General features: G+C 40.7%; 27 protein-coding genes across 44 annotated transcripts in view; 12 read left to right on the top strand and 15 right to left on the bottom strand.

Annotated features, from left to right (window-relative positions):
* Positions 1-2638, top strand: part of grwd1 (glutamate-rich WD repeat containing 1) — a 4880-nt gene extending 2242 nt beyond the window's left edge. Inside the window, exons 5-7 of the mRNA XM_068324790.1 lie at positions 578-723; positions 1248-1439; positions 2002-2638. Of these exons, the coding sequence (XP_068180891.1) occupies positions 578-723; positions 1248-1439; positions 2002-2310 (647 nt within the window). The 3' untranslated portion in view covers positions 2311-2638. The remainder of the gene's footprint in view (positions 1-577; positions 724-1247; positions 1440-2001) is intronic.
* A 118-nt stretch (positions 2639-2756) lies between these two features.
* Positions 2757-5503, bottom strand: cdc42ep5 (CDC42 effector protein (Rho GTPase binding) 5). Its single transcript, XM_068324798.1, has 2 exons — positions 5351-5503; positions 2757-4555 (listed from the first exon to the last, which is right to left on the bottom strand). Exon 2 carries the CDS (start codon positions 4551-4553, stop codon positions 3627-3629), a length of 927 nt encoding a protein of 308 aa, XP_068180899.1. The 5' UTR covers positions 4554-4555; positions 5351-5503; the 3' UTR covers positions 2757-3626.
* A 3499-nt stretch (positions 5504-9002) lies between these two features.
* Positions 9003-20295, top strand: leng8 (leukocyte receptor cluster (LRC) member 8). Its single transcript, XM_068324767.1, has 15 exons — positions 9003-9311; positions 9828-9957; positions 10695-10826; positions 10992-11069; positions 11319-11739; positions 13129-13288; positions 13385-13555; positions 13745-13990; positions 14076-14234; positions 14383-14674; positions 14909-15010; positions 15851-15919; positions 16006-16135; positions 16247-16454; positions 16634-20295. Exons 1-15 carry the CDS (start codon positions 9271-9273, stop codon positions 16794-16796), a joined length of 2502 nt encoding a protein of 833 aa, XP_068180868.1. The 5' UTR covers positions 9003-9270; the 3' UTR covers positions 16797-20295.
* Positions 20296-21700: 1405 nt separating this feature from the next.
* Positions 21701-32454, bottom strand: rbfox1l (RNA binding fox-1 homolog 1, like). Its single transcript, XM_068324792.1, has 12 exons — positions 32079-32454; positions 27041-27277; positions 23967-24146; positions 23803-23856; positions 23626-23718; positions 23448-23517; positions 23302-23361; positions 23095-23230; positions 22978-23017; positions 22840-22907; positions 22635-22716; positions 21701-22537 (listed from the first exon to the last, which is right to left on the bottom strand). The coding sequence occupies exons 1-12, from the start codon at positions 32163-32165 to the stop codon at positions 22493-22495; spliced, it is 1152 nt and encodes a 383-aa protein (XP_068180893.1). The 5' UTR covers positions 32166-32454; the 3' UTR covers positions 21701-22492.
* A 484-nt stretch (positions 32455-32938) lies between these two features.
* On the top strand, positions 32939-35001 carry rps9 (ribosomal protein S9). The gene is made up of 5 exons (XM_068324806.1): positions 32939-32981; positions 33562-33674; positions 33783-33905; positions 34090-34276; positions 34751-35001. The coding sequence occupies exons 2-5, from the start codon at positions 33578-33580 to the stop codon at positions 34926-34928; spliced, it is 585 nt and encodes a 194-aa protein (XP_068180907.1). The 5' UTR covers positions 32939-32981; positions 33562-33577; the 3' UTR covers positions 34929-35001.
* Positions 35002-35194: 193 nt separating this feature from the next.
* On the top strand, positions 35195-42635 carry mboat7 (membrane bound O-acyltransferase domain containing 7). 2 transcript variants are annotated; one of them, XM_068324787.1, is made up of 9 exons: positions 35195-35288; positions 36928-37007; positions 37987-38116; positions 38675-38801; positions 38899-39055; positions 39414-39609; positions 39926-40078; positions 40216-40392; positions 40655-42635. In XM_068324787.1, the coding sequence occupies exons 2-9, from the start codon at positions 36932-36934 to the stop codon at positions 41058-41060; spliced, it is 1422 nt and encodes a 473-aa protein (XP_068180888.1). In that variant the 5' UTR covers positions 35195-35288; positions 36928-36931; the 3' UTR covers positions 41061-42635. The 2 variants fall into 2 exon arrangements, with proteins under 2 accessions (XP_068180888.1, XP_068180889.1); XM_068324788.1 differs by having other exon boundaries at positions 35232-35288; positions 36925-37007.
* Positions 42636-43996: 1361 nt separating this feature from the next.
* Positions 43997-51552, top strand: tmc4 (transmembrane channel-like 4). Of its 2 annotated transcripts, XM_068324769.1 has the most exons (16): positions 43997-44131; positions 44261-44447; positions 45883-46031; positions 46134-46283; positions 46911-46996; positions 47108-47253; positions 47329-47476; positions 47568-47726; positions 47816-47973; positions 49258-49384; positions 49768-49865; positions 49961-50144; positions 50235-50365; positions 50611-50766; positions 50920-50998; positions 51124-51552. In XM_068324769.1, the coding sequence occupies exons 1-16, from the start codon at positions 44077-44079 to the stop codon at positions 51214-51216; spliced, it is 2106 nt and encodes a 701-aa protein (XP_068180870.1). In that variant the 5' UTR covers positions 43997-44076; the 3' UTR covers positions 51217-51552. The 2 variants fall into 2 exon arrangements, with proteins under 2 accessions (XP_068180870.1, XP_068180869.1); XM_068324768.1 differs by having other exon boundaries at positions 49961-50365.
* A 674-nt stretch (positions 51553-52226) lies between these two features.
* Positions 52227-55311, top strand: leng1 (leukocyte receptor cluster (LRC) member 1). 2 transcript variants are annotated; one of them, XM_068324799.1, is made up of 5 exons: positions 52227-52284; positions 52603-52798; positions 53214-53399; positions 53868-54175; positions 54459-55311. In XM_068324799.1, exons 2-5 carry the CDS (start codon positions 52667-52669, stop codon positions 54679-54681), a joined length of 849 nt encoding a protein of 282 aa, XP_068180900.1. In that variant the 5' UTR covers positions 52227-52284; positions 52603-52666; the 3' UTR covers positions 54682-55311. The 2 variants fall into 2 exon arrangements, with proteins under 2 accessions (XP_068180900.1, XP_068180901.1); XM_068324800.1 differs by having other exon boundaries at positions 52232-52284; positions 52578-52798.
* A 2045-nt stretch (positions 55312-57356) lies between these two features.
* lmtk3 (lemur tyrosine kinase 3) lies at positions 57357-77098 on the top strand. Its single transcript, XM_068323663.1, has 16 exons — positions 57357-57510; positions 59909-60042; positions 60425-60572; positions 60855-60928; positions 61115-61233; positions 62613-62700; positions 63539-63687; positions 63808-63892; positions 64052-64173; positions 65284-65433; positions 65551-71701; positions 71800-71963; positions 72514-72647; positions 73058-73392; positions 73489-73573; positions 75671-77098. Exons 1-16 carry the CDS (start codon positions 57420-57422, stop codon positions 75799-75801), a joined length of 8160 nt encoding a protein of 2719 aa, XP_068179764.1. The 5' UTR covers positions 57357-57419; the 3' UTR covers positions 75802-77098.
* A 3680-nt stretch (positions 77099-80778) lies between these two features.
* On the top strand, positions 80779-85325 carry prpf31 (PRP31 pre-mRNA processing factor 31 homolog (yeast)). Its single transcript, XM_068324786.1, has 14 exons — positions 80779-80924; positions 81621-81836; positions 81917-81977; positions 82100-82183; positions 82284-82381; positions 82751-82857; positions 82984-83153; positions 83264-83421; positions 83516-83605; positions 83821-83948; positions 84186-84258; positions 84680-84808; positions 84899-84997; positions 85082-85325. The coding sequence occupies exons 2-14, from the start codon at positions 81621-81623 to the stop codon at positions 85193-85195; spliced, it is 1527 nt and encodes a 508-aa protein (XP_068180887.1). The 5' UTR covers positions 80779-80924; the 3' UTR covers positions 85196-85325.
* A 300-nt stretch (positions 85326-85625) lies between these two features.
* cnot3a (CCR4-NOT transcription complex, subunit 3a) lies at positions 85626-95070 on the bottom strand. 3 transcript variants are annotated; one of them, XM_068324762.1, is made up of 18 exons: positions 94939-95070; positions 94251-94321; positions 94071-94138; positions 93913-93987; positions 93721-93810; positions 93483-93611; positions 93108-93203; positions 92774-92993; positions 92559-92692; positions 92302-92358; positions 90548-91457; positions 90345-90450; positions 90112-90253; positions 89383-89482; positions 88504-88702; positions 87602-87734; positions 87390-87515; positions 85626-87297 (listed from the first exon to the last, which is right to left on the bottom strand). In XM_068324762.1, exons 2-18 carry the CDS (start codon positions 94273-94275, stop codon positions 87199-87201), a joined length of 2709 nt encoding a protein of 902 aa, XP_068180863.1. In that variant the 5' UTR covers positions 94276-94321; positions 94939-95070; the 3' UTR covers positions 85626-87198. The 3 variants fall into 3 exon arrangements, with proteins under 3 accessions (XP_068180863.1, XP_068180861.1, XP_068180862.1); XM_068324760.1 differs by having other exon boundaries at positions 89374-89482; positions 94939-95069; XM_068324761.1 differs by lacking the exon at positions 92302-92358 and having other exon boundaries at positions 89374-89482.
* Positions 95071-95414: 344 nt separating this feature from the next.
* Positions 95415-99502, bottom strand: tfpt (TCF3 (E2A) fusion partner). The gene is made up of 7 exons (XM_068324805.1): positions 99426-99502; positions 98824-98925; positions 98529-98651; positions 98079-98149; positions 97928-97997; positions 96171-96329; positions 95415-95965 (listed from the first exon to the last, which is right to left on the bottom strand). Exons 2-7 carry the CDS (start codon positions 98923-98925, stop codon positions 95891-95893), a joined length of 600 nt encoding a protein of 199 aa, XP_068180906.1. The 5' UTR covers positions 99426-99502; the 3' UTR covers positions 95415-95890.
* A 61-nt stretch (positions 99503-99563) lies between these two features.
* On the top strand, positions 99564-100772 carry ndufa3 (NADH:ubiquinone oxidoreductase subunit A3). The gene is made up of 4 exons (XM_068324810.1): positions 99564-99602; positions 99860-99934; positions 100366-100443; positions 100580-100772. The coding sequence occupies exons 1-4, from the start codon at positions 99596-99598 to the stop codon at positions 100669-100671; spliced, it is 252 nt and encodes an 83-aa protein (XP_068180911.1). The 5' UTR covers positions 99564-99595; the 3' UTR covers positions 100672-100772.
* Positions 100773-101293: 521 nt separating this feature from the next.
* Positions 101294-112210, bottom strand: zgc:158689 (uncharacterized protein LOC791177 homolog). The gene is made up of 15 exons (XM_068324771.1): positions 112062-112210; positions 109581-109723; positions 109354-109429; positions 109166-109252; positions 108533-108594; positions 108080-108151; positions 107656-107793; positions 106756-106908; positions 106218-106394; positions 105311-105944; positions 104986-105187; positions 104609-104671; positions 103949-104117; positions 103772-103812; positions 101294-103644 (listed from the first exon to the last, which is right to left on the bottom strand). Exons 2-15 carry the CDS (start codon positions 109626-109628, stop codon positions 103572-103574), a joined length of 1995 nt encoding a protein of 664 aa, XP_068180872.1. The 5' UTR covers positions 109629-109723; positions 112062-112210; the 3' UTR covers positions 101294-103571.
* A 2811-nt stretch (positions 112211-115021) lies between these two features.
* si:dkey-283b15.2 (neuronal pentraxin-1) lies at positions 115022-121964 on the top strand. The gene is made up of 6 exons (XM_068324774.1): positions 115022-115151; positions 117614-118523; positions 119181-119643; positions 119926-120179; positions 120331-120510; positions 121436-121964. The coding sequence occupies exons 2-6, from the start codon at positions 117828-117830 to the stop codon at positions 121643-121645; spliced, it is 1803 nt and encodes a 600-aa protein (XP_068180875.1). The 5' UTR covers positions 115022-115151; positions 117614-117827; the 3' UTR covers positions 121646-121964.
* A 1527-nt stretch (positions 121965-123491) lies between these two features.
* LOC137601470 (protein BTG3-like) lies at positions 123492-124396 on the bottom strand. Its single transcript, XM_068323662.1, has 4 exons — positions 124221-124396; positions 123963-124100; positions 123690-123870; positions 123492-123533 (listed from the first exon to the last, which is right to left on the bottom strand). Exons 1-4 carry the CDS (start codon positions 124394-124396, stop codon positions 123492-123494), a joined length of 537 nt encoding a protein of 178 aa, XP_068179763.1.
* Positions 124397-126847: 2451 nt separating this feature from the next.
* cyth2 (cytohesin 2) lies at positions 126848-137466 on the bottom strand. The gene is made up of 12 exons (XM_068324791.1): positions 137283-137466; positions 134944-135094; positions 134554-134620; positions 134354-134472; positions 134192-134272; positions 133923-134035; positions 133449-133597; positions 133241-133352; positions 132489-132565; positions 130977-131048; positions 130559-130713; positions 126848-130363 (listed from the first exon to the last, which is right to left on the bottom strand). Exons 1-12 carry the CDS (start codon positions 137347-137349, stop codon positions 130276-130278), a joined length of 1251 nt encoding a protein of 416 aa, XP_068180892.1. The 5' UTR covers positions 137350-137466; the 3' UTR covers positions 126848-130275.
* Positions 137467-138764: 1298 nt separating this feature from the next.
* Positions 138765-150978, bottom strand: sphk2 (sphingosine kinase 2). 3 transcript variants are annotated; one of them, XM_068324766.1, is made up of 8 exons: positions 147694-147820; positions 146035-146189; positions 144325-144474; positions 144143-144237; positions 143900-144015; positions 143611-143811; positions 141922-143521; positions 138765-141397 (listed from the first exon to the last, which is right to left on the bottom strand). In XM_068324766.1, the coding sequence occupies exons 2-8, from the start codon at positions 146141-146143 to the stop codon at positions 141335-141337; spliced, it is 2334 nt and encodes a 777-aa protein (XP_068180867.1). In that variant the 5' UTR covers positions 146144-146189; positions 147694-147820; the 3' UTR covers positions 138765-141334. The 3 variants fall into 3 exon arrangements, with proteins under 3 accessions (XP_068180867.1, XP_068180864.1, XP_068180865.1); XM_068324763.1 differs by lacking the exon at positions 146035-146189 and adding an exon at positions 150899-150978 and having other exon boundaries at positions 138766-141397; positions 147694-149167; XM_068324764.1 differs by lacking the exon at positions 146035-146189 and adding an exon at positions 150894-150927 and having other exon boundaries at positions 138766-141397; positions 147694-149167.
* Positions 150979-151328: 350 nt separating this feature from the next.
* On the bottom strand, positions 151329-156541 carry rpl18 (ribosomal protein L18). The gene is made up of 7 exons (XM_068324807.1): positions 156484-156541; positions 155759-155845; positions 155139-155246; positions 153477-153575; positions 153204-153327; positions 152435-152504; positions 151329-151456 (listed from the first exon to the last, which is right to left on the bottom strand). Exons 1-7 carry the CDS (start codon positions 156484-156486, stop codon positions 151381-151383), a joined length of 567 nt encoding a protein of 188 aa, XP_068180908.1. The 5' UTR covers positions 156487-156541; the 3' UTR covers positions 151329-151380.
* Positions 156542-157928: 1387 nt separating this feature from the next.
* si:ch211-120k19.1 (uncharacterized protein LOC563199 homolog) lies at positions 157929-159560 on the bottom strand. The gene is made up of 5 exons (XM_068324808.1): positions 159476-159560; positions 158852-159195; positions 158320-158390; positions 158186-158215; positions 157929-158058 (listed from the first exon to the last, which is right to left on the bottom strand). Exons 2-5 carry the CDS (start codon positions 159183-159185, stop codon positions 157939-157941), a joined length of 555 nt encoding a protein of 184 aa, XP_068180909.1. The 5' UTR covers positions 159186-159195; positions 159476-159560; the 3' UTR covers positions 157929-157938.
* A 5948-nt stretch (positions 159561-165508) lies between these two features.
* myh14 (myosin, heavy chain 14, non-muscle) lies at positions 165509-192819 on the bottom strand. Of its 4 annotated transcripts, XM_068324750.1 has the most exons (45): positions 192687-192819; positions 188894-189071; positions 187262-187468; positions 186044-186200; positions 184938-184965; positions 183035-183149; positions 182559-182606; positions 181217-181309; positions 181043-181106; positions 180467-180565; positions 180186-180329; positions 179871-180085; positions 179639-179791; positions 179208-179381; positions 178781-178954; positions 178574-178688; positions 178260-178328; positions 177217-177413; positions 176979-177100; positions 176791-176860; positions 176550-176710; positions 176308-176416; positions 175669-175800; positions 175368-175574; positions 175099-175236; positions 174815-174938; positions 174539-174710; positions 174240-174452; positions 173962-174106; positions 173669-173875; positions 173437-173541; positions 173171-173323; positions 172816-173064; positions 172610-172723; positions 172435-172533; positions 172133-172345; positions 171880-172041; positions 171666-171794; positions 171493-171581; positions 171294-171417; positions 171000-171208; positions 170171-170279; positions 169586-169758; positions 169380-169403; positions 165509-168621 (listed from the first exon to the last, which is right to left on the bottom strand). In XM_068324750.1, the coding sequence occupies exons 2-45, from the start codon at positions 189056-189058 to the stop codon at positions 168423-168425; spliced, it is 6168 nt and encodes a 2055-aa protein (XP_068180851.1). In that variant the 5' UTR covers positions 189059-189071; positions 192687-192819; the 3' UTR covers positions 165509-168422. The 4 variants fall into 4 exon arrangements, with proteins under 4 accessions (XP_068180851.1, XP_068180854.1, XP_068180853.1 ...); XM_068324753.1 differs by lacking the exon at positions 178260-178328; XM_068324752.1 differs by lacking the exon at positions 182559-182606.
* Positions 192820-193510: 691 nt separating this feature from the next.
* kcnj14 (potassium inwardly rectifying channel subfamily J member 14) lies at positions 193511-200125 on the bottom strand. Its single transcript, XM_068324785.1, has 3 exons — positions 197947-200125; positions 196534-196851; positions 193511-196441 (listed from the first exon to the last, which is right to left on the bottom strand). The coding sequence occupies exons 1-3, from the start codon at positions 199000-199002 to the stop codon at positions 196211-196213; spliced, it is 1605 nt and encodes a 534-aa protein (XP_068180886.1). The 5' UTR covers positions 199003-200125; the 3' UTR covers positions 193511-196210.
* Positions 200126-213107: 12982 nt separating this feature from the next.
* uts2r3 (urotensin-2 receptor 3) lies at positions 213108-216746 on the top strand. Of its 2 annotated transcripts, XM_068324794.1 has the most exons (3): positions 213108-213293; positions 214861-215186; positions 215277-216746. In XM_068324794.1, the coding sequence occupies exons 2-3, from the start codon at positions 214950-214952 to the stop codon at positions 216072-216074; spliced, it is 1035 nt and encodes a 344-aa protein (XP_068180895.1). In that variant the 5' UTR covers positions 213108-213293; positions 214861-214949; the 3' UTR covers positions 216075-216746. The 2 variants fall into 2 exon arrangements, with proteins under 2 accessions (XP_068180895.1, XP_068180894.1); XM_068324793.1 differs by having other exon boundaries at positions 214861-216746.
* Positions 216747-222767: 6021 nt separating this feature from the next.
* khdc4 (KH domain containing 4, pre-mRNA splicing factor) lies at positions 222768-229985 on the top strand. 4 transcript variants are annotated; one of them, XR_011037135.1, is made up of 14 exons: positions 222768-222916; positions 223329-223503; positions 223955-224083; positions 224176-224255; positions 224351-224403; positions 224492-224670; positions 225173-225384; positions 225513-225573; positions 227080-227140; positions 227267-227553; positions 227644-227787; positions 228184-228265; positions 228362-228444; positions 229236-229298. XR_011037135.1 is itself a non-coding variant. In XM_068324773.1 (14 exons), the coding sequence occupies exons 1-14, from the start codon at positions 222888-222890 to the stop codon at positions 229460-229462; spliced, it is 1830 nt and encodes a 609-aa protein (XP_068180874.1). In that variant the 5' UTR covers positions 222768-222887; the 3' UTR covers positions 229463-229985. The 4 variants fall into 4 exon arrangements, 2 of the variants coding, with proteins under 2 accessions (XP_068180874.1, XP_068180873.1); XR_011037134.1 differs by having other exon boundaries at positions 228359-228444; XM_068324773.1 differs by having other exon boundaries at positions 228156-228265; positions 229236-229985.
* Positions 229986-231755: 1770 nt separating this feature from the next.
* On the bottom strand, positions 231756-250093 carry zbtb7b (zinc finger and BTB domain containing 7B). Of its 2 annotated transcripts, XM_068324780.1 has the most exons (4): positions 249794-250093; positions 247860-247968; positions 234763-235841; positions 231756-234633 (listed from the first exon to the last, which is right to left on the bottom strand). In XM_068324780.1, exons 3-4 carry the CDS (start codon positions 235833-235835, stop codon positions 234024-234026), a joined length of 1683 nt encoding a protein of 560 aa, XP_068180881.1. In that variant the 5' UTR covers positions 235836-235841; positions 247860-247968; positions 249794-250093; the 3' UTR covers positions 231756-234023. The 2 variants fall into 2 exon arrangements, with proteins under 2 accessions (XP_068180881.1, XP_068180882.1); XM_068324781.1 differs by lacking the exons at positions 247860-247968; positions 249794-250093 and adding an exon at positions 246785-247164.
* An 8858-nt stretch (positions 250094-258951) lies between these two features.
* On the bottom strand, positions 258952-271667 carry LOC137601619 (potassium/sodium hyperpolarization-activated cyclic nucleotide-gated channel 2). The gene is made up of 11 exons (XM_068323896.1): positions 271539-271667; positions 270653-271404; positions 265580-265786; positions 265121-265334; positions 264756-264917; positions 263646-263864; positions 262605-262751; positions 262263-262503; positions 261937-262101; positions 259588-261751; positions 258952-259446 (listed from the first exon to the last, which is right to left on the bottom strand). The coding sequence occupies exons 2-11, from the start codon at positions 271315-271317 to the stop codon at positions 259281-259283; spliced, it is 4350 nt and encodes a 1449-aa protein (XP_068179997.1). The 5' UTR covers positions 271318-271404; positions 271539-271667; the 3' UTR covers positions 258952-259280.
* A 1716-nt stretch (positions 271668-273383) lies between these two features.
* pklr (pyruvate kinase L/R) overlaps positions 273384-280997 on the bottom strand; it is a 14981-nt gene continuing 7367 nt past the window's right edge. For all 3 annotated transcript variants that reach the window (XM_068323358.1, XM_068323359.1, XM_068323357.1), the window contains 8 exons: positions 280973-280997; positions 280080-280353; positions 279215-279365; positions 277660-277812; positions 277378-277544; positions 276232-276298; positions 274970-275084; positions 273384-274887 (listed from right to left, as the gene is read on the bottom strand). The exon at positions 280973-280997 is cut by the window's right edge and continues 162 nt beyond it. In XM_068323358.1, coding sequence (XP_068179459.1) covers positions 274781-274887; positions 274970-275084; positions 276232-276298; positions 277378-277544; positions 277660-277812; positions 279215-279365; positions 280080-280353; positions 280973-280997 — 1059 coding nt within the window. In that variant the 3' untranslated portion in view covers positions 273384-274780. The remainder of the gene's footprint in view (positions 274888-274969; positions 275085-276231; positions 276299-277377; positions 277545-277659; positions 277813-279214; positions 279366-280079; positions 280354-280972) is intronic.

Raw genomic sequence — 280997 nt, 5'->3', positions numbered from 1 at the left:
ACGCCGAAGTGAAGCATGATCTTCTTCCCCACTTCACAACCACCTCTGATTCTGATTTGTGCAAATTCTCAAGCTGCAGGCTTTTGACACAAGCGATAAAAAACTCACATTGTCCTCCATGCTTGTTTTACCTCATGGGGGAACTTTTGTTCAAAGAATCTACAAATGCTCCGCTTGGTTCACCTGTCTCCCCAATTTAAATAAAATCTGTCTTATTCTGCTGAAAATTAAACCGCTAAAAAAAATAGAAAAGACATCTGATCTAAATGAATGAGGAAAAGAAGGGAAATAAAATCCAAATTATTAAAAGGAGCAATTACCCATTGTGGTTTGTGTAGATGGTGGAGCTTGTATGTGTGGTCCCCAGGATATGCTTTGGACAGAAGTTTCACAGTTATTAGGGTTAGCATATAAATTGTTAATCCAGGAACTGCCACAGGTCACATTATCAGTACACAAGTTATGGTTAAAATAATGATCAAACCTTTTTACATTAGCAAACAAATACAACAGTCTTATTTTGTTCAGTATTTTATTGTGTGTCAGTTAAAGCATCTTGTTTCCTCTTCATTAACAGGCCGTCTTGTCAGTGGAGACTGCAAAAAGAACATTCATGTGTGGGAGCCACAAGAGGGCGGGACTTCATGGCAAATTGACCAACGACCTTTCAGCTCCCACAGCAAGTCTGTTGAGGATCTGCAGTGGTCACCCACTGAAGCCACGGTGGGTTTATAGAAAGAGAGACATGTCATGGGGATTGGATTTATATGCTTGTGTGGGTTTCCCCCCCCATGCATGTAAAGTATTAAACACATTAGGGTTTGACATGTCAGATAAATATCTCCCTGACCAGAAATCGCCTGTCTGGTCCTAAATGTTTTAGTGATTCAAATGCAGAGGAAGAATTTCTCCAGTGGAGTTGATAAGTTCAGAGTTCAACAGCTGACTGATGAAGCACAGGCATTGGAATGGAAGAAAATGAAGTGTTGAGGGAATGAATGGAATGTTGACTTTAAAAATCAGCAGTTAAGGAGACTATCCCCCATGATAATGACAGGTTAACGTCTGTAAGTAGTCCTGCAGCTCACAAGTCAAGAGATTAGTTAAAGGAATGCGAATGTGGATTCACGTTTTTGCAAAAAAAAAAAACGGAACAAAACCATCATGTAGGAGTCCCATGGTTCTTGTTCTGCCTCTGCTGCATTACATGATAAAAACTCACTTTTATTTTCTCTGGTCTGCCCCAGGTTTTTGCATCGTGTTCAGTGGACCAGTCTATTCGTATTTGGGATATCCGTTCCCCACCCAATTCAATGCTTGCAGCCAATGAAGCTCACTCATCTGATGTCAATGTGATCAGCTGGAACAGGAGCGAACCATTCCTTATCTCTGGCGGGGATGATGGCGTTCTGAAAGTGTGGGACCTGCGACAGTTTAAGGTAAAATAAGGAAAAGAGAAGACTGATGTCTTTATCTAATATTATTAACTTTTATAAATAAATATTAAAGTTGACTTAAATACAGTTATGAGTTGAGGCTTTTTAATGTATGAGAGGGAGTGAAGATCCTATTGTTTGACAGTGTGTCATCACACATGGATAAAGACAAATGATGTACGCACTTGTTGTTTACACCATCAGATAAGTTTGCTATCTCCACAAAATAAATAAATGAAATGTGTACCATCTTGTGTTTGTTGAACTGCACTGTGAGTTTCCCACTTAATTCGGCAATTTATTATTATTGATTCACCAGTAAAACACACCTTGAACTCGTGTTCACATTGCAACTTGTGTGAAAAAAAAACAAAATCAGGAAGGCCAGTTCAGGTCCATTAGATAAATAGATATATACTTTATTAATCCCGGAGAAAATTGCACATATCCACTGCTCAGGCATTACATAATGAATAAATACTGGATAAACACCAGGAGAAAAGAAACACTGACATCACAGGACATACCACTGTGTCAGAACTGAGTTCTCTTGCTCCACCTGCAGACTGGACAGCCTGTGGCCAACTTCAAGCAGCACAGCGCTCCCATCACGTCTGTGGAGTGGTGCCCCACCGACTCCAGTGTGTTCGCCGCCTCGGGAGCAGACGATGTGGTCAGCCAGTGGGATCTGTCCGTGGAGTCGAGTGACGTGGGTGCCAGGGTGGAAGGCGTGAAGGACCTGCCCTCTCAGCTGCTGTTCCTACATCAGGGGCAGTCAGAGATCAAGGAGGTCCACTGGCACCCACAGATTCCCGGGGTGATGATCTCCACCGCTCTTTCAGGATTCAATATCTTCCGGACGATATCTGTGTAGTGTGTGTGTTTGAGGAACACATGAGTTATGCATCTATCTCAGTAGAACACATCTGATGTTCAGTGAGCGATTCGCCCCATTATGTTAATTTATGTACATAACCCAGCTGTTTAGGTAAAAAACTCTTGTTTATTGGTCAACATTGGTGCCACATAGAAATCATATTTTTACAGTTGATCATTTTGTGTGTATGGTTTACAGATGTGTAAAGTATTTTAAGCATTGTCTTGTGCATGCTTAAAATAAAATGTTTTAAATAGTGAGTGTCTGCTGTTTTACCGTATTTCTGAAGAAGTATGGGATTTATTTGATCCATCCATTTTGTACTTGACGCAAATATAAAAGTTCAGATCTAAGGATATTCATAGTCACACTTGAGTACTTTTTCTTTGAGCTTTTGACCTGAAGTTATTTTCTTCGGAAAATAAATCATAACCGAAACGGGATATTTTTAAATCCCAATAATTGTTTTATTGTTTCCACAGTAAACCTCATCAAACCACAAGATAAAACCAGCACTCTCAACAGATGAGGCATCTCTCCTGTTTACAGCATTGTGAAATAAAATTTCTGAAAGGAGCATTATACAGGCAAAAAAAACAAACTGACAAAAATATCACTGGACTTGATTTGCAATTGACTTTTAAATCCCATGATTGTCTAAGCAGTCCAGCCTCGCAGCCCGTAACATTAAAAATGACCTGATTCTGGTTCCAACCAGATAAATTTACACTTAATAACAATTTAGAATGTGAAATTCACAGTAGTTGCTTGTACACAGGATTACTTTTGTCTTTTAAATGTCTCTGGAATGCATCAAGAGTCATGGAGATGGAAATAAACATGCAATATAAGAAATAAGACGTTTGGTACAGGGTACAAAAAATAAGCATACAGCTCTTATGGCACTAGAACATAAAGCTAAACAACACGTGATTCATTTTACACGGTAAAATATGACAGAGCAATGCAGGATGATTAATATAATAGGAATCAAACTTTCCGCTGAGTTTCCGTTTCATGGCAAAAGCCTCCAGGTGAACAAAGTGCTACAAAACATTTTACCATAATGACACAGATTTTTTCTGATCCAAATAATTCTATCTGCAAATCTGTTACCCTGATAGATAAAACATGCATTTTCCAGTTGGGCAACATCGTTGAACTGTACGTCTTTCACTGAGTCTCGGAAAATCCAGTTTCTGTATAGTTAAAGCTCCCATTAAGATGGTGAAATGATGAGTTCAGTAAATTACAGTATACTGACTTTACTTGACAGCGAAGAGCATTTATTTTTCAAGGGGAAACTTTATTCCCTATAGACCGATTTCATCATCAAACTCATCCTCAAATGTGTAGCCCCGTCCTACTTCCTCCTCTTCTTCAGAATCAGTCTCTGATTGGTAGCTGTCGACCCTCCTCCTGTCCAATGACACAACTCCATCATAATCTGAGCTGTGTGAAGACGCCGGACTGGGTGGGAGCTCTACTTTGTGATTGGTGAACTCATTATTATCTCCGGCTACGACTCTCTCACCCCTCTCGCTTTCACCCTTCATCGGATTGGAACTCGCCAGCTGCTCTTCACCCTGGAAGTCAAACTCCCGACCCTCTTCTTCCTCAGATGCCTGGCGAATGATCTCCTCTCGTTTGTCACTGAATCTCACTTTTGGTCGCAGCCCTTTTGACTTGATCCCGTTCCCATCCTGTATCCTGTCATCTCCCACTGGGTTCTCATCCAACCCAACCAAGTTCTTCTCATTCAGCTCATTATGCATGCTTACAGACTTCGATGGTGAAGACGCTCCCTTTCCCTGCTTTTTACCGACCGATGAAGCTCCACTTTTTGGTGTGAACACATCCTCTTCCTCATCATCAAGCCCTAGACTGTCCATCACCCCAAGTACATCCCCCAGCATAGATGGGCCTAGATCCAGGTCCAGATCCAAGGTGAATGAAGACACCGACTCAGAATGCTGAAGCTCGTCATCCGGTAGACCTCCTGAACCATCTGTGTAAAGATTGCTGTGGTGAACTGCTGGCTGAAGGTCAGGGTCTGGGATGGTACCTGAACCCTCTATGTCAGGCTGGGATGGGCTCGGTCCAAGCGTGGACAGGAAGGAAGTGTCCCCAAAAGCATCACCTCCCCTCCCAATGTGCATGGTGTGGCGAAAGTCACCCAGTGGGGCCGAGATCATGGTCGGGTCCAGCCGAGGGGCCCTTGAGGATTTGTGAAGTGGCATGACTGTAGATAGATTGAAGGGAAGGGAGGAAGAATATAAAGTTAATTTACATGAGACTGCATCGAGTGAATGAAAAACACGATGAAAAGACAAATGGTGCAGACACAGCAAGTGGAGCCCAGAGTCCAGGCTGCTGATAAGACGGGTCAGCGTCAACACAACACCTTGTTGTGCAACGGCATCAGGAAACCAATGAGCGCTCATGCTGAGACTTGTGCGTAAATCTCACTCGTGCAAAGCAAGCACATACTTTTCACTACCCTCAGGCGTGTGAGCATGTGGACGAAAACAGAAACAGTAACGTTCCCAAATGAGAGATATGAATCTGTGACACCATCTGGTTCACGGCAGCAGAAACACCAGACTCACAGTGAGGTTAGTAGTTAGTAGTTACTAGTTAGTTGTGTCCATGTTTCATTTGTTAAATTATATCATACACACTCACTGATATCTCTGTTTGTGTGTGTGTGTGTGTGTGTGTGTGTGTGTGTGTGTGTGTGTGTGTGTGAGAGAGAGAGAGAGAGAGAGAGAGAGAGAGAGAGAGAGAGAGAGAGAGAGAGAGAGAAAGGGGGGAGACTGGGATGGGAGGGGGCTTATAGGCCTACCCATGCCTTCTATATTTTCCAGTCATAGTTAAATAAACTGAACACTGTACCATTTAAATAGATAAGTGTCAAAACGCACGCTGGGTCTCTTCTAAATGAGACATAACTGAGAGTAGCGCTGGAATGAACGCAGAAGTGCCGCCCGGTGTGACTGAGCGTCACGGAAACATTCAACAAGTCCCACAAACTTACTTTAAACACCGGATTGTGCTGTTAGATGGGCTCCCTCCTCCGAATCCAACTCTTACATCTGGAGCTTTTGCGCTCGCTTCCCTCTCCGTTTTTCCCTCGCACTTTTTCTCTCCGTCGTTTGTCTGTGTGAATTTTCTTCTCTCCAAAGGGATGGGCATGGGACGAGGAAGTGACGCGACAGGGATTGGGAAAGCTGGATCAGACTTACACTCCACCAATTGCTCAACATATACTGTATATATGTATGCAATATATACAATATATATATTGCATGCACAGACACACACATATAATATATATATAATATTTATTATATATTATATATATATAATGTTATATATTATTATATATTAAATAAACTGAACACTATATTATATATATATATATATATATATATATATATATATATATATATATATATATATATATATATATATATATATATATATATAATATATATATGTGGTTTGTATGTCCACATTAAAGACATTTATTCAGGCCTAAATCATTTCAAATGTGACACTGGTTTAGAAAAAAAAATTTTTTTTACCACATTAATGATGTCTGTCAGTGAAGCAGTCTCTCATATGTTATGCAAATTAGCTGACAAAATAAAATTGTTGTAGGGTGCCAGGCTGTTGCAAAACAAACTCATATAGTTGATTTATAGTTGATCTCACATTTGTTCATGCAAGCAATCGATGAAAGCTTTAATTTTGATGAACAGGAGTCCATATGATCCAACTTCCTTCCATGTGTCAAAAAAAAACAACAACACAAAATCCAAGATACTCAAACAATTGTTCTGGCTGGTTAGTTATTGTTTGTGAGATCTTGTCACAGATGCTCAACATATTTGTCGGATGATGTAGTCTGCAAGACAACAATGGAACCACGTTACTCATTTAGCAGGAACATGAGATCATCCCCTGTGACAAATGGACAGGAAATTACACTAAACACTGGAACTTTTTTTCTTTGAAACCTGTGTATCACTGATCGTGGTGTTGGTGTGAACCCACCTATTTCCATGTTATTTACTAATTTGCACTGCGTCTTCTTAAACAAACCATGAACATGGCTGAAAAGTAAGACTTTGTTCATGTAATATGCATATTTAAAAGTAGGGACATATTATGTCTATAAAAGTATGTCTCTGTTAGGAGAAAAAACCTCTCATTTCATGTTATGAATAAGAAATTTTTAATTTATGCCTGTTGTATGTCATGTAAATGTTTCTGTAAGAGAGCAACTTGAGTCGTTCTGTTCTTTGTTAGGGAGTAAAAAATAAATAATAATTTATTAACCTTACAACAGTTTAAAAAAAAAAATAACCTAAACAGAAAGTCTGAATAACGAAAGGGATTAAGAGTGGGAGAGACTGACAGGAAACAATTCTCTTTTTCTCAATACACACAGACACACACACAGACACACACAGACACACAGACACACAGACACACACACACACACACACACACACACACACACACACACACACACACACACACACACACACACACACACACACACACACATATTTACACGTCACTCAGTGGCATATCCTGCAGCTGTGTGCGCTTCACAGGAAGTTAAGACCACACAACGAGTGAGTTCGCCCTAAACCCTTTAAATAACAAAACAAAAATAATAAATACAGTATACACACACACACACGCACACACACACACACACACACACACAATAGATGCACATAACCTTCAATTGTAAACTTGGGAAATCCATAATCAAAATTTCCCACCTATGAAAAGCATGCAGAAACATGATAAAAAGGTGGGAAATAAAGGGTCTCCAAGATTTGCTACATCAATACCAAATCATACTTTGGTATTTATTCATGTTTTCAAGTAATTAACCAGATCTTGGCCACAGGGGCAGCAGTTTGAGCAGTGAAGCCCAAACACTCCTCTCTCCAGCCACTTCCACCAACTTCTGGCACTCCTAAGCCAACCAAGAAATATAATCGCCCATGAGTTCTGGGTCTGATTCTGGTCTTCTCTCAGCTGGACATGCTTGGAACACCTCCCTATAGGAATCATCCAGGGGTCATCCTGATTAGATGCCCGAAGCCCTTCAGCTGCCTCCGCTCCATACAGAGGAGCAGCAGCTCTATTTTTCAGATGTCTGAGCTCCTAACCCTACCTCTAAACCATCTCGAAAGAGAACTGTTCCAGTGTTCCACAACCAGGGCAAAAACCATATAGTTTCTCCAGGATCTGAGGTTGAACTATCAGCGGGACTCTCCTCTTCAGTACCCTGGAGTGGACTTTACAAATCATACACATGTCATTAAATAAGAGAGTAATTATCAATTATCCAAAGGAGTTGAAAACAAACCCCTTGATTTCTTCAGAGAGGCGTGAAAGAATCCACCATTGACAAAGTAGAGAAACCATCTCTGAAGGGAGGGTGGACATCTCTATCACCTCTGTCCGCGTAGGTTCTCAATGATCAGGTCAAGGATATTATCCATTGCCTATTTACAATCAGGTCCTTTTAAAACTCCCCAAAAGAACTATACAGCAGATTGACTCATGTGAAGAGGCTCCTGATAATGACTCCATTAGCATACAAGGGCTTACTGATGACTTTGAAATTTAAAATGTGTTATTTTTAGAACATGGACACTCTCTGGCAATCCCAGTGACCATTGTTGGTAGAGCTAGATGGGTTGTAGGAAAATTTTGTTGGAATATGAACACCACTGACCACACCACACAGACTGGTAGAAGCTGAGGCAACACCAGCCACCACCAGCACTGAAGAAGCCTCTTGGATAAGAGGTGAAGGTCTTCAAGGAATACTGTACAAGTCCAGTGGATTGATTTAAAATCTTTGGTTAACCAGGAATGATATGAATGAGAACCTTCACAAATTATCAATTGCTACTTTTCCAAAAGGTAAAATGCCTGTAGCTTCACAGGTATATTTTATTTCCGGTGATATGTGAGCTGATTAAATGACTGAACATTATTTGCAATATTACTGTCAGAAGCCACTCAGAGAGGATGTCACCCGTGATTTCTGAATGTCAAAATGAAAGTTTGAATATGAATTCAAACAAAATATTGTTTGAATTCATGTAAATCCCTCACTTTCCTCTGTACCTAAGCCCTCCACAGCTTGAACCATGAAATAATTGCCAGAAAAAAAAATTTTTTTTAAGTCTAAAGTAACTTTCTGACATATTTATGAATTTTTTTTTTACAAAAATGTTTATATATATTATATATATTAGCTAAAATTTGTATAATTATCGCTGGATCCTGAAGGAAGAAATTCCGAATGGAGAATGTACATGCATGTGTCTGATTGTATGCATCAAGTTTTGGGGGAAAATGTGCCAAATTTATGATGTACAATTACCAAAATCCTCAAAGGCCAAGTCAATCAAATTTGATAACGTTTGACTTTAAAATGGTTACTGTAGAAACGGGAAATTAAATGTAAAACCTGTGCTTTGAACTTAAAAGCAAGGGTGGTAGCTTTAAAAGGCGATACCGGGGACTCAGGTTGAACTAGACGTCTGAGAAATCTAGCCGTATGAAACCCCCCTTCCTCCCCCCCAAACCGGAAGCACTGTAATATCACGTGACTTGACTTGAATTCAACATCCATTTTGTGTCTTCTGAACTCGATCAGTTGAAGCTGGTCGTCAACAGAGTAAAGGCGTTGAGTTGTTAGAGTTTTCTTGTTTGTTAATGTGCCCGTAAACGCAATGTACACTTAAGTTGTTCTTTTTTTTTTACAATAGTTTAACGTCGTTCGTTAACATATCTGTTACTTTTGGTTGCTGAAGGAGAACCGGAACCAAGGCCGTTGTCGAGATTACTGCTCGTCCGCTAGTTTAGCTAGCGTACCTTTAGCCTAGCATTAGCTGTCGAGTTTCGACTGGCAAAATGGCGGCCAATACGACACAAGCAGCACCAGCGACTAACTGGTAAATCTTTTTTCTAGCATCAGTAAATGGTGAATGGAGTGAATGTAACGCGGTGTTATGATATTAGATGTTACATTAGTATGTGATATTACATTGGAAACCGAGTTGTATTCCCAAAGCAGCGAAGTGGATCATTGCAGCTACTAGCCCGGCTAGCTATTTGTACACCAGAACCTTCGTTTGCGTAAAGTTGTTGATTTATTTTGTGAAGTTAGGTTGTCAGTACTGACGACAGAATTTGATGAAGGTTATATTAAAATGACAATACACAATGCATTGTACTATATTTGTACTAAATCATCACATATTTCAGACCTATGTGCTATCGTGAACACGACAAAGGTTTGTGTTTAGCAAAGACGATAAGCAGTTACACGTAAACGTTTTGGCTGCGAAGCAGGCAGAGCATGAGTCGGAATTTCAGTAGATTTTTGATGGCTTCTGTAGCGGAATGACTTGAAAGTTTGGAAATAATTGTACACATACTCTTAACTAATGTTGATATGTTCATGAAAGGTCTTATGGTGCTCCTGGAGATAGCCAGGCTCATGAAAATCCAGAATGGGAGAAGGCAAGACAAGCTCTAGCCTCCATTAACAAGAGTCAAAGCTCTGCAAAGACGACGCAGGCCAACAGGATGGCTGAGGTGTGTGTTGATGTGTTTTATTAAATCCACAATACAACTATTGGTATCTAAACAAGAACCAATGCAGTCAGACTGCAACATCCTGTGACACCCCTGAATTTTAATTTTTTTTTACCCTGACATACTGGCATAAGTCAAAGATCAAAGCTAGTGGTCTGACCTACTGTCATTGATCAAAGCTCTACCTTTGATCTATGGCCTTCTCTCTCGACTTTCTATCATTGTGGACATACGAACGGATGGACAAAGACACAAACACTGACAATTACAATACATCACCGCTTTGAAGTGGGATGTAACTAGAGACTGCAACATCTTGCGACACCCATGATTTCAAAATTTTACCCTGACCTTTATAGGTCATGGTCATTTAATAAAAGACCCATGATCCAACATGTAACTGGTGCATTCTATAGTTAGCATGCACATATGTAACAAAGACCATAGGTCAAAGCACTAGCTGAATCATATAACAAAGAAGGGTGGACGGACGGACAAACACACTGACAATTACAATACATCACTGCTTCGCGGGATGTAATTATATGAATTGTGAATCAAAATGAGGTCTCATTTAAAATGAGGCTTGAGTTTAAATGTAAACACTTGGATAAAATGGTGAGAAGGACAATAGTAACATTTGGAAGCTTGATAGTTTTGAATTTTTGCCCAATTTTCATCAGTAGTCAAAGCCTAATGAGGAACTCACTGATTCAAACATATGCGTCTCATTTCAGTTTCAGTCAGCAGGAACCGACTCTGCTGCCGTTCATCAGCAGCAGCAGCAATATTATTCGTGGTACCAGCAAACTCAGCAGCATTACCCTGGATACACATACCCTTATAACTTCTACTATCACATGAGTCCAGTAAGTACTTTAAATAATTTTAACTGACATGAACAGTTACAAAATGTCTACTCTGTACAACATCGTCAGCAACCAGATTTATACATTCCTGCCTATCAGATTAATCTGACTCCCAAGAAAGGGAGAGAATATTGTAAATGATAACATATTTATTTGTATATCCAGTATGGAGCTGCATATTCCCAAAATCAGTACAGTGTACCCCAAGGACCTTACCAGGGAACCCCAGCCTCCGGTGGACAGGTATCTAAAAATAACTTCTGCTGTGCAGTTACATTTTATTTGTTGAACATGACCGGAGACTCTTTCCAGCATGTTTAAATTAATTTGTTTTATAGTCGTCTCTTGCAGTAGTTTTTGAAATTGGTTGAACATTGTATTACAGACATTTCTGTAGGTTCTGGTCGTTTTCCTCTTTTTTAACGTTTGTTTTTGTTATTCTGCTTACAAAGATATATATACACACATATATTTTCCCCCTTCTTAATATAGCCTCCCCCAGTGCCTGGAATGGAAGACCAGTCCCCCAACTATCCCTCCCAAACACAACCTCCTCCCCCTGCTACCCCCCAACCACCTCAGAGTCCAACCAGCTCTGAGAACCCCCCTCCTCCCCCACCACCATCCATACCTCCCCCACCCAATACCCAATACCCCCCTCCACCATCACAAAGCGCTTACAGTTCCAATAACGCTATGCCATATCCACCTGGTGATCCCAACCAAATGCAAGTCTACAATCATTCCCAAGGAAGGTCCAACTATGGTCAAGGCTTCCAGGCCCAGAACGCCTATCAGCCCCCTCAGAACTCCTCCCAGCAGCCAGGCCAGTATGCACCAGGGCTGGGAAGAGGCGAGGCCAACAAAAATAAAAACCAAAAACAAGGACAGCAACTGTGGCACCGTATGAAACGTAAGATTTTCCCAAAAGCTACTACAAAGAGATCGATGTACAGTATTTTCCGCACTATAAGGCACACTGGACTATAAGGCGCACCCTCACTAATTTGTTTATTTTATAATTTATTTCATATATAAGGCGCAAACAAAATTTATTTGCTAAACTGCAGCGGCTGTAGTTGCGCAATCCGTCCACTAGATAGAGCCGCGCTGCTCAGGCACTCATGATTGCATTCATGACTTCCTGACTATCTTTGAATGGCCCGTATTGTTATGTCAATAAGCCATTCTGAGCCTCATCAAGGAAACCTGATCACTTGATCACTTTGCTGTCTTAGAAAGAAGTCAACACGCATATTAAAAAACCTGACATTAAAAACTGGTTAAATTCATTACGAGTGCAGTCAGTGCGAACAGAGCGGATTATTTACTGATCTGAAGTTCGAAGCAGATATTTAAGCGCCGACGTTAATCTTCATTTATTAAATATTGTTTCGATCAATCGGTAGTCCAGTCGGAGGCGAGGTGCAGCTATGGCAAATATGACGCTGTTTTACTCCTAGAACTGACTTTTAACGTCGGTGTCTCGACGCTGTGAATCTCACCGCACGTCGCTGCAGACAGAATACACAAACCTGAATGCGCCCCTCAGCAGCCCGCCCAGACCTATCAACTACATTTGTATATCAATTGCAGCACACCCGTTGGCACCTCTGTCTAGCAGTGACTGCTCTTGAAATTTCAGAAAAGGCTGGAAGTTCAGCTTTGAGGGTCTTTCATTCACCTTTATGCCAGTTTCTCCGTGTGTTTCCACAAACTAATAGAATGGACCGTCACTAGATTCCAGATTCCAGCACAATGGCATTTCTAAGACCAATTAAGTTTAAAGTGGGTTATTTCCGACGCCAAATAGTTAGGAAATACTGAGATCAATCAGTCAAACTTTATTAATAGAATTGTTGTAAATTCCTTATGTTTTGCTACGTAATCACCGGTGCTCCTACAGTCTGCTCTACCGACTGAGAGCAGCTCAGTCAGAGCCGGGACTTTGTTGACGCCCCTTGACTACCATTGTTAGGGGGCGTGGGCCCGAGTGCCTTGTGAGGGAGCTGCTCTGGTGGCGGAGTGCGGCATGACTGGCGCCAAGACTGCCGGGTTTTTTTTAGGGATCGTGTTTTTAACCAATATTAATATGAATATTAATCCATATGTAAGACACACCGGATTATAAGACGCACTACGGGTTTATGAGAAAATTTTAGGCTTTTAGGTGCGCCTTATAGTGCGGAAAATACGGTATTGATTCAGCTTACGCACAAACACAATATTGTTCACATCCCAGTTTTAGTTGTACAAAACATTCATATCGAGTTTTGAGATTTAATTTTTTTATTCCCCACAGAGGCTCCTGGGACGGCTGCTGTGAAGTTCAATATTCCCAAGAGGCCCTATCAGGTTCAGTGTTCTCCAATATCAAATCAGACTTTCCCCCTTGAGGAGCAGCCATCAGGACTGAGTCCAACACCTTCCTCCCCAGCTGCTGCCAGTGGTGCACAGACCCGGTAAAGATTTGTGTGTGTGATACCCTGCGTTTTTGTCAATTTGCATACGATGTGTTAAGTAAAAATGTTTTGTTTGGGGGTTTTTTTTACTTTCAGGCCCCAAGACTGGCCTCAAGCCATGAAAGAATATGTGCAACGCTGTTTTACCGCTTGTGAGACAGAGGAGGACAAAGATCGTACAGAGAAGGTGCTGAAGGAAGTTCTGCAGGACCGGTTAAAGGATGGTTCTGCTTATACCATAGATTGGACTCATGAGCCATTGCCTGAGTGAGTTCAGTAGTGCATTCATTTATGCTTTTTGAGTTGCCGTCTGATCTTTGAATACTTTGAAATGCTACACCTTACCTTATCCTATACGTTTTCTGATTCAAACTTTATTGCAGCATTTTTGCTCAGAGCAGTTGATGGTGTTTCCTGCTGGTTAAACACACATTAAGATTTTGGTCTGTCTTGTAGCCTGAAAGTCAAACAATCTCGTTGGGAAGCCATTTCGTCCCAGCGAGCCTCAGATGGTCCAGCTGGCCGTGGTGGAAGTGCAGCGGCCGCATCTTCACGAGGCAGGGGTGGACACCGATTGGGTCATTACAGGAATATATTTTCTCAAAGGAGCCCATCTTCTAGTTCCTCCCATTCCTCCTCCCGCTCTCCTTCCCCACATCATGGCCGACACAGAGACCGCAGCAACCAAAGACATCGATGCAGGTAAGATGCTATTTCTCAACACTTCAATTAATGTAGATGTTGAATGTGTTTCCTTTTTTAAATGTTTGTGTCCCTATGCTTTCAGTGATTCCGGCTCACAGTCAGACAGCAGTATTTCAAGTGACCTCCGTCCTCAACTGTCACGAAGAAATCAGAGAGGAGCTCGTGGTCGGGGTAATGACAGGGAAAGAGGGCGAGGAGGTGGAGAGCGAGGGCGTGGAAGAGGAAAAGCCAGAGGAAGACGGTAAATTAATGTCAAACTATATTAAACCATCAGCTCATGTCCCAACTTTAGTTGTTGATCACTGTTTTGGGGGAAATAACACTTAAGGAATTTTTTACATTTATTTTTTGCCAGCGTATTAATAACCTCTAACCATTTTTCTCTGTAGGGTGGAAGATTCCAATGCTGCTTTTGGAAAAAAGAGGAAAGGTGGCAACGCTGGGTTGGATTTTCATGACCCGAATAAAGAAGCCAAGAAGCAGAACAGAGCAGCACGTTTTCAAAAGCAGCTTCGCTCAGAGCCTCTAGTTCTCTCCATCAATGCCCTGGACTTACCTGATGGAACACAGGAGAGTCTCAGCTGGGAGGATTGCCCCATTGTGGGAACCTGCCAGGATATTACCAAGCCCTACCTGAGGCTCACCTGTGCTCCAGATCCCTCTACTGTGCGCCCTGTGAACGTATGTTGTACTTATGTCAACCTTTTGATTGATTTCTTAGTATAGTTTGGAGTTAGTGTTTGTTTTTGGATATCTTCAATAAGTTATCAAAGAATTTTTGAATATTTCAGCATATTTTAAAGAATTTAAAGTTGATAAAGGGACGATGGTAAAGATCAAATCCTCTTACTAAGTTAGTGTTTTCTCCGTCTCAGAATATTCTGATTTAAATCTACTTTTGAATTTGTTACACAGGTATTGCAAAAGTCTCTACAGGCTGTGAAAACCCACTGGAAAACCCACCAGGACTACGTCTACGCCTGTGAGCAAATGAAGTCCATACGACAGGACCTCACGGTAGGTCATAAACTGTTTTACCACCGCGAGTGAATTTTATCATTTTTACATTCAAAGCGGGGATGTATGGTAATTGTCAGCGTTTGTGTGTTCGTTCGTCCGTTAGTATATCCACGAAATATCTTCGCAACCGTTACATGATTCGACTAACTAGTGTGCCACTAATTTCCCTTCGGGGATTAAAATCAGTATATAAATTTTTTTTTAAAGTGTCTTAACATCTAGTAGATGGTTGTGAAGTTAATGAGACACCTTGTTAGAAGTACAATGATTTAACATCAGAATCCACAGACACCCCTTATAATTCATAAAGAAGGTACCTGTTGGTTTAACAGAGTATTTGTGGTGCCATGTTGAAGATGTTTGTGATGCTTCTGTTTTAAAGTTGCTTCTTTATAGCTATGTCTATATATTTGTAAACTTTTAGTCCACCTCAATCCCCATGGATTTGCTGGTGTTGAGTTCCAGGTGAACTGGCTCTATTTTCAATTACCTCATGTTGTAAGAGCCTTTGCAGATGTAGGAGCAAATTTGCAACTTCACATAAAAGAGCCATACAGCTACAGGGCTGTAATTTCAGTTTTTTTCCATCATTGAAAGTTGAGCTGAAACAAATAAGCGACCAGATAATACCTTTTAGATCAGTTTGGTTTTACTTTGGTCTAGATATGGCTGTAAGATGCACAGAATAAGAGTAAGGAGAGTGCAGCAATGTTATGTCATAGGGGAAAGGACAGTTGGTATTGGCAGTGTTCTATGCTCTCTGAGACTACTTGTAATCGTTTCGGTAGTTGAATGCAATATTTATTTTTCTGGGGTTTTAAAATTTTTGTTATCCAGGTTCAAGGAGTTCGTACTGAATTCACTGTGGAAGTATACGAGTGTCATGCACGCATTGCCCTGGAAAAGGTCAGTTCCTTTTTTTCTTTTTCTGTATTAGGTTTTGTGTTAGCCAACACATGTCTTTAATGATAGCTGCATGTTTATTGCCTCAGGGAGACCATGAAGAATTCAACCAGTGCCAGACGCAGCTGAAGGCCTTGTATAAGGACAATCCCTCAGACAACATTGGAGAATTTACAGCATACAGATTGATTTATTACATCTTCACTAGAAACTCTGGAGGTATGTGCATGTTGCTTTCTTTTGAGTCATTGTCACTCATCACACATACATTCTCCCTTTTTTCACATTTCCTGCCACATTCTAATCCTGGCTGTTGATCCTCCCACCCAGATCTGACCACTGAGTTGGTTCGTTTGACGCCTGCACTGCGGGCAGATGTGTGTGTTTCTCACGCGCTTGCACTCCGTGCTGCCTGGGCGTTAGGGAACTATCACCGTTTCTTTAAGCTGTACCTGGAAGCCCCACGCATGGCTTCATACCTCATTGACAAGTTTGTAGAGAGGGAAAGAAAGATTGCACTTCAGGCCATGGTCAAAACGTAAGTCGAGTTCCAAAAAGGCTTGTTTCCAAATGTAAACATCCTTTTGGCTGGTCCCGTCAGGGGTCGCTGCAGCGTGTAATTTTGTTTCAATTTTTAGATGAACACTCTTGTTTTCAAATGTAATGACCTCTTTAACAGTTTGTCTGATCAGTGTCTCTCTGTTGGTCTCTCCCCAGGTTCAGGCCTGACTTGCCGGTGCAGTATGTGCAGTCCACCCTGGGCTTCTCTTGTTTAGACTCCTGTATGACCTTTCTTACTGGGCTAGGTGTCACATTTTATCCCTCAGACCCCGAAAAGATAGACTGTAAAACCAGCACAGCCTCTTTGGCTGCGTCCTGAGGGGATGGGGATGGTAGCACAATGAAAGGAGATAACTAAGGGACCATTAGAATGCACTGCACCTCAGACACCTCCACAAGATCAGATAAAGAAGTTTGCAGAGCTGTAGAATTTTCTATAGAAGAACAATACATGCAAATTAAACACAGCTGATAGTTAAACAACTGGGAGTCTGCCCACACTTTCACTCAAATGCCATAGGTTAGCCTAGCGCCTATAATGCATTACTACATTTAATGTCAGTAATCTCAGAACATTTTATATTTGAGATTATTATATAATCTCAGCATGTAGAGATGAAGGGAAGCAGATCAGGAAGTTACCCTCATGGCTCCTGTTCCTTTACCACCATCAGATTTCAAAGCTAACAGTATTCTGTCATGTTTTTTCCTTCCTAAAGTCAACAGCTCCAAGACCTGAAGCTTCAAGCCTCATCTACAAAAGGGAAGTAAAACGGCCGTTACACAAGTCGTCCTGCTGTATCCTGTTTGAATTCAAGGTTACAGTCTGGAAACGTCATGTTTTTCTCTGAGAGACTGAAACAACGAAGAAAGAAGAGGCCAGCAGTTAGTCCGACAGAAGAGGTGGTGGTTTGTATGTCCTGTCCTGAGCTTGGATGTCTCAGGGTGTCGTTCCTGTTCCTGTCCCTCCACATATGACCGGTGACGACAGTGGACTGAAGTCATCGTAGTTGTAATTAATTCATATTTATTCACTGGTCACAGTCATGAAATGGTTGATCAGCATTGAGAAATCCAGTGAGCAGTGACTTTTCTATGATAAAGAGTACAAGTCTTCAAGGTGATCTCCACCCTCAAGAAGATGAGCTCCATCACAGGGATCAAAGTAGCCAGATGCAGAGGGAACCAGCTTCCATCAGAACCACCAGCAGCTGGAAGCAAGCGCATCTTTTTCAAGAAGATCTTTTTTGAGGCCAGCCGTGAAATCGATGGTTGTGTGTCGTCTTAATCTTATCAGCTGAGCTGCCGTCTTCAGACACCAAAAAGTGAATTCCTCAGGTTTTCGTTCCGGTGGGGAAATTTGCTCCATCTTCAAGAAGGAAGAAGTGGTTTGTATGCTGTGTCTGCCTCTGGTATTGGAATGGCTGGTAAGCGAAAAGGACTTGTCTAAAGCAAGGTGGATGATGTCACATCTGTCTCCTCACATTTCCTGTCCTAATTTTTAGTGTCTTTTGTATTGTTGATGGCAGATCTGGCCTTTATCTGAACAACAGAGTAATTTATTCAGCCACAAGTAAGATTTTTAGGAAAAATAAAGGTTGATAATTTATCATGAGTTAAGTATTGGGACAAATTTGACAGCCCATCAGATCGCCAAAATTTTATTCATGTGTCCATGACAAAGTAATTTTTTCCTGACATTAACTTAGAGTGGGAGATTGAGGGTGAAGACTAATGTGAAGGACAGAATTCTCCATAAACACCAGTGGATTTTAGTGGAGTTCCCTGAAGTGATTTTTGGTCCATGTGTTTCCAGGAGGTGTGTATTTTCCAGCTCAGAACAACGTTGGCCTTCTGCACTATTTTTTTAAGTGTTAAACAAAAATATGTAGAGTAGTGCTTGCCATCTCCAAACGTGACAACATTTAAAATACTTTGCGCCATATTATGATTTTCTTCTATTTAATGGTTGTGTTTATATTGAAAACATTGATCTGAATAAATTTTTTAAAAGGTATTTACAGCCGTAGAAATTTTGAACCAGATCTGTCAAAGGTCTGTAAGTGAATTAAACACAAGTGGGTGCTAGCTTACTGTACAATCAGTTTGTCTGTACAGAAAATATTGTATAATACTGATGTGATTTATTTTTAGTGTATATTATAGGGATTTTATTTTCCACACGGGTAAGTGTGAGGATTTTTCTTTTCTTTGTCCCCATTATCCAGGCTTCATACAATTTTGAGAATATGTATAATTGAATGCCGAAAGAAAAAAGGATTTGGTCTTTAAAATTGTGACTTTGGAGTAGAAAGGTGTTGGTTTTGTGTCAGCTGCTTAATGTCAGCTGTGTGTTGGCAGTTTGTTTCGTACTAGGCTAAGCTAATCGATGAACAGAACTGTCATCAGATGTACCCCAACAGCTTCATCGTAGCTCAAAGCTCCACCAGTGTGACTAAATGTTCCTGTAAACCCTATTTTGTTTTTGTTTTTTAATTCAGATTATTCAGCAAAATTCTTGTAATGACAGTGATCTGAACATGTCTTCTTTCTTTCCCACTCATTTACCTGACCCCCTGTCCTCTTTGCTTTTCCCTCCCCACACTCCTGAACCTTTCCTTCACACACACCCAGACCTCTCATCCTTCTTGTAGCTCGTAGTACTGCTGCATTGCAGGGGCACACGGAGAGACAAATGGGTGAACCACCTCCAGACGCCAGCCGGAGAGGGCCAATAGTGAGCAATCCAACTCTCTTGGTTTGATCCAATGGAGTTGAGCCATGCAAGCTGATAAAGTACATGGGAGCCTCACAATCAGATGTGGAAAATGTTAACCTACTGCTAATGAAAGTTTCTGCTCACCAAAGTAATTAGTCTCTGCTACATAATACAGGTTTAGTTTTTGTGTTTTATGAATGATGGTTATGTATATTTGCTTTGTTCCTCAAGATTTTTTTTTTTAAACTTTCACTATACAGTTATCAATCTTTTTGGTTTTTGTTTTCTAGACATTTTCCTGTTCCAGCTAGTTTCATGTGAACATAGTCCTCAATGTATCAGGATCATGCTCCCGTCCTTGAAACTCATCAACTATTTCTTGCTTCTTAGTTTTAGGCAACTTTTCTCTTTAAGTACTGGTGTGTGCGCTCCCATGCTAAGAACTTCACTTTTTGGATTCTTCCCATGTTATGAGCTTGACTGATGATTGGTTGTTGCCTTTGGTTTCAGAAGATTTCTGTTTATACCTGATTGTAGTGTATACATCTGATGTCTCAGATTTCACCTCTGAAAGATTCACCCCAAACCATTTATGATGCATTTTAATTTTGGAAGTTTTATTTCTCTATGGTGCCTAGCTCCTGTTGTCGGTCTTTACTCCTCCCATTGTTTTCATACACCTCTATCAGTTCTGCAAGTCCCTCCTTGATATTTGACAGCTCCCACGTACCTCCTCTCTGTCGAGTTCCCCTCCCGTCTTCTCATTATTTTGGACGTCTGTTCATCTTTCCTTGTCCCCGCATGCTTCCCTCTCCTCCTGTCTGCACCCCCTCTCCACCCTACTCATCTCCCTAACCTCTCAGTATTTCCTCTTTCATATCTTTTTCCATTTTGTTACGCCACCGTTTTGTGTGCATCTAGTCACTAGTAAGTATTGATTTGCTCCTGCGATGCTTTAGTAGTTCACGTTACAGCTCACTAACAGCTGAAGGTTTATCTGCTCCCCCTTTTCTCCTTCCCGCCTCATCTATGATAAACTGCCATTTTGTAAATTTGCATATTTTGAAAACAAAAATCTAATAAAATTGGAAGTATAGAAGACCCAGTGTTATTTGTCATGAAGTAAATATTGGCAAGATTGATTTGTAGGTACAAATAATTACTAAATTATGCAAATATAAAAAATTCAGGTTCTTATGGACTTTTATTGTAAAACGTCACTGAGAGGCACCTGTGACAGCATTCGACTTATAGGTTTGCCAGGATACACAAAAATTTCAGTTTAAAGGTACATTTTGACATTTTTATATCATTATTTTTGAGGTATTGGATGTTGTGAAATTCACTTAAACAGTTGGAACAAAAGTGTTCTTGGGCAACAGGCAGAAAAGAGTAAAGCCTTCAATAAAAGCCTGGAAAACAAGTGACCGTGTTGAAGAAACATGCAATCAGTTGAAAGTTGAAGCCATCGAGGTTGGATTTGAAAGAAAGGCGTGAATCGAAATAAAGCATTTAATTTACAGGACGCATCTTGAAGGCCATGGTCACAGTTCTGATTGTCATCTAAATGAATAATTGTACAAAGGACTAACAGCTTTATACCTTGTCACTGTGAAGTTTACAGCTATGTAATTGGATAAGTAAACAATTTGACAAAGATTTGTTATCAAAGTTGACCTGTTAGACAAAAAGGAACCATAAAGAACTCGCTACTGAAGAACAGAGAAAGCAGCAGAAATGTTTCTATGTTTACTAAAAGCTAATAAAAGAAAAGTTAATGATAAGAAATTGAATATAGACCTAGTACCTATACTGTGTGTGGCAGAGAAGAAATTAGCAAAAAATAGGTAAAAGTTAGAAGCACTCAGAGAAATACATAGAGAATAATATTAAAGTCTAATCTTATGCTGGTGAAGGTAAACTACCTACTACGAAAGAAGAAACAGGAAATCAGTAAATGTATGAGAAACAGCAAAAAAGACTGAAGAGAGGATACAATCAAGTGAATTAAACAGAAAATATGGATAGAAAGAAAGGAAACACAAATAGAGGGACAGAGGCTGTGTCTAGTTTGACATCAAATTTCATGACAGATGAGTCACAACCAGTGGACAGAAACAGAAAAAAAGCCCAGAGACACTGAAGAGGAAGACATGAAAAAAGGCAATGTTGGAAAAAAATAAAAATTTAAATCTATGAAGAACTGAAGAGAAGAAGAAAGAGAAAACAAGTTTTATTCAGAGGTAAATATCAAACACAACAGAAAAGGGTGCTGAAGAAACAAGGTTAGGCCAAAAAGCAATAATCAACGCGGGTCAATAAGACATCCAACAGTTGTGGGTGAGGAAGGAGAGAGACAGACAGGAAAAGACATCAGGAAAAAAAGAGTGAAAAAGGCAATCGCGCAGGGTTCTACTGGAACAGAAGAGAAGGGAGAGAGTGAGAGAAGGAAGCCTTTTGAGCAAGGCTTTTAATACTCTGTGTGTAGTAACAGATTCTCACTGCACCTCCAGCTGTGAATGTGTCATAATAAGTAACTCAGAAAAGTAAAACTGCCCTGGAGAAGTAACATGAAGCAGAAACAGATACTGTGCTACTTATGAAAAGTAAAGATCAGATACTGGAAGCTGCAGGGGATCAATTACCACAGTTGTACTGAAAGCTAAAAATGTATGAGAGGTAGATTGTTAGGGCAAAGAAAACAAAAGAAAACAAAAAATATAATTTCAATCAAATCCAGACAAACACCAGTTCTGTACTTGTAATGATGATACAAGTGTCACAGCTGTCTCTCATTTGACTGGGAAATTAACCCAATGACCTCACTCATACACACACACAGACACACACACACACACACACACACACACACACTAGAGATTGACTAGAGATTTAGTCAATAGTTACCATCAAAAATAAGTAATTTAACATCAAAAGTTCAAAATTTTTGTACAGTTTTTCGAGATACAGTATTCCCTCACATACGCCATTCTCACAGTATTTTAACTACCACTTCTGGAGTGTGAGCCGCCTATCAACATCCGGAGTCTTTAAAATCAGAGGATACTTAAGCAACTCTCTACAAATCACACAACATCCTTTTCCAGGAGTTTCCATCAGTCAAACAGGCAGAAAACGGGTCCTACAGTATGTTCAGGTTCAGTCTGTTTAGTCTCTCGAGGAGAGGTGGTGATGTAGACAGGAGGTAAGTTTAAGGATGTCGCTGTCCATCCTGCAGCATCCGTGGGTCAGTCACAAGGGGGACGACGTCATCAGCGCCCCGTCCAGCAGCTGGCTCAGTACGGGGTGAAGCGGTTGTATCCTCCTCTGTACAAACTGGCCTGTCGACAGAAGCAGTACGCCAGGTGTGACCAGCTGTCCTCAACCACACATGTAACAGGATAGCTTTCAGCAGAGGCTGTGAGCGCTCAGACTCACCACTGTACCAACCCCATATGTCGTTGTTGGTCCAACAGAGTGATGATAGGGGTCTGCAGCTGTAGCGTAAACCCGTCCGTATCTGGGCAGAAACAACACGATCAGTCAAGGGTTTTAGACAAGTTTAATCTTCTAGTATGTCACCACAGAAGTAAAATATTATTTGTCTGAAACACATTGGGACTGAGCGTTGGTCTTTGCTCACCCATCACTGTAGGTTGCTGTAGCGGCTGATGCTGACTGTGCGACTCTATAAGCTGCAGGATAGCCACCCTGCACAGATGCAAATCATATGAATAAACCTGCGGGACATTAAAATAACTTTAATTGTCCAACAACTTACATAGACTTCTGCTCCATACAGTCCATCCTGATAAACCACCCTGATGAAAATGACCAAATAAACAGTATTAAAAGATTTGCCAGGGATTGTGAAACAGGCTCTGACGGAGAGTCTTACCCAGGATAGGCGGGGACAGCGGCAGGTGTAGCTGCTGCAGAGCGAATTGTATTGTAGACAGCTCGACCTCGACCTCGCAGCGCAGATCCCCGATAGGCCAAGGTTGGGGTTGCTACAGGGTATGGGAAACTGGCAACTGAAAGGACATGGAATAGTAAAGGGAACCGTAAAATGTTGGTGATGTCAGCTCTGCAATGAAGAACTCACCGGTGTAGAGTTCAGGTGCATACATGGCCCCCATGACAGGGTTGATCTTCCATCCTGAAGCTACACAGAAAAACATTAAACTTCAAAAAAAGCTGTAATTTCATCAGATATTAACAGGCCTTCCAGAATCCTGTGAAATATCTTACTTGAAATTTCGCCGTTCACAAGAGGTGTCTGAGGCTTCTTGGTCACGACTCTGGCAGTGGCATTGTTCACCTGGAGAGATGATAAAGGGAATAATCACCCACAATATTAAGGTAGGGATCAATCAATCAACCTTTATTCATATAGCGCATCAACAATTAGTATAAAATTCTCGCTCACCTCAATCTTTCTCCCCTCCACAATTGTGCCGTTTAGCTTCTCTCTTGCTCGATCGGCTTCGGTTGCGCTCTCAAAGGTGACAAACCCAAAACCCTGCCAAGATGTGGAGTCGCATCTATTTATGCTCTGTTTTTGTTCGCTATAAAAATTGATTGATCGATTGTCTACGATGCTCACCTTTGACCCCCTCTCATTGAAGATAATTTCTACATCAAGTATTTTGCCAAATTGCTGAAAATGTCAGGATAAAAACTTTAGATGTTAATAATATTTACACGCAGCAGATGATTTCACATAATAGTTGTGTTGATGCACGGGGATAATATGTGATTCATTCATACCCCAAACATCTGGCGGAGGTCTGGGTCTCTGAAACGGAAGGGGATGTTGGAGACGTGGAGGCGTTTTGGTTGGGCTTTACTTGACCCCTCCTCATCACTTCCACTTCCTGCTCCGCCCCCTGATGATACGGAGACGCTCAGAGCCTGGGAATCAGAGGTCACAGGGGCCAAAGCGTCCTCCTGACAGAGGAAAGGTATGGAGAGAGGAGAGGATGCACGCAGAAAAATGGACGAGAAGGAAGAGGACGTGAAAGAACAAACAAAAACAGAAAGAAGGAAAACAAAAATGGAAAGAAAGTATGAATGAGATGAGAATAGGTATGAAGAGAAAACAGGGAGAGGACATCAGTATAAAAGCAAAGAGGGAAAGAAGAAAAAAATAATGATGTCAGTTCAGAAACCACAACTCAGCAGCGGCTGTCAGAGATTTCTGTTTGTGTGAAAACTCAGTTGCAAAAGCATCATATGGCATTAGGCAAAGATCATTTTCATGAAGTCAAGTGATTCAAACCAAAGTCCAAAGAGCATTCAGCAACCAGTGATCCCTCTCAGGCAAATGTGAGGAGGAATGAAAAGGGGTGTCTTTCAATCTCTGTCGGTGAGTATGAAGTCTAATTCACTCAATTTCAATTGAACACCGACGATATTTATGTTCACTCAAGCTGCAGCAAAGAGAGTTAGATCAAATGTAAGATCCTTTGATAGACAACATGGTGCCAAATTGCCTTATAAAGATTATCATATTGTCTAAAGAGGTGCAATAATCGGAAAAATACATGAAAACTCTACTCATATTTAACGTAATGAAATCGCCCCATGCAGAAAAATTCAAGGCCTAGTGTGCCAAAACCAGAACATTCATGACATCACAATGCACCACGATGCTGGCTAGTGTGTGCACGTGTGTGCACAAGTATGTGTTGGTCAACCAGCGCAAAAGAGAAATGTTAAATATGTGTTCAAAAGAGAAATTAAGAAGTTGAGAAAATCAAGAGAAATGAGAGTGAAAAGATCTGAAAAAAAAAAATCAGATGAGCTTCAGCAGTGAAAGAAAGAGCAGAACTAGAACTAGAACTAGACAAAACCAGACAGGAAAAAAGCAAAGTATAGATGGTAGGAACATTATTGAAATGTGGAAAAAAATTACAACCCTTTATGCAGAAAAGAAGGGGTATTAGCATACTAGTACCAAGAGGCAGGAAGTGGAAAAGGCCTCAGTGCAGCCGTGAAGAAGAAAATTAAACCAAAGTACAACAAGGCAGAGACGGTGTGCAGAAAGCTTGAGAAGGAGACAGTGGTGGGGAGAGCAAAGGGGGCAGAGATCAAAACCTAACGTTCCATAAGAGTCAGTGTGGGGTCACGGTGCTGCTTTTCTGCCAAGGGTTAAAGGTCGTTTTAAAAGGGGCGTAATTAATAGGGTGTAAAGACACATTCATCCAGAGAAGCGTTTCACAAACATGAACATACACAGGCCACGGGATTATGCTTCACTGGTTTGCCATGGCGAGCTACTGTAGACAGCATCAAATACCATACACACACACACACACACACACACACACACACACACACACACACACACACACACACACACACACACACACACACACACACACACACACACACACACACACACACACACACACACACAGTCCACAGACAAGCTAGAGTGGAGGGGTTTGGGAAAGTTGGGTGGTGGAATCATGTCACGATGCAGAAATGTGATTCTGGACCTGAGCGATATTTCAAAGGGGGGAAAGGGGGTCGTCTGGTCAGTCTCCCCCTTTTGACCCCCTCCTTCCATGGCGACGACTCAATTGCCTCCAAAAATCAGCGTGGACCCAAGTATGTCGGGGCTCTAGTAATAAAATATATAGATGGGGCCACAAAACACCAAAAATGAGAGGAGGAAAAGAGATGTGCTGCAGCAGGGACAGAGCTAAACACCTCTGTCCTGATCTTAGTGGATGATTTCATGTCTGAAAGAGGCTTCGCTAGTTTCACATCGTCATCACCATCATTATAAACACATGAAGGTCACAACCTGAACTTAGATTCCAAGCTGTTTCCTGATTAAATCATATTTTAAAATAATTCTCCAGTGTGTCCGTATCTTAATACAGGAGCTGTTTGTTTGGTAAGTAAGCTAAATGTTACTTAAGAAGCTAACAGGCTCATAGTGACAACGCGAGGATGAAAACTGATTAGAATATCGTGGTGTTAGTTTGACTTGATGAAGGCTCTACAGGAAAAATCAGTTATTCATCCTGTAGACATATAGACTGGACCAAATGTTACGGCAGCCCAGACAAAAGTTCTGAACATATGTCACTCCAAACTGATACTGCAGATAAATGAAGACACGTGCTGTCACTTTATTCACTTTTTGAGACTTCAGATTAGACTCGAGCCAGGTTGAGGAGGTTGTGTTTACCCTGACTTCCGTCTGTTGAAGTAAGAACTTAAGGACACAACCATAGATGAACGTCCCTATGAAAACGATGTTTATGTTTTCATTTTCAAAAAAAGTTAAATATAACAAATGAATCTTAAATACAGTATTTTCCGCACTATAAGGCGCACTGGATTATAAGGCGCACCTTCAGTCAATCTATGTTTTATATTTTAAAGAGCCACCATCAGAAATTAATTTGAATTCTTGTTTGAGATAAAAACATGAGACGTCAGCCTCACGCTCCTCACTGACTGCTGTCAGTTCAACACAGACTTCATTATAATATACTATAGGAAGCTGATCTGGTTTATTGGCTTCAAGATAAGACGCAGTGGAGACAAGTATGAGGACTTCCTTTCAAAAACAAATCTCAGCTTGGCTGCCTCCTCCCTCACTTTGCTGCGCTGAGTGTGTGCAGCATTCCCATACATGGACACAAGCGTGTAAGTGGGTCCCTAAATATAGAGGGGAACTCTATCCGGCCGTGTTCCTCTGATACGACCTGTGGAGGTGTTACCTGGAGCCCCGGGGTGTCTTCTCGTGTTAACTCACTGGGGCTCATGTTTTATTGAGCCACTAACTACTTGTGGTGTGAATTCCTTTTGCAAACTGCTCTTACCGTGTTACTTGATGTCAGAGCTTCTGCCCCGTCCAGCTGGGGGCCCTGATAGACTCTGAGTTGGGGGTGTTCAGGGTACTCTGAACTGGCATGTGCAGAGCTAAAGTCAAGAGGTGGCAATCTGCCCGCAGATGTTGGCGGACCTTGTCCTGTGGGGGGGTAGGAGGGAGGAGGGGCGTAGACCTGAGGCAGGGTGGGGTCGCCGCTGCCAGGCCCCGCCTCCTGCGTGGGGCCTCCCTGAGGGAGAGAGGAAGGGAGGAGTTATTTGGAGCAGAGAAGATGTTCAATGACAGTAAACAAACGGACCAGCAGGTTCTCCTGTTCTCACAATAAAGAGCTGAGAGGTTCTGGAGCGTAAAAAAAATCACAGGATAAACCAAAAGATGTCTACATCAGGAATGATGGAGAAAACAGACGTTTTAAAAGGAGCATCAGATCTATGGTCACAAAATGTTTGTGAAAATGATCTATGACGGCCAGAGGTGGAGTGAAACTGAGTACATTTACTCCAGTATTGTACTTTTATAGTTTCTTATAGTTACTGTAGTCCGTTCAGAGGGACATGCTGTACTTGTCATTTCAGTGAAGATTCAGAATATTAATGAAAATATAATCACTGAATCTATAACTGCAGATTTTGAAATAAAATAAAAAATAAAACTGTTCACAAGGTATATTTATGACGTACTTAAAAAGAACGAAACACAGCAAACACAAGGATTCATCAGCGATTATAATCTACTTAATCAATACACATTTTCCACCCACAGTGAAAAATGAGAAGTTTCATCTTCGGTAATTTATATGCGTTTTGTTCTCCTCATACTTGCCACAGAGAATTTCTGCATGCTGCTATTGTGTAAGTATTGTATAAGTTTGATTTTTTTAATTTACCGGTAAATAATATGATTTGAAGCCGATTAACAAAATAATTGATGAAAATCATAGCAAAGGCCCTTCAGACAGCTTTAAAACGACACATGACAAAATGCAGTCCTTGTTTCATTTACATCACAATAAAAATACAATCAAATTTCAATAATTCAAATAAGAAACCGAGATAACTAAACTAATTATACCTCTTAGTCTAAAAAATCACAGATGTAAAACTTCATACGACTGATTCTCCAGTTTAAGCTACAGCATTGTCTTACCCCTTCAGAGCATTCCTTGATCTCTGACACATTGACTAACAACTGCAGCATGTTTTAATGCCAGATGACCACCCGCCTACTGCACCATAAGTCCTACTCATCCACCAATCATATCACATGATCGCCAGAACAGAAGGGACTGAGGGGCCACACCAACTGTGGTCATCTGTAACTGTCAATCACACCCTGACCCACCCACATTGCCTTCACGCCATTCACGCCTCCATCGAGACGTCCCTCCAGATGCAGCATTAATGAATGTGAAAATTCCTCATTAGTAACACAGCATGTCAGGGGGTGGAGGGGCTCGGTTGTTTGTCTGCCAGATGTCTGCAAATGTTGTCGCTGTATTTTGATGAGATTTATTGTCGGAGTACAATTGGTTACAGATCATTCCTTCACTTTTTTTTTTAAATCCCATTTTTGCAATTATCATGAAAAATAGCTTGCAGCTGGATCCACATCCAGATTGGATTTCAGGTCTAGATCTGTGAACTGTGATCCGGTTCAGAGTACAGGTACAGAGATGAGAAAAGGAATTCTTCTTTCAGAGGCCTAAATGCTGAACCTATTTTCCAGTTGTTCAAGTTCTGCTCTGTGATTTCTGTTGAAATAACCTGTGATATAAAAACAAGTCATGTCCACCAGAAAAAAATTCTCTTCTTTACAGTAGGGAAAAAAACTACTTCAAATAATGCGTACTTTGTTTTATTTTTCATGCACAATGAAACAACCTTATAAAATACAGATGAGGCCAATGTGTGGGTAAATATCTTGCATTGTGAGAATAATTTCCCCCCCAAGATGACTAAAGACAAAGACACAGAAGACGTAAAAAACATTTCAATGACAGGCGCACAATTCATGAAAATACAATCCTGAAAAATCCCCAAATGTTTACAAGCAGCTGCTTTAAAGTCTCCCTCAAAAACTGTCAGAATTAGATCCAGGTGGACATTTATAAGATGGTGCGTATGCTCTGAATGGAAAATTCCTCCTGAGATATAACTTTGCGTTCGATTGTGCTTTAGAGGTGCTGGTGTGTGGTTTAGATTTAGGTATTTAAGCTTTAAGTATTTAAGGTATTTAAGATAAGTTTATTAGCTTAAAGACAGAAAGAAATAGAATTTACCTTCACATCTCATCATACTAAATATTTCTCCTTTCCGCTATTTCAGTATTAGTGATTTAATTTGATCACACTGCTTGAGGAGCTCTTCCCTATCTGCATCCGAACAGACCGATAAACACACGAGTCTCCTTACATGCAAAGTACCACAAGTTTGTCAGCCAGCTTTAGGATTTAGAAGGATCCATTATAATTAAAAACTCTCCACTATCACTATTTCATAAGCGCTCATGTATCTCTGCATCAGCATTTGGACTCCAGAGATACAAATAATTTGATTTACGTAGAAGCAGATGGTACAACAAGGAACGAACTGAGGAAGCCTTTTAGGGGACATTCGTTGCAAGATCAAACTTTTGAGCCAAATTCTAACTTCTAGCTGGCAGCACGAAAATAAACCAGACACTGAATGTCAGCTTTGATGTCTAACAGGACGGCTGGAGCACCACAGGTTAGACTGACGTATTGGACCATACTAGTGTGTTTTTAGCTTTTCTTGTGGATGTAAAACTCAGGACATGACACAGCAGCCATGTGTGTAATATTTATTGTAGGACAGGTTTTAACTGAATCCATTTGTTGCTGTTGTGTATTTTTTGTCATTTTTTGTACAACCTGTAAAAAAAAAGAGAGACCATGAGTCTCCATCTATGCCAAGGGCCGTCTGAGGCTGTAATTACTAAAGCACAGCTGTTCTTTTGGCTAAACGCAAACCTCAGCATGCTTGTTTACCACTTTTAGCCATCCTAGTTCAGCTTGTTTGCACGGTGCAAACTACACTGGAAAGTTTAATTGAAGTGGAAACATTTACTCTAACATTTTCCTGCAGTTATCACATTTGTTGTTGTCTCTCTCTAATTCTGGGAAGTACATAATAAAAAGGGATTTTTGCCCTGCTACGATTCTCCGTCACATCGTAGTTCAGTCAACATGTCTTTTAAAATCAGCTTGTTTGTGTATTGTTTCCGTTTATCTCAAGAAACCACCAGTGTGTGACTGATAGATGAGTAAAGATAGTGCAATCTGTTGGGTTTCACTGCCAGCCATTGTGTTTTATTTTGTATTCCCGCAGACTGGAACTTCTAGCCAGCGTGCCTGATCCAGTATCACAGCATCAGCAAGAGTTCAGACTTCATGTCCCCCTTTCCTCCTTGCAGGCTTTTTTTGTTTGCCATTTGTTCCTTCTTTTTCTCGTGTCGCTCCTCAGCTGTCAGTTTGTGGTCAGAGGTCGACGGCTCCGAGCCAAGAGCCTGCTGGGACAGCTGCTATAGGATTTACACACAGCAGACACTAAATACAGATGTGGCCTTTTAGTACCGGATACGTTGCAACTGTTGGTGAACATGTATGTTTTTAGATGATAATAAATATTGCTTTTTCTACTTATGCTTGTTCTGTCCATATCCTTCAGTTTACAGTTTGGGTAAATAACATGTTTTTTATCAGGCAGATGTCAATGAGGAGACTGAGAAGAAACAGAAGGCGAAGAATGATGAAAGTCCAGCACCAGGTTTATGTCCAAACCCCCAAACAATAGCCAACAGATGTTCCACTTCAATCATACAAACATTTCTGTGCCAATATATTTCTAAAAAAATATTTTATGCTTGATTTTTAAAAATTGTATTTTGCGTCTGTCACCTCCAAGAAAAGCTTCTTTGTTTTCTCAAAGTACCTTTCTAAATATTCTTGGATAAAAAATAGCCATGAATATGATCATGCTAAAAGACTCAATACTTAAATGCACAATTGGCAGGTTTCACACCCATTTAAAATGCTGTTTATTGTAAAGAGCAGTGTAGCTGGCAGAATGGTCTCCGGTGATTATCTGCTCAAGAGAGAGGAGAGCTAAAAATACAGCTGGTGTGAAGCTCAGGGACAAGGTAGAGAAAGACCAGATGCACTGTGGTATTAATGGTATGTCAGGGACACTTAGACACACACACACACACACACACACACACACACACACACACACACACACACACACACACACACACACACACACACACACACACACACACACACACACACACACACACACACACACACACACACACACACACATTTGAACAATCTGACCACATGACTAAAGATAACCTCTGAAGTGCTCTTGCTATCTAATAAATAAGACCTTTCACAATCAGTGTTCTTCACCCAGCAACAATCAGGCCTGTGTGTTTGCTTCTGTACGTGAGATAGTTAAGGAATATATGTTTAAACTAATTTAAATGTAAGATGTGACTTAGCCTAGGAACATAAAAACTCCTTTTCAATTTATTTTTAGTGATTTAAGTGTTTTCTTCCTGTTGCTACGGTGTCTTAACAGTTTGTTGGCCTTACTGTCAATTTTTTTTAAATATATATTTTTTTTTTTAGAACTGAAAAGATTAGGTTTTAAAGAGCATGACAGATAATTGTTTTGAAGATGTTGATATTCAATTGCTTGTTGCAGCCATTTTTAACTAAAATATACTCCATATGAAGCCACATTGCTGAAATGGAAAGGACCTAAAAATAATCATTTTGATGCACACTTTATTAGTTATTTTAGCCTGTAGTTTAATATTTTATCCACAAATTAACACATTTAGTCTGATTTCACATCCGCAACTGATGATGATGGTTATTCACCTCAGACAATGACTCAAAAGCTCTCTAACAAACTATACATTTCATGATGGAGGCTTGTGGACACAAACCTGTGCCATAGGATGATAATGGTATTTTGGAGTTGACAGAAAAAGGAGTTTACCTGAACTATGCTAGGATAGCATGTGGTTGTCTGTGGGTAGACAGGGAGTCCATAAGGTTGGAGAATCACTGTGGGTGAGGAGAGCATATCCCAAAAACCATGCACAAGGAAGCACGGAACGGTGGAAGATGGAAGGAGAAGGAAACGGAGAGCCGGGGAATAGGAAGGCTTAATTGGTACACAAGAAACCAGGCAATCAAAGTGGGATAAAAGAAAGAAAAAAAATAGAAGGTCCAAAAGGGTGACAGAAAAGATTAAGACTCAATTTAACCTTAGAAGTTGTAAAGGATGAAAAGACAAAGAAGGTCCATGAAACAACAGAGATCCTGTCCAGAAAAGACAGGGTATAGTACAGTGAAAAAGAAAGCAAGTGAGCGTCTGTGTGTCCATCAGTTGATCATGCAGCCTGACAGACAGAAACACATGCTCAGGGTCTCATTTCAGAGTTATAAAAATAGTCACTCATGTCCTTCTCTCTGAGCTTGCCACCTTCACTCTTACACACTTTGTAAAGCATGACTCGTGCACCACTTGTACAATAACAACATGTTCAACAGGGGTTTGTTTAAAGAGGAAATCCAGGATCCAGAACAGCCAATTAAATCCCTACAAGCTCCTCCATTAAGGCTAATATTTTAATTTAAGTTATCTTTCAGTGTTAAACATGACATAAATATGTCAGCAGACAAGTAAATGAACACATACGAGCAATCCTTCTGGAAGACGTCCGTATTTTTCGCTGCAGTACTCGGTCCGACCAACAGAGAGCAACAGCATCAAAACTCCGACGTTCGTTCGGGAAACGAGAGGCATGACGGGATATGTAGTGTTTTTTGAAGTCGTATAAGAAAAAAGCAGACTTCCGTTAACGTTCTCTTTTCTGCGCGAGCCTGAGCGAGACAGGTACGGTGTTAGCTACTTGCTACTCTACGACTCAAAATTCATTGTTGGGAACATTCTCTAAAATGAACGAATGCAGCAGAAGAGATTATAGTTTCATAGCAAAGATTTGTTCAAGTAATTGGCGCCGTATCTTCTATTGGATTGATATTGCAAGCTACTTTGGTTCGCTAAAGCTAATGCTAGGTTACCACGTTGAACAACGTGGTGAGGAGACGTTGCGGCCTGGTTGTAGCAATGACCAATTACCGGTTTATAAAGTACATGTTTTTTTGTTTTTTTTTGGAGTAATAAACGCATATATTGGATATTTTCTATCATGAAATGCAAATTGATAGTTTTTCATAGAGGTTTCATGTTTGATGGAAAAAAAAAATTTTTTTTCTAGTTTCAGGAAAGGTTCATTATCAACCGCTGAGAAAATTATTAATGAAGGCTCGTAATAGTTGCCTAACAATGTCGTTTTGCATTTGCGTAGTTGGTGAAATGTAAAGGCAAGCACATTTGAATGCTGCTGTGTTAGTTCTGCATTATAATTAGGTGTTCTGTTCATTTCCATTGACTGACCCATGTCTTGTTACAGGCACTACTAAGCCGCCATGCCCGTTGCTAGAAGTTGGGTTTGTCGCAAGACTTATGTCACTCCCCGTCGTCCTTTCGAGAAATCCCGTCTCGACCAGGAGTTGAAACTCATTGGTGTGCTGTGTTTTTGATTATTTCTGATTAAAAGTTTGTGTATGACTTGTATGCTTTAGCCAAACCTGGATGGAATGTGGATTGTAACCTGATTTGTGTTAATTCAAGGCGAGTATGGACTGAGGAACAAGCGTGAGGTGTGGAGGGTCAAGTTCACATTGGCCAAGATTCGCAAAGCTGCCAGAGAGCTGCTGACTCTTGATGAAAAAGATCCCAAACGTCTGTTTGAAGGTATGGAAGAACAAGTCCAAATACAGATTTGATCAGTGTATTGGCCCATGATTTAACTATGAACTGTCAGACTTAAAAGTGGTGTCAAGAATTCCTCGTCAATGAGGCCGATGTATTCAGATGGTCATATGGACTATTTGTGCCTCCTTTCGTAATTGATAAATGGCTTCTTTTGTTTATCCAGGCAATGCTTTGCTCAGACGTCTGGTGAGGATTGGCGTGCTGGATGAGGGTAAGATGAAGCTTGATTACATCCTGGGTCTGAAGGTTGAGGATTTCTTGGAGAGGAGGCTGCAGACACAGGTCTTCAAGCTGGGTCTTGCAAAGAGTATCCATCATGCCCGTGTCCTTATTCGCCAGAGGCACATTCGGTAAGTTCCAAGTCTCTTAAACAAAACAAATTGGACAATTTTTTTTAAGGGACTCATGAAACTGTTGATGCTTCGTCTTCCATCAGAGGATGATCAACACGTAATGCTGTCCATTGACAACAATTAATTTCATCAAGGTCAATTCGGTATCAAAACCGTATACCTTGTCAGTAAACATTGCCCAGAGCCAATCCTGCCACTGAGGGCTTCTGCTTGACCACAGAAGTGTTGTGGTTGTTTGGTAAGTTTATGGAGGATTGCACCTCGGGCAATTGTAGTATTTACTACACATAATACTCAGGCTGATGATTTAACTATGAACTGTCAGACCTAAAAGTGGTGTCAAGAATTCCTCGTCAATGAAGCCTGCAAAAAAATGCTTGCATATGTGTGCATAAAATGACTTACAGAAAAAAAAGAACTTGAATCTGAATCAAGGAATCTAAAAATCCCCTCCATTTTCTGTGTTGGTAGTGTGCGTAAGCAGGTGGTGAACATCCCCTCCTTTGTGGTTCGCTTGGACAGCCAGAAGCACATTGACTTTTCCCTGAGGTCTCCATATGGCGGTGGACGCCCAGGCCGTGTCAAGAGAAAGAACGCTAAGAAGGGGCAGGCTGGAGCTGGAGGAGCTGACGATGAAGAGGAGGATTAAGAAGGATGTCATCCTGGAAGTATTGAGATAACTTCTGTGAAAATTTACAATAAAAAGTTTGTTTCAAACAGAATACTTGTTTCCTTGTTGATTGTGTGTATTGCATTTTTATACAGGTCGTTACACTTTAGCAAAATCCATAAATTAATTTCCAGTATCTACACTGGAGGTGATGTTTTCCTACACTTTCAGTAGGAAATGGTACAGTCCATAGCCTGGTAGCGGCTTCCGTACACCCCTCTAAGTGACGTCATTTCAAACCAGGAAGTAAATCGCATTCCGATAGGATGATGTGGAGAACGCAGCACTGCCGGATATAGCAGTACATAAAAGTGGATTTACCAGTCCTAAATCCGTTACGTGAGTGATCGAAAGCTTTTCAACATAAAGGACTATTTGTTCGAAACTAAATTAAAATGATTAGTTTGTGCTCCATGCTAACGTTAGCGTAGCTTGCCAGTATTGTTGCGCAAGAATTAAGAGTTGTTAAAACATGCTGTTTTTGGCCTTGTTTTCATATCAAAAGGAGATGAAGTAGTCAATGGTCATGTTATTCTGTTAGACTTTGTTAAGTTTATCTGTGGCTGAGAAAAGGCAATGTGTCTGAGGGCTGATCGTCCTTCGCCTGAGAAAACAATTGAAGTTCCAACTTAAGGATTTACACCTAAGGCAGTAAATGAAACCAGTGTTTCATCCTTTGGAATTCAGACGAATTTCTTTTGGCAAAACGTTCAAAATGTTCCATGTTACAGTGTGCCGCTTAACCGACTCAGTACAGAAGACCCGCATGGAGATGACTGGCTGGCCAAAAGATTGTTGCTACCTAAAATCAGCCACACACTCTCATATTTTGTTGGACCACATTCAGCTTTGATGACTTCATGCATTCCCTGTGACATTGTTCTGATGAGCTACTGCAACATCACAAGAGTTATTTCCATCCATTGATGCATTGTTTTTTTCATCAAGATCTTTCATTGATGATGGAATCTGACCGCTAGGCAAAGTCATCTCCAGCCCAAGATTCTCAATGGGCTTAAGGTCTGGAGTCTGTGGTGGTCAATCCATGTGTAAAAATGATGTCTCATGCTCCCCGAACCACTCCTTCACAGTTTCAGCCCAATGAATAATGGCAATATCTTCTTGGAATTTGCCGGTCAGGTTAGGTCCAGGTTCAGCAACAATATGTGTCCAAAGAATGAGGTCAGCTGACTACGTGAGTATGCAGAATGACCAGGTTATTCCATCAATGCATTTTATTTCTTCCCTGATGGCACAGGCATATTCCAAGATGACAATGCCATGATTCATTGGGCAGAAATTGTTAAGGAGTGGTTTGGGGAGCACGAGACATCATTTTCACACATGGATTGGCCGCCACAGAGTCCAGATTTAATCCCGTTGAGAATCTGCAGGATGTGCTGGTGATGGCTTTGCCCAGAGGTCAGCTCCCACTACCATCAATGCAAGACCTTGATGACAAAATATTGCATTGTTGAATTGAAATAACTCTTGTTTTGGGAGTTTGGCGTGTCTCATCAATCAGTTTAGACCAAGTGGATGGGCGAACTTTTTTGTTTGAAGTACTCTTCTTGTTTTTTCTGTGTTTTTTTCTGCACACAAAGGGAATGCATGCTATAATCAAAGCTAAAGGCGGTGCAACAAAATATGAGTATGCGACTTTTTTTTGGTGGCAACATTTTTTTTTGGCCAAGCAGTGTATGAAGACGTCTTAAAGAGCTGGCAATAGTTACTGCAGCTAAAGTCCAATAAGCTTCATCACAAACCTGGCAAACGTCACAGTTAAAGAGTAAAGTTACAAGAGTAAAATCAAACAAGTCTATTATCTCTTAAATGTAGGCATATCTGCTTTAATTTCTTTACTACAATATTTTCGAATACAATACAAAGAATGAATGAAGAAGGATGAAGTTCTCAGTGTTTCTTGAGCAGGTGTGTAGGCCTGTGTGTGACCACGTCTCTACTTCTGTGCCAGCAGAACAATGTCCTCTGATGAGCAGGTCTACTTGGGGATTCTTGCTGCCTCCATTCCTGTTGGATTTGTCTTTCGTTACCTCAGTGAGTATTTTTATTCGTTTATACTGTTTACTGAAGTGGTGATATATGATCTGAATTTCTACTGGCCAATGCTGTTCTTTGAAGATAACATTTAACAGTTATTGCATTACCTTTTTTTATTGCTGAACAAGAAATTATCAAAAATTGTGAATTATACATTCTCACAAGGTGGGTGACATCTAAAACTATCATTGTAACTACATAATTTCCTTCGGGTTAAATAAAGCATATATCTATCTAACTTCATGTTTTTAATGAGGAGGATGTTGCCCTTCATCTACAGTAGGAGTGTCAAACTCATTTTCACCGAGGGCCATATCAGCATAAAGGCTGTCCTCAAAGGGCCAGATGTAATTAATAAATGTAACTAAATGTAATTCAGTATAATGTAAAGTAAATGTAACTACTCCTAAATGTTAAATAACTCTGAATGTATTACTCATTCAAGTTACAGACATTACAGTCGCACAGAATGTTCATGCAACTGTATGTTTGTTTGTTTCTCTGTTATAGCATAAATCCTTTTAATTTGTCACATTATGAAACCCACAGAACTCCATCAATCAAGGATCAAACTATCCAAGAGAATAAAAGCAAATAACATCAAAAACATGTTAGGACATTAACGTAGTTCAAAATGTATTCGTCAAAGTTAAACTGGGCTTTTTGGGAAATTTCGTTTTTGGTTAAAGCACACTTTTGGCCAATTTATTTTTAGACACTCTATTTATTTACAGACTTCTTTTTGATCATTTTGTTATCAAGGGCCACTTAAAATAATGTGGCGCGCCACATTTGGCCCCCGGGCCTTGAGTTTGACACATGTGATCTATAGCCTCAATCCTCAAAATACTCATGATCATACACATTCTGATGTGTGTCCATGTGTTAAGTTTGTCCGCATGCTTAATGTCCTTCATCTCATGTCTTGAGTTTGTATGATGTTGGGCTTCTTGGTTGATCGTTACTTGTATTTCAGGTCCGGCAGTGAAGCAGGTGGCGGCTCTTCTTCTGGGCCTTTCTGTGACCATCGCCACATGTCAGATCCACACACTCCACTCTTTGGTGACAGTGATTGGAACGTGGATCATTATAAAGAGCAGCTGGCGGTGAGACATAAATATTACCATTTCAGGTTATTTCCCTATATGACACACACTATTAGAGCAAAGGTGAAGACAGTAGGCCTATAATATTATAGTATAACATAATAATATTATAATAATAACATAATATAATATAATATAGGCCTATATTATTATCTTTTTCGTTGATTAATTTCTAAATGACTTCCTTGTGTATGGTTATTTTAAAAGGAATTAAGTGTTGAAAATTTGAGAAAAATTACCTTTACGATTTCCCAAGATGAAAAATTAATTATACATCAGCAAAAAACAGGCAAATTCTATATGCTTTCATTTAGAAGCGACTGAAATAATAAATCAGTTAATTTACTTTCAATTCAGGCTTTGAGCAGAGGTGCTTGTACATGGATGGCATCTCCCGCACATTCTTGTTCTTCAGATTTATGTACTGTATATCCCAGTATGCATAGGTAAAAGTGTTCGTTTTCCCATAAATGTTTGTCATGTCTTCCTAATTGCAATTTTATTTGCAAACACGAAAATAAGTAAGAAAGTCTCATGTCTCCTCTCTGTGTCTGCCAGGCTTGCCCCGGCGTTGAGTCTCAGTTGGACGTTTCTCTACCTCCTCTTCTTCCGACTGGTCACTTGGTTCGGTCTGCCGCAGCCGACACCTTTTGCCAACGCTGTCCAGCTTCTTCTCACTCTAAAGGTACAAAAGCCTCAGCAGTGGATACATCAACTGTTGAGCAACATGTCTTTACATTTATGTCTGTTTGTTGACTGCTGATGAATCTTTCTGATTTTAGATGGTGAGTCTCGCCAATGAGGTGCAAACTTTCCATCTGGAGAAGAAAAAGGAAATTAGCTCTTTTGCCAAGTCTCCTGTGATTGGAGGCCTGTCACAGGAGCCTTCTCTGTACGACACTCTGTGCTATAGCTACTGTTATATTGGTATAATGACCGGTAAGTCTCTGGAGATTTCGCTCATCTTGTGTTTGTGTGTGAGCTATTTGTATTCATTCGTGTTGTTGGAGTTGATTTGCTCTTGCACAAATTCTAACTCTTGTGTGTCTCTTTGTCTCACTCTCCGCCTCTTGTCCAATATTGTGTGAGTCCACATCATTTTCAATATTGTTTGAAATTTCATCTGGTTTCCACGTACCTGTACCTTGGCTCTTTTTGTTTTTTCACTCCTATCCATCAACACCTTCTCTTTCCTCACCTCTTGGCCCTTTTTTCTTTTCTTTCCTATTTTTTTTACATGTTTCTTAATGTCTGTTTTCTCAACACTCCTTTAAGTTGTCTTCCCTTCTCCTCCCAGGACCATTCTTTCGCTTTCAAACGTACGCTGACTGGCTGAAGCAGCCGAACCCTCAAGCCCTTCCTGGTTGGGTGCCGTGTCTTCAGCGTTTGAAGCTTGTTCCCGTCTACGGCGCCACATTCATCGCCGTCAACTCTGTCTTTCCACTGAGCTACGTCCTCACTGACGACTTCCTGGATAGAAACTTCTTTTATAGGTATTGTTATATTGTCAAGTATATTTGCGCTATTGAACCACAACAAACAGATTGTAAACTGTAGTTGTACTATTACAGAGGAAGGTAAATGAAACAAACAAGGATCGCATAAATGCAGAAATGCTGCCATTTAGGAAACTAAGAAAAAATGACCATCAAGTCAAAGATTACAGACTCGGGAAGATTTATTAGATACTTAGGTTTAATTGTGTTGTTTGCTATTCCTCTATTTGTTTATTAAGATAGAGGTAAGTAAGTATGTACATATCAGAATCTAAAGGATTGTTCCTCCATTGTTCTCTTTCTCTGTCACCAGGTTGTTCTACATGATAGCAGTATTCTTCGTGTTTAGGATGCGTTTCTTTGCAGCGTGGTGTGGAGCCGAGGCTGGCTGCATCATTGCAGGTCTGGGCTGCTATCCAGAAAAGGCATTGTCTAAACCTGGAGGAGGCCCCAGTGTCAACTATAGGTACGTTAGCATGGAACTGAAAAGTACATTAAATCATATGTTGGGAAGTCTTTGCGTGTATGATTGCTCATTCATAAATCATTATTTCATTTTTCTTATTTTTAAAACTCTTTTTCAAAATGTTCCCTCATGTTCAGTCCTGATCCCGCAGAGGAAGAGAAATATGACTTCAAGACCATCCAAAACATCGACTGTTACAACACCGACTTCTGTGTGAAGGTCCGGCACGGCATGCGTTACTGGAACATGACAGTGCAATGGTGGCTGCATCACTACATCTACCCTAATGCCCCCTTCAAATCCTACACTCTCAGGTACGACTTAATGTGTGCAGCAATTGTAAGATATCAGTAAGCATCTCCAGAGGCTGACTGGTAATTCAAATTGTTTCCTGAAATATAGAGCACATATATGCATTTGTTTTTTATTATTTTATTTTTATATATTAACTCATATCCTGGTCATAGCTTAGTGTCTTAATTTTCTACCTGAAATTAATTAAAAGTGAAAAACATGAACTCCCACAGTCATGATTTTGTTCAACTTCAACTTCTCTTGTTTGTCTGTGACTCTCAGGGCCGGCTGGACCATGTTCATCAGCGCCTACTGGCATGGACTACATGCAGGCTACTACCTCTCCTTCCTCACCATCCCCCTGTGCATTGCAGCCGAGTCTGCCATGGAGGCCTCTGTCCGAGTTAAACTGGGGCCTCGTGGACAGAGCATCTTCGACTGGGTTCACTGGTTCCTGAAGATGAGGGCCTACGACTACATGTGCATGGGCTTCGTGTTGCTGAAGGCCACTGACACCATCAACTACTGGATGTCCATCTACTTCATCATTCACGTCATTGCTGTTTGCTGCATCATAGTCGGCAGGGCGCTGAAGGGAGGGAAAAAGGAAGGGAGGAAAGTGGACAAGGAGGAGAAAGGAGAGAAAATAGAAAATGTCAAAGATAAAACTGGAGAAAAAACTGACTGAATAGAATTCTAAAAAAAAAAAAAGAACTGGTCTGATAGAATTTTAATTCATGTCTAGAGTGAATTTCTAAGGTTGACTGCAACAACGCTCATCTATGAATCTAACAAAGTACAGGTCAAATTGGATTTCTTGTGGGGAAATGTAAGGACACAGTTCGTTTTCATTTCAAATGCAGTAAATCAGATAAAAACACAACACTTCAAAGATAGTTGTAAATATTACAAAGTACTGGGAACATTGGGAGAAGAATGTTTTGAGTTTACGGAATGTTGCTTGAATAATGTGAGAGGCAACTGGTTTGTAAATAGTTCATTTGGGCCGTCATCTGTGCGTCTGCCTGTACAGGTACGGGTTACATTTCAGCCATGTTTACACGTTTGAGTGGACTGTTTTACTGGTCAACAGTGTTGAAATTTGAAAGGAGGCAATCTGATACATCAAACCTTTACATAACGTTCGTGGAGTCGTGGTGTAATGAATTTAAACAAGAAGCCAACTGAATGTGATTAAATCGAGGCATTCCAGGATTTCAGAAGTAACAAAGCAACAGAAGCAATATTATGTTTCAGCACATTTAACCTACAGTACAAAGTTACAAACAGTATCTCATCCGGTTCCTGTGCCTCTGTGACGATACCCAGAAAAATTCTCGTGTATTCACTGTGACAACCAAATAATTCTACTGCCATTTTGCATCTTGTTGAGTTTTTGCATGGAGAAATTAAACTGGTTTAGGTTAGTAGCAAAACAACATGTGGGTGATGTCTGCATCGCTGCCTATTTACATTTTTCAGATATGATAGACTTAGTTTTTTCAAACAAGTTATTCAGCATTTTATCATTCCTGTTTGTATTTGCTGAACAGTTCTGTGTTTACGCCGTTGAGACTGTGTATCCAAAATGCTTTCAGTATTTCCCTCACCAATCCTAACATTATCCGTATCATTTCAGGATCATTATAAGTTTTTATCACTGTTGATTCTACTTATGAATGTGCTCGATAAAAGATTTCACTGCCACCTGTTTGTACTGCCATCATGAATCTTTCAGAGTTTGGACCAAACATTTAATACAAAAGTCACATGTTTCACATCACAAACTGCCAATGTGAAAATGTGGGGAACAGCAGAGGAGAATGATAATTATGATCATTATTATTTATTTATACATATCTTCATGATTAAAATGTCATGTAATAAAATTTCCTGATTCACCTCTGCCAAAAGCTGGGAAATGACTGAGCTATCAGCCAGCCCTGACCTCACGTTGTTCATTAGTTTAGGAAACATGGAGAATTCACTCCTGATTTGTCTTTGTTTTATATAAGTGTGACTGACAGCAGAATTGTAAGGTCTTAATCACCAAATGTGTTTTGTGAATTATTGATTTTGGTTTTTGCCTCACCCTCTGTTTGCCAAAACTCATCCCTTTGGTTCCCCTTTTCATTATTTGATGATGTTTCTAGTTCGTTGTTGATCGCTGGTCCTTTGTGTTTTGCTTCATAAAAAACACCCAACTGTAAGACTTCCTCCTTTCTGACAACTGTGAAATACATAACAGCATTTCCTGTTATCATCAATGTTTTATGTTTTTTTTTCTTCCTGCTCAGATTAGGTGGGAATTATTTGTTCATTATAAAAGTCACAATTAGACTTTCCTTCTTTTGTCAGAGGGGGATATTTTTAAAGATCCAGAATTGGTGAATTCAAGCATTCCTGAAAAGTTGTCTCACTTCACTTTATTGGATCCTATGAGTTAACGCCTGTTATGTAGTTGATGACATCACATTAAGGAGACTAGATGGACCATCACTGGAAGTTCTCCATCTGCTGAAGTCCAACAGCACCTCTGGATTAAATAAAAAACGTAATCCATGTTCAAACAAGACGTGCACCATCTAAGAAGCTGCCCTGACAGTTTTTAGAGTATTTGAGATGAGATGAATCATGACAATTGACCGCTTCCCCTGGAATAGCTACCGATTTATGCATACAGCTTCAACCCCCTGACTGTCTGACAGAAGTAGAACTATTTCATCGTCCAGTTAGCGTGAGAGAAAAGAAAGCCCACAGATGTTCCAAGCAGACACCTGAAGTTGGACAATAACATACAGTATTTGAGGGAAACCCTCTCACTTCTTAGGCTAAAGGAAGGGTCACAGGATTCAGTGGTTCAGTCTTTGTTCAGTGTTACACTAAGGTTCATCAAAATCTGTGTGGTAGCTTATGTTCAATTGACAAAAATTAAAAATCATGATCCTGAATTCCTCACACACGTGCCCGCACACACACACACACACACACACACACACACACACACACACACACACACACACACACACACACACACACTTCCTGAGTGTGTGTGTGTGTATTTGTGTTTGAATCCATTTCGTCATTCAGATTTACTATTTTCCACCTTTGTTGGGTTGTTTTTCGTGCCTTCATAAGCATTCAAAGTGTCATTACACTTGAGTAACTTAGAAACCTATATCCGGTATTGTGAAGAAAATTTTTTTCCTGGATCCACATTTCATCAGCATCTTTTATGTTTTCTTTCTTATTCCATGCTCAACTATACCACAAAAAATCTGTTCAGTATTTCTGTGTAATCCTGTTTGAACGATCTTTTTGGCAGCAGCAACACATTTCTTCTCTGGCGATTTTATGATAATGTATTAGTATTTGCACATGTATATTTAATTTGTGTTTGTGTCACTTCTGTTAAACGAAATTCAGTTTCCAGCACCGTGCAGATAACTCTGTTAACCTCCTTGTTTGATTAAATTCAAGTTTTTACTCCACGCAGAGTGTGAGCGACTGAACTGAACTGTCCCTTTAGAAATAATGGGTTAAATCATACAAGGAAGTACCTGTGTGGTCATTAACAAAGGGAGTAAAGTCCATGAGAGAAGACAACAAGGAAGGGTTGCCTAGATAGAAAGCAGGGCACATTGTTCTATTTTGTCTGTAAAGTAGCAACAGAAGAAAGTTTTGTGTTGAGCTGCTGCCTAGAAATGGCCGTTGAACCCCAGAGACAAGCCTCAATCGGGGAGTATGACGGTACTGAAGGTGTGTCTGTTAGCTAATATTTGCTCTCTTCAAATAAGTAGAGAGTAGAATCAGTTGAATGTGTGAATAAGCGAATGCTGACATGTACTGTTTCATCATTTCTGCCTTTAACTTGACCTCTTCCTGCAGGGTATGGACACCCAGGGGACCAGCAGTCACTGAGGTCACGGTGGGCTTCGTCTCGGGTGTCCGATGAGAATCACCATCAGTTCAGCCGAAGCTCGACCCCTACAGACGACGATGAAGAAGTCGACAGTGGGGGACCCCGGGACCTCAGGAGCAGTCCTCTGCCCATAGCGCTGAAAAGAGCTGTGAGGTACAAAAACTTCTGACAGTTTGGTGGCAATTTCTGACTTAAAGATACGCTCCAGCCTTATTCTAATACATAAAAATAGGGATTTAGAAACTTTGTATATAGTCTTTAATAGACAATACTCATAGAATGCTAGATTCTGTCAGGGCAGCCCAGTTTCCCACGTCTGGTTGGCTTTTCTCAGCATCGCAGAAATTACAGCATGTTATAAATTTTTAGGACAGCTGCTTTTCTCGCCTCGGTTCACTCACACAACCATGATTGTCAACTCGGTACAGGTGGCTGTTTCTGCAAATAAAACCCAATAGACCTTCCTCTCACAATACCAGCTGAGTGCCATACATCAAACAGACAGGGAGTGAGGGAGTAGCTGGTGAGCACAGAGGAACATATAGCGTCTATAGGGACAAATAAGTCCTTTAGGAGCTGGTGGAGAGGAAAGCTCACATTTTAAATGAGCTTTAAAAATTCCCTCCTAGAACAGCTGAATACAACAACAGGCCTCTGGTGTCAAACTCTGATCATTCTGTGCAGTGAAGCAACACCAAGCAATACACAGTGTTTTCGTGGAAGAGGAAATTCATATTTCAAATGTTATTTAAATACATGTAAAGCATACTAATGTGGCACATCCCCAAATCAATTCTGTAGCTGCTCTAAAGTCTCACACACATATGCATCATGACTGGCACTCTGTTATCAGGATCACAGCAGCGTTAGCATTCATGTAGGAAAATTAAACAGAATTAAGATAAAATAAATTGTGTTTTTGAAGGACTGTACAATCACAAAAACAAACTAGAAAAAAACATAAAAATATAAAATACAGTAGTTGGGTTTGCAGTTGGGTAATGCAGCATATTTAATTACTGGTAACGGAATGGGATGGAAGCATTCTTTATGTTTGAGTATAATAGTGGGAGAGAGTGGGAGGCATAATGGAGGAAAATACATTGGATTGTGAACATAATTATTTTTTTAATTATTGGAATTCCTGATCGCCACACAACACATACATAAATATAAAAAATCCAGCTAACGTTTAATTCATCATTGTCTTAAAATGTCCAAAAAATTTAAAATGTTCTGAAGAACATTGTTATAATGACATGTTATAAATACAGAAGACACAATATTTTTGAAGACAAACATTAAATGTAGGTTAATGCTATTTCATCATTTGGTATTACAAACTTTATTCTCAATATAAGTTTTCCCTTTTATTTTCTTCTCAAAATGTGAACAATCACCTGCTGTTTGATGTTTGACTTGCTCTTCAGCTTTATGCACACACTAAATCCTGCCAGTTTGAGCAGATCACTCCTGTCTTTAGAGAAAATATATTAGTAATGAGATATCCATATGATGAGGTATACCAAATTATTGCATCACACAGTAGTTACTCTAGAGCAACAAAAGTGTAATTTGTCCATTACAGGCAGGTGCAGCAAATGCAGGTGCCAGTGGTTTCCAGGAAGGAGTCTTGGAAAAGGAAGAAGGTCAAATCTTTGCGTATACTCAGAGACAACACCAGAGAAGTTCTCTGTTTTTTCATACTGTGGAGGAAATCTTTGCAAAAGATTGGAGGTAGAGCTTCAAGTCTGGATTGTTGTGTGTTTGTTAGAGTAAATGGAGATAATACACCGTATCCCTAGCTTTAGACTTAAATTTTTGTCTTTTCACACACAGGGAATTTTGGAGGTGGCGTCCAGTCCTTCTTCATCTTCCTGCGGTTCTTGGTCCTGCTGAATTTTGTTTCCTTTCTTCTGATCGCTGGATTTGTTTTCATTCCCAGTGTTGTCTTCAGATCTGTTGGGACTGGTCTTGTTAACAGCACTGGTAATAGGAACGCCACAGTCTATGGGTTTTCTTTTAACTCAAATCCTCTCTAATTTAAACATGAGGACCTCTCAGAGTGTAATGCATCAGTTTCCAGGCAACAGCTTGCCCAAGTCTACTACTACTGCAATGACAACAACACTAGCTGCAGGATTCCCTTCAGAAATAATCGAGATAAATATTCACTGGTACATGAACAAGATTTTTTCCAAAACAGTATACAAATAAAAACAGATTCATCTCTATGTGTGAAATATAAATAGCATAATGTTCTGATGTTATCACACCTTACCAGGAACTGTCCTACATACGCTACAACCCTAAAATGGATTTTTTTTCATATTCACATGAGAACACATCAGTATTTTCACAAGGTGCATTTTTCATTTTATCAAACATAACAGGATTCTGGTTTCATCTACAGTACGGGACTTTATAGAGAAAAGCATCCCCTATCCCTGCTATGAAGTCAGCCGCATGGATTAATTTCATAATCACTGCAGTTATTATTCCTAAAAACATTGAGAGGACTTTATCTTTAGAAAGATGCAGGAACGTTTATTTAATTCTTTAGCTCTAACAATGCATGTAGATGTCGTAAAGCTTTCCCACTGTGGTCTTTCCTAGGTCCAGCAGAGTGTATGGATTACAACCCCAACTCTCAAGGCTTGGTCTTGTTCTATAATTACATCCTTGACTTACTTTCAGGAACGGTGAGAAACTGCAGCAGCGTACTGGCCTGTGTAGATTTAAGGCTTGTGTAATGTATGGTATGTAATGTATCAGAACAGCATGATGTTAAACATAAAACTTGTTTTTTCCAGGGTTTTCTGGAGTATACATACATGTTTTATGGCTACTACAACAACACAGTGGTGGAGGACGGGAACTTCTCGTACAACATCCCTCTTGCATACCTCCTCACTGCTGTCTTCTATTTTGCCTTTTGTTTCATTTGTATAACAGCACGGTAGGTGTCATTTTGTATTGATGTGCTGTCTTAGTGATGGCTCAGACAGTTAATAACCTGGCTGTCGTCACACAGCCTGGGTACTGCAGCTCGAGTCGCCGTGGCAAAGGGAGGTCACACTGTGGGCAACTACAGCATGATAGTGTTCACAGGCTGGGACTACGGCTGCCTTGGAGACCGGGCCACCAAACTGAAGCAGAAAAATATTCACTACCAGCTCCAGGTGGGAGGAATGTGGTGAACAGTATTTGTTTAATCATTCCCTGTATGTGACATACTTTGAGATAACAATGATTTCTTCTGTTCTCTGTCAGGTGGATCTGGAGGAGGAGAGCCTGAAGAAAAGGGCCGCCACTCTGACTTTGGTCCAAAAAGTTATTTTATACTCTCTTCGTGTTTTGCTGTTCTTTCTCGCACTTGGGCTCATTATAGCAGCGTTCTATGGCATTTTCATAGCTACTAACTTCAGTCAGGTAAATAATATCAAAGGCAGGTGATGATGATGATGATGATGATGTCCTTAACATTTGGTTGACCTTTCGGCCCCTCTTAACTTAAACAGGAAAGGACTGACCAGGATGGCATCCTGGGTTTGATTTTTGAGTATCTACCTTCCATTGTCATCACCGCTGGAAACTTTGTGGTGCCGCTGCTGTGTGAGCAGATCGCCTTAGTGGAGCGGTACACCCCCAGCACTACTGTCATAGTAGCACTAATAAGGTTTGTACTGGTGTCTCTGTAACAGTGTTTGCTTTGCTATTAGTTCATTTGTGTTTGTAATTGATGTTGTTGAGAACATTGGTGGAAAAAAAAAAAACATCAAACAAATTTTAATGAATCTTCTTACAAATGGAAAAAATAGCATCATTCAAACATCAAACTCTTACCAAGTTCCAACATAACAATCAAGTGGAAATTTGTGTCCAAGGAGGAAAGCAGTGTTGCAGTGGGTAGCTGTTCCAGGTTCTAGTCCTTTCTGTGCAGAGTTTGTTTGCTGTCCCTTGTCTATGTGGCCCCACAATGAGCTGGCGTCCTATCCAGGGTGTACCCCACTTCTCGCCCATAGATGGCTGGGATCTTCTCCAGCAAACTTAGATAAGCGACTATAGACAAGGAAATTATGATCATCTCATCTTCAAGAAGACAGAAGAATAGATGGGTCCAAGATTCTCTCCCTCCTGAAAATAACATTTTGAGTTGGCGCAGCTAGACAATGACCTCTATAATATATACATGGCTTCAGTTTAAGTATAAAAGGTAAACCAAACGAAAAAGTCAATTAAGAGTTACATACCGTTATGGGCTCTCAAAAAAGCATGTGCAATCGATCATACACCCTCAAATATTTGCTGTTTTTAAATATTGCTGCTTAAAAATAATAGATCCTTGAGTGTTAGTTGACAGCAACCATGAGCTAAGACTTCTTCCCACAAGTAACTTTCCCATTTATAGGCAGCAGCTGTAATTATATTCTTTCACCATCATGAAAGCATTCACTCACAACTTGGATCCATTGGCTCTGAACAAACAAATGGAAAGAATCACTTACCTCCTCATGAGGAGATATTGAAACCATCTGGGACATTTGGTGGTGGAATCACTGATTCACAGAGGTTTTAAATGTGTTAAAAGTGAACTCACATTTCGCATTGCATAATCATTTGTGTTCTTTGCATATTATCTAAAAGTTCCATTGGGTAGCTCATGAAAAGGTTCAAAACTTAACCTAGAAATGTCATGTGGTGGTATAAAGTAATAAATTGTAAACATGAGTGTAGGTCACTATTATATGAACTTCTTAAGGAACAGCTGATATCTGGTCTGTCACATCATCCTCAGAGGCCTTCCTGACCTGGTCAAATTGATCTAAGTAGAAACATGTTAAAGTTTTTAACCAGATACCTGTCAACACTGCTTCAGTATCTTCAACTGCTTAATAAATAAACTCTGATTGTGTTGAATCATCTAAAGGAGCTTGTTTGATAAGATATTTCCCCTCCCCAGGGCCGTGTTCCTTCGTCTGGTCAGTCTGGCCGTCCTTCTGTACACCCTGTGGCGGCAGATCACCTGCGAGGGCGACACAAACAGTGGTGATTGTAATCTGTGCCAATACAACTATAAAGTCTACCCGGTAATTATTTTTTTTAAACACATATAAAACCTTTAGATCAGGCAAGGGGAAACTACAGCCATTAGACTTCGTAATCTGGCTCGACAAACTCATTCAAACTATATCATTCATTCATCTTCAATACCCACGTCTTTCACTGTCGTGGGTCGTGAGCAAAGAAATCTGTTTGCGCTTTATTATATCTACACATTAGAGACATGAAGTAAGCCACATCAACTCGTGATCTGTTGATAGTATGTAGTTTCATTTAAAACATGTAAGTACCAAACATAAAATTACAGAAGAATAACTTTTAGCTGTATGAAATTTGCCAGCAATGAGGGCATAAATGTAAAAATTGAGGAAATCTGGTTCCATCTTTCCATACTGGCATCTTCATGCAGTGCTGGGAAACACGTGTAGGGCAGGAGATGTACAAGCTGACCCTGTTTGACTTCCTCATCAACATCGCTCTGCTCGTCCTGGTGGAAATCCCTCGAAGGTGAAAACACTGCAAACAACATCTGTGTAATAGTGAGACATTGCATAGTGAGGCATACAGCCATGGGACTGTGGTGTGTTTTTAATGTGTGTCAGGATGGTGGTGGATAACTGGTCCAGTAAGCTGGCTCAGTGGTTGGGTCGGCAGGAGTTTGTAGTTTCTGCCAATGTCCTCGGGCTGGTTTACGGCCAGACTGTGGCTTGGACTGGAGCCCTTTTTTGCCCCCTACTGCCTTTCATCAACACTATCAAGTTTGTTATCCTCTTCTACATCAAGAAGGTAAATACGTCATTCTGTGAAACTTTCACAGAATGGAGTAAATTACAATTGCAGTACTTTGGTTTTCTCTTTAACTCTTTTTCTCCTCAGGTCACCCTCTTCTATAACTGTCGGCCAGCCCTGAAGACATTTCGATCCACCACCTCCACCTTTTTTTTTCTGGTGGTACTCCTTTTCGGCTGGGGTATGGCCATGGCTGCCATGGTGTACAGTGTTGCTGCGTGAGTATTTCTCTTCTGTAATGATCTTTAGGGAATTGTACTTTATTTTAGAACTAAGAGTGACAAATATTTGCTGTGACAAAGGAATTACAGTAAATTTAGAATTTAGCTGTGCACACCAACAGACGAAGCTTTTTAAGGGGACTGGCAGGATTGGTTTTAAGTCTTGGCACGACAGAATCACTGAAAATATTTTTAATGGTCTAATACATCATTGAAGATAAGTGTTTTTTCTTTTCACCCAGGATTCATCCATCTAGGGGCTGTGGTCCTTTCCGTTTCTTGCCCAGCATGTGGATGATTGTTCCAAACTCTTTCGATAACCTCGCTGAAATCACACAAACGTTTCTCTTCTTTATCGGTTCGCAAGCCTTCTCCATTCCTCTTTTTGTGTTATTCTGGTGAGTGGTCTTGTTCTCTCTGTAGGATCCTTACTCTGGAACATACAGTACTGTACTTAATTATAAATATAGAATACAGCCCACACTCTACATTATATAATCCTTCACGGTCTGTTTTATGGTGTATAATCATGCCTTCTTTCTCCCTAACAGTGTGATGTTGTGTTATTTTGTTGCCTTATCATCTGTCTATGGGAAAAGTGTTGCTCTGCTAAGAGCTCAGCTTAAACTGGTAAGTTGAATTTTGTCTGTATCCTGTATTGTTAAGCAAATATTTATTCGCACTTTGAATCTTGAGTTCCTAGTACACAGAAGTATTCAGTTTCATTAACGCACTTGTGGGTCTTTAACTTGCAGGCGAGTCGTGACAAGCAGTTCTTGGTCAAGCAAATTGAGGTGCTGAGTCAACAACTTCAAATACCAAAACATGCTGCAGCAGCACAAGACTGAACATAGCATAATCAACTGTTAAGGTTTTACAACCTACATTATTTCTTTTAACATGAAACGCGGCGAGGGATCTGAAAACACTGTACTCAATGTACAGTATATGTGAAGTCAGCTTCCATATAATGCTGACTTGGAAAGAAGCAGCAACAAAGCTAATCAGCTGAACATGTTGTTACAATGTTCAACCTGATTATTATTAATCTGCTGGTTGCATAAAAGCACACATAAAAACCATGCAGTCTTTCTTTGTTTGTAATGAGATATTTTACTTGTTCTGTCCTAAAATGCAAATTGCATTGCATGTATTTTTATATATAGAGTATGTAATAAAAACTAAAAGGCACTCAGAGAGCTCATACTTCTGTCAACACCACAGGTACAAAAACAAAATAATGTCTAAAACAAATTCAAATTACATTGAACATCATTATCACGTTTTCTATGTCTGGAAGTTGTTATTGAATTTGAATGACCTATTTTTTTATTATTATTATTACAATATATTATTTGTCATAATTCTAAGAAAATGTTTTCTTTCAAAAAAGACCCTCACTATGTTGAAGAAAACCAGAACACTAAAAATCTTTTGGCAGTATTTCGAGATATCTTGTGAACAAACAAACAAAAGTGTTTTTGACTCTCAGAAAGTTGTGAAGAATTAGTTTAAATCAATCCACTGGACTTTAAGAAAGTTCTTGAAGATGTTTCGTCTCTCATCCAAGAGAGTTCCTCACTGCATCAGACTGAATACAGTACATTCAGTCTGATGCAGTGAGGAACGCTCAGATCTTTGCACACGGGAAACTAAACAGCTGCTCTACAAGCACACGGATCAGCACAGAAAAGCCAACTCTTCAGGACAGAATTTTACAGTCTTCTACAAATCCAGGGGTCCGGATAATCGTAACTTGGATGAATGAGAACCTTCAAAGACAAGGGTTATAAAGAGCGCGGCGGCCTCTGCTGGTCAAATCGCGGTATTACAAACTAAAACAATTACTTCCTGTTTACGTCAGGTAATCGTTCCTGTAGCCGCTAGCGAGAGCAGCTGCACTCCTGCAAAGTCAGGTACAGTACCTCCGCCCTGTGGTATTGGGGAAATTGTTATGATGATTAGATTATCAGGAAGGAAGATTTTACGTCTTTGCTTTGATCTTTTTTTTTTTTTAATTTTATGGTGTGAAAATGGAAAGTAGTGAAACTCGGCTAATGTTAGCCTAACAGCTCAAAGACATATTTAAAACCATCAGCAGGCCAAGTCACGTCATGTTTTTTTTCTTCTGTATTTGCATTTCACTGATTTTCATCACTACTAATTAAATCAAATCACATTTTAGTAAACTTGTCGGTTTTATTAATAGACGGGTGTCCTGGTTTCATCTTCAGTCAACACCAGCCTGCTAAGCTAGCTGACTGCTAACGACCAGTATCGATACTCGTCCAGGAAGCCATGAATATTCTTCCGAAGAAAAGCTGGCACGTGCGCAACAAGGACAACGTCGCGCGCGTGCGAAGGGACGAAGCTCAGGCAGCAGAGGAGGAGCGCGAGGCCAAGCGCCGAGTGGAGCGCGCCGAGCAGGAGGTGACCCGATGATGATGATGATGATGATGTTGATATGGTTGAGACTTAGAATTAGCGTTCATAGGGTCTCATAATGTGTGTACGTACATGGATAATGTTTTTATTTTATTTTTTATGTTGGGGTTTGTTTGTTTTTAAAGTTCGCTTGTTTATAGTCAAAGTCACCAAAATGCTGCACATTGTCTTTTTACCTGTATACATATCAGCCTAGTAATGAACGGTTGACTAGTTTATCTCCCTGTGACCCTGCAGAGGAGTATACTGCAGATATTGATGCATAGGTAGAGGTTTGAATAGCACCACTGAGTTGCATAAAGAAATAAACTGGGTGAAGGAATAGCAAACACTAGTTATGATTGTAGACTCAGACATCTGTACCTGACTTCACTTCGTGTCTGTCATCTCCTCTCCACAGGCACGTACAGCTTATCTGAGAAGGAAAGCACAGGCTGCTCTTCAGCCAGGAGGAACGCAGGATGGTGATGATAATGACGGTAGAGGAGGAAGTGGTGCTCTTGAGCATCTTAATCTTTTCCCCCTGGAAGAGTCTTCTGAGAAGAAAGGGAATGAAGAGTATCTCAAAGAGAAGAAAGAGGAAAAGGTAATGGTGCTAACTGTTCTTTTACGTATGTGGCTTTCATTTGCTAAATGTTGTTACTCGATTTCAAAAGCTAGGAGTAGGTCTCCAAGGTCGAGGAATTAGGTGGTTTTATTGTACTTGATTTGGCATGAGGTGGATCTGAGTCATGTGACATCATTGTAGTGATACACCTCTGATAAATGGCCTAGTCTCCAGGCTATTTTGATGTAGCCTGGAGACTAGAGTATTTTTTTAAATGATTTGTCTGACGTTTTAGTGATGGTTACATTGGCATAAGTATTACTGCTTTCTAGTTATGTGATGTTATTCTCTTGGTTTATCAAAGAAATGGGCATCATGTTTCTGTGTAGTTGTGATCACAATTCCTCTATTTTTCCCTTTTTTGGCATTAGGTTCACACAGTATTTTTTTTTCTCCCCACACTCCACACCTTTAACTGCATGTGCTTTTCCTTGTTGATTTTTGCAGGAGAAGCAGGAACGAGCCATTGGCCTGCTAGTGTCTCTAGGTCCCCAACCTGGGTCTGAGGTCACCCCATGGTATATGAAAACAGGCAATGAAAAAGAAGAGAGGAAAGAAAGAAAAGACGGGAAAGAAAAAGAAAAGTGGAAGGGAATAAGTGAAGAGGAGCGAGAGAAGAAAGATCGCAGACTGAAAGATAGTTTAGATCCCCTGAAAGACGTGAAGAAAGCGCTTGCTGTGAAGGAAAGGAAGGAACACAAGAGCAAAAAATCAGAAAAAAGAGACAAGAGAGAAAAGAAAAGCAGCGGACAGAAGTGAGGAAGTTTCCCATTACTTATAGTATAATAATAATATTTTTAGCCTGTTAATTTTTTAATTGGTTTTAATTGTTTTTTATTGCTCTGTGGAAAAAGATAATCTAACTCTTATAGCTACAGCTTCATATTTTCATAAAACAATTTGAGCTAACACTTAATGAAAATTAAGCGTAATATAATCAAATGGGTTTTGGAGTTGTGACTATAGTAATTTTATTGTCATATGATGATGCTGTTAGTGTTATGTTATGGAGAGATATATGCTTCCTGTTTTGTACAGCTCCATAGAGATGTTACGTGCTGAGCGCTTGCTGAGGGAGGCTGAAGAAAGGAGGAGGACCCAGGCTATGCTTGACCAGAGGAAGAGAGGAAAGGATGGAGAGCTGGGGAGGGAGGTGACTGACAGGGAGAGACCATACAATAGTGCATACTTTCCAGAACTAGCTCGAAAGCGTCAAAGGCGAGATCGAGAGAGCTGGAGAGATGAAATATTAAATTCATGAACTGTCTTCACATTTCATTTGACATGTTTGACATGCGTTGGGTGATTAGTGGATACATATTGTGACCAGTGTGTTTCCAAAAAGGAGCGAATGTAAAAAGCCAAGAGGATATCATGGAATGTTCCAATGTTGTATAAAGAGGGAGAAAGGTTTCTGAAATGGCACCTCCTCAGGCCCATTTTGACATGAATTTATTCACATCCAGAAATGTAGTCTTGTGTTTAGGTCAGAGGTCATGTTCAGCTGCAGGAACGTCTTCCCCTGCAGCATTTTGTTCATGATCAAGGTCAGCGGGGCTGCTGGTTTCCTCGGAGGATACTTGAAGATGAGGCTTGCAGTAAACGGTCACTGAGCAACTGTTCAAATCCTTTACAGTACTGCAAAAAACCTAGAAGATTTTAAGTTAATAGAAAATGAGCACATGCTATATGAATACATCTGCTACAAAAGCTACAAACTTCATGTTGCCTTCAAAAGTTGGTTTTATGCTCCTTCTTAATATCTCTGAAGGTGACAGATTCTAGTCTTATAGGACTCATTCCTGAACATTTCTGCATTTTATTTTTTCAAAGAAAAAGATTCAAAATGTAAAAAGGGAAAGTTCTACTCAATAAAAACAGGTCTAAATGAGTGAAGTATTGTCCCCTTTGTTAATTTTGCATCCTCAGTTACTGCAATGACTCCCATGTTATATTTGTTGACTATTGCTAACAAGTTGTTCATTTGAATGTACACAATGGGACAAAAAGCCATATGAACTCTGTTTAAACTGCTGTCATTTCAGCAAGAATCAGATAATTGTCTGATTTAAGACCAGATATGAAGATGGCCCAAATCAAAGAATAGGTCGGATCCCGTTTAATTTTATTAGATTCGTTCATTCATCTTCTACCACTTAATCCGGAGCAGGGTCGCAGAGGCAACAGTGTCAGCAGGGATGCCCATACTTCCCTTTCCCCAGATCCTGAGGCATTCCCAGGCCAGCTGAGAGAAATAGTCCCTCCAGTGTGTCCTAAATCCTAAGTCTTCCTGAGGTCGTGCTGGGAACACCTCTGCAGGGAGGCATCCAGGAGACATCCAAAACAGATGCCTGAGCAACCTTAGGTGGCACCAGATATGGATATGGAGGAGCAGCGGCTGTACTCTAAGCTCATTCCTGGTAACTGTGCTCCTCATCATAGTTCTATAGGTGCCTACGCCATTCTACAGAGGAAACTCATTTCAACCCCTTGTATCCAGGATCTTGTCCTTTCGGTCATGACCGAAAGCTCATGACCATATAGATAGAGTTTAGACAGTAGGAATTTACAGTAGATTGACCGGTAAATTGTCAGGTTCCTCTTTCGATTCAACTCGTGAACAAGACCCCATAGTACTTGGAAGTCCTCCACTTGGGGGCAAAAACTCTCCACCTACCTGAAGAGGACCGCCTTTATCGGTTGAGAACCATGGTCTCTGGGTAGGAGGTACTGATCCTCATCCCACTTGAGTCACACTCAGCTGCAAACCACACCAGTATATGCTGACAGTCCAGCATGTACTGGTAAAGAGGCCAACAGGACAAGATCATCAGCAAAAAGCAGAGATAAAATCCAATTGTCCCCAAACCAGACTCCCTCCCACTTGAATTGCCAACTAATTGTGGTGTGGCAGTTTCAGTGACCAAAGCTAGGAGTTATGTTATTGGGGGCTTTCTACTCATGGTAGGTTATCCATGGCAAACAGGTCCTAAGTGACGGGACACGCTAAGAGAAGTTCAAAACTCCATTGAAATAGAAATAAAACAAGGACCATGATGTCACCTGGAATGACGCAACCGGGACCCCTCAGTGGTGTCAGGCCTGGGGTTGGGGCCTGTATACAAGCGCCTGGTGGCAGGGTCTCTGCCCATGTGGCCCGGCCAGGCTCAGCCTCGATGGACGACATGGGCCAAACCTCCGGTGGCAATGTGGATTGGGTGGCAGTCAACAGCGTGAGGCTCCATGACCCAATCCCCAGACAGAGACTGGCTCCATATTAGACTCAATACCCTTAAAAACACCTGAGTCACATGAATTTAAAAAAAACCCATCAGATATGATCATTTTATCCGGTAATGTGAACACAGTTTGTGTTTGCTTGTTTAGCATTTTAATTTTAATTCAAAAGGTTAACATTTTAGTGATACTTAAAGATCAATAAAGCCAGCTCTAGCATCACATGCACAGCATCATCTCCCAGTGGGAACATTACCACAGTTTTTTGTTTTTTTCTATACTGGTGGAACATTGTGATGATCAAGCTGGACCATGACAATGCGCGCCGTGTGTGTGACGTAGACAGGCAGAGGAGAAAAACACAGATAACCCTCCATCGCAGAGATAGGAGGGTGAACGAAATACATTTCTTTATATAACGGTGGAAATATCGGGTGGATGTTTTCGGCGGTGATCCACGCAGACGGAGGCAGAGCAGTCATATATGGACGCGGGACGCACAATGGAGCATCATACACACCGCGTTTAATTGCGGATTAGAGCGCAAACCGTGGGGGGGGGGAGGAGGAGGAGATCCGAGGGGAGCACAACAAGGAAGGCAAGGAGACGCTCTTTATTATTGGGAGGAAAAGCGGAGGGGGGGAGACGGAGACAGCGTGAGCCAGGAGACAGCGCGCACCGTGGCGGGGGGACGGGAGAGAGGAGGACACCGACAGTCGGCTGCGTCGCTCGGATGGTGTTGTTCTCCTGGACGCGGAGACGATGCGGCCACACTGCTGGACGATGGTAGTGCTGGCGGCGGTCATGTCGTACTTCAGCCCGGAGAGAGCCCTGGGAGTCCCGCAGAGAGAAGGTGAGAGGAGTCGGAGGTGGTGGAAGAGGAGGAGAGGTGTTTGATAACCTGACAGTGATGCTGGAGAAAGGAGGAGGAGGATGGGGGGGGGGTAGGTAGGGATGAAAAGGCCTATACATTGAAAGGAGGAAGGGGGGGGGGGCGCTGAAATATCGGCCTGTGTGTCTCAGACATAATGCGAATTATTAGTGCAGTATGTGGCAGACGTAACCAAAACAAGAGGCAGACGCGGGGATGGGTAGGGTACCAGATTTGCATGCAGTGATGAAAATATTATTATGGTGGGTGTTCCATCTCAGGCCTCAGATCGATGACATTTAAAAGCAGCATACATTGCATGAATAGCAGGGAAAATCATCGACCAGTGCGATGTTTTTAAGTCTATAAATAGCCCCTGCTAAGCACTGGAGGTTATTTAGTCTATTAACCAGCGCTGGCATCTTTATTTTCTCAATCTGAATATGCCTTCTTCCAGGATCTGGCAGAGTGTTGATATTTGTGTAATGTGTACAGTCATTGTATTGTGTTTTGATAAGAGCTGTTGGCACCAGGCTGGTGGAAAAGGCCCTGTGTTAGGTTCCTATTTATATGCAGTGTCTGTCTGGACATCTGTCTAGGGAAAGATGAAAGAATAGCCCTGCACAAGATTGTGTGCAACAGGACTGGAACCATCAGTTTAGTTTTCACTTTGTGTTGCATGTTTGGTTACCTCCACATCCAAAGGTTTATACAGTTTTAATTCAGTGGTTTAATTAATATTCAGCTAAGGATTTTGCAGGTTTGGTGATTAACAAGAATGTCCAACAATTATTCGTATCTCCCCGTGTTAATAAGGATAAAATTCACGCAGGATGGATTGCGTGTAATCTATTGGAGTCTGGTTTAACAATCTTTATTAACAACAGATTAAGTCTACACCCTGACATGAAGATGGTCACATATGCTGAACAGATGCTTATTTGTTTGGGGTGTGTGTGTGTGAAACCATGTTATTCTGTGTTTGAACATTTTGAAAAATTTGTAAGCAAAATTAAAAAAAAGCACTAAAGCAGTGAAAAGAAAAGAAAAATTATTAAAAGATATTAAATGAAATGATGCTTGCAGATCTCAAATATTACAAAAATCAGTTTTAGTGGAAAGCCATACTGGATTTTATAATAATTGTTAAGCTGTTAAATTATTGAATATACTTTCACATGTATGTGTGCAGGGTTTACAATATAATGACTTTATGATGTATTTGGTTACCTTTATATGTATTTAAATATGTATGACTGGATTTCTGTGACAGGCACAGACTACAATTGGAATGCTGGAGTATATACACTCAATGATTCAAATTTACAATGCAATCTCAGGATCACAAATTTTATGAATTGTTGATTTAAAATAATTTATTCCCCTGCAGAATTTTTTTGAGGATGAAGTATTTTTAAATATTAATAAAAATTCAAAATGTTTATTGAATTGAAAATATAGTGTTGAAGTTTTGGAGAGATTCTTTGCACAGTAAATTGCTTTAAATATCTAACTTGCAAATGTTATTCTCACATCCTAAAAGGCGGTTTTGTTTACATAGAGGTAAAAAGGATAAATAACTAAATATCATATATTGTCAATATTAATGCATATATTTAGTAAGTAAGTGCATGAGGTGGACACCGGACTTTTTCAAGGTGTTATTGTTTCTCCCTTTTGTCAAATGATGTAATGTTTAATGTAAACTGGCTAGAGTATTAACCTATCGAGAGAACCTGAAGGGTATTTAACCACCCTGCCCTGCCCCTTTTTTTTTCTACAGATGGTTCACTTCCCACAATCAACAACGTTGAGGTACAAATATCAAATGTCCCGATCCCTCCCTCTCTCACCCGAGTAGTAAACCTTCTTGATTTGAGCAGTTCTTTTCCAGTTTCCATCCCTTCCCGAGTAGCGTCCTTTTTTACCTAAATGATAACTCCAAGCTCCCCTCCCCTGCTTCTTAACTGTTTCCTGAGTGGAATGCCATTTCTGATATCTCCCCTCTCCCCATGCTTTTGCCCCCTCCCCCACTGGAATGGTAAACTATCCCACTTTCAAACTTCCAGTCTCTTTTTTTCTGTTACTGATTCAGGCAACCGTTTTTTTGTCTTCAACTTACTTCTTTTCCTGCTCTGTCACCCCCAAATCCCTGATGCAATCTGTCCATTGGGGTCCTCCACTGTGTCCCAAACCCGCCACTAAAGAAATGCCCCTATGGTGCCCCTCTGGACACCTGTGTAACAAGACTCTACACTTTCCTGATTCAGTGAAGTCCCTGTTTTCCGTTGCACTGGGTCAAACCTGACAATGTGTACCCTATTAGTGCAAATGTTCTGCATTAATGTATTCACATCTTTCCTCCCTATCACCCTCTCAGTTTCCCAATCCAGGGCTGCATCACTCTCTCCTCCACCCTACGTCGTCATCCTCATCTCTTGCTCAGGACTCGTCTCTTTTGTTCTGCTGCTCTTGACCTGCCTGTGCTGTAAGAGAGGAGGAGTGGGATTCAATGTAAGTGTGCAACATGTAAGAGATTTATCCACCTCTCCCTGGTTTCTTTGATTTTTCACACCTTTTGTTAGTCGATGTACATTTTTTTATTCGAATTTGACTTGATAAACTACATGGAAATGCAAACAGGCATTGAATTCCTATTTAATGAAGAGGAAATAGTCAATAATTATCTCTCCGTCTAATCTTAACAAAGTCTTCATTAACTGACTTGACAAGGTGTTTGTTTAGATGAGAGAAAAGGTGTTTAGTAGTTCATAATGGCTGCTCTCTCAGTCCATGATATACAGTATACTTTAAATTATTATTATGAAACCATCTCAATTTTAGACTGTTATTTATACCATTGTTGTGATTTTTCTGTGCCGTTTGGCTCAACCAGGAGTTTGACAATGCAGATGGGGAGGAGTGCTCTGGAGGCACCAGTCCCATTCAGGAGGACAGCCTGTCATCGTGTCCCTCCCTCCCTGAGGTCTACACCTTGCCAGTCAGAGACAGGCCCAACTGCCCCTCCCTGCAGAATGGAGCAGGTAATAAACTAGAATTAGTCTCCTGTTCTCTGGCTCTCATTGGGGCTTTAAAATCCCAATAGGTTGAAGTGATGTCCGTCACTGAAGTCCCAGTCTGTTGAGTCACTGATGTGGTTCCACTAAAGGTCTCAAGTGTTCAACCAGCCTCTTCTCTTTAGGGGAGTGGAAACTAGAATGTCAGAAAATGATTCATGAGTCCTCCGTTCAAGCAGGATACATGAACATCAGCTTTGTTGTTTTGTTGTGAGATATATTTTAATAGTAACATCTTCTTTTTTACAGACCCCAAGTCTCAATGCTTCAAAAGGCACACATTAAACTACCTTCAGGAGATCGGAAATGGCTGGTTTGGGAAGGTAACACAATCTCCCCCCTTCGTCAGATATCCTTATATTTCAATGTAAAAGACAATACACATCATGTTCCTGCCTGCTCAGCTCTGTTATATTTAATACTGTTCAGTCCTGACTTAAAATAGTCCTTTTACTGCTTCTCCTTCTCCTGGGCACTCGTCCATATCATTATCCATCGATCTCCTCCAGGTGATCCTCGCTGAAGTGCTGTGTGACTGCAGCTCCTCTCAGGCCGTGGTGAAGGAGCTGCGTGTCAGCGCCAGCCCTCTGGAGCAGAGGAAGTTCTTGGCTGAGTCTGAGCCATACAGGTGGGGAAACTGCTTCCACCCAGCTGTTCATTAGGGGGACTTAATGCTAGACCTGGTCAACATTATATAAAACCAACCACTGTGTTCATAAGTGAAGTCTAGTTAGCTCTCCTCCAAATCACAAAATAGTTTTTGGGTTCTATTAATATAATATCCTGTATCTATCGTCACATTGTGACAAAGTGTGTCAACATAACATCATTTGTGTTATAATGGCCTCCAGGGCATAGCTCAGACTCTGGTGATGTCAACATGATGATGTCATTTTAGTCAGATCAGCTTGAGACCAAATGAACTAACACCATCTGGAATCTCTACCCTGACAATCTGCTTCTATCATAAGAAAATTATCTGTTTTTATTATTGGAAGTTGATCGACAAAAATGTGATTTCCATGAGTGTTGGATGCATCATTTTACCCTTCACATGATACCTGAATGGTATGATACACAAATTTCCTCTACATGCTGTGTCTACTTTTCTGTTGCCACATTGTAACCCATATGTCCATATTTCTCCTACCCAAATTATATATGTATAGTGTATTATGAAGCATTATCCATTATTGTTGCACAATGTTGGAACACCGTATTTTCTCCATACTTGAGTATTTTGATTTTCCAAATATTATTTTTTAGTTATTATTTCTTAGTCTAATGATAAATTGCCTTGAAGAAAGGCCCTACCAGACAGTGTTGAAGTCAGTAAAACTGTGATTTATATACATCATTCATACCTTGATCCATCTCACTATTCATTTAAGTCGTCCCCGGCCTCAGGACCGCCCTGTCCGGAGACAGCCATTGGCTCAATTCCTGACCGTGGCCCTTTGCTTCTTGTCGTCCCTTTCCTCGTCTTGTTAATAAATCTTCAGTGTCAGGAGAGGAACATCAACCACTTAGGAGACAGGAAGCGTGTCACAATTTTATACCATGTGCGGATCTTTGTAATGGAAAATCTTTGATTGAAGTAATTGACACTACCAAATATGGTAATTTCATATTAGGAAGTGAGATTCATATTTGCATTAGCCACCAAATTCCAACGTAAAATTAAACCAAGCAAGCCTGCATCACCAAAGACTGAACATATTTAACTGGGGGAGGGTTACTTTTATTAATTTTTGATTTGTATTTGTTAAGAAAAACAATCTCAATTTTTAAAAAAAACCCACAAAAGCTCAGTGGTATGTCTTTCTTCAATCATTCCTGTTCAGGATCTGTCATACAGTAGTTATCTGTTTTGTCGTGTAATTGCATTAATAAGTTTTCCTCAGGTAAATGGTACTAAAACCTGTCCTTGATGATGAGATGATAATAATGAGTCTGTTTGCCTGTCCGTTTGCCTGTCTGTCTGTCCGTCCATCTGTCTCTCTTCAGGAGCCTTAAGCATCCCAACATCCTTCAGTGTTTGGGGCAGTGCAGTGAGAGCATTCCCTTCCTCCTGGTTATGGAATTTTGTCAACTAGTAAGTAAAAAACAACTTCCTCTTCCTTTTGAATATGGGAGATGGATGACGGCACAAACTCTTCTAAGATAGACCTCTTACTCCAAAGTCACCACGTCATTATCATCAATGACTCCGACCTGTGAAGAGATTATTCTGCATCTTTTTAGCTGTTTGTTTTTCACATTATTCTGAGAAGTCTGTTTGCTTTTAATCAGAATGACGTCCACTATGGTACATTTCTTTTTTGTAGTGGTTGTTCAATTAAATTTTTCAAACTCTATTTTATTTTAATGTGGTTTAGCTTAATTCACTAGTTGATTTAAATTCACTTTATGCGAGTAGCCATACATAGGATTTGTTTTACAAATGATGAATTAATAAATCTACTAAAATTTCAATGACACTGAAATCTGTTTAACACCTCTACTTAATCAGTGGCTGATTAAGAGACCATGTGAGTTAACTCCTAGTCCACACACGGACACAGCAACAGAGCAAGAGAAACCAAACTAAGCTGCAGACTTTATTATCCACTTTGATAAAGTCACCTATTGTCCTTTCCTCATGGATCATTTTATCTTTTCCTTTAGTCCTCATTTTATTAAATTGACCTATTTGAAGTACAAATGACTAATACAAAACTGAAAGCTCATTACCAATCCCCCTGCCACTTTTGAGGCTCTGTGAAGGAAAACCCCAAAATGGGATATAGTCACAGTGGGACACACAATTATAATCTATGCATATGTGGCATTGCCTACCAGTTTTAATCTCTTTTTAGGAGAAGGATACTTGGCACACTTGCTTGTTGCCAGACTGTAAAAATTGCTTGCGTTATCTTTGTAATGTAAAATAGGGAGACCTGAAGCGGTATCTGAGAGCACAGCGGAAGTCAGATGGGATGACCCCTGACCTGCCAACTCGGGACCTGTTAACACTTCAGAGAATGGCTTTTGAGATCACCTCCGGTCTGCTGCATCTTCATGAAAACAACTACATCCACAGGTCAGTCATGACGCTGTCTTCATAGGATCTGAATCATCATAGGAATGTCGTAGTTCCCAGATAGAGTGTCTTTCTTTAAAGTTTGACTGATTTGATGTGATTGTGTTTTACTCTCTGCAGTGATCTGGCTTTAAGAAACTGCCTATTGACCTCAGACCTCACTGTCAGGATAGGCGACTATGGCCTTTCACACAACCATTACAAGGTACATGGGTCTGTGCTTATGATTCAACATGACAATGTGATTTGTTTGTTCCTTTGGACTAATTTTTATTTCATATTTTTAACATTAACAACCATAAAGCCACTGTTTTGTCACTATTTATAATTATTTAAATTAGTTTTTTTTGTGCTCTTTGTGAAGGAGGACTATTACCTAACTCCAGACAAGCTATGGATCCCACTTCGATGGATTGCCCCTGAGCTCCTGGAAGAGTACAGAGGATCTCTCATTGTCACTGACCAAACCAAAACTAGCAATGTGTGGTATGTTGTATGTTTTAATGTGTTCAGAGTTGTTTACACACATTCTTGTTGAAATGGCAGAATATCAGCATTTAAACAGCCATTTCGTCTGGTTAATGCTATGATAATGTTCATTTATAGGAAATGGTCTCCCTTTATTATGTATCTTTTTGCAATCAAAAGCTTTGTAGCATAGCATTGTCCATTAAAAATATAGTGTTTAACTTAGATTATCAGTGTGTTATGATTTTACTGTGATCAGACCCAAATGCAGATGTAGACTATCTAGGGGTACATAGGGTACCTCAGATGATGCAAAAGTTGCAGTCGAAAAGAAAAAAATCTTACTCCAGAAGATTTCCTCGTCTCCTTTAATGTACAATAGATTGGACCACCCGTTGTGAAAGGAAATGTCATGATGCGGTGCCACGTCCATTGGTCACAACAGTAACATTCAGTGCATCATTTAGTGCATCACTAAACAGTCGATTGACTTGTTGCACTTTTTGTTCATATTCTTCACGAGTCATAACAATTCCAACATTTAAAAGCCCTCTAAATAATCTGGTGTTTTCAAAAGATATAGTATGCATAGACTTATAATCTGATCATCATCAGAAAGAAAAAGTGGTTTTAGTTATTTTAATCCTAGTAATGATTTTAATATAAAATTATATCTTTATATATCTTTATATACATATATACAGTATATATATATGTGTGTGTGTGTGTGTGTGTGTGTGTATATACACACACACACACACACACACACACACACACACACACAGTGTATATATATATATAAATATATATACACTGTGTGTATATATATATATGTATATATAATTCTGAAATCTAACAGAGATACAGTAATTGATACATATAATTGTATTTTGCATAAATGTATAAATAATTTCCACAAAACCACCTGATTTAGAAAATGTATCATTCCTACAACTGAACATACTTTGTGCAATGACACAGAAGTTATGTCTGAAAAATGTCAGAAGATGAATACGGAGCAACAGGGTCTGTACCCTACCTAGAAATGTGAAACCTTATCATTTTATCCTAATTTAGACATACCTGCGATCATAAGTCTCTCACCGACGATGTGTCTTCTTTTTACAGGTCCTTAGGGGTGGTTATATGGGAGTTGTTTGAGTTCGGCTCTCAGCCCCACAGACACCTGAGTGATGAGGAGGTACTCACCTTTGTCATTAGGGAGAGACAGATTACACTGGCCCAGCCAAGACTCAAACTTTCCCATGCAGACTACTGGTCAGTACTCATCCACTAAGTGCCATGTGCAGCAATTATGTTTATGTTAATGGAAGTAAGAATGGCTCAATTGCATCTCTCCAAACTTACCTCCTCTGTTTTTGTCTGGGGCCACAGGTATGAGATCATGCAGTCTTGCTGGCTACCTCCATCAAAACGCCCTTCTGTAGCAGAAGTATTCCTCCTTCTCTCCTCCCTCCTGGCTGCTGAGCGAGGAATGGTGAGGGGAAGTGTTGGGGAAGAAGATGAAGAAGATGAGGAATACCAAGAGGGGAGAGGAAGGAGAGGTGAAATTGAGGAGTCATTTGAAAGACGCTGGGATTTACTTCGTCCCCCCGCCTTCCAGACTGCAGGAAATGAGCGGCAAAGGGAGAGAGACTACAGCACAGAAGACAGAGACAACTCCTACCCCCTACTGGACCCTGTGGGGAACTGTATCACCCCATCCTCATCTGAACTGGATGACATTCTGACTGTCACTGAAACCAGCAAAGGTTTGAATTTTGAGTATTTCTGGGAAAAGGCTCATGCCAGACGAGGCTACAAACCTCTTCCTCCTCCTCAGCCAATCCCAACTGTAAATAATAACCACAGACAGTCTTTGGACACTCCCACAGTGGTCCCAGTGATAAGCGCCCGGAGCCCTTCCCTCGCCAGTGAGTATTACATCAGATTAGAGGAACATACTCCCCAAGATAAGTCGCCAACTCTAAAAGGGAAGACCCATTCCTCTTGCTGTCCGGAGTTGATTTGTCCTGGAGACATGGAGTTAGTGGAAATTCGCAGCGGAATGCTGGGAAAAGAACGAGTCCCATTTTGTTCTTCTGACAAGTGTGGAAAAGGTGTCCAGACTGTCAAATCAAGTGAAGTTCAACTTCAGGTGTCAAACATAGGTGTGGCTGAGTTCAGAGACACTTCGAGCAGAGTGACGGACTTCTCAGTAGTGGATTTAGGGGATGATGATGATGAAGAGGAGAAGAAAACGAGCAGTGAAGGAGATAAACAGTTGTCCACATCTTCACAAGTTCCGACACTTCCCCCTAAGCCGCGCTCTATGTCCTTGTCATCAGCTAACTACTCTCACTTGCGCCCGCTCCCTGCCCCCCCACTCGGATATAGGGGATTGCCTCACTACAGTATTGCTGGAAAAATTGAAACAGATCCCCATCATATGAGTAGTTGCCCACCTTCCACCTTTGAACACCTGGGGCTCCATCGAGCCCGACAAACTCTACCACCATCCCCGTCCCTTTCTCCCTCACTTCCACCATCAAGCCATCCAATTTACCCCCAACCTCCTCAAATGTGTCCTCCACCTCTCCCTCCTCACTCTAAATCAAATAGAAGCTGTCCTGCCTACAATACAACAGATAGTTTGAGATACAGTAAGATGCAGAGATCAAACAGAGACCCACTATCCTGTGACTTGTCTGACACAGAGAATGGTATCAGACACTCAGAATCATTGCACAACTCCAAGGAGACTTTTCATTCTCGTGCAAAGGACTTTGACTCCCCTGTTCGTCGAGAAAACCCATTGCGCCCTATTTATCGCAATTTGCCTCGCCCTCAGCCCACAACCCTCCACATTGACAGACAGTCCTCATCAAGTCCCACTTACTCAGATGAAGATGATTCTCCCTTCATGTCACCTGAGAGAACCACTGGTTTGAGTACCATTGCTCATTCCAGCCTGTCTGAAGATGCAGACCCTGGCTGTGCAGAGCTCTTCTCCAGGGGAATGAAAAGGACTCAGTCCCGCCTTGACACCATCCTTCCCACTATTTGGAGGGAAGATGCTGAACTTCAAGCAGAATGTGTGGCTGCTGCAAAGAAATCCCCCATGCATCTATTCCTAACTGAGATAGCTAGTGCGGCAGAATCTAGTGATTCCAAGGCAGAGGCCTCATGGGATGTAGAGAGGGATAAGAAAAGAGATGAAGAGACTTGGGGGAACTTTGTGCTGCCCAACAGAGGTATGCGGCGTTCCCAGTCTCTGATCACAGAGCTGGGGTCAGCTCACTCATGGGGACCAGAGAAAGGCAGCAAGACAGGACCTGAAGAGAATAATTCAGTCACTAAAGAGTCATTCCAGAAGGATCTTTTCCTAACAGAAATCAACACCGGAAGGATGGACACAGATATAGAAATAGGATCAGAAAATGATCCAGTAAAATATCTCTATCCTGCAGGACCGAGATTACGGCCCTATGTCTGTGCTACAGGCCTTCCCTCGTACACTGAGGCTGAGGAAGCCTACTCCAAAGGTATACGGAGATCCCGCTCTCTTCTCTGTGAACTCAACACTGAGAAGCAAGGTTCTGATCTGCAGCAAATTGACAAAGAGCCTCGGAGAACAGAAATGACCCGAGAGGAGTTCCTGAAGGAGATTCAATCAGCAGAGACCTTTCTCACCGAAATCATATCAAGACAAAGCACTGCTGCAAACAGAAAGGAAGCGGATTCATCTTACTCTCCTACCCTGTTGTCTCCCGAATATGAGTCCATATGCATTGATCCAAACTCTGCCCAGACCATCAGCTTTCAGTCAGATAACTCCATGCGAGCAAAAGGAAAAGATGAAACACAAACTGAGGCTATATATGCCCAAGTGACAAAGCGTGCTAAAAAGAGTGAGATAAAGATTTCTCTTCGACCTGAAATTCCAATTCTTCATATAGGGGCAAATAAACATTTTTTAAAAGTTGATGGCCATGGAAGTAATGCTGACCAGTACAAATCTGATGACTTTGTATTTTCAGAAATAATGCCTAAAAATGGTCTTCTGCACAACCAGAAAGAAGCTGAGGAGTGTTCAGATGGTCCTGCCTTACCTGCCAGAGGGGATTTATTAGAGTATCCTCCTCCTGAGCACACAGAAACTTTTACAGAATCCAAAAATGTGCTACTGTGTGACAGCAAATCGCAATTTGCAAATGACGTGGATAATCAAAAGAATGATTTTATAGGAAATGGTGAGTTAATGGAATTTGATTTACAGGCCAATAACTTAGAGAGAGGAGATCAAGCATGTGGAAAAACTGCCACAATGTCTTATGTTCCTGGAAAACCAAAGCACCACAGCGAGGAAGTTTCTACAGTTGATGCAGAACACGTCACAAGAGATAATGATTTGGACAATTTGGACTTTGCTGAGAAGAGAGAAGAGAATTTATTCCAACACAATAAAACTGGTGAAGAAAATTGCTGCCTCAGTAGCCAAAAGGTACCCACTCCTGGCGACACACCAGCCACTCCAGACTGGGATCCATCCTCTAATGTATCAACAACCACCCCAACCGACTCTGTCCTATCACCAATGACTTCCAACTCAGCTGACAGCATCACACCAAGTGACTCATGGATAGGTAGTGGAGGAGTGGGAAGTGGGGGATGGCGAGCCCTGGGAAATGAAACACCACATCGAGACTCTGCCTATTTCTCAGACAGTGACTGGGAGGGGGATGGAAACAACAGGAGGAACGGTGAGGGACTTATCGCCTCCAGGCCAAGCAGTGGTCGTGGAGGGGATCGAGGATTACTGACCGGGATAGAGGAAAAGACTGAGGAGGAGGGAGACATAGTAGAAAAGAGCCCCTTGAGAAATAGTATACAGATGTCATATAACGCTGTTGAAAGTGGAGGAAAAATGGATAAAGATTTGTCTGAGGAAAGTACTCTACATCAGAATTTTCCAGAAAATGACAGCTCTCATTTAGGCAAAGATTTCGTAAGTACAGGACTGGGGTCAGCACAAAGAGGCGATTCTGGCATTTTCCCAAACGAGAGCAATAATTCAACACCACTATGTGATGATCCTCAGGCCAAGGACTGTATTGACGTAATTGATAAGTTGGTCTTAGAGTTAAATCAAGAGCCGCTGAAAGGGCACCCACAGAGCAGAGACAACTGCTTAACAGATGGCATCATATCTCAAATAACAGATTGTAGAAACACTGCAGCTAATGCATGTGGCAACCAGTCAAAGGATAGCATGCTGTGGTTAAGCACAAATGATGGCACTAGTGCTACAGAGATCGATATTGATATATCTTCACTGAACTTCCACATGTCACAGACACAGGTTGACAACAGAGAGTCAAGTCTATCAAAACTGTACAGCATTCAAACCACTGATGCCAAACTGAGCAATGAAACCCTGCCTGTAGTCAAGCGAATCACTGATGCTGTGTCTACCTCTAATACAGTAAGTGATCTGATGTGTCATTCTTTGACTGAAACAGACAGTGAAGAGAGATCAGATCTTGACCACAATGAGCTTGGCCTGAGAAACCTACGCTGCTCAGATGACAGTGAGTCTATGGTCAGTGCACAGACAGAGAAACAGCTGGCTGCCGCAGAACTGAGTCATGCTAGGAAAGAAAAGTCACCTTTGAGAGGAAAAGCAACATGGATGGAGTCAATGAACAGGATGGATAAAGAATCTTCTGAGGACCTGGATGTGAAAACAAAAGAGTTATGTACTGCCCTGGAGGAGGATGTAGAATGTGCAGGTTCAGGTGAGGTTCATGGAGAACTGGACTTCCACTATGTTTCAAAGTCAAAAGACTTATGCTTGTGGCCTGATGAGAATGACCAGTGGGCCTCTCCAGAAAAGAAGTACCAGAACACCGAACTAAGGTCTGAATTCTTCTCTGGGTTTGGTAACAAGACCTGGGAAATTGGGGAAAGGCTTATTGTTGGTCAGACGTTTTGGAAGAGTGAAGAAAATGATGAACTTGCTGGAAGTGAACCTCACCCTGCTGTCTTGGAGGTCTGTGAAGAACCCTGGAGCAATAAATTGCAAGGAGTGTCTGGCAATCTTGATATTAAGGAAATATGGGACTCTCAAGACTTTGAGAAGAATATCCAAGTGGTGATTGTACAACAGGAGGAGAATATTGAAAACTTAAGAGAAATTGTCACCTGTGAAAAAGACATGAAAAGAGAAAACTCACACAATGAAATAGAAAATATAGAAATTCCAGGGAAAGAACCTTTGGTGCAAGATGAGGTTTCTTCATGTTCACAGACACTCAGAAAAGCAGTAAATCCTGTAGACTCTACAAAGACTGAAGAAAATCTAAATTTTAATAGATGGTCTCAGAATCACCTCTACAAGATTCAAAAAGAGGAATGGACATCACTTGAGCATGTTGTCAAAGATAATATAGAGAATGACTTCAGTCACACTTCAGAACATACAGGATCAAATTTGTCTATTTGTATTACAGAAGCTCCTAATGTGAATTTTTCAGACCACCAAAATGTTGAATCTGGTGTAGATTCCGAAGCAGAAATGAGACCGTGGCCTTCTACACAACACATGGAGGAGAGAGTAAGCAGTTTGAACTCAATGGGGGATTATATGAATATTCCCTTTCCACCCAATCCCAGTATTTGTCCCAGTGACTTTCATATTCAAGAGGAGAGAGATGTGTCATGTCCACAGGTAGACAGTTTCAGCTCAATAGATTTCCCAAGTCCCCCACCAAGCATAGACCTTGATGTACAAGATGATAAACTGGAGAGTTTAGATGACTCTTTTCCAAGTCCACCACCATCTGTTATAGAAGCAGAGGAATTTAATCGTCACATTAATCTCGAAGAATTTATTGCTGGCACTGAGACAGAGTTGAATATTTCCCCAACTCACAACATAGACATCTCAGAACCAACTCCAACTCAGAGTATAGGTATCTCTGCCAATCTGGATTTACCCTCTGTGTGTATAACACTGGCTGATGAGGACAACCCTGAAGAGCAGGAAGAAGGTAATGATCAATGTCAGGATACATCCTCCACTCCATCGTCTGTCCATGCCCCCCTAAACAATCTCCCAGAATTATTGATTTCTGAGTGGAAAGATTTGGATGAGGAACCCTTGGAGGATTTTGAAAAACTGGAACAGCTGTGCTGCATTTCTGGGGATGAGGAGGATAGTCTGGGTGACCTTTTTTTGGGGAACCTTGACCTTTTGGAGTCTTTGAAGAAAACTACAAACCAAAAAGATGGCAATGTACCTGATTGTGATATAAGTGAAGAAACTCATGACTCTTCCAGTTCTGAGGGAATCAAAATGGATTTGAAGGAGGATAGAGAGTCTGATCATTCTGATAAGATGACAGAGATTGTACCATATGTGATTGCGGATCCGTCATCTCAAGAGGAGAGAGACGATGAGCTGAGATCTACAGACCAGTCATCTGAAGTGAAGGACCAGGGATCTCTCCTGAAGATGACAACAAAGAATGGTCTGAAGATGCAGGTGGGATTCATTGTGGTCTTTTATAAAGGTGTAAATCCTTCCCCTTGTATTACCTCTGTGTGCTTATTCACTCCTATTTGTTTGTGTTGTTGCTTCAGGTTTGTGAGGAGAGGCTGCAGTTCTCCCTCAGTGAAAATGTGCAAACAAATGTGCTTTGGGGATCGACTGTTAAAGACACGGTGATGCTTCGGCCCTGGGGGGAACAAATTGCAGAGAACAGCACTGAGCTGATCACTGTGAAACAACAAAAAGTGGAGGAAAGGTATTAAAACGTCAGATGTCAGACTTAAGTTAAAGGCTCATTTCACTCAAATTGCAAAAACAAAAAATATAATATGGTCTGTTTTATGAAGATATTGACCATATTTTCCCCAATTGTGGGAAGAATAAAGTTTTTCTTGTTCTTACTCTGGATAATATACAGAACACACCACATAGTTTCAGATAGTCTCTCTTTTCTTCTGCAGAAAGTCTTCTCCTTAAAACTCTCCAATTCATACAGTATGTGGATTATCTCCAGTAACTTCATATTTTCTCTAGAAAGACATGTTGGATGTTGATTTTCTGTAATTTTTGAAAACTGTCATATATGTCCTTCATATGTCCTATCATACTGGGCAATCCAGCAGGAATTTCAGCAATGGGTATCAGATTTTCGAGAAATCAAGTTACCTACGTGAGTAATTCTCACAAGGAATAAGTTAAAAAAGAATTTGATGATCTGAAGCTTTAACTAGGAAATATGCAGTCACAAACTACAACATCCCGCGATATGGCTTTAATGAATTGCTTTATTTTGTATTTTCAAACAGCCAAGAGGAGCAAGAAAGTTGCCCCAACATTCAACCCCATATAGAACCAGATGAAACTAAAGCTGAGCCACTCACTGTGATTGAGCAACCTGAGGTTACAACCCATCAACCTGCTGCAAACCAGGAAATGAAAGGTACCTCCATCTTATTTCTATTGCTAAATCATTATAATTAAATGCAAATTCATGTTTGGATTTTTCTTTGACTATAGCTAAGAAGCCATTTTCCTATGACTGAAGTTAAGAGCTGTCCTTTCAGAGAGTTCTCTCTGGTTCTTTATAGGGATGTTGAACAGGACAGGAATGTGTGATGGACAATAAATAAATAAGAATTTGGTTTAATGTTGATTTTGCTGTGAATCAAGGAATCATTTGGTTTAATTTACACCAGCAAGTCATAGTTGTAGCTATAGTATGTTTCATTTTAAAAGTGATTGTAATTTAAAAATATTTTCTAGTCCATGTTTATTGGAATATCCCAGCTCTATAACGTGAGGCCTGGCATACTTTTTAGTATAACTTAATATCTACCTTCTTTTCCGCAGCAAAGCTAGCTCGTCTGTCTCTCGCCCTCCCTCCTCTTGCTCTGAACCTTCCACTCACCCCCACGGGTAAAGGAGGATTCGGGAATGGCGCAATTGGAAATCGGATTGGTAGACGGAGAGGGCTGTCCTTGGGAAGTGATCCTGATGATGATGAAGACGATGAGCAGGAGGATGAAAGCTCTAGGAGGGTGATTGTTGTGACAGAAACAGACGTGGACAAGCGTATTGGGCTGAGGAGTCTACTGAAATCACCCAAGGAACCAATGGACAGAGAGAGGGACAGAGGACGAAATGTGTCCTTTTTTGATGATGTTACAATCTATCTCTTTGATCAGGTGTCTCCTTCACGTTCAATAATTTGTTGGTAAATTTATCAAGACTGTGTTGGATATTAAAAACTGAGGCTTGATTCTTCTGTTTCGTTACAACAGGAAACTCCAACCAATGAACTGAGTAATTCAGCACCCACTAGTCCAGCGCCAGTATCTGTCAAAAGCAGCAAGTTGGATTTGCGTGGTAAGATGATGACCACTTCACACTCATGATGACATTCTAAATTCTAAAAAAACTGGGAATATACAAATTCCAACAATAAGTCATACTTTAAATTTCTCCTTGAAGACTTCTTAGCTGTATCTTTTGCTCCATATGAACTCATGTTAGCATGCCAACATGCTAAATAAGATACCTCTCTTGAAGGTTTTAGACTAGGAATGTAAACGTTTTTTAGTGTTAGTGTTTTATCATACCCACTGTAGCAGTTGGCACACAGCATTGCTTTGCCCAAGTGCAGCATGACAGACTTGCTAGCAAGCTGTTGACTCAGACACTATACATGTACATTGCACTCTGGGTACTCCGGATTGTAATGTTCACAATCTGACAAGATTGCACACATCCTGACAAACTGAAATGAAAAACCATCAGTTCACTCATCTTTTCTCCACATATGCAGCCAGAGTTAATCTCCTATGATTGTCTGCCTCAATACTGATTTGTGGAACTGAGTGGGGGACATGAATGCTATTCTCAAGGAAGTGAGCCTAAGCTGTGTTTCCCAACACATTTTCACTTACTGACTGGATTTCCTCTCACCATCTTGTTCACTTCATTTCACTTTAACTTCACTTCACTTTTTTCACATTTCACTTTGATTTCCTTTAGGCTTTGCATGTATGCAGAAATACAGAAACTCCAAAATTAGATTCTTCCTTGATTGTTCATAGCCTTAGAGTTGAAACTTCAATGCATTGAAAAAAACCCCACTGTATTGCCTTTGAGTTATTTATATCCAAGAACTGTCTTGTATTGCTCTAGTCTGATTATATTCATTTACAGAGTAGGATTTGTCAAAAAACCAAAGGATGGGATGTTTTGGCGTTTTTCGGGCCTGTACACAGATATATGCTTGTGGTGATAACTAACAAACTAACTACTGGAGTGGGGGGGGGAAATCCCTTCCAGGGGATCAATAACGTTAATTCTTATTCTTTTGTTAATTTCTTATTATAAATGATACAGAATTCATTGTACCTCAAGAAAGTAGTACATCCTTGGGATGCACTTCGAGAAAAATTTGTTCATCCCATCATGACGTTTATGCTTCCCAAAAGTAATAACAGAATATATGGTAGAAGCGTACACAAGAATAGAGTTTTTCCAATTGTACAATACAAAAAGTAAAGATTAATTTGAATATTTTTATTCATAACATCATAACTGTTTAAGTAAAAAGAAAAGAGTAAAATTATATAATAGCTTTATCAAAATGTTCAAGCCTGGTAATCATTTCAAAAACAGTTGTAGAAATAAGGAAAGATGTAATGCATTTTTTTTCTCTTTTGCTTTTCACTCAATAATTTTCTTTGCCTTTATTTCATATACTGAATTCTACTGTGGACGCTGAAACAAGCTGACAGAGCCTTCTCCACACACATTTCAGTAATATCTGTCAGTAATATTTGTCTCTTTTTCTTCATTAACTTTTGATTGTTTTTAATGCAAGAAAGCACGCATTGTCCATAGCCTTAGTAAAATCGAGCAAATGTTGTGTTGTCAATTTTAATAAGGCAGAATCACGCAGGTGAGTCTCGTGACGAGAAACTCGCACAAGTTCCTTGCGTGAGATCGAAACATAATGGCGATTTCCCACTGGAAAATTTAAGTGGAGAAATGGAAAAATTGTGAATATTTTTGTTGAAAGTGCATGTAGAGCTTGCTTCCCAGGAATGCATGCTGTTTGACAATCATACATACATGTCAAAAAATGTGTGTCAAAGACGCAAGGATGCACGCAAATGAGAACACTGTATACAGTATGTCAGTTGTACTGTTTAAGACAATGAACTGATTATAGGACATATTGAAGCCTCTACTGTTCCTCCATAGGAGCAATATGTCCTATAATATAATCTCTGCTGGTGAAAGGTAAATTCTCTTATTAGAATAACATATGCGAAGTTGTGGTTAATATTTTTTATTCATCATGAGTTGCTTCTGTTCTACTATGAACTCCAGTTGATGATAAAATGGAGATAAAATCAAACAACTCAGGCTAAGTGATGCAACACTGGGTCTTCACATAGTGTTTGTTTGTTGTTTGTTTTTTAATAGGGCAAATTATCAAGAGCAAGGACTCGAAAAGGAAAGAAGATTTATCAATCAAACCAAGGTCTGTGGGAGCCAATCTAGTGACGTCATCACGTTTCACTGTCAGCCCTGCCAACGACCCCCACTTGGTGTGATGCTACATGTCATCGTGGGAACCTTTAAAGCTGAGCAGCCAGTGAATTAATCCCAACAAGCAGCCATTAACCCAGAGGCTATTTTTCTATTGAATAGGCACCTGAAAGAAAAAAAACTCCCGTTCTGAAAGCTGGACACATTCCAGGTTTTACCAGCAACAGGATTTTGTATTGACAGTGATCATTGTGCTCTCCGCCACTATTTGCAGAGTTTATTCATAGCCTTTGGCTAAAAAAGTCTTTAGGACAAGCATCATATGCGAGGAGAAGAGGAGCCTGGAGCTTTGTAAAATCTGAAACAGATTTGACAGCTATGCAGTAGGAGTCTTGCTGTGAACCAGCTTACCTTCTCTTTTTCTGCTTCATTTTGTTGTATTATTCCCCAGATGTGCTGGGAATGCACTTTCTTTCATTAATAATCTGTCTACATAAAGGCTAGGATTCCAGTCCCTCTTTATTCAAGAAGTTTTTGATTGCAGTCAGTCAGTTGTTCTTGTAGCCAGCAGTTTGATTCAGAAACCATTTGACACATGTATTTTAGAAAAACTCATCAGCATTTGTACAAATACCATAAAACCGGTGTATACAGTATCATTTTAGGGATGTTTACTTTTAGATGTATTCTTAGACTGCACGAAAAATGAAACAGGCTATGCTTCTTTACATTTTGAGTTCAAAAAGATATTTTTCCTACATTATTAGTTAATTGATATATTTATTGTTCTTTAATTTATCAATGTAATGTCAGATTTCATGCAGTATTTTATTTATTTATTTATTTCTTATTTATAAATCAATTTGTTTCCTCGCACTCTTTCAGTTAACAAAATATAATCATTTGGATTTGATTTTCTTGGTCAGAATGCATTTAGAAAAAACTCTCTTTAAGATCTTCATAACAAATGAATGAAAATATTTTCCCACATGTCTTAATTGCTTAACAAAAGTATTTTGCATAATTTTACTTATATATGCCAATCTGTATGGAATTCTGTCCTGTAATGTGTCATTTTTTCGTATTGTCTTTGAATTTATAGCTGTCTCATTCTTTTACCTTGTTTAATGACAGTTAATGTAGCTTAGCATGAAATATAAAAGCCTTTCATCAGTAAATAAAGCCATTTGTTTGTGTATCCATTAAGTTAGCCCATTTTCTACTAATAACATTCCATCATGCAGTTGAGATCCAACTAGTTCATTGGTTTAGTCTATTTAAATGTTGGTTTTAAACCTGTATTGTTTAAAGAATGGTTTTCAAGAGATAATGTATAAACAAGGGGAAATAAAAACTTCAAAATGTGAACATCTTACTAAACAGTTTCATGACAATAAATGGTCTTGTTTTATTTTATAATGCAGTGTATTTCTGAAGACAATACACTCAGGAGAAACAGCCCCAATATCAATTGGAAAATTAACATATTCCTCCAAAAAGGCATGACAATTGGCCAGAAAACTGAAAACCTGTGGAATTGGAAGTCCATGAGGAAAAATATTACTGAAATGAACTGTAATCACAAATACAACAAGGCAGTCAGAGACTGCAACATCCCTCGACTTACCCTAACCTACTTTCAGGGTAGATCAGGGTATCCTGAAAGTAGTACCTGACTAGTGCATATAGAGAAGGGCAGTGTGAGTAAGACCATAGATCAAAGCTAGTGCATAGGTAGATCAATGCACTAGCTTTGATCTATGGTCTTTTCCTTTGTCTTTCTATCCTATCCGGTTCCTGAGTGTAAAGAAGAACCTGCCCTTAGTGCACTCACTGCGCTGAGCAGAGGGAGGAAGTGCATAATTTTACATTATAATTTTATATTATTGGTAATATATTGATTAAAGCAACAACAAAAATCCGAAGAACCGTTTGGGAGCCGAAAGAGCGGGTTCTCTAAAAAGAGCCGGAACAAGGTGTTGCAGCTGCAGAAGCTCCTTCCACCCAAGAGCCCTCACCAGCACTGTAACCCCTCTCTCTACCCTCCCACCCCCCACCCCCCCACCACAGAAGCTCCTCTCACTATTAGGAGCTTCGGGACTGTGGGCCTTTGATTTTTTGCCACATATATTCGACTTGAACTTTTTACGCTTCTGTTGTATATTATAAAATATTAATAAAGTTCTGTTAGTCGATACTTTGTGGCTCAGTAGTTTGTTTTTTTCATATTCATCCCATTTCAGGTTCTTCTTCCCAAAAACTCAATCCTACCTTTGTTGCTGCTATTACCTACAAACCTGAAGAAGTTGTGACCCCCGGGTGTTTGGCGCCTGGCGGCAGCCCACTGTGTCTCCAGGCTTTACTTCACCATGTCCATGATAGCAGTTACATATCAGCCGCTTCTGATTTGAGGCTTCATAACCCCATCATTCTATATTCCCCAGAGACCAGGAGGGGACACAGCCCTGCCACGCCACGACAGCTGTAGTCTAATAATAAATCATCCGCAGTGATTTTATGTGAAATGCAGACATCAACAGACAATAAACAACCTTTTTTTTCTTAAATTGATAATCCACATATCTGTAAATGAGACAACTGTAAGAAATAATTATATTTAAAAAATCGATTAAAGTAAATAAATCAGATATAACTTTTTCTTTCGGTGCAGCCCGGTAACAAATGACCCACGGACAGGTACCGGTCCGCAGCCCGGGGACCTCTGAACTAACCAACCACGGTACCGATCCATTCACAGGCAGAACTTTTCTTCGCGCGTATTTGTCTTTGTCATTCAGGAACCAGCCTGAAAAAGGAGGAGTGGGATTTGAACCTATAATGTCTGTATACCTGCTCAGCACCTCAACAGGCTGGGCTAACGGACTATGCACATATAAAGTGTGTTTGAGTATTTCACATTTTCATGTCACCAAAGAACTGGAATTTGTTCCTACGTCCTTGGACGTCCTTGCCGCCTCCTGTTCGCTTTTATTTTGAGCGACCACTGGACATGAACACATATTGGTGACACTGCCCTCCTGTGGTCAATAGTTGTATTACACACTTTAGTTTTACTCAGTCTTCGTGTCCGAACCCAGGCAAACAATAATTTACTTTACCTTTAGGAAACTCTAACGAGAAGGGAAAAGGGGGTTACTGCTAGTTAGCATTTTAAGTAGTTTTACGATTGTATACATTTCAAATAGTAATATATGTTAAATTCCATTGCTGATAAAATATTCAGGCTTCCTCTTCTTCTCCTTTCGGCTTTTCCCTTCAGGGGTCGCCACAGCGAATCAGTTGCCTCCATCTAACCCTGTCTTCTGCATCCTCTTCTCTCACACCAACTACCTTCATGTCCTCTTTCACTACATCCATAAACCTCCTCTTAGGTCTTCCTCTAGGCCTCCTGCCTGGCAGTTCAAAACTCAGCATCTTTCTACCAGAAGGCTCTAGGCGGTAAATACGTTTGATTCCCTCTTGTGGCCAAAGTGAGGAACTACAAAAGCTTCATTTCATTTGATGCAGATGCAACACGATGCCAGTGCGTCTGGATGAAATATTCGCAATAAAACTTCAGAATATCATTTTAATGTTATTTTACATATCCTAACAATTCAAATATCACTTGTATTTTTTTTACTTTATAGACGGCAAACTTTTGTTAAGATGAACGAAATGCATTAAAACATTTCCTTTAAAGTTGGAGCGCATGGGACGCTTTTGGTTTGATGAAAATGGAGAACTATAATTTCAACGTGCAACATTCTTGATTGTTAGATAGGTTAAGCTAACAACTAAAGGAGGTGACTCCTGAGATGAACTCAAAAATCAAAAGCAACACAAAAAAACTCTAAAAGAAAGAAAATACAAACAAAATATGATATGCATGCTTCATATCTGTTATGCACACTTTTTGTTCCAAAGGGGTATTTTATGGAGACTAGTGATTATCCCAAACAAATCTATGACTTGACAAGAATTCTGTTTGCTTTACCCCAGAAAAATTGTACTGTACTGCGATTTCTAGTCTTTAACGCGAAGTTAACTATTTACAGCATGAGCGCAAAACTGGTATTGATCCTGTTATCCAAGAATGTATGTCAAGAGATGGACTTAAAAGGACGTCATCTTTGTGTTTGCAGCAACAGTGGATGGATGAGCTCGTTCCTGCAGACGGGAGGCCGAGGCAGAAGGCTCTGCGAATCAAAACGCTGACCATTCAAACACTGAGCAGAAGCCAACCTGAAGGACTGGTGTCGGAGGTGGAGGCCCTGAGCTGCAGGGTGACACCGCTAGAACTGAGTTGCTGTTCACCTCAGCAGATACACAATCAGTTAGGAGACATGATGAGGAGCGTGGTCGTCGAGCTGCAGACCGGCCTCCGCCAGAAAGACAACAAACCCTGAGGAGACTTCTGCTAGATCAGATGAGGACACCGATTTAGTTGAGTGGAAACAGAAGACTTTTAAGGTCACATGGAATTTGTGGGGCCAAATAAACGTATTTTACAAAGGAGGGTTTTATGGTTTTAATTTAGAAATACTTGGTAGTGTGTCATCGGATGTTTTTGACCTGATTCTATTAGATGCTAGAGGGACTGTTTCTTCTTCTCTAGCTTCAGTGGGCTGAATATGTGATTCCATGAAATATTCAAAGGGAAGCTCTGTCACACGAGTTGTGCCAAATGCAGAAATCGATTTTATTAGTTGTAATCCTGACCTTTTATTCTCTACTGTCTTCTGTAGACTAATAAAAGACTGTATTACTGGTTTACATGGAAAAAAAAAACTTCTCTCAATGCTGAGCACATCTTCCAGTTTTGTACATCAACTTCCAACACTTCTTTCCTCCTTTCACTGAATTATTCACTGATTGATTCATCGATTGATTCACTGATCGATGGTCATGTTTGTTGAAGCGTGACTGCCGCTCGGGCCACGATGGAGGTCTACCAGACGGACAACTCAGCTTCCTTGGAGCCACAGCTCTGCTTGTCTTCTCTTCCGCTAAAGTCAGTTCCCAGAAAGCATTGCAACGGTTGTGACGTATTTGTATGCGACAAACTGCGGAAGTCGATTTGAGGAGGAAAACATTATATACAGAAACGTTTACAGAGGAATTTGAAGCCTCATTTAAACGCATTTTGTTTTTCTGTTGTTACTGCGGCCGAAGTTAGAAGTTAGAGGTAAGTTAATGTCGCATATTAAGCGTTCAGTAACCTGACCGGCCGCGTCTAGCCAACGTTTGCTAATGCTAACTAGCGTGGCTAATGTAAATCACGCTCCAAACGAAAAACATTCTCAATTGAATTGTTCTTGGGATGATTCGAATCCAAGTCCCGGTTACCAGTTTTTGCAAACAGATTCTGTTGTTTCTGCCGATTGTTAGTTCTTAAGCACCCTAAGCCTGTCCCAAATGCAACGTTATAAAAATGGAAAAGTAATAATCTCTTTGAAACAAATAGTTTCTTTTGACAACTGGTTCCACGCCTCTAAAGACATGTAATAGAGCTTTATTTTCCATTATTATTTTTGTTTTGTCTTTTAACATTTTTGACCCCTCATTTTTATAAAATACCTTATTTAAAATATGAGTGGAAGCTCCTGACTTCCAGCAGATTAGCAACGTGTATGTTTATTATATTTCATTGCACTCAATTGAAAGGATAAATTATCCTATGAACAAAGAGGAAGAAGGAACTTGTGATTAGGTTCCGAGGTACACTCTGAAATGTTGTGACATGAGAATAATGAAGACCATTACACAGTGCTTTGGTGTAATCTGTAACAGTTGAGATCCTCTATGGTCCTTGGGATTCTGTTTGGAGGCCAATCAATCCAGTTACCTTGATTGTTCTGAAACTGCCTGCTGCTGATTACAGATGTCTCTGGCGGATGAGCTTCTGGCAGACCTGGAGGAGGCTGGAGATGAGGGGGAGGATGAGTTGTATCCAGAGGGAGAGGATGAAGAATGTGATGGAGAAGTTGTGCCAGGAAGGGCAGAGAGAGGGCTGGAAGATATCCCAGAGGAGATGGAGGTGGACTACAGCAAAGCTGAGAGTGTTGCATCCATTGCCAAGCTACGCAATAGCAAACAGGTGAGTTGTGTCATGTAAGAGTCTTATACAAGTTAATATTTATAGTAATGTTTCTGTATTATTTAAATTTTTTCCTACAGTTTTCCGAGATTATGGACAAAATTTCAGTTTATGTTGGACAGCAGCGCAAGAATTCAGAGGGTGAGTGCCATTTGCATGTGAGCACTGTATATACTGTATTACATATGTTTTAATCTTAGTGTAATGTATATCAATTATTCTTGGATTTGTTACAAATATTTTATGATGTTGTTTGCCTTCAGTCTCAGGTCCAGTTGAGGCCGACCCAGAATACAGACTGATCGTAGCAGCCAACAACCTCACAGTAGAGATCGACAATGAGCTCAGTAAGTTGGATGTCTTAACGTCTATTTTCTAAAAAGAACAAACTCAATGTTTAATGTGGTTCTCCTCTTTTATAGTTGATGTTGTTTTGCCTGGTTTCAGATATCATTCACAAGTTTACCCGCGACAAGTACTCCAAGCGGTTCCCAGAGCTCGAGTCTCTGGTACCAGTTTCTCTCGATTACATCCGCACAGTCAAGGTGAGATGAAAGGCTCATTATAAACATGTTGATGCGAGTGTAAGAAGCCCAGAATGCTTTGCTTTTCCTGCAATATACTGTAGATTTGAGTGTTTTAGTAAGTGAGACAAGACGCTTTTTGTTTGTTCTGAAAATAACACTAATTCTAATTAATGATGATATAATATTTTCATAACAAATATATCACCATTATAATATTTGTGACAGTTTGAGCTTTTAAATAAGTTCTAAGTCTGTGACTCTGAAGAACAACCACTAATATCATAATGTAGCTCCTTTCTTTTGTGCTATCACTCGGGAAAAAGGACTTCTTTTGTTATATTAGGAAAGTATTTCACTTTATTACACGTTCCATTGTGTCTTTTTCAGGAATTAGGAAATAATTTGGAGAAATGCAAAAACAATGAAACACTGCAGCAGATTCTCAACAACGCCACTATAATGATTGTCAGTGTCACTGCCTCAACCACACAAGGGTGAGTCAACAGTTTTCTGAGGGTCAGTGATGTTTATCACTGACATCCTCCATCTGTGCTGAGGGGGATGGTACCCTTTTAAATGCTCATCAAAATGTTGACTCTGTGTATTTTCATGTTTTTTAGGTCACTGCTTAGTGAGGATGAACTGAGGCAACTGGAGGAGGCATGTGACATGGCTCTGGAGCTGAACCAATCCAAACACAGAATATATGAATATGTAGAGTCCAGAATGTCGTTCATTGCCCCAAATCTGTTTAACTTTGTTGGAGCATCAACAGCAGCAAAGATTATGGGTGAGAGATGACAATGATCACTTAAAAAACTATTTTAACTGTAGAGAACAAACTTGAAAAATGTCCTTTCGGTTTCTCCCATCACTTTCTTCTTTGTCTCTGGTCTTCAGGCATTGCGGGTGGTCTCACCAATCTATCAAAGATGCCAGCCTGTAATCTCATGCTGCTAGGAGCTCAGAGAAGAACTCTGTCTGGTTTCAGCAGCACCTCCCTGCTCCCCCACACTGGCATCATTTACCACTGTGAGGATGTGCAGTCACTACCACCTGTCAGTAAATCCATAACCACAAACACTGATTTTTGTGATTTAAACTTAGTGCATAGACCTTGTAGCTATACCTGCCTTTCGTTCTTGTCTTCAGGACCTCCGGAGGAAGGCAGCTCGTTTGGTGGCTGCAAAATGTACTTTGGCTAGTCGAGTGGACAGTTTCCATGAGAGTCCAGATGGCCAGGTGACAGTCCAAACAGAGCAAATAAATAAATGTTAACTTCATGATTGAATGTGCAAAAGTACAAATTCTCTAGTATTTTCCTGTTCTCATTTGGGGGACAAATATTTTACATATATTTTATATTTAAGTTCCAGGATTTGTATATAGTTTTAAATTTTGTCAAGGCGAACTTTTAAACATTTTATCCTACTGATTTCTGAATTAATTTTTTCCAGTTTGGCCGTGATCTGAAAGAAGAAATAAGGAGGAAGATTGATAAATGGCAGGAGCCTCCACCAGTGAAACAAGTGAAACCACTGCCAGCTCCACTGGATGGGCAGAGGAAGAAGCGAGGAGGAAGAAGGTGCAGTCTGTTGACTGCTCTGTTTGCAGTCGTACTGAACATGCCACACAAATTTAGAGGAATTTCAAGTGCAATACATAAGATGCTTGAAACACGTTAATTAAAAAAACCAACACATGAAGGAAATGCATTTTGAAGCAGAGGAAGGAGCTGACATAACATTACGTAGCTGAATTGAGAATGCCAACCTTTCCATATATGTAGTTTAACTGACACTGCTTTTGTTTTTATCTGAAGGTATCGAAAGATGAAGGAGCGTCTTGGGCTGACTGAGATCAGGAAACATGCCAACAGGATGACATTCGCAGAGGCCAGTAGATATTTATATTCCACATATATGTCCATCGGAGTTTAACTCTTTCCGAGGCCATGACAAGTCCTTCTACAAAAATGATCATCTTAATAGTCCCTTCTAGAGTATCTAAATATAATCCCACATTGAATTAGTTTTGTGTTACTCATCTCACACACTCCTCTGGTTGGGCCGTTCTATCTCCTGAGAGGACGATGAATAAAAATGGATTCACTCATTTCTGATTTCATCGATTTAAAACAGTGAGGTTGCGCTGAGATCTGGGAGAAAATATCACACCCTTCAATTAGAATCGTAATTTCACCTCTTTTGTTTTACGGAAAAGCCACTGAGATGATGTAGTTTGAAATGAATACATTGTTGTTGAGGGGGACAAGCAGTGAGTCAGAAAAGCTGAGGTTATGATGTTTTGTTGCAGATCGAAGATGATGCCTATCAAGAAGACCTGGGCTTCAGTCTGGGTCAGCTGGGGAAGAGTGGCAGCGGGCGTGTCCGGCAGGCTCAGGTCAACGAGGCCACAAAGGCCAGAATCTCCAAATCCCTCCAGGTAAACTCACTAATGGCTCATTTTTTTTCTCCAGCATTCTCTCCAGCCTTTTGAGTCTTCCATTTTATTTTTACTGATTTTACACAACAGAGAACGCTGCAGAAGCAAAGCATGACGTACGGTGGAAAGTCAACCGTCAGAGATCGCTCTTCAGGAACCAGTTCCAGTGTCGCGTTCACTCCTTTGCAGGTAAAGCAAAGTCAACATCCTCTGTGGAGCAAATCGGAACACTGAGGGGTTCTTTTCCTTTATAGTCATTTTGCTCCTCTGCAGGGCCTGGAGATCGTGAACCCACAGGCTGCAGAGAAGAAGGTGGCTGAAGCAAACCAGAAATATTTCTCTAACATGGCAGAGTTCCTAAAAGTCAAGAAGGAGACGAAGATGTGAAGTCGTACATCATCATCCCACACATGGACAGTTGCATTAAAAATGCAGTGCCAGTACCTTTCCAAATTACTTGCATAGTTTTTGACCCTGTATTTTGTTACTTTTAATTTTGGTTTTTCACACCAATAAAATGAGAAAATTTCTAAAAGTGTCATTTTGTCTTATAAAAGAACAAAATGTTCACTAGGTATGAAGCAAGTTTGCTTCAGGCATGTTGTGACATACTGGTAAATGCATGAATTAAGTCAAGCTAGACTGAAGCCACCTTCATGATACTATGATCTGTTGGTGATGCTTTGAAAGAAAAAAACAATCATCTAAAATTAGTAGATATTTGAATCCATATTCCCCTGCAGAACTGACAGGACTGTACACCACACACTGACTTTTAATTTCTTAAAAGTATTTATTTAAAATTTACAATCCTGTTATAACCCCATTAACTTCTCCCATGCAGAATTGTGATAATAGTAAATACGTCTTGAAATTCACATTTTAGCAACTTAACTGACCTTTCTTAAAAGCCCCAAAAAATAGAATCTGTAAAAGGCAAATCTGATTACTTTGCTGTTTTCCTTCCTCTTCATGTCCTGAAGACCCTCCTCTCCCTCCCCAAGAAGCCTGAACTCTTAGCACACACAGAAAGTTAAAAAAAAACAGATCTGAAGGTTTCATGGTTGTTCAAATGGAAAAATCTGCTTCGGTGTTTCACCCCCCATTCAAAATACCAGGAAAAACTGATCTGTCCCACATCAGAGAACCAGCTTCAATGTCATTGTTCTTCAGCATTATAACACAAACAACCACAACAGATGAAATATTTTTCACTCATCCCATGAATTGAATTTACCACCAGTATTTTAGGATGTATTTTCACTCTACATGTAAACAGTTCATCAGTGCACATTCACTGTAAAGGGTTTCTACTCCAAATATCAGGTGGTAAATTAAACAGTGGATTTTAGGATGACATAACATCAATAGAGTAATATAACATAAGGTGGGGAGTAGTTTCAAATCAGGTTCATTATCTAATACTATCTGTGTATGTGAGAGTAATCAAGAAGTGATCTGGGTTCAGGTACATTCACCATGCTTAGTGTGACCTGCATCAAGAATGTCAATTCCTCAGTAACATAAGAACCAAACAAGTAGATTAATGTCTCAAACCCTAATTGTACTATTTATTTTACAAGTTTATTAATTTGTCACAAACATGAATGTGCCATAATAATGCATTTTCATTGACAGGTTAACTTAAAAACATTTTATTTGTAAAGAGAGGGAGTCAGAGACCAGTTCAATTGCATAGCAATTTAATCCTTGTCCAATAAGGACTCTTTCCCTGTCACAAGGAGAGGCCCTGTGGTCACTCTCAATCAGTGTTTTAATTGACTGAGACAATATCAATAAAATTATTGATAAACACTCACTACCTCTAATAGTGACCATATTCAACAGGCATCGTTGGGTTTTAAGAGAAGCCAGTCCTACACACCATGACTATATGTCCACTGTACCTCCCCATTCTAAACCACCAAATTACAGTAAATACAAGAAGGGCAGTTAATGCAAAAATCAAATCCAAGTAGTTTTGTGTCAAGTCAAAGGCTTCCAGGCTCATGTCGGGCAGGTGGTACAGAGACTTTTGTTGAAACAGAAAACGAAAACAAAACATGAGAAACATGCATGGGGTAGGCTTTCCTAATGCCACATACTGAGTGTGCACACAGACAGGCACAAACGCAGATCTCCAATGACAGCCCTCCTAGCTCATGCAGTGCGATGCCTTTGATCAGGCCCATGGGGCCTTTTTGTCAAAAGCATAGCACTGCATGAGTAACAAAGGCTTCATACTGAGATGCAACCTATACGGACACCAGTCTCCATTTTAGGAGAGTTTCTACTACACATCACAATCTCTATCCACAGTTTGAAGTTCAGTCTCGGAATGTCAACAGCAGCACGTTTTGTCCCTCTCTGTCCTTTCACATCCCTGTCCATCACTGCAGATCTCTGTCTTCAAGGTACCTGTACTCGAAGGTGAACCCCTCCTTCTTTCTCTGGCCCCATTTCTCATAGTCAAAATAAATGTAAGTGCCCTGGAGGAAAATCACAGCAGAAAATTAGTTGTTCAAAATGTTCAAACCCATGACCGGTTTCTGACTAAAAAGAAAAAAGTGCGAGTCCACACCTGTTCAAACTCATCAGTGATGGTTTTGGGCTCTTCGTGCCTCTGGAACCACATCATGTACTTGGTGTGAAACCTCCATGATTGTTTCTTCAGAGCCTTGGCTGACAAATACTGGGCCTTGGTGCCCTAAGAGATGGAGGAGTAAAACATAAACTGACCGCAAACTGACACACTGGAATGAAGAAGCACATTATATGTGAGGTTTTTTTTACCTCCAGGTAATAAAATATGAAAAAGAGTGTTTCTGTGGATAGCCTCTGGTAGAACTCGATGGAGTCAGAGTGGTGAGGTGGTATCTGATGATGGAACGGCAAGGTGGGACATGGGTTCCTCATCAGATATTGCCTTAAAGACAGAAGCATAGTTAGAAAAAAAAACAATTAAAAAAACGCTGCAAAAGCAAATCAAATTTTTATTATAAATTACTTTTTTAAACGGGCTGAATAAAGTTGAAAAAACTTAATTATTTGTGGTAGTGGTAAAAGTATCTCATTTGTTTGAGGGTCAAAGAAATGCTATAATTTAAATAATATGTCTGGTCAAATGTTATTTCCATGATTATTACTATTGTTTTGCTAACAGGCTGCCTTTTGTTTAATGTGTTTTTGTCTTGTCTGATTATTTATCGTTTCATCTGTTGACTTGCAGTTAGAAAAAACTAAAGCATATACAATACTGGGTAAAAGAAAATAATTACTCTTATTTCAACAAGTACAAGTTACACAAAAATGTAAACACTGCGTATGGTACATTTAGTATGGGAGAACTTGTTTTTCTACAGCTGCCTGAAGGGATTTTAAAATGGTCTTGACTTGACAGAGTCATATGTTGTTCTTGCTATATATGATGGGGCGTTTCTGCCTTTAATTACCACATCAAAACCCTTCAGCCTTGAGAGCAACTATCTCAAATATCTTTGGTGCACTGTTTGATTAATGGACTTCACAATACTAGCGTAGGAGTCATAATAACAACCAATAAAATTTTAAATATTGTATTATGCGTCACATTTCAAGCCTTGCTCGGTTCCTCAACGTAGGAACAGAGCAAGGCATCCACTCATGATGATCTCATTTGCGGCACATTATGAGTGGATGTCTCATGTTAATCTCACCTGATTCGCTCAGAGTCAGAGGGGTGCGGCATGTGTGTCCATGCAGACTCCTGCATGGCCTGCTGGTAGAGCTGGTCTTTGGGGAGAGGGGTGGGCCCGAGTGGACATACCCCAAGCGAAGGGGGGATGCTAACTTCAGACACGGACGGCTGAGAGACGGCAGGTGTGCCGGGTGCTGCAGATGAACCGGAGAACAGATCTAACAGGAGAAACAAAATGTGAAGCGTCAAGTCAAAGACACGAATGTTGGGCAGACCCTCTAAGAATCCTCTTTATAGGAATCATTTAAGAAACTGACCAGTGTACAAGTAAAAACCTGAATATTTGTTATATTCTGACTAACCACTGTATACATTATACACTTTGAGTAACATAAATCATTAATTACATAAAATATAAAAGAATAAACAATGATCATAGACCACAAGTTATTTTGGGGCATTATGAGATTATATATACTTAGTACGGCTAATCACAGAAAAGTCCAATGAAGGAAATGCAGCACCATAACTGCTTCTTTTTTAAATCTGTTTCTTTACTTTTTAACAAAAAAATTTCACTGAATATTAAAAACAGTCAAATTGATAACTCGTTAATAGATTCAGAGGTTCTTGGTCATTTCATCATCACAATTTGAGCCGCTACAGCGGATTCAGTCGCAGAAAATGAATGAAAATGAATGAATTTGACCCTACTCACAAAGAAAAGCTGCCAGTGTCAGCATCGCCTACTCTTCAGTGTCACAAGTAAAAACATCACTTATTCAAGTCACCCCTTCTTAGATTCATCAGTGAGCACACGAAATATTTACAACGTAAATATATGAACCGCTAATTCTTCCATATATGAGCAGTAGAAAAAGAGTCTGACCATTCCGACCTCTTTCTGTTAGGTGTAGGTTGGGAATCTCTCCATCTAGGCCTGATCCCAATGCTGCTCTCTCAGCCATCGCCTTCAAAGAACTGAGAGGCTCAGGAGTCTGGAGCGGAAACAACATAAGAGACACGACAGCAGGGTGGTTGATTAACTAAACCTGAGGATATGTGCACTTCATCGAGGAAGGACAGTACGTGAAATCAATGGTAATAAAAATATCAGTGCACATATGTATGAAAACCATTATGAGGTCCCTGACAAAAGTAAACAACAGCCAGAGATGTCTCCTTCTATCGAGCTCCATGTACTGCAGCAACACCCTCTGCTTGTCAGACAGCTGATAAATACGGAATAAATAAAACCATGTCCAAAAAATACAGAACTCAAAAACCTGCCATAATCAGTTATTTGGGCACATATAACATTTAAGCAGCTTGTTCATGCACTTTAAACTGCTATTTATGTAACACAGCCTTATGAAGAGGTGTATCCAGCATGAGCTGCACACAGACTGTATCCTGGCATGATGTTTTTATCTGAATGTGTCACTGGAGAAGTATGAGCTTCTGTGTCTGATGTGTGTGGCCAACATAGGTTTGTAGGCAGCCAGAAAATTTTAACATTTCAACATTTTTCAGATAATTCTCTTCAATTACTCTTTTACGGAACACTTTATAAAACTGTAACCCAAAGTTAATGACCTTTTTCCTAAACAGTGCTAATGTGCCTCACCTTCAGGCTCTCAGTGGCCTGTGTGTAAGAATGGGGCCCATTAAGCAGACTTCCTCCTCCAGGTGTGCTGTCAGAGAATGAGGGTGACGGAGAGCTGGGGGGCAAGGTGATGGAGCTGATTAAACTGGGACCATTGTCCATCCTGTGCCAAGTAGAGCAGTAACAGCGATGAGGGGCGTTCATATAAAGTAGTAAAAAATAGAAGAAATTCAGGTTAACATCAAATGACTCACGGCTGACTGGTTGAAGAACTGAGAGATGAGGGCTGGCTGCCTTGTGATTGGCTCGATGTGCTTAGAGCCGATTCTGTGGAGCTTTCAGCCACTACAGCACTATAACCTGTAAGAAGGTGAGAATGTTATAAAACAAGCACACTTAGAAATAAATACATCATATTATAAAGTCAAGCAAAGCAAAACATGACAAATTAACATACTTGTGCTTCCATTCTGCTTTAGTCCACTGGGTGGTCGAGCAGGAGCAGAGTTCACTCCTACTCCTCCAACTACACTGACATTCCCTCCGTTGCCACCCATCATGCCAACCACTCCAGGGGTAGAGCTCACAGAACTCGGGGGCACCTGAGAAGCACTGGGGGCTACATTTTGCCCAGGAACCAGACCCAGAATGCTGCCACTCAAAGAGTTGTGAGCTGAGCTAGAACCAAGCAAACTGAGGCCGGTTCCCGCTCCATTGGTAGTGACTCCACTGGAGCCAGAAGTGGGGATGGAAGTACTGCTCTCCACTGAAATACTGGACTGGGTGGTACTGCTCAGACCCAAGCCACCTGATGCTGCTGCCTGAGCATAAGGAGCAGGTGTGGAGCCCGAAATGAGCCCTGCCATTGTGTTTAATGGGGTGGGCTGACCGCCCAAACCTAATCCAACCATTTGGTTGGCATTGCTGGTCCCGGTCATGCCAATTTTGTTCAATCCCAGGCCTAGACCCAGTCCCAAACTGGAGGCTGGGCTGGGAACAGATGTAGGCTGAGACTGAGAATTTGGAGGTGACGAAATGGGTGTGCTGGGCGTGGGGAGAGAGGGTGCACTTGAAGTTGGGAGAAGAGGGTTGCTGGGTGGGCTGGGTGTGTTGTTTGAGGGGACAGAGGGTTTTGTCTGAAGCGGTTGCTGCTGCTGTTGGTTTGGAGACTGCTGTATTGTAGGTTGATGCTGATGTTGCTGCACTGCACTGCTGAAGCTCCCTATAAGACTGCTGCTTGTGGGAACTGCAGACATGCCTCCAACTACACTTGCCATGGACACAAGGGAGGACGAGGAGGAGGACCCAGAGGTGGTGGATGAAGAGAAGGAAGATAGCAAAGATGGTGTGCCATTCTTCACGGGAGACTGAAAGTTTTTTAAAACATCAGGAAAAGAACATTTAGAAAAAACTTTCCAACATGAAACCACAATTATACCAAGTATTTGAGAAGCAAAGTTTAATGTGAGCAATTGAGGCCCATATATGCAGATGATATACACTAATTCAGAAGTCTCCAACCATGGTCCCACATAGAAAGTGCATGTTCCTTTCAGCCAGGGCTTTGAACCAGAATTTTTTGCCAATTGGTTTGTACCGAACAGAAACAGTATAATAATGTTTCATGTTCCACCCAAGAATTGACGTACCTGAACTGGTTAGAACAAAAAAATATATAGTTGTAAATATAAATAGATAGATAGCTTTAGGACTTTGAAATTGGCAACTGAGGCAGTTAGTTAACATACTGTAGATTTGTCCCTACAGTAAAAAGAACAACAGCAATCATCCAGTTACGGAACAGAGGATGGAGAATCAGAGGGAGACGGAGAAGTTGCGGCAGCTTATGATGCAACAAAGTTTCAAAGCTTCAAAGTTTCAACTTCTCTACCCTCTCATGACACATTGAGAAGCATGAGGTCAAATATTTTTGTCAAGAACGTAAAAAAGCTATTGACCAGTTACTGTTAAATGTGAATAACTAATTTTGTTCCAGAACATTAAAAAATTTTTGGTTTCATTTTCATTTCGGTTTCATTTTCATTCCTGGCAAAATTTTTTGTTTTTGTTCCATGAATCGGTTCAAAGCCCTGCTTTTGGTGCCTGAGGATCCTAAAACCCTTCAGTCATTTCGCTTCTCCAGGACCAAGGGCGAACAGCGCCACACTAAACTGTTAATCTACTGATACAGCACAGATGAGAGCCTCTCACCTGACTAACTTCACTGTCTGTCGACCGTCCCCTTTTCTTATCGTCTTCTGAGTTCTCCTATAGGAGGAGATACCTTTATATGACAATCCACTTTTAAAATGTTGATTGAGCAAAGGAGTTAATGGATTAAAACACAATTGGTGTTGTCGAAGGGTTAGCTTAATTAAAAACAGACAAGAACATGCGCAAATTTACGTCAAAATGAGCCACAATTTAACACAACAATCATGTTTAAATATCAAAAGACAAGAACTTACAGCAGTGCAAGTGGCTGGGGATGGAGGAATAGGTGAAGAGGAGGTGGTGGAAGTAGGAGTGCTGCTGGAGTGAAGATAAATCTCATCTTCCACATTACCCTGACCTGAAGGAGAGGTTGCAACTAATGCTGCCGCTAAGAGGAAGACAGGTCAAAGAAAAATAATTAATTTCCCCTTCCCAAAGTCAAAATTAATAAACAAATCCCACAACTCACGGATGTCTTCCAGGTCTAAATCATCATACAGGAACTCATTCTCCTCAAAGTCAGGGTCTTGAGAGGAATCAATGTAGTATTCAACATCATCTTTGATTTTCTGTATTGCATCCACTGGTATCGAGTCATTGTCCAGCATTCGTAAAATAGTTTCCAGCATGCGAATGTGGAACCTATGTCTCTCAATCAAACGCTTGAGTTCTTCAATCCGATCTTGCTTCTACATGAACACAGAAAAGATTGCGGTCTAAAAGTTTCATCCAAATGTTTAAAAGCTGCATGTGATACAACTCAAATAATCATTCTTACAAAGGGAAAATAAGAGGAGACTTACATCTTTATCACCCTTCTTTTTTCTTGTCTGAACTGAAAGACATTCCACCTCACTTTCAAACTGATCCACCTGCATATTTAGAGTGTCTATTGTGCTCTGTTGGTAAAGATAATGCAAGATAGAAAGAACATTAATGCACAGGATAAACATTTCTTTATATATCTATGCTTCATCAAACTATTACATTTAATAACCCACAGCTGCTACGTTAATTATATAATTTAATTCTGCAATGATATCCTTCCAATTGAGAGATGTCACATTTACATTCTTACATTATGAATGTTTTCTCTACTTTGGCACAAGAGGAGAAAGTGTTTCAAAAACACGATTCTATGATGTGCATAAAGGAATGGTTAATTGTAGACGAATTACCGTTAGCCACTGTCCTGTTTCCTCCTTTTCCTTCTGAGCTGGATCAACTTTCTGAGCAAGTCCCAAGCCTTCTTTTGAGTACGCTTTTGTTTTTGTTTCTCGTTCTACAACCTTGAACCGCTCCATTTGCTGAGGAAAGAAAAATCATTCAAACCACGCTTAGCTGACAATCTGTTTTGTTGAAAATACAATAAAGACAAAATAAGAATCCTGAGTAGTAAATTATGAAGAAACATACCGTCTCTATAAGTTTGCGGTTCTCGATAAGCTGCTTTTTGTCCTTGATCTCGTTTGAGGCCACCCATGTTTTTATCTGGTCTCTTAATCGCTGGGAAGACAAGATGAGAATATTAAAAACAATAGCATCTGCAGATACTGTTGTAAATCAAGGACTAATTTAAGGAAAACAGGTATTTTTAACTCATCTGACCTGTAGTTTTTTAATCTCTTTTTTGAGGTCAGCCTCATATTTTTCTTTCTGGTTTGCATTAGCTGCATTGTGAAGCTGCAACATAAACAAACAAACACTTTGTACTTTTTACCACGTATTTAAAGTACAACTCAACACAGGATCCAAAATTCCCTTACCTTTTGCCAGATGTCTTCAAACTGTTCTACACCTTCAGCTACTTTTTTCAAACATCTGTCGATCTCACCTGACGAGGTAAAAGACGTTGCTATGCATAAATCTTTAGAAAAAAAATAACTCCGTCTCTGTGCAAGTTTTGGATAGTGTGATTGACACAAAACAATATTAGTCAACCTTACCTTGAAGTTTTCTCTTGTCAGCCATTGCTCTGACTACGACAGTGTCCACATTCCGTCTGTCAGAACGTTAGCTTCGAACAGAAAAAACATTCATTATTTCAAGCAACACGGAATATCTTCCCCTCAGGGCAATCAGTACACGAGTTTCCTCAGAGTGGGACTAACGTCAACTTCCAACAACCTAGCCACATAACGTTCCCTTTACAATTGTCTTCCCCGCAAATAAATAAGGGCATTTCAATGCATAACGTTTGCATTATCCTCTGCCAATTGTTTTACTTTTATGAACGCATTTGATCTTGCTTGTTTCCAATGACTGACATGAATGTCAGCTAAAATTAGCCACCTAGCCTGCTATCGTTAAATACAAGCTAGTTTCTTAGCTCGTTTACCTCGTTCGGATAACAACTGAGTCGCTTCAAAACAAGCACCGCATAGCATATTCCTTTATGTGTGTCATATTCATACATCGATATCTCGGGGTCCATTTAATATTTCATATGACAGTTTTGCATTTTGAAAGCAAAAATATACTAAAGTCGTTCTTATCGTAAACCTGCAAGCTAACACAGCTAACTGCCTGGCTAGCTATGCATAAATGCTAGCTAGCAGCTTAGCTAGTCAAATTTAGGAAAAGGGAAACTGGGTCACTCGACCATATAAATTTGTACTTATTTCAGACATTTACCTAGGGTATGGGCTTTCGTTTGTCTTTTTTTCAAATACAGCCAAAACTAACTCCAGAAAGTCTTCTTTACTTCCAAATTATATTTTCTTTTCGACAAGCTCGTTCAATGTAATGTAGCTGAAGATGGACGGTAGCTAAAATCCCACCTCCGCGTTGGAGCCCCGCCTTAAATCTAATATACCAGATGTGATTGGTCAGAATCCAGGTCCGTCACTGGGTAACTTCCGTTGGACAGAACAGAGAAAAGGACATTCACAATATTTCCTCTGAAACATGTCGATACTCCAGTAACCCCTGATTTTACTGTATGAGTAAGATTTTTCATTCATGCTAACAACAAATGAAGTTGTTGAAATTTATTACTCTCTAAAATATATTATAAAAACGCATACTTTTATTTGTATGAACCTGAAACATTTCTAAATTTTGTACAGAAAATACAGTAAAACAAGAGATCAGCTGAGATCGTTTAAATCTTTGATGCTGTTGAGCACACATCAGCCATGAAATGTTTTTTAGATTGACAAGAATTAGCATATAAACTCTTAAATTTAAAAAAAAAACATAAATAGTGCTCTATGATACAATTTAAAAAGTCCATTTAGTATAATAAAACAAAAAACTATGAAATCACTGATAGTATCCAGGAATGTATTGTGAAAGACCACGATAAATGCACCTGGATGTCAGATATTTACCAGATAAGTCTGTCATGGTGCACATTGTGCACAGTTTGCAATCGTTATGGGTTGTTATAAACCTTTAGTACAAAATATGTTGAGAAAAATATCAAATACAACATCAATGCTAAAACAAGATATTAATTTCTACATGTTGCTCACAATGTAGAATCAAAGCTAGAAACCAGTTACAAAAAAAAACAAACTTCAAAAAAGTCTACTGAATAGTAACAGGGTGCTCTTTTATAATAACATCCAGGGAAGTGTAACTATCAGTGGGACAGAGAAGTTGGGCTGGGCATTTCTCCAAACTGTGTCTCTGCCAACACTGAAATGTCTGCTTCTGTCTGAGAAAAGAAACAGAAACTCAGATCAACACAAAATCGATTATTATGCCAAGATAGATGTCTGAATGTTGACGTAAAGAAGACATACAGCATCTACATCCACAAGTATACACATGACAAGACACAGATTGTAAGAAAGTTCTTAATGTATAAATAAATGTAAAGTATATTAATACTTTAGCAGATACAACAGTTCTAGTAGTACCATTTGGTCTTTATCTTTTTCTTGCCGTGGAATTCGGTGCCTCCTTTTCTTTGGTCCAGAAGCAAGATTCAAAGCTGTAGACGAAGTAGAACCAGACAAGCCATTGAGCTGGTCATCCTCCACTCCACCGGCAGAATCTAAAAGGACTCCGGGCTCATCCTCAAACAAAAACCAATTACACATTTAAAAGGCAGAAGGTGTTCCCGTATATTTATTTGTTTTGATTGATCAAACACATTATGAGAGGAAAAGCATCTTATCTGGGACCATCAAAGGACCCAATACTCCAGACTGTGCATACAGTGTTTGGTTCTAGTCACCGGAACTCAAATACTATCACTAGAATGACACTCAGTAGAGAACTTACATCAACTGCATTAATTTAAGGGAGGCTAGTCCGTACAGAGGTCCATCCTTTCACCGAATTTTCCAATGTTCCAAGATCGGCGGTTCGATTCCCGCTCCCGCCCAAAAACACCCCGAGTGTGAGCTGACAGTGGGAGGTGTCAGCTCACCTCCAGAGCACTACCAAGGCGCCGTCCCTTTTACAAGTTGCTCATTGGAGCCACATCACAAAAGAGCTGCCTGTCACTCTACCTCCACCTCACCTGCATGCCCACAGGCCTGTGTGTGTGTGTGTGTGTGTGTGTGTGTGTGTGTGTGTGTGTGTGTGTTACTGGCCTGTACACACTATATCGACGCATGTAACTAACCTGTGAGCAGAGTAGAGTCTCAATTTCCCTTCGTGGATTAATACAGTTAATTAAATTTTTTTTAAAATTAAAATCAACCTTACTTTCTAATTGAAATAAAAGGCCCTGTGTTATTAACAATAATAAAACATTATTGTTGTTGTACTGTTTTTAATACAAATACCAGTTATGCAGAATGAGCCAACCATCATATTTTACATTGTAAAAAATGTCCCAACTTTTTCAGAATTAGGACAATAAAATACATTACAGGTATTCTTCTTTTCCTCCTTTCGGCTTTTCCCTTCAGGGGTCGCCACAGCAAATAAGTTGCCTCCATCTAACCCCGTCTTCTGCATCCTCTTCTCTCACACCAACTACCCTCATGTCCTCTTTAACTACATCCATAAACCTCCTCTTTGGTCTTCCTCTAGGCCTCCTGCCTGGCAGTTCGAAACTCAGCATCCTTCTACCAATATATTCACTATCTCTCCTCTGGACATGTCCAAACCATCTCAGTCTGTCTTCTCTGACTTTATCTCCAAAACCTCTAACATGTGCTGTCCCTCTGATGTACTCATTCCTGATCCTATCCTTCCTGGTCACTCCCAGAGAGAACCTCAGCATCTTCATCTCTGGTACCTCCAGCTCTGTCTCCTGTCTTTTCCTCAGTGACACTGTCTCTAGACCAAGCAACATTGCTGGTCTCACCACAGTTTTGTACACCTTTCCTTTCATTTTAGCTGAAACTCTTCTATCACACATCACACCTGACACTTTTCTCCACCTGTTCCATCCTGCCTGTACACGCTTCTTCACCTGTGGCTCTATTTTCAGTTGGGCCCATTCATGTAAATAGACAATGCTAACATTTGAATATCATTTAAAAAATCCCAGTGTAGATATTGCTGCAGAAAACATTTCTTCCACCCCACTATTAATACCATAACAGAAAAGACAAGACAAAAACTGATCCAGGACTGTCGTTAAACACTGTGCTTATACTTAAATTATTTTCTCCTTTAAAACTCATCAAACATAGTCATCTGCCAATCCTATTCTCACCTCTAGCAGTATCGTGAGGTGGGCATTTCTGTAGTCATCGCCATGAGCATCAAGAGTCCTCATGAGAAACCTGTAAGATGAGCATAATGTTCAGATGGGCCATCAAGTGGGAAATGTCTCAGGAAATTTTAAGAAAACTGATTTACTGCACCGTCTTTCTTTTTTTAAGCGCCTTGTAATTCTGCGTACTTGATGAAGGCGACCAAGAATCTTCTGATTCACCTATAAACAATATATTTGGAGTTAATTATAGGGTAAGATGAAGGAAGTAATGACAGATACATCATCACACTCGGTAGTATTACCAGTATACATAGTTATATGTCAATTACAACAATGAAGGACAAAAGTTGACAAAAAAAAATATTCAGGAAACATAATAACTTCAATCAAAATTTAAAAAAAATTCAAAAGCTATTTAGCAAAAGAAATCTCTTCAGGTCCAACTGATATGAGCAACCGTACATAAGAAATTTATTTAATTTCTTAAAAAACACGTAAGTTTTTAGAAATCATGCAAAAAATTAGCAATTAAACATATTGCAGAAGGTGTGTGCAAAATAACCCACATTTAGACATTCACAAACTATTTTGTACATACCTGTTCGATTTCTTTACATCTCCTGCTCAGAGCCAGATATTTACTTTTAACAAGAGCTCTTTTCTCTTCATCCTCTTGTGCCGAGCTCTCTAGTAACTCATTACTTCCGGGGCCTAGCTCCACCTGGGGAAAAAAAAACTTGTTTCTTTCTTGTATTGAGCCGTCTGTGTGTGTGCTATTAATTAATTAATGACTGGTGCAATGAGTATGAAGACAGACATGGCCATTACTTTTCAGTGTTCTCAGTTTAGTGATATCAACACTATTAACTCCAGAATCTGATCATTGATGTTACCTCTCCTGGCCCGAGCTCAACCCCACCAGGTTCCAGTTCTGCTTCCAGGATGTGTCCTCCAAACAGAGGAGGCAAAGCCAAACCGGAGAAATCCTCCATCATCTGGAGGTCACAAACTAATCAGTGCTTTTAATTTGTGAAAATTGTATAAATACATAGTTATTTACGCATATACAATATGTGCAGGTCCGATATTAGCGGTACCTCTGTCATTTAACTGAACACTCTTTATCAATTTTGAAATTTCAAGCAATTCATGACGCAAATATAAACCGTATGGAAAGCCGCAATGAAACCCTCTCTCTGATACTGTATCAGAATAGGCAGAATAGTGCAAGGTTAAGGAAAAAGAGGGAATAATAATTGTGTGTAACGTCGTGGCGCGCTTACATTGAAATTAGATTACTTACAGTAATGATACTATATAGTCTATAGCACCTAGTTAACGATATTTTATTGAGTAAATAACAGTACTGGTGTCTGTACGAAAAAAATGTACACAAAAACAGCAGTAACAGAAAACTCCACTGAAACGACCGTGTAACCTTTAAAGTCTATGTTAATGAACGAAGAGTGTTTACGAGCGACATTCTTTATCCTACCTGCACGTCCTTTTTGGTTGAGACGAGACCTGGACCCGAGCTACTGCGAGTTCCCCTTCACGTTTGTCGCAGAGGTGACGTTTATATGCGACGGGCGCAAAAGATATACGTAGTACGTAAGAACTTCATTTCCCATGATCACCAGCTAGGCTAAAACTACATACGTCAACATGGCGAGTATGTGTACTCTTTCTATTTTCTTGTGCATGTATCTTGTCAAATAATCTTGAATAAGAACTTCAAATACTATGAATTATGCATTACGCGTTCAAATTTAAGATAAAATAATCTTACGTTTTCTTCAAGACAGTTCTATCCGTTCGTAATAAAGCATAAAACGTGACCTTGAATATGTCGCTAACGGTGGCTAACGTTAGCTTACTGCGGGTTGACTTAGATTTGGAAGGCTTTAACTTGCAATGTTTTGTCTGCAGAGATCGCAGCGTTCTTGAAGAATACGTGGGATAAGGAGCCTGTAATCCTGGTGTCCTGTGCCATTGGGGTGATGGGTGAGGAAACCATATGCACTATTATATAAACACACACACACATATTAAAATTACACTGGCATTACACATTAGCTGTGCAAAGTTCAGTCTAATTTAAATAAATTAATATTTTATTACTTAGAATGCAGTATTAGTTGACAGCATTTAAGGGTTTTGAAACATATATTTTTGAAACTCAGTCAGAATGAGACATACCTGAGCAGATGTTATTACTTAAAACAGAGTATTTTATTGTAGATGGAATATAATACAGAAGAAGAGATCTGTTGCACCTAAAACGTTTGGTAAAGCTGGGAAATAATGCAACTGAATTAGATCATTCATTAAATTTCTCAACCTGCTTTATCCGCTTGCGCAGGTGAATTCCTGTTATATGTAGTCAAATGTAATTTTTCTGTTGCCTCAAACTTAATAATATTTTTTGTTCTCAGCTTTGATAGCGCCATTTGTCAGTCCCTACACAAAGTATACAACAATGCTCGTTGAAATTGTCCCACGCAGCTATCCAGGTAAACATCGTTGCTGATCATTGTACAGGAATTTGTGTTTCATCATCACTGATCACTTTTGCTTCAAGTAGTTGCTTCAGCCATCATTTTAATGCGAATAAGTATTAAAGCTTTTGTATTTTCTTTCCCAATGCAGTTCCTGTGCGGGATGATGGAAACATGCCTGATGTTCCTGCCCATCCTTGTGAACCAAAGGGACGCAACTTGGATTGGTTGAAAGATCTATAGCTTCAAAATCTCACAACCAATGCTTCTGTTGTTCTCTTGTTCATAAGTGTCTGCATATATATTCCACCTGTCTTACAATAAAGATTGTGTATTAAATCATACTTTTTTGCTATATTTCTTGGTTTTTGAACACATTTTAGTCTAATTGACTGAATGGATCAACATATAAAATGGAATATTTTCTCTGTTAAGTGCTTTAGTCATCTTAAAGTGTTACAACAGAAAAAAACATTTTATGCCAGACAACATAACTCCGTTTGTTATGTTGAGTTTCCATAGCAAGTCATGAAACTGCTTCAATTCAATCCTGATACTGCAGAGGAGGCTTAAATTGACAAGCCTGAAATAAGATTTATGCCATATTCAAAATAAATCCTTGTTTCATGCCTGCATTATTCCACATGAATGAGGAAGAGAACTGGGAGAACAATTAAGTGGAGGCATGTCATGCATGTTAACATCTGTGTTTGTCTCAGTTCATGTATACTGCATTCCACAGACAACATACCTGGGATTTCTGGAATCTTGGAATTATGATGCAAATGCACAATTAAACATAAAAAGCACAAGATGATTTTAAAGATGAAAGAGTAGCAACAGAAAGATTCATCCATACGACTTTTATTTCACAATAAAGCAATATTCAGTACTGGCAAAGAATTTTCTGGGCAGATTTAATCATATGCAGTCAACAGGATTTCATGTCAATGCAATTCTGTCAACAGACTATGTTGTTTCTTGTATTGTACAGAATCAAGTAACAAATTGGTGTGAGATGTTACAACAAAATTTCATTTCGTTTCACTTTGACATTGTTCCAATTTTATTGCAGCAACCAAGTGTCTTTTATTAAGGCATCAGCTCATATGTACAATATTCTGTACACTTACTTTGTAAATTGTTTTAATAACGTTCTTGTTGGATATTTATATTATTTATAGGGTTTGATATAAAAATTCCAGTTTTCCTTAAAACATTACACACCTCATATCCATGTTTTATATATATACCACATAATTCTTCAGTACAGTCAAATAACCAAACATTTGTATTTTAATAAGTTTCATTTTCAGTTTCCTTGCCCCAATTAATGCCACCATATAATACTTCTTGGTTGCTGCTCAAATTGAAAACGTACAGTATATAGGATTTACTTTTCCTACAAAGTTCTAATATTCCACCAAAGTGAAATGTCATTATTAAAAGCAGTGAATCATACAATCCCACATTTTAAGCTCTAATTACTAACATGAAGAGGCATCAGCTCTACCACTATTAGCTCTGAGTTGTGTAAGGTTGTGAGAATTTGTTTCTTTACATTTCGGGTGATATCTTCATTTTTCAATGTGCTAAAAGATCACATATATATAAAAAGTAATGGGGAAGATGAGTCGTTTCACTTTGCACAGAGTTTCCTAATTAAATAATTTGTAGACTTCAAGCACAAAATACTACTGTACTCTGAAGAACCCTAGTTTACACTTTCTCAGACATTGACCAACTTCTCTTATACTTTCTTCATCACTTTCAAAAATACATTTCCCCCTTAAAGCCAAATCTTACCTCTGCCTCAGCTTTTGCATCTGTCTTGAAGATTTTGCTGAGTTTCATCACTAACAATTCAACAACAACCCACTGGCCAAGATGTTGTATAGCTTTAGATTTGACTCAGAACAATCAAGAAGACATCAAGTCTAAAAACAATAGAGCACAAATCTTTCATTAATATTTTTTAACGCTCAACAACTTTCTACCTTCTGAAAAAACATTTCCTTCCATAATAAAACCACCCAAACATTCCATAATTAAATGTTACAATTTCTGTCTGTGAAGCTCAAGTGTTTGGTATTTCCTCATTTTGTAAGACTTACTGTTTTATAAAGTATTCCATTGATGAAGTAACACAATGATCAATCACTTGAATAATCAAATTTAAAACACAACCTGTTTTTGCATGTTATTTGAGTAAAAGCAAAGAGTTATAGTAAAATAAAAATCTAAATTCATAAAATACTAATACATAACTTTACAGCAGAATGTTCCTTGTTAACTGGTATAAATGTGATACCACTGACCAGGACATAAACAATCAAACAGCATTGCTCATGTTCAGTAATCGTATGGTAGAAATTTAAAGAAAAAATTACCCACTCTACCAATTTCATTAAAACATGCAGGGTCTCTTTTAATCACGCAAGCATGTTTAAAATAGACACTTTGAATAACACTTTGAATAATTTTAAAAGAAGCAATAAAATAAAATGTGACAATCAGGCAACTTTTCTAAAAAAACAAACAAAAAAAACAACTAGAAATAGGACATGTAGAGTACGAGCCCATCTTCTTCCCATAACTGTGTAACGCTAAATTGAAACTGAAAGTTCAAAACATGTTGTTAGGAAACAGTCCCTAGATCAGTCAGAACCTTAATGAATATGGCACAAAAAAACAGACTAACAGATTGGTTATTGGAAGAATTATTTTTAAAAATTCAATAGAGATGCTTATCAAAGGCAACAAATAAAGTTAATGTGGATCCATTCTGTCAGTCTCAAATGCTAAGATATGTGCAGCCTTACCTGTGTTTTAAAAAAATGGTTGTTGTCAACCTGGACTGAATATTCATATATCATAGTCATTTTGTGTAAATGTTTTTCCTAGTAACATCTTCATTATTAAATGGATCATAATCAACTTTCTAATATATAATTTTTAAACATTTAATAATTAGATTCAAAAATGTCCTATTCTTGCATAAGAAACAATTATATATGACTGATCCAAAATAAAGTACAAAGCCTTAAAATGAATCAGTGGGGTGTTTCAAGGATTCAACCTGAGGTTTGGTGGACTGAAAAACCACAGAAAGTAGGATTTTTGTTGCTGTGGCTGTGAAACTGTCACTCAATGATGGGAGCAGAGCGGTCATTAGTAACAGTTTTTCTGAGTCGTATATGGGCGAATGGATTGATCCTGAAATGAGACAAAATAAAAATGACTGACATTCAAGTTAGTTGTGTAGAAATAAAAATTAAGTGATTAAGCAACCAGTCACTGGTAGTCTTGATAACAGTGAGTTTGACAAATAAAAACTGATTACCTGGTAGGGGACGGTGGTGGAGAGACTAGTTCTGATGTGATCTGTACAGCAAAGGTGAGCAAACATTAGCAAAATATTTCCTCTGTATTTTTTTTTTTTTGCTATGTAATAATGATGAGGATCAGCTGGGAGAATACAGTCGCTATCCCTCCTGACCTCCTCCCACTGAATTCTGACCTTGTTGCTGTCAGCCATGCTGTATGGCCGCGGACGGAAGGTGCTGACCCTCTGAGGAGGAAAGGACCACTCCTCCTCAGATTCAGAGGTTTTGGATGGCAAACCTGGAGAGCCCAGTTTGTCCAGCTGGCCTGTACTGGTGCTGTTCGCCTTAGATAAGAAGAGCGAGCTAAAGAGATGTTCAGACAGAGGAAAGACAATATAAGAAAACAGACCAAGTAAACCTGATGAGGACTGGGAGATTTTGATTGTACGTAATTTCATCAGCTACTCTGAATGGTTTGGGAAACAGCAGTGGAAATAATGAGGTCAAAGTGTACAAGAATTATTCTGCAGCTGATGGGGTGCTGAAAACTTTCTGGGCACCTGGCATTCACAGCGCTGCAAAAGGTCACATTATCAGTCACAACTTTCAAAATGAAATATTAGTTCCGAAATCATATATATGTGTAATATACTGTATGTGCTTTCCACCAGTCTGGTATAACTGAAGGCTACTGGATGAGAGGTGAAATATCTTTAAACTCTGCTTCAGATTAATATTATTAGTACTGCTGATTCACCAAGCCGTTAAAGAGAGAAATTATAAATATTATTATCCAGACATGTAGTTCCTTAACAACCTTATAAACTACAGACTTCTGTTTTTCTTTGACTTACTTTTCGAGGTGATCCCCCTTACTGTGGTGTGGCTGAGTGTAGGTGAAAGGGAACCAGCCTTTCCTGCAATGGAAAGTGTTTATTTATGTGATGGAGTGATGGATTTACAATTTCAAGCGACAAGGTGTGTGTGAAGTCTCCTGACATCAGACAGGAAAAGCCAAAAGAAGCTCAAGGATAATTGAGTGTTGTGCTATCTCTCGACTATAATCTTGACATACCAGTCAGGAGCAACTTCACTTGGCACTGTCTTCTGACATTGAGACATGTCTGAGCCTCTTTTCAGGGTCCTTTCAAGTTTATTTAGCGGTATATGTTTTTTTTTCTTAGGTACATTCCAACAAATTCTACATAAATTTGTGATCTGTAAAACGTACCGCCCTGTTCTTTCATTTTGACCATAGTGCCATCCGTCTCTGGGCTCAGAGATGAGCAAGGTGATGTTGTCGCCAGGTAAAAAGTTCAGTAAGCAAGCTCCACCCCCTGCGCCGCCACCCTCAGCTGCTCCAGGAGTATGCGGGAACATGGCCTCCACACGTGTGGGTTCAGATAGCTGCAGCATCCTGGGGAGACTGGAGCCTATATAGAGGGGGAAGTAGAAGGGAAGAGATAATCCAACACAATAACCTTTCAGAGTATTTCTGACCTTGTGTTTGATGCAATGTGGAACAGTGTTACTTCCTCATAGCTGCATTATTTTACCCTGAAAGCCACCCAGCCGCATTTCACTTGCAGGTCTCCTGGGCAGTGGAAGGGTTGCCGTTGCATTTATCTCCGTGGCCCTGAGCAGCCAGGGGTTATGTGACAGTGTCGTAGTGTTGCTCCCCCCTGGTCCTACCTTCTGGTGCAGCAACTGCACAGGAGTCATGGCCCTGGACAGAGGAGCGCTGTGAGGCAGTGGGGGGCTGTGAGGAGCGCTGTGGGGGATTGGGAGGGTCATGCCCTGTAACGAGCTGCCAGCCGGGGAGATCTGACTGAGCGACATCACCGTTGAGGGGATGAGGCACGGGGAGAGGTTGGATGTGTTGGTAGTCAGAAGGAGGGCACTTTGTTGGGAAAAGTTTGTGGAAGTGGTGGGAGTAGATGCAGCAGGGCTGGGGCTACCGCTGCTGTCTGGGAGGGGGCTTGCTGAGGCACTAAGAGGGGTGCCGGTGTGATGAGGTGATGCTCCTCGTGATGAGCCTCCGGCAGCTCCTCCTGTGGCAAGAGCACGGACAGTTTGTGGGGAGTCATGAGAAGGACAGGCTTCACTCTGGGAGGGGGGGGGCAAGCGCTGCTGCTGAGAGCGACTAGAGTCTCCGTTCAGCAAAGGAGGAACTTCTTGAACCGACAGTCTCTGAAAGAAAAAGAGGAAATACTGTTGTCAGGGATTTATCAAGGATTTGAAGACTTGGTGACTTTGGAACTTAATTCAAACATAACTGCAAAGGTTTAATCATGTTTATTAAACAACTTTTTTCTCTTCCAGGACCAACAAATAATGCTAACCACCAACAAGCATGTCAGTTGAGTGAGGTTTTCAAGTCAACAATCAACGCACAGTTGAATCGTTCTGAAGAAAACATTTGTTCTAAAAAGACAAGAAAACTAATCATAGAAAATAATGAACCTGTTCTGGTTGAGCAGAACCAATCTTGGTGTGTCGGAGGACCTCAGCTATCCCAGCAGCGCCTGAGGTTTGAGGCGCAGTGTGGCGCAGCAGATTCAGAGCGCGCTCTGGTAGTTTGGTGGGCTGAGAACACGACTGCTGCCAGGATGACAGTTTCTGTGACAGGAGCTCTCTCACCTGGGATTTCACAAAAACACAAAATTAATAAGTTAGAGTTTTCATTGGTTAGTAAACAAGGTTAGTGTCCCTTCTTCCCTCCTATTCCAGAGGTAAGCTGTTGAGTAATGCATATTTTTTACATCTAAAATATCATTGCTTCATTATTATATCTTGACAGGCTTTTGTCTGAACATTCTTGATTAATGGCCAGAAATATACTTCATGAGGTCACACTTACTATCACATTTTACCACTAAAATGTATTCGGTTCATCTATGACTAGAGATCTATGCCAAATTAATCTCCCTACCTGAAACATCTCATACAACTGGACAATATCCAAACTCTGAAATGTAACCTGAACAGAAACTGAAGTCACCTTGGAGTGGTAGTTGATGAGCAGTTTGGTGACACAACACTGTCTGTCTACCAAAAAGCAATACCGTCTTCTTTCCTCAGTGAGGGCTGACTTGTAACCCGTGGCAACCAAAGCATCCAGTTCCCCTTGGCGGCGACTCATCAACTCCACAAACTGAAGAAAAAGTGAGCAGAGAATTCAATTCAAACCCAAATAGAACCAGCCCTACATTCACACTCAGACCTGTTAGTCCAAGACAGAGTGACCTTTAATGAAGGTTAAAAGGAAAGCAGAACAATACAGAGACTGAGGTGTGTTACATATAGAAAAGTCGGTGCTTATTCTGGTTAGTCTGACTCATTCGTTCAATTCATTTGATCTATGTTCAGATCTTTTGCGCTTCTGGTGGATAGCATGCAAACACACTTGTTTGACTACCTGAATCTGTCTTGTATTCATTAGTGGAACAGTTCAGGATCATTCAAATCAGATACCCCATTTCTCTGGCTCACTTTATGGAACAAACATCTGGATATGACATCATATCCTGTCTGATGTACAAAGATAAAAAAAAAACAGAAATTCTAAAGTGTGAATGCCCTTTTCTTCTATGTATTGGCCTCATTTTACATGACTTAATTCTTTCACCTCCTTATTCATACGTCTTCAGTTCAGGCTAATGCACTTTATGTACTAAGGTGCTTGTTTTGTGAAATACCGGCTGAGGCAGATTGTTTTTTAATCTTATTAACACTGCCCTATTTCTCACACAAACACATAACTGCTTTGTATTCCGCAGTACAGGAATGTTTCTTGTAAACATGCATTTTGAGGATTTTTCATTGCATAAATAAAAGAAGCCGGGATGTCGTTCAGACTTGTAATTTCACATTTGTATATTTCACATTAGGCAATGCAAACCTGCATCTCTCTGTCTCCATATTTGTTGGGGTGACGACTGCCCTGGCTCTTCCTGCGGAGTTTCTTCAGCTGGGACTGGCAGCGCTCGATAGACTCAGATTTAGACCTCCGTTCACTCTGATACTTCTTTAAGGTGGCCTGAGAGAACAACAAGGATGTCAGAGGATTTATTCAATGAATGCCGAATGAAGCAAGGTTTGGTTAAATTATGCTTAAAAATGAATTAAGCTTAAAAAAAAATATGGTCAGAATCACACAATTGCTCAACAAATTTGTTAATTTCATGATTGAAATAAGGTGAATAAACTGCATCACACCAGCTCACCTTCCAATCAGATAAATAAAAATTATCATTTCAAATTAGGCAAACTTCTTTTGCCAGACATGATCTAAAGGAGATGTCTTTGTTAAACTGTTCACTTACTGTGAGGTATTTAATATCCAGTTCCAGCTTCTGCTCCAACTGGGCAAGCAGCTCAGAGTGAAACAGTTTTAGCTGTTGATGGAAGTATTCAGGAGTGACATTTTAGTATGTAAATAAAAAGTTAAAAACTGATTCAGAATCTGCTGAAACATCCTGATCCACACCAAAATGTAACTTACTCTTCTTTAGCTCATGAGATGCACCTACATAAATATTTTATATACACAGAAACACATAATTACATGACCTATTCCAACTGTTACTGGTGGAGTTAACAACATTTTGGAGAAACATGTAATAAGCAAAATCAATCTGGTTACTTCATAAAAAGTCATTTTTCGATTTATTGAAGATGGTGGCTACAATAATGATATTATCTACATATATGCGCTGCTTAATGCACTCAGATTAAATGAAAATGTCAATATTTTGATGGTCTGATCACAGCCTTACCACATCTTCCAGCTGCACCTGAATCTGTCTGTGAACCTCAGCCATCTGAAACAGTGTGTCTCCTGTGAGGACCAGTGAAGCACAGTGAAGGTGATCAATGATTTAGAAACATTCAAATGACAAAATAATAAATGTAGTAGCTATTATTTATGAGCCACAGTGCAGGAACTATTCATAGTCCAAAATCTAGATTTTAATAATGGCTGTTCACAGTACTGTTGTCATCACCAGATTTATGCAGATGTCAGCTGTTCAGAATGCTTTAAAACCTGCAGGTTTAACATTTTTCATTTTCAGAGCATTGGTCAGCTGTGAGTTCCCCCCTTCTGTCACACAGCAATGCAGTTTGTGGCGACTGGCATCCCGTCCTCCGACTCTCCTGCTAGCCTCCCCCGCCGTTTTCAGCATTACAATGAGATCATGTGGTGTTGTTAATCTCCCAACAATGACCCTACTCTCTCCCCTTCCCTCTGGTCCCTCCACATTTCCTCATTCCTTCTCGTCTTCATCTCCTCCCTCACCAACGCATGCAGCGTGAAACGTCTTCCCAGCTGCTACACTAGTTCTCTTCACTTCATTAGGTGCCACTATTTCCCCCTCAGAGTTGGACCTCTCCACCAGCCGCCCACTCACCCAGCTCTTTGGATCCTTGGCTGTCACTTGCCAGCTCTCCAAGCTTCACCAGAGCGTCAAAGTAGCCCTTGGCAGCCACAGTTACTCCTGAGGGGAGTAGGTTTTAAGGAACAGAAAAATAACCCGTTCAGTGATTCAGTATTTCCACTTCTCCCAGATAAGAGGACAATCAAAGGGCTGTGCCTAACCTGTTAGAGCTTTCTCATAGTGTTTTCCCATGGTCACAAAGTTCTTCAAACTGGGATTGAACTGGTCCAGGATCCCCTGTTGACAATAAATACAAATTAAAGGATTTTTTTTAAACAAATGTGCTGCATACTGTTTTAGAAATCATCCTTTATTGAAATAATATAATATAAAAATAAAATGTTTCCTATGGGCTACCAAAGGAAGCACTCAGACAGGAGAGACGTACCTTGTAGACATTTTCAGTCATCTTGTTGACTTCTTCTGTACGAGACATTTTCCTTCACACAGTTACGTCCTGCCTCTATGAATGTTTTATTAACTTTTATCCCTCTTGTTCAGGTCCTACAATTTACAGTAAAATGTGACTCCCTAAACAGAAGAGATGGGCAAAAAACATAATGAGATGAAAATTACCTTCTTCAATAAAAAATATTGAATTAAATTGAATTGAATGAAAAACTTGAGGACAAGCAATGAATCCAGTTGTTGCCAAAAGTGCTTAAATGTATCTATATAAAAGCTTTAATGGAAATGGACAAGAAATAATCAAAAGTTGCCGTTTCTTTGTAAAAAGACTAAATTGACAAAACAAGAGTTTTGGACAGATTAAAAAAAGGATTCAAAACATCTCAGACTCTGGTACATTATTTGTTATTTATTTTATATTTTCTGGTATATAATAGAAGGTTTATTAGTCTATTAGCAGTGAAACAACTACATTATTTCTGGATATTTAAATGTGATTTCATTAGGAGTGAGTGAGTGTTTGTGTGAATGATTGCTTGTTTCTATGTGGCTCCGAGGTACACTGGCGTCGTGCCCGGAGTGTCCCCCGCCTCACGCCCTGAGACTGCCAGGATAGGCACTGGCTACCCCGCGACCTGCGTTAGCAGATTAAGCGGGTTGGAAGATGAATGAATGAATGAATTTCATTTGCACACACATTTTCAAAGTGCAAGATTTTTTCCTTCACAAATTCTTTCAGATCTTCTGGTGAATCTATTTGACTAGTTAATGCTGTGGAGGAATATTTGTGTTAAAGTTAAACAAGCTAGAGAACTTTAAAATCATTAAACCATCGGAACTTTTGATGAGGCTGTCAAACAGCAGCATTTACACACAATTTTGGTTTCTACATTATCACCTTATTATTGAGGCTGCACAAATATTTCTCTTTGAATCCAGTGTCATACAATTTAGACCATTTCAGATACAAAAAATTGACTTCTCCGTTGAGTCCCAGGTGTCAGGGAGCTAAATAAACACATGACGAGGTTTCCTCAACAGAGGATATGATCAGTGGGGGGACTGGCCTGGGGTCATAAGGATTTCTAGTCCGGATTTACTGGTAAATGCTCACACAGTTTTCCCTGTGCAGCCCCCCTTTGTTATCACAGCGAGATTACAGACAAAACATTGACCCAGATCAGCTAATGGTATATGACAGAAATGAAACATTTCCAGACTCTTGCTCATTAAAGCCTCCCTGGTGCAGTCTGTGATTTATCAAAGGAGCTGCAGTAGTCTACCAGTCTGCAACAACTTTGTCTTTCATATTGATTTTGAAGGGTAGTACATCCCGCTTCAAAGTGGTGATGAATTGTAATTGTCAGTGTTCGTGTGTTCGTTCATCCGTTAGTATGTCCACCAAATATCTGTGCAACCGTTGCAGATAGAAAGATGAAACAAAAAGCACATTACTCGGGCAGCAAAGGGGATGAAAATGAGATGATGACCTTGACCTTGAGGAAAAGTACGTCAAGGTCAAATTTCAAATTTTGTGCACTCAGGAACCCGATAAGAAAGAAAAATGAGGGAAAAGGCCAATGTAAGACCATAGATCAAAGCTAGTGGTTTGATCTCTGCACTAGTTTTGATCTATGGTCAAAGACCTACCCTGGAAGTAGGTCAAGGTATGTTGCAGTCTCTGACTGCCTTGTTTAAACTGTGAACATTTGCAATAGTGAAGTGAAACACTGCAGCTGTATCCATGTCTATGTGAGTACATTCTCTGCTTAGTGTGGTTCCATTCTGCGAAATAAAGTGTTGTTTGTTTTAGGATGCAACAGGAACAGTCTGCAGGTGGTTGGGAAACTGATACAGAAGGTGCATTCATGTGGTTTGGCCTCTTTAAATGCCTTCAAATGGTCAAGAAGCAAACTCTTAAATCACCGTGTCACCTAAAACTGCAATCATTGCTGGAAGAAAGTGGCAGGAATATAATCATTGTAAGCAACAACAACAAAAAAAGAGAAAGAAACGAAAGTAGACACTTTTTCATATTTAATTAAATTAAACCTCTCGATCGCGAATTTTGCTTTATTAATGATTAGAGAAACTGATTAGAGAAAATTTTTCATTGCAAACATATATAATTGCTGTGCATTTCTGTAGTGATGAAAGTCTTGATTTAAACAGAAATGCTCCCCGTTTATCTTCACATCTCAATTTATAAATGACTGCAGTTAAAATAGCTAGTTGAAAGCGAGCTTCGTGATCCACACCGTCTCATTTCAACTACATCAAAATGCACAATGAACCCAAATGACGCGCAAACCGGACAAGAAGAACACTTTTAATTACGCGTAGAAATTGCGCGCAGTTCCGCTCCTGGAGAGCCACCTGTTGACCCCCCCAGCTCCACTCCATGGAGTAAAAGAGACATAAAAATAAATCAGCGACTTAATAAACAAAAAAAGTTACCTACCTTTTCACATCTCATTGTGGGAAACGATAAAGACTTCCTGCGCGTCTTTGAGCCCTAAATGAAGGGAGAACACCTCCTCTTTTCTTCCTATTAGCTGCTTTCCCTCTCCGTTAGTTGGTGGGGGTTTTTTCATCCAGCAGGGCACTAAATCACAACTACCCCCACCAGTTTTTCACTCTCTCTCTCTCTCTCTCTCTCTCTCTCTCTCTCTCTCTCCCTCCCTCTCTCTCTCTCTCTCTCTCTCTCTCTCTCTCTCTCTCTCTCTCTCTCTCTCCCTCCCCTCCCACCCCCTCTCTCTCCTCACAGGAATGGAGGTCAGATGTTTGGTACCGTTCAGTACCTCTTCCTCCTCATTACTTAGCCGATTACCGACTTGCCATCACGCCCGCCGAACCCGACCACCACCGACAAACCCCCGCCGGGGTGGAACCAGCCTCGCTGCCGTTGGAGAACCTCGGTCAGCCTCCCATTCTGTGTGTCCCTCTATCTCTGTCACTCGGACAGAATAACAATGAGCCAACGGGACCCCGTGTGAATGGGAGAAGGAGAATAATGACTTGAACTTTTTAAGCCGCAGCACAGGCAGGCCTATCACTGGCCTACATAGAACCAGGACCATCACCATAGTCCTGTTCCCATAGGGGGGAGGCCCCTGCATGGAGCCCCCGTCTACTGGAAAGTTGTTTATTGTATGTAATGGAAGAATCTATCTATCTATCTATCTATCTATCTATCTATCTATCTATCTATCTATCTATCTATCTATCTATCTATCTATCTATCTATCTATCTATCTATCTATCTATCTATCTATCTATCTATCTATCTATCTATCTATCTATCTATCTATCTATCTATCTATCTATCTATCTATCTATCTATCTATAACTGTATGTCTATGCTGTTGTGTCTAATAAGATTTGAGAGAGAATCTTGGAAACCTCGCAGACCACAATCTTTTGTGACACCGCACGGCATTACAAAAGGAAAACAAGTAAAAACAAAATGCATGAGTGCACAAATGAAGCACCACAATGGACACACAGAATACCCATAAGCCAATGGGAACCATGATGAGGAGACTGAGAAGCCAGCTCAGTGGGACATAGTAATGATATAACATGGTTCTCATGTAAAATCAAAAGCAAAGACAGCCAGAAATGATTGATAACCATCATCCCACTATAGGAAAGGAAAATATTTTTACCTACAATGTAATAAATTAGTCTCAAGCAAAATGTCGGTTTTCTATATGTGTGCACCTAAAATCCAGATTGACTGTGGAGGTCTGCTATTAAATGCTAACAGTTTTCATCCATCCATCCATCTTCCACCACTTATCCGTAGTCGGGTCGCGGGGGCAGCAGCTTCAACAGGGAGCCAGCTCTGACTGGGGGATCCCAAGGCGTTCCCAGGCCAGTGTTGAGATATAATCCCTCCACCTGGTCCTGGGTCTGCCCCGAGGTCTCCTCCCAGCTGGACGCACCAGAAACACCCTTTATCTGCATAAAATAGCTTCAACTGTCTTTTTTTTTTTTTGCAGTTGCAGGTTTTATACACATGGTGGCGTAGTGTGGCCTTCCCTTCTGCCTCTAGGGCAGCACAATGAACCAAGTGTGGACGGCAAACCTTGGTTTGCCCGAACAGATCAGGCACTAACACAAAGAATCAAAGGTGTAATTTCTAAGTTTGTTCATTTTGAAGCTTGAGCGTGAGATGTCTTCTCTTCAGGTGTGGTTTTCTGATTCTTTATTGTGCAGACTCACTTCATTACTGCAGCACTGACATAATTAAAAACAGTCCAGATTCTAACTTTGTATTTTTGTCTTACTGGATACACTCAGAACAATTCAAACCCACCACCGCTAGTTTATCAGAGTTTATTCCGTCCGTCATACCGACATCATGTCTTCCTGTCGGCTGCAGTGGGCGACTTTTCTGCGGGGTTCCAGCTCAGTTGCTTCAGTGTTGAGGAGGAACATTGGGACGTCTGTGGTCTTGCTTCCTTGGATATGAGCCTAAGAGCTGTTTGTGTCGTTTCACTTCCTGGAGGCCTAATTCACAGGCACTAACGAGACAGACAGACAGAGGAACTTAGCTAGTGCTGACCTCTCAGACAGTAAAGTCTTATACGTGTCTCCTTGTCAGGCCTTTATCTCCTGTCCAATCATCAATGGACAGCAGGTAGACATACAGTATGTCTCTGTCACAAGTCATGTGTTTGCCTGAATATAGATCATCCAGATAGTTTGTCTCTTAGCAAGATTACACAAAAAACTACTTGATAAGTAAGACAAGCCTGGAGGAAGAGTGATATACACCAACGAAGGAACCATTAGGGTTTGGAATAGATCTGGATAAGATCTCTGTAAGATCTCTCAAAGTTCTCTCTCCAGAGGTGATTCGATTTTTATTCAGATGCAGATGTGGGGACATGAAAGTTCTTAAGGAGAGCTATTTAAAAAATGCCTTGAACTTATTCCTCTTGTTAGGCCAGGATGATCAAATGTAATTAAATATGATTGAGTTTTTAATGACATGTCCTTACGAGGTTGTAATGTTAATCTAAGTGTGTCTGGTCTTGTGATTAACATGCTGGCTCCATTATTTGTGTGGTTTGCTTTAACCTGAGCAGAGCCATCTGCCGTCCTGCCACAGCCTTTGTGTGTCAGACTGGAGGAGACGAAGAATTAATCAGGCTAATTACTCCCATGTTGAGATCCAGCTGATCTGTGTGACGTTGTTCTGCAGGAGTCAGGCCAATAATTTAAACTTGTTAGCTAGGTTAATGATAAACCTCCGGTTAAATTATTTTGAGTGTTTGCGCGGGTTGTCAAAGAAGGTTAATAATCAGATGATCAAGAGAGTCTGACAGGAAAAGAGGTGTGGTCCACCGAAAAAAACTCAACTAATCTGAAAGAAGGGAGGAGAGAAGGAGGCAAAAGAGGTGCAGATGATGACGGAGGGATAAAAAGTGTTGAGCTCTCCTCTGCAGTAAATCTCTCTCAATCTGATCAGTGTGTGAGGAACTAAGACACTACAACAACTTCAGCGGGTGGATACACAAGCTGCAGGCACAGACGCACAAAGGTAAAGGTGTTTGAACTGGAACATAGGGGGAATTATCTGAAGTTGTTTCAACTGCAGCTCTGCAGTAACTCAAGGCAGTTGAGGGATCTACAAGTTGAATAAATCAGTGACATCTGGCTGAATCATATGGGTGGGATAATAGATCCTAACAGAGATTTATTTTGAATCTGTTCAACCCCATACTGTAGTTCTTGCTTTTTGTGATTTTCTAAGAAAACTAAGTGATGTTAAAATCCTATCTGAGGGCCAATGTTAAGTCTGTTACTCGAGTTACTCTTTAATATTTTTATGAATCTTTCATCAGATATGCCAAACACTACTGCCTTTGGTTATTCTTTTTATTTTCCTCATACAGAATAATTAGTTTTAGCTGTTTTCAGAACCTTACTTTAAAGCTACTTTATACATTTCTGCAAATTGTTCTTATCGATCAACCATATAGACCAACCATTTACTACTTTTGTTTGTTTCTATGGCTGCATCTCATACTTATTCTTAAGAAGAAGTAGGAGGTCACTGTAAATTGTAATTTCTTTCCTTGACAAATTGTACATCTAACTAGAAATGATGATTATCTGATATTTTAAGAGTTTGTGTTTATGCAGAGTTAGATAAGAAATGAACAGGAATTAAATATCATTTTCCCAATCAGTGATTGCTTAATCATATGTACCTGTGTTAGTATTGTTGGTGTGTAGCTGTAATATAAAAATACAATAGATAAAGCACACTTAATGTTAAAACAGCAGTAATGACTGTAAATGAACACGTCTGTTGTTTTTTGTTTTTGAGCCACTGGATCGACAAAAAGACGTTGATATTGATCCTGTAAGCAGAATGATTCTACTGCATGAGAGAGAATCGTGTTTGTGTTAATCAGCACACTTTGTTCTGCTAGCCTGGGATGTTTTTAAATCAGGGGTCTAAAGTGCACTTAATTTGGTTCTAATCACACTACTTAAATATCCGTCTTGACCATATGGTGCAGGGATGGAGCGCGATCACGTCGTCACCATGGATTACCACAAACACACAGAGGCATACAGGCCAGAGGAAGCCAACCTTGTCTCTGGCTGAGGTAGTACAACAACCACTCGTAATTAGGTTAATTGAGTGATCTGTGGGTGGTATTAAACTTAGGGATGAGTTGTGGAGATTGGGTGTGTCACGCTTCTTTACCTCCACCATCTGTCTCTACACTAAGCCCCGTAAATCGCAGCAGGAACTAGAGACACGGAAACATATAACCGCTAGTTCAGTGGTCACTTGCTTTACTTGTGATGATAAAATGACTCCAAAGATGATTCTCATTAAAAAAAAAGAAAAAAAGAAAATCATTATTATTGTTTGGAATTCCACAATTCATTTTTGTATCAGATTTTGAAGGGAGGGGCGGCACGGTGGGTAGCGCTGTTGCCTCACAACACGGCGGTTCCGGATTCGAGTCCCGCTCTGTGCGGAGTTTGCATGCTCTCCCCGTGTCTGTGTGGGTTCTCTCCGGGTTTTCAGGCTTCCTCCCACCTCCAGAAGCATGCACTTCAGGTTAATTGGCCGGTCCCAAATTGCCCGTAGGTGTGAGTGTGCGTGCACGTGATTGTCTGTCTTTGTGTGTGGCTCTGCGGCGCACTGGCGTCGTGCCCGGAGTGTGCCCCGCCTCACGCCCTACTCCAGCTCGGACAGGCTCCACCTCCCCGTGACCCGCTGCGGTGGATACAGCGGAAGAAAATGGATGGATGGTTTTTGAAGAGATCTCTGGAAGAGTAGAATATCATTCATGGGAGTGGATATAGTTCTATGTATTTTTCTCTCTGTTTCATTATTGATAAAACTATAGTGAATCATGTGTGAACTGAACACAAACATACACACACTGGAGAGGCTCGCCACTGCGAGCAACAGGTGGTAAGCGAGGTTTAGCTGCCGCATCACGTGTTTGCCATTTCAAAATGCCGACCCTGCATAATGAAGGGCATGTTGTGCTCAGAGAGGTCAGCAAGCCTTTTACCATATAGACAGGGAATATAAGATGATGGGATGTTTAAAGATCGTGTCGGAACTCAGGTTTTTACAGCACATTTCTGTAGATGTTAGGAGATGTCTTTTAGGCTCCTTCGGGTAAAATCAGGTCAGCATCTCCAAGGTAACTCACACTGCAGGTAATAATTAAAGTGTGGTTGGCTGGTCCTGCTCAGGATGCCACCTCTGATCCTTGTTTTGACATCTGCACCATCTAAGGTTGCCGGTCAGGCAGCTTGCAGCTAATTGAGGCCACAGACGTCACACTGAGGCGTTCACCTACAAACGCATCCCGCTGAGAACCGAGGACCTTTATCAACCTACAGTAGAGGTCTCACTTCTCTGTGTCCTTTGCTATGACATATAGCAGAATCAACACTGAATAGCAATCCACCCTCTCTCTGTTGATGTTAGTTAATGTAAAATCTGTGTTTTTTGTTTTGCAGGTTTATTCCATTCTTCACAGAGGACGAAATAAAGAAACAAGGCTGCATCCAGAGGAAAAGATATAATCTCACATGTCAAAAATTCTGGAGGCAAAACTGTGATTTCTACTTGTTCCTAACAGATGAGCCGATTCTTTGTGGATGGAGATTTTTCTTTTCATCACTTCATTTTGAAGTGAAGCCAAGATCTTTTGATTTGAAAGCTAAACCGTGGATGGAAGTCATGACAAACTCTCTATATCTACACTTGCTTCTTGTTCCTGCTGTATTATTTCTACTTTCAACCCTCTTTTGCCCTTCATCAGCCTTCTCAGGGTCTGACTATGACTATGGAGCTCACCCACGTTTTGTTTGCACCCCCATTCCTGTGGATGCAGATCCTGCCTGCTCCTCCACGGCAGCTTCAGGTGTAGGGGCGGCAGGGCCCAGCGGACCCGGGCATCACAGTGCACCTCCTGCTGGTTGGTGGGGGGCGAGCGAAGAAGCCAAAGCCACCATCCTCCAACTTAGGGAGAGCCTTGTTCAGCAGAAAGAGACCATCTTGGATCAGAGGGAGACTATCAGAGAGCTGAACGCTAAGCTCACCCTGTGCGAGAGCCTCGGGCGGGGTGCGGTGCCTCACGACCAGCACCACGGCACAGCTACACATTCCCATCACACAGGCATGACAAGTCAGCGATCTCCCACCGACGTCTGGCACCACAGCAACCATCAGGGTCATCATGAAAACAACAAGCTCATACCAGACTCACCTCACTATGTTTCTGCTGGGGGACAACATTCTGATGGAGATCAAGACAGTCACAACCAGGGGAAGGATAAACATGTGACACCAGGGGAAGTCACATCATCTCCAGAGCAGATGGAGAGGCTGTTGCATGCACTGAAGGAGAGGCTGGACAATCTGCAGGTGAGCAAGAGCTGACCATACTTTTCAGTGAATAGCTTTACCCTTTGTCTGTGTCTAACCCTAACCCTAACCCTAACACTAACTCACTATGTCACAAATAGATTCACTTTGTTGTACTTTACTGGCCACCGTAGAGTATAAACAGGGGTAGAAAGTGACACCACTGATGTAAGATCCTCTTCTGACCAGGAATGTTGTAGTTTTGGTGGGGAAAAAATCCTCTCTTGGTTCATTTCTCAGGGCTCTTCAGCTGTCACACATCCCTGGATCTTGATCAGAGATCCAGGGAATGTCATGAGCTGTGTGTATGTCAGTGTGTTAGAGGGTTAGGGAGGGTGGCACGGGTGTGACATCAGCTGTAATTACTCTGATCTCCCCTGACATGTTGGTAAGCAGGGCATTGGGACAAACCCCGGATTACCTGAGAGGGAAAAAAGCAGGTAGATGAAGGAAGACACACAGACTAGCAACACACCCAATTATTTAATTTGATTACTTCTGAATAACAGAAGTTTAAAGTGTTGCCTGTAGGTTGTCGGTGACAGATGACTTTTATGTTTGTGTCTGTGACAAAGCACCACCTTTGACCTCTCTGGATTTAGAGAAAATATTGTTGTTAATACTTTACATCCGTGCTTTTCTCGCTTCCACCACCAGAAGAGGAACACCTCCATCACTTATTCCACCTCTCTGAGGGAGTTGCTTCAAAGGAAGATCAGCACTCTGGAGCAGCAGCTCCACCATCGCACCACAGCCCCCAGCAGTCCGGACCCTCACCACGACGACAGCAACCACAGGGATGATGGAGAACACCATGATGCTGACACCAGTCACCCAGACGACCACATGGAGGATCACAATGATGGCAGTCACAGCGACACACACACGGACCATCACGATGACAGCCACGAGGATGACCACCACGACACAGACAGCAGCCATGATGACCATGATGACGACCACCACCACGATAGGGATGATGATGATGATGATGAGCACCATAATAAGGAAGCAGATGATCACAGTTACCTTCAACACACAGGATACAGAGCTCTTGGGCCACATGCTGATTTCCAATCCAATAAACTGGAGTCAATCCTCAACCAGCTGAGCCTTGCAGGTAAAAACAACATGCATTTACGTTTTGAGAAATGTCTTTTCAGTCATGTGAGTGGGTTGTCCTGCAACTGCATGAGATAAACATGCAGCATGAGACACGTCACTTTTGCACAAATGCAAAACAATAGACCAAAAGAAAAATGTGGATGAAGTGCACTTAAATTGTTCAAAAACATTCAAATCCAACCATCTACAATACAATAATTATAATCCTGGACATACCCATTCTGTTGAAGACGCCTTTGTCACACTAAAATAGAAATCATAACTTCTCCCAAAACAGGTTCCAGCAGGAAGAAATCCAAGAATGCCGATGCCTTCCAAATCAGTTTCCCCATAAGAACCAACTACATGCACGGACGAGTGAAGAGGACCCTGATGCACGAGATCTTTGCTCTGACTTTGTGTCTTTGGATCAAGGCGGGCGTGGGGCCTGGCCTTGGGACTCCCTTTTCTTACTCTGCACCTGGACAAGCTAATGAACTGGTGCTCATTGAGTGGGGGAACAACCCCATGGAGCTGCTGATCAATGATAAGGTGAGACCGAATAAACATAAACACATGATTATGGAGTCAAAGCCCTTGAAAACTTATCTTGATTCACAAAATTGGCTTATAATACCAATACATTTGTTTTCATGTTTGGTATGAAGTTTGATATTATATATTATTAATACCCCATCCCCAGGCTGCGACACTCCCCCTGTCTCTGAGTGACGGGAAGTGGCACCATGTGTGTGTGACCTGGACCACACGGGATGGACATTGGGAGGCTTACCAGGATGGCATGCAGCGGGGATCTGGGATCAATCTGTCCCCGTGGCACCCAATCAAGCCCGGAGGAGTCTTCATCCTGGGACAAGAACAGGTAAAGAAAAACATCTCTGTTCTCTGTTGGTGCTGATGTAATCAAACATGACCATAATGGGAAGAATAGATAGATAGATAGATAGATAGATAGATAGATAGATAGATAGATAGATAGATAGATAGATAGATAGATAGATAGATAGATAGATAGATAGATGGATGGATGGATGGATGGATGGATGGATGGATGGATGGATGGATGGATGGATGGATGGATGGATGGATGGATGGATGGATGGATGGATGGATACATACATACATACATACATACATACATACATACATACATACATACATACATACATACATACATACATACATACATACATACATACATACATAGACAGACAGACAGACAGACAGACAGACAGACAGACAGACAGACAGACAGACAGACAGACAGACAGACAGACAGACAGACAGACAGACAGACAGACAGACAGGCAGGCAGACAGACAGACAGACAGACAGATAGATAGATAGATAGATAGATAGATAGATAGATAGATAGATAGATAGATAGATAGATAGATAGATAGATAGATAGATAGATAGATAGATGCAAAAAGAGAATGAGTGTATTACGATCAATATTTGATCATGTTGTTATGATATGATATTCAACAAATGTATCAAAACTTGAATTATGTCAGGAATATTCAGAATAATCATATTTATATTTAATATTTAGCATATCAAATTCTTCTTTGCAAACCTTTGAAATTTGCTGAGTTTAGTTTTCTGACAGTCACCCTGTTCTGCAATGGCTTTAGGAACATAATCAAACCCCCACATATCAGGTAACATTTGACTCGTCCAGTAATTATATTTTCCCGTATAATTTATGTTATATATGATACAATCCTCAAAACAAAGCAGTTGCTACCGCAATCATGACCTGTTCTTTGTTTTCTCTTCCTCAGGACACTCTGGGAGGTCGATTTGATGCGACTCAGTCATTTGTGGGTGAGATGTCTGACCTGCACATGTGGTCACATGTCCTGACAGCCAGTGACATCTACAGCTTGGCGTCCTGCGGCAGCCACCTCAGAGGAGACGTCATCGCCTGGTCCAACATGGAGGTGGAGCTTCATGGTGGCGTCTCCAAATACCCTTTTGACCCCTGTCACTGAAGGCCATACCCACAATGAAGAAGTAAAGACGCACTAAGAACATTCTTCAAAAGCAAAAAAAGTCTGTTTGACTTTCAGTTTTTGTTTTTTGTTTTTTTCAGGATGATCACTCTGTGACCTCTCCATCAATGCCTTTCTTTAACTTAATCAGAGACTTTTTTAAAAGAACAGTAGGTCTTAGTGGTTTTGGGACTAGTGTTTTATTTTAAACAGAAAAATATGTATGTGACATATTGTCATATTGTTCATAAGACGTTATCATGTGTGATGAGTTCTGTTGTTGTGAAGTTAACAGCTGTATTTGGTTAGTTCTATTGTTACTTTTAATTAGAAGTTTTTTAAGTTTTTTTTTTCTTTTTCTTTCTTTTACGAAGATGTTCACTGGAGATACAGCTAATTTACCAAAGAAAATGTAGAACTGATTTGTGCTCAACTCAGTTTTGATAATTTGTGTGTTACTGATAGATCAATGTTTTGTTTTGGGAGAAATATTTGTCAGACAGAATCAAGTGATTCCCAGCCTCTGATGGTTTTCTACCCACAATTCCGGATTTCTTCTTGACATGTACTCAAGTGAAAATAGTACAAATGCAAACACTCTCACTATAAAAATAATAGAATTAAATGTGCAAAAAAACTCATGTTACTGTATGGACTCACAAACTCAAAATCAACAAAACAGTGTTTTCATTATTTTGTTGCGATGAGCAGCTGGTAAACAAATGATTACACCTCTAGCATAGCATCGTGCCTTTTTCAACTGGGGCTGTACAATCATCTTGACCTGATCACCCAAAAGTAATGCTTTAAACAAAATGTTTATTAAACATGTTTTTAAGGACTGTTTTCTTCACAATGAACGTTTATCTGACATTTATAGCTTTCTCTCCAATATGTAAGACTGGTCTGTGAAATTATGTTTTGTGTATAATCAAGTCATTGTACTGAGGCTTTTAATTTTCTGAAATGATCTGGCCTTCATTGTTTATATTGTATAAAACCCTGAATTTAGTAAGTTAGAATGTTGATATTCCTGAATGTGATTCATGTTTATCTTTCCTTAAATGACAGCATGAATAAAAGTGTGAAAGAGAATGTTTTTTGTTTTTCAGTCTCAATCCTGATGTAGTAGACCATCAGCCACCACATCTCAAATCACAAAACCTTTTGTTTGAATGTCTGCTGTGTATTAAATGTGCTATAGCTTTATGAACTACTAGCCTTTTGCTGATGCTGCCATCGAACAGTTACAGTATATTGTTGCTGAGGGTAAAACTACTGGTCAAGGCTAAAATACAGATAAAATGTGGACTTCTGTGGATAGGCACAGCCATTTGTCAATAATTCATGTCAGGGGTTCAAACTGAAGGACACTCATATGTATGATTCAAACTTGATACTATACAGACAGGAAAGACCTCCTAAATAGGTCTCCTAAATACAAATATACTTAACTCTGAAACTGGCATGAGAACCAGTTGGATGCTTGGATGGGGGATCACAATGTGATAGCCTATGTCAGAGGTACATTTATTTTATTACTATATTTTAGGGGGATTGGAGCTGTCTTTTTTCCTGCCCTCATGTGAAGTGTCCTATCTGATGTGTTATAGAAATAACACACACAGGCTTTTTCAACAGGCACCGAAGCTTCAGCACAGCACGTAACATAACTAGAGAAATGCCCAACTCATCATAAAATGGCAGATTAGTTTTTATTTGAGGTCATGAGTTAATTGTCTGTTAGCAGGTACATGACGGGATGAAAGGATGTTGACTGGAGGGATGAAAGGATGTTGTCTGGAGGGATGAAAGGATGTTTGCTGGACGGATGAAGGGATGTTGGCTAGTCCTGGAGGCACCCGTAGAGGAACATATGGTGGATTTTCTGGATTGAGCAACTTAAAAATAGAAGAAACCACATTGATAACCTGCTATCGACTGCCTCAGACACAATCCTAGTCCACCATTCCAGAACTTAAAATTCTGTCCTAAACCAGTAGGATACATAGTTATGGGGGTCCTAAACAACGGGATGCCTTACCCTGTCGGTGCTGGAGACTGTGAGAGGAGAACTATAACACCTCTCCACGTCAGAGGAAGGGGCAGAGTGGGAATGTGACATCACTTTATCCTTGAAACTTGTCATCTTTGCAGTGACTTTGTGCTCTTGCTCGCTGCTAGAGAGTCTGGTTGCCAAGAAATGATAATTTCTTTCTCCGATTCTAATGAGAACAGAGGGAGAACACGGCAGTCAGTCTTTTTGTTGGTCCATGTACTAGATTTAATTTCAGATGTTCATGACTAGTTCACTCACCTACACCAGACCTCACCAGGGTCCACCCACAGCGTCAGCTCAGGAGGCATGATCATCTCACCACTCTCGATTCCACTTTCCTGACAGCTCCAAAGCACATCTGGATCGGGTCCAGAGAACTGATTCACTCGAATGCTCCTGCGATCAAAAGCACTGTTAGTTTACGAGGGTCCTGACGCCGTCTGAAAAACAATTCAGTTTCAGCCCCAACAGTCACCACAAAAAAGATTGAATTTCATCTGAAGTGAGAAGCTTTACCTGAATGCCTGTCCTTTGCTGGGATTTTCAGGGTACCAGTGCCCTTCAAACTTTTTCTGCAAGGCAGACGCCAGCTTCTCACAAAACAAATCCAACTTGTGAGGCTCCGGCTTGCGGTGGGCCCTTTCCACCAGGTTCCTCAGGAACCACACAGCGGCTGCAATTTCTGCTTTCATTCTTGTGTTTGTTTGGTTTTTTCCTCTTCTGTCCTGCATTGCCTGAACATTGTTCAGATAAACAATAAATCTAAAGTACTGTGTTAGAGAAACCACCAAAATGTTTTGTAATGCATGGAAATGACTGCAGAGCAAAGACACTCAAGAAAAAATGTATTTGAATAGTTAAAAAATGTTAAGTATGCTTATATAGTTAACACTTTTGAATATATAAGAAGATTTTTGTATTAAACTTGTAAATATTTCTATATTCTATCTGCCTGAACACACAACAGGACATAAATCAGTAAACTTACTTTATACATTGAGCGAATGAGCAGTGAATGACAACAATATAGCTGTCATTACATTTATAGCTGCCGCGCTTTGAAGTGCAAGTTCCGCCTACGAACTATTCCCATTGGTTACTAAGGTCCAGTGCAGCACACTCATTGGTCAAGTAATACGTCACAAAGAAAAAAGAAAAAGTTGCCGTTGTGACGCGTAAACGACATTTTTGATTTGTTTTGCATCTAAATTTGTCATAATTTATTAAATAAATAATTAATTAATTAATTAATTAATTAATTAATTAATTAAGTTTAACAATGTCATTTCTTTAGTTAATCTATAAAATTTCAAACTCATGTTTGCACCGTAGCGTCACAACATTTAATTCATAAGTAATCACACTGTATTTCGTAGATATTTCAAGATATTAATTTAACGTAGCTTAATTTACGAACTAACTCATATTTTAAATTTTAACTTTCCTAACTTATTTAATTTTCCTAACTTCACCTCTTTTGTTATAATTTGTTTCTAGTAAAGGTTTCACTGAAACAGGTCTAGAGAAAACGGTGACACCTCAACCGGAAACAACGAATCCTGGCGGTTAGTGTGACAGGATTGTCCCCTGCATGTAGATGTACCAGTGTAATACATAAACTTTATATTTTTTGAACTTCCTCAAATATCTTACTTTTTACATATGTGACGTCTTTTGTTTCCATGAATTGTTTTGCCATTGTTTCCAGTGGGACATTTATTGAAGTTGCACACAGGCAGGTTTTCTCATGCCGGAAGTCTGGAAAAAGGAGTAAACTGGATTTCTTATTGTTCCGTGAAGCGAATTCATTTGTAAATGCCTGGTACAGTACTTTTGGTTATTTTGTGTAACATGTTTTGTGGTGTGAGAATGCCTACTGTCACTTTCGTCGTTTGTAAAATTATAAATATGCAAATTAGCGTCAGAAAATACTTGAGAATTGTCTAATGTTAAATTAGCATCCAGTTGATGCCATCTGAAGTGTTACAGGTATGTTTCCTGAGTTGTTAAGAAACTTCTAAAAAGATTTGGCCTGTACTTTATTCAGAACTCTTTGTATGTATTTTCATTCTTTTAACTTGTCTCACTTTTTCAAAATGACACTACAGGACCACAAACATTGCTGTAATACAGCATCACACAGTAGGCCATGATGTCCTGACATGTGTACTGAAACGTGTAGCCCATATTAGAGGTAGATTTATTGCATACCGCTTCAAAGCGGTGATGTAATTGTCAGTGTTTTGATCTACAGTATCGCTGCACTAGCTTTGATCTATGGTCAAAGCTAGTGCATAGCTTTGACTAACCCTGGAAGGTCAAAGCTATGCACTTGTCAGATACTACTTTCAGGATACCCTGACCTGCCCTTCGCGGGATGTTGCAGTCTCTGACTGCCTTGTTTTATTATTTTGATTGTCATGTTGAAAATCTGCAAAAAAGGGGATGGCAACTTTCTTTAACCCCTTCTTCTATGTGATGTTTTTCAGAAATAAATACTGATCGACCAACTCCACGTTTCCCTTCATCATTGTTCATCATAGCCATGCGAAGACTTCTAAATATTAATGTAACAAGCTGGTTAAAAACTATTGCATAGAATAACTAAATAATAACTAAATAATTGATTTAACACTTTAACGTCTTTAGCTAATCAGAACAATTTTGAACATGTTTGCGCTGCAGCATCAAAACATTTAACTGATAATAACGCTGCATTATGTATAGACGTTTTAAAAAATTAAATAACGTATATTAATTTACGAGCAATAATTATTTTAATTTTCCGTGAACCTGCTGTATTTAGAGAAGCATGTGATAATTGTCCAGTGTAGGAATGGTAAGAAGTTAATGGAAATGTATCTGAAGGGTTCTGACCATACTGAACCCCTCAACGTCGAGAGATCTGACCTCTCAACGTAATTGACCAAATGTTCATTATCAAAAAATAAATAATTAAAACACAGTGAAAGCCCCCTGGTCCAGATATGTGCTGTTCTACCTGTTGTTCTTTATGGTTATGACTCGGAGATCCTGAAGATGGATGGATTCTAAAGCCGCTTGAGGCAAACCTGTTGGACTAAATAAAATTTACTTAAATGAACATAAGACATAAAAATCACACGACAACCCATCATCTTCGTTCACCTTTTATTGTTATACAGTAGTTACTGGCACCAGTGTATTGTGACTTTCCTTTTGCTACATTTACAGATGATCAATTCATCTTCACCTCACTGTAAATAAATAAATACAAAATCAGCACACTTTGTAAAAGAGGTGGTCATTGGTTCAAATGAATCAGAAAGGGACTGAGGCCCAGATTCAGTTTGATCATTTCACTTTATTCATTCATTCTATTATTGTAATGGAAACACTTTTCCCAAATGGTTTTTGGCAACTTTGCACAGAAAGTGAAGGCCTATGGACAGTCCATGTCGCAAGCACCTACAAGCACTTAGATAGGCCTTTGTTGGGTTGATGAAGTAATACAGCTAAAGGCAATCCTACATGTGTATTTGACAGGCATACCCCTGCTGAGTTTACACGTTTAGATCCCACAGGTATAACACCCCATCCAGCTTTATACGGTGAAAAATACAGTTCACTGTTCAGAAACATTGCTGCTATAGCTGCCCTGACCAGTGGATTGTTATACAGTAATTATACACAATTCATAGTTCATCCTTCAGTGTACTGCAGTGTATGTAGATCACCAGCAAAGAGTGCCACACAGTATTGGAGTATTGTCAGTCAAAGTAACAGCATTTTCTTCAAAAATGCTAAAATTGATAAAGTGCAGTAGACAGCTATTTTTACTACCATTTCAAAACTCCAATTCAATAAGTACTGACAGGTTTATGAACTGGATATCAAGCAAGTCGATCACTGGACACAAATCTGAATATTTGACTATATATAATGAATATATCAGTGTTCCTTGTTTTGACACTGTTCTATGATGGAAAGGTTCAATTGAGCTAGAGAAAAGCTTTCTCACGGTTCAAGTGGATACTAAGCAGCCAATGAATCAATAAAAGGATGGAAGTTTAACAGTCAGACTTATTACTGTACTTCTTGTGCTTTCAACAAGTCTGTTTTACTTCAAATACCAACAGGGTGGTCCAGAGAAAAAACAGACTACTAAACATATCTTCAATACTTTCTAATTCAAGAAACTATAAGATTTTTCATTCTATCTATAAATCAACTTCTCTTTTCAATGGGATTTTTCCAATAGGGAACACTAACTTCTCACATCAGTGCACTAGCATTACCAGCGATGCCTCAGTTCATCAACATGCAGTCCTACAGTAGCCCGTACAAAAATCAGATTTTAACAAAAAATAAAGAATAAATTAAATCATTTCTATGTGTCTTCTATGCTAACATCTATTTACAAACGTATACATTGGAATGAGCTGCCTTCGTGATTTCTTCCAAGTAACTATAGCAGACAGATGAGGCTCTAAGTTACATTTCTGACAGTAAAAGCTTGTGAGAGAGATGTTGGTGTTCATCTTGTAGTGTCCAGCGGGTGGGACATAATCTGTGACATGCAGGCACGTTAGTAAAGCCACAAAACTTGACTGTTGCTCAGTGTAGTGTTATGAAGGATTCCCCAAGCATCTTGCCTGGAACTGGACATTTCTCTGCTGCTGCTCAAACATGCTGAAAAACATACTGACTCAGTCAGCAGAAGCAAGCAGCAATCTGGAAGGAGAGAACTGCTTATATTTGTCTCTAAGCTGCTTGACTTGCAGAGGGCAAGCAAAGCAGTCATTTAGCCATGAGACCCAGCCATATTTGAACCTTGGTGATATGAAATAAGAACACCAACATTTTCCTCACAAAACAAGTATCTCGGTGTGAACAGTAGTCATGTGCATTTAAGCAATTACAGGTACCATACAAAGCAATGGTCACATCTCATTCTATTCTGACCAAATTCGATCCCTCCCACCACTCTGATTAACGCTGACTGAAGACATGTGTCTGAATAATGAGTTCAGATGTTGTGTGTGGGATAAAGCAATTTCATATTTAAGCAGGATCAATAAATATTTAAGACTTCCTAAGAACCGAAACTGCTTGCTACCCTGAAGACCAGGTTCATCAAATGAACAATGTCAGAAGACACCATTTAGAGGAGCTTTGGCCGCACCGGCATTTCCAGATATCAGTTTAACAGTTGGTTATAGATAAGTTCCAAATTAACATTCGGCCAGCCTTAGACATGATCTGACATTTTAAAAGTTTTTTTGTTGTTGTTTACAAGAGTGAAGAAGGAAGTTGGAAGAATAATGGAAGATTCAGGAAAATTAAGATGCAAACGCCTGTGACCACAATGATCCCAGCATTTTCAAATCCTCCATTTTCCCAGTATTTTTGAATGACAGGCCAAAACAGAAATAAAGGTGTTTTTGGCAAAACTATTTAACACCGCTGGTATATTAGGTTTATTGGGAAAATTTATCAGCTGTTTGCAAGAACCAAATCAAATAGCTAAAAAAATCAAATGTTTCACGTGTTTCTCCCCCAAATATATCCTAAACTTTTTTTTACTGACTACTGCAGTCTCCAGATGTTTTACTCCTGGAAAAGCCTAAAACTTTGCTGTTTGATCTGCTGGAAACATGACACATCCACGCTCCAGCTCTTGGCAGCATCCTTGAGGAATCTTAGCTCATTCCTCATTGGCAAAACTTCAGTTCTATTCATAGGTTTCTATGCTGCAACCAGCACTTTAAAATCCCACCTGAGATTTTCTATTGCATTCAAGTCAGGTGACTCTAACTCTAGAATGATCCAGAATTTCTCCCGAAAACAAGTCTTGGGATCGCTACCCTTTTTAGGATGATTTTTTCCCCTCAATGCTCTACAAACCCTAAACTTTGCCAGTTTATTTATATAATTAACCTTTCCTGTGTTTTCTGTCGGATGTGGCTTACATCTTGGAGTTTGAGAATGAGACATTATGTAAGTGTAGGTCTTTAAAGAAAAAAACTTCAGGTCTTTACTGCTAAAGTAACTCTTTCAGTTGACCTGTGTTGAAACAATCTCAATTGCAAATGTCATCTCTACAGGATTCTATACAGCAGGTTGAATAAATAGAATATTGCAGTGATCAATAGAATAATCATTTAACTATTTAAAATGTTATTGGTTCCTGCAAACAGCTTATGTACAAAATGTTTGCCAATAAAACTCATATACAATGGGGATTGATTTGCTACCAAATGTATCAAAATCAGAGTGTGTATGTTTAAGACACATTTTGGGGGAATGTGGTGAGAAGATGGGACAGACAGTTTGCTATGGCTGTAGTGCTGTCAGACTGTATATAACAGCAGTAGTGTAAAACCAAAAGAAGAGGCGGCCACAGAAGGTGTGAATGTGGTTTTAAAGAGTCTGGAAAACAGGATAGCAAGAAGTCAGATGAGGGTGCATTTGAAGAAAAGGAGATGGGGAACAAAACCTATGAAAAGGTAATAAGAAGCAGGAATGAAAACACGTCCAGTGTTAGGAGACACAAGACGGACAAAGACAGGGAGGGAATGGAGGGAATAATTTATGGTTGTTCCTCCTTCTTCTTCAGAGATATACGTTTCTTCCTGGCAGCAAGCATTTCGTAGAAGGGGTCAACACTGACAGCAGATCTGTACAAGTGACAAATAGACACTATTGAGTCAAGACATGCGATTTTAAAAAGTACATTAACATGCAGACTGCAGTTAGAAATTAAATTAGGACCTTAAACACAAAGTGACCCAGTGTTGGGACACAATGTTTCATCGGTCTACCACTACCTTCATTTTTTTGTCACATTACCGTCCTTTTTTCCATGTACATACTTGATGCTGTGGATCCATTCATCCTTCTCTTCGGGTGTAGGAGCGGAGATACGGTACACCATATGGTTCCCCTCCACTACTCTCCCATCAGCCTCTGTTTTACATGCCTTGATTAGCTGACCACGGTTGTTGGGGATATATAACTCAAAGCAGTTCTGAGGGGAAAGGCAGAGAAGATTGGATGAACAATCATATTAAAGCAGCTGAGGCTCAGGAGGGGAAATAGTCATCGACTCAGTGGTTCCCAAACTCAAACAGTGTACATGTAGATGTGAAGATCTGGTCACTGGAAGCCTTATGGGCTACTCACTGTTCCCTCTCATCAGGGCCAAAGGGGGAATAAAGTATCCCTCATACTGACTAAACTGTAAATAGAACTACCTCTTGCCTATGTATTTCAGAGACAATTCAAACTTACAGGTTTTCTTGGGTCTTCAACTTCGCGGATACTAAGGTTTTCCAATGGAATGATTCCTCGTGGTTCCTTATCCTGTCAGAAGGAAAGGAATTTAAACATTAGAGCAAAAAGGTTTCTACAAATACAAGCTCTTTACATCCTAGTCGGAATTTTTGTGTGAATTCATGAACAGAAATGCATCCCATCTCTGAAATAGTTCTGACTGTTAAAAATAGAGCAAAATTGTACGGGTAATTGTTTTTTCCCTCTCAACAAAAGTACTGTAGTCAATGCATGACCACAATACCTGGTCTTTTCATAATAAAACATTAAAATACTTTCAGAAAGTTTTTTATTTCAGAATACAACACTTTTCAAATTAAAACATCTCCACATTATTCTTTGACGTATCACGGACCGGCCTTCATTTGCTCGATAATCGTTATTGATGCCAGGACAGCTGTAGTCTAATAATAAATCATCCGCAGTGGTTTTGTGTAAATGCAGACATCAACAGACAATAAACAACCTTTTTTTATAGATTGATAATCAACATCTCTGTAAACAAAACAATTGTAAGACATAATGATATTAAAAACTCGGTTCAAGTGACGGCAATGATGAGGTTTATTTTGAAATATAGTGACTTACAATCAGTGAATTCAACGTAGGAGAAATACTGATCATTTCCAATAAAAGAGTGAATAAGTCAATCAAATAATAATAATTACAATAATGAGATTTAGTGGTTGGGGACCGCTGACCTAGGGGTAACGAGAGACAATGACACCTGAAGTGTGTTTCGGACGTCCAGTCTACTTTGCAGTTTGGTTTTGTTTACGGTCACCGCAGAAAATCCTGCTTTACAAAGACAGGTGGTTGGAAGCAGGGTTTACGATACTATTTGGGCGATCTCAGGATAATCTGCCTTGACTCTAATCCAGAACACCGGCGCAGTAGTGAGCGCTTAATTTAGGGGTAACATGTCACGTGACCGAGACCTGTCAAGGAGGACAGGCGCATGCATTTGTCTGTGCATCATTCCGCACAGACGTCACTTATCAAAATAAAACATCTTTAGACTGGTAAACAATAAAAAAAAAAAAAAGTAAAACCTTCTGTGCCCCCCGGTACCTAATGTCCCGCGACCAGCTACCAGGTCGCGACCCGGTAGTTGGGGACCACTGACATAGATGGATGTAATGGAGAATCTCTGCTCTTAGTTTGACACTTTCTAACTTCAGTTCAAATTAATGATTTATATACTGTATAGATATTTTAACTGTTACATAGCGCACACACACACGCAAGCTCTGTCTCTCTATCTTTCTCTCTCTCACTCTAAAAATTAAAAAAAAAAATTAAAAAGGAGAAAAAAAATAAGTTGTGTCGAGTATGACAATTCTTGTTCATGCATACTTTGTAGTTAATAATTTCCTGTTGCATACGTTGTATTAATTAAATTAAGCAACTCCATGTTTTAAAGTCTAAGCTACATAAATATTGGAGTGACACTGTCAAATTAGCACTTACTGTAGTGTATTCAAAGTAATAAAGGCAGTTATCTGTGAGGATAAACCATCGGCGCTTCCAGGTTTTAACTCGCCCCCCTGAAACAAATAAAAAACAATTCTTGAAGAGTGTGAGGTAAATAATAAGATTGGGTTCAAAACTAAAGGGGATACTACTACATGATCTTCACATTCTAGTAGCTAACTATATAGTAATTCTTCTACATAGAACTTTATAACTACAAAAACTCTGTCAGTACATACCTCCTGAGAAAACAAACAGCAGCAGCAGAGGGTAGAAACCACAATGAAGAAGCATAGACAAAAGCAACCCAAAGATTTAAAGAAAAAAGTGGACAAAAAATGTGAGGCAGCGGGGTGGGGGGAGAAAGAGAGAGATGTTATTAGTGGCATAGAAATCACAGCCCCACCATGCAAAAGAACACAATCAGATTCCTGCTGACATGACGCAAGAAAGTGAATCTCATTTAATGTTATGGCAATGTTCAAAAGCCACAACATTGTGAGCCAACATGTCAAGTGAAGGCAGAGCCAGCAAACCTCAGAGACAGATCAGCAGGTTTGTTACAGCGCAAAGCTTTAAAGAGTTCCACAGCAGACAGCACCCGTCACAGTTTATAATAAGAAACCTTGGATTCTTGTCCAATACAATGAAATATTTGAATTTAGTTGTGCAACATCAGGATTACGGCTTCTATGTAGGGTATAAATACTTCACAATAAAGCAAAAGGGTACCAGTGGCAACAACTCACCAAGTTTAAGAAGCCAGCCCTCTCTGTCAGGGTTGAAGAATGTGTGTGTCAGGTCATTACCATCATCCTCAGGGATCTTGAAGGGCTCATTTTTAATACTTTCATACAGATTCTGGAAAAGCATATCAGATTAAAACAAAAATCCATTTACAATGTGCATCTTAACAGTCACTTATCCATAACCAAAGAGCAGTAGAACTCATCCTACTCTGAGCAGCTCTTCAGGGAGGTCTCCCCCTTCGTTGATGCCTCGGTTCATAGAGATGAAACGGTCCACACCAGGTTTATCTCTCACATTTGGGTTATGGAGGCTTGTGTTCAGCATAATTATGGCAAATGACAGCACATAACATGTGTCTGAAAACAGGAGAGACATGCAGGTTAATGCAGCAACACTGATTCCTGTTCTCAATATCTGTCTCTTTCTTAATATCAACAATAAACTATAAAATCTACATTCAAGAACACAGATATCAGAGTGCAGATATCACACACCAGACCATTTCCTCTAAAGGGGCCCACAATTTACATTACAGTATTTTACACCTGGGAAATGTCCCTTGCTGTGACCCACTGCAGGAAAATAAAGTTTGATTTGAAAACAACATCTCCCAATTACACAGAGAAGAAGGTAAGCTAAACCGCTGAATGAAATGCTGCATAATGGTGAGGTTTTGTTCACCAGTGCTCTGGAAGACGCCAGGGTTACAGTGGCAGTATCTCTGAGCAAAAGCCTCCATCATCCTGTCAATCTTCTGGGCTTCACCAGGCAAACGGAAACTCCAAAGGAACTGTCTGTAAAAAAACAGGACAAGATTCAAATCAGGGCAAAGAGGTTAAATTCAGCAAATGAAGGTAAAACTATAAAGTCTCTACTGATTTCCTTGATAACTTCTCAATGACTGTTTGTCCTCGATTTAAAACAGTATTCACCCCAAAATGACATCTCACCTGAGGGCCTGAACGAGGTTGAGATCAGTAAACTCATGGAGGTCAACGAAGGCCTGAAGAACTTTGATGTTAAAGTCATCCCTAGAGAAAAACAAGAGAGGACAGGATTACACATGTCTGACATCAGAGAAAAAGAATACAATATATTTTGAGATTGAGCACCTTTCTCCCAGATAGTCTCCTATAGCAGTTTTGTTGAGGCCCTCTCCTTTGTATAAGAACTGAGCAATGTCTTCTGAAGTGTGTCTGAGCAGCTCATTCTCCACCAGAAACACGATACCCTTTAAAGAGCCAAAGTAATACCATAAAACTAAGAAATAAGGAAGATGATGCAGACACACAAAAACATTTAAGATTCATACCTTTTTAGGGTCCATGTTGAATTTTTTCCTGCCCATTGCCACATGTCTGCTTTTCTGTAAAGTTTTGCTTGAGGGATTGAAAATTGTAAGAAAATTACTTTTTTATAATTTAAATTTGATTCCTTTTTTTTAACATATCTAATTTCAAATTGTAAAGGCATTAGCTCAAATTAAAAAATTCAAAATCACTGATTGTTATCATGCTATGAATTTTACTACCAAAATTGTGGAAAAACAAAACCAAAGCTATAAAATAAAACTATATGTTCAAAAGTATAGCAACATAATTATTAGACCTCAAATTCTAAAGCAGGCATTTTATCAAAGAATCAAAATTATTAATATATTATGTTAACAACATTAAGCTGAATATTAATTTATTTGCTTTACCTGCCCTCTGTGCTTGTCTCCAGTCCTTCCACCTCCAAAATTGCCTCTCGTAATTCCTCTCTGAGCCTCTGGATCTCCTGCATCAGGATGCCCTTCCTCCTGCGGATGTCCTCTAGCTCTGAGCGCTCCTCTGGGCTCAGGTCTACTGGGACTGTAAGGCAGAGAAGTAGATTAACTGTACTGCTGTTGTTGCAGATATAATATCTAACTGTGTCCAAATAACCAGAGGTCAAATTAATAACGATGCAAAGCCCTATTTCTGCATCTGCATCCTACTTATTAATATCATCTTATTCCACACTACACGAGCAATTGCTGCGAAATCCTTACAATAAACTGCCTCTAGATTCAAGAGTTTTATTGTCACATGGACAGCAAACAGGCAGTTATGCTATGCAATGAAACTTTTATTCTTTTCATTCGCCCTAAGAACATGACATTAAAAATTAAAAAGAACATTGTAATAAAGTAACAATAAATAAACGATTAACAGCAGCAATAAAAAGTATAGTGTTATGAATATGTGTGTGATGGCCTGTGGGTAGAAACTGTTTGCCATCCTTGTGGTCCTGGATTTCCACCACCCGTAGCGTCTGCCTGATGGTAGTAGTGTGAAGAGAGTGTGCGGTCTCTGATGAGGTTGTGTGTTCTACGTAGGACTCGGGTTTTGTAAGCGTGTCGCAGTGAGGGGAAGGCCGCCCCAGCACTGGAGTGCCTTCCTGCCTTTTTTCCCTACCAGACCGTGACAGAGGCAATAATGACAGTCTATATAGGGCATCTGCAGAATAAGCTGACGGTTTTGGTTGAAATGTGAAACTTTCTCAGTCTCCTCAGGAAGAATAATTTCTTGGTGATTTGAGGTATTGTGAGACCCGGTGAGGTCCTCGCTGATGTAGGTGCAAAGACTTGGGGTCCCAGTGCTTAGTTCTTGAGCTGGGTGTGCAGCAGTGGACTCTGACTGACTGGGGCCTGCTTGTTAGAAAGTTCAGCACCCAGTTACAGAGGGAGGGTGTCAGTCCAAGTGAAAGGAGCTTGTCTGTGAGTTTGTGGGGGATAACAGTGTTAAATGCAGTGTTATAAAGTCTATAAACAGCATTCTGAAAAGGCAGTGTGGATAGCAGTGTTAACTGCATCATTCGTCATGACTACATCCTTTCAAAGCACTTGATTATGTGCTATTTGATGATAATCATTTAGGCAGGTCACATCTAGATTATCATATAAAGAAGAATTAATAATGCTCATTTATGGATTCTTAAAAATTGAGCAAGACAGACGTTTATGGACCTAAAAGGCCCCTAAATATACAGAACTACTGTCCGAGTGAGACAGCTTGATTTTATCAGTAGAACTCTCCCTGAGAAACATCTGGATTTGGTTCCAGTACCAATTCATAGTTGGTAGAGCATGCAGGTTACACTAAAGTGTGATAAATATAAAGCTCTATCGTTGGAATAGTTGTACTGAGCTGAGCATTTAGTTTCTGTTTTATCAGATATCCTCTCTAAGGTTTCAGCTACAGTGAATTATTTTTAATGTGTTGCATCGTAACTAAGAATGACCGAAAGCTGGTTTACAGTAAGCCATATTCACCATAGATTTAGACATAGATTTAGATTTAGATTATAACTGTTAGATAACTTCAAGACAAGTCCCTTATTCACTTCATACAATTTAGATGTCGGAAGACCCGGAAGTCTCCAAATAAACCAACGAGACACTGTGATATTTATGTGACATTTATTTCAGCCTGAACTTGGCTGAAGAAAGAAACACAACAAATTATTGCTGCGGCACAAAATCCACCAAGAAATCCAGCCAGTTCAGTTTAGAGGAATGGAGGACTTGAAAGAAGTCAACGTGGTTACTCTGCAAAACAAACAGCAGCTCTAAAACACCATCAACCACGCCCCGTCTGGGTTAGCGACCACACTTTATCTCCCAATACGGAAGCCATATTTACTACAGACGCAGTGTTTCCAAATAATTTATTTCAATAAGCCCTTCTGTCACTTGGAGGCTGGTTGGGGTGTTTAATACGTATTGAGGTGAGCTAGCATAGACGTTAGCTAAGAGCACACAGTGAAAATGAATTCAGTATTTGGTTTGCTCCAGGTTAAGCGAAATATATTTAGAGCGCTTTTAAGTTCTGTGCGTGTACACGTTCAATATTCGGAGAAGTGGGTAAATGGTTTATGATGATTATCAATTAGGTATTCAATGGAGTGAATCAGTGTGTCACACCTGACCAAATAAAAAACAAAACTGAGCCCCTAGCTACAACTAGCCACCTAGCTAGCGATAGCCTATGTAAACAGCTAATTAGTAAGTCTACTTACTGTAGTCCAAATCATCCATTTTAGGCGCTTTACTTTTAGGCATAAATATTCCAGAGTTGACTGTCATTCAATATGAAAAAATATGGACAAATGCATGAATATTCCCTCAAAACCAAAGCTAAAAAATAGACAGTCCCTGGTGTGAAAATATTGGGCCAGAGACAAAGAAGGTGGCGACACCGGAAACAACCAGCCAGTCTAATTCCGGATTTATTTTTTTTTCAAAATAAGGTCACTTGTAGTCAGTAATGCAAAAATGGAGCTTGACGTGACAAAAATTAATGAAATGAAATCTACTTCATTTAAACAAAACAGCAATACGAAATTAATAACTAAACTAGAAAAATATTTTAAAAAATTAACGAAAGAAAAATGAAAGAAAAAGATGAAAAAATGGTTTAAGAATAAAACGTATATCTAAATTACTATGTAAAACTTTGTTCAATTGTGCAAAACGCTTTGCTTTGCGATGTAAATCTGTGTTACACATTCTACTTGTAATCTGTTTCTTTTTCTGGAGGCAGAGAGAAAACAAGTTCTCTTTATGTGGCATATTAGAGATTTTAAATGCTCTCGGAATCCCTCTGGTGGTCACAGGCGCTCTAATCAGCCGCTTAAGGACTGAACTGCATTTAAGAATTTGTTGCTTAAATATTCAGCAGCACCTGCACACACGTTTCTCAATCTTTTTGGAAATAGACAGATATACTCAAGGGATTTAAAAACGCACCACTCATTTAAGATAATTTGTGATTATAACATTTCCCTGTTTGAAAATTGGTTGTACATGAATGTCATGCAAGTTTTGCGAGAACGGTCCACATATAAATAAAATTTAAATACAAAATAGTAACATGCATGCTAACAATATGTTTTTGAACACAAAAATATCATTACATTTTGTTTTGCTGAATATCTTTGTGCCCACAGCAATCCTGTGCAAGTAATTTTTTACAATAAGCATCTTGATATGCTACATGGGTCAGATTGATTGTAAAAACATGGCTCTAATAATATTTGTGAACAAAGTTTCAGGGGATTAAATCTTTTTTATGTATAGACAAAAGTTAGAACTTAAACTTCAATGAAAAATGGACTTACATTTGGAAAGAAATAGCATGAAAAGTTCACACTCCTCTAAGAGACATTTGAGTGGTTATCTTGAGCTTCAACCATAAATATAATTTATAGCTCTCTAACCACAAATCCATTGAGGTTAAACTCAATGGATTTGTTGCAGCCCATCATTTAAAACTGAGTGCATCCAGAATGTTATTTGGAACTGCACCAAATTCCACACCTCACAGATATTGACCCCGTACATGTGCCTCTTTTTGGCACAATCCACATATTGCTCCTTGAGAAAATCAATGCCATAAATATCTTAGCAGTCAGGTCCCATTAAATATATTTAATGGGATGTACTTTGGAAAAATCAAGTTTAGTGATATATTAACAAAGCAACAATCACACGACAGGCAAAGTAACCTCCTTGTGGGAGATGATTATATCTTCTCAAGATCCAGGTTTTGTAGTTGTTAAAATCACAATTCTTATGAGGATTTAACAAACTTCCTTTTGTACAGCACAGGTTAACCATAAAGAACATTCTTTACCTTTTGAAACAGCAGATAACAAGGTAAAGGTATTTCAAATGGGTAAGGGGACAACAAACACATCTAACGCCTATAGACTAATATATATATTGTCCTCCCACAATGCTGTGCCTAAATCATTACATAGTTTCCTAAATATGGATGCAGTGGGTGAGAGACTACACCACCAAAATAGAGTAATTCAAGTTATCAAAATGGTGTGACAGAAGTCCAGTAGATTTGCTCCAGACGAACATAAGATACATTTATTCAAAACCATATAATAACCATCAACTGTAAATGGAAAATTTATATATTTTCACAACTTTATTAATGCTTATAATTTATTTGCAGGCAGCCTACAGACATATTTAATGGCATAAAAATAGATGTCATATCACATTGGTCTATATCACCACAGAGTAAGCTCTGGTCATAGGCGCAAAATGTTTAGGAAGATGACCTGTCATAACTAGTCTCTTAAACATTAAGAATAAACATAGTGGCAAAAACATTGTTCAAAGTGTGTAGACTCTTCTATTTGGTGGTTACATAGTCAGCATAGTCTCAAAATGTTGTATTCACATTCCATAGCTGTGTAAGCACAGTGTAATTGTGGTAGATTAGCTGCACTGTATGCTCAAATGGTAAACACACATAAATTAACAGCAAAACGTTTTACTCTATTTTCGGCAATCAGGTTTGAACAGTTTATGATCAACTGCCAGCATTTACAGGCTTAATTCATGAAGGCATTAATTTATCCAGACATGACCCAAGACAGTTAACAATGGCCAAAGCAGGCAGCATAAGTTCTCCATCATTTATACACTGCAAACGCTAATTTATCCTTTTTCCAGTGTGAGTTTATTGGTAGGTTTTATTTATCAAAACATCTTAATTATAAAACACATCAATTCTGTGAAGGAGTCCAAGGTCGACTGTTTGAATTCACAGAGGAGTACGCCATCATTTTGAAGAACTAGAAAGATCATACTTTAAATTCAAAACACAACTCATGATTTAGTTCAAGATTGTCTCCTGCAAATGAACTATTTGTAGGTAAACCTCATTCCATCATCTGGCTTTTGATTTTGAGCGAAATAATTTTAGTGTTCTGGCATCTTGCCTCCACAGAACATGCTTAAAGTGCCTTGATGATTCTGTGGTCGCTGTAGGTCCTACCTTTCAGAAAGTTATGTTTAAACTAAGACTCATTTTAAATTAGGAATGTAATCAATTAACATATCTAGACTAGCCAACTATTACTAGTGCAATTTATTTGTAAGCCAAATCACTGATTCCATGTTAGATCTATTTGCAGTTAGTATGTAGTCTAGTGTTGTCGTTTCATGTACTGCTCCCACTCCTTCACTCAGAGATAGCAACATACTTCAGACACCAGATGTGATTTTGAACCATTTCTTTGAAAATTAACAGTCTAAAACCAGTGACAACAGAGTTTGTTTTTTTCATTCATTTTATGATGCAAAGTATGACATCTTTGACATTGTGCATCCACTGGCTAAGAAAAAAAGGCAAATGCTGTAAAATTTTCAGTGAGGTTCTTGTCACCGTTCAACGGCTCCATGTCTCGCATGTGTTGAACTACACTGACACACTTGCATTCACTTGCATTAACAAAATAGTCACTGAAGAGAACGTCAATCCACATTTTCCTCAGTGGTACTTGAAATAATGGGTAGTCGTGCGCACTAGGTAGGTTGGTTCACTACAAATGTTTTTGTATTATATATGTGTGCATGTGTGTGTGTGTGTGTGTGTGTGCACTGGACGTTTTTTTTGATATGTGAATAGAGGTTACAAATGTCTGTAAGAAAGTGCGACAACCAATGTCCAGTAAGGCAGTCCTATCATGGACGGAAGTTCTTGCGCTTAAAAAACTGAGATGAACGTGAAAATAGTGTAGGAACAATTTGATTTTTTTTGGGGTGTTGCCCCCAAGAATCTCAATGGGTTTTTTTGTTCTTTTTCATAGCATTTCATGTTTGAAATCAATTTATTCTGAATTATATCAGATTTTTTTTCATCTCATTCAAAGGCGACAGATAGTGCTTTTCTGCATGCATACTACTATGTATACATCCAATGCATGCACTATCTGCACATAAAAAAAATCCATAAACATTCAATTGATCTTCCCTCGTCATCCCAGGCAGTGCAATTTGCATGCTTCACTGGGTACACATGGCATAATAATCCAACAGCTCTGCAATGAGGTGCATTTTCATCCGTTTTCATCCAATATTCTATTAATCCCTGCAGTCACCTTCCAGTGATGCGTGGATTGGTTGTGTTATCCCTTTCATTAAACCCTGAAAAGCAGTTTCTGCAATCCAGGCTATTTTAAGTCCCTTGTAAGAGTACATATGCAAACAGAGATTATATCATTCAGTAGAGTGCTGCATCAAGTCAGTCAGATAAACCAATCCCTGATTAGAATCTGGTAATCTTGACTCCAGAATCTCCAACGATGAGACGAGCCATGGAAGGATGAACCTGAGACAGACACATAGGGGGAAAATATTACCAATGGCACGTCACACACTAATGATCAAATCTAATGCCACAGTAATCAGACTTAATGCTGCAAAAGCGTAATGTACATATACCAAAACCATATTATTCACCTTTGAACTAGTTGTTAAATAAAAATCATGTCTGTCAATAATGTGAATGTCAAGCAATCGACTGAACAGACTGACCTGCTTTTGCCATCACAGCTACACTATATTGTATACAGTTTTCTCTCTAGGACATAGACTAGACCTGACTGCATAATATTATCATTACTATGACTGCAGGAAATATGTTAAAATGACCTGACAATTCAACAGTTTTGAATTAAATTTGTAAACAAAGATTATGGTGGAACAAAGCCTAAATACTAACACCTTGTAATGCATATTACAGTTACATATAGGTGTGCTTTATTTATGGGAAGATCTAGCCAACCCATCAATCCAACTGTGACATTTCGTGATAAGTTTTGACAGACTCATGTTATATTTCCTCTTTCTGACCTGTGCTTGAAGGGGCCCATAAGGCACCAACTCTCCATCCACGGTGAGTGTTCCCCTTGTGGACAGAGGCTGCAGCCTGAAGGCCCTGCAGGTCACATGGCTCACAAACGGCGAGGTGACGGAGTGGTGGGTTCCTCTTTCCATGGCAAAGAACAGTCTCAGCAGAGTGGCTCTTGAAATCCCAGCCCGAACAAAGGTCAGGTGGATCAGCCCATCATCAAACTTGGCCTGGGGTGCAGCATGAAGGTCAGCCCCGAGGTGGGTCTGATAAAGGGCCAGGACCAGGACAAAGTCTCCTTCAATTGTCACCCAGTCTCTGGTGGGAAGGGGTTGGTCCAGTGGGGGCAACAAGTCATCCTTCGGGATATTTAAAGGCAGTGGGTAAAGACAGCTCTTCTGGGGTCCCGCTGGCTCAGTGAGGTCAAAGTTAAAAGATGAGGATTGTGTGCGAAGAGAGGGTGAAGGCGAGGTGGAATTTGGAGTGTTCGGACGCGGGACAAGAAAAGATGAGGAGTGTGGGGAAGCACACGATGGCGACGATGGGGGTGTGGGAGAGAGAGACAGGGAGAGGGACGGGAGTTTGGGAGGCAGAGAGTTGGAGTGGGAGTGCTGAAGAAGGGAGAGGGGCCTCGGCCGGGAAGCGTTCTGGTTTTGGTCCAAGGTCTTGGGCTTGTGAGAAAAAGGAGAGTGGCGAAACGGAGAGGAAATGGTTAGAGATCGCTCACGGGACACATCTAACTGGTAGGGTTCTTTCTGGAAGTAGGCTCCATTCAGATCCATGTCTTCTACGCCGTATGAGGTTCCAGAGTCTGGGTCGGCCTCCTGACTGAGAGGCTGATTGAAAAGAGTCTTCATTATCTGACTTGAAGGGGCTGAATTCTTCCTTAGTGTTTGTCTGCCTTCTTGAAGGCCATTTGGGTAAGAGAAATCACCCTCTGGTTCTTCATCTGCTTCTCTCTCCGGGTTTACCCCACGGCTCTCTCCCAGCTCTCCAGCATGGGAAACTCGCTCCCCCTCAATGGAACCTTCAGTGATATCTCCATCCTTCACCTTTTCCTCCTCCTCCATCTCACTCGAGTCATGTTCCACTCTTTCTTCATCTTCCCTTTCATCCTTTATCCCTGCCAGTCTTTCTACCCGGCCCGTGCTGCATCCATCCCTTTCATTTGATTCTGAACTTGTCCCAGACCTTGCCTCTTCGGCCTCCATTTCCACCTCCCCTTCCAGCTCCCTCTCTCTATCCTCTGCCAGGCTGCTTGCCCTCACCACTCCAGTCCCTCCTCCCCTGGCTCTCTCCCTTCTTCTCTCCCTTTCCCTTTGCCGTTCTTCCTTTTCTCTCTCTCCTTCACCTTTACGTAAGCTCCTCTGTTCGCTTATCCCCATGTCGGAACACGTGCGATGGATAGGCGTTCGGCAGAAGCCCTCCAGACCTTCTGTGATGCTGCGGGAGAGAGGTCTCCTTGGAGGAGGCGGCGTGGCGTCTGGTGATGAGGTGCAAACAGATGGAGGCAGGTAGGACAGGCGACCCTTGTAGGATCGAAGAGAAGCGATGCGCACCAGGGTTCCCAGAGTGAAGCGAGCTGAACCCAGGCCCCGATACCTGAAAAGAAGACATGTTTCAAGCAAAGCTATCCTTTTGTGCAATGACAGATGATACTTTTCTTACAATAAATGCAATTCAACACCCACCTTTCACTCTCAATATCTACATCAGACACAAAGCCCCAAGCAACAGAAAGGAAAGAAAACAGTCTTCTGGGAGCTGTAGCGTGGTTGTTGTTGGATGGAGGACTTGTTGTCACAGAAACCACATCCATGGGTCGGATACCACCGCGACAGAGCAAGAAGCAGCAGTTCAAAAGCAGGGGCTCCCGAAGGCACATGTCATACCTATGGGAGACAGGCCAGAAAAACAGTCTAAGTAAAAATAGTAAAGTCACAAGAATCCCACCTTTCGGACTTATAAGAGAAACTTTACCCAGCATTGTGGTTGATGGAACCAGCTAGTGCATTCCCAGATCCACAGGGCAGAATGCCAACTGGTGTTTTTATTGCTTGCTCCCAATCAGAACGCTCCATCAGCCCATTGATTACCTACAGAAAATGACAAAATCATACTATAAGATACAGATCAAATTATTCATGTAACATACAACACCAATATTTTCACTAACAACTCCAATTCCATTGTTCCTTGCTCTTCAAAAAAAGTTTTTCCAACCTCATGCAGCAGGCCATCTCCAGAGACGATAATAATGCCGTCCCACTCTCTGAGTGATATCTCTCTGATCAGCTCCCGAGCGTGGTTCTGACGCTCTGAGACCGAAGAATAAAAACCCAATGATTTCATACTTTACATAAAAGTACCACCTGTTTCATATGTCTTTGCACTGAGTGAGTTACCTGTTTGTATAAGGTTGTAGCTAATATTGGCCTCTCTGATCATTGGCAAGATGTGTGTCTGACACCATTGCATTGCTTGGCCTCTCCCACTAAAGGGATTAACCAATAACAGTAGTCGCCTGGGACGAGGTAGCAGACTTCTTGAAAATTCTGTACAAAAAAGAAATGAATGCATTAATAGGTTGAAGACCACAGGTTGTGTTCCAAAGGAAAAAAACCAAACTAGACCTTTTTCACATTTTTCAAAGAGATCATGAATGAGCTGTCTTTAGTCTTGTCCAATCCTGGACTTCAGTCTCTTTCATTTTACCTCATAAGGATCTATTTCACACCACAGTGCATTATCAGCCAAGAGTGTGTCTGTTAATCATTTAAATTCAGCAGCAAGCACGTGGACACATGTAGCATTCAGAATATAGGATCAAATTAAGGTGGTAAAAAACAAACAGGTCTGTGGGGATGCAAATTCATTATTTTACTTCTAAAGTGGGGTGCCGAGCACAGATTAATAAGACACTGTCTTGTCATCAACTCAAGATGTGTATAGGTTGTAGCTAATAGAATTTTAAGAAATTAAAAACTCCTAAAAATCAGTCAGAGCTTTAGCAGGGCACAGATGGATGTCACTGATGCAAGGAAGAAGAAGACTTTATTGATCTCGCAAGGGGAAATTACATAGTCACTCAGGTTAGTATTTTTAACAGTACACGGGCCCCCTGATCACAGCACACAAGGGGGCCTGTAAGCATGCAGTTAATACATACACATCAAACTACACACATTGGGAGGCAGAGTGACAGACAGCGGCTTTTGGAACGCGCCCCAATTGAGCAGCTTGTAGGGGGGACGGCGCCTTGCTCAAGGGCGCCTCGGCAGTGACTGGGAGGTGAGCTGACACCTCCCACCGTCAGCTCACACTCCTGGTGACATCATGGCGGGAGCGGGATTCGATCCACCGATGGCTGGGGCGATCTGTCTACGAGACATCTGCTCTACGCTGAGCCACTGCCGCCCCCAAAAGGAGATGAAATGACAATATTTTTGGATTATCCAGGATAATGCTTAAGGATAAATACTTAGGGTCAACAGTCTAGAGCAATGGGGAGTGTGGAAAAGAAGTGAAGAAGCGTGTACAGGCAGGATGGAACGGGTGGAGAAAAGTGTCAGGTGTGATGAGTGACAGAAGAGTTTCAGCTAAAATGAAATGTGTACAAAACTGTGGTGAGACCAGCGATGTTGTTTGGTCTAGAGCAGGGGTATTCAATTAACAGTCACGGAGGTCCAGTTATTACCCAAGTCCAGTTTGTGTCTTATAGCCGGCCACTATATCCACATTATCATTTATTATCAATTTTCAATGCAGGATATGTTTAAGTGAGTGCACAGCTATCTCTTTTACCTCACCATAAATAAAAGTAGACCCAGGCAAATACATTTTAAGCCTTTATGTTAGATTGAAGAACACACAAACCTCAGAATTAAAAAATAACGTGCAAAAAGAGCTGAATAATCCTTTTTCTTGTAAATTAAAGACATCCCAGCCTAAAGAACTGAAGGCCTACACTTCCAGTAAAAAAACATTAACATGTTCAGAAAGCATGAATAAAAACTGGCTCTTTCAGGGGAAAAATGCAAACAGAACTTTCTTCACGAGAGAAAGGGGCATGTGGTCTGCCAGTAATTTACTTGTACACAAGTGCCTGTGCACACCTTGTGGTGGTCTCCTTGTGGTGATCTCTGTAATGTTGGTGAAAGACCACTGGACTTGATCGGCAACTTTTATTGCTGCATGTATGTCCTCTCCCCTTGTGTGTTTCATAGTGGTGTTACACTCAGCAAAGAGCTCCTTATCTTTGTGAAGGAACCTGACACACACACACACACACACACACACACACACACACACACACACACACACACACACACACACACACACACACACACACACACACACACACCTCGTCAATGGCCAAAGATATGCATGGTGCTCTCTGAATAGCTGCATCAAGCTGTTAATATTTCTGATTTTCTGGTTGGTATTGAAACTGACATTGGGAGTTTTTCCACACATCTCATCTTTCTGTTTTCCCCCAAACAAATTGTCAAGAACAGCTTTTAAGCACTTATTCACAACTGTCCCATCACTAAACGATGTTTTATGTTGCCCCAAACTCCACCATGCCTTTAGTGAACATTCATTTGCATTTTTCTCGGTCATTTTGCCCTCAGCTAGGACTTCAAGGGATAATTCTGGGCAAAAAGATCTGTGCCTTGTTTCGTAGCGGCGCTTCATGTTATTAATTAATTAGTGCTACGTGTTCAGACTATATGAGGTAAAATGGTTTTGAACTGCCTGACGGAGGAATAAACATAAATTTCATCCACTCATTATTAACCAGTGGTTTTCCTCGTTAACCTCCCTTCGTTTGGAGCTATGCTGTCTCGCTAGAAGAAGTTCTGTGCTCCGCTGTAGCGGTAAACTCACAGCGGTAGCGGCAGCGAGCTGTCTCACTTCCTGGTACGCTGACAGCGCAGGGTAGACAAAGGATCTGATTGGCTGAACTGAGTGGAGCTACTACCGTATTAACTGGAGGAGAAGCGCCCTCCGTCTGTAGCTGTGAACTGCAAGTAAAAATGCGCCAAGAAAATCTACTCTGGTGAATTTATCATGGAGTGTTCATGGGTCCGGACAGAACCATCACGCGGTCCGGATCCGGACTGCGGTCCGCCATTTGGTAACCCCTGGTCTAGAGACAGTGTCACTGAGGAAAAGACAGGAGACAGAGCTGGAGGTAGCAGAGATGAAGATGCTATGGTTCTCTTTGGGAATGACCAGGATGGAAGAATCAGGAATGAGTACATCAGAGGGACAGCACATGTTAGAGGTTTTGGAGATAAAGTCAGAGAGGCCAGACTGAGATGGTTTGGACATGTCCAGAGGAGAGATAGTGAATATATTGGTAGAAGGATGCTGAGTTTTGAACTGACAGACAGGAGCCCTAGAGGAAGACCAAAGAGGAGGTTTATGGATGTAGTGAAAGAGGACATGAAGGTAGTTGGTGTGAGAGAAGAGGATGCAAAAGACAGGGTTAGATGGAGGCAATTGATTCGCTGTGGCGACCCCTGAAGGGAAAAGCCAAAAGGAGAAGACGACTCAGATTAACTCACAAATAAACCTCACATCCTGTCCAGTCGGTTTCATTGAGCCAAAAATGCCTAGCATTCAATATGTTTGCATCAATCAAATCAATGTGAAGCAACAATGTGCAGGCTCATTTAGCAAACAATAGGAATTCAGGTCATTCATACAGAAAACAAAGAACACAGTATGTAAATGACAGTTTAACACAACGTAAACCCAAAACTCACCTGTGTCAGCAGTCACGGTAACATCTCTGAGTAGACACTGCACAGCTGCAGACCATCTCTCAGCTTCAGGCCGGCTTTCTGCCAGGTATGCCCTCACCTGCCTTCGTCGGGACACTCCTTTCCGTCGTTTGCCTGGCGGATACCAGTACAGCACTAGGAGAGGAGGAGCAGGGGCACGAGGGCAACTACACCCAACCAGCTCCGATAGAGGCAAGAGGAGACGGGCTTCCTTCCCTGGCCGCGGTGAAAGACGCTGGATGTGTATGTGGGTGTGGGTGAGAGTCAAGGCATAATTGGAGGCTGGAGACAGAGTGGGGGAGGCAGCAGGGGAGTGTCCACCTGGACCACCAGGGCTGTTTGGGCAGCTGTTATTGTTGCTGCTGCTGGATCCCCAGCTGGCAAACTGGCCGTGAAGGAGGGCCTCTGAAGTGGAGGGTGAAGATGGTTCTGGGGATCGCATCGTTACTGCTGAGGAGGACACGGTTTATCAGTCAAAAAAGTATCTTCTAAAGCTAACGGCCTGGACAATATGGTAGCAGAGTCCACTCCGGCCAGATCTTCAAGAAAAATCACAACTTGTATGAGTGTCAGTCTGTGAACTCCTCAAAATCATCGTCTTCAGTGCTTCAAATCAAGAAATTAAATCATAAAAACATCACCAATAAGCAAAAAACAAACAAAATTAAACAGCCAGAGTCTCTCAATTTCCATTTGTTCAGAAGTAGATCTTCAAGTGAAAAAAAAAATTAAAAATTAAGTTTTTCCAGTTTAAAGGTTGTTCTGTTTTAGTACAGGGGAGATAAGAACCACTAAACAGCAGTTAGAGAGCTCAAATCAGGTTGTCCTGTACAGCAGTCAGCGTCTACACTTTACTGCCAGTGGATAAGTAATACGTTAACATGTTCGAAGATAACAGGACAAACACTTTCCAGTATTAGCAATATTGGTCACTTCATTCTTCACAAATATTGTACAAGTAAAAATAAATATTCAGCTGTGCAGCTACTCCACATTACAGACAATCATTAATTACACAAAAAATAAATCTTACTTGCTTTGAAATTAAAATGTATGAATTAGACAAAAAACATCAGACTTGAATGCTACAAAATGTAAATTAAAATCTGTCGAGTATACTGTACGGTAAGTTCAAGCCAAAATGTAATGAATGCCACAAATGTATAAGTGCATGCTTTTACAAGATCTTTGATACTTGTATTGCTATATTTAATCTCATCAATATATAAGAGGCAGACGTAGTGACAAGGCTAAACAGTAGTGTGATAACATTAACCTTTCATCCAAATAAACACTCAGGTTTTACTTCATTACCAGCTCTCTAAAGAGAGCACAATACAAAACAAAACAAAACACAACACAACACACAAACAAGGAGACAGTTCTAGGAGGGTCCTTTTTCATGTCATAGTGTTCAATAGTCAAATCTCACGTTCCTTCCCAAAGATCTGTGTTCCTATGACAAAGAAAGAGATGAGGACAAAAGTCAAGTCCAGAAATGTAAATAAAGACACCTATAAATTTTTTTAAGATCGAAACAATGAAATTAACCCCAGGGTAAGATACTAACATCACATAAAGAAGTAAACACACAAAATCAATCTTAGAGATTGTGCCTCTAGTCGACAAAGACTTTCAAAGTGCAAAAGGGAGATTTTCTGTATCTTATTTTCAGTACACAGAAGAACCCTTTTTGATAAAAGGAAGACATTATGACTACAGGGTGAAGCAATGCAAGATCTATCATGTCACTTCACTGGACAATATGACTCAACGTCACTCATTCTCAACAGCATTGCTGAGACACCACATTATTTTGGACCAAAGGTTGCACGAGAATGACCAAATTCAGCTGGTACATTCATGACTAAGGTATTTTGTCTAAAGCAACTTGTGGAAATAGACCCTTTCACAATTTAAATGTAGGAGATGATCAGTTGCTGACCAAAACTGAACTGTCAAGAGGTTTTGCAATGTTTCAAGACCCAATAACCTGAAAAACATCCTTATCAAGAATTTTTGGGTGGCTGACAAATCCATTTTGGCACACCTTTGAAACGGATTGTCACTTGCAAAATGATTCTTACTTTAGATTGCTGTCTGAAAATCTGTCCTTGAAGATAAACACATTAGATGATATAAGGTACCAGTCAGGGAGAGTGTGTACACAGTATAATAAGAGATTAGTTATATTTCAACCAAGTGTGTAGTTCAATTAGTGCGTCAAAGTACATTTTCTTTACTTTATCTTTCAAGTTTTATAATCGGCAGGAAACATTACGCAAGCCTCGGTGCAGACAAAATCAATACATGGCTGATGTCCTGTCTTGATAACACACACACACAAAAAGGGACTCGACTGATGTCCATTCTTGCACCTTACGTCCTTGAAATTCTGGGCGGGGGCGCCCAAAAATAATACCAACGGGCTAAATTTGTCTACCACACAATGGGGCTGTTGTTCACTGATTTGAGGGATATTTCTGGGCAAGTTTCAGTTGGTGGATTGTTAGAGTTTGGGCTCCAATGCGAACGCTTAATAATAAAAACAATGGAGCAAACATACACACCTGGTGATTAAAGTAGAAGCTACATGTGACCCTTCGAGTTTAGCACGCCATCAGATCCCGTTAGCTAGCAGGATGACAGGCTGCTAGCCAGCTGACAACTCAAATGTACTTACAGTTACACGCAGTACTACGAACAGTACTTCCACAGTTTGTCTCAAGGTTTTTAAATATTCAAGAATCCCCAGTTATAAATCGTCAAACGCATTTTGACATTCAAGAATAGCAAATACTCATGTAAAAAAAAAATCAGTAGCTACTGTAAATTCCTGCTTAACAGGCAAAAACACAACGTCGTCAGTTAGCCGCGGCTAGCAGCTCGCTTGGATACGTGTACTCCCAAGTTTAAGAAAACTTTCTATAGAATAATTTGATTCTCTTCAAATACATCAGGCATCATCGCGGGTACAAACGATATGCTGCAAATTTAATTATGTTTAATCTCGACTGGATAATTGAGGTAACGAAGTTAGCATAAATGTCAGGAGATGACAACGTTAGCTAAAGCTTTGATGATTCTATCAACCGTCATGAAATTTGACAGCTTCAAAGGATATTTTAATTTGATGCGGAGCTAAAAGGGCCAATTAAGATCCAAGCATAACAAAGACTCACATTACCTCATCTTGAGTCACCTCTCTCGACGACAGTGACTTGCCTTGAAAACTGTGGCTCGGTGTAGGAAGTGCGTGGAGACGCAGCGCCAGCGGCTTTGAGCGGCGGAAAGGAAACCCAATGGCGATAAGGAAAACATAACCACACCCACCGACATCACCCAATCATTGACAGACCACCACTTCCGGAATAACTTTTTTTTCCCACCTTCATCTCGATAAATCCTGACCAAACGATTCGTGTCCATCGGCCACATTCCTGAACGGGGGATGTAAACGGAAAAAAAATGTATGCAGGAGTCGTAAACATGTTTTCGCTGTATCCCAGACATTTACATCATCATTACGTCATTTGTCTTAAATTTACCCATAAAACCCAGCAGATATGGATTTTTGTAAAGGTGTGTGAGCAGTCCAATAATAAAAGACAACACACTTTTTGTACTGTCGATCTTTTATTTGTATCAGTTTCCTTGGAAAACAAAAGTCTAGTTCTTGTAGCCACGGCTGGCTCTGCGACCACGAGCCCTCTCAAACTTCCTGCCCTTGGAACGGATGTAGGGCCTAGAAGAGAGATAATCAGTCAGTGATGTCAGTGATGGTATCACTAACATTCATATCGTCTAACAATACAACTGTAGCTAGCTGCTTGAGGCATCATTTCCCATCGGTGTTGCTCAAACTAACGACCACCTAGTGCAATTTTCCCTGGAGTGAAAACATGTTATCACAGCATTGTAACTTACTTTCATATGTGACGTAAAAGTATTGGAACTGGGTTTGAGCTCACAAGTCAATTGCAGTAACTCTTTAACACACAAACAGCTTGAGGATTTCCCCATTGTATATCAAAAATTTAGCTTTTTGACACTGCAGCTCATAAACACATACACATGTGCATCACAAGCCTTTTACACAGAACATTTTCACATATTAATAAGACGAGAGTTACTGAATAGGTGAAAAAATGATAAGGTGTGACATGCTGGCTCATTAATCAGTGTTAACAGATGTGCTTTTTTATCAAGATAGTCATGTCTACTTTGACAAAAATTAACCTACATCTGCAATCCACACTTACTGTGTGATAGCAAGGAGCAAAGTACTAATAATGCAAATAAATGAAAGGATGACAGCCAGAAATCAACAGATCATCCAGGTAACAGGATATTTCACAATACTGTAATGGTGTGATCACAATCCTGGCATGTAGTAATGCAATAATCATGCATTATGAAAAAGTTATTAGATGACTGCGGCAAAGTACAGACTTTACCAGAATAAGTATGACAACCCAGATAAAAAAGCAAATTTCCTCAACCGCATAGAGGAAAGATGGAGAAAGGTGGAGACAGCCTACTGCTGGGTATGCAAAACACAGTTGATGCTGGAAGTGAAATAATGTCCTACTTTTTAGACAAGTGTAATTACAGAGTACAAGTTTTAAAAGAAAACCATGCACTTACATCCAGGCCAATGTGCTAGGATGGAATTTGCATGATCAGGATAACAGTAAAAGAAAATAATTTTAAATGCACATACTTGGTGTGGCTGTGAGGAGTTCCAGGAGCTTTTCCAAAGTGCCTGTACACCTCTCTGGCTTTGCGGGGTCCTGGAGAAACGACACAAATTAAAAAGCCATTTGAAAGAAGATTTTCACTATCTCAAATTATAACAAGAATGCATTTTTACTTTTGTTCATATATTTGATATTTTAATGATTCATTTTGAAATAGTAAACTTAAAAAGTGGCTAATGTCTGAAGTTATCTATTTCCTTCATATTTTTAAAAATGTATTAATCACAAATAAATGCACATTTCTGTATAGTATTGACCGTTAATAACATGGCTAAAGATAATGTTCTGTCCCAGCACATTACTGACAATCAATAGAGAATATATCTACCATCATTACAAAATTATTAGTTAAAAAAAAACCATCTGCCAACACTTCTGTCTCATATGAAGCATAACAAGTGATTTTAAGAGATATTCAAGTTCCTTTAGGCTGAAATTTAGGTCACCCGGTGCTCAACAAACAAAAATTCATGAACTGTGAGATTAAAGTAAGAAAATTTGGAATTTCTGGGGATCATTTGACAAAAATTAGGCAAAAATACAGTGAGCTACTTTTCCTTAAGTCGTATTTTTCATCTATAGTAACACAAAAGATTAAGTTTCCTCATCATTCTGATTTCCTGTGTGCTTTCACAGCAAGAAGGCACTGACACTAGTAGAATATCCCTTTACATAATGTACTTTCCACAGCTGCATTACATGACATTAATTTAAATCTACTAGTTCAGTTACCTGACAACAGCACTGTCCCCTGTCCTTTGGGAGAAGCCAAAGCCAGCTGGTCAAAAGTCATCACCTGACCTCCTGCCTTCAGGATCCTACGGCGGGCACCGTCAGTGACTCTCAGAGCACAAATCTGTGGGACAAAAAACAGAAAATCAAAACTTAAAGCGGTGAAACATTATGGTGCTGGAGAAGAATTCAATGGTGGAGTGTATTATACACTTAAAGAAAACAAACAACCACATAACAGTTAAGTCTACAATTCTTTATTGTAGGTGTTACCTTGAGCTTGGGTATGTCTTGGATCCTGACGTCATCAGTGACTGTTCCAACGACAACAGCTGTTCTGTTCTCACGACCAGGCATCTTCATCTTACGGATCTGTTCACAATGAGAGAAAAAGCGAAAGTTTAGATACCATTGTCAAATTACTGACACAGCATGTAAACAAACATTAGCCACATTTAACAGTCCTAATGGGCAGCATCCTGTCTGTAACATTTGGTTCATTTCTTTCAACTGATTTTCCCCTCTGAATAATGAAAATATCACCAGACTCCTTCGCATACGGGTAACATGAACATCTCAACACCCCCCTCCACATTGTACATATACATGCATACTTGTGGAGGATGAAGGGATTGGTCACCCCTGTCTCCATTTAGGGGACCAATGTGGACATTGTAGAGCAGTGGTTCCCAACCTTTTTTGCGCCACGGACCGGTTTAATCTAAGACAACATTTCACGGACCGGCCTTCATTTGCTCTATAATCGTTAATGACGCCAGGACAGCTGTAGTCTAATAATAAATCATCCACAGTGGTTTTAAGTGAAATGCAGATATCAACAGACAATAAACAAACAAACAAATGCCGCTTCACAAAGAGTTTGGAAATGGAAACAGGGCTTGCGATACTTTTTGGGCAATCTCAGGATAATCTGCCTAGATTTTAATCCAGTACACTGGACCGGTGGTGGGCGCTTTATTTAGGGGTAACCGGTCACGTGACCGAGACCGTTCAAGCGTGACAGACGTCACTTTTCAAAATAAAACTTTTTCTTTCCGACTCCGAAATGAATAAAACAGAAGTAATGTAAATCATTTTTTAATTCTGTGCGGCCCGATACCAAATGACCCACGGACCAGTAGCGGTCCGCGGCCTGGGGGTTGGGGACCACTGTTGTAGAGGACTACAAGTACTTAGGAGTCATCACTGACAACAAGCCATACTGGCGCAATCACACAGATGTCCTTTACAAGAAGGACCAATGCTGTCTCTATTTCCTAAGGAGGCCGAGGTCCTTCAACATCTGCAACAGAATGCTGAGGATATTTTACCAGTCTGTGGTGGCCAGTGCTTTCTTCTACGCTGTGGTGTGCTGGGGCAATGGTCTGTAGATGGCAGACATCCACAGACTGATCCACAAGGCGGTTGACATTAGTGGGCAAATTTGGACTCTCACAGTGGTGTTGGAGTACAGGATCTTGTCCAAGTTAAGGGTCATTTTGGACAATGAATACCACCTGGTGTACAGAACTTTGATGGAATAAAGAAGTTCTTTCAGTAGCAGGATGACCCCCTAAATATACTAGTGAACGCCATAGAAAATCATTCCTCTCTGTGGCCATCAAATTGTACAAGCTTCACTTTGACAGTCATGCAAGAAGGAGGAATGAAGTAAAATTTGTATTTATAACCAATTTATTTTAGCTCTCTATTCTACATTCTTTTTCTTCTCACTTTCTGCAGTACTTTCTGGAGCTGGGCAGCTGAAACGAAGAACAATTTTCCCCTCGTGGATCAATAAAGTACTCTGATTCTGATACATATATCCTTCATTCTTTAAATTAACCTAGATTGATAAATATTATTTTGGATCTAGACAAATGTCATTTATTCAAGCATTTGCTATTGTTGAATAAAATGAGACCAGAGACTTACCAGACGAGAGATGGAGATGGGAGGCCTGTTGGTCCTACTCATGAAGAGTCTCCTCAAGATAACCTTGTTGAAAGGAGCATTACAGCGACGAGCCAGGAACCTGTACAACTGCAAGACCCCAGCAAGGTGTAAAGAAATACAGAATTGTTTTGAATGGGTTTAAATATACATATAATTATACAGTGCGCACTCGCGCATCAACACTCGCAACTTCATTTCATCATAGATTTTTGGTAGGCAGTCACATGACATCGTACACGCCTTCTATAGGCTGACAGCATTCGGAAGTGCACTCGGTTCCGTGAGTCTTGGACTTCCGTGAGACACAGAAGTGCTTTTAACAGTCGGTAAGAGTGGTGGAAAAGGTAATACAGATAGAAGGTGGTTTAATATCAGTATGGGGAGGGTTCATAAAAGTTTAAATAATAAACAGTTATAATAAGAAACAGTTTGTCGGAATCTCGGAATCCGTTAATCGCGTGTGGTTCCTGGAACGCATTAACTGCGAGGAATGAGGGCATAATGTGTTTGTGTGTACGCACACACAAACATATGTGTCATGACTACATTTATTACCAGTGTTATTTCAACTAATAAAATACTGTTTAAATATAATTTACCTTGACCAGGAGCCTCAGATAAATATCCTGGCTCTTTGGCTCTTTCCTGTGCACCTTACGGTCCTTGTTGTGCCTGATGTCAACTCCCTTGAGAAGCAAACAAAATGTTCATGAAAACCAATACACTCACAGTAACAAGTTCCTTAAAAACAGTTTCATTTAAGCATTTAGTGTTAACACCGACTGCCTTTACACGACAACAACGGTGCTCAGGCTATGTTCCAGTTTAGCACTGCCATATCTAAAGCATCAAAATATAAAATATGATTACAATACTTGTTTGGTGTCGTATAAATGACATACTGTGGGGACAAAAATGAAACAGCACAGGCTACTTCACACGTTGACACTCCACGGCTAAATGCTATGAACACCAAAAAAAGCTAACCTTACAATTTAAGACTGCTAAACAACCTTTGACAGCACAAAAACTTTGAGGAATATAAACTATTTTTCAAACATAATATTCATTGAACTAAATAACTTTCCAAGCCAATTTCCGACTCAACACAACGCTGAAAGCGGCTACCAGGAGGGCACTAGCTCACAACCGACGGTAAAGCTAATATGATTTACGTAGTTAAATTGTACGAAATAATAATACGAATTCATCGAAAATTATGTTTAAAACAAAGTAATAGTTTCGATTTCAATATGGGATGCTTTAACAGAAAGGATGATCATGGATAGTCTGTTTCATTTGAAAATTTGCTAGCAGCACCTACCATCTTGGACTCAGAACGAAAAGGGAAAAGGAAGAGCCGACTTCTCGCGATAATCAGTGCCCTGAAATCTCGGGGCTCTGATTGGTTGGTTGTTCATCGCTTCCTGTTTTTACGGGCATAACAAAGAGAGACGTTACAGTACATACTCCGCCTAGTGGCAGTAACACGCAGAACACAAGTCATGCCTTCTAAACTGCATGCCATAATTATTATCCATGTTGCACATAAAATATCCAGAATTAGTGGCGCTCTTTTTCATGAATGTGTATAAAAAGGGATGCGTTTGGTTGATCTCATCAAAGAATATGGCCGTAATGTATTTACAATGGCCACATTATTAAAACAAAAGTTTAAGGCATTGCATGGGTGGTTGGAGAAGTTGAAAAGGAGGAGTGGAATTCACTCTGTTGTTGGGCATCGTGAGATAGGAGCGCATGAACCAAAGAGGGCAAAAAACAATGGGGACAGCTGTTAAAAGGTAAATGACTGTCATTATTATTCTTTACTCTATTCTTTGTTTTTTTACATTATGCACAAATCTCATTTATTGTGTAATAATCTAATCGTAACATGTATTTGTTACATGTTTTGATGCATTTTTATGCTTCATAAAACATTTATGAATTTTTGTGGGCTTGGAACAGATTAGGGCATTTGCATGGGAAACGCGTCTCTACTTACATAATTTCTTTCGGAACCAATTAATTTCGTAAGTAGACGTACCATTGTACTTAAAATCCTCCACCTTCTTGATCTCTTCTCCCTGTAACCTCAGTCTTCCACTTGGGTCTCTCTCATTCACACACATGTACTCTGTCTTACTGTGGCTAACCTTCATTCCTCTCCTATTCAGGACAAACCTCCACCTCTCTAGCTTCTCCACCACCTGTTCCCTGCACTCACTGCAGATCACAATGTCATCTGCAAACATCATAATCCACGGAAATTCCTGTCTAACCTCGTCTGTCAGCCTGTCCATCACCATAGCGAACAAGAAGGGGCTCAGAGCTGATCCCTGATGCAGTCCCATCAGGGATATATATATACTTTTCTGATATACTGTATATAATAATAATAATAATAATAATAATAATAATAATAATAATAATAATAGACCTTTATTGTCCCACAGTGGGGAAATTTGTGAGAATATCCCATAGATTTCTTTGTTTAAAAAACATGTTTAGTTGAGAATGTACATGTGTACTGTATTATTTAAGACTACTGTGTGAATGAATGGGTAAAATGGTTGAAATTTTTAAAAACTCATTATATAACAAGTATATGGCAACATCAACAATATTCCAGTATTGTAGTAAATGATCCGTGGTAATAGGTAGTGTATTAGATGATTAAGGATTTACAAACTTGGCTTTAAATAAAGTTTATCTGATGTCAATGTGAATCCAAAACCAACTGTTAAAATATTGCATCACAAACAGAAATCTGTTTAGTTTATTCAAGCTTGTGACCACACTGCTGTTTGAGGTGACACAGGTAGATGGTGAATGCCAATGCGATGCCTCCCATGAACGCTGTCCGTGCCACGGGTGGGACCAGGGCAAAGTTCACAGCCTGAGAGAGTGATAGAGATGAAAATATTGGTTATATTTTTCTATCATTCTAATAAGATTTATGGTGTTTGACTGTACTTATAACAATCTTGCTATCAGTTGATTGAATTAGTACAAGACTATCTCACCTGCATTGTTGACCAAAACACCACTCCAGTCTAAAGATAAAAAGAGAATTACAAATAAATAGGCATGATTCATTTTCTAATAATAAAACAAATGTTACAGTTATCTAATAATATCGAAATATGGCTAGTTGTACCTTATATGATGTCCAGAATTGATGTCTCCAGTCTTCAAATGGGTCATCCTTATTTTCAAGTAAACTTAATCCTACAACGTAAAAGTGTGTGTTAAATGTCGGACTGATTCTTTGTTGAGTCTAATTATTAGAAGCACCCTTGCATGGGCAAATGCTTAAAACCCATTACTAAAACATTTTAATGCTTTATTCCTTTTATAGATGGGGTAGTCATCATCCTGTTTTTCTACCCAGTGTCAGTCTATTAGTTTGGTCTGACCAATAGCTGGAATATCTCCGTGGAAACAATCCTACACTGCATAATTTCTTCTAGGAAATATTATTTCTACAGTAAATTCTAACATGCATAAGTAGGCAGCATCAGGTGAGAACTGATGGAAACAAACTGAAAATGAACAAAAAAAGCTATTGAAGAGGTAAAATAAAAATAATAAACAAGATACCACATCTGTTCCATCAGAATATGAGCCACAGATAAAGCACTATATCATCAATAATAAGCAAATGATTAAGGTCTCTATAACATACCTACCAATATAAAAGGCACTAATGGTGAGCGGGCCTGCAATCATCTGATCCACCACTACCTTCCCTGCCACTGCCTTTACTCCAGCTCCTGGCAGCAGCCTCTCCAGCCCTCGGAGCCAGTGGTAGTTAAAGTTGGCATGGAAACAGATGCCGACAGTTGCCACCCGAGCTGTTTGTCTCCAGTCGATGCCACCCCGATCTTTTGACTTGAACCCTGCAGTGTTTTTCCCTCCCAGGACACTCTGATGTATGAGGTCAGCAGAAGCAAACAGTGTTGTGTATCCCAGGATGTTGCTGATGTATGGATGGGCCTTAAAAACAGCCCAGGCCCGGTTCATGGTGAAAAACCTGATCAGAGAGAGGATTAAATCTCAAGTCATTCACAATAAATGACACTCCCGGTGGAATTTTTTTTTTCAATTAGACATTCAAATTTAACAGATATTAAATGAAACTATTAAAATATGGAATAATAAATAACATCTAAAATCATTAACATAATTTTCTACCCCACTCTACTTTTAGTCAGCAGTCCATTATGGTTCTTATCCAAGAAATAGTTAACACAACCTTAAAGGGTAACACTTCTCCTTTAGTTTCCAAAGCTAAAGAGCCTCAAACTCCTTACCAACTGGTGCTGTTGAACAAGGAGGAGCTGAGATGAATGTGTAGGGAAGGTGGTAACTCTTGTCACCAGGTCAAAGTTTTGCAACTGTTGCACAGAATGTGTGATAAGACATTTTATCCACTCGCTGGAGAAGGATTTGTGAAAACACCAAATATGAGACACAATAAAGAAGTGACCCCCAGAAGGCAAAGATCTGCATCAGACAAATTCTAAAATCAACAATACTGTATACTGAATTCCTGAACATGCGGGATACACTGGTATGATTGGCTGAGGCTTCATTATCAGTTTAGACAGGCCTATTGCACTGACTGTTTTTATGGAATGGTGTGATTTATTGCACCCCCTATGTTTCTTTCCCCTAGAAGAACAATGTGTCACTTACCACAGATTTTTCTCATGTGGTTAAGTGTGGAGACCAAAGCAGGAAGTTAGTCGTGCAGTTGTCTGGTCAGAAGCACATGTGCTTTACTATAAATAGATCAGACTCCTGCAGCAATACTTCCTTGCTTTGAGTGTTTTAAATAGGGTGACTTTTCATTTTGTTAGAGTTAAGATAAGAGATAAATTGTTACATTAAGTAATCATCATATGATTAATGACCTCTACATAAAATATGTAAAACTAGTTACACGTACGTAGTTCAAAGTGCTTAACAAAAACGATGTAGGATTATAACAACAATACAGATAGAGCCTCTTCGAGTCATTCAGTTAACTCAAGTGACTCTATGCAGATGCACAAATACTCTTTATTCATTAGTTTCTTAATTGTTTTCAGTATAAATGAATACCATACTGAAAAACTTTCATCAAAATTTGCATAGAATTTCAAAATTATGTTCACAGACATAACCTCAAAATCCAGATTAAATTTATACTTACATGTTTATGTCTTGATCCTCCTGCTACGGAGACCTCTGGTGAGACAAAGGTAGAGACAGCAGACCCAACAACAACACGAAGCATGCAATACAGAAAACTCCATACACTTAAAATCTTAATTTAAAAATTGTAAAATCTGATAGAACTATAACAATACACACCATGTTGTAATAGTTAAAAGTACACCCCAATGTTGCGTCTCACCAGTGCAATCCCCCTACAAGAGGCAAGCATCAGCGTAGGTCTGGCCTTGTACAAATTGTATCCTATGTATAAGACACACTTAGGGAGGAGAACCACCAGCATTAACAGCACCACTTATTAAAAAAACAAAAAACTGTCAAAACCCCTACGAATGGGGTGCATGAGCAGATGGCCCAGGGGCAAAATTCAGGAAGGCAATAAACAAACAGAAAAAACAAAACCACCAAAAAAACAAATTCATGACATGAACCAGTGGCTGGCCTCGCCCCTTTAAGAAAACAAAAATGTTATTAGTTTCCAGCCTCATTAAACAGTTTAGCATGATCAACTCCGAACATAACTAAACGGTGTAGGCCTACATTTTGATATGCTCACATTTGCACGGGAAGAGTCTTTGTTCACGTTCCATGGCTACCAAACAAACCAGCAATTTGACCAACATGTTCCAATGCAAGATATAAAATATTCAATCAAAACGTACTTTTTAAGTTGCAGAGTAAAAAGAATATAAATATATAAATAAGTTCAAGTGGAGTCAAATCAGGAAAAAAATGGTAATAGACCAAACGTGAACATACACATAAACATTTTATTTTTAATCCTGTTTATATCCTTTCACTGTCTCTCATGTTTGATAGAAGCCAGCTTCTTTTCACCCTCAAGCTTAAGCTGGCATTCGTATTTAAAATTCTGCACTAAGTGGGAATACTATTGAATTGCAAAGCTCAATTAGAGCCAGTAGCAACCACCTTAGCTCTTTCCTCTGAGAATGTGATAATGAGGGCCAGAGTTTAAGCTGATCAATTAAGGGCTTGTTAAATGTCTCAAATTGTGTATTTGTGTCTCCCAGGATTGAACATGCTGCCTTTAGTTAGGTACACAATGAGGAGCGTGGCCACACCTCCACAAGTGGTCGACTTCTCTGATAATTGCCCTTCTTTTCAGAGCCTACCATTGTGTCTCACTTCCTCTCTTGCTATCAATTTGTCAAGTTGCCTTTCATTCAAATGCCGAAAAAAAAAAGGAGTTTGTGCATTTGTATTGAGTGATCATGTCACTTGACTTCATTTGGCTGCACACATACTCACAACACACAAACAGACGTACAAAACCAAGAAATTACCACACCTCTTTTTCTGAAGCAGCCTGCAACATCAACACGAGTCTTCAGAGTGGATCATTGGAAGACACAAGAAGACACAGCAGATAGAAGAGTACTAAGGTAAAACCCATTATATATATATTTCTACATAGAAAGAGTGGACATAAACAGTTAAAGTATATAATACATCAATTCCTTACTGTAAGTGCAGTGTCAGACAGTGTAAGAGTCACGCTGATCAATTACCGTTTCTCTGTGTTTGAAATGTTTGCAATATTTGCAAAACACGCCTAACAGTTACTTGTTTTTTTTCTCTCTTACAATTACTTGTGACTTTGTAAATTTAAAAACATGCATCATGCCATTTCAGCTATTTGTAGATATTTGTACCTTATATTTGCACCTTATATCTAAATTACATGTTTACATACTCAATGAAATATATTTATATGTTCTTATTTATTTTCAAATACCTAATCTTAAATTAATCTTCACTTTGAATTATCTGACAATGACAATGTAAGAATACCACATTACAGGATAATGGCTTTGTTTTTACTTTTTATATCGACATGTCTATGAAGATTTATATTATATACTACAGTATTTCTAAAAACAGTGCTGAACTTCATTACTTTACTTACAATAACAACATCACATTTACCAGTAAAAACAGATCCTTCATTCAAAATGTCAAACTACAGGTATTTTACAGTGAAATGTTCTTTAACTGTTTAAACATAAAATGACTCGTATTTGGAATTTGCTCTTTATTTTTCTGTCTTTGTATATATCATTGGATTAGTATTGTCATTATTGTATAAGTAGCATTTTATGTAGCAGCTGCTTCAGTTTAAAATGTAAGTAATTTAAAAGGAAATAGTTACTTTCAAATTAATTTCTAATCTTTGTAGTTTACACAATTTAACAATCTCCACTCGACATCAGCAAAAAAGCAAAAAACACAAATATTTTTCTCGTGTAATTGTAGATAATTTCGGGCATCAAGCGGTTAATGATCAAAATGTGTGATGAATGTGATTTGAAATAATTAATTAACTTGTACTTATGCGTTCAATCACTCAGTGTAATTCATAAGAGAAGATTTCGGCCCAGTATTAACCACGAACACATCAGCTCGCTGGAATTGTCCTTTATTTCTGTCTCACACCCCCTCGCTACGTAGGACATGCAGCCATTATTTTCTGTGACTCTTGAGCCTGGTTTGGAGGAAGGCGTTCCAAAGGGTTATGACCTCTACACCTTCGTAACATCAGCAGCAGGTCACATGATGAGAACTCTCCAGAAACCTCAAAAGAACCGCCGGTCCAAACGGCAGGTCAACCATCGTCGCTTCCTGCACAACATGATTCAGAGGTATGGTGGAGATACCTAAAGCTGGTCTTTTTTTGCTGTGATACAACATCCTGTATTAAAAAAAATCCTTCAAATTCATGAAGAAAAATCACTCAAGATTATTTGAAAGGTAATGTTTCAGGTCATACAGTTTTTTTTTGAAAAGTGTAATAAGAGCTAAAAAAAATTTCTGGTATTCATATCACAAATATGACGACAAGTCAATGTGTTTACCTTCACATAAATACATCAAACAGGAGATAACAATTGATTAAAAGCCCCCCAAGTCTAAGAAACAACACTATAACATGCATCTTAACATTAACAATAAATTGAGTTTTCAGTTGACATATTTATGACCATTGAGCAACGCTAAGCTTACTATCTCCCCGACTACAGCTTTTGTGTTAAGCTGAGCTAATGAGCTACTAGCTAGTAGTTTTATACTTAATACTGCACACAGATAAGAAAGTGTTGTACAAAAATGACGAACTACTGCTTGGTTGTGGACATTCAGTTTATCTATGGAAACTATTAAAGTTTTTTTTTCATCTGTCTCTCAACAGGAAGTTGGCGGACATAGAAGCAGCAAACCAACACCTAGCATCTGCTCTGTACATTAAGGAGGATGGGAAGAATATTTCTTCAACGCCATCACAAGAGCCAGAGACTCCTGTCAGGTCAGATATCCCCTCCCGAGGTGGTTATCTCAAGGATCAAGATAAATGCGATGTTCACATAGGAGCTGATGGGGTCTCGAAGTCAATGGAAAAGAAGCAGTCAGACTCAGAACATGTTTTAAACCAACACCCTAAACCCCAACCTACTATCTGCCCCCCTAGGAAGAACAACCAGCGCAATGCAGGACAAGAAAAAGTGAGTCCAAATCACAAACTGGTTGAATCCCCATCAGTTAGCTCTCTGATGGCACATCACCACAGTGATGGTCTTATTCATGCCGAGTGTTACAACAACAGCCAGCTGAAATCTGGCAACAGCCTCTCAGGAGACTCTCAAACAACTGCAGAAGACTGTAGTTTCATTCAGGTCAACCAAAATATGAACATTTCCCCCATGCTCTCTCCAGTATGTTGTTCATTGTCCCTTGACTCTTGTGATTTCTCGCAAGAGTCAGATATCATGGATCTCTTTAATGCTGGCAATGAAGATATAGGAGCCTTCATGGATGTAGACGCTTATTTTGAAAGTATCTGTAAATGCCATAGTCATGTTGGTGCTGATCATGGACTTGCAGATCAGTCAGAAAGTCTAAAAGAAAAGATCTGCAGCATTAACTCAGAGATGGAGGATTTATATTCCGGGGAGAGGGATTGCCGATACGAATATGGACAAAGATACCCACACGCAGTTCAGGAATCGACCATGAACCACTTTCAAAGTGCAAGGGAAGACACTGCAGAGACAGACTTTAGGATGTCTGAGGGCATCCATAGCCAGCTGCCCACATCGATCAGCTCCCCCTACAACTTGTCTGAGCTGCAGTCACACCAGCAGCCTGAGGGAGAGAGTACCTGTATGCTGGGGAACAACCAGGACTTCACACTATTTGAGGGTGTTGCTCAATCATTCTCTGTTCCCCTTCACGCTCATGAGCACTGTTCCATACCAACTCCTCTGTGTGAGGCTGATTGGCTGTTCACTGATATCCTAAAGGGCAGGACACCCCTAGATTGTTAAGAAGATCTCTCCATTGTGCTTTGAGGTCAGCTCCAGAAGGGAGGTCATGTTTTCTCTGGTGTGTGGTGGTTTGTGTGTTGGCTGGATTACAAAAGCACATCCTGAAACACTTGTTTTATTGGGAAGATTGGGCATATGACAGGAGAGTGTTACATTTTAGAGTAGATCCACTTAAATATATTTCATATTCACTAACTTTAATATCATTAACCTAATGATTAAGTCAGTGCAGGATTCAATGGAAATGAGAGACTGTGGGTTGTTGTTTTTTTTTAGTTACCCATCAAACATGGCAAAATCAGTCTTTAACAGTGGTGTGGCTGTTCTGACATCATATTTGATTTTGTCCTTTTTTCAAATGAACCTCATGATTTGATGGGATTTTTTTTTTTGTCCTATTTGTCATGATGTGGACCACAACTTTACTATAAAATGCTACTTGACCTGTATTTGCATTAATCAGTGATATTATTGCAGAACACGAAATGTAAAATATTAAAGAAGTGGCAAATATGTGATCATGCCAATAAACAATAGTGTGTGTGGTATTTAAATGATAAGAAATTTGTGTCAGTAATATAAATATTGAATTTTTCAGATAATTCCATTCTTGACAACACTGCAATAAAAGAACTACTACATTCACAGTAGTCCTGTATGGAACATTTCGCTGTGGTAAACCTGTATAAGTATTTTGTACTCGAGGACGGTACTATACAGTGAAGTGTGTGTGCATTGGGTGTGTATGGCCAGCTTGGAATCTCAAAGAAACACACAGACGCACAAAGATCAAAACCAACGGCATGTTTTAAGTTAACCCCAGTCAGATGTTTTAAAATTACAAGCATCATTAACAAAAAAGGCTAAAACAATAAAACACATTTTTCCAAAATGTTTCAAGTTCCACAGTAGCAATAAACAGAGTCAAAATTTACACCTTGAGGAGCATCAGCCTGATCTCGTGCTACAGATGAGCAGATATGATCGGTCGTCATTCCAGCAGTTCAGCCCACACGTCCTCAGATTTTGATCTATCCAGGCATGAACAAAACTGCCGTGTTTAGACACTGATATAACATTCTGGGATCATGACATTTAAGGTAACAGTTCAATTGTGGCCACACACACTGCTAGCTCATTTGGCTTAATGTTACATTGACCTCTTTCAGATAATTACGGCCAGACAAAGCAGACACGATGCACTGACAATGTCTGGCTATGTTTATTTCCACTGGTCACTGTAAAGTGCAGCATTTCAAAAGAATCTTACAAAATAATGTGCCAAACAATACCCTTTGCATATTGCTAAAATAAAAACATTGTACGCAAAGAAATAAAACCCTTTATTGGGGTGTAAAACATATGTCGTCGGAAGTCAGACCCTCTCTTGACCCTCTCTTACTCTTTCTTCACCTTTTACAGTGAACCATAGTGAACCTGGCATGATGAAAAGAAAAGCTCCAACATGGATACACACATGGCGCTGATCCATTAAGTTAGAGCTTCAGTTGTTTGTTTGTTTTTATTAGAATATTTTTGTTAATTTCAAAGGCAGGAAGAGCAACCAGTGAATACAAGAAGTTGATTACTTTACTGATTACTGTACCAGTCAATGATGGTGCACCTGCATGATTTCAAACATCTAAACATAAAAGTTATGTTAGTTACATCGAAATGGAAAGTGCCAGTGACATTCTTTATAATATGAAGGAATAATTTTACAATTCTATAAACTGATTTTGTTTTTGTGAATTAAATCTGTAAAATGTCTGTAAATTAAAAATGTAAGTTTATATACTACTTAAATTATTCTGATAATGTTTTGTGTGTGTATATGTCAAAACTTAGACATCACACTAATTTCTAATTTCCCAGACAGTCTTCCTTATTTTTATCGCAACAAAGAAGGAGGTGAAGGTCAAACTAACAATAAATAAAACAAGCCGAGGAACATGGAGATGTTTAAAAGAAAATGACACCAAAAAGATTTGACCAAACTGTTGTGTCACAACGTAGCCACCAGGTTCCTGTCTGACAAATGACATTTTGAGTTGATAGCCAGAGCAGACGAGATCTATTTTTTTCTTCTTATTTGCATAATAAAAATGTATTTGTCATTCATTCACTGCCGTCATTGTAACTCGTTAATCTAATACTATTAGTTTCTGAAAATGCTCTGAATCTAGTGTTCATTAATTCTACTTTCTATTGCGCAGGAACTGTGAGAAGAGTTTTTTGTACTTGGAAAATTCCAGTAGAGTCACTGGAGGACAAAAGAATATCTCACCAGCCTCAGATCCTGTCAGCTATTCTATTCTACTGCTACTTTACTACAATTTTAAATCCCTTTTTCTCATCCATATGCCAACCGTTTGGTTAACCACAGAAAAAGCTTCGTTTGATCAATAATGTACAGTTACTCAGTAAAAAGCAAAATTACAATGTACATGTCTGTCAAATAAAAATATGATGGTTTTATCATTCTAACACAAGACAAAACAGATCAATTAATGCAGTTTTTCCACAGGTAGGTTCTAGTTATGTTGCTGTGTCAGAATGTCAAACCAGAAAACTATTGGTCCTCCATGCAAGTTCATCTGAGGCCTAATGATGTGACACTGACTGGAACTGCAAGTTCTGAAACATCATGGCCAGCAGGAGAAGAAATAAACAGACTGATTTCCCCCACCAGCTGGAGTGCAGAAAGTAACCAGTGATCAATAACTTAGGTTCACATTAGATATAAATAAGAAAGACTTAAATATCAGAGTCCATATGTTCAAACTGTAGCTACTCTATTACCTACTACCTACTACTTTGTTCAACAACATACTGTTTCTAGACTACAGAAGCATGATTTACTATTTAACACAGCTGTAATGCAGCTTTACCTCGCACAGGTCACTTTTTAAGATCAGTGATTTGTGTCCCAATTTAAACAAATTAAATGACAATGAGATCAATTTATCACAGAATTAAGGAGAAACCATTTCTGTTAAGGGTTTGATTACATGACATTACTAATAGCCATTTCTTTTCTTATCGGTTTGCTGGATTATTCTAAGTGTCTCATTTTCCTTTTTTTGATTGACATAAAAATGTCAGAAATCACATTTTCTTTTAAAACATGCTTGTAAAAAAGATGAACTGCTAGTTTCATGTATGCATTTGACTTGTCTTCTTACAGAAACTACTTTATGCAGATTGTCTTCACACCTTTTAGAAGTACTTCCACCCTGCAGCAGCCCTTTGTGAAATCTGATTGTACATCCTCATCAAAGGGTGAAACATGGCTTAGTGCTAAAATACTTCCCAATGTAAAAGACATTACCACCGTAGAGTATCTGCCCTGGAGTCACTGTACAGCATCATGAAATTGATTGATAATAATTCCTTTTACTCCAAGAATTCTTGCTTTAGATTCTCAGGATTGCATTGCAGAGATTTAGAATTCTACAGTCTGTTGGTTTTATGTCACAGGTTGTTATAAAATCAATTCTAGTCGCCTTTTTGTAAAATCCTACTTCTACACTTTCTATTTTTCAATTAGGTTCAGTTAGTTATAGGGCTGGTGTATACTTCCTAAAGTTTGTTATACTACACGCACGTATATGAAGTAGGCATATGTAACTGTGCGTTTGTTTGTATGTGTGTGTGTGTGTGTGTGTGTGTGTGTGTGTGTGTGTGACATGTGTGACTGAATCTATGTGTGCGGCACTGTGTTGTTGACACTGTAGGATGGCGGAGGCTCCAGGCTGAGTTCGGAGGAAGGTGTCGGGGTCCTTGGTAGTCCGGGGGAGGGCGTTGGTGACGCAGGGGGCTCCTCCGAGTCCGAGTTCTCCAGAGAGAGGTCGTCAACCAGCGCTCTGCGTCCACGCATCATCAGGGGTAACGGAGTCCGCCTGGACAGAAGGATAGAGAGTTACAGCGAGACAGAGTGTAGAGGTGTAACACGCTAAGTTTAACTCACGGTTTTTAGTAACACTTGAGTTTGAATTATTATTTTTTTATCGGCATAAAACCCTTTTTAGACTTATTAGTACCCAGATGTTATTAGTCCATGAAGAAGAGTCTTCATTATTTTGAAAGTGAAACAGAACAGAAAGTTAAATTACATGGTACAATTTATTTTCTCTGACTGCAATGATTTTAATTCCAATTTTTTTTCTTTCTTTCTAAAAATCAAGGAATGTTTTTTTAGTACTCTGTCATAAAACAGAAGAAACAGTTTTTTGGAGTCCAGAGTGAGGCCCAACCAGACCTTAAGAAAAACGCCCTGCTGATTATAAAGATGTTGGTGTAGTTTCACTCTTCATTCAGGTCATGGTAATCCTTGAAGGTTGAATCTGGGCAACTTCTATTTAGAGTTTGAAAAACAGAGAAGTCCAGTTGGTACAGATTCAGCCCTCAAGGATTATTATTCAAGACAGAAAAAAGAGAACATTTTCACATTTGAAAAACTGGAGCAACAAATATCTGTTTGCATTTTTTTACTTGGTAAATACCTGATAATTTATGATTCCAATCCATTTTCTCCAAAATGACTTAAGTAACAAGAGAGTCATAAACATAAAAATGCACATTAGGCTTTTACCATTCTACACAGACACATCTATATAATAAAAACATGACACACACACACACACACACAGTGACCTACTTATCTGCTCTCCACTCAGGGACGCTGGATGATGGTTTTACGAAGACGGATGGACAGTTTGTCAGTGTTAGATGGACACAATTGGATGCAAAAAAAAAAAAAACCAGAACAAAAATAATACAAAGTTAATGAGGAAAAATAAAGAAAACAACCAAAAATGAGCATTCACAGAACATGCAGGCACACGTCTACCCCCGTGTGGCTACCTGAGTTGGTTGCGGAGAGACGAGATCTCTCTGGTCATGGTCTGACCGCTGTCAGTCAGCTCTTCCAGCTCCCGCTGCAGCTTCCTCCTCTGGGCGTTGGAGCGAGAGTTCTCCTCCTCCACCTCCTCCAGCTGCCTCTTTAGCTGCTTCAGTCGGATCATGGACTTATCCAACTGGCGGAGTAGGAAGGGAGGAGGGAAGAGGACGGGAAGAGTGGAACACGAAGAGAGAACAGATGTATAAAACGAGATTAGTCGTGGAGAGGAGAAGTGATACGGATCAGGAGTCAGATTAAACCTGGTAGATTAGCACAGATGGTGTTTTAGGCGGAGTCAGTCTGTCTGCTGTGGTGGAAGGGTTTATTTTTTGGATTGGAATGTGTTGCACCTTCCCAACAGGGAGAGAAAAACTATGACTGAACTTGTAGATCATTCCAACTTAGAATGATCTTTTACCACTGTCTTTGTACCCTGAGACAGAATTAGAACAATAAAGTTGACTCCCATTAAATGATTATTTAATGCTTTGCAATTCTGCACATCCGCTTGTGGTTTATTTTTGCTGATTAGTGGGTAATTTTCAAACCTGTTCTCTGTACTGGTCTGCATGTCGTCTCTCATCCTCTGCTTGCAACATCACCTCCTTCAGTTTCTTCTCTGTCTTCCGCACCAGCTTGTTGGCAAGGGTTCGTTCCCTGAGAGATAAAAAGCATTTTATTTTTGGATGGGTAAAAGTATTATCAGCTTGGCTCTTTTAATTACAGGTGTTAAGACTGTTTGCCTTCCTTCCGTCTCACTAATACAAATATCACTCCTAAGTGACTCCACCTGAAGGTGCCAAGTGGGTCTGGTTGATTTTGACCCGACTAAAATTTATTGGCCCTGTATGTAATTCATTGTTGCTACTGATCTACAAAAAAACCACCTTTGCTGATCGAACAGATATCCTATGACTGAGGCAAAAATGCTATGTTTCATCACATTTGCAGACTTCCTTCCTTGCATTCCAACCCTAACCCAGAAGTTACAGCGACAGACAATGAACTGGAAACAGGTTTTTCTGGTTTGTCGCAATTACAAAACTCAACAAATGACAAAACAAAACGTGGAAACCACATATATTCATTAAGATCTCAGGTGTTTAGACTCATGTTTCATGATGTGGTTTGTGCCCCCCCCCCCCCAAAAAAAAAACCCAAGACAGTCGTGGTTGATTTGAGCCTAAATCCACCTTAACTCACTATAATGCTATTTGTTTTAAATACATAATCTATATAACGTGACTTCTTGGTTAAAGTTGTACATTTTGGTTGTTAAGATCTAAAATAACCCAGGGTAAATCCTACCAATTAAAAAAAAACCAGAAGCACATTTGAAGCACATATCTCTACTTTTTTGTGTGTTTTTCCTCTCACTGTCTCTCCTGCTCCAGCTGCTCCTCCATCGACTCTATCTTGGCCTCCAGGGCGGCGACGCTGAGCCTGTGTTTGCCCCGCACTGCTCCCTCCATCTCCCCCAGCCGGGTCTTCAGCTCCTTGTTCTGCCTCTCTAGCTGCTCCCGAGCCACCTCCGCTTTCTGAGCGAGGGCCCTTTCTCCCTGCAACTGCACCGTCATCGTCTCCACCTGGACCGCAAGCAGAGCGGTAAAAACAATGTGAGCCAAGAAGCTCCTTCTGTGTGTTGAAATGTGAGGGAATGTTGTTCCGTACCTGTAGTGTCATCTTCCTTTGTCGTTCTGCTAGCAGCTCTGAGTTGCTCTGCTCCTCCTCCAGCTCCTCTTCCAACTGACTGACCCGTGACTCCAGCCTCCTCCTCTCTTCACCCATTGCCATCCTGGACAAACACAGCATTTTAGTGACAGTCGCCTTACCGACGACAGCAGTAGGACAGCAGTAAAGTCATACTAACTTTCCAGTGTTGCTGTTGACCATCTCGTCGGCCAGCTCATCTCTCTCCTGCTGAGCCTGTCTCCTCTGCCTATCTGATACAGACAGCTCCTACAGATGGATGCAGACCGGGTTTAAAAGAACGCATGACACTTTGAACACCTTCTATGCTTTTTTTCAAAGAAGTTCCCAAACCTCCGTCAGCTGCAGGACTTCCGCTTCCAGCGTTTGGATCTTCTTTTCACTTTCTTTCGAGTGTACAACAACTTCATCTCGTGACAGTTTAGACTCATCTAACTCACGCAGAACCTCCTTCATTTGACCCTGTAAATTCAATTTTTTTTAAAATACAGGCAAATGAAAAGTCCAGAAAATGTATTTTTATGTATGAAACGGGTTTCTGTTCTACCTGCAGTCTCCGCAGCTGCTTCACCATCTCCTCTTTTCCGCGGCTGACTGTCTCCACTTGAGTCTCAGCCTCCTGCAGCTCTGCTTCCAGTTGTTTCTTGGATGACACGGCCTGAGACCGCTGACTCTTCTCCTCCTCCAGCTGTATTTCTAACTCTCTCGTCTGGCACAGGAAGGACACAATAATCATTAAAAGTGAAGAAGAAGAAAACAAGAACATTAAAATGAAATAAAACCTCTGTAATGTCCTCTACCTGTTTGCTGAGTGCCCTCCTCTTCTCCTCTCCCTTCTCCTCACTGCTGCTTATTTCCCGTTCAAACTGCGCCTTCAGCGCCTGCAGGGTGACCTCCAGCCTCAGTCTTGCATTCTCTGCTTCTGACAGCTCCTCCTCCAGCTCCTCTGTGTGAACTCGCAGGTTCTGGGCTTCTGTTTCTAAGGCCCTTCGGGTCCGCTCCAGCTCATGGACCTAACGCAACAGCAGATAGGAGGCGCTGAGTCACAGAGAAACTGAGACAGAGGAATTGCAAAGCGGTCCCAGGTGGAGGGTTCTCTCACGTTCTTGCCGACATCATCCTGCTGGTTCACAAGCTGTTCCATTTCCAGACGGAGCTGCTTGTTGGACCTCTCCAGCTCTTCCCTCTGGTCCTGGGCCTCCTACACATGCAAAGATTAAACAGCATGATGAGCAGATTGAGTACGACAATCTTGCTGACTGTGTTTGTTAGGTTACCTGAAGGGCCCGGGAGAGCGCCAGGTATTTGGTCTCCTTCTCTCTGCTGTCTGCTTCTGCTCTGTCCCTGTCTTCTGCCAGCCGGGTGCTCACTGCCTTCTCCTCCGCCAGACACTAAGGTGATGAAGAAGATGAAATGTAGATGTTACAGCAAGACATGCTTTCTCCAATTATTCTGCATGCAACCAGAATGATGAAGTTTGGACCTGGTCGAACTTCTTCTGCCTCTTCTCCAGCGCGATGCAGTTTTGTCGTTCTCTCTGCAGGGCAAGTGTCATGTCCTCTATCTCCTCCCTGAGTCGCTCCCTTTGTCTCTCCACTCTCTCCTTCTCCTCCTCCCTCTGCCGCTCCCTCTGGACGGCGCTGTCCAAATCTCTCTGGAGTTTCCTGCGTATCTCCTCTCCTGATTCCACCGCGGTGTTCACCTCGTCTGACTGCTTACGGAGTTCTGACAGCTGCAGAGGTGGAGCGTAGAGAAACATTTTAACATACATGAAAGAACTCATATTGAGTTCAAAGAGATGAGACGGCAAATACAGCCTGCAGAAGTCTCTGCTCTACCTGCTGGGTGAGAGTCTGGATCTGCCGGGTCAACTCTGTCGCTCTCTCTTCCTCGTCCTCCAGTCTTTCCATCAGTCCATTCTTCTCCTCTTCTAGACTTCGCAACCTTGAGCCGAGAGCCATCTTTTGCCGGGTTTCCTCCTGCAGTGATTCCTGAGAAAGAAGAAAGAATTGATCGTCAATGCAATGAGACTTTTTTCCTAAGTCAAGTGGCGGAAGCTTTATGTCACATCCAACCAAACCCTGGTGTGTGTGGAATACGTTACCTTAGCATCACTAAGCTGACTCTCCAAACTGCTGACTTCTTTTGAGAGACGAAGGGATTTGGTGTCACTGGATGACAAATTGCCAGAGAGGTTTTCAATCTCACACTGAAGAAAAAAAAGGACAAGAGAAGATAAAGGTAAATTCATCAAAACAAACACAAGAAAATCAGAACCCGAAGGAACATTTGACTAATAAACACTTCAACGTGAATTCATTGGTTTTCATTGGCACCTGTAGCTTGTGCACTCGCTCTTCCCTCTCCTCCCTCTCTCGATCCCCCTGTGCCAAGCGAGCGCTGAGCTCCTGCAGCTGACTCTCGGCCCTCTTGCGACCTCGATCGCTCTCTGTGCGTCCCGCTTGGAGGCTCCTCAGTTCAGACATCAGATTCTGCCTCTCTTCCTCCAGCGACGTCTTGGCTTTCTCAAGGGACTGACGTGCCTGAAAGCGAATTGGGACTTGCGATCAGCGCTCGTGCAGGGACGCTTACACATACTTCTTTTTGAAAGTCTGTCTGCTCCTCTTACTCTCTTGTTATTGTCAAGCTGCTCCTGGAGGCCATCTATGGCGGTGCTGTGTTTAACTCGGAGCTCCGACAGCTGGGCCTCATGGCGCCGAGTCTCCTCCTCCACGCACCTCTGGAGGTCGTGTAACTCTGCTTCGCGACGAGACCTGAACAGATGGAGAAACTTATTCTGACATCTTTAATAACTTCTTTACAGTCTTGACCACATACTGCAAATTTACCAATTTCAACATCTATATTTCATTATACTTTATGTCATTTTGTCTTGTCATTTTCTACCTTAGCTCCTGCTGTGCAGCTGTGGTGTCCAGAGTGTCCTCCAGCTCAGTCCTCAAAGCTTCCAACTCCTCGCTCAGGTCTCTCCTCTGTTTCTCTGCCCTTTCCCTCATCCCTCGTTCATTCTCCACTTCCTCTTTCAGCTCAGACACCTGGGACATGGCCTCCCTCAGCGCCCTCTGAGCTTCGGAACGACGTGCTCCTTCTTCCTCCAACCTGACAGAAAACAAAGAGAGAATAAGGATTTTGAGGGAGCAGTGCTGTAAAACATCTAATATTCTCTGTATGTCCCCGTGTCTCACCGGCCCTGCAGGATAGTGATATCCTTCTCCTTCTGAGACAGACTGCCTCTCAAGTCAGTAGTCAACATGCTCAGGTCAGACAGCTGCTCCTGGGCCTCCACTGACTCGTTCTCCATCCTCCTTTTCAGTTTCTCCTGCTCAAGGCGACCTTGCTCCTCACGCTTCAGTCGCTCTGCAAACAATCGATTTCAGCAGATACATTTTTTAATCATTAAATGTTTTCATGGATTACGGAACATGGTTATGTTGACTGTGGAACGGCATTTGCACAGCTACCTTCTAGGTCGGCGATGACGGCCTCCTGTTTGTTCTTGAGTTTGTTCAGACTTTTGCTTTTCTCCTCCTCTTCAGTGAGCTGATCAGTGACTTCACTCAGACGATCCTCAAACTGCTTCTTCTCCTGTTCATAGACATAAACTCGTATTGAAAAACCCCTGCATGCATAAAGCCAGTTTTGCTTTATAAACATACGTAAGTGCATGCTGAATGTTTGAGCTGCTGTCAGAACAGCGACTGAGAACACAGGAGACTATAAAGTGTTTTATGTATCGGATGCTCGCCTTGCTCAGACGGTCTCTCTGCTCCACTGCGTTCAGCAGGTCAGTTTCCAGACTCTTCACTTTGGTCTCCAAGGTAACCTTCTCCAGTAGGAGGCGCTGTCTGGCACTCTCCTCTTCTTCTAATTGCTCCTCCAAATCCTGACAAGGACAGAGGATTTAATAACATGCAGTGGAAAGATTTCATGTAAAAAAAATTGATTCTGTTTTTAAAATAAAACAAATCCAGAAGAATCTACAAGCATACTTTTAGAGAGTGTGCGTGTAAATACCTGTACATTCTGCTGCATCCTCTTCTTCTCATTAGTCAGCTGCACACCTCTGTCCTCCTCTTCCTCCAGTCGAGCCTCCAGCTCAGCCAGCACTTCCTCCAGCTCCTGTTTACGACTCGCCAACCGGGCCCTCATCTCTTCTGCCTCCGCAAACAGCTCTGCCTCCGCCTGCAGCTGGTCAGCCAGAACTGCCTTCTCCTCCAACAGCTAGAATGTGATCCAGCAGAGGGAGGGATGAAGAAATCACTGGCTCACAGCAGAAAGGAGGACGAGCAGCAGAACTGGGGGGAGGTCTGTTTACCTGGGCATGCTTCCTGTCCAGTTCTGAGTAGTTCTGCTCCACATGAGTCAGACTATCCTTGGCCTTCTGGAGCTGGGCTTCCCTCGCCTGGATCTCCTCATCCTGCCGGGTCACCTGAAGCAGGGGCTTCACCTTTTTTTGCCACAGAACACAGAAAACACATGAAACACTTCTGCAATGTGGCTCCTTCATGTCCAATATTCTATATGAAGACTTTCACAAGTGAATCCACCAGTGTGTACAGAGACACACCCTTTTCAGGTTTCAATCGTCTACTTGTTCATTACTTTCCTTAAGAGACGCTTGTTCTATTGTATTTCAGATCAAAAAAGGATCAGAAGTCAGCTTAAAGGATATTCCATTCTTGCATTACACATGATTTAATATCCTGTAGTACAATTTCCTTTATCAAGGGTTTAAAGACACTAATAAGTGCATTTTTTATAATTAATAATCTTACATGGAGTGTTATCATACCTACATCAACAAGTACTGTTCTTTTTTATATTTTTCTTTCACAGCCTTTTTCTTTACAAGTAAACGGAAAAACACAATGTCACATCCCTCTCTGTGGTTGATTGAAGACTGGATGACGGTACACTTATCATCTCTATGTTCATACAGGTGAGTGTATAATACCTTAGTGAACAGTCGCCACCACTGCCAGTTCCTGAGTTTGAGATAAGCGGCACAGTTTCGCTGCATCACTCTCAGAGCACTCAGCTGCTGCTGCTTCTTCGTAAAGGCCCTGAAACAAGATGAACATCAAGAGATTGCTGTAAGACTGATGACTCAGCTTAATTCAAGTCAATCACACACACAAAAACATTTCATCCCACTTCTGTCCCACTGATCATTCTAGTTTTCGGATGTCCTCTTACTTGCGTGCGAGGTAGCCTCTGGAGATGCTCTGGAAGCGAATGATGGTGTCGGTGATCTTCAGGTCTCTTTCTTCCTCCAGGTGAGCTAGGACCCCCGCCCTGAAGAAGACTTTACTCTGACCCACTCTGAACAGGTTGTGATCCAGTTCCAGTGCTCTGATCTGAAAAGTGTGCAGTAAACAGCTGTCGGACCTGAACTGTTGTACAGCTGTGATTTTTTCAGGCATTAATAATGACTCACCATAAGTTCTGATGCCTGTTTGCCGTCCATGAAGGCACGAGGTATCGCGTTAGGAGTGAGGATCTCGTATCTGAATGACAAACGTGACTTTGTTAGTGTGTGTTTGAGCACTAGAACATTGTAAATGGATCATTTACTGAAGTGAGATGGACTAATGGTTAAAGCAGTCTCCTCTCACTCAAACCTACCTCTGCCTGAACTCTTGGAAGGGGATGCGGTTGGGGAAGCCTTGTCTGCAAATGCGGATCCCCTCCAGAACTCCATTACATCTCAGCTGATCCAGAACCAGGTGGGGGGACAGCTTACCGGACTGAGAGAGACAGACAGGGACATGCAGATGAGTGAAAGGAATAAAAAGTTCACTTAAATGTCAGCTTTCAACTCAAATGTACCCCCCGTGTCTTCCCCCCTGTCCTCAGATCTTACCCTCTTCTCATGATTGGGGATGATGCAGCGCAGAAAGTTGGGGTTGGTGTTTCTCAGTGTGGCCATCAACTTAGTGAGAGACTCCTTGTAAAGTTGACCCACAGTTCTGAACATTCCCTTCTTCGTCTTCAATCCCGCTGCTCCGAATGGGACCGGCCCGCTGTCTGACACCTGGTCCAGGCCCACGATCCTGTCCACTGGACGAGAGCACACAGCAGGGTCAACGGCTTCTTTCAGACTGAAACCACAGCACTATCCCTTCACAAGTAGCACTATGGAGATTCTAGAAAGATGAACTCAGATGGAAAATGATTTGTAGCTCATGAGCGATGCGATCTTGTGGGTATCTACACACCTATACTAGAAATTGGAGTCCAGTGCAGCTGTGATGCAGATTTTGTAGCCTAATCTGAGCCTGCAGGGTTGAACGTTTGTCTGTCTTTCAGCGCAAAAGAATGAAATTCTGCCGATTTATTCTGTTCCAGATTTGACAGCGTTATTAAATGACTTGATGTATAAATTAGTAACAAAACTACCAATTCCACAGTTAACACAATATCACATCAAACTAATATTACACCAATGGTAATGGGGTTGTAAGCCAATATGCTGCATCTTGGGAACTCTTGCAAGGTCACAGCTTTACCAGCACACAGCCGGTTTTATGCAAACTGATCCAGTTGTTGAATGACTTGTGCAACTCACAAAGAACATGCAGCTACTGCAAAACTCTCTACAAAAAGAATGGAACTACTTATCTACAAATGGAAAAAGCAACATCACACAGGTAAAGCACCGCCACTAAAAGCAAAAACTTGGTGAAAGAGTGAATGAATAAATTAAAAGCAAAGTGACAACATGACAAGGAAACGAACAATACGCAACAGTTTTTGACAGAATAGGACAAATATCAACAAAAGGAGGAATTTAAAAAAAAAAACACAGAAGGCGTAAAAACTGAGTTGACGGGTAAAAAGACGTTACACGAGCAGAGTTAGGGATGAGGGGGTGAGACCGTGATACACAGGAGGAGAGAAACCTACTGTCGGAGCCATTGGCCTGCAATGTGGCATAGGAGTCAAAGAAGTAGACACGAGGAAGAGTTTGAATGTCTGACGACAAGATGGAAGGAAAGAAATGAAAGCCAAGTAAATAGAAAGGGAGGAGAAAAGAACAGAAGGAAGGCAAACACAGGAGAGAACAAGAAGGGAGAAAGAGAGAGAATAAGAGCAGATAGAGAAAATAGTTTCGTGACAGGAGGAGAGAAGAAAGAAAAACAATCAATTTTAGACATTTTTAATGAAATATGTGCATTAAAGTGTCACTGAATGTGAGTGAAGGAGGAGATCAGTCTCACCTTCCTTCCACAGCTCCGACACAAAGTGATCAGACGACTGGTGGAGAAGAGATGCCACGTTATCGTTCAGGGGGTCCATGTTCTTCACCAGCCAATCATCTGCTTTATAGTCAACCTGAGACAGAACAGGAGACAAGGGCCATTTTTGACTTGATCATTTTACGGAATGAAGATGGCAGACTTCACACGAGTAAAAAGTGGGGATACCTTTCCGGCATAATGAATGATGGAGAAGTCTGCTTCCCTCCGCGGCTGCTTTGACCGGAAGAATTTTGGATGGCTGCCTTGCTCTGCAGACAACTTCTCTACAAACGAGCGGTCGGTCGCTCGGGGAAACCAGCACTCTTCATCCAGCAGGGCCAAAACACCGGGTGGGTGTGTCTAACAGAGATAGGGGTAAAAACAACCTTTACTGAGGAACTGAAGCGCGATCAGGAGTCAAGGAAGAGTCTGTGCTCTGGCATGTCTCCTGTGTGGGTGTGCCAGTGTGAACAGGTTCAACAGGGCTACGGGCTCTCACACAATGTCACATGAATGGTTCTATTGAACTACAATCATCAAGCAATATTCATTATTTGTATGTAAAATAAATATACTGACAAAAAAAAAAAGAAGCACAGAAAATGACAAGTACTGGTTTTTCAATGAGGTCGATGCAGGGCTGTAAATCCAGGCCGAAGTCGATGAAGTTCCATTCAATTCCTTCCCGCTGGTACTCCTCCTGCTCTAGGATGAACATGGTGTGGTTGAACAGCTGCTGCAGCTTCTCATTGGTGTAGTTGATGCACAGCTGCTCAAAGGAGTTCAGCTGCAGAGGAATGCAAAGCAAACATTCATTAAATAACTCATTAAATCATTCACTGTATTTTAATCAGTGGAGAAACACACACACACACACACACACACACACACACACGTTTGAAGGCTCAAAATCCTTTATCATAATCATCAAAGCAATCAACAAAATTATTTCAGACCAAACACAGGGTAAAGTAAAAAAACCTTACATTAAAAATCAGCAAATTGGCTATTTCACTTTCACAAACCATGTCTACATGAACAAACCTGGAAGATCTCAAATCCAGCAATATCCAGGATTCCTATGAAAGAGGCTCCCTGCCTCTGTCTGCGGTCCAGAGCTCGGTTCACCCTGTGAACCAGCCATCTGAACAGGCGCTCATACGTGGCCTTTGCTAAGGCCTCAACAGCAAAGTCAGCCTGGAGGGAGAAGAATGTTGTGTTAAGGCACAGCCTTCAGGGGAGGATGTGTCAGTTCAAAGTGTGTCTGAAGCTGTACCTGCTCTTTCGTCTGGGCCTTTTGTACATACTCTCGACCCACTTTGATCCTGGGGGTCAGGATGGCCCGAGTGAATTCCAGCACATTGATGCCCAGCAAATGACACAGTTTCTGAGCAGCCGTGTTATCAGGCATCGAGGCCTGGTCCTGACTCTTCTCCTTCATGAAGATAATGTTCCCAAACTGGAGCACAGCAGAGACCACCTTCAGCATGGCTGAGGAGCAGGCAGAACGCGAGAGGGAAGGTTATTCATACCAGGAATTAAACCAATCAAGAAATAAATTACTGACTTGCATCTTTATCTCCTCTCTTACACATTGACTCCTCTTTGGTAAAACCCATTATAGCCATGGAATCCATGGTCTGGGTGAAGTTCTCTGAATCGCTCTGACCAGGAAGAGGGATGGAGCCTCTGGTGAGGAAGCGGTACTCATCAGCCGTTCCTAAGAGCAAGTCCGCTAATAATGAGAAGAAAAAGGGACGAGACAAAACAGCAGATTTGGGTTAAAAACCGATTTACTACAGGATACTGCAGTGGAGATAACAAAGAGTACACTATACAGTATTTCGTCATTATGGTTGGTATGTGTCCCACCTCTTGTCTCCTCTGAGGTGCCACACAACATCTGGTAAAAGATGTGGAACGTCCTCTCATCTATGGCCTGACGGGTGGCTCGAGACTTTTCAAGGAGGTCTGGGTGTATTTCATCAAGGACATTAAAACCAAAACCAGTTTTATCACCTTTAGTCCTGATTCTTTTGAAATCATAACGTACATATCATATAAATATATATGTTAAAAGATGCACATTTATATAAAATAGAGCAAAGTGATTGAAGTTTTTCACATTTACTGCATGTGACAAAAATTAAAAAGAGATCAAATAAAATGTGTAAATATTAAAAACATTTGGAGTTACAAGAAGAAATCCTTAACTGAGAAAAAAAACACTCACAGAACGAGTCTAAATTCAATTTGCTATAATGGAAAAAAAACATTCCAATTTGCAAAAAAGGGATCTCTTGAGTATTTGGTTTTTGTGTGTAAGTCATAGCGGTGATGCGGTTAGTCATCCCTTTGACTTTTCACAACAAAAGCATTGCTCACAAAACGAGGACATGTTCTTGCTTAATAATCCTGCAGATGAGTCATCTTTGTGGAAAAGGATACACGTCTCAATATTGGCACCCACAATGTACCCGGCCACGTCGAAATTGATGCGAATGAATTTACCCTGAAGAAAACACATACCTATGTAAACGGCGTGTAAATGATCCAGTGATGATACTGGCCACATAATGAATAATAATAATCTGTTTGTCTAAAGTATTAGTCAGCTCTTACAAATCTAGAGGAGTTGTCGTTCTTGACTGTCTTTGCATTTCCGAAGGCCTCCAGGATGGGGTTGGCCTGCAGCAGCTGTCTCTCCAGCTCTCCCTGAGACACACAGGATACGCCCGATCAGCATCACAAACAACACACTCAATAAAAAAAAAGATGAAAAACAAACTAGTACTGTTATGTTCTGATGTATTTGAAGTAACTATGATCTGGTATACAAAACAGAGATTGCACGACTCATCCTCGCATCCACAATGCACACAATTCCCTGACCTCGGAACAGATGATTCTCAACATCAAGAGGAGTAGTAGACCTCATTATTCAAGCAATAATAAGGCCATCAATCTCATGTCAAATGAAGTTTTTTAGAATTTAATTAACTACGTTATTGAAAGGATCTGCACCTCTAGAAACCAACTAACACGAGTCAGTGGAGAATCATCGCTGCAGAAGAGACGCTGCAGCTCTGACGTCACACACAGGACACAATGGTGGATTCTAAGCTGCAATATTTTACTGCTGGTGTCGCATTGGCAGTGCAGCAGCTGTTTGATGCAACATCAGCAGCCGGTGATGGGGAACCGCTTTGGCTACATGAGGTGGTTGTACAATAAAACAGGTTCAGGAATGCCAGTCAGCCAAAGGCGAGATTCACACACACAGAGCAAGAGGGCAACATTTTTTCTAGCAGCATGACACTCAGAAAACTATGTATACACCACACGCACAAAGACACACAACTACCTGTGTGCACAGGCTTGTTTGCTGAACACACACACACACACACACACACAGCGGACTCCATTGATAGTCACACCCATTCACACTCATTCATTCAACATTTACAAAATACACACAAGACCAAAAAAACCCCAATTATACAGCAGACATGCCTCACGGTTCTACAGGTAAGCGAAAAAAACCTGTGAGGTTATAAAGTCACGGCGACGGAAAGCAAATCATCAGCGGGATGAAAGCAGGATGAACCGGAGTGGCAGAGAAGACTCATATCAGCTCTGTAGAGCTAAAATAAATAAAAAACCTAAACTCCCAACAAATGAACCCAAAGTTGTCTGAATAATTTCATACTCACATAGTGCACATTCTGATGAAATGTGAGAAAAAAAAAGGACAAATGGGTAACAAAGAAATAAAGAAACAAAAATGACAAATAAGACAACGATAACAACAACAGCAAATAAAAGCCTAATCAAGTATGCTATGTGAAGCCAGCAGACGTTAAAGGTTACGCTGTTGGTTAGTCAGCATCATTAAAGAGTTCATTACGGAGAGAAAAGGACAGGACAACAGGACAGAGGAGACAGCAGGATGCAGTGAACTCACCCTGTTCACCAGAGTGCTGCCCCTTGTTAAGGACTTAGATCCATCCGTCTGAACGTGCAGGAAAGAGAGAAGGACAACGCAGAGAGGAGAGAATGAGAGGAAACGAGTGCAGGAGGAAAGGAAGATGCTGAGGAAATGTAGAAATAGAAAAGACTGAATAACAGAGGAGAGCTACTCAGAAGCGAGCTAAGACCAAACAAACAGGGAACTCCTTTATAGTCATAATAACATCACTCAGCATGAATTCAGGAGTCAAATGATCTGATTGAGGAGAGTCAAAGGTGGAATGTGTGCACCACTGCTTTCTCTTCTATTTCTTTTCCTTACCTTCATGATCATTTCTATAACGCACCCTTTGTCTTCCTCATCTTTCCTGCCCTTCACCTCCCCCACCATTATTAAAGTTCATTGAGGGCTCCTCCTCTCATTACACGATGCATTTTTCAGCTGCCATTTGTGATATTTCGGTGACATACCTGCACCACTTCCTTGTTCCTACCCAGAGTGGCACCCTTGTGGGACGAGGCAACGTGAGCCAAATACTGGATAACTTTCTTGGTGTTTTCTGTTTTTCCAGCTCCAGACTCGCCTCTGGAACACACACATATACCAGAAAACGTTTACAAAATAGTCGATAAGAGCAGTCAAATCTGAATGGTATAGCATAGTATGTATTTTAAAAAGGAAAAATACACAAGGACAAGTTGCCAAACACACATTCATCATATCAGTAAACAGAGTCAATGCTGTGCATGGGAGACAGCACAAAAAAGAAAGCAGGTGCGTTGGGATTGTTGCTTTTGGATGAGAGAGAGAACCAAAATGGAGTAAAAATAGCAACTGGAAAAGATCTAAAAGAAGCAAGATGGATTCCAAAGTGGGTTCCTTGACAATGGCAGGAAAAAGTCTGGCAGGAATAAGTGATGACAGGGAGATGGATGGCAGGGAGGGGAAGCACGTAGGTTGACCAACCGGGGGTGCAAACAGACATGGGGATGGATTTTTAATTAAAGACCTGACTATGCTTTTTCAGTTCTGACCCATTAGACATGCTCTTTCAGCAGCAACCAATGAAATGTATGCAGGGCATAATGGATATTGATTAAATATGATTTAAGAAGGTTTCACAGTGGAAATGCACGTAGCTAAAATGCATCATGAGCTGCATAAACATTTCTGGTTGCAGCACAGCAGAAGGATTCCCTAAACGTTCATTTATCAATAGAATTAACACAAATGAAGACAAAATAAATCTATGGAGGATGTACAGGTAGTCTTCAGCCTACAAACACAATCGGTTCTGAATTGTTCGTATGTTATTTAATACATTTTAATCTATAATAGCCATTTGAGGTCATTTAAATAACATTACTACTCTAAATACAAAAGTACTATTCCCTAAGACTGACTAGAAACAATTACAGGACATAATTTTTTTAATTTATTTATTTTAATTAGCTGTATTGTCCCCAGTAGAGGAAATTATCATTCCATTCTACACATTCCATGCGTATATATATGACTACATGCCCGTAACACACACACATGCACGCGTGCATGCACACTCGCACGCACACACACACACACGCAGGCATGCAGGCAATGGGGAGGTAGGGTGGTGTCGTATCATAATGTAACTTTAACATCTCTACCTCTGCTGGGTGAATTTTATCCTCAGGGTGTGTGGAGGCTAAGCCGAGCTTTAATCTACTGAGGTATTCCACCACACTGATGTGAATGACGCGCTACGGTGTTCCTTGTAAACTAAAGTCTGACACGCCACTTTTGTTTTCTTACAGGAAGCTTCTAGTCTACATTGCTGGCACTAACTTTCAACCTGACCTGAATTGTCTTTAGTCTCGATGTTGGTGAACGTCTCCATGAATATTAAGACATTCTGGGTTCACTCAGAAGTTCACAGAGTTGTGGATAAAAGAAACAAAAACCCCGCAGATGAAGCACCAAAAGGAACGCCAAAAAGGCCATGTGAAGTCTGACTTCAGAGCAAACTGTTCACTTAGTCTGATATTTGCTGAGTTATTTTGAAATTAAATGTGAAATCTTAATATGTGGGTGTTAATGTTACGCTGCTCTGGGGGTGGGGGCAGTAGAAAGTGAAACTACAGCTGTCAGATATGGCGGTGCGCTGTTGTTCGTATCTATGAATATTCGTAAGTTGAATGTTTGTGTATGAAGACCACCTGTACAAATATCCAATTTGTGTAATCATGTTTGTGATTACATACATATGTGTACGAGGGAATACACACAAATGAGTCGCATAACAGACACATAAAAGTGGAAACACAAACATTCCGTGTCAAACTAAAAATTCAACACCAATCACACACAGACACACTGAAGCTGGTCACTACTCACGTGCAAAGGATCGCCTGATCTTCTCTGTCTGTCAGGAAAACAGATAAACAGGCCATGAGACAGACAGACATTTAAAAAAATCTTAATTCCACCCTCTTAACCTATGTGCTGTCATCAACAGTTTTCTCATTGTTAAACACATGTTTTAGCAAGTCGCTGACAGGTGAAACACCAGATCACTCCCCGCTCCCAACGTCTGTGCAGGTTGACACACGATTCTTCATAAAGTGAGGAATGTATTTATGCCATTGTTCATATCATGTTTCAATAAAACCCCAACCTTAGCCAACAAAGCATGTAGTACCCCTGACACTTCCAGTATGTATGAAGGTAATACATGTTAAATGTGTACAGACGGACTCTTGATTCTTGACATTTCATTCATTAATCAGCGCTGAGTCACCGGCTCGACTGGTCCCTCCAGGCTACCAAAACACAAAAGCTGGCAGGTGGGAAACAGGTGGACACCGTTTCTGAGTTCACTTGTAGTTGGCTTGGTATTTTACTCTTACTGCTATACACACACACACACACACACACATACACACAGACACTCAGTCTCAAAGAATTCATACAGGTCCTACAGGTTTAATGACTATAGCAACAGACCAGCAATCCACCCTGAGGGGGATGCGGGGTGGTAAACACGCTAAGAGCCTCATCTGTTCTGTCCTGTATATCTCAGGACACCCTGAGGCAGAGACGTTACTCAATCAACCCCAACTGCTGTGAAATGCTCAGAATTCTCTTGAAGTAAAAGTAAAGCAAAAATCCATCTCGAAGGTGTTGTTCTTACAATTAAAATACTGTCATGTGGTTGTAATTATAATAACATTTATATATTCCCTGAATCAGTGTGTCAATAGTGTTGCCACACCTGTAAATATTGCATTAAAAAATATCGTTTTCTTTGTTTGTTTTCACTTTTCAGGCATTTGATAACAGCCATCAGTTGAGAATACGCCACACCTTCAAGCAGCATTCAAGAAACTGGCTCCATGAGCACAGATCACAGACACAATTCAGAGCCACGTTCCAGGCCTGCTGAGCTGACAGCGCGCGCGTGTGTGTGTGTGTCAGAGTTAGCTGAGGATAACGTGAAGTACCTTGTAGCATGCTGCGATAGGCCGCCTCTGATATGGCATAGATGTGCGGGGGCAACTCGTGGCGTTTCTTGCCACGGTACATGTCCACAATGGACTCGGTGTAGATCGGCATGTTCTTATAAGGGTTAACCACCACACAGAAGAGCCCCGAATATGTCTGGAAAACACACACAGAGCAGGGTCAGTTACATAACCGTGTCCTTATAGGGTGATCCAAGGAGACGTGTATTTCACAAACAGAAAAAATCATTTGTGGCCTCATTTTTCTGCCGGTACTGTCTGATAACTTTCTATATTTAATACCATCACTCTTTGAAAGTGCTCCAGTCGAGTGGTTTGAACTGGATTCAAGGATTGGCCAGTGACTATGGCTGGTTTCACTTCTCCAGTGTGACAGCCACATGAGTGAACTATTGTTATGAAGGAGAAGTAGAGAAGTAGAATGAAAGTACACCTTAGATGACTAGTACACAAGTGAACATCTTCCACTGTACTACGCCAAAGCAAACCATCAAACTTCCTTTTCCATTCTGATGGTCTACATGAAACTACATAGAGCTTCAGATGTATAAAACATTAACATAAAAACCACAGAATCATGACTGCTATAAGAACAACTTAACAGAATAAACAAAGCACACACCTCACTGCAGATGTCTTTAGGCATGTACCAGTCATATCAAGTCATTCAGATTATTTTTTAAAAATTGGGCTCATATAAATGCATCATTACAAAATATTCCAAATTAGAAACAGAATAAATGTGCCTCATTAATTTTGCCTTATAGAAATTATTTTTTCCACTCGTAAGGGAAGCTTCAAATATTAAGAGTCTGTCAAATTTCAATCTGTTCGTCAAAGATTTTTTTTTTACCTGCACACATAAGTTTCCTGTGTTTGTCAGTTTCAGTCCACTTACATCTCTGTGACTTCCATTCCTGCAGTATCTGCTCAAATATTTTCTGCAGGGGAAACTTGAGATGCCTCCAACTGCCACCACACACGTGAAAAACTTTGTAAACTGACTCTTCACCCCTCTTACCACCCTGTATCAGTTACACAGGACATACCAGAGGAGGTAACATGTGACATTACATGTAAGACCACTTTACAAACCCTTGATCCTGCATTGCATCTTGATGCGCATTATTGTAGAACCGTATCCCATACATGTTTCATTTGTTGTACGTGTTGAATTTATTTGTTTTGCAAACTCACATAGATCAAACCGGAATAGTATCTTTCTCTCAGGTTGTGCAACACTGAGGCTTCGTTGAGGCAGGTTAGGTCGGCCATGTCTTCCACCTTGCTGAAGCGTGGGGGATTCATGCGCTGCACTTCCTCCCTGGACAGAGTGACCCGCCGCTGGCTGTCAGTCATCTCAACTTCAACCTCATCGCCGCGCTCCTCCCGGATGCTGGCGGACTAGAGGCAAAGAGAGAGGGAAGTTTAAAAATGATGTTGCAGCAGATGAAGCGAGAGAGCTCTAGTCAGTGCAACATTACAGACTTTGAACCTTACGTTAGGTAAGGCACCACAATAAACATCACCTTTGCAGCTACCAGCAAAGATTTCACAATCAGATACCAAACACGCAACACCTTCCTCAGCAAATCCATCTCAGAATATCACGAATCAAAATTGATCTTTTGAAAACCTTAATGTGAACTACAATCACTGTTTGGCAGCATCTTGTAAGTCTTTCATGCACTTCCTTTGAAGCACCGATAATAAAGAAGTCATTACTAATTCTAATAAAGGAAACATCGGTTAAAAACAAAACAGGAAATAACGGCAGCTAACTGTTGTATAGAAAGTAGAAAATCAAATCACACACTTTGGTTTGGAAACTTAGATATAAGTTATCTAAGTCAGATATAACTTAGATATGCTCCACAGTGGGACCAGATGGTCTGCATTTAAAAAGAAGAAACGATAGAAAATATATGAGCTACATGTGATTCAGCTCCACAGTGTGACCGGTCATTGTTTTCGACAGCAGACGAGAATAGATGGTGACAGAACGAGGAAGACAGAAACTCTCTTGTCACCACGCTGGTCTTGTGCTTCTGGGGAGAGGAAGTCGTGACGCCGCCTCGACCAGGTCAGAGGGTTCTGCTCTGCTTTATTCTTTTTTTTTTGGTTCTATTTGACATTCACAACACACAAAATATATTCATGCCTGACTTTGTGTATATTAGTCACAGATTGAAATACATGCTCAGATTATAAAACTGTACTAGAGTGTGTGTCTCTGTGTAGTACTATATGAATGTGTATATCTGTTGTGTGTATGTCTATCCAAATATGTTATGCTCAGATCTTGAAATGAAGTCAGTGTCTCTACAATGGCCTCTTTAGCAGCAGAGGGCAGAGGGAAAGTATTGTTCTGTTCTCCGAACTCTACAAACCAGTCCAGCGGCGAGAGGGAGATATTTCACATCCCACGTTATCTGCCAAAGAAGGCTTGTATGGAGGGACCGATGAAGAAAATGGAACAAATTGGTATTAAGTTGAGAGTCTGCTGACCGTCACGAGGTCTCCATGTGTAAGAAAGCATCACACGGTACATCACAACATCTGACAGGGTAATATCATGGAAAACAGGACATTTTAATGGGGATTAGAAAAAAGTGTACACATAAAGATGCACACACCTTCCGCTCCTTCGACTCACCTGTCTGACACACCTTGACTCACAGCCCACAGAGCAGGAATGTGAGCATAGACCCCATTTAACCACAAAATAAACCAACTTGAACTCTTCACATCCAGTGTGAATTGAATGAGATGTTGGTGCTTGATGGAAACATAAAGAGATTTTCTTCTGTGAGGACAACACCGGCTTACCTCAAAGCCATGCTTCTCTGATGGCACCCACACCAGCCTCTTAGCTGCCCAGTCGGCCTGGCTGGCAGCAGAGAACATCGAATTGGAGGTGGGAGAAGCTGGTCCCACCCCCGACGACAGGAAGCGTGTGACATCATTGGCACCGCCTCCTGTTGGCCTCGACATGGTTCTACTGGCACTGGGTGAGTGAGAAAGAGGAGAGAGAAAGTGGTAGGCAGAAATAAGTGGGACGATAAGTAGTCGGGTTGTTTTGAGACTTTTTTTTTGTCAACGAGCGCCTTGCGTCTCGTGATCGGGTTAAAACAGTGACGCTGATGTGATTCTGTGACGTGGTATATGCACGCATGGACAAAAAAGAAGTAGTGACATCAAAGTAACTTGAAAGTAATCAGGGTTGGCCTAGTTCAAAGACATGACAAATCAAGGAGAAGGGACAAAGCAAGACAAGGAGATTCACTGGCTGGAGGTGTGGAGAGATGGATGGTGGAGGAAAAGCGGGATGCATCAATCGACTGGGTAAACTGACATGACAGCGGAAAGGGGAGGGATGGCAAGCACGAGAGAAAAAAATGGTGTAGCGGTGAAGAGAGGATGAAGGAATCTAGTCGTGGTTAACTCGATTGAGATCCACACTGAGAAAGACTGAAGTTAAAATGTTGATTAGCCTCAGGAGACAGAATCCTACGAAAGACGAGGTGACAGCTGCTAGAAGTGGTTAGTACTTTGAAGCAAGGGATACTCTCCCGTCACAGTGAGAGTGGTAGTAAGACAGACTGTTTCTATGTTTCCCTCTGACAGCACATAAATAATGTGATTCAGTGAGAAATGCTCCCCTGGTGGAGGAGAATTTGTCACTCCAAAACTTTACTTTTAAGGTAGACAGAAATGACACTGTTTCAGACAGTCAGTCAGTCAACCAACTGTCTGTGAAACAGCAATGTTTTAATAGTGATCAATAGTTTAAGGAATTGAATGAGAAAAGCTGACTGCACCCATCTTGTTCAGTAAGTTCCTGACAGCGCCCTGTCTGCAGCCCTGCCTTAATCATACTTAAAATTCAGACTTAAGCAACCACACCTTTAACATCCTAACAAATATCTACATGCATATGATGATGAGGACATGTGGACGGCTTAAAATTGACACAGAAAAACCCCATTTTAAAATATCACCATGATTTCTAGGATAGACATTTACCAACTTACTATGACCGAACAATGAATTGACACAAAGATCTGTAGGAGAAATTATAATAAAGCGAAGCAACATCAATGAGAAGTATTTCAGTTACATAGAGACGAGACATGTCATCTCATAGACAGATTCCTAAAGGACTTTAATAACAGTGCTGTTACCAAGAGCCTTTTCTGAGTCGATACGAACACAAATTTTCACATGAGAACCAAAATAGACTTACAACTTAGGAATGAAACCCTTCAAGAAGCCCAGCTGGAAATCAGAATGATGCTTAACAACTGTTGACAGATCAACATTCAGCTTGAAGGGTGAAGCAGGGATATTCAACGACTGTGTCAAAATCACTTACAGTCAGATTTAAGTTTCATGTATGAATAAGGTGACACAAGATTGTCTTAAACAACTGCTGGGTGTGAAACTCTCTTGAGTCATAGCAAATGTCAGCTTTGGTCTAACAAGTTGACTATTGTACCTATCTGTGTATTGTATGGGTTAACCGTTTCCGTGCCTGAGACAGGTATGTCATCTGGCTTGATTCTTGCAGTTCATTTCAACCTAATGTTTTTTCTGCTGTCTGTTTCATGAAATGGTCTGGTGTGCCGCCCTGCCTTTGACATACTAAAGATTCAGGGTGTGGCGTTAATGTCTAAACAAAAGCACCGGTACCACCCAGTTCGTCAGTATAGGAATAATATTAGCTTCCTCTCTGTACCTGTTATTAAAGAATGATTAAACACATAAAATAACTTAAACTAAATCTATCTATCTATCTATCTATCTATCTATCTATCTATCTATCTATCTATCTATCTATCTATCTATCTATCTATCTATCTATCTATCTATCTATCTATTTATCTATCTATCTATCTATCTATCTATGAGTTTAAATGATAGACGTTTATGTTTCTGGACAACAATAAAAGTTCAAGACATTAAAGTCCAATCCAGAAGAATATCCGTATGCACACATAGGATTGAATTTTTTCCTCTTACCATCATGTTATGTCACAGCCTTTGTGTTATTAATGAAGACATCATTTGCTCTTACCTATAGCCTGGTCCCAACTACCCAATAGCACAATGACACACCTTCATCGTTAGCCAATCATCATGCTGCTGTCTTTTTCATGTACTTTTCGGTGTCCCTGTAGTTCATTCACGCTGACGTTATAACCAGCAACATATTCTCCAACTTCAGCATCAGCTTCATCATTCCCAGTAGAGTCATTGGCCACCACCACTAGTGACTGGGCTCGATGGGGGGGGGGGGTTACTTTGCTGCTCAGGACAGATGCCTCTCAATCACAATCTGTAATGAGAGTCTAAGTGCTAAAGGTTCTCTGACAGCTTTACCTACACGGGCAATACTTCATCAATTCATAGTTTGTTTGGTGTTTAATAAGTTTTGACATCTGTGTGTGTATGTGTGTTTGCTAATGCTAACCCTAACCCCCCCACACACCCCCCCACACACACAACACCATCCCTACCCATAATCTAAGAATTTGCCTACAGTCACACACAAAAAAACGCATAAATACCAAGAAAATACCAAGAATATGACAAAAGAATGTTCCGATTCTCTGTTTTGTGAACCCATTATGTCTAAGGTGTTCTTGTGTTCCTGGAGGAGCTCTGACAGTACTGTGCTGTAGAATGCTCTGAGGTCTAATCGGTGTTCATGATTCCTCTAAAGTAGTGGTCACACACCACACACAACACACACACACACACACACACACACACTGGACACTCTGGACTGACCATTGTCCTGTAGCAGCTGGAATTGCAGGCTGTCTTCCATAGCAACAACCTCAACACTAAACAGCACACACACACACACACACACACACACACACACACACACACACACACACACACACACACACACACACACACACACACACACACACACACACAATACCTTCTGAGTTTCTACTGAGGTCATTCACTGCGGGGGTCTTGGGTTGTAATGTGTGTGTAATGAATGTGTGGGTGCACGCACGTAGTTGTGCGTGTGCCGATCGGGTGGTGGCGTGGGGGGGCTGGATACGCCCTATTCTGTGGTTTATTACATTGTGCCATTTGTGCACATTAGGCGACAGAGAAATGTGACATCAAGACCCTGGCTATAATGCGGCTGTAGGAAGGCAGAGCTGCGACATGACCCTTATGAATGAGGCAGCCACCTTTGAGAGCGCAAGAAAATGACTGAAGCAACCACACCTTTAACATAAGACATGAACAATCACATGGGTCTCAGCCTTTAGCTGACTCTGAACCGCATGGATATATGGGAGCCATGGCGGTATATTATTATTATTTTATTACAGAAGACCTTGTGATTAAATAGGTCGAAATCCCATATATGGGTTTTGAACAGTTTTCCTCAAACCGACCCAAATTCGTCTCGATGCAAGCCTCTCTATATAAGATAAAACCAGTATAAACACCAGCTACAATTCAATGTTAGACGATAATTACCGCGTTTATACCAACCTAGCGAGAGCAGCAAGCTCAACTGAAATATGATACATTCGGGATATTACTATTTCCAAGTTGGATTAAGGGTAAAGACAATTTAATCTCTCACCTTCAGTTTCCGCTCTGAGTCGTGTCTAAGGCTGTGGTGCGAGACAGAACAGGGTGAGGTTGTTTCTTTGGTTATTTTCTAGCCAGATAGGTGTGTAGCCTCCCGCGTATGCGGCTTTAATCATTGCACCGCTCCGCTCCAGCCGCACTCAAATTTCTCTCTGAGAATAAACTAGACCGGGAGCACTGAGGGAACAGCGACAGCTTCAGTCATGGGCGGGACTTTCTGATTACACACCAATCAAAAATCGTAAAACTAATTGTAGTCCCGCCTTAGAATGACATCACTCCAATGAAATTCTACAAGAAAGCGTTAGACCCACCTCATGAGTACGATGGGGATATTCCGCCCTAGTACTGGCATGAATTTAACGCATTGACCAATGATATTCATGTTAGCACTCGAACCTCCACTATCAGCCAGTTAAAACGAAGAAATTAGTGATTGACATGGCGAGAAAGCCAATCGAAGCAATACAGCAGGTGTCCGTGCGGCATTCTCACTCTAAAGTAGGGAGATTTGCTGGTCCTTTGTTTTCCTCACTGTGCCGACGAAGTGTCTGCAGACACTGACCTGGGATCGGATTAGTTGGATTCTTCATCCAAACACAGCCAACATTTCGCTTGGAATGATCTGACTCCAGGTGCCTAATTCAGATGGTCAGGGAAAATCCACAATGAATTCACTGTGAAAAGATTACAGACACCACAGCATGCTCTTTTTCTTAAAAATAGAAGAACTGCAGTTAGAAGCTGACCCAAGATTTTGGTTATTGATGAAAGCAAGATGTTTATTAAGAAGTCTGAAATCTGCACAGCATAAAACATATCAGTTAAAATAAACAAATTTCAGGTATCTGTAATTTACACATTTTAATATTTTTTTACACCTAATTTTTATTGTCACTAATACAACAAAACACAAGCCAAAATTCAGATCTACGTTGTGAAGATAATGAAATAACAATGATTTACTGATACTAATCATACTTGCTGAGGAAATAAATGTGTGTAATGTGTCCTATTATTAATTGCATCAATTTGCAAAACCTGTCTTTATCAATTTAATTTTGACAACACAGCAAGAATACATTAAAACAAATGCATGAATTCAACCCTTTAACTGGAAAAGTAGAGCTATTTAAATAATAACTAGATAGTTATAGATTTATTCATTAGTTTAAATATTGCTAAACTTATTCCTGTACTGGAAAGATTTGACAGGTTTATTAGTAATGACAAGTTTTTCTCCTTTAAAACACCAAAAAATATAAAACTCTAATTGAAATAAAACAAATATTATGCTAGATATACTAAACAAGTACTTTAGTAAAAATAAGAGCTACTTGGAGAGCAAATAAGGAAGCAGACAATATTTGCTATTTAATTTCTGTGTTTTATTAGCTGTATAACACTGTGTTGTGTCATTATGAAGTACTCATTCCCCGATTCAGGGCCTACGTCACAATTCAATGTTGGTGCAAACAGTTGTCCTGTTCTTTGAAAATTAAAGCTATAGTTACAATCGAGTAGTCCATCTATCTATTTTGTTGTAGATGAGATGATCGTAATAGTCTCATCTATTGCCGCAGCCTATCTCAGCTGGCTACATGTGAGAGGGAACACCCTGGATGAGAGTTAATCTCGTCTCATTATTTCATTAAAATTGTATGGTCATGTAATATTACAGTACAGTGTGTATCTTACATTATGTGCAATACAAAAACCCATGATTTGAAAATGTATTATATTTTCAGTGAATTATGATTGACCAAATGATCCGCATCCCTACTTTTTTCCTGGGTGTTTAAAAAGATTCTGCTTGGTGGCCACCAAGGAGAATCAAGGCAAAGTGCAAAACAGCATTAACAGTAATTGTAAAATCTAATATATCAACACTTTGAGCTCCTTAGGTTAGCTTTGTTAGTGGTATTAGTTTTTCAAGTACTATTTGATTGCAAAAGAACAAAGAGAGTTCTCAGACTGTTTGCCATACCTGTCTTCAATTATTTACTCAAGTCTTATAATCCAGTTTACTTCATGTGCTTTGTAATAAAACTAAAAACTAAAACTATTACTTATGTCAGAATCCAAGTAAAAGTATCTCATGTTACCAATGCACGTTCATATGAACACCACTCAGTTACTGTGCAGATTCACAGAGAGATTCATGAATTTGCAGATATTTTTATCTATTTAAAACAATATACGATTAATGCTACTGAAAAAACTCTGCATTTGTATCAGAATGCAAAAACATCTCGTAAAAACAAACTTTAAGCATATGAAACAAATTGTTGAAAGTGAAGGGCAGCAGTAGCAGAATCACTGCTTATCATGAAGGCACCACTCACCACATTGCTATCAGACTGAGACAAACTGACTAACATTTGAAGTACAGATGGGTGTTCAAAAACATTTTCTACAAATGGGGTTTTCAGTCTAATATTCTTCCACTGGTTTAGATGTGAGACAAAAAGGTAGCAAAACAAGCCCTCATCTTCAGATCACATCTCCCACATATTTAATCAGTTACATTCTATTGATACTGGAGGTGATGGTGAGCCCCTAACCGCATCTGCAAACCAATGACAACAACCCCTTTGACTTTGAATTCAGCCTGAAATGTCAACAGCCTTCCATGTACCAAGACATTTTTAAACTGTTATTGTGCATCTTCTGCCTCTTGAAATTTGCTTAAACATTGAATACATAATACACATAGGCAGGCACACACACACACGCAGGAACACACACACACACACACACACACACACACACACACACACACACACACACACACACACACACACACACACACACACACACACATTTATGTGCATGTGTGTGTTTTGTGTGTGTGTCATTACTTTCACTCTGTTTTGGCTCTACAAGTTTGAAAATGTTCGTAACAGTCACCCACACAAAGTTTCACTAAGCATACACTATTAATACTTACCATAAGAAAATAAAGAATTTAAATGATAAATTACATTATATTGGAGGACATTCCTGAGTTGCACCTCAATAAATCCACTGTCATCCATTTCAGACAGCAGTCTCAAATGACAGAGGTGCAGTTGCAAAGTAGAGCCACAGCAGGTTGCTGTTGTCAGCAGGCGTTTAAGCTTGATAAGTCTGTTGTGGTAGTGATGAGCCAGATGTGAGACCTTAGACAAGTTTGAAAGACTGCCAGGGCCAATCACACAACGCCGTCAGTGTAGTAACCATCTCCCCTTTAGAATAACCTCCAACTCCCCACAGTTTGTCCATCTCTCACATCCTCTCTGTCTTTATACACTATCTTTTCTGTAGGTTAAGATCTTGAATACATTTCATAATTCTAATAGATCTCCTGCCTTGGTCCTATTCTGCGCTTCCTATACTTATTCTAACAGTGGTAATACGTTACTATCCATGACCTAATTTACATTAATCCTGTCTCTTTTGGTCTGCTATTCCCACCTGTCTGACAATCTCTTCTTAGCAGTATTTGGTGCACTAAAGGCTTGTTATCTTGCAGGTTCAGTTGTAGTTGAGATGTTCTACCAGGGATTGCCTTCGGGTTGGTGGGGAGACAGACTCAGGGTCTTGGTTATTCTCATCATCAGGGGACATTAGTTGCAGAGCCACTTCATTCTCATAGCAAAATGATGAGCATGAACTTTGAATGTACTTCATCTCACACAGCTCTTTAGCACTGCACGAAGGTGTGTTTGGGATTTCATATGTCTGGTGGAAGAAAGAGTAGTCCACCTAGAAAAAGACAGAAAACAATAACTTTACTCTACAAACTTTAGTTGCTTTCTCACATTATATTGCTGACAATTTGGTCCAATTTTCCTGACCTGGTAGCATTCTTTCCTCTCAAAGAGCACTGGTTCAAATCGATGTCCCCAGAGGATTTCAGAAGCCAGATAGGAACTACGGCACTGTGTTGTCATGGCTGTAGCCTCCACCATGCCCTCAAGTATGACCACCACTTCCAACTCAGAGTCATTCTCCAGGGTTTTTCGGTCAATCTCAAAGAAGGGTGATTCATCATTGATCTCGTGTACTATAGTCACTGGTGAGACTAAGAAGATGCGGTCGGTGCCAGTGTCAAAACCCACATTGATGTCAGCATTATCCAGAGGAAGGAATTCTCCCTCTTCTGTGACTCTTGGCTGAAGTTCAAAAAAGAAAGTAGGATAACGTCACTAATTGGCACATGCAACTTTTCACATTAGTCCTTGCCAAATTGATCTTGACTTGTACATAAATATTAAATGGAGACAAGAAACAATTTTTGATGTGAAATAAAACAAATACCAGGCAGAGTATGATCAAGAAACACTCTAATTTTGGCTAAAATAAAATTTAACAATGGGGTGTACAGTTCATAAAACATAATTACCAAATGTCATCTAAAAACACACAAATTAAAATATCCTGAGAAAAAGCCTAGTTTTTTGCATGTACAGTATTAGTATTATATGTTTTGGAAAGTCCTGAGTCATACCACTCATGCATAAGCTTATTTCTTACCCAACCCTCACCATAGAACTATATCTACAACCAGGATTTAGAATTGTATTTTTATGATCTTTGTAAACTTAATCCCATCTGCCCTGTCTGAACTTTGATATGGTCATTCTATTAAGGGAAATGAAATTATCTGTGCCGTGACCTCAGTGTTCCAGTTTTTGACCCAGTGGACAACTCCAGCAGTACACACAATTACATGCACTGCAGTGTTGATAACCACAACCATCTACATGAAATAAAGATGTTCAAACTACCAACAATAAAACCAGAAAGTGAAGTAAATGTAAGCACGTACTATGCAGCACAATGCTCTAATCCACATACAGCGCAATGACGGTTTTCAGTTTAAGAACTGTGGGTATGATAATCCATAGTAAATCTTCCTAGCCTCTGGGGGAAAATAAAACAAGGTGTCATTATCAACAGTCTACAGAATACAGGACAGATGGTGTCTCCCATTCTCCTCCACAACCTTTTTTCTCCAACAGCATCACCAACAGCAAATCCTCTATATTTTGTACATTGTTTTTCTTTCCCCCCTCCTTTCCTTCCACTTTGTTTTGAATTAACTTCTTTGACCCTTATCTGAAAACACAAAAATTTTGGTCCCTTCTCTCTTAGCTCTTAGATGGGGAATGGGGTAAATGCTGACTATTTTTTAACCAACACTTTTTTCCACAAACATTAACATTTTTTGTTAAAAGGTTGAACATTTTAAATCCCTCATCACTTACCTTCAATAGTTGTGCTCGAACATGTGCCTCTACCAGGTGGCTCTTGCGTAGGTTTCCAACCCGCCACATCATGCAGAGTTTCCCATCCCTCAGTGCAACCACAGCTGTATCAGAGAACACCAATGTCTCGTTGCGTTTCTTGGGCTTGGCAATCTTTGCCATAACTGCCCCGATGATGAAGGCATCAATTATGCAGCCCATAATGCACTGCAAAACGACCGCCACCACCGCCAGGGGACATTCTTCGGTCACGCTTCTGAATCCGTAACCGATGGATGTCTGTGTCTCTAAAGAGAATAGAAAGGCGGCCATGAAGCTGTTCACTTGGAGGAAGCACTGTTCCTCAATCATTGCCTCTCTATCAGACTCTCCTCCAGACCTAGCTTCTTCCGATGCTGAAGAGGAGCTTGAACTGGGGGTAAGCTCAATGGAGAGGTCCCCATGCGCGGAGGCAATGAGCCAGAAGACAAATCCAAAGAGCAACCACGAGAGAAGGAAGGAGAGGGTGAAGATGACGAGCATCCAACGCCAGCGAATGTCCACACAGGTCGTAAAGAGGTCGCTGAGGTAGCGCTGGCCCCTCTCGCTCATGTTGACGAAGGTGACGTTGCAGCGTCCGTCCTTGCCCACAAAGCGTTGTCGAGGCCGGCGGTTTGAGCGTTTGGTGCGTCTACGACTGGCAGTAGAGGGGGAAGAGAATGAACCCTGGTCCAAGAATGACCGGCCTCTACCTCTTCCTCCTATACTGCTGCTTTTTACACTCTTTAGCCCAGAGTACACTCCTCCTGCTCTCACCTCACCTTCTCCTGAATCTCCTCCAACTGACTCTCCAATGGCACTCTGCCTCCGTGCATTGTTCGTGTTGCTGTGGAGAGGACGACTTTTGCCGTTTAGGACATGGATTGGGGAGGAGTTTGTTGGGGTCCCTGACCCAGTTGGACTCCCCCCTACCGTAGCCGTATCTGCAGCACTCTGTGCCAGCCTCATGACCTCCTCTTCCTCCACTGGCCCATCTACCACAGCACTGAAGCGGCGTTTCACACGTGCCGCTCCCATTATGTGCTAAAAAGTCTCTAAAGATGCCTTTAAATGATCGTTGATCTGATTAAGTACCTTGTCCAATGAAGTGTATGGAACTAACAACACAGTTGGTCTCTATTAATCCAGAGACAATTTGTCTGCAATGGTCAACCCAATGATGATTCCCTCCTTGGTCATTATTCAGTCACTTGTTGACTTTCCCTTTGTGAAAATGTTTTTTAGCACCGTCCATGCTTTCAGTAACAGATTTCTCAGCACAAAAGTAGTAACAGTAGTCCACAAGTCCTGTTGATGCAGTCACTGACAACCGATGTCCTCAAATAATTATGTCTAAGTATATAAAGTGAGGTGAGCTGAAAACGGAAAGCAGACCCCAGAGTCTATTTCCATGACTGCAACAATTCCCATGACAAGGAAAGGTACTGCAGGGCTGGATATCACAGCAGACATTACAATAGCGTGCAGGATTGATTGTGTTCTGTTGTAAGCAATCAAGATGAAGACTCAAGCAGAAATCTATTGCTAAAAGCTACAAACTAATTACGCAAAGGAATAGGACACATTTTACGGATATACTGCCCATTACAAGGTATCTTCCTAACACTGTGACATGATACATGCAATCAAATTCAAATGCAAATGGTATGATATGCAGAAAAAAAAATATTTCAAACATGCAGTCAAATAAAAGAAAAATCAATAAACATGCAAATTCTCACGATCAAATTTTTCCCAGTACCACAGCCCCTTGGTGTGGGCATGAAAAAACAAAGAACACAATACTTTCAATACATTGTATACCTACTGGTATGATCCATTAATTATAATTTAATTCTAATACATCCTCAATAAAGCGCTGAAAATATTTGAATTAAGTTCATGAATCTGTTTCAGAAAACTTAAACTGGTCTTGCTCCTTGTGGTTGTCTTTACTAGTAATGTCTCCAATAAGATGGGCTGAACTGAAACAATGATGTTTTATGTGTCATTTCATGTCACTGCCTTAACAATTTCACATTGCCTTTCACATACTCTATAGATCTGTTGAATGGCCATTGTCTATTTCAAACTATTCTGAAGACTTGTTTTGTGTATAGACTATTGTATGGCAATAACTGAGCAGAGCTAGACAGCCGTGACCAACCATCTGCAACAATTACTGTCTCAAAAAAGCAGACATACCTCAATACAGCTCAAGAATAATGAACAGAAACATCCTGTGCTTGACAAAAGATGACAAGGGAAACAAGAAGCAGATTACATTGATCTATCTCCTACATCAATTGTGTTTAACTGGAAGACTTATATGGGGGGGGTTAGCATACAGGTCACCTGAGGAAGCTTTCTGAATTGTTTGATGGTCTGGGGCTGATAATGGTAAGTCAGGTGTATGCCACAGAGAAACCAGTGACTTTGTCGACTGCAGTCTTTAACTGAGCATCTGTTTTGAACCAGATTAAAAAAAGCTTCATGGATATCAAAGAGACTCAACAAATAAATAGATATGCAGTTACAATGTGAAAACAACAACTGGCATGGGACATTGTACAATATATGGTAGTTAACACTAAGAAAAACTCCTTAATCTGTAAAAATCTTTAAAATGTGTTTACATTTTTAAACAAAATAAATCTGTGCAATGAAAGAACATGCCTGCCATGTATTTACCTTGTTAAACCATTTCCAGGGTACTCTATTATCTTGTATCAACAGTCATTGACTTTGGAATAGTGGAGGAAATCAAACCCCCAACTAAACCCCGCACTAAGCCGAGAACAAACTGAATAGAAATACCATAGACAAGAGCTAGTGTTATAACTATAAAAACAAAGATGTAATTTCATTCAGCATGAAGAAGCAGGGTAAATGAATGTGTCCAACAAATGGAAATGAGGAAAAAGATCCCTCCTGAAGTGTGAGGTGACATAAGGGTTCATTTTTGCTTGGATGTTGACTTCCCTTCAAGACACATTCTCAGTAAACCAATGAGCTTTGATGGAAGTATCTCAGGAGGAGACAACAAAAGAGTCTAACTATTTTTATGGTCACTTTGCTAAGATGATGGTTGTTTGCTTGCTGTTTGGAGCTTCTTGTTTGACACACTGCAGGTCTTGAAAAGAGCAAACATAGAGGAAAAGAATAAAAATTAAAATCTTTCAGATATGATATGATAAATCTGCGCTGAAACAAATGCTTCAGTAGTTATTCTGTTCCATAGATACTTATACCTCGTAAACTTGGTGCATCTATTCAAAATTCATATTCATAAAATCACAAGTGTGACGCATGTAGTAAATATTCAAATAGGTGGTGATCAGAAACCTACCGTTTGTAGTGTCTTTATAGTGTATTTCATATAGTCCTTGGATTGCTATTGAATTATCTTGCTGATCAAACAGGTTGGCAATTTTCTTTTGTTGATTTTGACTTCAAGAACTATACTCACAACAAAGAGCAAAGCTTCACCCAGGTGTACCTGTGGAATGATGGAGCCTGTGAGCAGAAACAGAAAGACACAAAATAATTTTCTTTATTTCCTGAAAATTTCGGAACTAAACATAAACATCTAATTTTGAACGCACACCTAACTATCCACATATATCAAGAATTAAAATGGAGAGGTGCATCGTATATCCTTAAGAAAACCTTCTGGTAACTTAAAAAAGGACCTTATTTTATGTGAGAATACAGTAGAGAACAGGTGGATAGGCTTTGATCAATAAATTATTGTAGATTAATGTCAATAGACTGGAAGGAGGGGTTTTTTTTTCTTGAGAATGGAAGCATAATTCAGACAAAGGACTGGAATGAGCCCTAACCCAGGGTTAGGTGGGGGTTAAGAGGCAGTACGTCTCACTGTGGAGACACAGATATACTGTGGGTTACAGCTGTGCTCCTGACTTCGGTAATCTCACAAATGGTTTTAATCCGCTGAGGATTTACGTAAAAGTCACTCTGTATGTGGCAGGAATATCTCTATACACACAGGTAGGATATAATATGGTATGAATAGGATTTGGAATACAATTGGAAGATATATTTAACCAATACTTTCACCAGAATCTAAAACAATATAAATCACGGCAAAATAAATAAACAATGAAAACTCGTGCAAACTATGGCATGTCCATGCCTATGTCTGCAGCTGCTCTTTACTTGCTGCTGCTAATTGACTGCAGGTCACTTTAGGTGCTGGATGTCATCTAAAACATTAAGAAAGTCATAACAACAATGTCAGGTCTGTTCAGAATGGAAACTAGAGTAAATAAGATGAATCACGCAAAACAAAAAAAACAAAACCCAGGGTCAGTTCTGCATGCTATGCAGACAGCATATTAATTGGAGTTACAATTGAGTTACGTTGTTATTTCAATTGTCACACACGCCACCAGACGAGGCACAAGCAAAGCCGGGGCTAAATTTAGTTTGTTATTACAGGTAGTCCTCAAGATACAAACATTCGACTTATGTACATTCAGATCTCCAACACTCATCTCTTCCTCTTGTTTTTGTCTTGTCTCTTGAGTGTCTCAGTGTGTGAAGCTTTGCTTCGTTGGACATTTTTACTGTATACGTATAATTGAGAATGACTTACGTTGAAATTAAATGTGCCTGTATTTTATTTCATTATTTGATTTTTTTAATGTTCTGCAATAGTTTCTGGTAAGTCTTAGGGAATATTATTTTTGTATTTCGAGTAGTAATGGAATTTAAATGAACTCAAATGGTGATTATTGAAATTTAACAAATAACGACTTACGGATAATTCAGCTTACGAACAACCTCTCGGAACCAACTGCGTTCGTAGGTAGAGAACCACCTGCATTTGGAAGAACAGTTTTATTGATTCAAGCAGTCTATACAAGAAAAAGATCACTCAAGCATGTTTCTGTCAATAACATAAATAATATGATGAAGTCCAACTTTCCCAGGCTTGTGTTTTTATAAATGTTCAGCTAATAAAAAAACATGAACAAAGGGAGTGCTGACCTTGAGACCTCATCTGTAGCTCCTGCCAACACTACTAAATGAAAAACTTCTCAGGTTTACTATCTTTGTGATTGTGTTGAAGTGTCACAGGATGACTGATGACAGCTGCTTGAGGAGGTGATGAGGGAAATTTGTGTGTACGTGTGTGTATTTTTTTGTTGGTATGTAGACGTTGTGAAGTTGTGTGGATCTTTGTGTTACATTCTCATGGTGAGGTGTCAAATGTCTTAAATGCCACCTTATATAAGAACATTCATGTAGGGAGTGCATGTTAGGTAGTTGCTGGACAATGTCGGGATTAGATATAGCCTTTTGTGACGAAGGTTGAAACATGTGACCTGTGGCTAAATTAGAAAATATTCCATGAAATACATTTACCAATTAAAGTATAGCAAAACATCTCCCTCCATAACCAAAACCAGAATTCACCTACAAGTCTACATTAATCTGAATATTTTTGTTTGTTTTTGAGTTTAATGGATTCATTATGTTCTAATGACTGCCCACACAATACAAAGGTGACGCTCCACATATGGAGGCATCAATAGTTGTTATTGATCAGTGATGGTTAGAAAACCAGGGCAAAGCCCGGGCCTTTCTCTTATAGTGTCACAGCTCTCTGCTTGGATCTATTTAATACATTTCTTAATTTAAGTTCATTTTGGAAGGAATATTTTAAAAAATGCTAGCGCACACAAAGAGGAAACTGCAACAGCTGCAATTGAGGTGCCTGAAATATCACAGATGTGCAGAATACCTTCTCACTACTGGGGTGTCATTTTGCTTTTAGCCTATCTGATCAATACAGTTCTATCGAAGTGGTGATCTGGTGGCATCATTCAAACGCTGCAGAGCCACCGCAGCACCACACAGTAATGAATATTGTATAATCCAACAAAATGTTAGTGTATGAGTATGTCAAAAAATATGACGATTTAATATAATTCACTACCATTTTCTTGATGGTTTAACCCATTTATCATGAACCTACCTAAATCATAATCTTAATAATAAGTCACAAGAGTAAAAATGAATTACATTTTCAGAAAGACTTCCCTGGAGAGGTGTTTAGCTTTAGAAATGTTTGAAATTCAGCCCCAGACTCATGAAATCAGATGATACTTAGCACAAGGCAGGAGTCACGTTGGTATGTAGCCTTATTCCATCTAACTGAACTGGCATCCCTCCGTCAGCTGTGTGCAGTGATCAAGGTCATTGTGTGATAATGACCAAAAGATAATCTTGGGAGTTAAGATGGAGTGTGTTAAAACGCTACTCAACTCTTTTAATTATGGAAGAACTCCGACAAGTATGCAAACAAGACTAAATAGCCAGTTTAAATCTTAAGAAAAAGAGTGTTGTTGGGTTTTTTTTTTCCAAAAACCACCCTCCACTTCCCCGATCTACAGCACATTATGATGTCATCAGCAGCTTTAGATCATTTGAGGCAAGAACAGCATTGCAATTGGTAGACATTCTCAGAATGCTGCACAAATGAGAAATACAAATAATAGTGTACACTATAATTTCAATGGGCATAAAACTTTGTAAGTAGATAACTAGATAGATCTCAGAGAGGTCTATCGAGAGATCATGAAAGCAATAGTTCTATGACAGATTGACCATCATAACATGTCTCCTTAACAATGGAAACATACTTCTGGAATTTGGAAACATTAATATCAATATTAACTATTATTCAGGAAAAGTATATAAAGCTTATATCAGCTGACATTGGCTGAAAAGTGAGGTACATGCACAGGTCACCAGTTCAAAACCGAGAAACACATTGAGACAATGAACATATTTATACCTACAGGAAGTTTAGAGTAAAAGACTTCACCTATATTGTGTGTTTTGGGACTCTGTGAGGAACACAGAGGTACCAGAGGGGAAAGAACACTCACAGGAAGTACAATTACCTCAGAATAGTCATCATTAAATCACTGAAGCCAGAATTTTCCCAAATAATGGATGCAACATTTGTTTTAGATAAACTATCCTCTGGTTGAAACTCATTTGTGGGCTGTTTTTTTGTGCTTGTGTCATCCGTGTCACTTTTCGTGCACTTTGTGAACACAGACTACTGTTTGTACAACAGTATTTTTTAAGAACTGTCCATGAATGCATCCACTTGGAAAACAACAAATCAAAATAACTGACATGACCAACACCATTACAGTTGATATAATTTTCTAAATGTCAACTTCATGCATTTTACTCAGCCCTCCATCTTAAAATCGTACCCAGAAAAAAAAAGCTTGACCCCATGATGATATCTGAAACCCCTCAGCAATTCCATCAGCAGAGGCTATGTTTTTGATAGTGTCTGCCAGATTACCTCTTTTGTCTGTTTGTTAGCAGTATTAAACAAAATCTATAAAATTTCATGAAACTCAATGGCAGCGTCAAGAATCCACTCAGTTCTTCATTATGATGGTGGGTCAAGTAAACAATTTCATGAATTACACATAAATCTTTTGATTGGAATTCATTTATGGTTTCAAGGTGACAATTAGAACTGGCATTAGGTTTTATTATCATTAAAATGAATTGTTGGGACTTGGCTTAGGCCTGCATTCAAATGTGTATTATTTTTCCGCTATTTTACAAGGCAATACACGTATGTTGTCCATGTGTTTGCTGCAAAGCACTTTGTCTAAGTTTTTCTCAGCTGTGTAACTGGGTAAAATAAAGTAAAACGGATTACAAAATATTGTACAGCTGTTACTTCACAAACCATAAAAATAAAAATGGATTAAATCATCAAGGCACTCAGGGGTCTTTGGTCTCATCTGCTCAGGTCTACTTTGTTATCACCTCATTGCTCACAGTTCCATTGTAACTAACATATTTTATTCAATCGCTATATAGCACGTAAAACGTGAGTTAAAATTCAAATTTGCAAGCATATACTATGATATTTTACATTCATGCATACATTAATGCATAAATTAAAATGGCTTCATTGGGAGTTAAAACAGCTTCATCAACTTTTTGGGTAAAGGAGTATTACGACAATACTCAACGCCGAGCAGATGCTCAACATCACCACGAAAGTATAATTCAAAGCCAGAAAGAAGCAAGTAAGGAAGAATATAGAAAATCAAAATAAATAATGGAACAATCTGAAATACTAAAATGTAAAAACAAAAACTGCTTGATTTATGATTTTCAAATTAATAAAAATGAATGCTATAAGTAACCTTCCAGAAAGGTTACGACTAAAGTTCGCAAGCTGCTTAACACAACTGTAATATATAAACGTTAAAACGACAATAATTATTTCATTCAAAAAGTAGAAACTTCTCGCACAGTTTAATCAACACTTACCCTCGCTTTATAATTTATGACGTAGTTTTTACAGGAACGTCCTTCTTCTGACGAGTTTCTCGTTTGTTTAGTTTGAAAACACTCCGCTGGAGACCGCGCGCGAGCCGCTCTGTGCTACATTTCCTGTGAACTTGCCGCGAGCCCTCAGATGGTAGCTGAGCGCGCCCAAGGCGCGCGACTGCCAGAGTGACCTTGCCATGACGCGCGTTCTGATTAATCGATGCTATATTACTGTTTTAGATTATTGTTAGACATGGTTTATCGAATGTATACAGATAACTGTTTTAAATTGTTTAAATGACTGTTTATCAGACTATATCATTTACTGTAACGTAGTTTTTAAACATCTGCTTGTGGCTGATTATAGCCTAAAGAGATCCTTCTCGTTTGCTTTTGTCTAAGAGGCAAATCGTACAGACCACACATCTTTTGTCCATGAAGTCATGCAAACTAAAGCCATTTCAATTTGAATGTGGATTTAAATTAATGAAGTGAAGACCAGAATAAAAATCGAGAGAGAGAGAGTAGTGGACAGATTACGGGCGAGTCGATGTGCACGTGCGCGCATGTGTGTGCGTGTTTGTGTGTGTGTTACCAGTAATCTCAGTACAAGTGCAATTGGAGTAGATGACGTCATCCATTCTTTTATTCATTATATGGAAATAAGGACCATATTGAAAACATCATGCTAAAGGCACAACGATCAATTGCATCCAACTACAAAAATATATAAACATTTGGATATTAGGCATCATAACATTTTACTGTGTTTATAGAATGATAACCAGTTTTACATTCATCTGCAACTCTATGAAGCCTTCTATTAAACTGTGTTAATGGTTAAAAAAATAAAATAATAATAATTGTAATTGACAGATGGGGTGAGGAGAAGAAGTAGAAGAAGAAGATTTTTTGATTTTTGCAAAAACACTTTAATCACATTCAAATATTTTACAATTTACAAGAAGAAGAAAAAGATGTTGAACATGTTTGTTGAGGTTGTCTGTTAAGTGAAGTTTCATTGACATGTTAGCTGCTTTATTGCTATCCTTGTTAACATTACAAAAACCATCATCTCTCTCCTCATTTCATCTTTTGTGTCACATGTCCTTCATCAATATGGGAAAAATAAATGACAGCTTACAAAGATATTCTTTCAAAGTAGCTACCCCAGCACTCAGCTTTGCAGCCCTTTGTGGTTTAAAATACACAAAGACAAATATGTACATCTGGGATGAAACTTTCTTTTTTACATATTTGAGTAGAAATGAAGCATAAAATCACCAGCAGTGCTCATTTTCAATTGCTCAACAGTGAGTCAACATTTCCACTCTTAGGCTTTAATAGATTCACAGAGTGGTATTTACAAGTAATCTTTTAATGTGCACCAGTGATTTGGAAACATCAAATCATATATCTGCGGCAGGCTGGCAGATAGTGTGCGTCCTCACCGAGGGGCTGCGTGTGGACCTGCAGTACCTACTGTCAACCACCAGTGGGCAGGTTGAAACAATTTTTGGAATTCAACAAAGGGTCAGCAATTTAAGAGCAAGGCCACAATTTAGGACTTGAAAGTTTAAAACCAAGGTAGTGGTTATCTAATTAGATAAGATGCAGATATACCAGGGGCTAAACACCTGGTTTCTGGGTTTAATTACACACCAAGATCTGAAATCAGCAGCTGTCCAGACACTGAAAGGCTACGACTTTACACCTCAAGGTTTTTTACGATCTGGCAGATGCTAAAAAGACAAGCCAAGATTCATGACCACATATAGTTAAAAAGATTTATATTGAAAGGATATTGATGCACAAGTAACATTGACTTAAATATTAATTATTACTTTGAAATGAATGTGATTTAAGTAATTTTACTGTCTAATTTGTAATTATTTTTTGAATTTGTTCATTGTAAATAACAAGGAAAAGCATCAGTCAACTGCGGATTTGTTTGCTGGCTAACCAGATGCTTGCTGCTATGATAGCATTCCATATTGGCCTGTAAAAAGCTGTTCTCCGCAGATGGAGCTGTAAACAAATGTTCACTGTCTTGCAACAGGCTCCACATTTTGTCATGGTCACCCGAGGTCCAAGTCTAATGCTCCGTGAATTCAGGGGTAAGCACATACTGGTTCAATTTTTGGTGTTTCCTCTTTGCAGACTTCAATGGCTAACATAGAGAAAAAGATCCCCTGCATTTCACATAAAGGGTACACACATCCTCTCAGGCCCACAATATGGCTGAATCAGTGTAAGAACAAAGGTCCACTAAAGCAAGATCCATTGTTATCTTCCAGGACTATTATATTTCCAGCTTCATGAAAATATTTTTTTTCAGTTAGCCTAATTCATTCTTTAAGAGTCTAAATTAAAGATTAATAACTTACATTTCACAATATTTCAGCGGAAAATCCTACCTATACATAGAAAAGCGGGAGAGAAGCCTTAGAGGGGCACAGGAACAGCTGCCTTTGGGGGGTGTCAGACCATCCAACTTGGGTACACCTTCTAAACACATCCTTACAATCACACAAAATGAAAAGTTTACATTTGAGATGCTGACCATTGGGAGTATTTGTCATTACTGCTTTAAACAAATCCAGAAAAAACTGCATTACATCAAAATGATCCATAATTTAAAAAAAGCTAAATTTATCATTTGAGCTTATTATTTAACAAAATCAGATCTTATTAAACTTGCATTCAAAATTTCAAGTATTTAAATAGAGTTCAAGACACACTTAGGGGGAAAAAAGCAGTGTGTCAACAAACAGGATGAAGTGACGCAGGAGAAGCATTTCTCTTGGTATTGAGAAAACAGGCAAAATTTGATGTGTAACTGTAACAGGCAAACAGGGGTGGGGGAGACAGTAACTCATCACAAGCTGTGAATCAGTCTGCAACCATTCGTCAAACATAAAACGTCCGCCCATTTAATCAAGACAACGAGACTGAAGACGGACAACAAGGCAGGCAATTTGTCAGTTTGCTCAGATGGGTCAGCTAATTAATGAAATGAATGAAGAAAGCAAGGACTGCCAGGAAAAGGTTAGGAAGCTGATAATGTTTACGTGGTGGGTGTTCGTCATACTGTGACTACCTACAGATAGGACATGTTACAGCCCCTTCAGCTGGGGCTGGTGAAAATATACAGAATAATAAAGAGTGTTTTATCAAGGGAGTGGGAGTGTGATCTCAAGCTCCGTTTTGTTTTTACATGCTCAACCTCTCATGAACTCCCAGTAGCACAAAGACATCTTTGGCTCTGATCGGTCCCATAACGTCCAAAAACTTGACGTGCAGATGTCGGAGAGTAGAATATGTGGAACATTTCTATATGACATAAACTCAATTAGAAAAATGGATCAATGGATAAGGATAAACGCCGATGTAATCCATACACAGACGCCGCCAAGGTCTAATACGGGTGGACTTTGAATCCGAACATATCCTGAAGGATTCCCTTTCCCTTTAACACTTAATGCAATAAAGTATTGAAGTAATGCTAATGTAAATTAAGTAATTTAAAGAATTTAACAAATTATTTCTCATTAGTCATGCTATCACAAAATACATCATTTCTTGGTACTTTGGTCAACTAATCCATGTATTCTCAGGCGCTGGTTGAATAAAGCAAGCAATATATCACTTGGTACTTCATGAAGTTCTGTGGTAAAAAAAAATACATTCACACATACATACATACACACATACACACATACATACATACACACATACATACACACATACATACATACATACATACATACATACATACATACATACATACATACATACATACATACATACATACATACATACATACATACATACATACATGCATAAAAACTAATTGATCAATTCAGGAAATTAAAAGAAGATTCATTGTTAGTAAAAACAATAATGTCCAATCAAAGAATTACATATGTTAGCAAACAAATATATAAGTTATTCTGTTAAATTACAAAATATAATAAACTAATATGTCATTTATGTAGTTGGGTGTTTAAAAATGACTGGACAGAAAGATTGCACTTGAAGACACAGTTCAATATGGTCTCTGTACACAATCAGATCATCAGCCATAATCACAAACCTAATTGCAAAAAAAAAGAGACACAACATTTAATACAGATTTTATAATAATAAAGTTAAAGTTTAATAATAAAGTTGAAAACCATTATATTATAAATACACTGCCATTTCTCTTTTTGTTAATAAATCTAGCTTAAATTGTTTACAGGTAGAAATATTGATCAAGTCCCCACTCGTATCAACAGTCAGCACAGAAGAGTGAATGAGTACTATTTGAATATTTATATCCTTTCACCTTCAAACTGTCTTTATTCACACTCAAGATACAGACTAATTAATAAAGGATGGACTGCAGGTCAGTGCTTCAGAACAAAGCCCATAGCTCAGGTAAATGTAATTAAAAATTATACAATGAGTCTGCACAGACTGGGATTGATGAGCTCTGACAAAGACAAATAAACGGCACAGGACTCATACTTTCACCGTTCTTTCCCTCCACTCCCATTTTCCATGTTTACATGTTAAAGTTGGGAAATATCTGTTTCCATATGTATTGCAGATTATAACCTTTTCTGCTCCTTGTTTTTCCACCTTAACATAAAATTAAGTCCCAGAGAGCGTCTGATATTAGAACACTATATTGCACCCTTGGCATTCAGACCTCCTTCTCCATTTCCATCTATTAAGGTATTACCTGTCCCTCTCCTTGTGTCAGGGAGCCTGTGCTTCTCATGCCTCCATGAGGCACCCCCCCTCCTATTTTGGCATGCCTGTGCCAGGTATTTGTTCAAATTCCTCACACCCCGTGGGGATAGGTATGTCCCCCCTTCCACCCATCCTTCTCTCGTCTTTACTGCCTGTCTATGTCCATCTTATGTATGCCGACATATGTATGAAGCAGCCAACGCTGACTCCCCACCACCAGCATGAGGCGTACAGCCTACACATTTTACTGGCTAGCCACAACTAAATCATTTCCAAGTTGTTCAGCCTCTTGAAGCGAGCAAACCACAGCTGTGAGTTATACAAGAGCCAAGCCAAAAACAACTGAGTGGATAACAGGCAACTGTAAGTTGCTTTTGATATCTGCTGAAAGGCACGTTTATTCTGTGATGCTGTCAGAGCCTTAAGTCCAGACACTTATTACATCTCCCAGTTAAACTTTTTTTCCTGACATGGACAAATGTTGATATAGGCAAGTGTCTGGATAATTAATTTCTTCTACAATTTACACACCAAGTCATCATATGAATCCTTTGTGGGGGTGTGAGGCTCCTTGTGTTTGAACATGAGTCGATTAGAGTTTAACACAGGGTCAGAGTTAAAGTGGATTAGGTATTACATTGCATAAAAAAAGAGTTCAAATGATACACTGGTTCACGATGTCTGTCTCTCTCCCCCCACAGAGAATCTAAATTCTTCACAGTCAAATTTAATCTTCCCAGAAAATAAGTTTTACGTGTTATGTTCACATTTTTTTCTGATATCAAGCAGAAAATGAAATATTGACAAAAAGATCCACTAAAAAGAGGTATTGTGGTTTGACTGAGCCGTTCCTGTTATTAAGGATGAACCCTACGACTTTTTGGTTGGAAGATCCAATGTATATATGTATATACTGCACTGAGGTTATTAAAAATTGAAGAAAAACATTGTACAAAAGGAAAATCCAAAATTTGAAAAAAGAAAGAAAAAACGAGCCACAAATTCCTCCCCTGATGGGATCCTACAAGTTTTAGCCTTTGTGGTCATGGTAATACTTGTATATGATCATTTATTTCCATTAAATATTATGTATGTGGACTGCTTTGTTTTTGAGCTATTTGTAATGTAGAAGTAAACTCTTCTTTATTGAACCAAGACTGAATAGAGGTCGGCCATAAAAATAAGAAAACCACAAAGATTTTTATTTAATTATGTATTTTACAATTTATCCTCTCCATTATTGCTCTTATTTAAATAAATACTAGATAAAGTATGCTTCAAAGTACATTATTATTATTATTATTATAATTATTGAATGAATGCAGGTTTAATAAATCTATCACCATAAATTGTTACCTTTCAAAACTAAATGTAGTGGCTCTATCTGTGACTTATATGGCACCCTATGATTTGCCAAAATATGTTGTTATGATACCATTTATGGTCAGATTCTAGACTTCCATGGAAAGGCTTCTCAGCAAGTTCCCTATGAGATTTATGCCTGGACTAAAGGCATTCAAACCGGACAGTCATCAATCCATAATCAAACTTACACTAAATGTTGCTATTAAATATAAGAATTTATGACACAGCACTATTTGCATAAATTCTTAAACAGCTACTCAGCACAGCTAAGCACAGCAGGGTTGCCCAGAATTCTCCCTTAGACATGACACAAAGCAAGTTAACGGGAATTATAATAAAATGAAAGATTTGTCATGAGAAATATTTTCACAACAGCAAAAGGGGAAAAAAATCAAAAATCATTTCATGTGCATACGGAAAAGTTATCTTTCCTGTTATAACTGCAGAACATTTCTGAGGAGTCTTTTCCTATGAGTCACTGTCATACTCTGTTTCTTTTCTGCTTTATAAATGAAAACTTCAGTTCCAGACCCCAATTCAACCCAACGCAATATATTAACATTAAGTTCTACACTAGATAAACCCCCACGTTCATCCCACCCCCTTTTCCACTCCCACACCCCTCTAGAGTCAGACTCATCAAAGACGAAGCAGAGGAGACGAGAGCTGCAGGACAGGCAGCTCAGATCAGATCGCAAAGTTTGGGGGTAGAGAGTCACCACAAATACTCCGTCCTCTGTCCTATCCTGTTGAAGATTAATAAAGCATATTGTGGACCGGTAAATCCAGAATAATGTGTCAAAATGGGAAATGCGATTTTCCACCAAACAAATCCATGGAATACTATTTTAAAGTGTTGTGGATTAAACTGGTTTAAGGTAAGTTTAAGAAGAATGAATCTGATAAGTTATTGTTTGATTAAAGTAGACTGTGAGTTTAGATCAATGAGAATGTCATTTGTATGATGTACTGTAATTATACACTAAATATAATGTCAATATATATGTGTGTGTGTGTGTGTGTGTGTGTGTGTATACAGTATATATATATGTGTGTATATATATACATACAGTATATATATACATTCATATATATACATACATACATATATGTGTGTGTGTGTGTGTGTGTGTGTGTGTGTGTGTGTGTGTGTGTGTGTGTGTGTGTGTGTGTGTGTGTGTGTGTGTGTGTGTGTGTAAATTTTTTAAATGGTGGAAACACACAATTATTTTAATTAATAGAACTGTTTTAATTAAAATAATTGTGTGTTTTAATTAATATAACTGTGCGGTCTGTCCAAAGTCAAATGCTGAATGAATTATATCACTTATTTATAAAACAAGGTGAAAATAGAAAACATGTGTACATTCTGATCAAAGTAATACAAGAAATAATGTAAGAAAATATTGTTAGAGATGTGGTAAATTTAGTATATATATTGAAAAAAGATTTCCTGGTATAAGAAAGATCCTGTCACAGCTGTTATTTAAAGGGAGCCGGTAACGGAGGTACGCAGCTCGGCAGGAGTTTGACTGCCCCTCCATAGTTCAACAGTAGCTCTTAACCTCAGTGTAGCCTGGGTCACCATTTGTCACACAGGACTTTGCTGTCAGGCGCCCTACCTCTGCTTTGATGTCGCTAAAGATTAGATTTCTCCAGCAAATCATCCAGGATGAAAAATATTCCGCTTACAGCTAACAAACTAATCTCATGAAAAGCAAATGATCGCCAAATATTCCAGGGTAGTATATTTCAGTTATCAAAACCTAAATTTCTCATTTAAAGTAATCCTGAATACCACTAATAACAACCTCGGTTGTCACTCTGTCTACCTTATCGGACTGTGTGCATATATTTCTGCATTGAGAAAAATCACAAGTGCAGAAAACTGGATAGTAAATACTGGTCAATGCGGGACAAAGCTTGAGTCATGTTAGTCATGTATAAAAAAATCTATATACATTCCTCCACTTAGCCTAATGATTGTCTGACTGCTGACCTCAAGAATGAGTAGACATTTGGAGGTTTCAGTCTGATTTACAGTTGGATACTCCTACTCTGAAAATCCAATTATTTTACTAAAACCATGAGAATGTCATCCGGCTCCATGTGGAACTATAAACCTGCAAAATGTAAATGCCACCCAGAGTGTTCTGCTAACACCCAGATCACCCTGGTTGTGCTTACATGATAATTTCTATTACATGTTTATATGACTTTTTTTTTTAATTTAACTTTTAAATTCACATAAATCACTGCAGAGGTCAAATCAGTTTTAGATTTATCATCCTTAACTTGTGTATCAAATAAACAAAACCGACAGAAACAAGAGAATGTAACTAAGTTCTGATGAAAAATAACAAAATATATTTCTGTTCTCTTCTCCTCCTGTGTCTTTTTTCCCTCCCAATCCAACCCCCACCCCGACCCCCCCACTATGTCTAGGCTTCTTATGCTTAAACCCGAAATAGACAGCCTAACATTCATGTGCTGTATTCTCTGCAACTTTAAAATCCTTTTTAGTATTAAACATTATGGATCTCTCAGGATCTTTACCTCCACCTTCCCCCTACACCTTCCCGAACATCTCTATGCCCTCCTCCTCTCCTTCTATCTCTCCCTCTCCAAGCCTGGTATCCACAGCTCTCTTCTGTTGCCTCCTTTCTCTCCTCTCCTTGCTGGGCATCACAGGAAACCTGTACACTCTGGGCCTCCTCTTAAGACGAAGGAGAAGAAGGAGAAGACACAGAACAGGACCAGTTTGCTGCCCAGTGAGAATACCTGTGCCATCCTGCCTTGCCAACTCCTCCTCCCCTTCCTCCTCCCCCACTTCCTCACCTTCCTCCTCTCTTCACCTCCAGGTGCTGAGCCTTGCTCTTGCTGATCTGCTTTACCTTTTTACCGCTCCCTTCATTGTTTACGACAGCCTGGCGTCTGGTTGGGCCTTCGGTGAGCTGGGCTGCCGCCTCCTTTTGAGCCTCGACCTCCTCACCATGCATGCCTCCATTTTCACTCTGACCGCCATGAGTCTGGATCGTTACAGGGCTGTGGCCCATCCTCTGCACACCTCCTCCTCTAACTCCTCTGGCCTGCTCCGTGTAGGCCTGGCCTGGGGGCTCGCCGTGGCCCTTAGTCTGCCAATGATGATCACATTGCACCTGGAGGATGGGGAGAACAAGGAGGGCCAGCTGTGTGTCCCAGCTTGGGATGAGCAGAGCTCCAAAGCCTACTTGAGTGTGCTGTTCTGCACCAGCATTCTTGGTCCTGGACTGGCCATTGGAGCCCTGTACGCTACACTAGGTCGGCTTTACTGGGTGTCCCAGACCAGACCAGCATGGGCAAATGGGAGCAGCAGTGCTTGTACTCCACGTGCACCGAAACCCAAGGTCTTGCTCCTCATCCTCGGTATTGTCCTGACATTCTGGGCCTGCTTCCTCCCATTCTGGATCTGGCAGCTGCTGCCACTCTACCAGCCAGACATTCTGAGGACAGTACCGGTAGGGACGCAGGTAACGGTCAATCGTATTCTCACTGGACTGACTTATGGAAACTCCTGTGTAAATCCTTTCTTTTACACGCTATTAACTGGAAAACAAAGACGCAACCGGCAAACATTGACATCAGCAAAACAGCTTTGCCGCAAGAGCAGTCCACTGTAGTCGTGTTAGTGTCAGCAGCTGTAAGGAAAAAACTGTGAGAGCCTGCACAAGTGTGAAAAAAAAATCTGTGTATGAATGCTTAATTAGCACCATAGTCGATACCAAAGACTATTGATCTATAGCATGTAAATGAAAGAAAAGTACTAATCAAATGATAGCACTTCGTATTAATGCTTTGAGTCCCTTTTTTGTGAGACAATCAAGAATTATGGAATTGAAAACTTTTTCTAAACTTTCATGTTCATGTCTATTGTTGCTAATTGCTGTTGTAACAAGGTAACGCACTAATCATGGTTTGACCATGATAAACAGATAAAATGGAATTTCTAGAACAGGTAGGCATTATGGTCATTCATTTTCAAATGTAATTCATTCAAATGAAATACTTGTAAGACAAAGAGGAATGTTTCATTCAGTCAACAGCATGGTTTGTCCACCACTATAATACTATGCAATATCAGCAAAGCGGAGATTATGATGTATGTTGTGAATGCGTGAGCATTTTCTTTACTACCATAATGCACTTCAGCTTGTTTTCAGAAAACTATCAATGAAAATGTTTGTTTTTGAGATACAAGACTTTCTTTGAACATTTTTTCTGAGACATATTGGGCTTATAAATTGAATTATTTTTCCATTGTTCAATGTTTTTTTATTTAATTCCAATTGACATCTGACATATCTATTAAAAATATAGTTTACCATAATTGTAACCTGCATGATGTGTTTTAAAAGGTACTTATCATTTTGAATGATACAAAGCTGTGCATGGTCTTAACTTGTGGCTATTGTAACTGATGTTTAATAATGTATAATATATAACATTGAATAAAGAGTTTTCTTTCTGTAATTCATAATTGGATTAGACCTTTAACAAAGGACAGTCATCAGATTTTATGGTGTTCATGTCAATAACAGATGTGACGGAAAACTCAGCTGAGAAAAATCAGAGGGGAGGGAGGCAGAGGGAGGGAAAGCAGATGTGAAAGGTGTTTGCATGCTAGAAAGAAAAATATACTTCATGGAGAGAAATCACTACATTACATTTAAACTCTGGTTATTGTTTTTTATTTCATTGATTGGTTGTTTGTATTTCATTTACTGTTGTGAATGCGTTCACAGTCTGGTATGAAAGTGTCTCTGCAGTATTAGTCTGTCTGTCTGTTCATATATCTGTCTGTCTGTCTGTCTATTCACCTATCCATCTGTCTGTCTGTCTGTCTGTCTGTCTGTCTGTCTGTCTGTCTGTTCATCTGTCTGGCCATCCTTCTGTCTGATTACACTGTGCTATACTGTAAATCCTACATTTTTTAAATACAAATGAGCAGATATTGTTTCACAGACGGAAGTAAAGATGTGGAAGGGATGATGGGATAAAAACCTTGGGGTGTTTGATGATGAACATGGTGTCCTGATGAATAAGATGACATCCTGGTAAGAACCTTAGATTCACACACAGTGGCAGAATATTGCTACACATCACCTCCTGTCTTATTCCTCATCTCACAGATATAACAACCTTAATCTAATCAGAATTATATCCCACAAATCTAACATACAACAATATTGGCTCGGTGTAACTGATATTCCATATTGGTTACTTAAAATTAGTTGATTTGAAATCCAATCCTGCTTATATAGTTTATCTTTAGCCTCTCAAAAAATACACAAAGCAATGAATGAAGAAGCAATAATTCAGGGTTGTTTTTTTAAAATTTAAATTTAAAATTCCTTATGATTAGTTGCAGAGTGACAAAAATTAGACCGTTCTATATTAGGAATGAGTTATCTGATTTCTACTACTGATAGATACTACTGATGATACACTACTTGTAATGCAAATTTCCGAGATGGGTTATTTAATATATTCCTCTTTCTGTTTCAATACCTCATGTAACTTGACAACCAGAACTGCACTCGGTCAAGACTGAACACTGATAAAAAAAAAAGGTCACAATATTTGCTATTGTTATTGAGTAGATCATAATATTTTTTACGAGATTTCCCACCACTACGTCATCCAAACAAATCAAATACAGTAGATTAATTCACGATTTAGAGCTCTAGAAACTTGCGCATGTTTTAATTACCATGTCACCCAAAGGGACATTCAAACTCTCTTGTTCAAAACCACAATACCTCTAAGACCTGCATGAAACATGGGCTGAGCAGTGAGAGAACTGGCAATGATCCTGTCTCAAGTGACATATCAGGATAATGGTGTTTTTCTTTATCTACCCAAATCACACAGAAGGGCTGTTAAGGTCCATTAAGTGTGGTTAACTGTGTTGACTCGGCATTCGGTACCTTCACATGACATGATCTATAGGTACTTGCTTAATTTGAGTGACTTAATATTACATTAAACGTAAAATGACACCTGGATTATTGGAGGACTGTAAACATGAAGCTTGAATCTATTTATTTCCACATAAAACTCAAAAATACGGATTAATTGAGAAACTGAGAAACTGCTGCAGGAATTATCATGATGTTTAGTAAGGTTTCAATGCATTGGTAATACTAAAAGGTTGAAAATAGACGTACTGAGGGCATCTTCATAAGTTTCTCTGGAAGGTGATGGCATTATTTCAGAGGCAGTAGGGCCCTTCTACAGTCTACGTTGTGTTCCATGTGTTTCCATTTAACTGACCCAGCTACCTCTGAGCATAACGTTCCCTCTGCAGTTATTACCCATAGCCCTGTGCGGTCACACCACAGGGGGCACTTCTGTTGTGAAGTTAATGCAATATCCATCCACCTCTCACAGACAGCAGGCCTTCTCAGTGCATTTGTCCATTGAAATGAAATTTCTTGCAGACAAAGAGCGAGTTCCTTATACAGTATGTTGAAGATCACAAGCTCACAGAAGAAACTTGGTGGTTTTTGGACCCCTGGATTCATACCTAAATGACAAAAGATGGAGGGCAAAGCTTGTGCAAAGAGGAAAGCATTCCAAAAAAGACACTTAACAGCGGTGAAGATAGTAAAGCACAGAAAACTTGGTCAAATTTCAGAGTATACATAGTGGACACGTTCTACACGTCTGCATATTCAAAAAATTAATATATCAAATGATTAAGTCCTCTCTCAGGTCTGGGGGGGATGACTGAGTGTTTGATAAACTTCAAATACGTGGCACTTGGTCAACCCAACCAAAATGGATGGAAAATATTGTCTCACTTGGCAAGCGTGCTGATCTATAAACTTTGTATTATTTGTTTTGGTAGTTGCCAGCACTGCCCAACTCGATCCAATAATAACTTCTGTCGTCCTGCACAACAGAACCTTTGATTTCAATCTTACATTGCGGGCAGTGTCCTCCTCCTCTTCCTCCTCCATTCTCGTCCACATGGGAATACACAAGGACAAATGTTTTCCTTTGGGAGCGTCACTCTGTTTCACCTGAAGATTTCATAAATCCAGCACGTCCATTTCCTGGAATCACCATGTGTCTTTCCAACACAGTACCCGTTTCTCCGCCCTTCACGCTCTCCTCTTGACCAGTGTTTGAGGTTGCTGCAGGTGCCCCTCCCCTGGGCAGCCCACTCAGGAAAGCACCCCGTTGTGCAGACGAGACGAGGCCACAGCCCGCGCCAAATTCATGCTGTGAGGTGCACAAGCAGCTCCCATTCTCTCCAGACATACACAAAAAAAATTCCCTTCACACTCCTCCTTGCCTGCCCTCCTCTACAATTCAGTCTTCCCATCTGTTTTCCCTCTTTCGATCAGTTTTTTGTCCCCTTTACACTTTGTCTAGCCTACTCTTTCATTCCAGTCCATGGCCTTCCTATGAGATTAATATTTAGAAGGTTCACAGCAACCAAAAATGCTCAAATCACTTTCACAATCTCTCAAATAATACTCAAATGAATCAGAAGTGGCATTTAACTGCATCAACTTCTAGCAGCAGCATAACTCAAATACACAAATACACATTTCATTATACCCCCATATGTAGTTATCAGAGCATTAAAAAAACACTTTGTAATTGGTGGTTTGACAGTAAACACTGAAACCTGGGTGCTCACAGTGTTTCTTTGTTTAACCCATGGCAACCGTACAATGAGGCGCTCTCCTCCTCATCACGTCTCCTGCCTTCACAACTCCATGTCAGCCGCCAGGATCAGGGGAAACCCAGGCTTGCGTGCCTTCAAGGCCGGAGGTTACACCAACTGACATATATATTACGGTTCACACTGAGGCTCTTACTAGGGAAGACAGTAAATATGGCGCGTCGGCTCCTCTCCCTACGTTTCACCATTTCTCTTTCGTGCGGCATACTGTCTGTAAACACTCATCCCTGTCAACTCAGGCGTCAAAGCTACCCTGACCTCTGACCTGCTGGCACTTGACTCATGTGGACCCCACGGTTTGTCCATGTGGGGAGATCATAGCAGCAAAAGGACATCATACATTGCTATGACATTGTTCCATTTTTGGAAAAGAGTGTATAATCTATCAAAGCTAAAACAGCTGATTAGTCGAGCTACAGAAAATTGATTAGACAATATTCCCTTAACTTTTAACTGTTTCCACCATTTTTTAGGCAAAAATAACAAATATTACACATTTCAAGTTCTTCAAACATTAACTTTTATACCTGATTTTGGTTTCACCTGACCAGAATTTTGAATTTCATTGGAAAACTCCAACCATCTTTGTTAACGATGGCTTGTAGAAGGACTCCCATGAAGGTCTCACAACCCAGTACCAGACCAAAGTGAACCCTCCGTGGCGTGTTAACCCAATCTTTAAGTTTATCATTGTTTAAAATGTTTACCATCAGTTTATACATGTTTTTACCATTACTGTCACTCAGGTAAATCGGGTCTGACACAAAGAGAAAAACTCTCTACTCGAAAGGGACTGGCATCTTCTGGACTTGAAAGACCTGTACAATAAATATTGATGAGTCAGTTGCTGTGGAGTGAGTCAGCTCCTCCGACTTCTCAGCAGGCTTTTCGATTAACCTCACTGAGGTCACACCCACAGCCGAAGACAGAGCACAGCACCATCCATGGTGGGTCCACAGATCTCCACCACACACCCAACAGTGGAGATTTTCGCCGTGATGAATTTGGACTCCACTGATGCTCCTGCAATAGTTTTATATTTAAAAGTCCTCCTCTGACGACAGGTTCATTTAAAATCCAATATAGTGATTTAAAATCATGTGGTCTCCTCTTGGATAAAAGACCCCATATTCTAAAAACAGTCTGATAAAACATGGAACAAAGGAAGAAAGAAAGAGAGACTTACTCCAATCTTTTATTACAGGCATGTTTAATGGAACCTTGTTACCAAGACCAGGCTTTGAAAAACATGTAACTCACTCAATTTGCTTGTACTGATAACATAATTGCTTTCTTATCATTGAGTAAAACACCAAAGCCTGATTATGAATATTATGGTCGTTCATCTCTCGTAATTACATTACAAAGTAACAGTTACGTGAAGCATATTTACTCTGAGCATAGTGTATTTACTTTCTTAGCCAATGTGCGGCACAGTTGCTCTTGATCATGGTGCAGATTTTTGCAATATTATTTCAGTCATAATGAATCCCAAGCTGATGTCAGGACAAGGAGTGAGGTTCTTGTGATGCAAACCTGCAGAGTAAACACAAACAGATGAAAAACATGGTGACAAGAAGTAAGTTTAAAATCTGCCCCCACATTTTTTGATTCATCTTGTTTAAAACAAATAATGTATACCTTCATTCATTCATTGTCAACCACTTCACCCGCTGTAATGGGTTGCTGGAGCCTATCCCAGCTGACTGAGGGTGTGAGGTGGGGGAAACTCCGGGCGCCACGCCAGTGCACTGCGGAGCCATGGAGACGCAGACAATCATGCACGCTCATTCCTACGGGCAATTCGGAACAGCAAATTAACCAGAAGTGCATGTGTTTGGAGGTGGGAGGAAGCAGGAGAACCTGTTTGTCAAAAAACAAGACCAAACTAGAACCAAGGCAGTCAGAGATTGCAACATCCCGCGAAGGGTAGGTCAGGGTACCCTGAAAGTAGTACTGACAAGTGCATAGCTTTGACCTTTCAGGGTGGGTCAAAGCTATGCACCAGCTTTGACCATAGATCAAAGCTAGTGCATAGGTAGATCAAAGCACTAGCTTTGATCTATGGTCTTACTCACACTGGCCTTTTCCCTCGTCTCTCTATTTTATCCTGTTCCTGAGTGTACAAAAGTTGAAATTTGACCTTTGATCTAGTTTTCTCAAGGTCAAAGTCATCCTCTCATTTTCATCCCCTTGGCCGCCTGAGTAATCTGCTTTTTGTTTCCTCTTTCTATCTGCAACGGTTGCAAAGATATTTGGTGGACAAACAAACGGACGAAAGAAACACAGGACCACTGACAGCACCGCTTTGAAGTGGGATGTAATGAAAGAAAGTAAGAAATAAAGAAGGAGGTGGAAGGTGGAATGATGACATACATTAAATGCCATGCAGTGTTCATATAATGTAGATTTGCTGGAGGTCGAGGCTTTTTCCTCCAGTGGATCTTCTGATGCCTCCTCCGGCGATACTTGATCATGGGCGGCGTGGAGTTAAAGAAAGACAGGTGAGACACCCCTGAGCTCGACTCTGCTGTTTAATGTGAGCTGGTTTCTGGCTCCCTCTTGTGGTGAGACGTGACTTCCGGCGACTCATTAACCGGAGGCGGAAGTGGTGAGCTCGGCCGCATCACAGTGAAACGGCTAACTCAGTCTATCGACTAGCCCGTATAGCAACCAGGGAAGATTGTTTTCGAGTTAATTTTGTGCTAAGAGTAAAAATTCTCTTGACGGGAAATTGATGTCATTTTGTGGAACACACAACAGCGGGTGAGTGGGTCAACGAGCGTTGTTTCCACTTTGTCACGGTAATTCAGAGGGTTGCAATTAGCTGACTGGCTAGCTATTGTTAGCTAGCCAGTCAGCTAGCTAATGTTAGCTAGCTTATATAATCATGTCGGATTGTTATCGGGCTGATACTACTGCTTAGTTCATGCAAGTTGTTATTTAATTACCGTTTTTCTACGTTATTTCAAAAGAATGAATGTATAAATGACTGCAGCAAGTTTAAAATATGATTTGGTAGCAGAACCATCATGTTAGAATCTAGATTGTCACCTTTATAAAGTATCAACAAAATGCTAGCGCTGCCTGATGTTACTCAGTGGTTAAAGCAACAACATTATAGTGAGTGGTTCAGTTTGCTTTTTTTTTTTCGTAACAAGTTTTCCTGTTTTCCCAGCCGCCGCAGCAAATGGGACCAGCCGGGCCCTGGTTCTGGGATGGGGGAGGCGGAAGCTGCGCCCACCGGGGCTCTGGATGCTGCTGCAGCTGTAGCTGCCAAGATCAATGCCATGCTAGTGGCCAAGGGGAAACTCAAACCGTCACAGATAGGAACCCCGGGACCACCTGATAAAGTAAGAAGCAGCAGGTTAATAAAAGAAAACCTAGCGATGTGTTTTCACTACCATCTCAAAATCTATTTTTCATTTCTGGTTTTACTAAATCTGTGTGGCCATTATCTGAACTGCTGCGTGGCAATTCTGCTTTGGTTATAATAATGTTCTTTCTGTAGGACCTTTCAAAAGTGCTTGACACAATATAATCTAAAAAGGATTTAACTTCAAAATCTAAACAGTTTAAAAAGTAAATACCAACAATTGGGGAAAGATCAAGTGATGAAAGTGTTTGTGTAGAAATTTCTCATCTTTTCATTTACATAATAGCAGAAATTATCAGCTATTTACCACAGTGTTGCTGCTTGATACGTTTTCTATAAATGTGTATTGAACACTAAAAGCTATAAAGATTCTTGCCCCAGATGATCTGGAGTGAAACACACTTTAATCCCTGACCCTCCACTTGCAGGCTATTGGTGTTGGGAAGCCTTCAGTGCCAACAAAGGCCAAGGATGACTTGGTTGTAGCTGAGGTTGAGATCAACGACGTCCCTATCACCTGTCGAAACCTCCTGACACGAGGACAAACGCAGGATGAAGTCAGTATCAAAATGGACAACATTTTCTTTCAAATCTGTAGTGGCAGGAGTTTGTGTTTATATGTACTTATCTTGTCTTGGTTTCTTTGCAGATCAGTAAAGTGAGTGGTGCTGCGGTTTCAACCAGAGGCCGTTACATGGCAGGAGAGGAGAAGGGCAAAGCTCTACCAGGGTGATTTCTCTTGCCTCTTCTTTTGGTTATATTACTTCACTTGCTGTTAAAAGGTTAATTTTCAATGTTAACATAATCCCGTTTTTTCAACATAGGGATCGTCCCCTTTATCTGCATGTCCAAGGACAGACGAGAGAGCTTGTTGACAGTTAGTACTACATATTTTTGTCAGTCATAAATGTTTAACTTTTTGTGTCATGTACACACAATAATGGCTTATTTCACTTGTTCTCCAGAGGCAGTAAATAGAATCAAGGAGATCATCACTAATGGTGTGGTGAAGGCTGCAACTGCCTCGTCATCTCCTTCGTCCTTTTCTCCTAGTGGTACTTCAGTCACAATTTACCAGCAACACAACCCACCTCCACCCTCACTGCCCCCCATGACTCACCACAAGCCACACATTCAGTCTGGGGTAAGGCCTTTTCCTGTTATCGAATAAACAAAGATGATACCCTGATGAAAAGATGGGCTGCAGCTTATTATTTTCATTTTCATGTCAGTGTTTATTTAAAATGTCTGAAGATTCTTGCTTGAAATTTTATTGACTGATTGATAGTTGGATATTCCTTTTTTTGGATTGTTAGATCAACTAATTGTCAAAGCTGTTCTGAATGTTTTAAGGATAATCTTTCAAAACTGTTGATGGAAAAGGCAAGCACTGAAATCATACTTGTTCTCTAAATGTCTTTTCACGTTATATTGACTGGAGTTTTAAGAACTTACAGTGAGAAAACTTATGATGAACAAGTTCAGTCAGACATTTATTAAAACTCAGGATAAAATGTTATAATCCCTCTGTGCAATAATCCAAGGTAAAACACATTCAGAATGAATTAACAAAAAAATTAAAACCAGCATCCTGCAATCACCCATTTTCCATTATTACTGCAGTTATTTTGTTTTTCCTTTCTTAGATGCATTATGTTCAAGATAAAGTCTTTGTGGGCCTCGAGCACACTATCCCAGGGTTTGGGGTCAAAGAGCGGGTCGAGGGCCCTGGCTGCTCATATTTGCAACACATCCAAGCTGAGACCGGGGCCAAAGTCTTCCTTAGAGGAAAGGGATCCGGCTGTTTGGAACCTGCCTCTGGTCGAGAGGCCTTTGAACCCATGTATATCTACATAAGGTAGTACTTGTCCTGTGGTCTAAGAAAGATTAAGATTCTTCGCCTGTCGGAGAGAATTCTTGCTTGTATAACTAACTTTGTATTATTATGGGGACACAAGAGCTGATTGTAGTCTTCTGTCTTCCCAGTCATCCTAAACCAGAAGGGCTGGCAGCAGCAAAAACCTTGTGTGAGAACCTGCTTCAGACAGTAAGTAGTGTCCTATTACTGTGAAATGAAGAACCACAAGACAGGTTTGTGCTGCAGTTGCCATCTGCAGAAAATACGATACATGGGTTATAGTTCAAGAATGTCGGATTCAGCATTGGATCAGTTATTCAAAATCAAAATAATTTATTTGTCTCCAAGGGGAAATTGAAGGCACATAAAACAGCAAAATTTAATATACAGAATGCCAACACTAACACTAAAACACACAATAAACAGATATGTACAATGTAAAAAATATGTTATTTAGGAATGCTACATAATATTTACTCCAGTAGTATAATGATTTTATCATTCGGTTTTTGCTTTTTTGATCTCACTGGTTACCTGCTATCGTAGATGTTCTTGTTACATCCTGCTTCAAAGCAGTGATGTATTGTAATTGTCAGTGTTTGTGTGTTCGTTGGTCCATCCGTCCGTTAGTCTGCCAAATGTCTTTGCAACCGTTGCAGATAAAGATGAAACAAAAAGCACGTTGCACTAGGTCAGGGTCAAAATTAAACTTTTGCACACTCAGGAACAGGATAAGATAGAAAGACAAGGGAGAAGGCCAGTGTAAGAGCATAGATGAAAGCACTAGATTTGATCTATGAAAGTAGGTCAGAGCACTAGCTTTGATCTTTGATCTACTGTATGCAAGTGGGTCAGGGTAAAATTTTGAATTCAGGGTGTTTTGTGAAATTTTAAGCCTTATTTGAAGACCTAAGGTCCGAAGTAAGTCAGCACACAAATGGTTAATATATTTATTATAACAAAAGATCCACAAAGCAAGCAAAGATAATCAACAGTGATGAAAACGCTAGATACAGGTTGTCACTCCCGCAATCCCCACATTAACATCAGTTCAAAGAATGCAAACAAGTCATCAGCTATATCACTCTTACCGTTGACAATAGGCGGAGAGCCAACACCTCAGTCAGAGCAGCAGATGAAAAACAAAGGACCAGGTGTCTGTACCAAGACCCGTGGCAGACTCTAACTGGCAGAGAAAAATCTCTCTTCTTTATAGTGGAACGTCGCGTGCAAGTGAGGAGGGCCAGTCCCCACCTGCAGGCAACATCCACCCCTGGTCAAGGCTAGCAGTCTCCCCTTATCTAGGTTGTCAAGGCAAAATACGAGCATCAGCTAAAATAATTGGTCTCACAAGTTTGACATGTTTTGCAATAACAAGGCCATATATTGTATGGGAATGTGCAGATAAGGATATTTTATGACAGTGTGCAACAGTAATGAGTTTGAGCTCATTTAGGAGTTCATTCGTAAAACACTTGAGTTCATTCATACACTTGGGTTCATTCATGGGACACATAGGACACATGCATTCATGGGCATATAAGACATATACACTTGAGTTCATTCATGGGACACATAAGACATACACTTTCCTCCACACAGGGGTGTCACAGGATGTTGCAGGCTGTGACTGCCTTGTTTTAATTCTGTGAACCAAACCCTAACTAGATGTATGTGCTATGTGTCTGACTCCAGGTCCATGCAGAGTACTCTCGCTTCCTAAGTCAAATGAGCACAATGATGCCAACACAACAAGGTGTGTTTCAGCTGAATGTTTCTTCTATTAATTTTTCTTCATCTAACAGATGGAACATTGCTACCGTACGACATATGATGGTGTAAGTCTGAATTGGTTAAATTGATGTTTCCCTCCCTCCTCCAGGGTTTGCACCTCCTCCAGTGGTGAATGGGATGCCTCCCCAGCCTCCTTACTACCCCCCTGCTGGATATCAGCCAGGCTATTCCATGCCTGCACCACCACCTCAGCCACAACCTGTCCCTCCACCTTACACTGTCCCACCTCCTATACCTCCCACAGCACCTGCAGGTGTTCCTCCTCAGTATACCCTGCCCCCCGTTCACGCTCCTGCTCCTGCTCCGGCTCCTGTTCCGACTCCCGTTACAGCTCCGACTCTTGCACCTGCTCCTGCTCCATGCACCATGCCACAGGTCATGAATGGGCTAGTTGGAGTATTTCTAAACTGCTCATCATGTTTGCAAATCAATTAATACTTACGATGTCATTTTTCTTTTACGCAGACCGCTCCTCCTGTACTTTTTCCTTTACCAGCTGCAGCGCCGCTCAAAGCTCCGCCTGCCACTGCCCCAGCCCACCCACCACAGAAAAGACGCTTCACAGAGGAAGTCCCAGATGAGAGGAACAGTGGCCTGCTGGGATATCAGGTGTGTGCATGTATGTTTGTATTTGAGTGTGTGTTTGCATGCATGCAAAGTCGTTTAAACTTTATCAGTCAGCATTACTTTGATGTCTGGAGTTTTTCTGCAGCCACGTCATCCCCCTCTCATCAAATGTTTATGTGCATTGGGAGCATGCCTTGCTGTTTGCTGTTCACCTACAGTTAACCTGTGTCTTTCTAGTGGTAATAAAGACTTTCAGACAAAGGTATAATACTAAATAGCTGCGGTAAGCTATTCACAGTAACTGAGGTTCTTTCACTCTGATGATAGTATAGCTGTTAGTCAGATAGTGTCAGGACAGGGTTTAGTTGAGGGTGTCTGCTAATCGGGCCTGTATGTTTTTCTGCTCATAGCATGGACCCATTCATATGACTAATTTAGGTGCAGGCTTCTCAGTGGGCAGCCCAGAGACTACAGGACCCCCACCACCGAGTTCCTCTGGCCCACCAAGTGAGAGGAACAGGTACACAGTGTTGTCATCTTTGTAGAAATTAATGAATAGTGTGTAAAGGTCAGTAGGCATCCATGTCTGAAGGAGGTTCTTTGTTCTTTGCAGTAGGCAGTTAATGCCTCCACCTCAGTTGCCTGTGAATGGAGTGAGACCGAAGATGGAGGAGAGAAGGGCACCGCAAGGCCACGTGGGTAAGGGCATTAATCTGTAGCAGATTAAAATAACTGCCCAGATCCAAATCCCCGGTTCCAGACAGTGAACTGTGCCTTTAGGAGCTTGGCTCGGATCTGTTCACAGCTGTGATGCAGAGCCCAAAGAATAACATGTGAATCATACAGCGGGCCATTAGACGTTTATATTGTGGTGGTGTGGCTTAAGGTGGTTACATAAAGCAGATATGCACAGGCACATTGCCAGCCATCAAGATTTGGTTTATGCAGATGTTTTTGTAACCTAGCACGCTTTCACTCTGGATTACAAGATTCTGCTGCTGCGACAAGACGTCTCCTGATAGTCAGATGGGGCTATGACCGGACGTCTTTTGTGCATTGTTCAGTCTAAGTCGAGTCCACCTTACCTTCCTGTTCTGATGACATCATCAGTCTGGGTTGTTTGTCATTTTTTTTGTAGTTTTCCACACTAACAAGAACCTCTCCTGTTTTTGTGTTTTTCTCTTTTTCTCTGTGTTTTTCTTCTCTTCCATGTGTCTCTGGGGTGATGCTGGATTCTGATGGGGGGTGGGGTACGGTTCGTCATGTGACACCGTCCTTCCATTCGATGGCCCTAACCAACCAATGACTGCTTTCAAATGGCTGCCCCCCCTTCTCTACTCTGCTGACAAATTATGAATCTATTAACTATTGGTTTCTCCCAACATGTGTGTGTAATGATTAACTTTAATGTGGCTTATTTGAACATTTCTCCTCCCTCCCATTGTGTGGCACCTCTTGTGTTGTTTTTTTGCCTCCTTTTCCTCTCTCAGAGCCTGCAGTGAAGAGATTGAAAACTGGTTTAGTGGCATATTCTGGTGACTCCTCTGATGAAGATGATGACCACTCAAATTCCAAAGCCTCAGCGCCAGGTAACGCTGGGTCAGTTCCCCCTACCTCCACCTCCTCAGGCTGGACACAGGGCTATCGCTGCCCTCCACAACCGCCGCCTCGCTCTAAAACACAACCTCAGTCTATGCCTTTCTGGATGGCACCTTAAAACAGGAAGTGCTTTTCGGTGCTTTGTGCTGAGTCTTAGGTTATTCACCCAAACTGAACCTGTCGTTTTCCATCACTCATTCATAGTGGGGAAGACTCTACATATTGGTTGCAGCATTATTGTAGTACTCGATGCTGAATGGCTGTATTAATTTTTTAAAAACATTCGCAAACATAAATCACATCTTTTTTCATCAAGTTTTGAAGATGATTGATATAAGGAACTATATCATAGAGTGATAGACCGTTTTCTGAGTGATACTCTGCTCCTACTTTTATTTGGAATTCAGTTAAAACACCACAAAGTGTTTGTATATCTTTGTAAAAACAGTCATGCAAGGCAATGTTTAACATCATTTTATTCATAATGCAGATTTTTGTATTTTGTCACCTAATTTTTTTTCTCCTGTTCAAGTCATTGGCCTATTTTTTTTCTATCATCCTTTTTGTACAGATCCTATTCAATTAGTATGTAGTAAAATAATAGCTTACCCTTTTTATTAAATAAATCTAATTTATTGTGATGTTTGTGTGTGTGATTGATTGAAATGTGCTTTTTTCCACTATTACAGTTTACTCTAATGCACTCAGCAAGTGGTTACTTTTCCCAATTTGTTCAACAGTTTCTGTATGAGTAAGTACATTGTGATAATAGATAATCGTAATTATCAAACAGAAAAAGCGTGAAGTACCAGAGCTATGATAAATACGCTGTAATTCTTCGGATGCCCTGCAGGAGGCTCACTGCTCACAGCTCATGGTAATAGACCGAACCAAACGTGATGCTCGGATCTCATCAGGCTGAGAGAAGCAAGTCTCATTCTGATGGTCTATTTTTGCATGTAAATTATCCGCCACAGAAGTACTTATCAGTGCAGAAAGTCTTCAAAATCCATCACACCGCACATGTCAGGGATGTTCTCCGTGGAAGACTCTCCTGAGGTCATGCGTTGAAGCTGCCCCTAAAAAAATCACGGAAGTGGAGCGACGAAATCGTGAAAACATCTCATTGCGAAATATAAACAGAAATTCTCATACTATCATTAATAAATCCAGAGCGGCCGGTGAAAGTGGCCTCAGTCTTTTATAATTGTAATTCTGGACTATTGAGTGTTTGTGGGCTAAAAGGAATCCGGAGGAAACCCACGCACGAACACGCAAACATGGACAATGCAAAAAAGGCAGCTGACCTGAGTTCAGTGTGACATGAAGCGTCAGGGACGTCAACACCACTATTACATTGGCCCCATAATTGCCCTGTAGGTGACAGTGATGGGGGGGGGGGGGGCACAATCACTAGTGACTGTATCTCAATCAGTATTGATTACACCAGTAAACTGCTGCTGAGGCTTTGGAGGATGTCCACGCTGTCAGCCCTGTTCTAATGGCGTGTGATGGATGAGAGACAATCAAATAAACCCCTCATGCTTGTCTGTGTGATTTTTCTCTTCCAATATGAACACATTTTAACCCAAAAACAATTTAATTCAAAATAGCTATGCAGAATACCACCGTGCTTTTGTCTGTAGTTGGAAAACATTCTGTTAATAATCTCTGAATATAATCTGACTCGGTCATCCGTTGCCTGACGCGCAACAGCGCGCCGCCTCCCCCATATCCGCTAAGGATGAACCCTGTAGGCACCCGTAGATCGATTCACCAGCGTCTTATGTGCCTGAACAGGTTAATTTCTGTATGTCTCTATTCTTAATTTCACTTTTCTTACATTTAAATCCAAACTTAGCGTGGGTCTGTTACTACCTTTTACTACCTTTAATTAACTTAGGCGCATCAACGAATGACATCACATCCTCTCCCAGGATGTGATGTCGCCCACCTGTGTGTCGCGCCCACAGGTGAAGCTACACACGTGCTCATAAACGGCATTGTTTAGTATGGGGGTCATGTCACAGGCCCCCCACCCTCATTAACTGTCTTTATGCATGTTTAATAAGGGGTATGAATGGAATTCTATGGTGAAGATAACCCGTTAATTTATGCATATCCTGAAATAGATTCTGAATACAAATATAATGATTGAATGAAAAATGTATTCATCAGGCACTTCATCAAGGCCCATTTCCAACTGTGTCCCAATGTGCCATTAGCATATCTCAAAACATTTACAGACTTCCTGTTAATTTTCTATGATTATATGATGGGGTTTTAAATGTTTAAAAAATCCAATATACTGTACAGTATTTAATTTTTATTTTTTCCAACTCTGATATAAACATTAATTATTGCCCCCCAGAGATGTTTTTGTGATATAAATCAATGACCCAGAAACAAAACACAGCAAGCTAGGAGATCTTTTATTTTTCCTTTACAACTGAAACAAAAGGTTCCACTAAAAACTGAAAGACAAAAATATATCCCTGATAGCGGGGTCTTAACTTAGAATAGACCCCATGTCCCTTCACCAAAGTCAATAAAACAAAAAAACACAAAAAGCCCTCTTATACAAACATGATTCACAGCTGGCATCATTTAACGCATTCATTCACAAAGCTCTGGGAACACCCTTCATGAACAGGGTCAACTGTCACACTGCCATTCCGGTAGGACTGGTTCCAGTAAGGCCAGTAGTTTGCTATCATCATGATTACCTCTCTAGTTTTTCCCACATAAAAGGTTTCTTTTATTTTGTTGAGCAACATCAAACCATAAACGCAAAATCTCTTTATTTTGAAACCACTGGCCAAACAGCCCTACAGCACCTAAAGATTTCTTCCCATTTTATATATTCACTTAGTGCATTGCTCAAGGTTTCCTGAGTAGGTGCAGCACAAAAAAACAAACTCTAAGGCAACTTCATCCCAATATATATTATATTGACTATAATTCTGTACATTTTGTAGGAGGAAGAGAATTCTTTGTATGTGGATTTCAAAGAAATATAGTAATTTTGAATTACAATCTTAAATCACACAGACTGTGCTGATGGGCTAGACAGACAAACAGCTTGAAGCTCTCAAATATCATAGTGCAAATAAATTGAAAAAAAACAACAACTCGACTACAAAACTAGAAGTGGATAGTGCACACAAGGTCAGACCAGCATGACTACAGGAGATTCTGACCACATGGTCTTCAAGAGAATAGGAAATAAAAAGACAACTGTTGTCACTCTAAACTAGTAATGATTGCATCAGACTGAATACACTGGTCGAGGGAAAGCGTGAAGCTATAAAGGTTTTTGGTTGAAGGTAATGGCCCCCTTAGACACAGCAGTGGACGATCTGTAAGAACTTCCATGCAATTCTGTGATACAATACTATACATGTTGGATTAACAACAGAGAAGCATGCTGTACTTTTGTGTTCCAGTTACAACAAAGGTTTTTACTCTCCCTTCTCTCGACCCCGGAGGATGGAATGTGTCTGTATTATTGCAGTACCTGACAGGGTTAAATGTGCAAAGAATGCATTTGAGGAAGAATGGCCAAGAGTAGACATGCAAACCCCTTACAAAGAAAGGCGTTCAGGTATATAAGAGACACTGAGTTCAAATTTTAAGTGCCCCTCACCTTGGAATTGGTCTCACAAAAGAATATCAGCAGAACAATAAATAAAAATAAATAAATAAGTACAGAAAAAAAGGGCAAACCATGTCATTCACCCTGCCCCCCCACCCAACTTGCCCTAAATCTACATTTGTTTCTCAAACAAGGAACTCAAATGAGTGCATTGGAAGACAGAAATCCACAGCATTTGAGGAAAGAACAATCATTTTCAACATAATCGGCATCAACTTATGGAACCAGACTTTGTCTCTTTTGGTCCAACATTTAACACAGTCTACATCTTTGAAACACTCAAACATAAAGATTCTTTCTCATGGCTATCAAAACTGTTGGGAAGAATTCATTCTTCATATCCAACATTGGCTACAATTCACTTCTCTGTTAATCTAAGACTTAAGAGTACAGGTCAACTAAAATCTTTGGTCCAAGCACCAAATCAAAGCAAAGCTTCTAGAACAAACAAGAAACGACGCAAAGAACATTATTGCTTATAATGTACAGAATAACTTGTATTCTTTAGACTACATTTCCACTGATGGCCACTAGAGGCCAGTGGGCACAAAAATCCATTCTTGTGATCTACGTGATGTGAATTCTTAATTGCCCCTGAATCAATGCATTTATATTTGTAACTAAAATATACATCTTCAACAATCCTTACATGTTACAGCTCTGGACTTGAGTTTGCATAGTGAAAAGCATTAGAGGTAACCACACACTCAACACAAATGTCTCCAGCTAGAAAAATCAATTCAAACCGCTCAAACTTAAAATACAAAAAACAAAAAAAATACATCAAATGGAAAATGAAAGAGAAGTGAAATCAAATTCCAAGAGGCAGAAAACAGACATTTAAAACATCTCAGAAAACCCGTTTTACATTTCTTTGTCTTTTTATCATTTAGTTGTTTCTTTTTTAAGCACTCTCTCTATGTGCGCAGCAGGTCATCAGTCCAGCCACCTGAGTGAGATTTATTTTAATGTGGATCTTTTACCACATGGACACATGTATGAATACACACACAGCCATTATAGACTATTCTGCTTCCTCCACTTCCTCCTCCACTTCCTCTCTCCATTGGTCGCGCTGTGAAGCTGGGGAATGGATTCCTCCTGGATCTTCTCCCTGCATCTCTCTGGCTCCTCGGAGCTCCAGACCCCGTAAAAAGAGCTCAGGGTAGTTGGCCAGCGTGCGAGGTCCTAGCTGAGCCAAAGCCTGAAGGGCGAGGGACCGCTCCCTCTCAATGTCAGCTGGAAACATCAGAGGAGGGCCAGACCTACTCACACCATCCAGCACTGCAGGGGGCAGGAACACAGATGAGTGAGCCTGTAAAGACAGAGCCTCCAGAGGGTTGGCCTGCTCCCTCCCGCTTCCATCCCCTCTCACATCTTCCCCATGCTCAGGCCCACGTCGAGGCCTCCGCGTGCGCATCTCCAGGCAACTGTGTCCCTTGCGATGGCGCTGGAGGTGGTCCTCTCGGGCAAACGCCTTGTGGCAGAGCGGACACTCGAAGGGCCTGGCCCCACTGTGGAGGGACAAGTGGTTTTTGAGGTCGTATGAGTGGAGAAACCGAGCGGGGCAGTGTGGGCAGGGGTAGGGGCGCTCGCCGGTGTGTTTCCTCATGTGGATCTTCAATTTGTCATTCCTGAAAGAGAGGAGGATGAAGAGGCAGAGAGAGAAGGACAGGAGCATAACATGATTAAAGGATTCGATCAGGCCACAGAACATCAAGTCATTCTGTTGTCTGGTTATTTGATAGAAGCATTTTCTTTACCGGGTGAAACGGACTCCGCATGCAGAGCACTGGAACGGCTTCTCTCCAGTGTGTGTCCTCATGTGTCGCGGCAGTTTTCCTGCTCCATGGATGATTTTCTGACAAACAGGACACTGCTGGGGGGTCTGAGACTTCCTCTTCCTGCCGCCTCCCACTCCCACTGACGCAACCTCTCCTTGATCTGCTACAGAGGTAGGTATCGAAGTGTTTCCCAACAGAATGCCATCATCGACAAAACCCTCCATGTCGTCATCCTCTGACAGCTTGTCATTCAAGTGTTGGACAGGAGGTGGGTGGGCTATGTGTGGGCGCTGATGGAGCCAGTCGAGGAGTCCCCCGTTTAGTGTCGCGCCTCTTCCTGGGTCTCTGATGGCCCTGGGATCTCCGTTCTGCCCAGATAGGTGGCAGATCTCCTCTTCTTCTGGACTGGGGGGTTGGGTAGATGGGAGTGAGTGGAAGCTGTCAGATGTAGGGGAAGTCTGCGAGATGAGAGAAACAGGCGGGGGCTTCAAAGCGGAAGAGCCATTCGGATGCAACCTGACTTTTTTCACCTTCTTTTTGTCCGTTTTTCTTCGGGACGCTTTCATTATCCCAATCTTTTCCTGTGTAATTTTTTCAATCGCTGTGTTTTGGACCCTCTGCACCTCTGTCGTCTCCCCCTCTGATTCTGCTGCCTCACCCAGGATGTCCCTGCATGCATCTGCCACACACTGGATGCCCAGAAGCTGAGCTCCTCGCAGCACATCCCTCATCCCAGAGCTGGGTATGGTCAGGGTGGCGGTGTAGGCAAACTCCAGCAAGGCGTCCAGAGCGTCGGGTGCTACGCAGTCAAGTTGGCAAACGCTGAAACCTCCTCCAACTTCGCCGTTCCCCTCCTCTGCCCCAAATAGCTGGCGGAAGTAGAGACTGACGGCAGCCATGACGGAGCGGTGAGTCGGGTAGCGTGCCCCCCGGGACATCAGAGTGAGGTCACACAGGAGCCCTGCCCTCCTCTGGTCATTCAGGTGAGACAAGAGCTCACTGCTGTGCTCCGGGAAGGGGATCCCAATCAGGCCGTCCTCTCCTGGAGACATTGCCACCTGTGTGAAAGACGGTTCGGATCAGGAAGGGAAGGTGGAAAGACTAACATCTCACCAAATTACAACTTCTCTCCTGGTCCAGTCTGCCTTAAAACAAATAAAATTTGATTCCTTTGCTTTACCATTTTGTAAGTTTTGAACACCCAAAGAGTAAACTGCGTCTTTCCGAGAGCCGCGAATAAATTCAAAGTTATCTAAAAGTACATCTTCCATAGCGTGACTGACACAAGGACTTTCTTTTACTGGAGGGACAATTTAAACCAGGCTTAGCAACAACTTCCCACCTTATCCTCCTGTCCCTGCCCCCCGTACTCTAGCCAGATTACCAAATCAGGAGGCAGTGATTTTGATTGGTGTGACAGGGGTTGGGGTATTACTGGAAGATAATTGAGCTGGAAGGAGAGTTGAACTACAACAGAAAGGAGAGGGAGAAATAATCTTTATAACAGAAGGAGACATAAAGTAAAGTGGTTGATAAATGTGACGCAGAAAGGATGAAGGATTAGGCAGAAAATACAGCAGGAGCCGTAACCTCAGTGCAGAAGGTTAATGCCAGCGTGAAACCTTTATAGCATTAGCCGTTTGATTAAAAATACCTGGGGAAGACAGAAGAACTAAAGGAGAGGGGAGAAAGAAAAAGAAATGCAAGAGACGGAGAGGAAGTCATTGTCTGCGGCGATGAGGGGAGGGGGAGGGGATAGCAGCAAATGAATGAGGAAGGAGAAAAAAAAACCCCAGCAAGAATGGAATTGCAGCCTCGATGAGGACTGAAATGAAAGTACGCAATCCACTAACTTTATGTGGAATATGTAGAGTAACTACTTACGGTTTATTTCAATCCTATGCTGTTTTTTTAATGAACCCAACGTTTTGTTTTTTTGACCAACAGGTAAATCAACATCAAGGCAACCTGTTGGAATGGAAGTCACGCAAGGACAGCAACTTTCCTTATCTGTCTTTGTGAGACATAACGAGGCCTTGCGGTAATAAGACCCAACGCCTCCCTTCTCTGGCTCCCTGAGCTTGCACCTCACCCTGTCCACACTATACTTGCTCAACAATATCTCATGCACACCTGAGCAGACCAGATTTTCCACAAACAACTCGCTTACACAGATTCCACCTCCCCGGCCTTTATCTCCCTCCCATAGCAACTGGCAGCCCCCTGGCCATCCAATAAGAGAGTTCACACCGTGCCCAGAGGGCTCTGCACAACGATGCTGCATCCACCTGACTAACCTGCTCCAAAACACACCCTATTAAACACACAGGTGCAGGAGCAATACAAACGTACCCATACACACAACATGTACATTCACTTTGCCTGCCAGTCTGCTGTGGCTCCCCCACCTGCTATTGTTATCATTAACCCACTAAGTGACGATCTTGACAGAAGCCCATAAAACATGTACAAATGTGCCCCACCCATTTACACAAAAACTTACGAGCGAGCCAAATTATGTACTTGCCATTTGTAGGTTATTTTAATCTTTCCTGAAACTCCAAACAAGATGAAGACTCACAAATGCCCCCCCTTGTCTCCTCTCTTAACATCAAATGTTAACCTTACCTTCCCTGTCTTCATTGGCATGGGTACAGTCAGCCGGAGGCGAGGCAGTGCGTGTCTCAGGGCATCCATTTTGCTCTTCTTCACCCTAGCTTTACTTCTCTCGGTGAAATCAAGCCCTTTTTAGAGAGGTTTTGGTCTACGTTCAGATGTGTAACTCAAACGGTCTCATCTCACCATCAGACATTAACGTTAAGCCTTCATCCTTGGGGATGTCTGCCTCTTTTGCACATTCTGTCACTCACTCTCCTTCCTGTTTTATCAAAAGAGGGTGCAAGTGACGAAGGCAGAAACACACATATACACCCCCCCCCCAACTTGCCTACTTGCCTTCTCTCAAAAACTTAACGGCCTATTTTCCGAACACTTTCCGATAAACAACGTCTCCATGTCAGTCTCTCCCTTTTATTTTTTTTAGAAAGAGGCCTAAAGGTATGTTGGGTCGAGTGTGTCTAAGGTTATGCCAGGATACTGGATGATGAAGAACAAATACGCTTCAGACCACACTTTAATTGAACTGGTTTGGCAGGAAAAAAACACATTCACCCAGAACGCAACAGAAATATTTCAGTCAGCTTGATGTCAAAATTGAACAATCATGTAAGAAATCATATTGCCATTATGACTCATACGACACTCAATCAAGCATTCAGGTAGGTGCAATATGAGAGTTTAACCGTATTACATCGTACCACAAAGACAAACTGGTCCACAGAGCTGTTCCTCTGGAGCCTGAGCACGCCACATTATACCGATTAAAATAAACCCTGACCACTACAGGAGATATTTACACTCATTGCAAAACAGAAAATATGTTCATATGAATTAGTATCCAACTTGTGTTCCTTAAATATGCAACACACTAGATGACTATCTTCATAATGGGTCAGATATTTATTCCAGTTTTCTATCTAGAAGTTATAGATTTAACTCCAAAGATTTTGGACACTTTCGTGTGGTATGTTGATCAGACAAAGGATTGGAAATGGTGATTACATTTTGGACAGTATTCACCCAGCAGAATCAGGAAATCTAATATACTGGAACAGTTGTTTAGCTACAACAAAAGTCATGGACCGATCTGAACTTCCCCTGAATAGTTCCATTGTAAAATAATATAAAGATGTGGCCAGTAAATGGCATAACCTTTTGTTATGAAGGGATTACTAGAGGCAAAGCTCAGCACTGATGGAGATTTAATTAGACATGTGAAGATGTAACCATGTGATTTAGGGATTTTTCTAATGAATTTTATAGATATAAGATTTATAAAAAATGTCATCATGAGCCATCATGGCTGTCAAAAAAAAATCTCTAAGCTATAAAAGCATTCTTTGACATTTATCACGTCCATCTCACTTGTGTACAGAAATTGGAATGATAATAAACCCAATTGTCATATCAACTGATCACCATATAATTTAATTTTCATTAAAATGTGTCTTTAAAGGAGATCGGTATTTTCACTCTCTGAAATGCAGCAAGTCGGTAAAAAGTAACTGAAGTGCCAAGAAACAGAAATCTGGAGCAAAGCATTGAGGTAAAGCGTGACACAAAGGGGTTTCAGGATGAGCGTATTCGATTTCCGGCGAAGGGCAGAGAAAAACAAATGCATCATGGGTGGTTCGAGTTTGTTTTTTAACATACAAACCTGAGAACATATGTTTTTGGAAAATAACAAGATTACAAAGAGGATAGAATGACTCCAGTCAATATTTGTGTCACCCAACACTAACGTGACACACACGTATAACCGCTCACACCACCCAAACACTGTTCACATCTCTTGTCCTTCCTTATTTCTCTTGTGCATCAAATCTGCATACGTTGGTGAATGTTGGAACACATTCTAACAAATGTAACTAACAGCCCACGGGCAGATGGCACAAACAAGCATTATCATAAGATCTAATTGCATTTTTAGTTTATTCATGTTAATACAGCTTCAGAGCTTAAGTCTGGTTGTGATATGTGTTTGCCTTTAGGGGTGTCATTTAATTTCAACGTTAGTTTTTATAACTACTAAAAGAGCTCACCGACAACGGTCGTATCTTTAAAGAGCTGCTTTTCTTCATACTACAAATGTTCAGATGTTTCCTTTCCAGCAAATGTTGACAGAGTCTTCGTTTATGTCCTCACCTCCCACTTATTTGACGACGGAAGAATTTACCTCCTCTGCTACTTGATGGTTTCCTCAGTCCTTACATTTATTACGTTCATTTCTTTTGTCTCTTTCAATAAAAAGATGAATTTATTAATTCCAAAGTTACTGTTGCATTTGGAGCAATTTTAAAATCATTTAGCCTCACCAGGTGTCACAAACCTAAAGCCCGATTGGACCATATAACTTAAGAGTCAAATGAAAAATGTTCAATCCATTGTGGATTCATTTATAGTAAAGAGGAAATGGAAACTTAAATCCCTTATTACTGTCGACTGCACAATTCAACGTAACTTATGGACACAAAAAAAACAAAGTTGTGTTAAGGCCTGGAAAATGACAGCAGCAGGATTGGATCATCCAATCCTGCACACAGATTTATTCTCTGTATGAAAGCAGTATACATCGCCTATATCGTGAAAAACCTACTAGATGGTGAGAGTGTGTGATGACTGATGACTAACTAGAACTGTTGGTATTATTTTTGTGGGTCTTACTTTCCATTAAAGGCTGTAAGTTTTCCCAGTCCAACTCAATTATATCAGACTCCAGCAGTAAGAGGGAAAATATGACTTTATACTATTCACAGAAAACTGGGGCTGAGAAGGAAAAGGAGAATTGCTTTTAGAAATTCTGATGTCAGATGTTTTCCAAAGTGCCTGTACTTGTTTGTGTGACTGTGTGTGTGTGTGTGTGTGTGTGTGTGTGTGTGTGTGTGTGTGTGTGTGTGTGTGTGTGTGTGTGTGTGTGTGTGTGTGTGTGTGTGTGTGTGTGTGGCTTAAGGTCAGCATATATGGTTGGTTGCATTTGTTGCATTTACAGTACTTTTAATATTCAAGTAATGGGGGGGGGGGTTGGTTAGCTCTCGAGGATAAATATGAAAAGTAAACAAATGACGTTGTAAGAGCAGACGTGACAAGATGTAGCATTTTAAAAAACACTATGAACGTTATAAAACTCCTGTTTGTGGACAGATTGACGTCTTAGCACCTCAATTAGGTTATAACATTGATCACAGCACAATTCTCACACAGAGAAAAAAAAAAGGACACGTAGGACGCCAACACTGAATCACTCACATTTCCTCACATCATCATCATCATCATCATCATCATCATCCCCACTTTCATTCAGATAAAACCCAGAAGTTTAAGTTAAGTTGAGGTTATTCATAACCGCAGTATAAGAAATCACACTGTTAAACTTCCACTGCGCCAGAAAAACAGCAGAAGCCAAACAGATGGAAAGTAAGATTTAAGATCGTACCGTTCTTCCTCCACACACTCGTCTTCCTCTCACCACCTTTCTTCTGTGTCTGACCGGCTTTAAGGGTGAAGAAAGACATAAGGTTCCACTGTCTTTACAACTCACTTATTTTGGGCAGAAAGTGGAGTGTTCTAGTGGGATACCTCTGAAGAAGAGTAGGGGAGGAGGAAATGGGGAGGTGGGGGGTGAACCAAACCAAAGCTGCACTCACACAAGCAGAACACTACAGCAGGATTATTTTGAGTACAAAACCTTCACATTTATGCAACTACAGAACCCGGAACAACAACTATACCAGCAACAGAGAAACTATCGTCCTCTGATAACGTAGCTCATCTCTATCGGGAAGTAAGAACACATGCACCTCCCAGCCAGCCTCCCAGTTCCGTCCGGATATTTGCATCCCATCAGGAGATATAAAAACAGATGCAACCAGGGAGAATTTGAATCTGCATTTGAATTTGTCAAAGACAAACTTGAGACATCATGGTGACAATTAGGGTGACTCGAGCATGACTGAACTTCAGGAGAAATTTATGAGGAAAAAAAAAAACGAAGTCAAAAAGCTGACATTACACAATAGAAGTTTGTTCTGTGTTTTTAACTTAAACAAAACCAAAAAAAAAAAAAAAGCGCATTGCAGCCGAGTCTTCTGCTGACCTTATCGTAAATGGGACATCACGGGGTGTATGTGTGGACACATGCACACATTGTGGTCTTAGAACTCATTACATTATTCATTTGGCTGGCAGAGCAGAGGCCCTCATCCCCTCACCCGACCACAAACACTCCACTGTACTGTAAAAGCAGCCGGTTTGCATGGCGGACCTGAACACCAGTGTGAGTCTGCTGGAGGATTATCAGCTTATCAGCACAAGGGACAAGACATTTGTGTGAACATATACACCCCAGCCTGCGACATCCACTGACCTCTAACCTGACAGACAAGTCTCTTTGCAGCCATTACACTCTCTTTAGAATGGATGGGTAAAATTTCCCAGTATTTTTTTAAGTTAACATTTTGTAATTCATAGAGAAATTCATATTTTGTAGATGCATGTTTGAATTTTTTCAGTTAATAATTACTCGTAAGAAAAACGAAGAAATTAGTCAGTTTTTTTTTACTCAACTTGAATAGATAAGAGAATTTAACTCGATTTTATTTTTTGTTTAACCATAAAACTAATTACATTCAAAAATTCTTACCAACTGTAATATATTGATTATATTGATATATAAGCTGTTCTGCGTGCAGTTCAAATACCAATGTTTTTATCTAAATATTACAGCTTAAATTTAAAAAAAAAGTTTTCTCATCCAAGTAACTCAGCTCCATATATACCTTACAGGTTTAATGTAATTCTTTACCCATATAGAGCTTTTAAATGCTTAAAGACAAATCAAATCTGTTGATTTAATATGTGTAAAAAATATTTCCCCATGAACAACAGGTTGCTGTTTTGTTTTTTTTTAAGTTTTTTTTTTAAGCAGCATTTTTACTGAGGAAGGAAGAGAGAGATGCAGGAAAAGAAATCAATCTGAGGTTGGAAAGAGGAAAATCGTGTGAGATTTGAGAAGAGACAACAAGTGGGGTATGAGGGAGGTGTGTTTTCTACAAACATGCACGTTCTTAGAAATCACACAAGAAAACGCAGGGTATGGGGGAGGTGAGGCATATCAGACCGAATGGATGGGTAGTGGGTGTCGAGATGGTAAGAGATAAGACACATGAGAGAGAAGGTTAAGACAGGAAAATCTAGTCCCAGCCTCAAACAATCTGTGTTAGTGAGGAGATGTGAAACAAGAGAAGAGAGAGTTAAATTACAAGGGGAGAGGTAGGGGGGAGACAGGAGGAAGAGAAGGGAGAGGAGCGTCGGCACGACGGCCGGGAGACAAACAGAACCATCGAGCAAGAGGTGAACACAAGCACGCAGTCACAGGAAGTAGCACAAGAGTCCCTGCAGGTGTGTGTGTGTGTGTGTGTGTGTGTGTGTGTGTGTGTGTGTGTGTGTGTGTGTGTGTGTGTGTGTGTGTGTGTGTGTGTGTGCAGATGTCAGAGGGAGAGATGCAGTAGCAGCCACCTCTATCATTAGCATCACCAGAAGGGAGTTTCACCCGAAGATGGAAAACACACACACACACACACACACACACACACACACACACACACACACACACACACACACACACACACACACACACACACACACACACACACACACACACACACACAGATGTGAGAGAGAGGACATGCTGACGAGGAGGTTTCGTGCTTCATTCACCCTTTGTCTCTCCCTTCTTTATCTGACCAACACTTCCATCCAACACACATGCTGCCTGAGCGTCGGCTGAATCACACACCGTTCCTCCTGTTGATTCGTACGCAAGAGAGCAACAGAGAGCAAAAACAACGTAAAGACCTCTTCTAAAAAGTGGAATTGCAGTCAAATGCACTTTATCATTCTAACCATAGCCAATAACTCAGCAGGTGTTGTGTGTGTGCGCGCACGTTCGTGAATGCATGCGTGTGTGTGTTACCAGGCCTCTCCATGTTACAAACAAGTCAAATGTGCAAGTGTTAATCCTGAAGTACAGCCATATCTGTATACTATATTTATTTATTATTTATTATACAATCTTTATTTTACACTGGTAGAAACCAAAACGAATCCTCCTTAAATTATTCATTTCATGACTAAATAATTTCTTAGAAATTGTTCAAAATCAGAATTCTTCAAAATCTATGCAAAGAAACCAACCACAGATAGATGGATGGTAGAAAGATAGACAAACAGACAAACAGACAATTTGTATTTTCAAATACAGTATATTCATCACTTAACGTTTTCTGTATTTTGGGGAAACTTTAAGCTTTTCGATATGTATGTGTGTGTCTCACAATAATGGAAAACTAGATTATAGGGATATAATATTTATGTTAAAAGGCTAGTTTTATTATTATTATTATATAAGCTCTATTCACAAACTGTTGTATCTATTCTAAACTGATGTAACCTTCTATAGAGAAATAAATGTGGTAATTATAAAAAAAAAAATGGACATACACAACTTAACTATGATAACTTCTTTTGAAATAGAAACTGCCTTTTTTTTGTCGTATTTGTTTATCGACGCTTAAAAATACATCAGTAACTCCCAGCAGAACCTAGTTGTGAACGTAGTCGTGCATCAAGGGAGTAAAGGTAATAATTGCGGAAGGATTCATCAATATGAGTGGAAATGGGTTCAAACAAAGAAAAATAACAGACAAACAAAACAGTAGAACCATCTGTACTTGACATTTAGTAACCAGTGTCTGTTGGGAGAACAGCGTACTGTTACCGTGGTCACACCGTCTATCTTGTGTTTCGTTGCCACATCACTGGGAGGGTCTCAGAGTCTCTGTTCTCCCACACAACTGACCTCTCTACTGACAGGAAAGGCATTGCAAAAGCACTGGACACACACACACACACACACACACACACACACACACACACACACACACACACACACACACACACACACACACACACACACAGAGCAAAGTGTTGCAAATTTAACTGATCCTGATCGGTTTCCTCTTCCTGTGAGATGGTCGACCACTACAGCAGAAAGAGAGATAAGAAATTCAAACGTAGAAAACAAGTAAGGTCTCTGAGACGAAGCACAGAAAAAAAAAGAAATATACAGGCCTGGAGCAGCATGAGAAAATAATAACATAGCTAGAAAAACATGAGTGAAAGATGTGTCACCTTCCTGACTGACGACTTACAGTTAACGTAGGCATCGCTGCAGAGCATTTCTTGAGGGTGAATAGGGGAGAATGACACGGACGTTATGAGATGTTTTATGTCATTTCTGCAACAATTATTTTTGAAATCTTAACAAAAACCATGTTTTTACAAACGTACGCAAGCCTTTGGGTTCCCATGTGAACATCACATGAAAGTGGTCAACTTCAGCAAATATGACGCCCATCGTCTTGCTCATGTTTGGGGGTTTGCTCTCACTTTCCCTTAAGTGTTGTCTCACTGTATGCATTTATGATAACCACCCGCTCATTACATCCAGAAACGATTGCACCGTTACTAGAAAAGCTGAATCATAAGCACTCCTTTGGCACGTAGCTTTTTCTCAAGCCTGTTTTTTTCTCCTGACACTTCAGAAGAAGACGAGTCACAACCAATTGCCAACTGGTTGATGCTCGATGGCGTGGGCCGCCAGGATGGTGGTCGAGAGCGAGGGAGGACTGTCAAATGCTAGAGAAACTCATTTACTGAAAAGAGGAAATGGCAGATACAGAACTTCCTCTATTGACACAGATCGAGTGGGGGCAAGACTGAACTTTGGTAGCAGAGGACTGGATTACGGACAGTGTGTAGTCACTACTGAGCCTTTATTGCCTCACGGTGGATGAGCAACTGTCTATTATGGTGAAAACAGAAGTCAGAGCAATACAGACGTGGATTATGGATGCTCAAATTAAAGGGAATTCCAAGCTAAGGCCCACTTCTTTCTTTGGTTAACATCAGCCTGACTTCAGGAGTAATTTTCCTTGTTTGCATGCAAAAAAAAAAAAAAGTAAAAAAGAAAGGGGAATCAGGACATTTTCTTACAGTTAGCGGTTGATTTTGTTGCCAACCTGAGAAATCTCAGGGCCAAAACAGGCGAAACCTTGTTTTACCTCCCATTCTCCCTCCCCTGTTCTCTTTCTGTCCCCACCTTCCTCCCACTCAGTTCGCTTGAAACTGAAAGACCCATGTCTGAAAAGGGGGAATTTATATAGGCTCTCGTGTCCTAATTAAAGCATTTCCTGGAACTGTGAGCATGCATGTACACACCGGTGTGTGTTTGCAAGAGTTTCTTCCTCGCCAGAAAGACCGCTGGAGTTCACTTCCCCCTACCCATACGTGTGCAGACACATGGTTGTCACCAGCCTCATTCCAACAAAACCAGGGTCACATGACTGGTAATGGCAACTTGCTCGCACAAATACACACATTCACACAGACACAGACACACACACACACACACACACACACAGTTAAAAGCACTTTAATGTATAGTTTCTGCAGGTATTTCTGTGTTGCCTCTGACAATTATTGTCAGCAATCAGGAGGGATGGAAACCTGGAGGTACATAAGTTTGTTTAAAGAATCTTGTTTTCTTGCCTGATCTGGTATTATAAATAGAATTCTATTAACAGTCTGAACAATATTCATGTGGTATAGTTTAATTATTCGAGAGATAAACCAACAAATGTGGTATCTGTAATCCTTAGGTGACAGAAATGAAACTTTGAGCGAGTCAAAAAGCCTCAGTTTTTTCATGTTATCCACTATCGCCCATGTTTTTTCCATTTTTCATTTTTAATGGCAGGTTGTTTGCTAGCGTTAACATTGGCTTGAACCTGTGTCCTCTGTGATCTAGCTCTGTTGAGATGACGTGCAAAAGACAAAACATATCATAAGAGAGTCATCATCAGATACATATCATATCACAAAACTTTATTTTGGCGTCCTTCCCAAGCGATCTTTAAGGGCTCTCAGCCGTTATGAAGCATCTGCAGCCAACAGACTTCAGAGGTTAACCGACAAGCTGCTTATAAAATATTTAACTGCTTGCTCAGATCTTTCAGCTTATAATTTCTATGTGATCATTCTACAGCAAACAAAACTCTGTGAGGTCAGACCCCTCAACAAAGGGTGTGTGCTGTGAACTATAACAGAAAGAAAACGTATGTGAATAAATTGGACACAGATTCTACTCCAGATGATCTAAATCAGGGACAATAGTAAAGTAGCTTATGGATGGAATGAGATCAGTCCATTTTCAATCCTTTCGGAATTAAACTATTATTTTTCATGCCATCAATCATTTTGCTACCAAAATATATTTTGATACGACACCATCAAAGCTCCTTTCTGCTCTCTTTAGGCTGTTTACCTGAGGATGGAACTTCAACAGAGATGTTTCAGCTTGCTTCAGATCTGTGAATTGGTCCGGTGATGCCAGGTGGTGCAGAGGGCGCTAGCTAATGTATCTGTATTGCTAGAAAGCATTTGTAACGATTAAAGAATCAATCTGGACCCTGTTTCCCAAAGGTTTCCTAAATATATTAGTATTATTCACACTAATATTCAAACAAAACACCGACAAAGAATATCTGAGAAAAAACTCTCCTGAGTTAAAGTAGATCCGTCAGAATTCTGTCTGAAGCTTATTTTTAGTTTTACAATGCAGTAAGAAAACAATACCTGTGATGGTGCATCAGTGTCTGAGAGCAAAACCTGCAAATGTCAAGAATTCCTACAGAGTTTCAGGCTTTATCAAATCAAAAGCCGGTCACAAAGCTGTTTTTATGTGTTGTATCATTACACACACACACACACACACACACACACACACACACACACACACACACACACACACACACACACACACAAATGGTGATGACATCACAATGATGTTATTTTGCTCTGACCTGCCTTGTCCAAAAAGAGTGGCTAACACCATCATGGCCCTAGAAACCATTACCACTGTTTATCACCAGTAGTTTATGAGTTATTATTATAAACCTGATTTTACACAGTGGTGGATGTGGAGCTACATTTCATGCAGACATGACTTCTAACCTTTCACAGACACGCGGAATTCATTCAACTTACTCTTAGTCCACATTATCTCAGCTTCATATTAATGCTGGTGTCATGTCTCTGTTAGCTGTGAATGATTCTACATCCAGTTGCCCAGACTGGTGGAATATCATAACTTGACAAACACAGACGATTACATATCCTTCTCAAACTCAGAGGGCATTGGTAATTAATCATTTCCTTGACAACAGGCTTCCTGCCCCATCGGTTTGATCAGATGTTAATGAATTTCATTTAAGTGTGGTGATAGAACATTTTGTGGGACATGGAACTTGAAGGAAAACCTCTTGTCCCTTTGTACTTCTGTGAGCTTAGATCTTTTGAGAATATGTCTTGTTGTAATCACCGAATGGTGTGTTTCCTACCTCCAGTCCATAAACTAAGGAGGCGATGGGTGCCTGCTTTTTTTCTGCTCCTCGCCTGTCTCCCTTCCTCTTCAGCTTCTTTGCTCACAGGTCAGCAGAAGTCATACACCTGAAACAAATAGGAGGTGTGAAAAATTATCATGATCTAATTTGAGCAGTATTCATGCATAGGTGCGGCCATGAGTCAAGTAATCTTTCAGTATTTAAACACAGATGGGGAGCATGTTGAGCTAATACAGTACCAGTAGAACACAAAGTGCTTAGAAAAGCAATGATTGTATAAAAAAAGAAAAGGTTACAGCTAATTGTGGATAAGCACACACCCCCGAGGGCGATCACATAATACATCAGATGGAATTTGGACAGGAGTGGGGCTTCTTTCAAAAGAAAAAAAGAAACCTACTTCCTTCTTTGACTTCTACAGAAAAGAAATTCTAACAGGCTCCCCTGACACACATCTGAGCAGCATGTGATCGGCACCATACTGCTCTGGTGGTGTGTTTTCACACATGTGAATCATTACTGAAGCACTCTGGGAAATATTGAAGAAGTGATGGCCGTGACATGGAGTGTGTGTGTGTGTGTGTGTGTGTGTTTGTGTGTGAGAGAGAAACATACAACGATTGGAGAGGAATGGAGATATCACCTATGAGAAGAGCGCCTGCTGAAAGCAGGAGGGAAGGCGGGTCGTGTCAGGACAGCAGGAACGAGGGATGAAGCACAGATGTCTCATTATATTGAAAACCAAGCGAGGGCAAACAGAGCTGGCATTAACAATTTATTTCAAAGCCCTGATGGCTTTTCCATATGTAGAGAACATTAGAGAAGCCCACCCACATGATGGCACATGGAGCAAAACAGTGACAAAAAGAAAACAACATGGCTTTCTCTTCTCCGAAATTTCCATCCCGTCACTCATGGCTTCCTCGCAGACAGAAGTCTATAGACGACTTTTTTTTTGCCTCGTGTTTGAGGGGAAAAAAAGTAAGAAGGCCAAAAAAACTGGAACACCTGAGGCGACGGGGCATAAGACATTAACTACCTGCATGGACGACTGAAGATTTAACCAAACAGGCAGGCTGTGCCCAAGTCAGGGAAACCAAACCCAAGCCAGTTGAGCTTGTTAGGCCAGTCTGTCAGAGGGGCGAGTCAACACACACACACACACACACACACACACATAAAAAAAAAAAAGCCCACTGGCATGACAACCCTCCCCACGCATGAGGTAGACAGTAGTCTCAACCTAACATTACAGCCTTGGAACATCCTATTCCAACACGGGATAGTGAGGGGATTAACATAAAACACTGGGTGCGCCGTGGGGATGGTGGGGGGCGGGGGGTAATGATGAAGATGATGATGATGAACAGACCACTGAAGGAGGCGCATCGAGGCGTGTGATCCACCACTCTGCGCGCCCGTGGGCCACAGACAGACAGGTGATGTGCGTGTGAACAGGTTAGGTTTTGGATGTCAGCCGGTGTTCTCAGCTATAATTAGAAGCTGAGTCTCCAGAAATGTACCCGCCGACCCTGCTCCGTCGCTCCCTCTCCTTCTCAAACGCAAACACTCCCCCGCGCATTTAAAGGTGGCTGCTGCACCTGTTTCACAACAAACAAACAAACAAACAAAACAGGTAACGAACTCCCGCGACCTGCGTTTGGGTTTGAACTTTGCGCAACTATAGGTGAAGGCGGTCGGGGACACGGGCTGTGCTCTGTATTATAGAGAGGGGAATTGATGTCGACGGGAGTTACCGAACACCCGTGACGTGGATTGTCCTCCCGTGACCCCGATCAGAACCGGAGAGGAAGGCAGGAGGGAGGCTGTGGAGGCATGTCACGGCACAGCCGACGCTCACATGTCCATTTGTGAGTGTTTTAAAAAAAAGCTTTTCAGCCAAAATCGCAGGTTTCAGGTGAAGCACCTACCTGAGTGCGGGTGTCCCACCTCCCACCTGGCCGGCCTCCACACTTCCTGGATTATTTCGTCCCACCCTGACGACTTTTTTTTTATTTTCTCTTGTCTGCACCGGGAGCCTCCGTTCAGCTCGTCCTGTGCGCAAAACCCGTGCCGGTTGTGTTCTTTGCGCGTCTTCTCCCTTTGGTCCTCTGTGCGCAGACCTCCGGCTCTAAGGGCTGCTGCGACCCCCCCTGTCTGCTGCCTCTGCTGGCCCACTCCGACTCCCTTGCTCCTTCCTTCTGAGAACCAGGAAGCGGCTTGCCCTACTTACACCCAGTCGCGGATTGGCTCTGGCAGGTCTGGAGAAGAGACCGCCGGGGTGGGCAGGGCGCTGGGGGAGGGCGATCGGAGGGAGGGAGGGGGTCCGGCTCTGGCGCGATAGGCCAGCAGCGGTGTCTGTCGGAGGGAGGAGAGAGGTGGGCAGGTTTGAAGACCCCGCTCCTCCTCCTCCTCCACCCCCCCCCCACCCCCGTCCTCCCTCCACCTCCCCCGTCTCTGGGCATCTTCGCGCATTGCATCGGTGGGTTGGGCAGAGCGCAGCGGGCAGCGAAAGCGGATTGAAGGATATCTGCTTATTACTTACCTCTCATTAGCAAGAGCAGTTTCCCCTGAAATAGACTTACTGCCCCCCTTCCTCATGACTCAGCGGTATTCCTTCTGAAGCCTGAGGTGACCACGTTGAGGGGGTGGAGGGTGGATTGAGGGGGTGATGTCACAGAACAGGTGTGTGGTGGGTGATTAAAAGGAGCGCGTTGTGTTTAACGCAACTTACAGTCGATGCGCCACATCCACTGTGGAAGCAGTGAGGGATTGTAGCGCAAGAATTCAAGTGGGTTCAGTCAAGAATAATAATAAAAAATAGAACCCTAAGTATTACGCGCACCAAGTTGTTCCCGTAAATGCTATTCTTCTTATTAAACGTATTCAAGTTTTATTTTTAAACTATTAAAACATGCAATGAATAAATCGATCAGATGTTTTCCTGCAGTCACATACTGATCGCTTTTTGAGGTGCAGCCTGGAAACCAATGCCACCCACAGAATGAGTCTAAATTAAATTTTTCATGATTAAAAAAATTCAACTAATAGAAACAGAGTAATTTTCTTCAGTACTTGTTCTGTTGAGCCTAGGAAACTTTTGTGAAATAATATTAAATATGAATCTATTAAATTAGTTTTGATGAAAAAATATCGAGTGGGGTGTCGGATCAGGACCATTTGAGACTTGGCCCAGATATGAGACACCAGATTAGAAGTCGCATGAAAAAAGAAAATAACTAGTTTTAAAAAAAAACACCAAAACAGTAGAAGGCACCTCTTCAGTACTTTGAGTTGTTGTGTGTAGAATGTTTTGTGAAAGCAATATTCAAGTTTCTGAGGTATGCTCAGCAAATGAAACGACATGGATGGAACCCATTCTGATCCCCTCCCAACTTTGGTTTTGATGGGATATAAAGGCTCTAGTTGAGTGGGATGTGGTTTACAATAAAAACTCATTTTTTTTCCAGAGGAACAAAACTCCATATATTGTAACAGAAAAACACAGAACAGAAGCCTTGTTTCACTGCAAACATAAAACTCTACACTTGTATGTGTTCTGTTTGAAGTGGTTATGGGTATGGGAATCACCTCGCTTTTTTAAACTTTGAATCTCATCCTCGTGCACAAAAGTGCCAGGAGTGAGTGTGTTGGTGGGTTAAGAAGTGAGGGTGCAGGAAGTCTATATATAATTTTGTGGTGAGCTCATCCATCCCACCCATTACCACCCCCTAACCTTAAATCTGTGCTTGCTCTGCGGTTGTGCTACCAGTGAAACAGGTAAAACTACACGTGCACATGTGCTCCATAAATGTTACTGGTTTCCAGTGATAGCACATGTTTCCAACACAAAGGCCAAAACTTCATATGGGTTAGTGGTGGCTGTAAAATATTCTGCTGCCTCACAATATTTATTATTGTTATGTTTTTTGTTTTATTTTACTATTTAGTCTTTGAATTGTGAAATACTAGATAACTTCCTTTTCTCTTTCTACAATAAGATAGACCAGGCAGTATTTTGCAGAGAATCATCATTCCTCTATAACATCAAGTTTTGTGCAACACTAGTGTGGTTTAAAAAATTAGCCCTTTAATGTGGAAAAACCTGGTAACTGTCCCTTGCTCTAGGTAGGTGGGCCTGTGCCTTAATAACAAGCTAGGTTGGGATTTACGGTTTTCTATCTGAGACAACTGGTGCCTGAAATCCAAGAAGAACAGAACCACTGGACCTCCTCACTAGAAGACACTCATTCAGGCCTGGACCAGACTTCTGGGGTACCATCCATGAAGTCTCATCCACTGGAGAATATTGGAAGAAAAACTGTCCAGATCATTATTGTCTGTAGAATTGTGTCACTGATTTTTGTATTACTAAGCCCAATTGGACATATATCTATGTAATGAAGGATGTATGAATTCATTGTGCATCTATACTATTAAGGTTTTTCTTTTGTCACTCATTTTTATAAAAATATATATTGTGTATAGGAGTCACAAATGCCCCCTTCCAAAGAAGGACTTTTCTCCCTTCTAGCACTTTGAATGTATTTCTGATGCGAATGTTTTTTCTGAATGCAGGTTGGCTAGATACAACAAAGTAATCTGGCAGTACGGTTTCACTTTCCACCTTATTTGAAAATTATTTTTTTAATTCTTTTCCACTGCTGACAATGACAAGACGTCAATAAAATTACTGCGCAACATGGGGGTGGGGTGTGGCATTAAGAATGACAAGCAGCTATTCCAGTATTGTTTACCCCCCCCCCCCCCCCTTTTAGACAGTTGGTAATGCAGGCTGGTATGCCATCTCTACACAATGATGTTTGACGTCATTTAAACAGTTCCGCTCTCTCATGAATAAATAAGTTATTGAAGCGCCATCTAGTGGTCACTATACAACCAGCAGCCCTGACTGCGGTAAGAGTCTACAGCAATGTTCTAATTGTTCATGTGTCTGGGCATACGCACGACCTTAGCGCACTGAGAACCACTGTGAACAAAATCACATGTGCGCGCTGCGGCCTCACACTAGTATCACATTTGTTTAAAACCTTGGATCATAGCAAGTTATATGGCTTGTTAAAATAATCAAACAGTAGCAATTTTCATTAGTTTACTTTCAATGTAAGTGATTTGGCCCACTTTGTCACGTGTGGCGGGATATGGACCCAAATGCAGGACACCAAAAGCGAATCTTTTCTAAATGATTTAATAAGAAACTCAAAAATTCCCCAGAACCAACAAGAATCACAAAATCAGGAAAACTTCCAGGAACCAAACTTGAGAAATGAACCCGCCAAGGGCTCTGCAAAAACCCCGTCTTAAAAAGCCTCATGACAATTAAACCCATTGCATTCAGGCGAGATGACCAGCAATGGGTGTTGTGATGAGTAACAGGTGTGGAGAGGACCAACAGGCGTGGAGCCGAGGCTTCACCCACAAGCTTGGCCTCTAGCTTGGCCTCTCTCCCTGCCACACACCAGCACAGCCACTCTGAACCGTGACACACTTGAAATGAAAAAGACAAAAATCTTGTTCTTCATGAGATGTGTAGTATGTTACATGTGAGGGTCCTGCTTTGGCCTGGGTGAGGTCCAGTTGTGGAAGAAATGACACATAGACACCTATCAGACATCACATTTTGTGCACATTAAAACATTCACATTTTGGACAATGACGTGTACTGTTGCTTGAGATACAGTGTAAATGCCTAACTATTTGTCTATAAAACATCTAATTACTCCTTTTTTTATTAGCATTTCTACTACCCAAAATTATCCAGTGGTAGCATTTCATGATAAACATTTTAAAAAATCTTAATGTCATTAGAGTATGCACAAATCTGACTTAAATTTTAACTTATTTTTCACTTGGTCGTACACTTTGTGCAGGTTAATGGCTTGGTCTGCTTCTTGCTTTGAACTTTCTCAAAAAGAAATAAATGTCACCCAGTTTCACAACTTGGTCCTGTATTAGTATCTGCACATGTTCTCCGACACCCATTCCATGTTATAAAGAACAGCATTTCTTCTTTTCTTTGGCTTGGTGAGTGGATGTGTCCCTGTCCGTCCGTTTCAAGTCATTAACGAGTTAACCTGCGCGGCGCGTTTAGCAGCGCGCACAAGCAGCACCGTCTGTACTATCATGGAGTGCGTAGCGTCAGTCAACCTTACCGTATGGTACAGAAAACAATAATGTTTTTGTAATTAATAAGGTTACATTGGATCTAATATCAGATATTACTGTATTTAATACTGTGACACTCCCGGTGTCGTGTAATATGGACAAGGATAAGTACCACGGACTTCTTTCGGCGAGCGGCGTCCAAAACTCCTCTCAACTCCCGCTCAGGACTCACCTTACACACTCACACGTCCCTCCCTCAAGTCTGGCGAACTCATGCACAACTCACACACAAGCAGAACAACTCAGGGCAGCAACACACAACAGTAACAACACTCGGGATATCACAATACGTTCATATCGAATTTTATTTTATGCGCAGCATAGAATTTCTTGTGCGCTGACTGTGCGAACAGTGCGCAATTGCGCAAGCGCGCAGTTTAGAGGGAACACTGGTCTACAGCAATGATATCTTTACCACAGAAATATTCTAGATTGCATAACAATAATAATAGTTATACTAATAATAATACATTAAACAAATATACATAACTTCACACGTATATGCCATTTGCAGTACATAGTCTCCGTTCTTGCTTCCATTGAGAGAAAAATAACCGTGAACCCAAAACAAGAGTGGGCTAATGTCCTTTGTGTAAGATTCATGGTGTGATGCCAGATATAACATGTATTATTGAGACACTGTGCGGCAAATAAGAAATGTGTAAATCCAATATGTTAATGCCTTTCCACCTAATGTGGTGAAATCTATTCTCTTCACTCAGACCTTAATAAGAGAGGAGAGCTAAAATAAATATGTGTGAGGGAAGGAAAGTCAGAGAGTAATTAGATATATTTTCTGTCAAAATCAAGTTGACAGAACTTGAAAAAATTTCATATTCTGACTTCTGCTCATTGTACCCACACATGCAAGCTAGTTGTAATTTTCCTATTAGAAATCAAAAAATAATTCGAAACAAGAACCAAGGCAGTCAAAGACTGCAACATCCCGCGACTTAACCTGACCTACTTCCAGGGTAGGTCGGGGTAAGTGCATAAGTGCATAGCTTTGACCTTTCAGGTTAGGGACCATAGATCAAAGCTAGTGCGTAGGTAGATCAAAGCATTAGCTTTGAGCTATGTTTTTACTCACACTGGCCTTCTTCGTCTTTTTATCTTATCCGGTTCCTGAGTGTACAAAAGTTGAATTTGACCTACTTTTCTCAAGGTCAAGGTCACCATCTCATTTTCAATCCCTTTGCTGCCTGAGTAATGCGCTTTTTGTTTTATCCTTCTATCTGCAACGGTTGCAAATATATTTGGTGGACATACGAACGGACGAACGAACGGACAAATGAACAAACGCACACACGAACACTGACAGTTACAATACATCACCGCTTTGAAGCGGGATGTAAAAATTATTATGTTAAAAATTACTTTGGTCTGATCCATGTAAAGTCTATCCCCGCGTAAACTGTTTTTCCCTGTCACCCCCGTTCTATCGTGCAACTAAAAAGCAATGTTAATACCATGTCAATACGTTATTCAATATTACAACCATTTGCATTATAATTAAAGATAAACTCACATACAACTCCCCATGTCACAGAAATCTCCCTTGGACATCAACCGGGTGTGGAAAAGTCTCTGATGCACAGCTTCTTATCTTCTGTCAAAGACCCCTCTGCAGACAAATCTAGACCACCTCTCCCATGAGATCCCCAAATGAAACACCACAGGTGTTTTTGTGTCAACATACACATACTCATGCGTTTCTCATTATAGCTTATTATTCTCAGTTTTTTAAGGACAGTCAGTGGAAATGGGCCTCCTTATAACTAGGCCAAGTGTCCATCGGTTAATGTAATAACACTTACAAACACAGCTTCCTCATTGAACTTCAACAAGAACGGCGGTGGGTCAGCCCCACTGAATAGGGGCATTCAGTGTCACGCATGCTATACCACCATGGGTTTCTCATTATACTTCATTAAGAACTGGATCACGCCACTTCTAACTCATAGTTTTACATACACTGACTGATATTTTTTTTCATGATATGATCGTCGGAAGGGAGGGACATTCACCGAAAGGAAGGGACATTCACGGAAGTGGCGGTATATACACAGGAAGGGGCGGGTTTATATTTTTTTCTTATTTTTTCGATAAATTTATATGACGTCACTCATCAACTTGATTTTAACAGAAAGTGTATGTAATTACTCTCTAAAGTCCTAAAGTCAGAGGCAAGGTTATAAGTGAGACTGTAATTTGCTCTTATGAAAGCACACATTCAATTGGTTTCACTCAAGAACAACAGAACAAAAGTGTTTCCAAATTCACGAGTTTAACCTTGGATGAGAGCGTTTCTGCCCTCTGCTGAGAGGTACGGGATTAGGGTTGGAAATCTGCGAGCAGCAGCAGTCATGGGGATGGAACCAGGAGGTTGACGATACTGTATAAAAAGCCTTTCATTTGAACTATATTTTCCAGAAAAAGTCATCTTGTTGACATTTTGTTGACACCACTGGAGATACCATAAGTTGAGAACATATATTCTTTTCCCCAGTAATTACAGTTAACCAACCCCTTAATTTTCTTTACAGCAAGAGCTTGTTTAGTGGCTATTATGGTGTCTTTGGAGTGCGTAGGTATGGATACCAGCTTGGAAGACGTGAGCCATAATATTTCCCTCAATATAGTGAAGTAGAAGAATAAAGATGCAGCTAAATGTTCATTACATTGTTGAAACCAAAGGCAACCACATTTAAATATCTCAATCATAGTTCTGCTCTGTAAATGTAACATTTACAAAGTTAAGTAATCACCATTCAAGTCTGAATTAAAAATTCTTCATTCACATTTCACTATATACAAATTTCTGTAATGACCATTCAAATCTGAATTAAAATTTCTACATTCACATTACATTATATATCTCGCAGTTAAGGTAATGATAATTTAAATATTGACATAAATAAACCTAAAGCAGAAATGCAAACGTGTGACTCATCCATGCCTCAACACACTCAAAAGCTGATATCTAAATATTCACTTTATTCTTACATCCAGATATACACCAACATCTTTATGATCATACCATCACTGTTGTCAAGGAAACCATTGGCATCATCCTCATTAAAAATTATCCTCACCAATTTCAACATCACACTTAAGATCATCATTCTAACGCCATCATTTTATTCTGTTCAAAATCTAAAGTTGTGATAAATAAAAAATAAAACATTTGGTCCTGTAATATATAGTCTAGGCAACATGGTATCAGGGGTTAAGACAGAATTGCCTTGTTGCTACCCACAGAAAACATCAAACATCACTGGAAATGGCACTGAAACAGTGTCATAGAGCAACAGAAGGAGGCGCAAACTGAACATGAGGCCGAGGGCAGCAAAGAGAAAAGTGTCGGCCAAACCGACAGAAAGGGAGAGAGTCTGTGAGCGTCAAAGAAACAGTTTTCACAGCAACCAAAGCTGTGAAATCAGATGAAAGGCAACGAGACAGACAGGAGATGAAAGACCAGTAGTGAAGAAGCACACAACAAACCCGCAGAGAGGCACGTATTTACAATACAGTATTTTCTGCAATATAAGGCGCACTGAATTATAAGGTGCACCTTTAATGAATTGTTTATTTCATAATTTATTCCATATATTAGGCGCACCGGATTATAAGGCGCATATAATAAAAACAATTGAAACAGATTTTAAAAACTAGTGGCCTTAGTTGCGCTGTCCGTCCACTAGCTAGAACACACATGACTGTGAGTACCTTTAATAAGCATTTCAATGAAGCCATTCTGAGGCCCCGTCCACACGATGCCAGAACTTTTTGAAAACGCAACTTTTCTGTTGCGTTTACGCCTTCCGTCCACACGACAACGCAGATATCCGGAACGAAAACTCAACTGTTTGAAAACGCTGGCCAAGGTGGATTTAAAAAAAAATACTGGGTCTGCGTTGTCGTGTGGACGGTGAATCCGCAACAGACTAACAGAATGGACCGTCACTAGATTCCAGCACAATGGCATTTTTTAGACCAATTAACTTTAAAGTGGGTTATTTCCGGCGCCACAGTGGTTGGGAAATACTGAGGTCAGTCAGTCAGTCAAACTTTATTAATGGGATTGTTGAAAGTTCCTTATGCTTTGCTATGTTACCGCAGCCAGTCACAGGTGCTCTCCGCAGACTGCTCTGCTGTCGGACCAGCAGGTCAGTGAGAGCCGCATCTTCGGCGACGCCCCTTGACTACCGTTGTTAGGGGGCGTAGGCCCGAATACCTTGTGAGGGTGCCCCTGGTGGCGGAGTGCGGCATGACTGCCGGCCAGACTGCCGGCTTTTTTTCAGCGAACTTGTTTTTAACCAATACTAATATTAATATGAATCCATATATAAGGCGCATCGGATTATAAACCGCACCACGGGATTATGAGAAAATTATAGGCTTTTAGGTGCGCCTTATAGTGCGGAAAATACTGTAATGGGATCTGCACGGAACAAAGTAAAGGAAGCCAGCACAGGAAGTGTTTCACACAAAAAATACAATTTCTAGAAGTTGTCTGAGTGAACATGTAAGTTTAGAAATGTTGTAATTGATAAAAACTAAACACCACACATCTGGAACAACAAAACTACCAGTGGACTGCTCCTAATTATTCAAATTCATATGAGTATTGACTTTACAGTGATTTTAAATTCTATACTTTCATGATTATTATTATCAATTATTATTGTTACTATTCTGATGAGAAAATATTACACTTTGGTGCAAAATGAGAGGAAAGAAGAAGTTGGAGCTGGAAACCCGTCGAAAGATCCTTATCTCACATTTATTATTATTGTCATGATTTGACAGTTGGAATGTTTCACATGTATTGCTGTTTCCATTAGAAATGGAGACTTTCCATGTGTACTGCTTTTTATCTGAACCTCATTGATTGCTTCATTCTTTGCACTGTTTCCACTGCAGCTCCCCATCTTGTTCCAATAATCACTAACACAGATATGTATGTACGTATACATTTTGATTTAAGACTCCCCCATGGTCTGCACCAACCAATGTTAGACAGATCCATGAAGCCTATCTCTTTGATCAATGGCTTTGGTGAGAGTCACATGAACACCTGATGTTCTAAGACAATCACATCCTAGAATGAATGCAAACAAAATGTACCCGTCTGCTGCGGCCTCTTACACATATTGTTTATCTTGGTTATCAGCAGCAGCCACCACGACTCAAGTCAAACATTCAATGTGATTTTCTCCCTCTGCTTTCTTACATGTTGGCAGGGAGTTTGTGCCTTAATCCCTCTGAGTCTTTTCTGGCAAGAGCCTGCTGAGGCTCCTTTTCCCCAACTTTAGGGGAGGTGGTGTTGGCAGGTAGAGCTGAATGGGCTGACTGGGTGGATGATTGACAGGTCTGGGAAGGAGATGGTGGAGTACTGAATTTTGAGGAATGGGTAGGGGCAGTTGTGGTAGTTGGTATTTGTTTTTGGGGTTGAGCAGAGGAAGATTGAATAGTGGGAGAGGTGGTGATGGGGATGGAGGTGGTAGAAAGAGAGCTGGAGTTAGAGGAGTTTGACTTTGGGCATAAGGTTGTTGAGGATGGTGTTGTTGCTGGGTCTGATTTGTTGGAAAGACCAGAGACAGACACAGGACTTGGCATCATAACAGGAGAGGTTTGCTTTATAGGATGAACTGAGAAAGTGACTTTAGTCATGGAGCTGGTGCTAGCTGATGCTAGGGAAGGAGATGCAGTTTGAGTTGTATTTAATGATGAGGCCTGTTTTGAGATCTGGCTTGAGGCTGGGCCTCTAGCTGAGCTGGAAACAGAAGGCTGGGGACAAGCACTTTGGGATTTACTTTGGGAGGGCTCAAATGCGACCGGGTTTGGAGAGGGGGAAGGTAAAGAGCTAAGGGTGTGAGTAGGAGCAGAGGGTGCGAATGCGAGAGTTTGGGAAGGTGTAGACATACGGGTGCGGGAAGTCTGAGTGGGAGTCAGGATTGGAGAAGGAATTGTGGTTGGACAAGGGCTGGGACCAGACAATGGAGAAGCTGAAGGAGGTGTGCAGGATGCCTTTGTTCGAGGGCTCTGGGGATGTGGCAGAGAAGAGTTGATTGAAGAGGAAGGGGGAGAAGAGGATGTGAGGGATGACTTGGGCCCATGCGTTTGGGGTAGTGGAACAGGGGTAGAGGCAGAAGATGGAGGAGGTGTAGAACAGGGAGACGGAGAGGGAGAGGAAGAGTGGGGTGAGGGTGTAGGAATTGGTTTAGGACGAGGAGTTGTTGAGACCGACAGTGGGTGTACTCCTCCCAAAGGAGGAGTGGAGCTAGGTAGAGGTGGAGAGGAGGAGTAAGAAAGCGTCATTGGTGTTGGTTTGGGACGAGATGGCTGGGAGAGGATGGGTGTAGGAGACGAGGTGGCAGGTGCAGGTGAATGGCTGGCCGAAGAGGACATAGTCTGCTTTGGAGGAGATGATGATGGAAAAGAACCCACAGAAGGTGTGTGTGCAGCTGCAGGTGTGGGTATGGAGGCAGTGTGAAGGGCAGGTTGTGTGTATGTGGCTGTGGGCTGGATAGGGATTGTCGCCTGTGCTTGTGCATTAAACATTACATTTGTCACAGGCTGAACCGGTACATTAGAGACCAGCATGCCAGCGCTACCCCCCCTGGCCAGCTGCCCTGCCAGGAAAGGAGCCGCCAACAGATTACCACCTGAGGCCTTCCGATGGAGAGGTGGGTGAGGCTGGACTCCGGCCCACGAGCGATGCGGCAGAGTGGGCTGTGAAGCTGACAGAAGCCTGGCCTCCTGGGTCAGCCTGCCCAGCGCCGGCAGACCCTGTGAAGTGTTTCCTCCATGACGTAATAGAGCTTCTTTTGCTCCCTGATGACCGACGGCTGAAGGGTTTCCATCTGCTGGGGCACCAGATGTAGCAGGGGGGTTATGGAGAGGTACTTTATGGAGGGGCGGAATTGGCGGCCCTCCAGCTGTTGGGGTTCCAAGTGAGCCAGTCATCACCGAGGGGTGATCGGGTTGGAGGCGGAGGCTATAATGAAGAGTTCTCCCCTGTTGGACAGACGTTGGGACCGAGGAGGCTTGTGTGGGTGGAGTCTTAGAGATAGGAGGTGAAGTCACCCCACCAGGAGGGCCCATGGTCGAGGGTGAGGTAGGAAATCCCCCTCTGGGAGGCAAACCGCCTAATCCTCCCATGGCCATCATCCCGATGAGAGAGCTCACAGAGGGGCGGAGAGGTTGCAAGACAGCAGCGCGAGGAGGAGACAGAGGAAATGAGGAGGAAGGAGAGGGAGAGATCAGCGGAGAAGGCAGGAAGAAAGCACCTCCGAGGGCATGTTGCTGCTGCAGCTGCTGAAGCTGCTGCTGCTGCTGCTGCTGTTGGTGCAGGAGGGCGATGGCTACGTTGCTGGTTGCAGCCGCTGTCTGCAGAGGAGCCTGGACAAGCGGGGCCCAGATGACAGGGCGTGGACGAGGAGACACTGTGCCACTTCCACTTATGACGCCGCCTCTTCCTGCAGCAGCAGCCGCAATGGCGTCCTGCATGGCTGGCATACTGTCATGCTTTACAATCTGCTGCACCAGCATGCTGTCGCAGGAACCCAGACTGCCTGCTGTAAGGCCTCCTCCTCCACCTCCTGGACCCCCTCCACCACGGCCTCCACCACGACCCATACTGCCCCCTAGAGAACCACCCTGAGATGACTTCCGCAGGAGCATGGAGTTTTTTCTTCCTGTAGAGGAGCAAGAGTAGAGAAAAAACAACAGTGTTGACCTGTGAAAGAGTTAGTTTTGGATATTACTGGACAGCTGGAAATATATAGGACGGTCGCCGTAGAATTAAAAGCCGTACACAAGCCACTGCAGGGATGAGATGGTGATAGAAGAATGAATCACAAGAAACGAGTTGACAACATACCGATACGATCCAGTCGGTCAACAGCAACTGTTTCGAATGCACGCCGCATCATCGGGTGTTCCTCCAGCACTTCATTAAAGCTGTCCACACTGAGAGAGTACAGACGGCAATATGTATCTGCACGGACGCTGGCTGTCCTCCGTCCACGAGTCAACAAACAGATTTCTGCGAGTAGAAGAAAAAACAACAGAAGAAGTCAAATAATGGATTAAGAACAAGAGAGGCTGTCCAATTACTTAAAGCTATAAAACATCTAGAGTAAAACCTTCCTCAGTGATATCTTCCCACACATGGTAGACGATGTAGACCACTCTGAATGTTCTCACCTCCAAAGTAGGACCCATCACTGAGCTTGGTTTCCTTGTTGCCACGTGTCAGCACACTAACACGTCCATGTTGGATGAAGTACATCTTCCGTCCAACGGTGCCTTCGCGGATGATGAAGTCTGAGGGCTGAAACACTTCAAAGCGGAGCTTGGTAAGCACGGCAGTCACAAAGTTGGGATCAGCATTGGCAAACAGCGGCATGTTAGCCACCAGGCTGCGACAGTTAAAGCTGACAATCTCCTAGGCAAGACAAAAGTAGAGATCAAGTTAAAAGGGAAGAAGAATGGAAGACAAAACTCATGCAGGATGTGAATGTAGGGTAATAAATATTGGAGAATTACCTCTTTGAGAGGCTCACTGAGTTCTCCCAGAATGTTCTCTTCATCAAACATTTTCCCCTGGAAGCGGTGCTCATAGTACTCGTGGATCTTTTGTCTGACATCTGCAGGAAGTTTATGGAAGGACATGTACTGCTCCACTTGCTTGTACTGTAATGGAAACGTGCATATGATGATGTCAGCAAACTGTAAACAATGACACAGCACGTACATATAAATAAAAAGAAAAAAACAGTAAATTAAGATTTTAGACACATGCACCATAACACATGCTCCCTTATGGAGCCACAAGTATTTTATATATCACTGTGACCACTACACTGCACTCACTACAATTTTTTGGGAGGTAACCACTACATGTATGAACGTTCCTTACACTGGACATTAACTCAAGTATGTATACTATAGTAAATAGGGAATGATTTTGGATCAGTAAGCTGTCAATCGGTTGGGATGGTTTTCCCAACAGAACATTCATTTGAATATTTCTTACAGATCTGACAACAACAAATTAATGGGAGTGGTCAAGACAAAAAAATATCAAAACACGAGGAATTTTTTAAAAATTCTAATCAGTTAACTCTAATCTTTTTAAATGATTTAATTTAAGACAGATGTCACATGTCATGGTTTCACATACACAATATAATTATACTGTAATCAGAGGCATATAGGCCAAATCTATCTTTGATCAGAGGTAAACACGAGGCCCACAAACACCACTGTAGTGTCATCACACTGATGTGAATACAGGAAAGTGATCCATAACAATGATTGATTGATTGATTGACTGACGGACTGATTGATCTTACATTAGGTCACATCTATACCGAGAGAATGCTGCTATCTCTTTACAGGTTTCACGTCCTACAATACAATACAATGCAATACAATACAGGTTTAGTATCTTTGGGTGTTGGGAAGGTGTGATGTACAAAAAAAATTTGCTTCTTCATTTCTAATGAAAATGATGACATCTTCATTTCTAATGAAAATGATGACAGAAATGGGATGGATGCAAAGTGAAGGAGTGTCAGGTTTCACCTTTTCCTGGTACTGTCGTCGTGACGAGTCCAGCGACTGGATGAGCGCGGTGGCGTGGCCGATGAACATGGCGTAGCAGGTGGCACCTACAATCATACTGAGCATGGTGAGCCACACATCAGTCATCCCTTCTGGAGCCTGGGCTCCGTAGCCAATACACAACATGTGGCTCATAGCTTTGAACAGAGCATAGGAGTACTGCACACCCCATGTGTCATTCTGTGAGCGGGACACAGACGGAGAGGATGGCAGAGGGTGGAGAGAGGGAGGAGTAAAAGAAATGTTAATTTACAATATTGAACTGTCCTGATTTCAGTCAGCTCTTGTCCTTTTGATTTAATGCAGCTGAGATCACAAGAGGTAACAACAGGGCAATATAACAGGCAAAATCTACTCTGATTCAAAATAGAGTGACTAGAATCTTCACAAACACAATAAAAGGCTTGCCATCATGCACTTTAAAATAAACATCCTAAAGACTACAAATAGAAAGATCTGCCTCTGTTTGTGTGAGTGCCGTCTTGTTTTGGGATGTGTGTGAGACCAATTATACTAAGATGTTAATGGTCCAGTGGATGAGGGGACTTTCTCTGGGGAATATCCCAGCATCAGTCTGCTTAGCAACAGTCACCCAGGCAACTGCTGAGGCATGATTCAGCTATTCATACAGTTGTGTATCCGTGTGCATTCATCTGCATCCAACGTCTGTGTTCCTGTATGCCCATGACAAAATCTCTAGCAGGTCCCCAGGCCTTCGGGCGACGTGTGCTTTCACACCTCCACCTGATCTCTGCTTTTAATTGGAAAATCTTTTTATTTTTATAATGATGAGAGTCAATTTTATTTCAGCTGAACGTGTCGCTGCATGAGCCAATTAACACAGATAAGGAGGGAGCCATGTGCACCCTCTCTCTGTGCACACACAGATAACCAAAAGCAGGCCTTTCTGAATCCCTGCCTACAATATTCTGACAAAACTATTGTGAACACTGTTCAAACATGCTGCGACAGTGCTTTGTGTGTTTCATTCAAGGCAAACTGAAAGTTTTTGCCTATTTTTTTTCTCTGTACAATAAAACTCAAACAAAAAACTGCTCATCACAGACTCACCACCATCAGGTTCTTGGAAACCCAGCAGTCAGCAGGGAAGTCCTGCAGCATTGGGACTAGGAACTGGAGACATCCATCCCAGTGGCACAACAACAGCATCATACCGATCAGGTTCACTATCCTCACCATGGCACTGGCGAGGTCATAGGTCATATGAAAAATCTGGACCAGAGGAAAAGAGGAAGCTAAGTAAGAAACACAAAATGTGGCTGCAGATAGTTTATTGGTGAAGCAGGGTTTTGATTCTACCCTAAAAACCTATTTCTTGAGTAAAAATCTTGTTATGTGTCATACCTGACATTTTATTTAATCTTGTACTACCCTTTTCATCCTAATATTATTCCCCTTCTGTCTCTGTTTCGTACCTCCTCCCACTGGTGGATGTAACGGATGAGCCTGGACAGGCGAAGCAGGCGAAGGAGGCTCAAGATCTTTGTGAACCGAACTATGCGCAACGCCCTGGCTGTCCGATAAACCTCCGAGTCCAGACTGTCCACCATGAGGAAGATGTAGTCCACTGGGATGGATGACACAAAGTCCACAAGGAACCAGCTTTTCAGGTAGTTCTGGCGGATCGCCCTGAAGAACAGCGACATTTGGGATTTGACTTTCCATCTTTACAAAAGGGATTCAAACATTTGATTGGGGGAAAAAAGTTTTTATCAAAGAAGAGGAACAAAACTTGAATTTGAAGACATACTGCATTGGTATTTTACATCTCACACATACAGTTTACCCAACTGCTGGACAGAACAGATGCTGTACATACTGTACACAATGGCTGCCTTTGACCTAATAAATGAGCTCACAATGCTTTATCTGACCTGGGGTCCAACAATATCTCTGTGTTGTCTTCCTTAATGATCCCAGTCCTGAAGTTGAGAACCAAGTCGACCATGAAGAGTGTGTCTGACACCACGTTGAAGATGATCCATGAAGGTGTGTTCTCATCTCTAAAAAAAGTGATGCCCACTGGCAGGATGATTAAGTTCCCCATCATCAACATGAGCATCAACAGGTCCCAGTAGAACCTAATAGAGAGAAACAACATTATTTAACTGTGTTTTATTACCTCCACCAAGGGGGTGTTTTCAGCAGCTTATTTGTTTGTTTGTTCGTATGTGTGCTACTACAGCTGGACTCAAATGAATGGAAAATACAGGAAGTTTTGTTTTTACTTTCTTTATTGCAAAACAGAACATTCTGACCATTTTGGCAAATCATGTATGAATGACTTCACAGATTACAAAGAAGCGTTGGTATTGTGCCATGAAATAAACCATCAAATGACAACATAGATCCAAAAAAAGTGGAGAATCCATGATTCCTTTTTACATTTCATTTAATAACACTCTAAACCCTGATGGCAGATATTTTGGCATGTTAAACTGGAATCTGTCGAGGTGTAAAAATGTCTTGTCTGGGTGTTTTTGTATTTAATTTCTCCATGAATATAAATATTTGCTCACAGCCCTTTTAGAAATGTTTATGCTCTCATGGGGTATTAATCAAGATCATTTCTCTTTTGCGGCTTTGGACCTGGTCTTGTCCACACTAGCATTCTGTCATCTGGTGGGTGGGCGGGTGGTGAAACAGCTCCAGAAAGATATTGGAAAACAAATCTTAGAAATGATTTTATGACTATTTATAAAAATTAATTTGTGTGAGATAAATCCACCATCATGTGTTATATCATTTCCAACTCTTTGTACATTTACTGGGAAACATAACCATTATTCAGTAAATACTGAAAACATCAAGTTTGTCATATGACTAAAGAATTCTTGAATATGACATTGTCATCAATATCACCTGATAGATAACATTCATCAATGACTTCAATAATATAAAATCTACATTCATCCCAATAAATCAAAGCTATACTGACTATTGGTACTAAAATGAGTCAAACTCCTTTTAGGAGTTTGTTCATTAATTTCTAATTTATTTATTTTTTAAATTTTATATTTACTTTTTTATTCTCCAGGACTCCATAGACTGGCCCTTCAAGGATATAGGATAGGGGGTCCAAACATTTGTCAGGCCAGACTCTTTTCATACATCCGGCGCTGTCGTTTCTTAGTTAATCCATTTATGATTGATTCCCTTACACACACAAACATATGTTGAAGTATTCTATATATTGAGAAGTAGATCCAGGTGAGTTGTGTGTTTGTGTTTGCTGTAAGTCATAACAGTTTCACATGCAACATAAAGCGCTTCCTCTACTTCTTGAGCAGAGTATTTGAGAGCGGAATTGAATTGAGAAACAGAGACAGACGGCCTCATCAATCTGTATCTCATGCTGGAGGGTCTTACTGGATGATGTAGTCGTAAAAATATGTGGAATCAGCCACATCATTGGGATGCTGAGAGTGATTAAAGTACCACAGAAGAGGCTTTGCAATCATCTGGAGATGATTCTTGTCATCTTTATGTCTTCTCCCCTCTAATCCCTTTATCCATCACCTTAACACATATCAATGACTTGCTTCATCCTCTCTTCCCTCCACACACACACACACACACACACACACACACACACACACACACACACACACACCCACACGCTCGCGCACGCACACACACACCTTCTCTCTGTGATAGAGTACACTCCCAGCTCTGTGGTCGATTGCTATTGAGCGCTAATTTAGTAACACAACCTCATGGTGTGATGCCACTGCTAGACTGATGAAGACTAAGTATGAGTCATCACTCTGCTCCAGCTACACATACTTCATAATTCTCCCTAAATTTATCACTTATACTGACAGATGCCTCACTTCATAATCACTGGAAAAGTATGGGGATTATTTACAGCCACACAAACCCAGTGATTCTGTAGCTGTGGTGACGAGGCAGCAGATCTATTCCTGACCTTGAGGACAGGCTTTGTTAACTGTGGTAGTAGCGAACAGTTCTGTAAATCACATCATGGTACCCAACACAAAGCTCACTGGTACTTAATGCTCTGATGGAGAGTGAACTGTCCTAATCGGTGAAAAATTCTTTATAATATAAAGATATTATCCTAACATAGTAAATTTGCCTTCAATATTTTGACATTTTACAGATTAAACTGATAATTCAACGGTCACTCATGCGCTGAGCGATTGTTAATAAGATTAGAATGTCATTTCTCGAGAAATTACTAATAGATACCACCATTATTATTATGCTTTAGGTATTTATGAGGTAATACTTCCATTTTAGTGTGCTTCATGTATTTTACAGTACTCAGGCATCAGATATACCACAGTACAGTATCCTTAGGGAATTAAACCGACCTGGGTTGTCACTCTTCCTACCTGTGTGCACTTACACGTGTGCGTGCGTAAACACACACACAAACACACACACACACACACACACACACATATATACACACAACATGCACTGTTTGATCTCCTCTCCAAAGACTTGCTCAGAGTTAACAGAGGGTTAATGTAACCCAAACAAAAAGCATCAATAAAGTTTTATCTTTCTGATACATGACATTGAACATGTCACCGCAAATTAATCATCCTCCATGCACTAAATTTTGCTCTAGTCACTGGGATGAGACATTTGGGTTGAGCTCAAACAAATGGGAACAATGGCCCCCAACAAGAAGAGATGTCACAAACTAAAATTGATGTGAGGGTTTGTGATGATGGGGTGAATACCTGTCAAAGCCTGGTTTCTCATCTTCCAAGTGTGGGCTGACACAAATCTGGGTTGTTTGTACACACACACCCACACACACGTGCACAAACACACACGCAAAGAGAGAGATGGGGAGAGCGAGTCTATATAAAACACACAAATAGGAATTGCAAATGCAATCAAAGCTGCTCTCCAGTCTCATCAGTATGCCATTCTGAACATGAACAGGTGCTAGAGGAGAACTGACCTGCATCTACCTGCTCAGCTGTTGTCAAACCAAGCACTAATTCTACTGTAATTGAGGCCAAGTGTCTCCTGAGCAGCATCTGATTGGTTCCCTGCTCATGGCTGGCCAGATGTCAGTTCTGAACAAGTTTCCACCCATCATCCTGCCAGACGTACACACAAATAAGCACAACACCCGGCTATTATATAATAAATAATAATTTGTTACTATATGTGCTAGGCTACCAACTCTGTTCCAACATGACTCGTATGTGCTCACAGCCAAACCACCTGCATTACTGGTTCACCCACCCCCCCATCCGTTTCCAGGGTATGAAGGATTTTCACCTCTTCTGCTCCTCGTTATGAATTCTTATAGGTGCAGCAGCATATTTTCATAATGAGGCAAAGGGTGTGAGAGTGCACAAGCATGCATATATTTTCCTGGACATGCTAAAACATACATGCCAGGGTTTGTGCTCAAGGTCAATGTAGTAACAAAAAAAGCATAAAGGCATTATTTAATAATGTTTCTCTCCTTTTCTTCTCCTGCTCCAGCCTCACAAAGGTTCGCTTCAGATGCCACACATGTCTACAGGTACTTAACTGAAGAGTTAGATGACTGAATTATGCATAATGCACACTCAACGTGCATAATTTAAGAATTAAAATTAAAATGTAAAGCTCTGACAGGATAATTAGGATAATTATCATCACAGGCATCTTCCAGGACTATCAATAGAGCAGAGGAGGGACTGAGCGTCAGTGGACCATCAATCAACCACACCCTTTCATATAACCGTCCCTCCATCCCTAACTGACATCTTTCCCTGGGTGTCTTCAAGTTGTGTTTGTGACTGATCACCAAATTGACAGAAAATCCATAACGACTCAGTGTGCATGTGCAAGTGTGTGTGTCTGTGTGTGTTTTGTGTTAGTGGCTTATGAGACAGAAGTGGGCCAGGAGCCTTGGGGATCAAGACATCCATTGTTGCTGCAGTCTGTCTGGAGACGAGTGCTGTCCCTCCTTCTGGTGTCTACCTGCATATTTTAAGCACCTAGTCATTCAAAGTCTTATAAAAACCAGCATGTCCAAATATGCTGGACACTGCAGTCATATGTAATTTCACATATTTCAAGTAAGTAATTGTGCATTGTTTTGGGATGTGATTTTTTATAGTGATGCTACCGGACCTTGATCAAGTTTTGTTCCTGCACTCAAGAAGCCCCCAAAAATGTGTTACCATAAGAATGTCTGACGTGGTTAACACTTTCACTGGTAGAACAGCTTCTATAATCGTTTTCCCTTCTGCCTGCTGATTCTAATTGTTCTAGAAGACAGATGGTTCCCTGTAGTCACCAGCAGGGGGCGCTGCACTGAGTTCATATCCTGTTCACACCGAAAACAATTCACACCTCAGCTAATTGACATGGAAAGCATCTCTTTCTATTCTCAGGACACCTCTTGGTTGATTTTTCCTCTCCTAATTATCATCTCTTCACCTCTACCTTCATCTAAACGTGGAACTATTTCCTCTGAAAAATATCTATTCTTTCATGATTCTTTCAAAAGCTATCATTGCTGCCTGGTGTCTTTTCAGAACATCTTGTCACCTTTTGATCATGTTGTATTTTAACCTGTCTTGCATCATTTTTCTCCAACACCCTGTTTCCTGATTCCTGTTGCATCATTGCATCTCCTCTCACCCTCACATCACTTCCTGCTCACATCTGTTGTGTCCCTCACAATATATTTTTAACCTCCTACACGTCTCCCTGTTAACAACTGAAGTGGTTGTATCTGTTTGTCTTCCACCTCGCCTCTCTCTCTCTCTTCAAGTATGCATCATTTCATTTACTGTAACTATGATCATTTAAGTGAGTGTAATTCCAAATGCTTTGATCAAACAAATGGAACAATTGGTAGCCTTTTATGTTCTACAAGTGGCATTTTCTTTGCAGGCCATCATCAGAGTAACCACAGACTCCGTGTCTTTGTGTGTGTGTGTGTGTGCGTGTGTGCGTACCTGAAGTCACTGTAGGGGTGTATGATCCACGCCCCTGCTGATTTCAGTCTTTCCTGCTCCATGGCCACAGCTTTGTGGGATCCAAACATGCGCAGGCTGAACTTGTTGACCCCCGGCTGAAGCATGGCCCCAAACTGTCTCTGGATGAAGGTGCTCTGGTTGGAGTTGCTGTAGTCCTCCCCATCCAGACCCATGCCAAACCCAGCCAATCCAGTCTGACCCACCATTTCGGGGGTCCCTGCTGCAGTGGTGTTACACGCCGTGGTCGTTGTGGTCTCCAGTCCTGTGGCCACCACCATCACCCCCGTCCCGGTGGAGGAGGTGGAGGCCAGGGCTGCCCGGGATGAGGCAAAGCCCACTGAGCGTGGCGGAGGAGGCGGCAGGGGCACAGGTGTGGTTGGGGTGCCTGCAGGGCGAAACGGAAGGCCGTCTCTGGTGTTGGAGCTCATGATAGAGGTACGACGGCCACGTCCACCTGAGGAACTGCTGTCGGCCCCGTAGGAGCCCCTCTCCCCTTCTAGGGAAGCCTGGGACAGCCTGTAGCCTGGGGAGGGCAGACTGCCCTTACTGCGCCGTTTGGTGTCCCCTCCGTTTAGCCTGGGAAGACTGTCACCCCCAGAACCCCCGCTACTGGGGGTAGCCACACCCCCAGCCACCCCATCCATCCCAACTCAAGGAGGGTGAGGGAGGGGGGAGTGAAGGAACCTGTAACTCCCACCTCTTGAGGGAAAACTCTAGTGTAGCCGACCTGTCTAGATTACATAAAAGAGATTGTGAATGTCAGTCTGAATGTTAAAGGTAGAACCTGTCCGTGTATCGTCAGTCATTCCCCGGTGGCCACCAGCTCACGCCTCCACCCTCTCACCGCCGATGTGGCCATGCTTACCTCAGTGCCCTTGGAAAAAAACCCATCCAGACATGAAATCCTTCATCCTGTCAGTCTCACGCCAGCAGCCGCACTTTTCCTCCTTTCTTCAAGAGTCTCGTTTGTCCTCAGAGATGTTTCTTTGTCTCTCTCCCTTCCTTGTCCTTGAGACGTTGCTCTCCCCCAGGGGCCCTCCCTCTCCTCTCCACGGCCGCCCTCAACGCTCCGACACCGGTCATATTGGCACCGGATTCCCGGTCTTTTGAAGATAACGCAGCTTGTTCCTCATTGGTCGCGGTGTCCTGTCTGCGTAGGTGTGTCTTGTCCCAGGGTCGATCACCCGAATTGCCAATATATTATCTATATAACGGTGTCATTATGTAAGAGATGGTTAGATCGGTAAAGTGGCATTCGCGGATGAATGACAAGGACACTTGATCCTCTGTCAGGAGGGATGGGTTGTTAATGCACAGAAGAGACGCACGTAATGTGCACAGACGAGCGCTCCCACTCCGAGGCGCACTGATTCATTCTGACACGCACCAGAAACACGCATACGGAAAAACCAGACCAACAGGGACGCACAAAACGGCGGAAACAAGCCACAAATCTACCCCATGTCTCCTCAGACAGGGAACACCTTGTCATTGTCAATATCCAAGCGGAAAAACACTCATCAGAGAACCTCACAACATCGCTATGTTTTGAGGCAGATGCCAGAATTAAGTTGGTCAGGTGTTCACAATCTGACGCCCGAAATCAGCTCAGTCTTCACAAGTCTCTGCCATCCATTCCCACTTCTGCAGACTTTCATTGACATTGCGTCCAGACTAGAGGGAGACGGCGGCGTCCTCTACCACGCGTGGCATCAGAGGGGACATGAGGAGGCTCTATAATGAAATAGCTGCTCCGGGGCTGCGCTCGGATGGATTAATAAACCTCCTTTAAAAACAACTTGTTGAGCGCTTTAGCGGTGGCCTTTCGATGACGGGCTGAGTCCAGTCTGAAGACGACATTCACTTCTCGGTCCGTCTCGACGCGCAGAGGTCGGGTCGGCACGTCCACGGTGGCACGCAGCGCTTGCAAACCGAATGTTTAATGAATAAATAAATAGATGCGCACGTAAAGAACCGGCTCTAATCGTCCTGTTGCCATGGCATCCCATAGCCATCATTCGTCCCTCAAGGCCGCCTGTCCTGTAGCCGCAAGACGTACGCATCCCTTGCAGGTAAAGGTCGCGCGTCACCCACGCTCACCAATCAAGATGGAGAGAGCGCACGATGGAGGCAGTGACGGCTAAAGCTTATTTAAATTCTAGGCTCGGTGTGAAGTTTAAGCATAAATACAGTAAAATGTCAGCAGGCAAAAAGTAAAAGAAATTGTGGATTAATTTATAGAAATTCCGGGAGAGAAAAAAAAACAAACGAGTTAAAATCAAAATACATTCCAGATAAATCTTCGGGACTCTGTGTTTGGAGATGGGTGTTTTGAATACACAGAAAAATGTAGGCTTACTTTAAAATGCAGTCATGAATAACAGGCAGTGTCTCCGGTGTATAATCTTATTACAGTACTTCTTCTCTATTGCATGTCATGGATAAATATAGAAAGTTGAATTTTTTAAATGAAAGACATGATATAATCAGCATGTATTTAGGTTCACTGAAAACCACGAGGGATCAACTGTGGTGATTCTTTTTCTGAAACTGAAATTCCTTGAGCTGGGCATGAAAAATTCTCCTTGTTCTTGAGTCAGACACATGATTAAAGCACCTCTCAGATTATATGTAAATTGTGTTGTCATGAAGCTGACAACAGGGCTGCTTCTCTGAGCTAATGAAAAGTTGTCTTTTTAGTTTCTCAGGACAGTGATGCTGTAATGATTTTATTAAATGTGACATACTGATTCAATAACATACAAACATACACATTAGAACATCATTAATGTGTAATTGATATAATTCTTTTTATAAAAAACAACCTTTCCCTCACATGTTAAAAGAAATGACTGAAATATAAGCTTCTGTCCTTTTGTATAGAACCTTGCTTCTCTGGCACAAGTCCCAAACATCAACCAGTTTAAGGGCAGTCCATCAAGTACAGTAGTTTGTTTAATTGACAACAATAGTACAAAAAATTATTCTACTTAAAATGATGAAGTGAAAAAAACCCCCATCAGATACCTAAATAAGCCCTTTTATCCAAATCCGCGTAAAATTATAAAAGGCTCATTCCAGTTGGAGGCCTAGTCCTATACGTATGTATTCTATCTATATTTTATTAACATCCATCTCAGTTTTTGCATAATCCTGTAATCCAGTCAAATAAACAAATAAGCCACAAAGAAAGCAATCAAGAAAGTATAGAATAACTAATCAGGGACATTTTTCTGTAGAATAAATTTTTTATATATTTCTATTTTGTAATATACAATTTGCATAAGTAAAATTATACATACTGAACTGTGTTTGTAAGTCAGTGTGGTATTGGTATGTGCAGAAATCTAAAGTCTATATTTATACTGTAGCTGAATGATCTGAATACCTCCACCACAGAGACCAAGTATAAAACAATTAATCGTGCTCCTAATCTTTACGAAATTTGAAACTGATAAAGATCAACGGGCTTTATAAGTTCATGATATAAGCAAGAGTGGATATTTCTGACAGAAAGAGAAGTTGAGGGAAGAGAATTTAGTGCATATTATTGAGATGAAGCATAAAAGGTGAGGATGATGAGTGTGAGGATGAAATTCAACATGAGAATCTCCCAACAGGAGACCGTTAAGAGAACAGCAGTCAGATATCCACGTCTCTAAGGGCACTTGGTTGTCTCTGTGGTCAAAGGAGTTTAGCTAAATACCCATCATCTCAGCATTCCCCACCACTGCTCATAATACTCCAAATTATAGCACTAAGACAGATAAACCCAGGACTACTAACATGAATAAAAGCTTTATCTCCAACTTCTATAAAGACTACGAATAATGATATGCTTCAATAAAGGTGGAGAGAGATAATATTCATTTTCAGTTCAGTATTACCCCCATAAATAACAGGTGCAAGGAGGAGGCTGGACAGCTCAATTAAAAAGGCTTTAAGTGCAGTGTTTCAGTTTTATTTTAAGGGAGTCATTGTGCTAAACATGTTTTTCCATTGGTAGCAACAGTGGAACTTATTTAGTTAAAGAATATAGTGTGCATAACATGTATACGTTACAGGGTGTGCCTCTGAGGGCAGATAGAGCTGTGTGTTGTCTAGCTGTTATGAGGCGCTGACTGCCCTCATAATGTTGGTGTGTCCAGATCCCGGGATCCAGCCTGTCACCACAATCACCATGTCACCCGACTTGAAGAATCCTCTTGCTTTTCCTGAACAGAGGGATGAAACACATGAAAGGGTGTGAGCGGGACAGTTTCAATTGCACATAAATACTCAGACGCTCAAACTGACCTATGTCCATGCCAAAGTTGACCCTGTTGTCTACATCATCAGCCCAGACAGGAGCAGGCAGAGGATGGAAGAGGACAGGAAATACTCCCCTTAAGAGCTGAGACTGACGGGCCACCTGTGGGGATCGACAGTGAGGGCTCAGTTATTCTTTTATTTCAGTGACTCTTTAATATCTTCTATCCATAAACTGCTTGTGGGGGTGACATCAATTTTTGCGTGCTTTCAAGACAATGCAAGATCTCCGGTCCTTTTGATTTATAAAAACTAATACATTAAAGTCTCAAGATGTTTGTTGTGATCCCTTCAACAAATGATTTCCCTTTTCAGATTAAAGAATCCACAATAAAAGGAAAATGATGGAGAGATGGAGGGAAATTAAATAAGGTCTTCTAGCTAAGAAATTTGCTTTTTTAGGGTTTTGTTTCGATCCGTCTGAAGAAGTTTAGTCCCTATATCAATATTTTTTCTTGAATGCATTTAATTTACATATTGTGCAATTATTTGAATTGATCAATTTCTAATAGTGTTCGAAAGTGTCCTTTTATAGATAGATATAGATATATACTTTATTAGGAAATTGCACGTGATTTAAATATTGTTTTAGGCAGAAATAAAAATGGCTTTAAAATCCTTTTCCAAACTGAATCAAAACAGGCCCAACAGATTAGTGGAAATGTCATAACGTATGGCTTAAGTCATCACATCGTCTTTGTTTCTTGTACTGCTTTTAGTTTGTCTTTCACATGGCTGCTTCTCATCACTCTTCCTGAGTATCTCCTTTATAATGAGGTTTCAACGTTCATATTCTGAAAAGAACATTCTGTGATCTGAGTAATTAAGGGTGTACAGTCACAGGGTCAAGCCCCCATGCCAGCATTCACCCCCCATGGTGGATCCATCCACACCAGGTCCAGATGTGCAGCTCTGAATCTGATCCTGATCTTTACCCTCCCTACGGATCATATAGCAGTAAGTGGATTAACTCCACAGGACTGTAAGACTGTAGGTAAGTTTGATCAGCTTCAAAACAGTTTATGAAACAGTTATGTTATGACCGTGTGTTAATAATAATTCATAAAGCAGTCATTTACTCCTGATGATAAATACAACCACTGACACCAGTCTGGTATCTTTTACATTGTCATGCTTTACAATTACAGACGAGTAGTGACAATGTCACATAGTGTTAAAAAGTGTGAGTCATCAGTAACTGTGTGATGGTCCATGAATGACAGATGCTGGTTCATGGAGGCAGACCGTACCTGGGGGCTTCTGGTGATGGCAATAATAGGACAGCGAGGGCGATACCTGGACAGGAGATGTGCTGCCCTGGAAAAAAAGAGGAGGAAATAGTGTTAGTGAGATAGAGGTGAATTCAATCATCAGTGATGGCAAAACGGGATAAATAGCATTTTCAGGTCCAGAGAGATGACAAATTAAATAAAGTGAAACACGATTTCAAGTGTTGTCTGCACACAAAGACAGCAGTTGATTCATAATAGACTTCTGGTGATCTGACGTCACTTCTTCTATTACATTTTTGATATTAATACTTTCAAAAAATGAAATAAATGAGTAGATAATGAAATGAGACACAGTAGCATTGGATCGGTTAAACCTTTTATTATTGGTATTTTGCATATCTCACAATGTGTGTATTAGTATAGACTAAAGCTGTTTTGATAGCATTGCATACGGAATCTTGGTCAAAAATGAAGGTCAAATGGTTTGACAAACGTTTTTAAACATGCGACAGACTGACAGCATGGAAGATTCTTTTTATTCCATTATTCCAAATCTTTTAAATTGGACCACCATCTGAGTGATTTATTTAAAATATATGCATACGGACAAGCGGTATATCTATACGTCTGTTAGCAAAGCCGAGTCAATTTTATTTCCCCAGCCTGCAGTGAAAACACACAAAACATAACAGGAAGAAAATAAACATTAGAGTCAACATAAAACTCTTCCCTGTGGATGTGAAAGCAGGGATGAGTACTGTAATATTAAAGCCCTGCTCTGATATAGCAGAAAATGTGCACCTTCAGCCTTTTAAAAGTCTCCATCTCTCCAGAAAGAGGATCGTTTCAAAAGCTACAATCTGTTGATATGAGTCGAAAATACGCTCCAGCGCCTTAAGGGTTACGTTAGCATATCTACATTTTTGTCCGATGGGTGTGTAGAGAGTTATGGGTAATTTAAATTTGTATCATTTCACAGATATTCCATTCCTATTTTTTATATGTATATAAAAAATAGTCCTAATCTTTTTGTCATTTTAAAGGAGTATTTTGATTTTAGCACTATCACACTTATTCACGTTCTTGCCAAGATCATTTCAAGAGATGTAAAACTGATTATTAATCGTATCATAATATTTCTGGGGATGGGATTGATGTACACACCTGCCACTGGTAGTGAGGACTATGATGGCTCCAGCACAGCATTTAAAGGAGGACTCCACAGCTCCTATGGCTGTAACCTCTGTGGGGTCGTTGGAGAGGGGAGTGAGGCGACGCAGCTCCTCAAACAGCTGCTGGTGGAAAATAGCAGCTTCTGCCTCCCTACAGATCTGAGAGAGGAGTAAGTGTGTTGAGACGGAGGGGAGAGGGTTATCAGACGGCAGCAACTCAGACGCAAATGAGTGGAAATCATGCACATACACACACACACACAGAAACACACACCGAGTGCATCATCGCGACTGCCTCCACAGGAAACAGTCCCTTGGCGGTCTCCCCTGATAACATTACACAATCAGCTCCATCCAGCACGGCGTTGGCGACGTCACTGCCCTCTGCTCTGGTTGGCCGTGGGTGGGACACCATGCTCTCCAGCATCTTGATGCATACATGCACAATACACATTGTTCATTAGCTCCACATATGTTTTAAATCGATGGGTGCTTTATGTCTCTACAAAGTGATGTAAGGGCATTAGGTCACATGTGTCAAATTCTGGCCAAATCTGGCCCAGCAACTAATTTTATGCGCCAAATTAAGAATAGCAAAGAATATTATTCCCACACTACAATGGCATCTATAAACTAGGCCTACATATACACGTGTTCATGTGGTTGTAGCTCATAATGCTAACAATAGCATCTTATCCTGGAAAAGATGTTAGCTCATCACGAGGCAGCACAAAAGACAAACAAACACACACAAACCTGCATTTGGTGGATTTGGTGCCGACCAATTCAAGATGCAGGTTCGTGGTGGTGGGAGGAGCCGGGAGAGAATCCACGCAGACACAGGGAGAACAGACAAACCCCACACAGAAAGGAATGAAACCCAGAACCTCACTGTGAGGCAACAACACTACCCACTGCACCACCATGACGCCTGCTTGCCAAGGTATTACTGTACTTAAAATCAGCAGTAGTTGAATATATGGATGATTGTGTATAGAAGAAATTTACAAATAGTTCATATCATCTGAAAGCAATGTGGCCTGTGATCAAACTGGGTTTGATACTGCTGTATCAGAGATTATTCCATCAAAACGTGGTATGAATGTACAGTATGTCTGAGATGAAAGAATGATTTAAGGAACTCCAGCTTTAGAGAGACAATGAGGAGAGGAGCTCATAGCTTTGTGGGAGGATGGACAGTAGGAGGAGGAACGAGCCGTCGTTTGGACAGAGGCAGGCGAGGACGACGGCGGGATCATTACTGACACACATATAATGAGTCAATGAGCATGGCAGACAGTTGGAAAATGAGACAACTGGCCGAGTTGCCTCAGAGGTTGCTTTTCTGTAGAAGCTAATAAGCTGCTGCTAATGCTGATTAGCGTATATGTGTGGGTGCTGTCTGTGGGCTCGGGTCTCACGTAGCAAACCTGCTATAATGCCGTCACTCTGAGTCAGGAGCTGCAGCATAAACAAGATACAGCACGGTGACTCAACATGGCTGCAGGAGTGTGCATGGATTTGTGTGTGTGTGTGTGTGTGTGTGTGTGTGTGTGTGTGTGTGTGTGTGTGTGTGTGTGTGTGTGTGTGTGTACGCAAAGGGAGAGATGTGTAAAAAAGAGGATGTGTGTGCATGCTTGAGGACCAATTTATTGGAGGAGTGAATAGGTGATCGTGTGAATACATTATGTGCATTATACAATCTGTGCCTGTCTGGTTTCCATTTTGGACCCATGTGACCTCTGATTTGATAACTCTGTAGTTACAGCTGGGTGTTTTGTCATGTGCATCCTTCTGTGCATGTGTTTGTGCATATGCTTGTCCCTGACCTGAGTGGCACAGATGACGGGCTTGCCGGCGGAGTTGCAGCGTCCAATCATCATCTTCTGAGCGATGAAGACTTTCTCAGCAGGGATCTCAATACCCAGGTCGCCCCTGGCAACCATCACGCCGTCGCTTTGAGCCAAGATCTCCTCAAAACTGACAATGAAATGAGGATGGGGTATGAGGAAGATGAAGACGTCAATGTTTGGGATTAAATAAAGAGGGAGATGGGAAAAATGGACAAAAGAAAGATTGAATAGAGATGAAAAAGCAGAAGCAAACAGGGAAAAATGATCCTGTGTGTGTCTGCACTTCCCCAGGATACCTTCAAATACAGCTGCAAAAATGGGATTTTGTTCTCTCCTTATGAATACTGAAAACCTTTTGATGCTAGAGCTGCATTGTGATCTAAATCCCAGATTATCTGAATGAGATCCAAATGTATGCGTCAGTAAAAACAATAAGCTGGAGCAATGTGTGATGGTGAATATTCATGAAAACAAGCAACAGCTGAAAATCAGGACTCTTCGTGTCAAATGTTTTCACAGAGTTTTTACAGAATTCTGGACCATTATTTGCTGATACACTCTTAAGAATTCCTTTTCGATGATAGCCCGAGTCAAATAACGCTCAGCGGGTGAAAGATGGCGATGGCGATGACAGCCATGTGACATCATGTCAGATATATTAAGTGGCAGGTTTTTTCTCACACATCAGGGATGTGTAAAGTACAGAACAGGTTAAAGTCCATCCATCAATGACACCAATCCTCCTCATGAGCTGTGAGTGTGAAGTCGTGTGTCTGTCATTAAGAAATTATGTCTACATCACTGCCTTCGTGGCCTTTTTATTTCATATTTCTTGACTCACTTCTGAACCCCTTGCCGGCTTTCCACCTTGCTTATCACTTTGATGTGTCGCCCATGTGGTCCCAGAACTCGCCGCACGTCTTTGACATCCTGGGCAGAGCGGATGAAGCTGGCGAACACCATATCTACGCCCTGGGCCACCCCAAACCTCAGGTCAGCCTCGTCCCGTTCGCTGACTGCCTGCAGGCCAATCAGGTCGCAGCCTGGGAGGTTAACACCTTTGCGGCTGCAGAGGACCCCTCCAGCCTCCACCACCGCCTCCACATAGTCAGACCCTGGGGAGGAGGAGCAGTGCAGGAAAACAACAGGTCAATTATTTTATCCTGAGAGCAAAAACCCTAAATAGAGGTCTATGGAAATATTCGTTAAAGAGTCTTAAGTCATCTGACCCTCTCTGAAATAGAAAACACTTTAAATGCAGATTGCTGGAAATATCAAACACTTCATGTAAATGCCCTTGAATTTGAAATTCTAGGAGGAAGGTGCTCATTGTGTTTCTCAGGTTATAACTTCAATCCTAGACTGCACACTGGTGACCCACTAATTGTATGAGGAGTGCAGAGCCTCAGATACGAGCCACATTACATTACCACTATAATGGGAGAGAGGACTGAAAGACTCCAGGAGAACCATCTTTTCATGAATATACAACGTCTGAAAGAAATCTCATTAAGAATGAGAGACAGGGCTGATCATTATGGTATGTTTTCTACTGTAAATTATTACAGCAAAAAAATATACCACAAGTGAGAATTTTAATTTTCATCTATGCATATATACATATATATGTATTCATCTATATGCAGGAAAATGTGCTTATCTGAGATTGGGTTATGTAATTATACTGTAAAATGAGTCATATATTCGAATAATCCACTTGTTCATGCTTATTACCCGTTTCTGTTACTTTGAGGGCGAT

The sequence above is a fragment of the Antennarius striatus genome, chromosome 9, assembly GCF_040054535.1.
Source record: "Antennarius striatus isolate MH-2024 chromosome 9, ASM4005453v1, whole genome shotgun sequence".
Lineage (NCBI taxonomy): Eukaryota > Metazoa > Chordata > Actinopteri > Lophiiformes > Antennariidae > Antennarius > Antennarius striatus.
The sequence above is the reverse complement of the archived record's forward strand: the minus strand, read 5'-3'. Positions and strand labels throughout refer to the sequence as shown.

Coding starts and splice junctions, on each gene's coding strand:
- zbtb7b (XM_068324780.1), bottom strand. CDS start 235,835: ATGTCTCCAGGAGAGGACGGCCTGATTGGGATCCCCTTCCCGGAGCAC. Junction 234,634..234,762: donor TGCGGAGTCCGTTTCACCCG/GTAAAGAAAATG, acceptor CCTCTCTTTCAG/GAATGACAAATTGAAGATCC.
- cdc42ep5 (XM_068324798.1), bottom strand. CDS start 4,553: ATGCCACTTCACAAATCCTCAAGGGCCCCTCGGCTGGACCCGACCATG.
- LOC137601619 (XM_068323896.1), bottom strand. CDS start 271,317: ATGGATGGGGTGGCTGGGGGTGTGGCTACCCCCAGTAGCGGGGGTTCT. Junction 262,504..262,604: donor TCAGTGAGCCTCTCAAAGAG/GTAATTCTCCAA, acceptor TGTCTTGCCTAG/GAGATTGTCAGCTTTAACTG. Junction 259,447..259,587: donor TCAACAACCTTATGCCCAAA/GTCAAACTCCTC, acceptor CTCAAAATTCAG/TACTCCACCATCTCCTTCCC.
- si:ch211-120k19.1 (XM_068324808.1), bottom strand. CDS start 159,185: ATGAACCGGGCCTGGGCTGTTTTTAAGGCCCATCCATACATCAGCAAC. Junction 158,216..158,319: donor AATTCTGGACATCATATAAG/GTACAACTAGCC, acceptor TTTTATCTTTAG/ACTGGAGTGGTGTTTTGGTC. Junction 158,059..158,185: donor TGTTTTGGTCAACAATGCAG/GTGAGATAGTCT, acceptor TCACTCTCTCAG/GCTGTGAACTTTGCCCTGGT.
- khdc4 (XM_068324772.1), top strand. CDS start 222,888: ATGTCATTTTGTGGAACACACAACAGCGG. Junction 222,917..223,328: donor TGTGGAACACACAACAGCGG/GTGAGTGGGTCA, acceptor CTGTTTTCCCAG/CCGCCGCAGCAAATGGGACC. Junction 224,256..224,350: donor AAGGGCAAAGCTCTACCAGG/GTGATTTCTCTT, acceptor TTTTCAACATAG/GGATCGTCCCCTTTATCTGC.
- tmc4 (XM_068324768.1), top strand. CDS start 44,077: ATGGCCGTTGAACCCCAGAGACAAGCCTCAATCGGGGAGTATGACGGT. Junction 46,997..47,107: donor TTGACTTACTTTCAGGAACG/GTGAGAAACTGC, acceptor TGTTTTTTCCAG/GGTTTTCTGGAGTATACATA. Junction 47,974..49,257: donor GTCATAGTAGCACTAATAAG/GTTTGTACTGGT, acceptor TCCCCTCCCCAG/GGCCGTGTTCCTTCGTCTGG.
- prpf31 (XM_068324786.1), top strand. CDS start 81,621: ATGTCTCTGGCGGATGAGCTTCTGGCAGACCTGGAGGAGGCTGGAGAT. Junction 81,837..81,916: donor AGCTACGCAATAGCAAACAG/GTGAGTTGTGTC, acceptor TTTTTCCTACAG/TTTTCCGAGATTATGGACAA. Junction 82,858..82,983: donor ACTGCCTCAACCACACAAGG/GTGAGTCAACAG, acceptor CATGTTTTTTAG/GTCACTGCTTAGTGAGGATG.
- ndufa3 (XM_068324810.1), top strand. Junction 99,935..100,365: donor CTGTGCCATTGGGGTGATGG/GTGAGGAAACCA, acceptor TTTTGTTCTCAG/CTTTGATAGCGCCATTTGTC. Junction 100,444..100,579: donor TGTCCCACGCAGCTATCCAG/GTAAACATCGTT, acceptor TTCCCAATGCAG/TTCCTGTGCGGGATGATGGA.
- kcnj14 (XM_068324785.1), bottom strand. CDS start 199,002: ATGGGAGCGGCACGTGTGAAACGCCGCTTCAGTGCTGTGGTAGATGGG. Junction 196,852..197,946: donor TTCGAGCACAACTATTGAAG/GTAAGTGATGAG, acceptor TTTGAACTTCAG/CCAAGAGTCACAGAAGAGGG. Junction 196,442..196,533: donor AGAGGAAAGAATGCTACCAG/GTCAGGAAAATT, acceptor GTCTTTTTCTAG/GTGGACTACTCTTTCTTCCA.
- si:dkey-283b15.2 (XM_068324774.1), top strand. CDS start 117,828: ATGGAAGTCATGACAAACTCTCTATATCTACACTTGCTTCTTGTTCCT. Junction 120,180..120,330: donor AGCTGCTGATCAATGATAAG/GTGAGACCGAAT, acceptor CCCCATCCCCAG/GCTGCGACACTCCCCCTGTC. Junction 120,511..121,435: donor TCATCCTGGGACAAGAACAG/GTAAAGAAAAAC, acceptor TCTCTTCCTCAG/GACACTCTGGGAGGTCGATT.
- leng8 (XM_068324767.1), top strand. CDS start 9,271: ATGGCGGCCAATACGACACAAGCAGCACCAGCGACTAACTG. Junction 10,827..10,991: donor TCTACTATCACATGAGTCCA/GTAAGTACTTTA, acceptor TTGTATATCCAG/TATGGAGCTGCATATTCCCA. Junction 11,070..11,318: donor CCCCAGCCTCCGGTGGACAG/GTATCTAAAAAT, acceptor TTCTTAATATAG/CCTCCCCCAGTGCCTGGAAT.
- zgc:158689 (XM_068324771.1), bottom strand. CDS start 109,628: ATGTCTCGTACAGAAGAAGTCAACAAGATGACTGAAAATGTCTACAAG. Junction 109,430..109,580: donor TGACTGAAAATGTCTACAAG/GTACGTCTCTCC, acceptor TATTGTCAACAG/GGGATCCTGGACCAGTTCAA. Junction 103,645..103,771: donor CCACCACCGTCCCCTACCAG/GTAATCAGTTTT, acceptor GTCTCATTTCAG/GATCAATCCATTCGCCCATA.
- cyth2 (XM_068324791.1), bottom strand. CDS start 137,349: ATGACAGTCAACTCTGGAATATTTATGCCTAAAAGTAAAGCGCCTAAA. Junction 135,095..137,282: donor AATGGATGATTTGGACTACA/GTAAGTAGACTT, acceptor TCTGCCTTACAG/TCCCAGTAGACCTGAGCCCA. Junction 134,473..134,553: donor TCAACATGGACCCTAAAAAG/GTATGAATCTTA, acceptor GGCTCTTTAAAG/GGTATCGTGTTTCTGGTGGA.
- myh14 (XM_068324750.1), bottom strand. CDS start 189,058: ATGTCGAGGCCAACAGGAGGCGGTGCCAATGATGTCACACGCTTCCTG. Junction 180,086..180,185: donor TACCAAAGAGGAGTCAATGT/GTAAGAGAGGAG, acceptor CCTGCTCCTCAG/CCATGCTGAAGGTGGTCTCT. Junction 174,453..174,538: donor ATCACTATCCTGCAGGGCCG/GTGAGACACGGG, acceptor GTTTTCTGTCAG/GTTGGAGGAAGAAGGAGCAC.
- sphk2 (XM_068324763.1), bottom strand. CDS start 148,153: ATGCGATCCCCAGAACCATCTTCACCCTCCACTTCAGAGGCCCTCCTT. Junction 143,812..143,899: donor TCCATCAACCACAATGCTGG/GTAAAGTTTCTC, acceptor TGTCTCCCATAG/GTATGACATGTGCCTTCGGG. Junction 141,398..141,921: donor ATGGGCCCCTTCAAGCACAG/GTCAGAAAGAGG, acceptor TGTCTGTCTCAG/GTTCATCCTTCCATGGCTCG.
- rpl18 (XM_068324807.1), bottom strand. Junction 153,328..153,476: donor AAGACATACCCAAGCTCAAG/GTAACACCTACA, acceptor TTTGTCCCACAG/ATTTGTGCTCTGAGAGTCAC. Junction 152,505..153,203: donor GGGGACAGTGCTGTTGTCAG/GTAACTGAACTA, acceptor TCGTTTCTCCAG/GACCCCGCAAAGCCAGAGAG.
- tfpt (XM_068324805.1), bottom strand. CDS start 98,925: ATGATGGAGGATTTCTCCGGTTTGGCTTTGCCTCCTCTGTTTGGAGGA. Junction 98,652..98,823: donor TTGAGCTCGGGCCAGGAGAG/GTAACATCAATG, acceptor TTTTTTCCCCAG/GTGGAGCTAGGCCCCGGAAG. Junction 97,998..98,078: donor CGCTTAAAAAAAGAAAGACG/GTGCAGTAAATC, acceptor CTCATCTTACAG/GTTTCTCATGAGGACTCTTG.
- lmtk3 (XM_068323663.1), top strand. CDS start 57,420: ATGCGGCCACACTGCTGGACGATGGTAGTGCTGGCGGCGGTCATGTCG. Junction 60,573..60,854: donor CTCCCTGCAGAATGGAGCAG/GTAATAAACTAG, acceptor TCTTTTTTACAG/ACCCCAAGTCTCAATGCTTC. Junction 71,702..71,799: donor AGAATGGTCTGAAGATGCAG/GTGGGATTCATT, acceptor TTGTTGCTTCAG/GTTTGTGAGGAGAGGCTGCA.
- uts2r3 (XM_068324793.1), top strand. CDS start 214,950: ATGGATCTCTCAGGATCTTTACCTCCACCTTCCCCCTACACCTTCCCG.
- mboat7 (XM_068324787.1), top strand. CDS start 36,932: ATGTCCTCTGATGAGCAGGTCTACTTGGGGATTCTTGCTGCCTCCATT. Junction 37,008..37,986: donor ATTTGTCTTTCGTTACCTCA/GTGAGTATTTTT, acceptor CTTGTATTTCAG/GTCCGGCAGTGAAGCAGGTG. Junction 39,056..39,413: donor TTATATTGGTATAATGACCG/GTAAGTCTCTGG, acceptor TTCTCCTCCCAG/GACCATTCTTTCGCTTTCAA.
- rbfox1l (XM_068324792.1), bottom strand. CDS start 32,165: ATGCTCTCCTCACCCACAGTGATTCTCCAACCTTATGGACTCCCTGTC. Junction 24,147..27,040: donor CTCTGACATCAAGTAACACG/GTAAGAGCAGTT, acceptor TTCCTCTGTCAG/GAGGACGCTTTGGCCCCTGT. Junction 23,018..23,094: donor GCTGTCCCCGCCTATCCTGG/GTAAGACTCTCC, acceptor CATTTTCATCAG/GGTGGTTTATCAGGATGGAC.
- rps9 (XM_068324806.1), top strand. CDS start 33,578: ATGCCCGTTGCTAGAAGTTGGGTTTGTCGCAAGACTTATGTCACTCCC. Junction 33,675..33,782: donor CCAGGAGTTGAAACTCATTG/GTGTGCTGTGTT, acceptor TGTTAATTCAAG/GCGAGTATGGACTGAGGAAC. Junction 33,906..34,089: donor TCCCAAACGTCTGTTTGAAG/GTATGGAAGAAC, acceptor TTGTTTATCCAG/GCAATGCTTTGCTCAGACGT.
- cnot3a (XM_068324760.1), bottom strand. CDS start 94,275: ATGGCTGACAAGAGAAAACTTCAAG. Junction 92,693..92,773: donor TTTAGACCTGGAAGACATCC/GTGAGTTGTGGG, acceptor TCTTCCTCTTAG/CGGCAGCATTAGTTGCAACC. Junction 89,483..90,111: donor AGGCCACTGAGAGCCTGAAG/GTGAGGCACATT, acceptor TTTCCGCTCCAG/ACTCCTGAGCCTCTCAGTTC.
- LOC137601470 (XM_068323662.1), bottom strand. CDS start 124,396: ATGAAAGCAGAAATTGCAGCCGCTGTGTGGTTCCTGAGGAACCTGGTG. Junction 124,101..124,220: donor AGCAAAGGACAGGCATTCAG/GTAAAGCTTCTC, acceptor TTTTGATCGCAG/GAGCATTCGAGTGAATCAGT. Junction 123,534..123,689: donor CAGTCTCCAGCACCGACAGG/GTAAGGCATCCC, acceptor TGCTCAATCCAG/AAAATCCACCATATGTTCCT.
- leng1 (XM_068324799.1), top strand. CDS start 52,667: ATGAATATTCTTCCGAAGAAAAGCTGGCACGTGCGCAACAAGGACAAC. Junction 52,799..53,213: donor TGGAGCGCGCCGAGCAGGAG/GTGACCCGATGA, acceptor TCCTCTCCACAG/GCACGTACAGCTTATCTGAG. Junction 53,400..53,867: donor AAGAGAAGAAAGAGGAAAAG/GTAATGGTGCTA, acceptor TGATTTTTGCAG/GAGAAGCAGGAACGAGCCAT.